We start from the raw sequence: 268690 nt of genomic DNA on the forward strand, positions 1-268690 counted from the left end.
GGCCCCAGGGTAGCGACGGTCCTGATGGAAACGTCAAGGTCCCTCATGCTTGAAGAAGCAAAGAACAGCGGCACGGTTTAGGCCTGGAGGGGAGAAAGGGGATAAGTAAAGGGTTCAAGGGCAGCCCCGTCGAGAACACCTTTGATCTCCTCTGGCTTTCAGAAAGCTCTTGAGGAAGAAGATGGGAAATTGCTTACCTGGCCCCTGAGGTGACTCATTCCTACAATGTAAGCTTCCTAATCTGGACACTCGGTTTTCCTCGACGTTTCCATCTGGCTGCACATCGAGGCCTTGGCCATATGGGGAGAGTAAGGTGCAATACCCTCTGCTAACAACTGTAATACCCAAAATAAAGTTTGTGCTGGAAAGGTATCCATGAGCAAAAATGAGGGCTGCGGAATGAGCAACAGTAGTCTGCAACATAACAGCCCATCCAGACTGATCTCTTAATTCAGGCATCCATACACAGCTCTGTCTTGCAGACTGTATGCTAATGTTGGTCCACAAGGTCTTTTATTTGAGCCTTTCTGTGCCTTTAAGGACATTGGGCCTCAAGGATTAGTATTTCCTGCAAACCAGTCACCACAGAATGGTTTTTGAAACAGCCAGATCCAACGTGGAACTGAGAAAACCAGCTTCTGCTTCTCCACATTCTTGCCAAAAGTGCTCTGGGGAAAACAGAGGTGCCTGCTTGTGCATATGATGGTATCATCTCCATGTAGCTGGGACGTCTGACAAAGAAATGACAATAAAGAGGAAGAAGTTTACTACTTCAGCATCAGAAGATCTGAATAGTTGTCAGGTCTGTCCCAATTACCATCTTTGATGGCCATATCTGCAGAAAGCTGGGTATCACCAGGACCTGAATACCATGACCCTGAAATGGACTTTTCCCGTGCAGTAAGAAAATGTAAGCCTCTTTGCTGATGCAGAGGAGATAGTGGCAATGCACTCACATTTACCTCATCTCCCTGCTCCATGAAAAAGGGCACAGTATTATTGCCCATAGCCATGCTGATGGTAATGCTGTAGCAGAAAGTCTAGTATCATCAAAATAGGTGGAATAATGCTGCAGTATACAAGGCCATGGGAAACACTGATATCTTCTGGTGTTACAAATACCAGCAGTTCTTCCAGTCCTTTGCACTTATCACACTAAACTGGTGAGAACAGTCCTGTTGTTATAAATATCATAACAGAAAAAGTGAGGAATTACCAGGTTAGGGCACAGAAGACTCATCTCCTTCCTCTTGCAGACTGTAGGCTTCACTGAGCTCCAGTTTACATTTTGCCTGTTTGTTACTGACGACGTGCTAGGCATCCCTCATTTTTTCCCCCCTTTCTTCTTCCTGTAGCAGTCTTTCTAAGCATCCAGGCACACAAACCCTTTTCAACTCAAATGCTTCAAAACAGGGGCATTAAGCTTCAAAACTTAATACAAATCTAGGATGTAATGTAGGTAAAAAAGTTGATACCTCTAGATTAGAAGGCAATTTTACAAGTGAAGAAAGTAGGGAGGCATAATGAAAAAAAGTGGTATTATAGATACTTTATGGAAAAAGCTGGAGATCTTCCAGACCCTGGACTCAAAGAGGTTAATTGTGGGAAGCTTCAGAGGCAGATTAAGCTCTGCAATCAAACAAAATTGACTGTATTAAAGCCTGGCTCAGATACTGTTTGACTTCTAAGAGTCATGTTTGGAAAATACATGGTAATTTATTTTGAGGATCAGGTGTAGAATCAAATGTAAGGAGCCCAAAGCTGGTTTCAAGGAAATCTGCTAAGTCTTGAGGTCTGCTGTCATAAGATATGTTGTTACTGGCCAACTATAAAGCAAAATAACTGGCTAAAAAAGAACAAGCTAGTTACTGAGAACTGGAACTGCTGAGAAACAGAGTCTGCATGAACTCAGAACAAGCTGCCACGGAAGTACCTTGAGGCAAAACATGTAGCTAAAGACCCTGAGTTATTCAGTAAGCCAAACAAAAAGCATGCTTGGTGTGTGAAAGTGGCAAGGATTTTTGGTTCCAGGTCACATGAGCTTAGTTTGTACCCTATGTTGCAACTTTTAGATAAAACGTGAATCAATTTCAAGGTATTATGGTACAGTCCAAGCAACTTCTTTTGCTTCCAACTTCCATGACTTACAGAAATACATTTTCTGTGCTCTCTCCAAGCTGTCAATCTCTCTCTTATACTGGGTGGCCCAAAACTTGGCACAGAATTCCAGATACAACCTCACAGATGCCAAATAGAGTAGCAATTCCTCTTGATCTGATGGCTGAATTGTCTTGCTAATGCAGTCCAGACTGTGAGATTTCTCTTAGCTTTCATCACTGCAAGAGCTCTTTGCTGACTATACTTGATTTGTCCATAGGACCCCCAAGCCCTTTTTGCACACCTGCTTCACCTTTGCTGAACTTTACAGGGTTCCCATCCAGCCTGATAAGGTCCTTCTCTGCCTTTCAGGTTGGACCATTATTCTGCTTTTATTTTTTCACTAAAGATCAGGCAGATCAGCCAGCTCTCCTGGGCTCCATTGCACTTCAGCTTGGCCTCCCAAGATACTTTGCTTACTAGATTGCTGGAAATGCCTAAGTCTGCTCCACTTTAGCCTGCTGTGTCTCTTCTTCACTTATGTAATGTGAAGGCCCACTCATGAAATATGTCCTGTTCGCCTTTATCATGGAGGAGTGTTTTAAGTCACTTAAAGAACCATAGTCAAAGATACTACAAAATTGTCTTAATAAAAAAATGGAGAAGTGTGATTAAACAAAGTTGAATGGCAAAGTTCACTCACTTACTACATGGGAATAATATAGAACTGAAAACCAACTTGGACTGGCATGATTTTACAGAGACTGGGAATGAAAGGGGCAAGGGAAGCTCCCCTCTTGAGTCATGAGGTTCAGAATGGAGCCCCCCTTGCTCTCTGAACTCTCAGAGAGGAGTCTAGGTGTACCTAGAGCTAGATTAGATCTTAGTCCAAGATTTGACCAACAGTTGATGAGTAAGAGAATTTGGGTGCAGGGGCAGGGATTCTGATGATAGTGATTTAACATGTGAGTCCTGTATAACTTCAGCATAGGAGCGATTTAGAATTCATTCACATTGTTATGGTAAGTTATAAGATTACATAGCAATGCTTAGTCAATAATCAATAATTGGCTATGATCAATACAGTGATTTAGGTAAGGATTCAACTAAGTTCTCAGAGCAAATCACACAGAGAGATTTGTGCAGATAGAGTTAATTTATTACTATTTCTGTTCCTGCAGATTATAGTAAGTTTTGCTATCTAGTGATCTGTAGAATTTTACAATCTCCAATTAAAGTAAATTACTTCTGTCTCCTCTCATTGGCTTCTACAAGTGGACAGTCTTTCCCTTCACTGTTTTACCAGCAGACAGCCTGAGTGGCCCAAGGGTTATCTTGGCTCATGGAAAGGTGCCAAGACACAGCCTTATGCAATCCCAGGAAGCTCTAAGGGGCCTCGCTTAGGATCAGTAATTACAGGGTCACAGGACAATTGACTTCAGCCAGTTCTTTTTCATTGTGCCAATTTTTCTTGTCAGGCAATCTTGGCACTCTTCAAAGTGTGCCATGATCCAGGCAGGATGAGTCAGGGTAAGTTTCCCAGGCAACAGGATCTTAATGTACAGTTAAGGAGTGCCTAGTTGTTCCAGCACACTGGACTTGTACCCAGGATGAGAAGGTACTGGATTGCTTCAACTAATTTCCTCATTAGTCTAGATCAGAAAGTGCCAAGATGTCCCAGCCCACCGTATTTTGTAATGAAACAAGAACATAATGGCTAGGGGAGGGGAGGTGGGGAAGGGTGGTGTGTGTACCACCATAGGTTTGCACCCAGCATCTATCTCACAAATAAAATATAGTTATCTGCATTGATTTATGTGAAACAAGTACTTGGTAGTCTTTGCCACAGCTGGTTCTCCCTCTTTTTATTCAGAGGAAGAAGAAAAACGTTCAGTGACTGAACTTTCTGCAAGTTACTGTTGTTACCTTTGTCCTGCACATTGTGGATGAAAGAGGATTAGAAAGATTGTGAAGTGAGTGGAAGTGGGAACTGAGTCAAAGAAACAAACAACCTTACTGTTTCATTCATCTGAAGAAATGGTTTCCTGGTGCAAGTGAGCACAAATTGAAGGTGGTCCCATCTGAACATCAGGAAACATTTTTCACTGTGATGGTGACCACACATGGGCACAAGTTGCCCAGAGAAACTGTAGAGGATGTGTGTCCAGAGGTATTCAGAAGTGATCCGAACATGGTCCTAGGTACACAGGAGATTTGAGAAGATCATCTCCAGAGGTCTTTATAAACTCAACCTTTCTGTGATGTTCCACTGAAGAGGCTTTTCTAAAAGCTTATGCAGAAAAGGATGAAGTCACCTGCAACCCATTCTCTGAGAAATGAGTGCCTGGAAGGAGAAACTGATTTTCAAAATGAGCAGGAGTATTGCCTGCAATAGTTAAATGCCAGTGGAGGACTGGGATAGCCAAGAGGACCAAAATATCTTAATATATTTTGAAGTGGATTTATTTGAAGTAAATTTCTGTGGGCCTGCTCATAATAAAGAAGGGAACTCTGATAACCATGACTGTGATGTGTGTTGGATACAGACTGTTGGTACACTCTGCATCTTGGGGTATGCAGGTCACCCTATAGTATCATAATGACCTTTTCTGGTGTTAATATTCTGATTTATGGAACTAGTATTGGTGAAGGTGATAGACTCTTCATCCCTGCTGAATAATCTTAGGTCTGCCTGAAAGAATTCAACAGTTTGCACTGTTGAAGAAGGCAAGCAGCCACCATAGAAGCTGGAAATGCATGTGTTTTTTTCCCTGCATGCTGCTGACAGATTATCTCTAAGCAAGATAATTCCTGCCTGCATATCAAGATGGGAGGGAATCTCTCTGGGAGGGGATTTGGGGAGGTGGAGTGGTTTTGATTGTGCAGTGGATAGATGAAGGCAGAAGATAATTTTTTAATAGAGAAGCATGTTGAGGAATGATGACTGCAGCAAGAAAGTGCAGCTTTCCTCCTGATCTGCTGGTTGAAAGTCAATGGCAGGGGAAGGTAAGGAGTGGTAGGAGGTTGACCACATAGATAAGATCATGGTTTTGCTTAGGGGTTTATGTGTCTTTAAGGGGCACTCATAAAGCATGTTGGTGGAGGTTGGTAAAGGAGATGTGGAGCAGAAAGGAATCTGCTGTGAATCTCACAATAGCCAGGCTGTTGCTAGTCTTACGGTGCTGGGGGTGCTTCTATTTTTACTTCTTTCCAAAGTACAGATGACCTAAAATTGTATGTCCGTTGGCATTTATCAGTTGCTACCCCAAATATTGAGATGGATGTCAAAAGAAGTTAGGGAGTGTCCTGGTAAGGCATAAATCCTGCCAGGCCAGTTTAAAGCTTACTCTCCTCCTGTTGCAAGTCGGTGAGTGGAGATAGCTGAGCAAACAGTAACGGTTTGTTTCAAGCAAAGCCTTGAGAGCTAAGGGTTTAGCACCACGTGTCAGGTGTCTTGTGCTGCCCATCCATGTGCCCAAGTGGTCACATGGGGCACAAAGCTTCAATTCATTGGCCAGAACAATGGTGCTGGTGCCTATTGGCCAGTTTCATTTTCAAAACGATGTATTTAAAGAGCAGCGATTTAGAAACCGGAGCCTCTCTGCATCTCTGCACTGACCCTCCACTGGGAGCAGTAGCACATTTGCGGCTCCTTAACTGGGAATCAAGGCAGCCACGTGTATGCAGCTTGCACCAGCTCAGCAGCAGCATCTCAGTTCTTCTCTCCTTCCTTCTGCCCTAGAATATTTTGTATTTTACCCCAGGATATTTATTGCAAGTTTTGGAAGCGTCTTTGTACAGGAGACTTACTCAAGGACACAAAGTGTCGTGAGTCCATATGCTGGAGTTAATGCTAAAACTCCATAAGCACAGTTAGAATTTTTCCTGGTTTTGTGTTCCTGTTTTCCCAGGATTGTTTAAGCTGTTTAATTTTGTGTTTATAAATACCCTTGCTGCAATTACTTCCTGTCAACTGAAAGTCCAAGGAGTCTCAGGGAATTTTCCCTTTTTTAAAAATATTACTAATGAAAACTATTATTCATACAGAAATTAATATTAATAATGCATATACAATTATTAATTTCCAATAGAATCATAGAATCTGAGAATCAGCCAGGTTGGAAGAGACCTCCAAGATCATCCAGTCCAACCTAGCACCCAGCCCTAGCCAGTCAACTAGACCATGGCACCAAGTGCCTCATCCAGTCTTTTCTTGAACACCTCCAGGGACAGTGACTCCACCACCTCCCTGGGCAGCCCATTCCAACACCAATCACTCTCTCTGGCAAGAACTTCCTCCTAACATCCAGCCTAGACCTCTCCCAGCACAACTTGAGACTGTGTCCCCTTGGTCTGTTGCTGGTTGCCTGAGAGAAGAGACCAACCCTCACTTGGCTACAACCTCCCTTCAGGTAGCTGTAGACAGCAATAAGGTCACTCCTGAGCCTCCTCTTCTCCAGGGTAAACAACAATACAAGGAAACATTTTCTCTACTCCCTCAACTGATTCTTTGCAATGCTTGAGAGCACTCGCTCCAGGCCACGTCAGCAGAAGCATTCTGTTATGATGCAAAACTTCACACAGCATAAGAGAAGTGGATAGAATTATCAAAAATAAGTTACACACCTGGACATTTATCACTTAATGGTTGCCCTAAGGAATCAGGGACAAGAGTTTTCTAGCTTCTAATATACCTGCAGTTGTGAAATTGAGCAATTTCCAGTGAGTTTGGCCTTCCTTGTGGAAATCGAGCACTGATCACAAAGCAAGGGTAGGAGTTTCACACTTAGTTCCCCCCAAAGTGTGTCAACAGGGCCCTGAGTTGTTTTTATGAACCCTCCATCTCTCCTGCTAAGACTGTGGCACACTTGCAAAATGTAAATCTCTGCACTCTCTGGGAGTGTAGAAATTAAGATGATTATGGATGACAATTTCAAGCAATTTATTTCCATGGAAAACAGAGCTGTCCTTTCCTAGCTGCATGTGATTTTGGGAGGTACAGGTGTTTACTTTAGAAACCCTGGCCTTCCCTGTGCAGTTGTACAGCTGCAGGCAACTAAGCTACCTAATTATAAAGCCTGGTCATGGATTTTGGAAGAGGTTTTGTTTACCACGCAGATGTAGAAAGAGTTGCAGTTTGGAGGAAAAGGAAGGCAGGAGATGGAATTTGAATAATGAAGGGATGGAAACTTTATCCTAGAGTGTCTTTATTGAGCATAGTGAATGCAGTCACAACAGGCTTTGCCCTGCTTAACCTGTGGTCAGATGTCTTAGGTTTATTTACAGTAACCATCTCACTTCTGCATAACTTCGACCTGCCCAGAATGAGACCTTTGTGAGACAAAGGACTTTTGAAACAGCCATAGAGGCAGATAAAAAGAACTTTCTTGGAGAAACTACAGAAATGCTGCAACTTGCTAACCAAAGGCAAGACATTTCTCTAAATCTGAGATTTGTGGAGATTATCCAAAATCTTGGGAATTAAAAACACTACTATGTGTAACCAGTAGTGAGATTCTCAGGGCTTTCTCCATGCCCTAAGTATTAGTTTATTTGACTGAATTAGTAGTTAGCTTTCATGTCAGTGCAGATAGGAAACAAGGAGCCTGTCTGGACAAATTTTGAACTGTATCTCCAGAGAGACCTGGCTTGGTCCTTGAAACTCCTGAACTACTTAAATTTTAAAAGATGTAGCTTGTTCTTAGGGCTCCTTTTCCTTATCTATGTCTCAAACACAAAGGATTGTGTACATCTGCCACTCATCTTTGAACTGATTAAGTGGGGATACCAGTCTACATACCAATGTCAGAAAAACACCATGTGGATTAGAATAACAGAATGGTAGGGGCTGGAAGAGACCTCAAAAAGTCATTTAGTCCAACCCCCCTGACAGAGCAGGATCACCTATACCAGATCACAGAGGAATGCATCCAGAGAGGGGACTTCACAATGTCCCTGGGCAGCCTGTTCTAGGGTCCTATTGTCTTCACAGTGAAAAAAAAAAAAACACTTCCTCATGTTTACAGGGAACTTCCTAGGCTTCAATTTCCCCCCTATTGCTCCTTGTCCTGTCATTGGGCATCACTGAGAAAAGCCTGACTCCCTCCTCTTGAGACTCACCCTCTACATATTTATAAATATGAATGAGCTCACCCCTTAGTCTCCTCATCTCCAAACTAGCTCTCTCAGTTTCTCCTTGTAAGGAAGATGTACCCTTAATATTATTTTTGTGGCTTTGTGCTGGACTTTCAAGCAGTTTCCTGTTCTTGAACTGAGTGGCCCAGAACTGGACATAATATACCAGATGCAGTCTCACCAGGGCAGAGGGGAAGAAAGGATAATCATTTTAAACGAGGATATAAATATTACTGCATTAAAAAAATTGACTATAGCAGGTAAAAAGTAGCAGGTACTCTGCTCTGAGCTACTCAGGGTACATTTGGAGTACTGTTTCCAGTTCTGAGCGCCTCAGATCAAGAGACACAGGGAACTACTGGATCAGAGTCCAACAGAGAGCTACAAAGATGATTAGGAGACTGAAGTGTCTCTCTTGCGAGGAGAGGCTGAAAAACCTGGGGCTGTTTAGCCTGGAAAGAAGACTGTGAGGGCATTTACCAATGCTAATACATATCTAAAGGATGGGTGTTAAGACAATGAGGCCAATTTCTTTTCACTGGGGCCTAGTGGTGATAGGACAAAGGGCAACAGGCACAATCTAGAACACAGGAAGTTCCATCCAAACAGAAGCAAAAATCTTTACTGTGAGGGTAACAGAACACTGGAACAGGCTCCCCAGAGAGGCTGCGGAGTCTCTTCTCTAGAAGCTTTCAGAACCTGTATTAGTAGGAAGGTGTAGAACAGATAATGCTCAGAGTCCTCTTCCAACCCCTACTATTCTGTGATTCCACATGATTCTGTTGGCATAGAGTGTGAAAGGAGGTACACTGGTTTAGGAAAGTAATTAGGCAACAGGAGTCTACCTTAGCCAGCAGAAATGGATAGAACAGAAAAACAAAGGCACACAGAGTAATGTGGAGCACTCCCTTTGTAAAAGAGCCTGCAGAAAAAGATATGAAGCTTTAAAGAGGTTAGAAAAGGAAAGAAACCAGAGGCAAACAGGATATATCTGAAGGAGAAAGATACTTTCAAAGAGTCAGAGCGATGGCCCAGGTGCTCCACAAACACACCACTGTGATGACTTTCTTTTACCCTCCTGTATTTGATCTTCATGCACTCTACAGAGGGTTTTAAATCTTTCACTTCTCTTTCTTCCTCAATCGAGAATAAAAGCTCCAGGGGTAACTTTCTGCATGGATACTTGTGTTTGAAAAAAAAGGATCAGTACAGCCATCAGTAATAATTCAACATTTACAAAGCTTTTTTTTTTTTTTGGCCTGTTAGTACTGAAAATCTAGACTGCATAATCAGTAAGTGAACAGCACAGAGGATGCCTATGTATCTCTGGGGCTATTTGGGTCTATCTTTTTAATAAGGACAGAAAACCCACATTGGAAAGACAGAAAAGTGGATAAGATTTGATTAGAATTCTTGATAGGGAGAGTATCTTCCACAGCGCATATTTCAAGACATCACAGAGTATAGCTGTAGGGAGTTTCTCTTTCTCTAACTTAAAATGTTAGCTCTTGAACCAGTTTTACTGAATTTGGATAGCAACCATGTGCAAACAGACTCCTCCTGCCCAATCACCAGTTAAGTTGGGAGACTATTTTACATGTTCTCTAAAGAACAGATAACTCTTGGATTTCATTTATCAAGCAGAAAATAAGGAAGTCGAAAATATACTGAAGAAAACCTCAAAGTGATTTCTGATGATGGCAAGTCCTAAAATTAGAACAGTTACTGAAGATAGTATGTTAATATAGACATGCCTAGAGGATATGAATGGTAGAGCATGAGGAATCTACACAGGGACACACAGTCTGTGATACATATGAGATTCCAGAGAATACTGAAGTGCTTCTAGAAGCAAGATTTCAGACTTGCTAAATGGATGCTTTTAGTTGAAGCTTACGATTGAAGCATATGAATGATAACAAAACACTTCTAGAGGTGGGGTTTTGGAATACTAGGTTGTAAATCTTTGTATCACAGACTACAATCACAATGGCAAGGATTTCCTGCATATTTTCTCTGTGTGTACACACAAACCAGCAACTTCAGCTCAAAACTTTGTGCCATCCTTTTGAAAGAATTCACTGATGCTGTTATGATTATTTTCATATTAAAATTTAAGGTTTTGTATTAATTTTATTGCTGTGGATTTGACGTCACTGTTTTGCAATTTATTTGAACTAAGCCCTTACTTTTTCCCCTCTGTATTTTTCTGGTATAATTTAATCTCATGCCATTGCTTGACTACTAGAAGCCCAGTTATATTTTAAATCTTCAAGCAGAGCACTATAGAATTGTTGTCTACCTATATTATATAGGCATTTTGAGCTATCTTTCAATAGAAGTTTCCCCAATTCAGAATAATTTCAGTAACTGGCATTAATATAATCCAAAGTAGTTTTTGTCTGACACAAATGAAAAGCTACTGCAAACTGTTCTGAAGCACCAGGACGTTGTCTTAGGGCCACGTTATCTGCTGTAAGAAGTAGCTCAGTGGATACAGTTTACAATAGTTGGTCTTTTTTTTATGACATAGTTTTGTTCTCTACAGTTTCTCTAAAACCAAGATGGATTCTCTGTCTAATCACAGAAGCTGCACTGCTGCTTGATTCATATGTGACAACAGAAGACTTGGCCAAAATAGTCAAGTATCCCAAGGTAGTACTGGACTTGGTCTTTAGTTATTCTCTTCTCTTTAGGGCTGGGGGTGAATAGGGGTTATCATGTATATTTTATCTCTCTGTGAATTAGTGATTTATGGGATGGGAATAAAGAGGAACTTTTGAGCTGGAGAGCCTGTTAAAGACCTTTGACACGGTCTTGTTCTCTCATAGTTAAAGGAATGCCTAAGACCATTCATCAGAGATTGTCCCAGGTTGAGGCTATAGGGTTAAAAAAAAAAATTTCTGGGGACTAGAAGATTGTTATTCAATCCCATAATTCTGCTATCTCTTTATAGACTCACAACAAGGTCAGTTCATTCTCCTTTCCTCCTCCTCCTGCCCTGAGTGTGTGGCGGGAGCCACTTTATTGGAAACATGTAAGCAGTAGGCCTCTTGGAAGTCAGAGGCATTGGGGGGGGGGAGAATTGGAGCACTGGGGAGTGTAGATTTAGTTATTGGGGGATGGGGGAACTTCAAGGGGGTTTGCCATGATAATTGCTTTGTAATGTCTATCGCTGTGTTCTATCTAAATATAATTCTGTATTTTCTCTCCAATTTGATTTGAGAGTTTAATCTCTGTCGGCTCTCTTTAAGAAACCCACGACAGAGATGAAGAGTCCATCACCTTCATCAAAACTAGTTCCATAAATCAGAACTTTAACACCACAAAAGGTCATTATGATGCTATAGGGTGATCTGCATACCCTAAGATGCAGAACGTGCCGACAGTCAGAGAGCTGTGGTCAATGGGACAGAGTCCAGCTGGAGGCCTGTAACTACTCAAGCTCCCCAGGGGTCAGTACTGGGACCAGTATTATTCAACATATTCATCAAGGACCTGGATGAGTCCATGGAGTGTGCTGCCAGCAAGTTTGCTGATGACACCAAGCTGAGTGGAGTGGCTGACACATTGGAGAGTTGTGCTGCCGTTCGGAGAGACATAAGACAGGCTGGAGAGCTGGGCAGGGAGAAATTTAATGAAGTTCAACAGAAGCAAGTGTAAAGTCATGCACCTGGGAAAGAACAATCCCATGTAGCAGTGAAGGGGAGAGGGACTTCGGAATCCTGATGGAGGGAAGGATGGTCATGAACCAGCAGTGTGCTCTAGTGACAAGGAAGGGCAATGCCGTTCTGGGGTGTATTAGGAGCATGATTAGTAGGTCGAGGGAGGTTCTCCTTCCCTCTACTCTGCCCTGATGAGGCCTCATCTGGAGTATTGTGTCTAGTTCTGGGCCCCCCAGCTCAAGGACAGGGGACTTGAGAGAGTCCAGAGCAGAGCCACAAAGATGATTAAGTTGAACATCTTCCTCCCCACGCAGAGCCACAAAGATGACTAAGTTGATCATCTTCCTCATGAGAGACTGAGGGAGCTGGGGCTTTTTAGCTTGGAGAAGACTAAGGGGTGAGCTGATTAATGTTTATAAATATGTAAAGAGTGAGTGCCAGGAGGATGGAGCCAGCCTTTTCTTGGTGATGCCCAGTGGCAGGACAAGGGGCAATGGGTGGAAGCTGAGGCATAGGAGGTTTCATGTGAACCTAATGAAGAATTTTTTCACTGTGAGGTGTCAGGACTGGAAGCAGCTGCCCAGAGAGGTTGTGTAGTCTCCCTCTCTGGAGATATTCAAGAAACGTCTGGATGCGTTCCTGTAGATCTGTTATAGGTGATCCTGCTCTGGCAGGGGGCTGGGCCAGATGATCTTTCGAGGTCCCTTCCAGCCTCTGACATTCTATGAACTCTTCTCACAAGAAGAGTTATGAGGCAACAGAAAACAGGCAAGAAACACAGACTACCAACGTATTCTGAACAGCTCTCTTGAGTGTAGACTTTGTTAAATGACATCTCATTCCAGTGACCATTTATGCTATGGTAAATCTACTATTACTGATTCCAGAATGTGCCAATCACAGATTATTAGTCTGGCATCTCATTCCAGTGACCATCTATGCTATGGTAAATCTACTATTACTGATTCCAGAATGTGTCAATCACAGATTATTAGTCTGATGCTATTACAGCATCTTTAAAAGGATGCATGCACAATATTCTCCACCCTTACATGTATCAAAAGGAAATGCCTTGGAAAGAACAAGAATAGGCATTCTTTCAATATATTTTCTCAGGTTCTGAAATTCAATAGGGTAGGAAGTTGAGTTTCTCAGTTTGTTTTAACAGCTATTAAGGATCTGCCTTCCCTGGAGTTCCAATTCCTTTTTGTATTTGTTTATGTATTTGGTTTTTAGCACAGCCTGCGGAAGCAAATTCCAAAATGAGTTACGTGCAATGTCAAAAAAATACCTTTTGATTGAAAACTGCTACTTAATTTTACTGTAGCAGTGAGTGGAAGTTTTCTGACTTGAAAAATCACCCATCAGTACAATCTGTCACTTGATCATTGCTACTGGAGGCATTTGAGAGGATTCATCTGACCATTTACGGATTCAAATTTTTCTACCTTGCACTCTGGTGGAAATGTGGATGATCAGTAGTAAACTGTAAGTGAAATCTCATTCTGCTAGATGTTGTTGAGTACCTGGAGATAAAAGGAAGCCTGATGAGCAGTCATGGCCTTTTTCTTATGGAAGTAACACCTGAAAGACACAAGGTTGACTGAGAGTGGGTATATAGCCAGATGAAACCACTAGTATTGTACAATACTTTTTTCCTCCAGAGCTGCATACTATTAACCTCGAAGGGAAAAGTCCTGCAGCTGTCTACCTTAAATACACTTAAGCAACTTTGCGATGTTGTTTGAAACCCAATTAAACCATAAACCAGAATTGCTACAGTTTAAAATTTTACTCCTACATTTTCATCTAACAGTAAATAGCATTTACCAGCAAGGGTAACTTGTAAGATGTTCTGTTTCCTTCAAGGATAACCCACCTTATATCTTGTCTACAAGCATATCATGTACCCAGAAAAGAACTGGGAGCTATTCAGAGCTAATACAAAGTTCTGATTTCTCAGTTGATCAATGGCAGGTTATAGGTTATTGGACTGGGGGTGGGGGGGAATTACCATTATCTACTCCTGTCATCCTAAGAACATTAGCAGGAATAATTTGGTTTATGACATGCGTCTCAACATCCTGCAGAGAACTTCCAAGGAGAAGCAGGAAGCAGCAGCACAGTAGCGACTGCTCAGCAGATGGCAGCACACACCCGCGAACACACCAGGACACAGGACCATTCTATTCCTCCCAACTGCTTATGAAGAATCCTGCCAGCTACATTATGCCATGCCTCTTAGTACTGCCAAGTCACCTTGCCTTGCAGAAATTCCCATCCTTAGCAAGCAAAGCAAAGATCTGACATTCTGCCCGTTTCATTTGCCTCCAGAAGTTTTTCACTGCAATAATTATTTGCATACAACACTCAGCTGCAACATTGCGCTGGCTGAGCCACTTGAGATGCAATTCCTATCTCACTATATAAACTATTATGCTGTATAATTCACAAGCATTAAGGGTCTAATGTTTAGAGTAAGCCACTAAAATGGCCTATTATATGGTTGCCTCTATTTATAGTTTGAAGAAATTTCTCTCTTTAATCATCCCCATATTTTCCTCAAATCTACCACTTTTTTTGTGGTGACCATTGATTATTTCTGTTCTTCAAAAGGATGACTATTATATGATCTTCAGATCACTGAGTCAGCAGTGAAAAGATCAATACAAACACAGTATATGAAACTTAATGTATTAATGGTATGTAATCACATACTATTAATAACTAAATTTCACTTTTATTAAGCATGATCACACAACAGAAGAGACAAATACATTTTATTTAACTTCTGCATTTTATTCTGAAACCACTGATCTAGATTTTAGAACTAAAGATTTCATGGGTAAATATCAAAAGGAAAGGATAAAACAAAAGTGCCATGAATCAGTAATTGGAAAATATTCTTATGCCATAAAGGAAAACTATTACATTTTACTGTATGAAAATTTAATAAAAAATTATATCAATATATGAAGTTTGGATCAGAACAATCTAGATCATCAGTTTCCTTTCTCTTCTAACTTTTGGTTAATAAGAACCTCAAACACCTTTGTTGTATGTCTTTTTCAAAAACCAGTGGCAGGACTAAACAGGAAAAATCCAACATGCAATTAAAGACAAAACTTCATGCTCCAAGGCTCACGACCTTTTAGGCAGGTAATGAATTAAACCTAGATTTGCTTTGTCTTTCACATACCTTGTGATAAACCTGCTCAGAAGTATTACTGAAATGAAAACTGCATTCTGCTTTACGTTGTTTTATAAATAAACTCCTGTGCTAGGAGCTAACCTTTTGAAAAAAAAAGATTAACATATTCCAACCTATGTTTTCACATCCTCACACTAATCTTAAGAAACAGTCCTGCAAAACAAGTTTCCAAGGGTAATATAGAAGACAGAACCAATTTTAGATGAGCTGTAATACTGTGGAAGACTTTGAGAAGTACTTAAACATTCAATGCAACAAGCTTATGTAGCTGATAAAGACCATTTCCTCTTTCATGCTGCTTTTCAGACTGGTCAATGAGATGCTGAGAATCCACCTAATCAAAAGAAGCAAGATAAAAGTCAAAACACATTCTTAATAATATTTTTTTCTGTATAATGTAGTTAAGGAAGAGTTTTGAGAGTTTCAAATTATACAGGAATTTTCAGTTCCATGTCACCTGTTTCAAGTACTATAAAAATGCTGTACCTCAGGGTTTGCTCAAGTCAGAATACTATTCCACAACCAATTCCAAAGCACTACAGATAGTACTTTGTGAGATGATGTAAGAAAGATGTCCTGCAATTCTTCAGATGCAGTGGGGAAAATCCTGATCCAAGGCCTGTTCATTAACTTGCTACAGAAGCTAAATACCAATATAACTGAATAGAAAATTATCTTCCAAGCATAACTGAATTTGAAACATGAAAATAGAACCATTTTAGCTTAAGGCAGTGTATCGTAACACATCCTAACCCCTCTGTGAATGCCTACTAGAAATATGTACCCTTGGAGCTTGTTCACAGTTGTCAGTCTTTTTAAGGAGACCTATACCCCTCAACCTGTGTGGCTTGGGAGTGGGAGAGAGAAGCAGCACAGTAGAGGTGCATGTAGAAATGTTACTCCGGCAACAAGTAATTCCTTGCTCCAATTAAGAAAATGCACATCTATATCAGGAAATGAGTGGCCTGCAAAAGTTCTTGCAGAAAGGCAAGATTTTCACCAAGTAGGAAGCTAAGCTTTTCAGCTTTATGAAACCTTCCTGGGTTTCAAGAAAATAGGCCTCCTATCTGATCCCACCACATTCATTCTACAGTAAGCAATATTTCAGTCTCTTTAAAAGGGAAAAGCTGCCTGAAGGCATGGCAACCCAAACCAAAACTGAAGTGCACTGCAGCCAGGTAAATTCTAAACAAGGCAAATGTATCAGTCTTGTAGGCCATGGCTGCTTAATAGAAACACACAGAGTTTTACACCTTCCAAACAAAAGAAAAGTTGCCTTTACAGTCTCTCTCACTTCAAAAACTATGAAGTGTTCTATTTGAAAAGGCTAAGTATTCATATACACACAAATGAAACAAAACATCCAAACTGAGAAGACTACAAAAATAAAGTATTAATAAACTGGTATATACACAATGGCTCTTTTGTCTTAAATCTGACTCTACAGTCATGTCACTATTTTAAAATTCAATACTCAAAAGCAACAAACAAATCCCTCCAAAGGAACTTCTCCTTTTGAGCACTTAACTAACTGTATTTGGGTTCTTGAAGGAAAAAATATGTTGTGGTTTTTTTTTTCCTCTATACTCTTACCTGATTCCACGCATAGGACTTCTCATACCATGTAGGAACAATTCGATCTCGAGCTTTTTGTTTGCAGATTAAACTGAAATTACATCAAAACAGTCTTCAGAGATACTATTTGATTAATTATAAAGACAAAAGAATTATTATATTAGGTACAACTCTGTATTTACAAGGTGGCTGTACTGAAGGGAAATCTTGAATTCCCCTGATAATCAGATTTGTTCACTTCTCTGTACTTTGCTCCTCTAGAGCAGGAAGCCAAAACACAATTTTTTTGAGATGTTAAGTGTATCAGAATATTTTCTTTTAAAGCAAATAATGCTTGAGGTCCTTTTCATTTACAAAGGAAACTCTCTAATTTCCTAAGTTTTACGCAGTTTGTTCATTAGAATGTATAATACAGTTATTTTTAGAGTATTTTGCTTTGCATGACAACTCAATTACTATGGATTGTCTGTCTGCTCCAGTTATTTCCTCAAGCTGTGCAAAGTACAACAGTAGTAGACTTTAATTAATTCTGTCTAGATGGGTTTTTCAAATACTGATTTTAGTCTTAAGTAGTGGTGACATGTTGTAAATACAATTAGCTTTTGAAAAATGGAAAAAAATTATGAAGGACTGTTCAGGATATACTTTTTGCATATTTACTCTTACTAATAAAAGGTCAATACTCTTCCAAGACATAAACCAAAGTACAATTAGGGGAAAAAAAAGGATTCAAAATTTAAAAAGAAATATTTTACACAAAGGAATAGAACACATTATGACAATAACCAGATTCTATTTCTTTACAAAGGCTGAAAAATAAAAGCAGAAAAAATTGCTATAGGATCATTAAAGCAGAATCAGTAAAAAAGCAAAGATATTTCAAGAGAGTGTCATGGAGAGAAAACACTACCCCAGAAAGGTATAAAATCTGAAAGAAAAAGCAGCAGAGAAGTCTGATGAGAATGACCAAGTCAGACAGTTGGCACTGACTGCACTGGGGAACACATCAAGACTGAGGACCTGTGCAGGCTGTTCCTTCCCCTCCTAGCTGGCTGAAGGTGTCTAAACCTTCACCTCAAAAAAGACAGCAAGTGTTCACATGTCTAAAGAAACTGCAGTGACATTTTTGTGCCTTGAATTTAGCATTTTAAGTGTCGATGTCCAAGCATAAGCTCCTGATATTGCCACACTCACCTTCAAATAGGTTTTGTGATTTGGCTTCTGTCTACTTTCCTTGACTTCTCCCTACACTTGTTACAGCATGAATCACAAGCAAACTCTGTTCATTTTTTGAAGTCTAAGCGTGGCACTACATAGCAGTGTCCAAGGGCAGTGCAAACACCAACTGGCCTGAGGCATTTGGACATACCCAGGAAATTAAATACTGCATCAGCAGCATGCTCCACAGCTGCTATTTTACCAAGAGTCTTCTGGACAGGAAATGTAAACATCTTTCTGTCAGTGTGCCTCCGTGGTTCTTAAGTTGAATGCATGAGCAGCATACATCTGAGGTACAGCCTTTGCAAAGCTGTACTACCACTTTTGGAAGTTCACAAAACCCACTGCAACAGCAACAGTTGGAAGCTGCAATGCCTTGAAGGGAAGAGCTGCTGACACCAGCAGTATGCACAGTGTGACACACAAAACATCCTTCATCATATGCAAAATGTCTGCTGGTAAGATAACATGTATTGGGTATCTCCACATCTGGCAGTTGTCTATGCTCTTTTAACTTAATCTTTAGCACCACAAAAGGTGAGGCTGACTTCCCTGACACTTCTTAAATTATGAAATACTCCACACTGAAATTTTCTTTTGAGCTTTGGGAATTAGAAGGGTGGGTATTTGCCATTGCAAGGCAATGTCATAGTTTGTTTTGTTTTTTTTTTCCCCCCCAGAGGGGAAGGTTAGAAAGGGAAGGGAGAAGCATCAACTGAGCAGGTACATTCAGAAACAAGTATCATGGTTTAACTCCTCTGGCAACTACACACCAACACAGCCACTCGCTGATAATCGATATGATAACTTAGCTTACCCTATCAGCTGAGCTTAAAGGCTTCTGATCTTTATCAACATGAGGAAGTGCCTCAGTTTAGAACACAGTTACTTTAGAACAGCTCTATTTCCCAAAAAATGCCACATCTCACAGATGAGCAAATACTGCAGAGCTTAACTCTTAATTCATGACTGAGTCATAGCTCTTTTTAAATCTGTTCTGTATAGAGCCAGGTAGGGATGGGAAACATCTACTGCTGATGCAGACAGCGCCAAAGCACATGCTGCATTTACATGCAGGGAAAGACTTTTCACAGCACACTCAGAAGTGGCAGACATTAGAAGGAGCTGTTACAGGAATGCTACGCTGAATGAGTTCCCCTGAATGCTTCCCACACACCACAAACTGAAAAAAGATTCTCAAGACCGGCTGCGCTGATCTACAATAGTCCTTTCAAAAACACTGCTTCAGACAAGAATCACAGAATGTCAGGGTCTGGAAGGGACCTGGAAAGACCATCAAGAAGCAGAGAGGCCTGTTGGAAAAAAAAGGCAGGTGGCCTTGCTTTTATTAATAATTTAACCTGTGACTTCTGGCAATTAAACTGGCCAACACCCATCCTAGTACACAAGTCTGTTGAGGGAGGAAATGTAGCACATACAATTCAAATTTAATGTACAGGGAGAAATAATAATACAGCTCCTTCTGCACTCCCATGTCATGACACTGTTTTTTAGCTTTGTCCTGCGTGCACGAAGCAAAGATACATCAGAACTGGTATCCCACAGAACAGGTTTTACAGTCTAGGTTTTATGATTCTTAAGTGGTCAGGCTTCCCTGAAGAACCAGTGTTTCCACAAGAAGTCTAAAGTTGTTGAGTATACAGCTTTATAAATAAACAAAGTAAATTAAACGCATCATTAAATGAGAACATATATTATTTCCCTAAAGCCTAATCTAAGCCATGCTTCAAGCAATCATTTATTTTTGTTTTTGCTGAGACTGTGAAACAGAAGATCTTAATTCTACCAAATTATTACCGCAGAAGATTCTGACGAACGTTCTCTTGCAGCTGTCTCATTATCTCTTGTCCAGAACTTGCAGCGCATTCACAGAGCAGCTTATTAATGGCTGTCCTTAGAATGTTTATCTGTAAAAACACCAGTGACAGAATAAAAGGCACTCTAAATCAGCACTTGTTTTGGATTATATTATACTGACATCAAGGTGGTTATGGCATCCACACCATCAAACTTCAAATGGAATACTGTTAATAGAAACAAAAAACATCCAAAGCTTTAGACATGCTTCTTCCTCCAGCTGGTCAAAAGATATTAATGTTCACCCACTTGTTATCACAGTCTTCAAGGTTACTCAGATACACCACAAAACACAGAGGCTCACACTTGCCTCAATTATTTCCAACATATAATTCCTTCTGTAAAAGCTTTGAAGAATTTTTCTATCTATCCATAATTTTCATATGCACAACTGCTTAGTGTTACCATTCTAGCTAAAGTGTCATGAACGCAGACATCACATACACCAAGTCAGTGCTTTCAGCAAACAATAGCTCATGGGTAAGATTACCAGCATGTCCACTGTGTCCTTAAAAAGCCTCTATAGATCACCTAATATACCTGATCTGTACAAACAACTAATGAGGGAATGTGTGGCCTTTCACTGTCTGAAGCACATGCCAAATCTGAAGCACAGATCAAATACAGCTTACTGTTCTGCACAACAGAGTCCACGAGTTGCAGACAGGCTGTAAATGAGGAATGTAGGGGGCTTCACTGTTTGTTTAGTTGATTTACTCTCAGAGAAGTAGCTTGATACAGACAGCTTAGAGATGTAAAATCCAACTGAAGACTGCAAAGCAGTAATACTAGGCTGACTAATAAAAACTAATAACGACTAAACTGATGCTTTTGTTTTGGATGGTGTACTATGTACTGTTATACAGTACTTTGTTTTTCCAAACTGTATGGAGTAACTTTTTTTGACTCTGATTAAGTATCCAAGGCTATAAACAGGTAATACACTAAAGGAAAAAACCCCAATTCAACAAATCCAACAACAGAACCACAGCTCAAAACAAGTTACCTTATTAACTCTTAATAATTAAGATGTTCTGACACACTGGATTCTACTCTACTTATTTCCTACTACAGTGAAAATTCTTATGCATGTTTTACCTCTGATATGTCTTCCACTCCAAAATGAACATCAAACGTCAGCTCCATGTCATTTTCCGGAAGCAGTGGAGCCCCACAAGTTTGACTACAACCCAAGCCACACAGAACACCAGTAAAATGCTTTCCACTTTTATCTACCCTATATAAGAAAAACAAACAGTCTTGCCTAGAAATGAAGAAATTGAACTCACATAAAGACAGACTCAAAGGAATTTGTCTAAACCATGCCAAGCAAGATACAGTGTTTTAAAGAAACTAAAAATATTCAGGGACATTCATACCTAACTAAACCTTTTTAAATACAGTGACAAAGCAAAATTGAAGTTTTGGTTATGAATACATACAATCATAAAACTTTAAAATAGAATCTCATATATATACACACACATATGTGCAAGACTAAAAACTAGCTTCACTATGTTGAAGTGACAGTCTACAGACAAAAGAATTTAAACCAGAATTCAGTTTTCACAAAATTTATTCAAGTTTCTCTCATCCTGTAGGTTTCAAACATGCAAGGCTCTATAGTTTGTCTTTCTAAACTTTCAGCATGATTTTCAGGAACTGTATTGCCTTATCATGAGTGCACAGCCTGCAACATCAAATCCTAAGTACAGGAAGCAAACTACCTTAGCTACTACTATACTAAAACTGAAAAAAGATACCAGAATCGCATGAACAACAAGAGAATATACTAAATGAAGAAAATAAAAACAAAATTCTGTCAAATTTTTGAGAATCCCAAATAAAAGGGAAAAAACACCATGTTTTAAATTGGATGGTACCTGAGTTCCATAGCAGGAGCAAACAGCATACTGAGGAGTGCAAGCAGGCCAGGAATAGGAGGCATTAAAGATGTTTCATCTAAAATCACAGCAGATCCTGTCACAAAAAAACAAACAAACAAACAACTGAAGAGTGTCCCTGGAAGTGTTCAAGAAAAGCATGGATGAGGCACCTGGTGCCATGGTCTAGTTGACTGGATAGGACTAGGTGCTAGGTTGGACTGGATGATCTTGGAGGTCTCTTCCAACCTGGTCGATTCTACGATTCTAAGATAGATTCTATGATTCTAACCATAGAAATACAGTGACATATTTAGCTCATAAAGCTATGCATTTTAAAACAAAAGCCTAGAGAAACTGAACATTAAGCATTACCAGTTGTATTTGCTGATATAGAAGCAGCAACCAACAACTGCTGAAAGGGATCCTCTAGAGCATCACAGACAACAACAGAGTTTATGCTTTCCTTTTGTATCAAAGCCATTCTGAGGAAGAAATAAATATTTTCAACATTAGAAAACCATACAAACATGTCAAGCAATGAAACCTCAATAAATAGCAGTTACTGGCTGAACATTACCTGAATACCACTTAGCACATGCCTATGGTAGTTAAATAATGTCTGTAAGCAACTTTACTAAAACTATTCTTGACATTTTACATAGCAGTAGCATGCATATTAATGCACTTCAGCTTTTTCAATGAAAAAACACTCTGATAAATAGGCAAAACTCATCATTTTACAAAAGCAACACTTGAGAACATGCCTGTGCTTCACAGTAAAAGTCTTTTCATACCTAAACTGGGACACTCTCGTCATAGCGTAGCATTTCACCTCATAAGGAGTGAAGGGGCCAAACACTGTCACCTTCAAAAAGAGAAAGTACAAATGATATTCTAATGAGCCAACACAAATGATATTCTAATGAGCCAACACCTGTATCTCTCCAAATTAAAACTCTCTATAAACGAAAATCAAAACACATTTCAGCATGTGTTGAGTAACAATGAATTGATAAGCAGCATTTTTATTTTGCATCTGAAGCTAACTTTGCTTGTTGAGGCACCAAAACAAAGATACTGTATTTTCACAGGTGCTGAAGTTTCCTAACTGGCAGTTCCCACATGCCGAAAGATGAGCCGCAGGGGGAGGCGACCAGCCTGGATGAGCAAAGAGCTCCTGAAGGAAGTGGGGGAGAAAAAGAGGGTGTATCGCCTCTGGAAGGAGGGGAAGGCTTCTCCTGATGTGTTTAAGGAGGTAGCCAGACTATGTAGGAGAAAAATTAGAGAGGCTAAGGCTCAGCTAGAACTTAGGCTGGCCACTTCCGTGAAATTTAACAAAAAACACTTTTATAAATTTATCAATGCTAAAAGGAAGGGCAAGAAGACCCTCCACTCCTTACTGGACCAGGAGGGGAACACTATAACTGATGATGAAGCAAAGGCAGAGGTCCTGAATGCCTTCTTTGCCTCAGTTTTCAACAGTAAGGAGAGAGGAGGAGGATGCAAATGGCCTCTTAAACTGGGGGATGGGGTCGGGGAGCAGTGTGTTCCCCTGGAAATTCATGAGGAATTAGTTCAGGACCTGCTGAGCCATCTGGACACCCACAAGTCCATGGGACCAGATGGGATCCATCCCAGGGTGCTGAGAGAGCTGGCAGCTGAGCTGGCCAAGCCACTCTCCATCATTTTCCAGCAGTCCTGGCTCACCGGAGAGGTTCCAGGAGACTGGAAAATGGCCAACGTGGTCCCCATCCACAAAAAGGGTCGGATGGAGGAACCTGGGAACTACAGACCCGTCAGCCTGACCTCAGTGCCAGGGAAACTGATGGAGCAGGTTCTCTTGGGGCCAATAACTGCGCACCTGAGGGATGGCAAAGATCTCAGGTCCAGCCAGCATGGGTTTAGGAAGGGCAGATCCTGCCTTTCTAACCTGATCTCCTTCTATGATCAGGTGACCCGCTTGGTGGATGTGGGGAGGCCTGTGGATGTGGTCTATCTGGACTTCAGCAAGGCCTTTGACACTGTCCCCCACAGCAAACTGCTGGCTAAGCTGTCAACCCGCGTCTTGGATGGTAACACTCTGTGCTGGGTTAGGAACTGGCTGGAGGGCCGGACCCAGAGAGTGGTGGTGAATGGTGCCACATCCAGCTGGCGGCCAGTCACTAGTGGTGTCCCTCAGGGATCAGTGCTGGGCCCCATCCTCTTTAACATCTTCATAGATGATCTGGATGAGGGCATCGAGTCAGTCATCAGCAAGTTTGCAGATGACACTAAGCTGGGGGCAGATGTGACTGAGCTGGAGGGCAGAAGGGCTCTGCAGCGGGACCTTGACCGCCTGCACAGATGGGCAGAGGCCAATGGGATGGGGTTCAATAGCTCAAAGTGCAGGGTGCTGCACTTTGGCCACAGCAACCCCATGCAGAGATACAGGCTGGGGTCGGAGTGGCTGGAGAGCAGCCAGACAGAGAGGGATCTGGGGGTACTGATTGATACCCGCCTGAACATGAGCCAGCAGTGTGCCCAGGTGGCCAAGAGAGCCAGTGGCATCCTGGCTTGTATCAGGAGTGGTGTGGTCAGCAGGAGCAGGGAGGTCATTCTGCCCCTGTACTCTGCACTGGTCAGACCACACCTCGAGTACTGCGTTCAGTTCTGGGCCCCCCAGTTTAGGAAGGACACTGAGATGCTTGAGCGTGTCCAGAGAAGGGCGACGAGGCTGGTGAGAGGCCTTGAGCACAAGCCCTACGAGGAGAGGCTTAGGGAGCTGGGGTTGTTTAGCCTGGAGAAGAGGAGGCTCAGGGGTGACCTTATTGCTGTCTACAACTACCTGAGGGGCGGTTGTGGCCAGGAGGAGGTTGCTCTCTTCTCTCAGGTGGCCAGCTCCAGAACAAGAGGACACAGCCTCAGGCTGCGCCAGGGGAAATTTCGGCTCGAGGTGAGGAGAAAGTTCTTCACTGAGAGAGTCATTAGGCACTGGAATGGGCTGCCTGGGGAGGTGGTGGAGTCGTCGTCCCTGGGGCAGTTCAAGGCAAGGTTGGATGTGGCACTTGGTGCCATGGTCTAGCCTTGGGCACTGTGGTAAAGGGTTGGACTTGATGATCTGTGAGGTCTCTTCCAACCTTGGTGATACTGTGATACTGTGATACTGTAACTTCAGCTGGCTTAAAAAACCCACAGGTTCAGACTTCATAGAGCATCTAGCAAATTCAGGTTATACTTGTTCACATGAGGAGGGTGTTTAACCTTGAAAATATCACACTTTATGGAACTGAGCAATTAAATGTGATTACTTCTGTGGGTAAACTGACCATGATTAGGTGCTCTAAAATCCTAAAATTTGTCAAGTTTGAAATGAGAGCTATCATGTAGATGAGGTTAAACTTGTAATTGGAATGCAGAATACGACACACATTTTTGTGTCCTGCTCCAGTTTAGCTATGACTAGGCATCTCAAAATGTCTAAGTATGAATAAATTCAGAGTTTGTAATGAGCAATGGGAGAAACATTCACTGTTTCATTATTACCACTTACTGGAGAGTCCACTGCACCACCTATCACTGCTTACCTATTCCTAGCTGAGGAAGAACAAGTAGTAGAAATGAAGGTTCGCATTCCATGGAAAAATTGGTAGGATTGTAACTACCCATTTTTGCTGCAGCTCATATAATGAAGACTAACGTGTGGAAGCTGCATTCGGTTTCTCAGCTTCATTTTTGCAGTGCTTCAGAATGCTGCTTTAGGATGTGTTAGATGAGCTGACTCAATTAGCTCTTAGGCTATATCTCAATGTTTTAAAAGCTGTAACAGATGTCTGCAGTGGTGGTCACGTGGCTTTCTACTAGTAGAAAACTAAATGCCCTAATGAAAGGCATCAAATATGATTTGGTTATTAAAAGGTACTGTCAGTCTTCATCTCCATGCTAACAACATGAGAAGCAGAACTACGTAGTAACATACCAAAACGACCAGAATTACCTTATGGGTTGGCACTTTGCACTGACTGTCAGAAAAACAGTTTAATGATCTTTCAATGAGATTCTTCGTGTTCTCTCTTGAAGGTACAGATGCTTTCTCTTCTTTTGCTACTTGGTTGAAAGAAAAACTCTCGAGCAGATCATGGCTTTGCTATATAGTAATGGAAGAGCATTAAAGCCATGGCACAACTGTTGTGTTTTATAAAGTTTTACAAATTTGAGGTCCTACTCAGAGAACACACATACTTGGAACACAAATCCTATATGAGGAGAGGCTGAGGGAGCTGGGGGTGTGCAGTCTGGAGAAAAGGAGGCTCAGGGGTGACCTCGTTGCTGTCTACAACTACCTGAAGGGAGGTCGTAGCCAGGTGGGGGGGTGGCCTCTTCTCCCAGGCAGCCAGCAATAGAACAAGGGGACACAGTCTCAAGTTGCACTGGGGGAGGTCTAGGCTGGATGTTAGGAGGAAGTTCTTGACAGAGAGAGTGATTTGCCATTGGAATGGGCTGCCCAGGGAGGTGGTGGAGGCACCATCCCTGGAGGTGTTGAAGAAAAGCCTGGATGAGGCACTCGGTGCCACGGTCTAGATGACTGGATAGGGCTGGGGGATAGGTTGGACAGGATGATCTTGGAGGTCTCTTCCAACCTGGTTGATTCTATGATTCTTGCATATGAATATAAACCCCAATGTTCTTATCTTTCAGATTATAAGGAGCACAAAAATGGAAGACAGTTAAAACTATCAAACAGTTACATTTTTTCAACATTTTAAAAGAACAGTTCCAATTGATGGAATCATCACCTGAAAAACATCTCTTTGGAAAGGTGTCTTAAAGCAGCAATGCTTTTGTCCAACAGCTCAATATTAATTATACCAGAACACAGAAATATATTGTCCCATTCAAGTATTAATCTGGCCTAATCCCATGACATCAGTCAAGACTACAGCTCAATTTCTCAGGACAGTCTGAACTGAAATATATTAGTAGAAGTAGAAGCAGTTTACTCAATACATACTTGTGATTCACACGATTCTTCTGCTAGTTCAGCGTAACATTCTTCGATAAGCATGTCTCGAATATTCACAAGCTCTTTGCCTTTTGAGTGATGGAAAACATCCACATGCAGGACACCATGAACAAATGAATGCACCTTGGCTAGAAGAGTATAGCCATTTACTAGTGAGGCAAATCTCTGGCTAGCACTGTAACTCCACCATTCCCCACACACAAGAGATTTTGCAGATGGACGCATCTTGCATATCTTAAACTCTAAAGCCTGGAGAAAAAAAATTGAAAACAATGCTTGCCTGAGTGAAGAATCAGAATGAAAATCTTTGTCAACAAATTGTTTGAATTAATAACTATGAATGACTTCATAATTATTACAGTGGCTTACATTAATTCCTAAGACAACTGTAACGCTAGTCGCCTAATTCCAATTCAGTTCCTGCTAACTCAGCTACACATCACAGCTAATATCACTTTAATGTAGACAGCTGCTGATGAATCAAGGGCAAACATAGTATAAGTAAAATTTAATTCAGTATTACTTCACAATCTGCATTAAAATCTTAGGAGCATAGAGATATCTTCTCTGGAAAAAAACTTTATAGTTATTTTCAACAGAAAATATGGCCAGACCACTGCAGCTATCCTGTCCCTGGCAAGCAAGTGTAATTAAGTTCTCAATTAACCCCTTCTCCACAATCACTATAATTATTTCTTTGAATGAATTTACAACAGCAACTCTTCTTTTTTTAGCCAGTCATTAAAAGAGATCATTAAAATATTAGGCCTGAGGTAGAAATACACTTCCCTTTAATAAAATCTGAAACAAAGAAAAAAACCTGACAGCAAACCAACCAATCCTCCACCACTACCCACAGACAAGAAGGGATGTCTCTTACCAAAACTCATTTATTAAAAAAAAAATTATAAAAGAAAACCAAATAAAACTGACACTGTCAAGACATAATAGTAAGAATACATAAATAAACCCATACTTCTGCCTGTGTACTCATTTTCATAATTAAATGCCTCAGAGTGAAGTTAGTATGACATGTCTGTTTTAATTAACTGCAAAAAAATCTGAATGAGGCCTGAAGTGCAGAATTTCACTCTAAGTCTAGTTATGTTATTTGTAAGCACAGATCAAGAGTATTTTTTTTCTGAAAAAAAAAAAGCTATAAAGACCCTCAGATTTGTGTTTGTTATGGGTTTTATTTGGACCCCAACAAACTGGAATTTATCCCCCAGAGTAAATTACCAAATAAACTCAGAACTTGGAAGCAAAATGAAGGTTATAGTAACAAATATGGACTAAATGTAAGAAGTATGAAAGGCAATAAACATATACAGGGTATATTTACATATAATTACAATTTAACAACAATACAAGGACCCCCTACAGTAATCCAGCTTTTCCCTCCCTAGGCAGTCCAGAGGAACTGCTGGCAACCTTCTGCCCTGCCCCTTCCCCTTGCCGGTACTTCAAGAGAAACAACATCTGAGTCAGTTGATCCAGCAGAAGGTCAGAAGGGAGATAAGAGAGCCACATAAGCAAGTGAAGGAAAAGGAGAACTGCAAGTCTGTGCTACCAAGTATAAACTATTCAGCAAACAAATGGGATTATATAGATTTATCAGTTATTATACTGTGTCCTATCCCTAGCTTTATTTACCTTTTACTCAAGAGTTTCTGGTAAATTCTTACTCTTGGCAATTAGCAACTAGGCCAAAGAGTTAGTTCTAAACCATCACAGTGTTACAGATCACTAGTTAATTATCAAGAGAGTTCTGTCTGAAAAGATCCAAGTAAAGCCAGTAGTTTGAAGAATAGCAAAGCAGCACAAAGTGAAACCAAAGACTTTTATCTCTGTGACATTTCTGGGCTTTATAAACCTCTGTCACTCACTCAGAGGTTTGTTAACCTGAAGCAGAGCTGACCTACTGCTTTGTTACTCCTGAGCTTCCCATGAAACAGGCAGTAGCAGAACTAGAACAAAGTTCTCCTTTTGATGAGTTCTACTTTGCAGAGAATTGATAGATCACAAAGAAACTGATAACCAAAAGCAACAAGCATCAACAAGCAGCTGTCAGACTGATTTCCTCTCCACTTCTGCTACTACTGTGATTACAGGTGGGAGAAAGATCCCAATATGTTGTCCTCACAAGTAATTCAAATATTCAGCTATAAAAGAGAGCAGACAACAAACAATGATGGGTTTTGTATGTGGTCAGAGGTAGCAAATTCAGGCTTTTTTCTTTTTACTTTCTTTTAGTTTCTCCTCTCTCTAGTAAGTGTCCCAGAAAGCACAAAGCACATGACTTCTTGGCAATTAAGTGCAATGCAATACATTTGCACTGAGAATTACTACTCTCTGCATACACACCTGTAGAAAACACATAACCACCTATTAATGAAGGTGATTAGTAGGTAGTCCCATTAGCAAAATACATGTTACTTCATTAGCATTCTGAAAAGCATCATGCTTTGAAGTACCATTCTGTTTGCCAGACAAGACATGAAAATACCTATTAAGCAGCGGTAAATAGCATCAGCTCCTACCTGAAAAGGAAGCTCTCGAAGATGGCTTGGAATCTCTTTTAAATTCTTTAAAGGCACTTTTGATCTATTGCCATAATCCACAAAAAAAACCTGAGGAAAGAAAAAAAAAAATTAAGAGCATCTGCAGAGATTCCACAACATTAGAAGTGCCACTTCTAGCAGCAAGCAAAGCAACGATTTAATAATTACAGTACAACACAACTTTAACAAGTGAAATGGCAGCAAACTCAGTCTGCAAAACATGCAAATCAAGTCATCTTGGGTCAACATTTATCATGTCTATTATTTGGTCCCTTGGCTTAAACATCCAATGGTAATGCAAATCATCTGCTAAATGTAAAAAAGGCAAATTTCTCTTAAAAATTCTAATTCTTTCCCTGCAATTAAATCCATACAACTTTACTTATGTGAATGATACTACCGCCTAACTGCTTTTAGATATGCAAATGTTAGCATGGGTCTGATGTCTGTTTATAAATATCAAAGAGAAAGTGAGGAGATTAGCACTATTATTCACAAATTTTCCATAACTTCAAACAGATGACAGCATTTGGTATTTTCTCTATAGTGGCAATACCCAACTACATTAAGAAATTAAGATATTCAATGGAGAGGGGGACATGCTGTGCAAAAGCCAACCTTACAACCACAAAATCTGTGGGTAACTGCTCAAAAGAACAGTATCAGCCTGAGAAACAAATACCAATTTTGAACAGCAGCATTAATTTTCCATTACTGATCCCTGCACAAAAAGCCAAAACATGCCCACAAACTTGCTGATAAACATAAACACTAGTATAAAAAGAACACATTGAATGGACATAAGAATGCAACATGAACAGAAAATTACATCCTTTGGATTTCTTAACCATTTCTTCTAAAAATATTCCATTATTATTTATCAGTTCTAATTAGACAACATTTTCAAGGAGAAGGAACTGAGAATAAGATGATAGAAGCTCATCCAGGCAAAAAAAAAAAAGCTATGAAAAGGCAAACATAACATGTACCACATGAAATATTTTTGAATGCAGAGGAGAAACATTGCTGGAAGGGCAGTACTAGCATCACTGCATAAGCAAAGGCACAACTGTCAGTATGAAAGCATACATAATTCTACTGCTTAAAACTGAGGTCAAAACAAAACAGGAGATGAAGACCAGGTAAACAAAATCATGTAGTATGAAAGACACCAGAGAACAACACGCCTCTATCAGCAAAATAAAGTGCAGGAGGGAAAAAAAAAACAAAACACTGAAGGGGAAGGAAAAGAGGAAGGAAAACGAGGAGGAAGTTGTTCAGCATGAGAGTGGCAAGAGCCTGGAATGGGTTGCCCAGGGAGGTGGTTGTGGTCCCGTCCCTGGAGGTGTTTAAGGCCAGGCTGATCTAGGGTAGGGTGTCCCTGGCCATGGCAGGGGGCTTCAAACTAGATGATCCTTGTGGTCCCTTCCAACCTTGACTGATTCTATGATTAAGAAAAGGGGAAAAAAAGTAAAACAGAGGAAGAACTACTGGCAGAACAACAAACTTAAGATAAACTGATCATGAATGACTAAAATCTGCCAATACAGTAATGGCAGGTTTAGTCATTCATGACCAATTCCTTTCTACTCAAATAGATCTTGATATATTTATGAAGAGGAAGTGATGGAGCCACTGCCAGCAATGCCACAATGACTCTTATCTCAGCATTCCTTACTATGTTTTCACTGTTACTGAAGGTTTTAGTCTTTGTTTTGCTTCAGTCTGCTTCAGCATACAACACTTTAATGTATCGACAACAGTTTCTCAATTTAGTACTAAAATATTCCTATGCTCTTGGAAAAAAACAATACATTGTTTCTAGCAACATCCTATTTTATTTCACTTCTAACTCTATGTATTTCTTTGTTGGAATATATAGAATTGCAAGCATAATGTAAAATTAAAAATAAAAAAGCACAGCTTCAAGATTGTTAACTCAATTACATCCTACCAATTCAATCTGACATAACATATTACTGTACCTCAGCAAAATCACCACAAACACACAGAATACGAACTCTGTAGTATCCTGTGTTTTCTCCATCAGTGAAGGGAGCCAGACAAACCAACTCTGGATGTGGAGACACTGGTAAATCCAGTAGGTTCTGGTAGTTAATTTCAGCAGTTAGAGCCTGGAGTACTTTCCTACTTTTTTCATTGATCCTGTAACCCCAGAAGTGTCCAACTTCCACTATCTTAAAGTATATAAAAAAAACAACACCAACAGATTTCATATTTTATTCTTCTGCATCACATATAAAACATATCAAAGCAAAATAAATGAAAGCACTCCTACTCCTGACACACACAGAGGAATGTTTTCACACTGCAATAATGCAGTGAAGCATTTCTCCCTAATAATTAGATGTGACTTTAAAATGTTTATTTGTTGCGCAACTGAAATATGCTTTCAATCTGAACACATCCTGATATAAGCATTACTAAAATAGAGAAAATTAAGGAAAAACCAAATTAACATTCAGAAAACAGTTGTTTAGAGAGATGGACAGATATAGTGCACTTTACTTAATGCAAGAGTAGCAGTTAGTGACATCAGCAAATCAGCACAGATACCATTTGGATTTGCCATCCTTTATTAAACTGATAAGAACACACTACAACTTAAATAACATTTAATAAAGTAAGTAGGTCTTTTCAAATGGCTTACTGACCTCATACAATACATTTCTGATGTTATAGTGAATGTTCATAATTAAAAGAATCTTTATTGACAATATATACAATCATTAAAGGTAATGTATTACACAGAAGCAGCAGAGAGAATTACCTGATTGGAATGTGTCTAAGCAAATCCATGAATATTTTTGATCCAAGAGACTGAATAAGAAGAAGTATTTTCTGCACTGGCTAAATGCATGACTATCAAGAGCTGTTTTAACACTTCAGCCTATAATTTCCACCAGCTCAGTGGTTTGGATTTTTTTATTAGCATTATTTCAGCAGCATATATATATATATATATTGCTTGCTACTACTTAATTTGTTCAGATGACAGTCAATACAAGGCATACAAATTCTCAGCTTGAGAATTCAGAAGTATTTATATATACACATATAATTTCCCCAACACAGTACTGTTTATACATGCAATATTTTTCCCAATGAGCATGCAGTACCATTACTTGATCTAATCTCTCACACCTATAGTTTCTGCAAAAACTGCCTGTCAGTAATAACCAGGGCAAATGGCCCAAATACCTACTGATTCTCCTTTTCTCTAATGTGTACAAAGATTCTACCTTTCCCATTAATCCTCTTTATATTTGTCTACTTGCAGCTAACATTTACTGCCAGCAAATCCCACAATTTTTGCCAAAAGCAACTGAATTTATGTGTCTGAAATTTGCCAAATGCTGTTTAACAAAGAACTACTAAAAATTATATAAAAATTCTTCATACATTTTACAGGTGCCCCTATGCTAAAAACAATTAGTCCCCTTTCTTTCCATTTAAGTCTGTCAGATATTCACGTCCACAGTTACCTAAGTATCAGTTATTAGATATGACTGACTTTGGATGTAGGACATTCTTACCTCTGTTATCTTGATGGACAGAAAGTGATCAGTGATCATCTTTGACTGTTGTAAAGTACTAAATGAGCTTTCCATAGGCTCCACTGTCTTCTTCTGATAGTCCACATTTACTCTAGAAAGTTTGCAGAATAAACATGCAAAATGCTTCACTTATGAGTTAAAACTCAAAGTTTTCCTTTTCATTTGCTTCTCAGTGTGTCCTTGGGGCACATTTACATATCTACTGACTTTGTTTACAAATAGATGGAATCAATGTGAATATAAAATGACCATGCAGAACAAAAATACTACACACTGTTTGAATCCCAGTATGACCAAATACGGGAAGATAAAGAAACAAGATGGAACTGTGACACTGACTTCCTAGAAATCCAGAGGATCCATAGTGAGGGGTTATGCAAAGGTATGCTTTCTAAGCTTTTTTTCCTCTTGTAATAAAGTGAGTACACCACAGCACAAAGTGTATCTTCTTTTCAGATACAAAATTCCTTTTACTTGACAAAAGTTAAGAATTCAAATTAATCTTTGAGTCTAGAAGACTTTCTTCTTAAGTCTCTGAAGAAGCAATCTTTGCAATAACTTTGTGGTGTTCTATGCACAGTGAAACTGCTAAAATGTTTTATTACAAATTAAGTACCACCAACTAAAAGTGACATGTGCACTTCAACCTCTTGACTCGGCTCCAGCCTTCCTATTTTAGATTTCTTCTTTTAAAACATTAAAATGACTGCAGACCAATCAGAAGTTAGGCAAATCACCATTCTGGCAATTTGCTTATATGACCCAAAGCAGAGAAACACAAAATAGCATGTAACAACTGAGAAAGCCACATGTCAGATTTTTCTAGGAAGAGCAGGTGCAGACAAGAGAAATGCACTACACCTTATTTTGTTATATGTCTCTCAAGTTTCTGTTGTATATTTATTTCTCCCTTTCTTTTGTATCTCAAAATACCACTCTTTTTTTTTTTGTTCTAGCAATTCTCACATTGTCTCTAGCACAAATAGAAATTCATTTGATCATTTATATTCCATATATCAAAAGCAAAAGGACTAGAACTGTAAAAAACTCCAGTGTACACATACAGGTCTCTTAAACCATCAACTAGCAAGAAATACTTAACACAATCATGTTATTTCAAGTTCTGAAGAACTATTTTGCTCACACAAAGTTTATACACTTGTTCTTTGAACTTAAGATGTCTTCCTTGGTTACACTTTCAAGGAAATTCCCACTGAAGCCAGCAAACCTCATTTCACTGCAAAGAAACCCATTTCCCATATACAATTACCTTTGATATTTCACATTTGTTGCATCTTGCATTTGCCTTCCAATATCCTCTGGAAAATGAACATCCAGCTCCAGAGGAATTTTCAGCTGTGACATCTTGACTGACAGGTACACTGCAGGAAGAACCTTAAAGCTCTCCATTGGGTCACGAGAAAACTCCACGAAAGCCCTGTTCCAAAAAAAACCCACCAAATAAAATTGCAAATACTTGATGAAGAATCAAAACCCAACAAAAATCCCCACAAAACCTATCGTTTCTTCTCTGTCTCTATTTCAGCAGTCCAGCAACCAGCAAAACTTGGGTTTCTTACAGTCTTTGTCTGCTGCTCTTATGCACCTTAAAACTTCGTCATGATAGTTGTAAGACAACTTTCTAATATTTTCACAAGCACATGCCAGATTTATTAAAGCATATTTAGTACAAGCAGCAAGGCTGCAAAAATGTACATAAGAAAATAATGAAAGACTGGAAAAAGTATAAGAAGGGCTGCATGAATTAACTTTGGGCAGTTATAGCCTCAAGTTGGCCAGGCAATTCGCTGAAATAGTCACATGCACTTTGTATGCAACCATTTACTGCATTCAGCTCATTTGTATAACTCAGGAATATGAGCAGATCAGCTATAGGTAAGGTTCACTGTTAAACAGAAGAGACAAACCAGAAGGCAATATTTAGTATTTAACTCAGCTAGTTTATCTACTATTATTCCAACCAATGCACACTCAACTTCAGAATCACTGCTACACAAAATTGATTACGAAGAGTTGAGAATAAATGAATCATTTTGTCAGTGCATCACTAACAAAGAAACTGATTACCACATTCGTAACTGAGAACACGAGAAAGGCTGGATACTTAAAAGTATTTTATACTTACTTTGATCCATCATAGGCAATAGATTTTACCTGCCCACATTGTCTGAACAGTGACTGCAACTGCTTGTGGTATAGATATCCATAAGGGGGTATATTCTTCAGCTGTTAAGAAAATCAGTTAAATTTAGATACATTATACACATTAGGTTCAGCTAAATAGCCTTCTCCTTCACCTAAGCTGCATTAGTGACACTGATACAGATTGAATTAAGATAGAGTGCAGCTATACAGCTTGCACAGCTGCAGAATGGTTATGGATGGGCACCTGCCTCTAATGATGACAGACAGAGCAACCTCCTGGTCTTCCAGTAGACAATGGGACAACCCAGGTCAGGATAAGAGAAGTCAGGACCCTTTATATCCTTGGCACACACCACTAGGAGCTATGTACACCACACAGCTATAAGAACAGTCTCCCATATTGAGAGCTTGAGGAACCTGCAACACTTGTGCCCAAGAAGATCACTTGCAGTTACTTTTTCCTTCTTCAAGACAGCAAGTTGATATGTGAAAAGATCAAGTTACATACACTGAAAGTAAACAGGTCCTTAAACATAGTAGTTTACTCTGAATCATTGTCACTGTGGCAAGACTAATCTTGTCTTTATTCCACAAGGTTGCATCCAGTGTGAAATTTTGCTTCAATACTCTTAAATAGTATGTTAAAAAACCACATACATAAATATGTTTGTGTGCATATATTGCCATACCAGTATCTCCTTCAGTACAGAGCTAGCCTCTGTCTTAGTTAATGAGTAAGGCACAAAAAAAATTCTGTCCTCTTCAGTTAGCTTTTATGTGTTCCTCTCCTACCTTCTTGTCTAATTATTTTTTCATGCCAATGAAAAGTCAGTTCTTTGAGGCCCACCGATTTGTAAGCCTATTTTATTTAAAGTGTAGGTCATGGTTATTTTACAGCATTAAGCCCAATTCAGAGATTCCAAACATTTTCCTCATTTATATTGTGTCCTGTTTTGCAAAATCAGCATTGCCATTTTGAAACTGCATTTACCCAGACTAAAAAAAAATCCAAAGAAAATGAAAAGAAAGGAGAGCACAATACTGGTGCAACCTAAAAGGAACGAGCATAAGTGCAATGCACTATCAAGTAGATGGCAAAATGTTGCAAGAATGTGTTTCATAAACGCTCATTAAAAAATATCCTTGGTAGTCCTGTGCTATTTTTCAAATCTTTCATTAGTTCTGTGAAAGTGTTTGGCCTGTGCAAGACTTGCAAACAACTGCATAGGAGCAGATCTCTGTAAGAATTCTTCTAAAATTGCCCACCCACACAGTGTTTGTTATGTTAAAAAAAGGGAGATGGGAGAGAAGACAACTTACCAAATGAGGATCAGAGAAGGTAAATATTTCTGTTCTTGCCCAAGACAGACCAAAACTTGACTATACTGCCCACACACTACTTATTTTTGCCACTTGATTTTTTTTATTAAGTTATTCACCTTCTTAACATACCATGACAGTGGTTTTTGGATCTCTGCCAGCAAGGTCTTTCACAGCAATTTCTTTGTCACATCTTCCAAAAGTAAAGTAGTTTGGATAGAAGGCACCAGCTATTACAACCTGAAATCAGATAGGAAGACTTGCTTTCCTTTCTCTTTCCAGGAATTACTGGAACTGCAAACTAAATGTAAATCATGGATATCCTTATAAACATTCTTTCAAGAAAAGAATTAAATTTCTGGAACGATTTTGTAACATTTTAACATTCTCCTATGTAGACTTCCTTCATAAAAACTGTAATTGTCAGTCTTTAACAATGATTAGTCTAGATACACAGTTTGATTAATCTCAGTATGACTTGTGGTTGTTTTGATGAACTCTCAGAAGTAAATAAGGACAGCCAGAGGACCAACTTAGTGTAAATTCTGAACCAGGAAAAGCAGCATTAATTGCCCTTCCAAGTGGTCAAAAAGAATTCTTTTTTCACCTGCAATCTCAAAATCTACTGAGAATTTTGAAACACAGGTATACTAGCTCATCAGTGCTTGCATATGAAAAATCTAGTTATAAATATTGCATATAATGGCTCTTCCCTAAGAGCCAATAAAACATTACCTGCAAAATGAAGCGCTGTTTGCATACAAATTCCTCATCCACATCTGATGGTTGAGCATTAATGTACATGTTGAATGCTCTGACACGCATTTTCAAATCATGAAATAACTCTGCTACCTGAAATTTGAGCTCTAAGTTACACATTAAACAGATCAAAACTGTCCATAAACTAAACCAGAATCTTTCAGTAGAAGTCTAAGTATGCAAACTTCCCTTTCAAGGTAACTTGTCTGCATTTCACCCAAAACACTGCTTAGCATCCTTACCTCAGAAAATTTCAGTACTTTGAATCAAGCAGTTTTTTCAACATTTCTTTATACTTTGTAGTTTCAAAGCATATTACACATGTGACACAACAAAATCAGAAAAACAACTGAAAGAACCTTTTCATGAAGGCAACATTTAAATCATATGGGGGCTGTATCTCAGAAAGCAAAACGCATGATTAACAACAACTTGAACCTCTGCAACTAACTGTAGCAGTGATCACACTTGCTGCACCTTCAGTTCAGCACACAACTCTGAAGGCTTGAGACCAAACTCAGGCCCTGCAGAACATACTCTGTTAAGCTTTCAAAACTGAACTTTTGAGAAGCTCTCATAAGCAGGCCCTGGTTCTCCACACACACAGAACCAATCTATTGTTCACTGAGCCACCTACATTTTTCTGTCTGCTACTGGCAGGTGTAACACAGTAAATTGCAGATATTTTTCTTCACAGGACAACTAACATAATTCAGAAGCCAAGTCTGCATGGCAGCCTCAGATCTACAAATCCACTTCCACATAAGGAATTATAAAATTAATATCTGAAAGTGTGGCAAATAAAAATTTGTAATCTTCTCTGTGTCCATTTTAGACTCTGAAACTACTATGTCATGCATAATCTCTTCTTACGTTATATGCAATTGGGCCACCCTTCAGCTATCCAGTTTGGCAGAATTTTGCCTCTCTCATCTTTTTTTCCCCCCTTGATAAGAGATACACAACCTAAACAACTATTGGCATTTCTTATTGAGAGGATGGCATGTTACAAATAGATTTCTGTTCACAGGCCCCACATTGCTCACTCCATAAGTACTACCCACTGGAATAATGGGCAACGTCACGCTCTGCAAATCACAGTTCTTCAAGAGTTATCCTGGATGTTAGGAGGAAGTTCTTCACAGAGAGAGTGATTTCCCAGGGAGGTGGTGGAGTCACTGTCCCTGGAGGTGTTCAAGAAAAGCCTGGATGAGGCACTTGGTGCTGTGGTCTAGTTGACTGGATAGGGCTGGGTGCTAGGTTGGACTGGATGATCTTGGAGGTATCTTCCAACCTGGTGGATTCTAGGATTCTATGAATCCTCCCTCAATATATCATATTAAGCTTGAAACCCTGTGTGTGGCAGAGTTTTCATTAACTGCTGCAGTAATGTTAGCAAAAAAGCCTCACAGGTTTTCAAGTCCAGTCCTCATTATATAACTGTATTTGCTTAAATTAATCCTAAGTATAGAACAGAAATTATGTAACAGACAGCAGCCACATTAGAGTGTATTTAAGAGACTTACAGAACTAGCAGCTATCAGAGGTCTCTTAAAGAAATGTTAAAAGCATGTTAACCATTCAAAAATGTAACACCACTTTATCTTTAAAAATAAGAACTCTGCTTACCTAAAAGCCTGCAGTCTGTTTTCAGCCTCTGCAGTAAGATAATACTGGATGTGCAACATTTACAGCCTTTACCCAAGAGCCATCTCTCCACGGTGTCAATCACAGCAATTAGCTACTTCAAATCCATGCCTCTCAGGCATGAGCACTTGGCCATTTTAATGCATAAACCGTTATCTAAAGTCCATTCTTCACAAGAATAGACACCTGGCTTGGTTAACATTACAATTATTTACCTAATTCATTTCCCTTCTTTGAAACCATATATAAATGGGCTCTCCGTAATGACTTGAGAGAAAAGAGAAGGGGAAACACTGCCCAAAAGCTTCTGACCGATCTGTCTGAAATTGTACTTGGGAATATAACAAATATCAAATAGCACCACCTCTCCTCCTCCAAACAAACAAACAAAACATAAAAATGCATAAAGAAAATATACATCTATATATAAGTACATAATAATACAGGAGGGGTACAAAAAAACCCTGTAAAAACCCTGCAGAAAAAAGGAAAATCAAATCTTTCTGCTCATAAAAAATGATTGTTTCATCCTACCTCTCTGATCCTTTTGATATGAATATAATTTGACTGACCCCACTCAAGCTCTTTCTGGAAAAGAAAATGAAAAATGCAAAGAAAAAGAAAATGTTAGAAATTTGTTTCTTCAAGTGCTAAAATGCTTTGTCCTATTTGTTCTTTTTGGACACAAATAACGATTACATATGATGATGGAAGAATTTGACCCCATTTCACACCTTTCTTTGCACTTGTATCAATCTAATGTTATGACACATAGGAAAATGTAAGCCATTAACATATTTGACTACTAAACTGGCATTTGGTTACCATTAGTGAATCTGTGAGTTGGCAGCCAGTCACTGGTGGTGTTCCCCAAGGATCAGTGCTGGGCCCAGTCCTGTTCAATATCTTTACTGATGATCTGGACGAGGGGATTGAGTCCAGCATCAGTAAGTTTGCAGATGACACCAAGCTAGGAGCAGGTGTTGATCTGTTGGAAGGTAGGAGAGCCCTGCAGAGGGACCTGGACAAAGCTGGTGAGGGGCCTGGAACACAAACCCTACGAGGAGAGGCTGAGGGAGCTGGGGTTGTTTAGCCTGGAGGAGGCTCAGGGGTGACCTCATTGCTGTCTACAACTACCTGAAGGGACACTGCAGCCAGGTGGGGGTTGGTCTCTTCTCCCAGGCAACCAGCAACAGAACAAGGGGACACAGTCTCCAGTTGTGCCAGGGAAAGTATAGGCTGGATGTTAGGAGGAAGGTCTTCACAGAGAGAGTGATTGGCATTGGAATGGGCTGCCCAGGGAGGTGGTGGAGTCACTGTCCCTGGAGGTCTTCAGGAAAAGCCTGGATGAGGCACTCAGTGCCATGGTCTAGTTGACTGGCTAGGGCTGGATGCTAGGTTGGACTGGATGATCTTGGAGGTCTCTTCCAACCTGGTTGATTCTATGATGATTCTATGATTCTAAATTTTTCATATCAACTCACAAGTTCACTTCCTGTGTGGTACTACTACAGAGTCTGCTTCAATATGGACACTTCTTCCAAAAAAAAAAAATCAGACTACTTGATTTGGATGCATAACCTCATCAGACAGATTCTGACCATCTTGGCTACTCATTATAGCTCAGTGTATGTTACACACTGGTGTCCTTAAGGCATATTAAGCTCTGAGTAAAGCAGACAAATAAAAAAGGGTTTATCTTATACAGACAAATGAGAGACTGCAAGCAGCTCTTGTGTGTATACTACTGGGGGGGGTTGAGACTGAGGCACGCAAAAGATGTTCCCTCTTTCAGGGTTTTGGGGAGGATAGGGAGATTTGTGTGTTTCTTTGAAAAATAAGAAGAGACACTTATGCACCTGAAAAATATTTCTTCCAGCTACAGCTCACTTTCCCTTTTCAAATTCTTGGGACACTACTGATTCATCTGTGAAAGGGATCCCATAATGAAGAGCCTTCGGACACCCCACCCTGGATTCAAAGACTCATGTTCTCTTAAAGCCCATGCTTCTATTCTCTTATGAAATATCTTAACTATTGCAGAGAAAGATTGCTAGCAAAAATTTCTTACTAAGAATATAAAGTACTCCAGCACTGGAGCCCAACCTTTAATAGAAAAAGTTTAACTAACCTTGGGATGTTTCAACTCTCCTTTTTGTCTACAGGACTGCCATGCCTAAGAAAGAAGTGGTGTGGTCTTTAGGCACAAATTGTAGTGCTTCAGTAATACTCAATACAAATAGTTTTGTGGCAAATATTTAACACTGCAAAGTTTTTTCCATACTTACAGTAAAGATAATTTTGCAAAAACAATTTATAAACCAGAGATGCCCTAGGGCTAAGAGATACTATAAATATTTAAGCACAAAGGAGCATAAGGAAATCTGAATTACAGTACCTTAGGTTGGAGGAGACTTCTTCAATTGCAGCAATGCTCCATACAGCAGGGCTGATTTAGATCATACTTTTGAAGATACTGCCTATAAACCTGAGTAACCTTGACAGATTTCATGGCTATACCTGCTCTATGCTGGAGACTGGATTACAGACCTCCCTGAGGTCCTTTCCTTCCTTTATTATTTAGTGATTGTAGTCTAATACAAAGTTTGTCTGGTTGGTTCCCATGCAGATGTAAATATTTCTCACTCTAACAAGTAACCTTACTCAATTTTGTTGAAAATGGGCAAGAACTCTGGGTTTTTCTTTGATCATATGCGAGTACACAAAGTGGCATGGCTCCAACATGTAATTCTAAGAATGCATTACTGGAGGGCTAGAAGTATAGCAGAGTTATAAACATTATACCACAACATGCTCAAGAACACGAATCGCTGTAGGTAGGAAGATAACTATTCTGCCCTCAAGTCAGCTTACAGGTTATGGCATGCATTTACAGACTGAAAAGGAGTTTAAATACTACTGGATAAATCATAATTCATATATTGCCTCACACTTGACATCAGCTCCTGCAACTAAACTGGAAACATCACAATTAGATTACTGAACTTCTAGATATAAAGATTATGGATCTTGGGTAATTCCAAAAGCCAAGTGAGGATTTTGTGTTTCAAGGCTTTAAAGGAGTAAGCTCTGACTCATTTTGGGAGAGCTGCAACAACTCCCTGATAACACAACAACATACAACAAGCTATCCACCTAGGTTTCTGAGAGAAGATAGACTGATTATTAAAGCACGTGCAAATATCCATAAATAAAAAGAACAACTTCGATGATTTGATGCTGTAATAAAGCAGGCTACCTTCAGGATCTTTTTTTAACCTCCTTGCTGTGGGACAAGTGAACTGAGTGATTCAGAAATAGTTCTGATGTGGATGTCGCCCAGAAAACAGGGCTGGCAGAGAAATTAACATACCCACAAAGTTAATGAAGATAATCCCACTGATAGGCATCAAATCTGTGACAGCTGCCTGCAAAATCCACTTTTAGTTTGACAGTAAAATCCACCTCATAATACAATTTTCTAGCTTACTTAGGACAATATTGGTATAGTTGAATAGCCAGACTGCAACTCCTTACCTTGATCAAGGCTATCTTATGTTCAGATTTTAAATAATGCTTTTGGTATTCATCAGTTCCACACCCAAGCCTTGTAAGATGTCATAAAAATTAACTCCCTTTATTCAACTTTTTTTCCTTTAAATTTTTTCCCTTTTTTTTTTTAAAATCAGGCTGATTAGCCTTTACATTATTGGATTCTCCTATTTTTACTACCAGAGCTTTTGACTTTTTCTAATTCATGGAAACTTTTTCATAAAGAGAAGGCTTAAAAAATACATGCTCATGATTCACAAAACTCCAAACTCTGTTGGAAGAAATCTAATCTGAATGAGGGAGTGTGAAAATAAGTTCTTGCCCTGTTCTTTTCTAGTATTTGGCCATTTAAAACATATCTTTCATGTAACTCATGCATATGGATACTACACAGGGAGCTCTGTTTGACTGTTTCTGTTTATTACCCAGACTACACACTAGTAGTTTACAGAAATATATTCAGCTAAATAGGACACAAATATAACAGGATAAAGAGAATTCAGAGAAGATGGTGCTTGAGCCTTAGGATCAGTGGGAATGTGTGGGACATGTGTCCACATGTGCATCAAAGTTCTGACACTAGAGTACAGAAAAAACAAGCCAGCTTTCCCAAAGTGAAAAAGGCCAACAGACACAAAATGGAATAAAGCTACAGCTGCAGCTGAAGATTTTGGAGTCTCCAGAAGATTGTGTGTCAGGTCATTAGTAATAAAACCCACTGTTTTGGAATACTAAGTTCCTCCAGCAAAAATCTTTGTGTACTGTATCAGATCTTCCTGGAATTCCAGAGGCTGACCTGGTCCATGGTACTTGGTTACTGACAGCCAAGCATATGCAAAAAATGCAGTTGGACAGAAAAAAATATTACTAAGTCAAAGCTATGAAGTCTGGAGAATGGACATTAAAGCTCACTCTCTACCAGAATTTACCAATCCAAACTGCTCTTGGTTAAAAGGGAGCTAAAAATATCACTGAGTCTCTGGAATTTTATTTTTGGTTGCTACAGAGACAATCAGAACTAGCAGTATTATAGAATAGGACACTGCCTTCAAAAAGTATCACTACACTAGAAGTGATGTGATCTCAAAGCACAAACACTGCACTGATCCCACAGAGGTGAGATGCTCTGTCTCAGCCTGTCAGATTTCACTGGAAGATGAGCCAGGAAGAAGACTTACCTTAAATGCATTCACAATTGCAACACAGTCACTCTTACAATTCCCAGCAAAATACAGTTTGTTCCTGAGAATACAAAGAAAATTGCTTCTTTTTTTTTTTTCAAACTGGTGACACAGCTCAGAATGCTACACTTTTAACACTGTCCAACACCTTCAATAAATAAAGTCAATACATTTATCATAATTATGTTTTCTTATTCACGTGTCATAGAATCCACCAGGTTGGAAGATACCTCCAAGATCATCCAGTCCAACCTAGCACCCAGCCCTATCCAGTCAGCTAGACCATGTCCTTGCTGAAGGATTGAAAAACACCAACCCAAAACAAAAAGCCACCACCCCCCCACACACCAAAGCCATCTTGCCATTACAAAAATAACCACAACACTTTAATATACGTGTTCACATTGGAAGGGCAAAAATGATGAATAAGGTCTTGTACTCCAAAAAAAGGATGAGTTTACTCAGTACTAGTTAGTTGACATAAAAATAGATTTCAGTGTGCCAGCTGCCCTGTAAATGACTGTGATGGTTTGGGCTCATGCTATTCCAAAAGCCCATTCATTTATGACCCTTAGGATCTTTGAAACAACCTTGTCTCAAAAAGTCAATTCCCAAAATGCAAGGCACATCAGGACCAGTTACAATAGTATGTGTCTTCCACTCTTTACCAGTTAAACTGATCTCAGCCTGTATCTTAGTTAACTCTTGAGATCCACCAGTGATTCCAAAGATAGAAATAGACTCTGTCCCTTTGCAATTAGATGGCAATAAAGTACACTGAGCACCTGTGTCAACTAAAGCCCTGTATTTCCAAACTCTTGAACTGCCAGGCCATCTAATGAATACATTCCAATAGATTCGGTTCTCTCCACGATCCCTTTCCTCCTCCTGGCTGGAGGCCCCTGTTGTTCTGGTGGTGCCTGGCCTAACACAATCTTCCTCATAGCATTTCTAAACTCATTGGAACCATCCTCTCTCTTGACAGCTAACCTCACAGCGCTCCTCTCACTTGAGTATTGATGTCTCAGCGTATCTGCAAGGTCTCGCAGACTAACTATCTCCTCCTCCTCTTCTCATTGCTGATCACTAGAGGTCCCCTCTTTTACATCCTCCTGTGAACCACACTTCGTCTTAGCTTTTGCCTTAGCAGGTGCCAGAAAGGCCTGAACAGCAACAGACTTGCTTCCAACTAGCACAATGACTCCTTTTGCATTGCTTGGCACTTTGACCAAAAATGAAGGCTCATGACATGGAAATCTGTGTTTAGTGGTGAGATTAGCCCTCTGCCCCCATATTTAGTCAGGTAGTTGTAAAACATCTAGGGTAATACCTGTATCCATTGATGTGCTGTTTGAAAGGCATAACAAAAACACTCCGCAAAGAGAGGGCTGCAGCTACAAGAGGGAAAAAAAAGAAAATGAAAACTTGCAAATCACTTGTCAGAAACTTTCCAAACTTTCCCTGCAAACATGTTCTTCTTTCACTTACCTATAATAAGGCATTCTTCTAAGCACCCGAAGACGTGCCCAAGGACTATCAGTTTCCCAAGATGGAGATCCACTGGCAAGTGTGCCAATACCCTTCCTAAGAAAGTCAGCTGACCATCATATGGATTTTCTTCACTTTGCACACAGGTAGTTAGTGCTCCCAGCTAGAGAAATTGAAATGGATCCACTTGTGAAAGCTAAGTAGATAACATCAGTTCGTGACAAAACAGACAAGAAGCAAGCAATAATCTCAAAGCAACATCCAATAACATCAAAACTCGAAGATGAAGTTCCTCAATTAATTTTACAAGCCTAGTAATTTGAAACCAAAGCTCCTAATACATACCCTTGTTATAAAAGCAAGCTACAGATGATAACACTACCATTTCCAACACATTATGGAAAAGTTTAACACAGTGAATGTTCTACCTCACACCAACTTCATAACTGAAAAGCAGAATCATCAACTTCCTTGCAGAGATCACAAAGGCATCATCGGGATGCTCCCTATTCGTCATTAGATGAAAAGTATGATTAATAAACAATTTCAACTACAGAGTTCAAGTTCTCTTTTTTTTTCAATTCTGTCTCATCACAGATGTTACTTCACAAACAGTATCATTATTCCCTGATGAAATCCTGTTTTAATGAAAAAAAAACTCTACAAATTATGCTGAAGAGGACAGTATCCAAACAACATTCAAACATGAAAAAAGATTAGCTAGACAGCTCCTGTTTGGTGTTCTAGTTAAAGCTACTGCTACCCTAGATGCAAAGAAAACTACTTTCAGTGTACATTTTTATTACCAATGTGGAAAGAGTATCTACCTCTTTCAGCTGAAGTATGGTACGCTCAATGTCATCTACCCCAGGTGGAGAAAGAGCTGTCAGTAGCAAGTCTTTTGGTCCTCCCATATCAAGCATTTTTATTTTCAACACTGTAGCTCCCAATGGACAACGCTGAAGTAAAAACAGTGTCATTATTTTCCCCACACAGGAAGCATGCTTAGTATGAAAAAAAATTAAAAATTAAGTCTACAGGTTTTCAGAGCCTGAAATAGATTTTGTTTAAGTAAGGATTGTGTGTGTGTTTTTTTTTTTTTTTAAATAGATTGCTTATTTCTAATCTGCATCCATTTTACTGTGATAATGCACCTCTTTTATGAAGGAAACTGTGTGGAATAGTCAATTGTCAATTATTTATCAGTGTGAATCTCTTTCAGTGTTACAGTTAGTAATAACTATTCAAATTAGACACTGTCTTCAGAGAAAATAAAGTAAAATGTTTTTTTACTGTCTTTGCTGCAACCACACATATCAAAGGAATTCTTTATGTTCCTCAAAAGTCTTACCAGTATCTCAGGTATGGACTTCTCTGGAATAAAGTTAGTCCAGAAGTTCTTGTATACAAGCCTGTAGCAATAACCTTGGGAAACACGTCCAGCACGACCTTCACATAAAATAACAGATCAGCAAGTTTCAGCCTGTTCAGAACCCACCCATCTACAAGCCTTCTGTGCAGCTAAGCGGCACACAACAGCTGATGCTTGCAGGCTGCCCAGTATTTTACACTTTGAGCAGGGGAAGAGTGAGAGGAGTTCCCCTGAGGAGGAAGGAGTGACAGATATATGTTATGAACTGACCACAGCCCTCACTTCCCATCCTCTTGCATTGCTCAGAGAGATGAGGCAGAGAAACTGGGAGTCAAGTTGAGCCCAAGAAGAAAGGGATTGTGGAGGGAAAAGTATTTCAAGATTTAATTTTATTTCTTGTTATCCTACTCTAATGTGATTTGTAGTTAGTTCAATTAATCTCCCCAAGACAGTCCGTTTAGCCTGTGATGGTAATTGCTGAGTGGCCTCCCTGTTCTTATCTTGATTTATAAGCTTTTCACCTTAAGTTCTCTCTTTCAGTCCAGTTGAGGTGGGGAGTTACAGAGCTGTTTGATGGGCACCTGGCATCCAGCCAAGGTCAACCCACTGCAAGCTGTAACTGTGAAGTTTTTGTAATATTAAATAATGAGATTATTTTTGTATCCAAAGAATTCGTCCTAATTCTTTTCAACAGAAATCAAAAGATGATGATACTTAAGAGTACTATCTTACTGGAAGAAATAGTATGACATTTTATTTAACTTTGTGCTGCAGCAGGCTGTCAATATTTCAACCAATACCAGAGTGACAAAGACACATGGAAGTTCCTTTTACTGTTGAAATTCACACTTATTTTATAAATACCTACCAGTACTCCTCTCCTCTTTTTAAAAATGGCCCCCTTTTTAAAAACCCCTCTGTTAAAGTATCCCTGTAGGTTTTATGGTTTATGCATTGTAGTATTTTTCAATAAAATACAAAATATTCCTCTGTAAAAATGCTTGAGCAAAACAAGACATTAAGGCATAGAAATTTAACTGCATTTTTATATTTTGACAATTTAAAGAATTACATTTTTGTATAATCATGCCAACAATAATCTGTTTGTGTTACTGTTAGTAAAACTGAAAGCAATGCAGAACTCTTCATGAATGTTAGCTTCTAGAGTTCCTTTCCATAAAAAATGATCACCTTACCTTTTCTTTGATTACAGTTTGTTTTGGATGCCCAGCAAAGTCTCAAGCTTCGGTAATTAGTTTCCTCATCACAAACCAAAGTTCTAGTTAAGCAGAAATCTATCACTACAACAAAGGTTAAAAGAAAAATTGAGTATTGTTGCAAAACAGTTTATCCTCATGGCAATGGAAAAAAAAACCTCATTCATTTTGTGCTATCAGAAAAAGAAAGTTTTCAATATTTGAAAACCAATACAGAGAACATTAGATTTCTAAACAATCAGATTCAGGACATTATGAATATTAAAAGAACTGCAAATAGATTTTAGCATAAGTATTATACACTGAGCAAATAACAAGCATTAAAAGTCAATAATTTTCTATTTAGATGTTCTATGTGAGAATTTGTCTGATCTGACAATTACTTCAAAATGCAGCCAGAATGTGAATAAAAAGCTCCAGGTACTTGTGACATGAGGTCTGATTCTGCTTGTTATGGCATTTAAAATTATCCTCCATGCCTAAAAGATTAAAAACAATACCCTACTTAGTAGCTCTACTGTTTACTTTTATATTCAGATTTTTTTTTTGTTGTGAAAGACTGTACTTGACAACTGCCACAATTAAACTCCAACAGATGAAATGTAGAGATTTAGGTTAGCACAAGTTAAACAAACATTACATATACAGTGTATACAAAATTAGAAGATTTAGATGACTTACCATACTTAACATCAGGAACTGTTACAGAGCTCTCAGCTATGTTCGTAGATAAAATAACCTGAATTTTGAAGCAAAAAAATGATATAAAAGAAAAAAAAGTTTCTACATAAAAAATATCCAACGTGTTATGAAGAAATATGAATGTAATTGCAGCATATTATTTCTGCTCTATATACTAAAAAAAAGAGCAATGCAGCAGAAGAAAACTTGCATTCTGCTCTCCTAAGGTCCAAAACGTATAATAAAGCAGCACAGCATATGAAAATATAGAGAAGAAATGGAATTACTTTTTATGCCTTTGTCATAACATCACCGTATTAGTAGTGATAAAGAAAAACAAGACACTTGGCAAAATGTGGAGTACAAAGCAGGTGAGATATCCCCATACTAGGGGGAGTATGCTATGCAGTTCCACCAGCACCATACTACTGTCATGCAGGGGCAAGAATAAACACATTCTGAAAGATAAAAAATTGTAATGCAGGAATTTATGGGTAACTTCTTGTTGTAATACTTCTTCTGAGGTCCGAACAGTAGTCAAAACAAGAGTCTGGTAAGAAAAGCAACCAGTCCACAGCTCAGAAAACCTGCTTTGTCCTCATACAACGGCTTGAGTTGACACAACTAATGTTAATTTACATACATTACTATTTGCTATTACTACTCAAGTGAAAGATTTCACAGACTTAGAAACAATTCAGCAATATTTACTTTTCTGTATCCAGGAACTGTAGACAAAAATACTTTACTTTGTTCCTCTAATGTCACACATGAGTGAAGTGGGTACACTTGCCACCTGAAAAAAAAATATATATCAAGTATTTACTGATGCAAGAATATAAAAGTTAATTACACCTTTGTGCTAAATTATATTATGCACTCAGAACTCAAAGATGAAGGATGCATCTTCAAGTTTAATTGAACAGAAACAAATGCATTTTAACTTACCTCTTGTTAAACATATTTGAGAGAGATGAGTGCATGTAGCTTATTTCATTCAAACCTAGGGAAGTAGTGAAGAGTTCTCTTTTTAGTGATCACTAGCAATCCTAAAACCAATTTTCACATCTACTGAAGTTCTTAATTGACTTTCATTATTACCTCCTTTCCAACACATATAATAAACCAGCAGAAGAGTTAAACAGTAAAGGTAATAATGAGTCACTGAAATACTGTGAGTCGATTTTTCAAGAATCATTTTGCATAATTTCACACTTGGCAATATTAAGTATAAAGGCCCTGTCTGTGTTGCACTATTAGGCCTTGCTTCAGTTTCATATGACTGACAATACTGACTAGATAACTGAATGTCTGGCTTAGGATAACTTTGGGTATTTCAGCCAAAACAAGCAGTTTCCAGAATCAGAGCCAAAGACAACAACAACAAAAATTTGAAACTTTGAAAAATTCTCTGTTTCTGCCTTATTCATGTCTTCCAGGAGAAACCTCATGGCTAACAGATTTTTTTGCTGTCTTCCTGGATACCACCATCTTTCAGAGAAGCCTCAGGTACTTCTTACTGAGAGGTTTTGAATGTCTCCAATGAAGGAGACTCCACAGCATCTCTGGGCAGCCTACCGCAGTGCTCTGTCACTCTTAAAGTGAAAAACGTTTTCCTTATGTTTACATGAAACAAAGTTGACTTGGAAAAGAAACTGCAGAGGAACATGGACTCAGAGAGAGAGAATGAAAAAGTGATTATAAGTAAGGGAGATAACAGAAGTCAGACTTGGGAGGAGAACAGGGCAGTTGAAGGTGTGGGGGGGGGTGGAAAATGGGGCGTGAGTGTAATCAGAGGGAAAACTAAAATTTTCAGAGATGTCCTTCATGTGCTACTACTACAAGGGAAAGCAATGCCATGAATATCTGAAGGACACAGCCAGGAAGCCTACATTTTAGAGCTCAAATGAAGCAAGAGTATTTAAGATTGCAAATAACTGGCCAAATAAAAACATAACGACTAGCAGAACAATGGAGCAATTGAAGTCCTAAGAAAAAAACATTTTCAGCACTACAGACAAAACCATGCCAACTGAGAAAAACAGTACTGCCTTTAAAACTAACATATCAAAAAAGTGCCTGGTCATGAACTAGAGCATGTAATGAAAGATACAGAAGAAATGAGAACACCATCATATGGTCTGTTTGGATGCGGAGCTACTTGATCCCTGCTAGGTACTGCTCAACTATCTTCCTCCTTGCCATACGTACATTTACATAACTAAGACTTCAAGGCTTGAGCCCAATTTGTGTTTTAAAACAATTAAAAGAAGCTCAATCCATGACTGGTAGAAGCAGATTCTGCATAACCAGTATTAATAGCAATTACTAATTAGTCTAACAATTACTGACTAATGCAGCTGGCAAAAACCACTTAACAGTATTCCTCAGCACAGCAGTACTATTCCTGGTTGCCAACGTCTACTCAGCTTGAAATGTCAATAGCAATGTTATTTGCAGTACACAAAACACTATGTAATTGTAAGCACTCAAAATCTAGGCATCACAAAACTAGCATCCTAAACATGGAGGTTATTTTTACCCATATCTGTCTCATCTGCCTTCTTGATGACTGAGGGCTGTCTTCCCCTTGTCTCCATTTCTGTCTCAAGACTCTTTGTGAAGAAAATGTCAAGAGGCTTTGGCTAACACTATGTTCAAGATCAGTTCTTGAACATCCAGTTGTATACCAGACCAAGGCCAAAATACAAAGAACTGCACCAAACCTGAGTATCAGCTGACTCAGAACAACAGGTTTTCATGAATTTACTAAATGTATTGAAATAAAAAAAATCAATTTTATCAGCTGTAGGGGATAGCAACACAGTTAAACAAAGCACCACAGAACAAATAAAGAACAAAGAAAAAAAAAACAAAACCAACTGACCAAAAACAACAACAAAAATCACACAAAAAAAAAACCCCACACACATTTCAATGCTAAAATACATTTGGGACCCAAAAGTGTGCAAGTGTAATTCTGGCTTGAAATCAAGACATGGGGGGGATGGAGAAAGTCTGAAAGCACACAAACATGAGAAGCCAGAGGCAACAGAGATTGTCTCCCTGATTCATTGATGACAAACTGGAACAGGTTTTGTAGTAACAAGATGAAGAAATTCCTTCTACCTGTTAATTTTATGAAGAGGGTAGTGCTAAATGTATTTTAGTTGGCAGAGAGCACCCTTCAAAGAAAGTTGCCCTGCAAGTGGAGTATATTTCTAAGCCCAAATAGACCCATCAGCCCTCGAATTCCATTAGAGGACAATTAGGAGGAAAGCAAGTTAAGATGTATACTCACCTGGTAGAAACACTAGCACACTTCCACGCTCTGATGTAACATCCAATTTTTTTTTCTCCCTTATAAGAAAGTGCACTTTCATTAGTTTCACCTCAGCCTACTTAATTCTGAACAGACAAAGAAAGGTATTTTACTCTGAAAGGACAAACAAAACTGCACCCTTTTTGTAATTTGTAAAATTGAAACTTCCTAAAGAAATTAAAAACATTATTTGCAATTAGACTTTCTGAAAAATGGGCTATATAAACATTGTTTTAATATCGTCTTCAAAATTATATCAAAACAGAAGCATTCTTATTTAGCAAGGAATTAAATCAAAATTATCTTACCAAAATTGTTAAAATTAAAATGCAGTATGCTACTGCAAACTTATTCAGTATTTTTTCAAGTATATATAATATTCTTATCATAGAATCAACCACGATGGAAGAGACCTCCAAGATCATCCTGTCCAACCTAGCACCCAGCCCTAGACAAGCAACTAGACCATGGCACTAAGTGCCTCATCCAGGCTTTTCTTGAACACCTCCAGGGACGGTGCCTCCACCACCTCCCTGGGCAGCCCATTCCAATGCCAATCACTCTCTCTGTGAAGAACTTCCTCTATCATCCAGTCTATACTTCCCCCGGCACAACTTGAGACTGTGTCCCCTTATTCTGTTGATAGTTCTCTGGGAGAAGAGACCAACCCCACCTGGCTACAACCTCCCTTCAGGTAGTTGTAGACAGCAATTACTAGACGCCTCAAAAAAACCTTGCATGTAAAACAGCCAGTCATAATCAAAAGCCACAGGTCATCACAAACTTAAAGGGAGACAACTTCAATTAATATTACCAGTCAAGAAGCTAAAATCATCCTAACATAGCACAGAACATAATACAGATTTTTTTTGTTGTTCTAATCATTCCTAATAAAAGCTTTTTTCCAGGCATTTGAAAATCTCTACTCTCAAACTCTAAATGAATGGAATTTTTTTTAATGGAAAGTACATTACAATGGATGGTAATAACAGCTCTTTCAGTATTTGAAAGCTGAAATGCTAATGACTTGGGTTACAAAAAGTAGAATAGTCAAATTACCTTTCACTCATAAGCTAAGCTAAAATTGCCTACTTGATCAAAAGAAAAAAAGCTCAGAAGTCACTAGATATTGTAAAAAAAAAAGTGCCAGAGTATTTATTTAGCTCAATGAACACTTGTACTTTGGTAGTTCATTTGATAACTGCTCAGATGAGATTAAGTTGTTCAATATCTTTATTCCTGTTCAATATCTTTATTCATGATCTGGACCAGGGAATTGAGTCCAGCATCAGTAAGTTTGCAGATAACAGCAAGCTAGGAGCAGGTGTTGATCTATTGGAGGGTAGGAAAGCCCTGCAGAGGACCTTGACAGGCTGGATAGGTGGGCAGAGGCCAACAGGATAAGATTTAACAAGGCCAAGTACACTTTGGCCACAACAACCCCAAGCAGCACTATAGGCTGGGAACTGAGTGGCTGGAAATCAGCCAGCAGGAAATGGACCTGGGGGTACTGGTGGACAGTAGGCTGAAGATGAGCCAGCAGTGTGCCCAGGTGGCCAAGAGAGCCAATGGCATCCTGGGCTGGCTCAGGAACAGTGTGGCCAGTAGGACAAGAGAGGTTATTCTTCCCCTGTACTCAGCACTGCTCAGGCCACACCTTGAGTATTGTGTCCAGTTCTGGGCCCCTCAATTCAAGAGGAATGTTGAGGTGCTGGAACATGTCCAGAGAAGGGCAACAAAGCTGGTGAGGGGCCTGGAACACAAACCCTATGAGGAGAGGCTGAGGGAGCTGGGGTTGTTTAGCCTGGAGAAAAGGAGACTCAGAGGTGACCTCATTGCTGTCTGCAACTACCTGAAGGGACACTGTAGCCAGGTGGGGGTGGCCTCTTCTCCCAGGCAACCACCAATATAAGAATGGGACAGAGTCAAGTTGTGCTGGGGGAAGTATAGGCTGGATGTTAGGAGGAAGTTCTTCACAGAGAGAGTGATTTCCTATTGGAATGGGCTGCCCAGGGAGGTGGTGGAGTCACTGTGCCTGGAGGTGTTCAAGAAAAGCCTGGCTGAGGCACTTAGTGCCATGGTCTAGTTGACTGGATAGGGCTAGGGGATAGTTTGGACTGGATGATCTTGGAGGTCTCTTCCAACCTGGTTAATTCTATGATTCTATGAAACTTCAAAGTTTATGTAATACTACAACAATACAAAACTATTTTTCATCATGCGTTTAGCAATTATTAGAATATATGGGAGGAAAAATAAGGTATATACTAAATATGCACTCAGTGTAAGACCAGAATTGTAGAAGCAACTTCGGTTTTGTATACTAAACTGAATAAAAACAGAAAATAACACAGTATTTACTGATCTTAAGAGACAATAAAGCATTAGCCAGTGAAAATTAATGCCTTGTTAGCATTCTTTTTCTCATGGATTAATGTGTATTTTAGACTATAATAAAAAAACACAGTAGCTCTAGTTTTATTCTTCATATACACCACATTCATCTCTGGTCTGCACCAAAGAATCTAGTTTCCATATGGCATGGCTGGCTTGAACGATGCATAGTAATTTAAGTTACTACTAAACTATGGTCACAGTTTACTGCTGTTCCTTAATGAGCATCATTTCCCCAAAGAACAACTTTGCAAGTCTTGAAATGTATCTTACCTATTGCTCTTCATCTCCAACTTATCAAACGACTCAATCAAAGACACTGCTACTTCATACATTGCCACTGATATCACTGGTTCCTCAATTTTTTGAGTAGGAGGCTGTGGGCAGGAGAAAGTATTCAGGCTAACACAGTATAACTTGCAAAAGACTGTAGACCATCTACACCTGTCCATTTGTCATTTGATTTTTTCATTAAAACTGATCCAGTACCAAAGCTGTGCAAAGTAACAACTACCTGGAGCACTCATTACCTTTTAAATATTTTCCCTCAAGCATCCTACCATTCCAATGCTCAAGAAATACTTCTGATATTTAATTACTTAAGATAAGCACTAGCACTTACTCCACTCTCTAACATTTGCAGGACATACTCCTTATCAAGAAGTGTTAAGCAAATGAAACTAATAATGACCCATGGGAACAGGATGGCAAGGAGAGGAATTTGTAGAAGCAGACACATTACACAGGTGCTATAATGCAGGTCTTTACCTGATGACCTCTCATTTAGATTGCTTTTGCCTTTAACCATGACGATTCTGTTGACACCTTTTCTCTAGCATTCTGTCACAAAACTGGGTTTTCATATTTAAATAACACATGCCATCAAGTCTTCAAAGACAGGAACTTAATCACATGAAAAGATACTTAGCAACTGTCTGCATTTCACAGAGATTTGCTCTGATTTTAATCAAGTGTAAAATTAGAATTACATATGTAATCAAATTCAGTTACCATATGAGAAAAAGAGGATTTTGCACACGTTTTCAGTAACTATTAAAGCAACTAAAAGAGATACACTGATAAAGTTGGAATGCATCATGTGTACTGATAAGAGTATCATTCATACAATGTATCCTTCAACTGTCTGAAGTGAGAGGAACTACAGTATGACAACGTGCAAGCCTATTCATCTGAGGATTACAAATTATGGATATAAGCAGATGGTATATTGGTTGAAAACAAAGAACCACCTGCACCAGCTACTCTGATCACAGAATAGTAGTTACCTTCCAATGTAATGCTGCTGAAAGGCAAACATGACCCCATGACAGGAAAGGTCAATCTAAAACTGAACGGTGTTAGTGACACTGCAAAGAGCTGCTCCTCACTCTGAAGTGACTTGGGCCTAAGTTTTCAGCCATCACACATGCTAGCTTCTGATGCAAAGCAACTGTTGAGGCCAATGGATACTTAGTTTGTGATGCTGAAGAAACTGATGTTTTTATCAGATTTTAAGGGGATCAGTAGAAACTGGTGACTACTTCAATGACCAGAAGAACAAAGAGACTTTGTTGTAGAAAGACTTACATAACAAAACAAAATGAAAGCCATAACAAGGTATTATGCTGCCTATAAACCCATTCAAGAATCACAGAATCAACCAGGTTGGAAGAGACCTCCAAGATCATCCAGTCCAACGCATCCCCCAGCCCTATCCAGTAAACAGTAATCTGAGGAGAGAGCTATTATAATCTAATAAAATAAAATAAAATCCCAAATACTAAACCATAAACTCCAATACAAACTCCATAAACACCAACAGTTTCAGCCCAAGGTGTTCTTGTGAGAAAAAGCAGAGAAATAGCCTTTCATTGGCTCCTTTCAGATCCAGCACTGGAGAGCACATTCAAATTCAAGATTCAGTGCCAAGGCAGCTTTCTTCTAGTCCAAAATCTTGACCAACATAGATGTACCTGAATTAGCTATCAAAATGCAGTTAGTCACTTTTCTACTCGTTTTCCTTTCTGAAGTAACAACATAACTGAATCACAAAAGTACTACTGCTAGCACCCATTTGGAAACACTGATTTGGATCAAGTCTTGCAACTTCAGTCCTTGTCTTTCCAACTCTGAAAAACCAACATGTAACTTTACATCATGTCAACTCTAGGATGACTTGGTGTCTGCAGATTTTGTTTCTGAAGATTGTGAGAAAATTCTAATTATCCTACTTTCTTCTGGTAGATGAGAGATTGTGTGATCAAATGAAACTATCTCTAAATCTTGATTATATTCCTTCCACTTTTATGATCCCCCTGAATCAAGCAGACAAACAGATCTCTCAAGTGTACAATTCTGTCAATCCCAGAGCTTCTGAATCACATTTTACATTCACTATAATAATGTTTTTCCAATTAAGGTTAACTAGTCCACAAGAAAGTACAGACAAGAAGCAGTAGTTTTTTCCCCCCCAATATATGCGATAATCTAAGGAATTTATCCTTTCTGTGCTGCTCAAACATAAAATGTTGTGTTTATGTTATCTCTAACTTAACTCTTAAATCTGTCTTTTGATTTTGTTATCAATTGTACTTTCCATCTTCTTTAACATAAGGCTGCCACATCACACCTAATAAGTAGTAACTGTGTGATAGACAGCAAATCCAAAAACCTCAGAGCTGACTGAAATAACACAACATAACTGGAACAGATTTTGATGGCAGTCCACTATCTTTCATATGGACTCTGACTTCAGTTCCAGGGATGTGAAGTACTTTTTACATTTGCAAGCCAAAAATGGGACTCTTCTTTTTGCCTTGGGTATGAAGTAGAAACACAGGATTTCACAGATTTAGTGCTAAAGACTACACCCCCTAACTACCTACATTTAAAAAATCTGCTCACAGAATTAACTATACAGTTGATTTTCAATTTGCATCTCCAATACTACATTATAGTAATAGCTAAGTATTTACACAGCTGTAGATATAGCCTTCTCACATTTTTAATCAAAACCTGTGTCTCACTGGGACTCAGTACAGACTCTTTTTTCTTTTAACTTCAGTATTTTTATGAGAATTTTACAGGCAAAAATAAAATACTAAGAACTAAAGTCTGAACCCTGTATCTCAGGCAGTTATCTAACTGATTTTGATTTTAGCATGATGGAAAATGTGTCTCTGCTTCCATGTGGCAGCATTAACTCATTAACTGACTTAACAGTCAGGCTTCCTTTCATTTTTCATTTCTATGTTACATAATCTTCTTAGACCTTCCATACTTGTAAGTATTTTTAAAATAAAACTACTCTTCAGAAAACATCTGTAACAAATAAGATGCAAGACCAAACATCTCTGCTTTCTAATTCAATGACTTTTTTTTTAAATACATATGGAAAAAAGAGAAGAAAGAAGTCAAGAGCACTTATGTGCTTCTATTGCTGCCTCAAGGTAAAAGTAACTGCTTAGACAACCAGAGTCTTCTACTGAATAACAGAATGACTATAGCTAGGACAATGCAACATAAAGAAATAGATGAAAACCAAACAAAGTAATAAAATGTGACCATTTGGGAATTATCTGCCTGCTCACTCTTATGAAATCACCCAGACTAGACTCAGCCAAGCTGGGAGTTAAGGAATGAAGCTTTATATTCACAGCTTAGCACAATATACAAGTAGATATTTACAATATACACAGAAAGATACAAGTTAAAATTGATACAGAAACACGGTACCCCTCTCAGAAACCAGAGTCCCCAGGAGGGGCTCCCAAGCACCCTTCCACCTTCTTTCCACTCCTCTACCTTATCCCAGACTTCACCTTATATGCAATGTGAGACTGGAAGATTGGCAAGGGGGGTTAGAAAGCAGAAGGATTAATTACACAGAAAGCATCCCAGGGAGAAAGCACAGGCTCTGATAAGAGACCCACACACACACACTGTCTTATCTACATGTTGTGTTCATGTTTTTAAACATCTCAGCAAGCCTATGAGTAAAGGCTCATCACCACTGTTTTCTTTTCACAGCCTATAATCTAGTTTTCCCCATTAAAAAATCAGCACATAAAAACAAAGCTAAATGCTCATATACAAGAGAAAAAAGGAAATACAAAAAAAGCATAAGAACTGAAAGCAGTTCCCTTTGTTCGTGACCTCTGAGGTAAAAGGTGTGGCAGCTGACATTCAGCTCAAAGCACATCTATGACAAATGCAGCTTGACTGCAGTAGACTTCTCACTGAATTTCTTAGTAACATTGTTGTTGTCATCTATCACCAAAATTCTTTTTTTTCAAAAATCATATGTTACATAATCTTCTTTCACCCTGAGCTGACATACCAGTGTATAAAAACTGACAGGTCAACTGTTGTATGCATTCAAAAAGTTGTCAGCCATTGAGGTTATTTTATTTTACCTTGCCTGTGTTGAGCCCTGACCAATGCTGTGCTGTGTACAGCATTAACAGTTGTTTTATTCCGAGTTTCCCACAGACTACCTGTTTCTTTTATTTCTCTCATTTAGCTTCTGCAGAATTCAGAGGTGAAAGCTAAATAACTAAAGTAACACTGTATATACATTCTAAGTGCATCCCAGATTTTCTTCATGGAATTAACATTATAACAGTGCTCTGAATTATTAAAACTGATCAATAATTAGTCCCACGCCTCACTTATTTTTAGAGTGGCTGGTTACTATTAAGGCCCAAATATAATTGTTCTCCTTTGCTTTAACCAGTTTACTTTTACTCCTTATTCACTTCTATAAATTTATCAACACTAAAAGGAAGGGCAAGAAGAGCCTCCACTCCTTACTGGACCAGGAGGGGAATACTATAACTGATGTAGAAAAGGCTGAGGTCCTGAATGCCTTCTTCACCTCAGTTTTCAACAGTAAGGAGGGAGGAGTTCAGGGCAAGTGGCCTCTTGAAATGGGGGATGGGGTCGGGGAGCGGTGTGTTCCCCTGGAAATTCATGAAGAATTAGTTCAGGACCTGCTGAGCCACCTGGACACCCACAAGTCCATGGGACCAGATGGGATCCATCCCAGGGTGCTGAGAGAGCTGGCAGCTGAGCTGGCCAAGCCACTCTCCATCATTTTCCAGCAGTCCTGGCTCACCGGAGAGGTCCCAGGAGACTGGAAACTGCCAACATGGTCCCCATCCACAAGAAGGGTCGGATGGAGGAACCTGGGAACTATAGACCTGTCAGCCTGACCTCAGTGCCAGGGAAACTGATGGAGCAGGTTATCTTGGGGGTGATAAGAGCGCACCTAAGGGATGGCAAAGGGCTCAGGTCCAGCCAGCATAGGTTTAGGAAGGGCAGATCCTGCCTTTCTAACCTGATCTCCTTCTGTGATCAGGTGACCCGCTGGGTGGATGTGGGGAGGCCTGTGGATGTGGTCTATCTGGACTTCAGCAAGGTCTTTGACACTGTCCCCCACAGCAAACTGCTGGCTAAGCTGTCAGCCCATGGCTTGGATGGCAACACTCTGTGCTGGGTTAGGAACTGGCTGGAGGGCCGGACCCAGAGAGTGGTGGTGAATGGTGCCACATCCAGCTGGCAGCTGTCACTAGTGGTGTCCCTCAGGGATCTGTGCTGGGCCCCATCCTCTTTAACATCTTCATAGATGATCTGGATGAGGGCATCGAGTCAGTCATCGGCAAATTTGCAGATGACACCAAGCTGGGGGCAGATGTGACTGAGTTGGAAGGCAGAAGGGCTCTGCAGCGGGACTTTGACCGCCTGGACAGGTGGGCAGAGTCCAATGGGATGAGGTTCAATAGCTCCAAGTGCAGGGTGCTGCACTTTGGCTACAACAACCCCATGGAGAGATACAGGCTAGGGTCAGAGTGGCTGGAGAGCAGCCAGACAGAGAGGGATCTGGGGGTACTGATTGATACCCGCCTGAACATGAGCCAGCAGTGTGCCCAGGTGGCCAAGAGAGCCAGTGGCATCCTGGCCTGCATCAGGAATGGTGTGGTCAGCAGGAGCAGGGAGGTCATTCTGCCCCTGTACTCTGCACTGGTTAGACCACACCTTGAGTATTGTGTTCAATTCTGGGCTCCCCAGTTTAAAAGGGACGTTGAGATGCTTGAGCATGTCCAGAGAAGGGCAACGAGGCTGGTGAGGGGCCTTGAGCACAAGCCCCATGAGGAGAGGCTGAGGGAGCTGGGATTGTTTAGCCTGGAGAAGAGGAGGCTCAGGGGTGACCTTATTGCTGTCTACAACTACCTGAGGGGTGGTTGTGGCCAGGAGGAGGTTGCTCTCTTCTCTCAGGTGGCCAGCGCCAGAACAAGAGGACACAGCCTCAGGCTGCACCAGGGGAGATTTAGGCTGGAGGTGAGGAGAAAGTTCTTCACTGAGAGAGTCATTGGACACTGGAATGGGCTGCCCGGGGAGGTGGAGTCGCCATCCCTGGGGCACTTCAAGGCAAGGTTGGACGTGGCACTTGGTGCTATGGTCTAGCCTTGAGCTCTGTGGTAAAGGGTTGGACTTGATGATCTGTGAGGTCTCTTCCAACCCTGATGATACTGTGATACTGTGTGATACTGACTATGCAGATACATGCCATACAATAGCATGTCAGGAGCTAAACAAACATACTGTGCAGGCTGTAAAATAAGGATTGATGAAGGAAATGAGTCTTCTGACATCACTGCCCTTCTTAGGCATTGAAGCAGCAATTCCCAAGTGCAACCATAATGGCTGTTAAATGGCTGAAAAAAGATTTGGTGAATATCTATTATTTTAACATGTTTTCATTACTCAAAATCAGACATTTGATGGAGTTACTTATGTGGCTACAACAGAGGCTCTTTCAGCCTCTCAAGTATAACAGCAACAAAAACTAACCCAGGATACCTTCCCTGACTTGATATTCAAAGAGATGTATAAATCCTCATGTTACTTTCTGCACAGATTTTTACATTGTTCATCTTAGATGTAAACTACAGAAGAAAATGTTGCATACTGCTCAAGACCCCCTCTTTACATTCCATTTCTGCTACACAAAGGAAAACTGAAGTTGCTGGTAAGGAGACTGTTTTATCATCTTTTTTTTTCTTTCCTAGAACAGTAAAATGAGTTATTTGAAAGCTCAGTAATAAGTTACAAGTGTCTATTTCTTTCTACTATAGCAACAGAAATATAGTTATATTTTCAATACCTTGAAATGAACAATGTGTTGCAAATCATCAAGATAATATTCTTCAATCATGTAAGGTTTGCCTTCCACCTTAAATACACAGGCTGGATTCAGACCATTAGGAATGGGAAGTGTGAAGTAATCAGCAAATTCTTTACAGTTGATGGAAGCTGACATCAATATGACCTGTTAAAAATTTGCAAAATAAATGCAAAACATTATTCTTAACAGAAAATGCCATAATATGCGGCAACCTCCACTTTCTCTTTATGCTAAAATGGTTTAGTTTTGATTACTACAGGTATGTATTCTAGGCACATGTATGACAAAGCTTAAGATTCTTTATGTAACATGTGGCAAAAGGTAAGCACTTGTATGAGTACAGCTCAGGCTAGGTGTGCAAAACAGACAACATGAAAACCTCCCTCTGGTAAAGGTTCAAGCTGAAAACACACTGTTCTCTTCCTTATGCTTATGCTCTCTACACAGTACTCAAAAGAAGTACATTAAGTTGTGACAGTTTGGGTGTTACTCACCCCCCCACTCTTATGAATCATCCAAACTAGACTCAGCAGGCTGGAAATTAAGGAATGAAGCTTTATATTCACAGCTTAGCGAAATACACAAGTATATATACACAAATATTTACAGTTATACACAAGTTAAAAGTAATACAGAAACACAGCACCATTCCTAGAAACCAGAGTCCCCAGGAGGGGCTCCCAACTACCCTTCCACGTTGTTTCCACCCCTCCACCTTATCCCAGACTTCGCCTTACATGCAAGGTGAGTTTGAAGGATTGGCCAGAGGGGTTAGAAAGCGGAAGGATTAGTTGCACAGACAGCAGGTTAGGGAGAAAAAGTAGAGGCACCCAGAGACATACACCAACTTTGTTGCCCAAGTTTATGTTCTCATTCTTATATGTCTCAGCAAGCCAATGAGTGAAGTAGACAACACCACTCTTTCCTTTTCACAGCCTATAATCTAGTTTCTCTCACTAAAATATTCCATTCAGCCTCTAACTAGCACATAAGTGTTTTCAACTATTCTACTGAAGAGTTAGATTAGACAGTGCCTCTGTGTCTAGCAAGATGAGATTACTCATATAAGAGCAGTAACTGTGTTTCTAAAAAGACTTTGAAACATTACTATAATGATTTGTGGATATGTTTAAAGCCTCACTAGATGTTACCAAAAATATGCACAGGAACAACTTAGATGTCCCTGAATAGCACTTTGCTAGAACCTGGAAATGTGACTATTTTTATCCTGTTCTTACTTTCCTACCTAAGTTGCTAATTGCACTGCTTAGTATGACCAAACAGAGCTATTCTTGCAATGACAGGTTGTCTGAGAACAACTCTGTATCAGGGAGATCAGCCACAGAACAGTCAATCATGTCTGCTCTGGAATCTGTTTCATCAGTCTAGATGAGAACTGTGCAAATTCTAAATTAATTTACCACACGATCTGAGCTCCCTTCCCTTACATTTTTTCAGAAGGGGATGAAAATGAACACTGGGCTTAGTGTACAGAGCCCAAAAAAGTTATCTGTTCCATTGATACAACTCAGCAATTGAGCTAAGAGCTGCCCCTCCTCACCATAAAAAAATATTCCAAGAGACACTTCTTCCTCTCTCAGATGTAAGTCTGTCTCAGATGTATACTATGTGAAACCATCATTGGAAGAAAAAACTGTTGAGAGTGATATAAAGTAGATAAAGTTTTCCGGTAACAATTTTGAGAGATTTAATCCGAATTATGTAGAGAAAAAAAGAAAACAAACCACCTTTCAGGAACCAATACAAGAATTATTTTCCTTTTTTAAAACAGAAATGACAGGACCTGTAACAATTCTTGAAACTGATGCCAACCAGACAGTCAGCATCACAGATAAAATCTTAGCAAAGTGATTATGATCTAATCATTTGGTATTCTCAGTAGGCAAAGACACGAAAGGCTGAATAGTTCCACACTACTATCTCTGTATTCAAATTCAAGTGGCCTTCTTAACAAGAAAAGAGATAAACAGTAAAAGATTTGAAGCACACAGACATGGCCTATGTCAATTGCAAGGGCACTTCCAGTGAGAACATGCTAGGAAGATCTAAAAACAATGTTGCCTGAGTTTGAATCCATGTGGTCCATTGTAGAGAAGATCAGAGATTACCGTCTAATAGCAACAAAATTGGTCATCATAGACTCAAGTTATGCCTGCTTTGAACACTTCACATTAACCAAACAACTAACTGCAGCAGTTAAATGACACATAGTCTCAGAATTTCTGCAGTCCCAAACAGCCACACAAAAATACACTGCCAGCCTAACTCTATCACTTGCATTTAATATTGTACAACTCACGAGTTCATTACTTTGAGACCACAAAGACTAAATGCGTCATGCTTAGCCAAGGATAAGCACTGCCCTCAATACCTGATACGTAATTCCAGTCAAATATCCATCTTGCATTTTTTAGCCTTAAGCAGACTTTAGAAACTAATGCATTTTAACATGAGCAGAAAAAAAAAGGTCTCTCAGAACACATTATAGCAGCCAAGAAAAGAATGCCCTGTAGTTTGCTTCCTTATTTAGAGTGACAAACTAAGGAATATTTCAGTAAAAGTAGGGCCACATTTATGGTAAGTTCTTTAAGACACGTCATTTGTAGATAAAAAACATGTAAAAAATATTCTTGCATGAAAAAGTACCCGAATATACTTGAAACTTACCTTTACTGACTGTGGATTTGTATGCAGCAGTTTACGAATCACCAAGAGCAAGAAATCCAATTCTTCAGTACGCTCATGCACCTAGAAGACATTATCCATAATTTCATTTTCATTAATTCATGCTCTTCTTTTTGACAGTCTTCTCCCTTGCTACTCAGTTTAATGTTTTGGGGTTATAACACAGAAGAAGAACACATTGTCACAGAAGAAAACACAGCTTTTAAGAGTATGCATCTTAAACATTTTAAAATGCCAATACAGCTGTTCAGATGACTATGGCATCCTTTGTGGAAATTATACAAAGACATGAAAATTGTAGAATGACTAGAAAACTGATGGTGAGCTCTTGCCAGTAGTCCTGCTACAGTTCCTGACAACAGCTAAAGTGATACTGATGTTGAGTAAGTCAGCTGTACTGGTAAAATCACAAATGATCCAGGCAGGGATTAAGATGGTGTATCTAAAAGCTAACCACACTGAAGATGTCTCCTATTCATAGCTGCTGGCTATGATCAAAATACATAACTGCTTTCCAAAGTACTACTTTCCCCCCAAGACTTTACATATCTCTGCATTTGACTTTTTTGACTGCTCCTTGCAGTTGAATTAACACTTCTTATAAACATTATCCATGATGATCATAATTTAAATAGATCACATGCAGCAGCTTCTTCTGGAGCTTAATCTTCAAAGGTCAACATTAATTACTTGTAACATAATAGCATCTTCTAACAAAGATACAGTCAATCGTGCCCCACTATGAAAACAATTTAGCTAAAGCAGTTTTCAGGCTGACAATAAGGTCTTGTCATGAGAAATCATGATCTTCAGACCTAAATTAGTTTAGGTATGTTTTTTAATGCCTGCAGTACCTTAAGAGGGCTGGGACCTGTAAGTAAGAATACAGTGAAGTAGATGTGCTTAAAATGGTTATTATTGAATCAAGTTCACAATCTATGAGGTAGATGTGGGAAACAAAAAGCAGCATATAGGGAACAGGAGTGATAAGAATTTTGCATGGGGAAGCACAGCAAAAAGTCTCGAAAGGCAGGACCTCCTGAAGTAGTGCACAACCTGATACTACCAATTCAAATTTTAGAGCACACAAGCAAATGATGTATTAAAAAAAACTCTGGAAAAATCTGTTCTCCTGTATAAGGGGCCACAAAACATCCCTGATTAATTACTGTACCTAATTAATAACTTTTAAAAGTAAAGGAAATCTAACACTTCTCTATATATGCATCTTCTGATGTTAAATGTTTGCATCTTATCTCTAATCTGCACTTTGTCTTAAAAATGTTATATGTTTGCAAGATTCTGCCAATATATTCAGTGGTCTCAGATCATTCCAATTAAGACAACTGGTACAACTCAGATTTTCTTTCAGTTCTTTCATCTGTTTGAATTAAGTCCTAATGCTGCTTCATACAAAAGTGTCACTATTTGCTCTATGTTCCAGGTTTCCAGTGTGCCATTTCAAGTGCAGTCATGATGACCTTTGTTATTACTGCAATAATCTAACATTGTAACAAATACTGTCTTCTTCTTCCTCACATATCCAAGAATTGATGTCACTCTCAGCTACAATACCACCATGAAATAAAAACTAAAACTGACATTAGAAGGAAAAAAAAAAGACCAAACAGGAAAATATAAGTCCTCTTCTATGTCACTACATCCTAAGATTCAAGTCCTTATTAAAGCACAATCTCACATCTGTTCGGCAGTGGAATACTGCTTACCACACAAGTAAGCATAGAAACATGTAAAAATATACAAATTACCAGAAAACCTACAAGTCTATTTTCTTCAGCTTTCTAATGAAGTTGCAGCAGTAATGAACTCACATGAGTGGAGTAGACTGTGTATCTAGACAGAAAACAGGTAATTTTTGAAGGCAATTTTATTTTTCAAGACATGCCTGAAGAGTGAAGTCTTTCCTCAGACCAGAAATAACCAAATGAGTAAAAGCTAGCTGCCGTCTCCTAGTAAGGCCTAGCCAAACATCATCTTGAAAGCCACATGGTGGACTTCAGAAAGACATGTTGAGGCACTCATACATAAACAAGGCAGTCCTAATAATCCTCCCCAAACCCTCAGTTCTAAATTTTCCTGCTCAAAAGATCACCAAAACAAGCCTATTTCAAGCAGTGTTAGCTCAGATGACTTAGACAAAGAACACATCTTAGAAGATACGTGGTTTTTCCAGCATGGTAAGAGAGTAAAGAGAAGAAAAGTTTTCTGATTATGAAATTGAAACTTATTTCCATCAACTTACTTCATCAATGAAAATGTGTGTGAATTCAGCTAGGCTTCTGGCAAAAACTATTTTCTGAAGAAGAACTCCAGTTGTCATGTACAGCAACCTTGTCTCCTTTGTGGAAATATTCTCCAAACCTACCTAATAGGGTGAGAAAAGTGTTTAATATCTGTTTCCATCTCTAAAATTACAGGGAGATGCACCTGAAAACCCCAAAGTAAAATACAGTTTAAACCTATCAACATTGTTCACTTAGACCTGTAAAAGCTTCTGTACAAACATGCTCTTAAAGACCAGATAAATAATTTCTTCAGTATACTAGATATGCTTGAAAGTAATTAAAAAAGAAGATACAGTATTTTAATATACTGTTAAATGCCATTTAAATTTTTCTTATACCTGGTATCCTACAAATCCACCCAGTGTCCATGATCGTTGCTTGCTAATCCACCTGGCAATGCTGCTGGCACCAATTTTCCGAGGCTGGGTAACAGCGATCTTGCAGTAGATAGAACGCTGAATACAGTCATCCAAAACATACTGTGGAATCTGTGTGCTCTTACCACAGCCAGTTGCTCCTTGTACAATCACAACTGAATTGCTTTCTATCAGAGACAATAGCTGAAACAATTTTTTAAGAAAACTCGTAAGTCTGCAGAACAACTGAAACCAGATTTCAAAGAGATCTGAAGTAACAATAGCTTCCAGACCACATAGCAAGCCTCTGTAAAAAACTGCTACATTTTCTATCACCTTGTAAGCATCTATAGATAACTGGACTCATAAAACACAACAACATCACAGAAAAGAAGACAAGCGTGCATTTGCTCACATATTCTACATAAATACCTGTAAACAGAAAGTGTAACAGTAATGTTTCTTTCTCTAAGAATTTTCATACAATGATTTTGTTTAGTGAACACAGGTTTTGGATCATGCTTAAAACAGCAACAGAATTTTCCTTCTAGAAAAAAAAAACCACAAACAAACCACCCACAAAAAACAACCAACAAAAACACCTAACCCCAAATCAAAACAAAAGCAGCACACACACACACACACAAAGAACAAAAGCAAAACATGATTTTCAGCTTTGTTCCCTGCCGAGATAAAGTAAAACAGAATTACCTCTTCCCTGTGCTTGGCTATAGGCATATCCACACATTTATGATTAGTTATTGGCATAGAGGTATCATCATTTGATTCACACTGTGACAATGATATATCTAGGCATAAAAATAAACAAGAGCGAGTTATTTTTCTGCTGGTCTTTCCCTTTCTATGTTCAAATCTGATCACAGTATTTGAAACCTAACATCTCAAATCTGAATCGCATACTTAGGAGTAATAACAGAATTAATAGTAATTGAAAAAAATTGTTTATGCAACTTCTGGTTTATGGACAGCAGCTTTGAAAAACATTGCTTCTGTGTATAAGCTGCTATCAGTGTCTGAATACAAATTCTCTTGGTTAAGTAATAGTATTTTTGCATTGTTTGCACGACAATTGTCAAATCAAGCACGTTTCTCTTAAAAGCCCATTGTAAAAAGTAACCTGTAATTTGATTAGAAGACCAGTTTTCTACTACTGGACAGTTAAATGTCTGGCAAGTATCATAACGACCTTCCAATGTCATACTAGACTCTGTAAGGAAGGAATCAGTCACTATTATCACTGAGTAATACAGGACACCTGCTACAGGAATTTCTCCTCACCAGTCTGCTGCCATTTTGACCATGCAAAGCAAGAGTGACTGAACAGGTGTAGAGGGAGATGTAAAAACGAGAAAGCAAGACAAGACTTTGGTAATGAATTTTGCCAGCTACAGTTAAAAAATCTAGCTGAAAAACAAGCCTATACTGAAATCAAAAGTGGAAATGGCATTTCAAATGGCTTTCACCAGGTACTGTGGTGCAATTTACTTATTTGCATACAGATAATAAAAACTGAAGACTTCATTTTTATGTCATTCTATTTTCCTAAGAAAGATATACAGTAGTGGGAACAAGATCTGGTACTTTGTTTACAAAGGCACTATTTATTGTAAAATAAAGGCTATAGTCTACATATCTGACTGCACAGTTACAGCTTCCTTTGTTTGGAAAGGTTACTAACAATCTCACACAGCAGTCAAACAAAAGCAGGCAAAACAGCTTCTTTTGTCTCTGCACTGTATCTGAAATGTGCTCCAACTTCTCAAAATGCTTTCAATTGTCAAAGAAATCAAAAGGATGTATTCCTGCATTAAAGAAACCTCCAAGAGCTAGACAGTTCATTAAGACAGTTTCATAAAGTACTAAACCCTGGATTTCTCCTACAGCCAGTCTTAAATAAGATTCTTTACCCAAATTTTGTGTAACACAACAGTTACAGGTGATCGTTGTGCAGTAATTTACTTAGTGCTGCTAATCACATAGAACCCAGAAACTGATAATAGCATCCGTTAAAAATATTTACTGTGTCCTTTAAAACACTTTTGCACAAGTTTCTAAATATATTCCACAGGAATATTCATATGGAGCATTCTGTCATAGCAGCACTGTTTCCAAGGCTGACTGGCTTCCCTCTGGCACAAACATGTCACTATTGAGACATCAGTAGGTCTGCATAATTTGACCAGTGCTGGAAGAAAAGATACCAGTGCCAGCATATTCCTGACAAAGCAACGTAGCCCTTCCACTCCTACCAGGTTTCCCATTTAACAACCAGAATTTTAAAGAATGTGTTACAAGGATACAACAGAAGACAGCAGCAATTCTGTAATAGTGCTTGTAAAAAGAAGGCAGAGTCAAAGCACTTTGAAGTGGTAGGATTCACATTATAACCTTCTCTAACTCAGTAGAACCCCAGCGTATTAGTAAAAACAACATTCAAAGTTATGAATTTCATTGTTAAAAACACAAAGGAACACATAAGAAACAGCCATTGGTATTCATGTATTTGCTACACAATCACAACAATGTAATCAGTTTTGTACATCTCATTTTTTTTATTACTGAAATATAACCTTCTGTCTAATCTTTTTTTTTTTGTATGACAGTTCTATGATGGCAATATCTTATCTTCTTTTCCTAAACATGCAAATCTGGGAGAAAAATTATAGCAACGTTAAATGGTCATCCAATGTTTGGCCACCATCAGTACATGGAGTTTGAGAACTGGCAGTCACAACTATTTAATAGATGCTGCAAGTACTAAGAACTGTATGCTTTAGGGCTTTTTTTCTCTTACTGAGTTTCCCTGGGAAGTTAGTACCATGATAACTGTGAGATGTCAACCAAGAGCAGACAGTATAGGTCTTGGGCCTCAGAGTAAAATGGCACCTTCAAATGAACATAGACAAAACTCCAGCAGCCATGGTAAAGGCCACTAACAAATCCAAGATACTGACTTGTTCTGAAATCTGGTATGATCAGCAGTGAACACAAAACTGGAACTGGGGTTTGGGTAGAAGCCCTTAAACTTTGTCTTTTTTTTCTTTTTTAATTAAAGATGTACTGAACAATGAAGACTTGCTACAGAATACACATCCTAGGAAAGTTTCAGGGTTAACTAATTTAAAAAAACATTCAACTGTGTACTCCATACCACACAGTGTAATAATCTTCAACACTAATCTGGTCTTAGTTTTGGTGTTGGATTTTTTTTTTTTTTGGTTTAATGTCTATTTACAGAATAAATCCTAATGTGAATTGGTCTCTAGAAAATGAGATTACTTCAAATACAGAGGTCTCTGCAGAATCAAGGAGCTACAGGACTACAGTCATCAACAACTGCTGATGCTTTTTCAACTGCTTATACTTTCAGGAAAACATTAAGACTGTGACAACAAATCCAACAGATGCACACATTTGTAAGCAAGCTTATCTTAGGTTCTGACATACAAGGCCAGGCTGAATGAGGCCTTGAGCAGCTGAGCCTAGTTGAGAAGTATCCAAGCCTATAGCAGGGAGGTTGGAGTAGATGATCTCTAAAGTCCCTTCCAACCTAATCCATTCTATGATTCTGTGATAAAGAGAATGCAAGACCTGAAATGTCCAACCTGAAAATAGTGAACCGAGGAAGCATTCAACTGACTACAAATGCTGTTTTATAACAAGTGAAGTATTTCTATATATAAGAAGCATTAATGCCAATCCAAAATAGATTATAATAATGCCTCTATTCACAGCACAAAAACAAAGTGGAAATTCAGATACGGGAATGATGAATTTGCCTGCTCACTTCCTTTTCTATCATTGAAGTTCTGTGGAGATATGTTGACTGCCCTGACTAACAAGTCTATTGCCTAAAGAATAAGCAGTTTTCCAGTATCTCAGTTACTGTAGCCTACATTGCAGATATATTCCTTCTGGTACCTGTTTAATGATTTGAATGTGAAGAGATCCTTTAACACAAGAACAGACTTTTGTGTTCACCAGTTCTGGGAGAAAAGACTGTAAACTGGATCTTGGTATATAGAAACACAAATTCATAGAACAGTTTGGGTTGGAAGAAACCTTAAAAATCATCTAATTCCAGTATCCCTGCTGTGGGCAGGAACAGCTTCCGCTAGACCAGGCTGCATGAAGACCTGTCCAGCCTGGCCTTAAGCAGTCCCCAGAAGGGGGCATCCATAACTTCCCTAAATGTATCACTAAGCAAATTAAAATGAGACTCCAAAGTATTTGTTAGGTGAGTCAGATGGGATGTTTACTATGCCACTGGTAATTCTGCTGCACTACAAACACACAAAGTGATTACATTAGCTAACAGGCTCACAGGAAAGGAAAACCACTGGAAACAAGTTCCTACACTGACTCACAAAGCACAAGGACTTCAGAGTAAGTCATGGTACTCCAGTCATAATGCAAAGTACATGAAGTTGCTTCAGACTGTACTCTGAAGAGCCTAATACAAACACTGGACAAAGTGATTTTCTTTCAAGACTGCAGAAAACACACTAACAGTTTTGTGTCCTGTGTTGACTGCTGAAGGAGGCCTGAAGGTGACATGAAAATTCCCAAGAAAATGCGACAAGTAATTAGTCTTTGCTCAGTAGGCTTCTGTTCTCCACTGCAATCCTCAGCTTGCAAATATGTTGATATAAAAGGTTTTGAGATGAAGATCTGTGCTGTGATTAATTTTCTCTGCATGAACATTTTGAATCCAAAACATTTAAGGAACTTACTACCTTAAATTTTCTATATGTCAGAAACCTAACCAGAAGCAATGTCCAAATTGCTTCTCTTCTGTAAGCAATTACCTCACCTAAGATCTAGGAGTTAGCCATAAGTGATCCTTTTAATTGTGTGCAAACAAAGTTAGAAGTTTCATAAAAATAATTATACAAGCATCCTTAAAAAAATAAAATATGCTAACTTAAGGATTTTAGGAATTTACTAAAAACTTTTAGTGCAAGCAGTTAGAACAGCCAGATTTTGGGCATGGGGGAGGAAAGCTGTGTTCTCCATAGGATGCTTCAAGTAGGCAAGTGTCCCATAGACACAGCTCTGGAAGGTTTTCCTCTGCACATGCTGTGACCTCACTAAATCAAAAAGTTTGAAACAGCCAGCACCAATTGTGAAACTGGCCTGATGGGCCAGGAAACAATTGCTAATGCTCTACAGACAGTTGTGACAAAGAATTTTCTCGACTAGATCAAGTGTAGTAATTTTCTCCTGCTTTTTACTTAATCACTTTGACTTTCTACTCACAGCAGTTATCACTTCTACCATGTTACACAGAAGTCTTAATGCAGTTCCCTGATGATCTGTTTCCTCAGAAAAGCAGATTTGACAGTTCTGTGTGTCCTGTCAGTATAAAAGCTTATAGTGGTTCAAAGGAACTCGAAAGCACCAAATAGAAACTCAACAGAACTTCATAAACATGGAGGCACAAGCAAACATCACAACAGTTTCAGTAACTCTTACAAGATTTAAAATAGGCTGAGCATTCATACAGAACATATCAGCTACAGTTGCAAGAGCAATTATGAAAGAAAGAAAGAAGCAACAGAAGGGGTTTCAATTCTGAAACCTTCAGGGCAAATCAGCTTCTCATTTCCATGTTGTGCAGCTTATCACTTGACAGCTAGAGTGGTAGGACCCAGTCTAGATAAATCCTTGATCACTTATGACAACGTGCATGTTCTTAAATAGAACATGCCCTTCCAGACTGATATAGCTGAGAGTCAGAAATGGCTCTTAGAGCTTCTCACATATGCATGAATAACATATTACCATTTGAGAATAGCAGTCTCATTAACAACATATACATTTATTATCTATAAAATAAACATTATGAATCTCAAGTTCACTCACTCAGCTTCTTTTTGTATTATCCCAACATAATATTTCTGCATCTGCAAGTGAAACTTGATACCAGTAAGAATCAGGATTCTCTGAAGTTTTCGTGTTATTCTACACAAAAATGTTGTAGGTATCTTGCAGTCCTGTCACTATCCAATCTGATCAGAGATCCTCACTGGATCACATACAGCTGGGAGCAGAGCAATTGCCAGAGAAGACAAGTATCAAAACTGCATGAACAACTCCTGAAGCACAGGCCATGACATAGAGCAGGAAGGTGTCAGAGAGGGTGGAAATAACAGAAAAAAGCATCTAATAGATTAACATGAGAGTACGTATGGAATACCAAGCTCCTGCACTACAACATTCAAAGCTTCTTCTAACACCTTTACTCTCCCCATTTTCACCATTCAATACCTTCTCTCTTACAAATTTTAGATAATGCCAAGTGAACAAGAGACAGTATATTGCTGTTAGAACAGATGGTCAGATATGCTGTATGTGCTGGACAGGTCAACTGCACCTACTGCCTCTTACAGCTGACGACAGGCCAAACAAACAGCTTCATCATTTACGCAAGTTCCAGAGGTCACAATTTGCAGAAGCATTGAAGAAAGGTAATTTCTAGAAAAATCTCTCAATTTGACAAATTTTGGTTTATAAAGAAAGGAATACAAAAGGTATTACAGAGAACAACACGCAGAACAGACAAAATACCAATGTGTCCCTTTCTTGGGAGATGAGCTACAACAATAGATTTGGAAATTAAGAGGCATAGCAAGAGTTTGAAGCTGAGCTGTCCTGACAAGTGCATCAGCCTTATACTGCTTTTACCAGAGCTCCTAGGAAAGAAGTGCAATCAAATTTCTCTCTAAAAGCATTTCAAAACAGTCAAATATACACAGAAATAGGATAGAAAATAGGAAAAGCAGAATAGAGAAAGGCATGAATACAATGAGTGGTGTTGTTTACTTGCAGATCTATTTCCATCACATATCTACATTTATCAAAACAATAAACAAGACATATGCACATGTATCTATGCAACAGCATTATACATCGTGGTTTACAGAAAACAAGGCACTGACTTCTGCTTTATAAAAAGCAAACAAAAGCACGTACAGCACTAACCAAACAAGAACTACAGGGGAGGGGTTCATGGTTTTGTTTAGGGAACGACATGGAAAGAGAGACCACAGGGAGGAAAACGTTAGGTTTATGTGAGTTTATAACAAGAATAACAACAAAAAAAGTGTGCATATATATACACACACACATGTGCACACATTTATTTTTTTTAACCTGGTTCATTGACATGCTGATCATTTCCAAAAGCAGAAAGCTCTTGTGTCTTCTCAGTCTGTCTGCACTCTTCAGCATATTCAGTTCCAACCCTCTCTCTGACAGGTAGCCTGGAGAGGAAAGAAATGACAAATCTGTAAATGCTTCCTGATCTAAGTCATGGTTATCTAAGAGAATAAGAGCATTATACAGCAAGTTCACAGTTCCCATGTCAAGCAGGAATTACTTGAACGAACTAACCTTATGCCCCAGGTTAGGGCAGATCCCTCCCCCAGTAGAGTAAACTCACTACAACACAGATTTTTGGAAAGCCAGGAAAAATGAAATTGTGTTTCTTATAGTTTAAACTAAGTATGACAGTATAAGGAGAATAAACTACTACAGAAATATAATAACCTTAGGGAAAATGGGGAAGGAGTCAAGTGGCAGTGAAGCAGCAAAAGCAGCAGCAGCAGCCAAGACAGCAGTGGGGGAAGATAGCAGAGGGCACGGCAGAAGCAGCAGCAAGAGGAAGATACAAGCTGTGCTTCCAGACACGAAGCTCTTGATGCTCCAATGAAATGATATTAACTTATCCATTGTTGCCATTATATGTCCTATCCCTAGAATGTTCACCTCTTCACTCAAGAGTTTCCACTTCTGAGTTTCTCTGTTCCAAATTTATTCTAATGTCTGAGCTAGAAACCTAGCTCAAGCAGCCACGCTTTAGAAATGAATTTTGTCTCTGCAGATAGATCCTAGACTGAGCAAAGTGATATATTAAGTCTTCTTGTTTAGATCAATAACTGGGCTCCCAAAAATATCATCCCTTAGGTCTGTAATACTTAAGATTTGTTCTCCTTATGAAAGTCTACAATTTCCTTCAAACAAACATAATTTTCATGACAAATTCTTGATACAGTTTAACTATGAAAATACATGTAATTCTTGCATCATTCTGTGGAGACAGAACAAGTAGATAAGAGTAAACACAATCATCCCATGGCTTTACAGAAAGAACTTTTGTCTTTGAGTCATGAGATGATGGTAAGCAGGAAAAAAACCCCAACCGGACAAAAAAATAAACCAACACAACCATCGGATCAGTGAATTTTATAGACACTTATTACATACACAATGTAAAATCTATCCATGACACAAAAATAATTAGATGGGATTAAAAAAAAGTCTACATAAATGTGTGAAGAAAACCAGATTTTCAGTAGAGAAAATGTAGCATACATACAATAATTGCATGGTGATTAAACCATAAATGAACTTACATTTAGAAGAGTTTTGTACACAAACCAAAGCAACCTTTCTCCTTTTCTAACATAATGCAGCTGTGTTTATTTCTTGACCCAGATAATAAGCAAAAGTAACTCCAAAAGCAATTAATCTGAAAACAAGAGATTTTTAACACAGTACTGCCACACAGCTCTCATCACAGGGCAACTGACAGTATCCTGACGCCACAGAGCACCCACCCTCTTTGACAAGACAATCTCTGTGCTAGCTTGGCTCCACTACAAAATATTCATCCAGTCATTACCTCCTCATACAAGAAACAATTTTTAATCACCAAGATGTGGCTTCTTACTGTATTTTAACAATATTTTAGTTACAAAGCTAGAGGTGATTTTTATCCCAGTGTAGGGTGCAACATAATGTACCCATCTCTGCACAATCACCATGTGAGGAAGAGCTGTCTACTGTCAGGAAGCAGAGTGCAACACTTTAGCAATTAACTTCTGAAACGGCTGGGAATGGGTACACTCCATCATAGGCCTGAATCCAAGGTACAATTCAGAAAACCTCATACAAATCATGTCAGAGTGTTTGTGGAGCAGATTATTCCACACAAGCAAAACCAAAAAATACAATTAAGGTATCCAAGCCAAACATTCAGTATTAAAAATAACATGATGAAATTTGGCCACACAATCTCGATTTGGTAACATTGCATGCAAGAGATTTTAGTGGTATAACCAATCATTCCTCATTTCCATAAGATCAGTCTTATCCCATGCACTGGACACACATCCTGACAAGAGAACTTAGTTATGCAATAAGTACAACTTCTCCATCTCCAAGAAAAAAAGCCACCTGATTATGCTTTCACACAGGAGCAGTTATTAAATCGAGTATCAGAGTCTTAAGTAGTAACAAACCAACCACTTCAAGAAAAAACTTCCACTGAGAGTAGGAACTAAAAGTAAGAAACATAGAACTATGTTCCTCCTTTGCTACAAAGACATTGCAGAAATGTCAATATTTAAGCTGCAGCTGAAGTCACCCGGAAACAGTTTTACATAATACAAGAATGTAACAAATTAAATGGTCCTGAGAAATGGAGTATTAAGCATTTCAAAACAGGTTCACAAAAGTATGCACATGCTTTCAACCTGTGCCTGCAGAGCTGCAGGTAAACAAGTACAGCAGTATCTCAGTGACTTGTGAGAATACAAGTGGGTTTTTTTCATTTGAATATCCTGATATTTTCTTTCAGAATATATGTTTTCTGTCTTCAGACAGCATGCAGTAAATAAACCTCAGGCTACCCAATGAATAAAGAAAATACTTAATAGCCAGTCATTAAGAATGAACATTGCTCACTCGATGCACTGAATCCAGCTTCAGTTTTGGGGAAAATCGTATACAATTGGAAAATTGCATATGGTCATACAAAATGAACAAATAAACTTCAAACAAAATTTCTCAGTCTTTTAAATTATGAGGCTTGCTGCCTTAATAAAATCAAAAGCTTAGAGAATGTTATTTTTCAGTCAAACTGGAAAAATAAAATCATTCTAAAGCCTTGTGGCACTCTCCCAAGTCATCAAACCAATACAATCAAGTAATCTTTAGCAACCCATCATCCCAAATACACCTGTACAAACAGAAAGGGATGAGACATTTTTCTAATTTGCTGATAGCAGCAGAATGACAGGCTTCAGAAAACTCATATCTACTGCAAGACAGAAAAGGATAATAGACATAACTGGACTTTTGTGAAGTATTTATGAAGCATGTGTCTAATATTCCAGTTATCTCTTCCTTACTTCTTTCTGACAGAGTGAAAATTTGTATTTCAGGATGCTTACCCTGCGATAGCTTAGGCTTTCCAGATTCCAGCCTTGGCACTTGCCTACTTTTAGGCTCCTCTGGGTCTTTGGATTCCCCTAAATACTGCAGAACATTGGCAAATACATTTTCAGCTGCATATATGAAGCATCCATAATTCCATCCATTTATGAGACCAGTTCTGGACTAACGGTTACTGAAAAGTTGAAGTCATCAATTTAAGGAAATACAGGAGACTTAAGATGCTCTGCTTTTAATACTTTCTATCTCATTTCAAAAAGACTAAGAGCATATTTCATTCTCAAAAGCAACCTGCAAACGTATGTTACTCTAAATGGACAAAGCCATACAAAATTATTATGCACTGAGAATATGGCCAATCAATCAAATCATTGAAGAAGTAAGTCTTAGTATGCACTACCATCTGTAAAATGTAACTTGTCAGCTACCCCTGAAAGTGTACACTTCTCAAGACCTACCTATTTTGGAAATACTCTCAGTAGTTGCAGACATGGAGACTTGGAACCTGACAAGTGACCAGTAAGAGGCTTTCTCTACAAATAAAATGTAGAAGACAGCATGCTTCTGTTCAGAAAATTATCACTATCTTAGGAGCTTATGGGACATTTTCCTTATTCTTTACCACGTGGTTTATCTGCTTTAACATTTTTCTTAAGCATGACGGATCTAGGGATATAAGATTACTTGAAATTGTTTTGAACATTCAACTGGGACAAAATATTTTTAAGCATTTCTTATCTAAGTTTCAAGGAAAATTCAGTGTCCTAAACAATATTAAATACAGCTGCCACTTCAGAGAAATTACTGAAAAGGAAACTGTTGACACATCCAGCTGTAAATGCTTTCAAATGCAGCAAGGATGCCTTTCTTTAAATAAATGCAGCTACAGAAAGGTCTTCCTTTTCTTCAAGCTATAGAATGACCTGTAGTAAGCCAACAAGGCCATTGTAACAGAGTACACTCAGAAAGTGTTTGCATTTGAAATACTTACCAAGGCATCTTTGCATACACTGAAGTCACAAAAAATAGAATTAATTACCCATTTTAACCACAATGGTGAGACATAATTTGTTTGGCCCTTTTCAGTATCATACACTACAATGCCAATGAATGCACTGAACACAGTTCATGTCTGCTTACTAACTGAACATATGCACACAATCTTATTCCCTGAAATAAATGAAACAGCAAATCTGAACGTATAAAGAAAATATTCAAGTATGTAACAAAATTCCAAGCACTAAGACATGTTCTTACATTTTCAGATACACTTCTATTCATTATCTAATTCTGAGGTAGAAGCTTCTATTCAAGGACATATAAACTTAGGAATATTTCCATCTTCGAGATAAATCAATGAAAAAGCATTCCTTGTCTGTTTTTATAAGTACTTACAGAAGTACTTTTTGCTTATTATGTTCTGCTGCATCTGACACAAAATCCCTGTTCACATGAGACAGGGAGTTGAACATAAAACTAGAGACACTCATTTCACAGTTCACAAGAGAAGGACTGCCCTAAGTTATGGCTTCTATCACACATGCAAGCTGTTCACCTACTTAAAGAGATATGGGATGGGAAATCACTTGGAAAAGCATTTAGCTTTCCAGCATACAGAGCAGTATTTTGCTGTACAATTTTAGTATGATATATACAGTAGACTGTTTCAAAGCCTCTTTCTGAAACTGAAATAATGTGACACTTTACATAACCGAACATTTGCCATGACAGTAAATAATCCTCCACTGGGTTTATTGAAGGGCATACTAAAAATTTCTTTTAACTGGCAGTTGGCATTCCATACATTTCAAAGACTGGTCTTACCTGCAAAAATACTGACTTTAAAGAAATAATGTACTGTTGTTCAAAAAACCTAACATTAGTCACAAATGTATACATTATTAATAGAATTCAAAGTGAAATCGTTAAATAAATACAGATTTTTAAGTTTAGAGATTATTATACAACTCTAAAAATTGATAAAGTGCTTGCTTTTTTCCACTCAAGAGAACTGTTCTAAACTGTCATTAGGTAAAATATAGTGCTGAAGTCTTCATATACAGGTGTCTTAAAGGATTGTTACTCAGCTCTTCCTCACAGAAGTGAGAGCTCCTGTTTTAAAACCTTAGCTATTTGGGAAGCGGAAGAGAAAATGCTGAAATTATTTCACAAAATCCTTAAAATCCCAAATGCAAGTATTTGGACTTGGATATGCTATGTAAACTGAACATCTCAGAAATATCACAGAATCACTTAAACATCCAGGTTGGAAAAAACCCTCAGGATCACCAAGTCCAACCTATAACCTTACTCTGTAAGATTCACCTTAAACCATATCCCTAAGCACCACATCCAAATGACCCTTGAACACATCCAGGGTCCGTGACTCAACCACCTCCCTGGACAGCTCATTCCAGTCAGTGCCTGACCACTCTCCCCATGAAAAACTTTTTCCTAATATCTAATCTAAACCTACTCAGCCTCAGTTTCAGACCATTTCGCATTGTTCTGTCTCAAATTACCTGTGAGAAGTGTCGTGGAGTTCGTCTGGGTTTTGGGGGAATGAAATATGAGGCTGAATTTTAAGAGGGTTTAAATAATTTAATAATATATATACAAGGAATCCCCCCTCCCCAAACTCATTTACAACTACCCCACACGAGTTCTTTGTATGCGGTTCCGAGATTGTATTACAGAAGGTCTATGTACAGCAAATTGGGAATTTAGCAAAAGTTTGAAAGGATCTAGGAAGAGAGTCTGTGGCATGAAAGTGCCACTGGTAAGCTATTGAGAGTTTATGCTGGCTTAGATCGCGTTTGCTCAGTTACTCACTGGCTGGAGTCAGTTTCAATGGGCCCAAATATCGTGGGTTTGAATAGTTCAGCTCAGGGGTTATTGGGGCACGCTGTCTGGAGCTCCCACGGGCATGCTCAAGCTGGGAACGGCGGCTGAAGCAGCAGCTGGCCGGGAGCGCCTTGGTCAGCTCCCTGGGCTGGAGTCATGCAGTGGCAGTGGTCCCCAAAGGCAGCTGGAAGTGGCTAGGAGCAGCAGGTGGGTGGTAGAGGGTGGCAAGGAGCAAGAGGCAAGATGCGAGAGAGAGGTAGGTGTAGCAGGGACACTGAATTGTCCCTTTTTATGAGATTTGACCCCGCGATTGATGGTCCTTGGGCCACAATTCTGTCCAATGAGGGCTTGGCAACAGGCCAAAACATACCCAATAAGGTGAAGTCCAGGGGTCCGGTACCCCCAAATATGGAGAGGGCTCAGGTGGATTCCCCACCCTAGGCGCATGAGCTTATGTAACGTGTTTACTTCAACCTTCGAGGAGGCAACCCAGACTGGAAGGCACCAGTTCTATTGTGTCCCTTTGTCCCCCTTAACTTGTTTACCCCAAGTTTAGGTAGGGCAACACCCTTGGGAGGGGGACAACATGTCCGGGCATGAATAGGTTTGTAAATATAGTCATTGGAGGCCTGTGCAACCCTCCACCACATATCAGACCATCACTAGACTCTCCACTGTGTCCCTTCAGGTAGTTGTAAAGAGCAATGAGGTCTCCCCTCAGCCTCCTCTTTTTCAAACTGAACAGCCCCAGCTCCCTTGGTCACTCTTCATACGATTTATTCTCTAGGGCCTTCACCAGCTTCACTGCCCTCCTCTGGACCCACTCCAGCACCTCCACATCTCTCTTGTTTTGTGGTGCCCAAAACTGGACGCAGTACTCAAGGTGTGGCCTCACCAGAGCAGAGTACAAGGGGACAATCACCTCCCTACTCCTGCTGGCCACAGCATTTTTAATACAAGCCAGGATGCCACTGGCCTTCTTGGCCGCCTGAGCACACTACTGGCTCATATTCAGCTGTCTATTACAACCTCTAGATTCCTTTCTGCCAGGCAGCTCTCCAGCCACACTGCCCCAAGCCTATAGTGCTGCTTGGTGTTGTCATGACTCAAGTGCAGGACCTGGCATTTGGTCTTGTTGAAAACTGTTATGAAGGGGAAATTAACTAATGCAATATGATTTTTTTTTCCAAAAACAGTTATTTTGTAAATTAGTATGGATATCCATTAACTTCAACCAAAAGCACAGTTCCTCTATCAAGCACAGTTTCCAATCCTTCAGTAACATCACAAAGCATCTACACTCCATAAAACTTCAAAAATCAAACTTCAAAATCCATTCCTTCCATCTAATCAGGAAGACAACAGACTTGGCTGAATTAAAAAACATTCTTCTGTAAAATAACAACAAGACAACTAACGAGCCCCCACAAAAATATCCCACATAAATAAATGCATTTGATTATTAGTTTGGTAAAATCCAGTTTTAATAAATCTTTGAATAAAATACAGTGCAAGTAGGACACTGTACCAAATTTAAAAGATGTCCATGAATATTCACAGAAATATTCAGGTTGAAAAAGACCCTTGGGATCAAGTCCAACCAAAAACCCTACTCTACAAAGTTCACCCTTAAATCATATTCCAAAGCACCACATCTGAATGGTCTTTAAACACATTCAGGGGAAGTTACTCAACCACCTCCCTCTACAGCCCATTCCAACATGCGACCACTCTTTCTATGAAAGAAGTTTTCCTAGTGTCCAGTCTAAGCCTACCCTGTTGCAGCTTCAGGATGTTCTCTCTTGTTCTATCACTAATTACCTGTAAGAAGAGATGAGCACCAACCTCTTCACAATATCCTTTCAAACACCTATGTAAAAGGAGATACTCACTGCAGTTCAACAACAATTAAGTTATAGACATATAATGCAAGACGCATTAGGAATTTATGACATTCCTTGCCTCAGAAAATTAGGAAAACAAGCAAAAAGGAGGTTGAAAGGAACCTTAAAAGTTAAAGAATCTTCACATTATAGTCTATATTACACCCACATGCAACTAGGGTTAATCTACAGGAAAAAAAACCAATTAGCTAAGAACTGCCTTCTATAGTGGCAAAGTAAATGATGGCTTATTAAAAACGAAAAAAAAATACTCATCATTACACAACTAATGTTACAGTCTCCCTCAAGTCTTATGCCATGGTTTAGTCACCAATAACAGCAAAGAAAATTTCAAAAAAAGAGAAGGTGAAACTATGAGTATATGGGATTTTTACAGTAAAAAAATAAAAGTGCTAGAACAGTAAATTTTCTAAAATTTCCAGAAGTGAGTAAAGAGATGTCAAAGACAAGAGAGATTCAGAAACTTAAGACCACAAATCATGTTTAAAACCACAGCACCTCCAAGTTATCTAAAGTTACAGACTGAATGAAAACAAAAGATTCATAGATAAATGGCAAGAAGGTAAAACATTTTTCCCCAAGGAGGAGTTAACAAACACAAAAGAGAGAGGTGGAGGGGAAAAAAAGGGCAAAGACTTCACACCATTTGTAATTTTATTATGGTAATTTTAGAAACTGCCTAAAACTTCAAGAGAGCAATCAAAATATAGCCTTCCCCCTTCCCAGGTTACATAATAACAATAGTTCTAGTTACTAATAAAGACACACTCAGTAATACCATCAGGGAACAAAACCACTATCAGAAAGGGATCAGAAACCACACAGAACTGCAGAACCATGAGCCTCTTCACATGGAACTGTAACTCTCCATAAAGCTTCTAAGATTAACCACTGACTAGCAACTGCATAATATACTGCTCTGATTTTAAGTTCCAGTTCCCAATGCCAGCCTCACATTAACAGACATCTCTTCCTAAACACACAGATCTGAAATACATAAAAAAAAATAGTAGCAATAGAAATTTTTAGCTTTAGTGTTTTCTCATCAATGGAAGAAAACACCATTCTTGGTATTCTTCCTCACAAAATTTGATGACACAAAGATTAGGTGCAATAAAACCAAACTGTTGTAGACTTAATTAATCTGCACACCTTCCAGTAAGCATCACTAATTTGCAAAGACACTACAATGAGGTTATGCTGTACAGCAGTTACTTTCAGATTTGATACAGTGGAAAAAAAACTGTTGACATGTTAACTGTGCTGTAAAGGAGGTGGCAAGGAACATTCTAATTTCATCTGAAAATCTGTCAGGACAGTTCTGTCATCATAAACCCATCTCCCTTCCTTTTTCATAGTACCACATACAATGCAAAGTGAAAACCTTCCAGTTGAAGAGGATTAATGCTGACATCTGAATTTTTACAATGTATAAGTAATATCAGCTTTAATAACTGCAATACACGTCATCTTTATGTTGTATGGCACCTAGAACAAATTTACAGAATCTTTGTTCTTGCAACAGTTCAACACACCAGTGGAGGCAAAAAAAAAAAAAGTAGGAATGAAAAATACTTACAGGAGAAAAGACAGTCATTAGAACAAGCACAAGCAGAAGAGAAAGCATTTCATATACCATCCCTACCGTTTAGATTAATAGGAAGAGATCGGATAACTGGAATGGAAAATGGCTGCTTCAACAACCTTTAGTGTGCAGTGCCATCTCTCTAAATGAATCTTAAAAATGGATATGCTCAAAACACTCATCAAGGAAAGACGGAGCAAGCAACTGACAGTTGAGAGAGAAGCAAAGTCTATGGTAAGACTTACAATTTTGAGCTATATAGATCTGTTAGACCTCAATTTGCATCCTCTTATCATTCTATTCCTTTAATTAATGTGCCTCACATGGTATATGGTAGGTGTTACAGACTGGCTTCTTCAAACATATTTAAAATATCAATTAAAAATTATAATAGTAATGAAAAGGTACAGTACCATAAGACTTGACAGAATTCATCCAGAAAAGGTATTTAATATAGCAACAGAATCCTGAGCAACTGTCAAATAGCTCTTTTCTGTCAAGACTCACTTAACAATGGTTTTAGATGATCTTTACTAGAGAAAGACTATTTTTAACTGTTTAAAAATGACAATAGAACAGCCTGATCCCCCTCTAATGGGAAAAAAGTCTTCCAGCATCTCAATGGCCTCAAAGTTTGATAAAAGCAACATAGTTATTTTTAGCACTCTACAGTCATAAAAAAACCCCACAGCACTAAAGTGTGACCTACAGCTATGCACAGCCAAGCATCACATCATACGACAGCCTTAACTTTAGCTGGAAGCACGTCTGTAGTTGCTTCAGACTATCATTATTCATCTCACTATCACCAATACCTTTGGATGGATTTAGCAACAAGCATTTGAAATTGTTACCATCTTTTTTTAAATTGCTGCCATCGGCAGAACTCAGTTCAAAGGTAGGAGATCTTAATGGACTTTGCAGAAAGTATCCAAGAGACCATCTTAGGTTAAATGGATTACTATTTCTCTCTGGTACAGAGGATGAAAAAGAACTTTAAAAGCAGAAAAGCTTAAACTGTCATATTCAGTACAGAAAGTCATTTTTCTAAGCACAGTTTGAGTAAATGAAAAAAAAAAGAAAAGAAAAAAATCCTTGTTTTCTTCCAGCAGTAGTAACAGCCTGGGACCAGGATATGCTACAGTAAGAGACCTTCAAGCAAATTCACCTGAAACAACACCGTGCACAGACAACTGCAAAGGTAATTTATGTTGTTTTATTCCAATTACTCTGCTTGTGTCTGCATGATTTGTAAGCTTTAAAAGCCTGTTCCATGAGATTTCTGTTTTCAGGTTGTGTAAAAAAGTAATATATTTAAACTGACACAGAAGTTGTAAAAATAGATCACACAGTTCCAGCACTTAATTTCATTTAACCACTTTTTAAAATGCACAGGTAGCTTCAGATTTTGGAGGTATGGGGGCTTTTGTTCTATTGGGGATTTTTTTTCCATACTTTTGTTTGGTAGGGGGTGGGGGGTTTTGTGGGATTGCGGGGTTCTTTGGTCTGGGGAAAGGCATGGATGTTGCAGGGTTGTGGGAGTTTTACTTTTTTTATTATAGCCATATACACTAGAATGATAAAATTACAGATGTATAAAAGATAACAGATATGCACTTTGAAATGTTATAAACTTTACACAGTTATGTTAACTCAGGAAGCAGATGGAAAATACTGTCATTTCATTATAGTTTTGCACTTATGACTACTGATAGTGCAAAATAGTTTAGGTACATTAGTAGTTTCCTTTAGCCATTCAGTTGCTAAGAAGGAAGTGTGAGTGTACAGATAGAAATGACAGAAATGAGATTTGTTGCTTGGTTTCTTCTCTCACAGTTAAAAAAAATGCCACTTTTTGGCTGGATGAAATGGTCAAAAAATGATTCCTACAAATCCGCAAGATACCCTGGATCAGAAGTAGTTACAAAAACCCTACTGAGGGAATTGAAATGGCACCTGAAAGAGCGTGAAAGGTTAATACAAGAGATTGAAAATGAACAAAAAGTCCAGAAGACTGGCATGGATTATAACTGGCTGAAGAACCAAAACCCTCAAGCAACCATTCCAGCAACAGAGCAACGGCAGCTGGAAGTTCTGTGTTCACAAATCCAGCCTTGCCAAACAGGAACTGTTCTCAGCAGGTAACGTCTATATTTCTCTTTGAGTACACTGTGATAAGTAGGATGTTTGTTTTACCCGATCCAAGTTTGTATTTGGCTCTGCTCTTGCTAGCAAAGTAACAAGGTTCAGAAACTTGAACACATTTTCGCAGGTCTTTCAGAAATTACATCTTTACTTCATTAAAGTAAGTTTTAATCAGAATTTTCCTGGTCTAATCCTAAACGAGGGAAGTCTCACATATTTAAACATGCGACCTATCTATACTTTCATTTTTTTATCTGTTATTCATCCCAAATATTCATTAATTAGTAATGTAATAACCAAAATCAAATTGTAAGACTAATGCACTACACTGTTACGCAGAAACCCTGCTACATGTCCAAAATATCAGTATGGGGGAAAAAGGACAAAAAAACCCACCAAAAAAAATCCTGTTTTTTAAAAACAACCAACCATACCCACATTTTATGAAGAAGAATTCTCCTACATCTAAAAGTATATTAAATACATTTTCTAGGGACACATAGAAATGACAGAATAAGCCTACGTGCCTTTTAAAGCCTAGAATATACCTAAGGGCAAAGTCAGTTTAAATCAAGTAACACAGATGGGCCAAAAAAAAAAAAAAAAAAAAAACAGAAAAGCAGCATGCCTAATAACAGCAGCTTTCAACCCTCATAATAGCTGGACTACATCCAGTGCATTGTTAGAGCTCTTTTCCTCTCAATCTTTTGGGGAAATGTGGCAACAAGGAATAAATGACACCAGAATATAGTAATTTCCTCCTCCTTCCCCTTCTCTCAAAAAGACCAGAGAGCAAACAGAAGAATTTTCAACACTGCTGATTAGTTTTTGATTTTTGCTTCCAGATTTCGTGAAGTTTTGGCAGAAAATGATGTTTTACCTTGGGAAATAGTCTACATATTCAAGCAAGTTTTACAAGATTTTCTCGCTACCATTGAGAGACGAAACCAACAAGATCAACTGGTAGATGCATGGAATACAAATTGCTCTGAACACTTCAGCCTGCGTGGAGACAGTGCTAACAAATCGGACAAAGATGAAATCCCCACAGTTTCAAGCTATGTCGACAAAACCACACAAAGCATGTTCCCCACCTTCTCTCACAGAATCTGGAACCTACCCTATTACTACCCTTCAAGTTAAGTTGGTTTGTCTTTCTTTCTAAAAACTATGTAACTGCATTCCTTTCTTGTGATTGCCATCCATAAAAAATATGAATATGTGACATGCTTTCATTTTTTCCAAGTAATTAAAATCCTTGATTATAGCTAGTATGCAGTAAACAAACTTAAAATATGAACTCTCCTTTTATCTTTATAGATCCTTAAAGATATTGTATTTGAAGGTATCTTTCTGCCAAAAATCTAGAAATTTCTGAAAAACAACTCTGCACCATTTTATTTTTAGTCATATATATGTCAATGTATTTAAATAAGATGGTTTTTCCTAGCATCAATCCATAAGGATCCATAAGGTGTTAGGCAAAAACTTCTGTATTTGTCACATAGCTTTTAGGCTCTTTAGGAACTTTATACTGTATAAGATAAATGGTTTAATAGAATATTAGAACAAATAAACTGGTAAATACTTTTTTTGGACCTGAATAGTTATTTATCAACTTCAAAATTAAGTTATAAAATGAAAACAAGGTCAGAAGATATAACATGCTGGTTCTGTATTTCTTTCTGAATTGTACTCTGCACATGCTGAAGTATTGTGAAGGGTGACAACTGTATGAAAACTTTGGTTATTTAATGGTATTTAACAAAACAGTTCTCTATTTTTCAAGAAAATAATGGACTATTTTATTTCCAATAGTTGTATTTCTCTATTTGACTTTTTGGAAACTATCCTGAACCCCAAACTGTGCATTAAACTTAAAACCTTTTAATTACATCAGACAGTAGTTTTCTAGAAAAGCAGAGAAGTCAACAGCTTGTTTACAAAGCAAGAGGTGGTAATTTAAAAAACAAACAAACAAACATGTTTTTCAGTTGCCATCATCTATCACTGAGTTCACAAAAAGTTTTACAGGACCAATTGGATACATAGCAGCTACGGTCAGAGAAGACAATTAGAGCAGAAAATCAATGAAAACAGATGCCAGAACGCGGTTTGCTACATTTCCAATTGGACTCCCATCACTATGCAACATTTTTTTCTCTGTCTTATGTAATATCTTCCACCTCCAAGTTTCCATTTAATGCATCTGCTACATCATAAAAACCAGACAAGATTCACATGGCCCAGTTCACAAAATCTACTATTTTGCAAGCAAGGAGGACAAGTGCTTTCTCTGATTTTCTTCAATCAGTGAAAAGAAGGTTCAGATTTCTTGAATTTGATAATATACAGCTGAAAGATATTTCTCTGTGCTCCAAAGTTGTAAACCTTACCCACTAAAGAATTTATTAATAATGTAACACAAATGGCACAAGGTTTTCATAGAAGAAAAAAGCTATTTCAAAAAAGTTTTGAAAACTTGTAATCTATAGAACACCATGCAGAGGAGTGGAACAGAGACGGTAAAACAGTCAGCACTCTTGCATACACCTAACTGACAAAACAGTAGTGGACTAGAGTGAATCAGGTTTAGCACGATAAAAAAAAGGCAGTTCACTATCAAGAGTAACCAGATCCTCCAATTTCCATAAAAGAAATACACAAAACTTTGCAACTATATGCAAATTCCTTTCTGCACTCAGAGCTGACACAAACTTTGTCCTCCTTTTGTGCGGTTGTGAATAAATAAAAGTGCTAATCTCAACTTACTCTGGCCTGCTGATGCAGAAAGAAGAGCATCAGATTTTTTTCATGTAGTTCTGAAACAGTCTGAAACATCCAAACCAAAATATAGATATAGTTAAAACTCCCTAGAAGAGTTAAATTTCAAGTGTCTTTTTCCATAGGAAACAAAATGACAAACACTGAGCATATGTATTGAAAGGCATTAGCAAAATTAGTGTTACATTGAAAATTAACACCCACAATGCTGGTTTCAGAAAATCATTATTTGACCAAAAGATCATCACAGTATCACAGTATCATCAAGGTTGGAAGAGACCTCACAGATCATCAGGTCCAACCCTTTACCACAGAATCATGATTCCTTAAATGACAATTCACATAAATTAATTTCTTAAAACACTGTCCTCACAGCCCTCTCTCGCAAAGTAAGCGAGAAAAATACTGAAAAATTATGGTTTGAACTGTAGTTTACAGAAAATGGTAGGCCAGTACACATACAAAGTCCATCTACTTTAACAATCATCAAAAATAAGCAGGAAAATAACAACTCTACAAGATGACCACATATACAACCTACCCACTTTTCTTAAATTTCACTTCAACAAAGGGACTGCAGTCTTTCAAGTCCAGATACCTGCAAAAAATGCTAAAAGTAGTGACTGAACAACAGTGACAGAACACATCTAGGCATCAAAGTCAATGTTAGATCTAATGCAGTGTTAACAAAGCACACAAAAAGTCTGAGCAAGTTTTACATGCAAATTTATTGCTGAAACTGACAATAGGTTACTGCACCTTGGTCTAGTGCTCACACTTAGAGGAAAGGAGAGTTCGATTAACTGAGGACTGCAGGGGGGGTGAGTGGGGGAAGGCAGAAATTATCCAAAGGCTGAGAAAATGCCCTCCACCAAGACTTCATTTTCGTAGAATCATAGAATGCTCTGGGTTGGAAGGGACCTCTAGAGGTCATCTAGTACAACCCTCCTGCAGTAAGCAGGGCCATCCCCAACTAAATCTGGTTGCTCAGAGTCCCATCTTTTAAAATCACAGAAATTAGAGGTAATTTTATAGCATGCAAGCACTTACATCTGATCATGATATAATGTACTCTCTCTTGTTAAAAAGCATAAAAGAAGTAAACATGTAAGACCATGACAAACGGAAAAAGGTAAAAAATCAAAAGGTTTACATGCTACAAGAGAATCTGTATCTAAGTTTCTCCCCTCAAATGAGCCGTTCTCTGGATTTAGCTTTCATATAGATTTCAATTCTATCGGATCCCAATAACATGGCTGCAGGCCAGTCACCATTTCCCTCCTGAACAAACAGCACACAGTATTTTTGGACAAATATCTGACTCTAAAAAAAGGGCTAACTTGTTGAAAGATACACCTATGAAATGCAAGAAATACAAGAGAATAACCAGCTTTTCCATGCTTAAGCCTTTAAATATTTTAATGGGCACCACAATTGCTTTGATATTAAGGAAGGATTTAAGGGTCTAAGTTCCTCTTCATTCAGTTAAATGCAATAGGAGGAATTAAAAAGTTAATCAACAAGCTACTTAAGGATGAAAATTTCAACCACAACTACGGAGAACTATTATCTTCCCCTCACTAGTTCAATTACTAATGCTGTTATTCTAGAAGCATTTCGGATAAGAAGATAATCTTAAAAGCCTTGGGAAATGAGGTAAAGGTATCATTGGTAAAGAAAGGGAACACAATTCTGCAGGTCTTTTTAAGGGAGACATGAAGCTTTTCATTCCCATTATGCAGTTCCAGTCATGTATTTTGTTAAACATCAGTTATTACACAAAACTTGTGTATAATAACACAATTGTAATTACCTTTACCAATTTAGTGTTAATCCTACACATCCTTACATAAAAGTTTAGACAAAAGAAGTAGAGAGTCCCAATCAATAATTGTTTACCTGCCTTGAAACAAATATAAAGACACATTTGAAGAAACTGCAATCATTTGGTTTTAATATTCCCAAAGTTTTGTAGGAAATATTAAAATTGATTATTATGTTGAGGCTGCTTCTAACAATAGGAAATCACTTTGGTTTCAGCTCCTCAAACTTTAAGACAGTCAATAAAATGTAAAAATCTCAAGTAAAAAAAAAAAATCTCAAGATTCTTCAAGCTTTGCAAAAAGTCTGCAAATGTAAGCACGTTCCCAGAACTGTGGAAAAAAAACGTATATGGGAAACCAAATACAGCTAAGCAAATATACCTTAGAATCATAGAATGGTCTGGGTTGGAAGGGATCTCCAAATGCCACTTAGCCCAAGCCCCTCTGCAGTAAGCAGGGGTATCCAGAAGTAGACCAGACTGCCCAGAATACAGTCAAGCCTCACCTTCAGTATGTCCAGGGATGGGGCCCCAATTACCTTCCCATGCAACCTGCTCCAGTGTTCCACTACCCTCATGGTAAAAAAACTGTTCCTAATATCCAATCTAAATCTACTCTTCTCTAGTTTGAAGCCATTGCCCCTTGTCCTATCACTACAGGCCTTTGTAAACAGTCTCCCTCTATCCTTCTTGTAAGGCCCTCTTCAGGTACCAGAAGCCTGCTGTTAGGTCTCCCCAAAGACCCCAGCCCGCTCAGCCTGTCTTCATAGCACAGGTGCTCCTACCCCCTGATCATTCTAATAGCACCCCTCTGGACCAAATTCATCAGGTCCACATCCTTCCTGTATTGAGGGCTCCAGACCTGGCCAGGTGAAGTCTCACCAGAGCAAAGCGACAGAATCACCATGAATTGATCTGTTGGCCATGCATCTTTTGATGCAGACCAGAATGTGATTGGGCTTCTGGGCTGCAAACGCACACTGTTTGCTCATGTCCATCATCTTGTCCACCAGTACTCCCAAGTCCTTTCTCCTCAGGGCTGCTTTCTATCACCTCATCTCTTAGTCTGTATTGATAGGGAGGATTCTTTCAGCCCAAGTGCAGAACCCTGCTCTTGCTCTTCTTGAGGCTCATGAGGTTCATCTGGGCTCACCTATCCTGTTTATAAAGGTCCTTTTCATTTTGCAGCAGCACACAATAGCACAATTGCATTCGTTGATGTTGAAAATATTTTATACATGTCTAGGGACAAGAAATTCTGTTCACACTTGCATATGTGGCTATTTAAGAGATAAATCCCTTCTCTATCTTTCATGGATGGCAAAAAAAACAAAAGAAAAAACACACCACCATACTCAGTAAAATAACTCGGTTAAGACAATTTCAAACCCCCAAAAGAGGTTACTGCTAAGGCTTTTGAGTGGAAGGAGGCATCACTCTTACCAAAGATAAAGACCTGCCTCTGCCTAGGCATACAAGGCTTGATGAATCTTCATAGTTTGTTTAATTATTTATGTTTCGGTGGCTTAATGCTGTGTTGAAATTCAAGAATCTTTTGCCAAACCCTTCCCAAGTGCTATTGAAACGTTACTGGCACTGAAATAGACTGAAGAGTACCAGGCATCTCATACATACCAGGTTTAGGAATTACACTTGCAATAAACAACCTTTAAAAACTCTAGAAAACTCTGTTCAACCACTTCTGGAAAATTTTACTTACTTGTATAAAACCCAGGAGCTCTCAGACAGAAATCTAGAGCTTGGTAATGACAGCACTCTTACACTAAAGGATGAGAGTATACAGGTATTTTGATGTGCCACTTTTGTTCTTTCCTTAAAGCAAGGACAGAACAGGTAGCCTTAACAGTCTTTAAAAATATCTACTCTTCCAATGTTAGGAAAAGGATTTTTTTTTCCTCAGAGGCCCATGTACGCCCTTTAAGAAGGCTCCTGAAACACAGTGGCCCATAATGCTATACATCATAGAGGAGAAGAACAAAACATCCAACCCTCATGGTACTCAGTTTAGATTATAATTCCAGCTCATTGTGAAAAATAATATACAGAAGTGTATACAAACTACTTTTATATACTGGTCACAGATACACAAACCAAATTTGACCTAGATAAAAAAATTACTATGCATTGCCACAATGCATTCCACCTTAGGTAGCATCAAGTGGAAAACATGCAGAGGTTTTGTTTGTTTTCAACGAACAGGCACTAGCAAAAACCAAATGTACCAGGCTGCTGTTCAAATACTGATAGGTTCTCCTAGTCTGTAAACTCTGTCATCTGAGAATGAAGAATATCAAAGGGCTGATATGCCAATATACCTCGAACTATCTTCATCCAGGTAATCTAAATGTCTCAGGTCACAAGAGTAATGACTTTAGTTAGACTACACCATTCAGGAAAACAGACTGTTAACTGCAAACACCTTAAATCTGAAAATAACTGAAAACATCTACTCTAAGTTATACCAGTATCTCAACTACTGGAAAACTGCTGGCCAGAAAGTAACATTAAAAGAAGAAAAGCACAGAGAACTAAGACAGTCTTCCACAAATTTGCAGCATGATTAAATTAAACTTATGAACAGAAGTATACTGTAGTTATCTGCTTACAAACCCAGGAATAAAAGAAATGCTTTCAGTTACAAGGTACATATGAAACTACTGGTCAAATAATTTATGTACTGTAAAATAATTATTCAAGGATCAGTTACTTAAAAACATGATAAAAGCCAGTAACACTGTTAAGTATGAGAGGAAAAAGATCAGTCCAAGTTATCAGTGTTGCTTATCAATAGTTAAACACACAAAATCCTACTCTGTGAGAATATTATTCCCTAACAAGCAATAGTTCAATCCTGAATCTCATTTATCAGTTGCCATTGACAAAAAGTCCCAAGATGCACATCTGAATCTGATTAAGACCTGTCTTTCCTAACACTGCTTCTGTTTTTCAACAGCATTTGCTACAGTCAAACACTGGCCTTAATACACTTACAGAAAATAAATGCTGCACATAGCGGTCATAGCTATGATCAAGACAACAAAGGCAAGTAGCAAATCTTAAAATACTTTAGTAGTATTAATCCCAGAAGTCCACATCTATTTATACCTGGACTACAGCCACAAACATCAGCCAGGGTGTTAGACTAGAATTCACTCCCAGCCCACGCAGAGCCGGGAGCCAGCGGGGCCAGTTCAAACCCTGGGTCAATGCCTTACACCTGAGGCCACGGGGACACACAGGAGAGAAATGAAGCTGTTACTAAATAAGTGCACATGTTCAGAGTCAAATTGCTCTTTTTGATGATATAATGGAACAGGAAGAAAAGGGAATTCTAACTGGGACATCCTCGACAGTTGAAACGTCCCAGACAACTGTATAAAGTGCTACTAAACACACTCAGTTTTTAGCTCAGAAATCACCATCACAGGCTAAACTAGCATTATTATAATGTCAAAAATTACACCTCTTAGCTGGAAGACCTCTGCACAAAATAAATGCCTCAACCTAGGAGGACGCACAGTAAATATAAGACAAACTTTAACAAAAACCAAGCAAAAACCTAATGAGTGCATAATTACGTGATGACATCAGGTGTAGCTAATACACTTTACTGTATAACCTTCGTGCATTTCATAGACTGAGCTAAATTTGTAGGAATAGTTTCTAGCACCCAAACATTGTGCAACTCTGTAAGAAAGTAATGCCTGCTCGTTAATACTAAACCCAGTGTTAAAGAATTTTATTCCAGATTTTAATGACAAGGTCACCTGAACCCTCAGAAATGCCCCTTTACCCCGGGCATGAGGCACATCTTTCAGCCACCAAGAACAGAAGGTCAGCGCCCTACACTCACCCTACAGCTGCTAACGGCTCCTGCACAGCAAGCGAGCCAGAGGGGTGGCGACTGATACTGAGCCGGTCACGGGCCTGCATCCCCTCTCCCAACAGCTCGACAGCAGTCAGGGTTTTGCCAGTGTCGCGCCAGTCATTGCGCCGCTCCTCAGGGCCGCTTCCGCAGCATGGCGACAGCACACGCAGCGCCCAGACGCGCCTCACACCGCAGCACGCCTGCGCCGCCTGTTTTCCCGCCTCGGACCAGTCCCGCCCCCGCCACGTGATGCTGGGGCCCGGCGCCTGACGCGCTGCAGCCGCAGATGCCCGGTGGAAAGTCATCTGGGTGAGGAGGTGCCTTGGGGGCCGGTTCGGCGGCGTGTACCCGCCCGTCTCTCTGGCTCCTTTCTGAGCTCTTCCCAGGATAAGGTTCTCGGATACGAAAAGCACAGGGCAGTCAGTTTCCCGCTTGTACCCACAGAACAATGGCCGAGACACCTTGTCCTTCCCGTCTCCTGGGGCATGTGTCCCACAGGCACGTAGACGTCTCAGTCCGCCTTATTCTGACCTAGAAGGTACCTCCCAGTCCGCCAGGATAAGCTATTCTCTAAGCGATAGACTTGTGATAGGGTTTTCCCGGCATTGTCCTTGCACTGGACGGCTGCTGTGCCCCCTTCTCAGGAAGTAGGAGTGAGGATCAAACCGGGCGAAAGGAGGCGAGAAGGACTCTGGGGCTGCGTGTGGGTTTTTGCAGCGACGTCAACTCTCTGAGGGCCGAGCAAGGGCCCTTGTTGGACTGCAGGGCACAGGGACGTGACGGAAACTGTACGCTGAGTGAGGCTGCTTCCCCCCCGCGCACCCCCGGGCACGAAGAGCAGAAGCAAGGCCACACGAAAATACGGCCGCGCGAACCTAAGCCGGGCCGGTGGCAGCCTCGTTGCAGAGGCCGCTCCCGTCCTCCGCAGCCGTAGAGGGCGCTGTCGGGCGGAGGCGACTCTCTTGGTCTTTGCTCACTGGCGCTTCCTTTCCCAGCATCCCTCGCGGCCGTAGCGGAGTCCGTTCCTGCTGGGTGACCTTCGCTGGCAGCCTCCCGGCAGTAACGGTGGGTTTCGATCCAAGCGAGTCCTGCTGCTGGTTGGCGGCTATCGCACAGGAGTGTCTCGGGGGTCAGTTGTGGTTTATCCTGGGAAAGGCGGGCGGGATGGCCAGCGGCTCTGAGCCTTCGCCGTTGTTGACCCGCCACCCCCCCTCTACGCAGGGGTCTCTGTGGGTCAGGCCCTGGGCAGGTAGCAGGCAACTTGGGCTGTGGAGGGAGCATGGCAGGGGGACAGTGAGAGAGCAAATTAAGCGTTGTTGCAAATTGATTTCAGAAAAAAACACGAACGACGACTTGCTAGTGAAGCCTTAGGCCTCTGTCGGATTTTAACGGGATGTTAATTGGAAACAGCATTGCTCATTCTTTGTGTTTTGTAGTGGTAGGGAAATAAGCCCTTTCTATTCAGTCGCTTAGTTAACTGTCCTCATATTCTGTTATAACAGAATGACTGCTGTTATCACACTATTCATCTGAAGCAAGAAATACTGGAAACTTTGGGAGAGGTGCAGTGATAGCACAACACTGTCAGGAATCAGGCTACAATAATGATTGAAATATTTGGCCGTAAACATAAATGTGGGTTTGATTACAAATACATATTAATTGTTATGAAGATACTTTCATCAGGAGGGGCTGAGGGAGCTGGAGTTGTTTAGCTTGGAGAAGAGGAGGCTCAGGGGTGACCTTATTGCTGTCTACAACTACCTGAAGGGAGGTTGTAGCTAGATGGGGTCGGTCTCTTGCCCCAGACAATCAGCAACAGAACAAACGGACACAGTCTCAAGTTGTGCCGGGGGACGTCTAGGCTGGATGTTAGGAGGAAGTTCTTCCCAGAGAGAGTGATTGCCATTGGCTGCCCAGGGACGTGGTGGCATCGCCTTCCCTGGAGGTGTTCAGAAAAAGCCTGGATGATGCACTTAGTGCCATGGTCTAGTTGATTGAACAGGGCTGGGTGCTAGGTTGGACTGGATGATCTTGGAGGTCTTTTCCAACCTGGTTGATTCTATGATTATTTGAAAAGAACCTAGATATTTGTAGTTGTTTTAACACTGGCTAACATTGTGTCCTTTTCTGTTTGATGTATGCCAGAGGATTCTTTACATTAGTAATGGCAAATAAGCAAGCATTACCTCATAGGGGTTTAATATTTTTTTCCTGTGCCTCTCAGGTTTAACATGTACCATCTACGTCTGTATGTAGCCATTTTACTTGGTTATAGTAACTGTAAATAGTAACTTTACTGGGGTGAAATGCTGTATGTAAGACAGTAAAATGTAGTATTTTAGTGCTGTGTACTGTAAATGTGTAATGTATGGAAGGCAGAATAAGGTTAATCTTAAAACATCGTATGGGTTTCTGTCTGAACAAAGCTGCATAGAAAGGGAGAAAAATGTGGATAGGTTTCTTCTTACTCTTGGAGCATATTTTGAAGCAAAATGTTCCCGATAACTCATGGATTCAGTAGCTTAACATTATTTATTTTACTGGTTTGAGTAGAGATTACCACATTGGGAGAGATACCTTAGCAGTGGGAAAGGTTAATTAACTAGGTAGTGCAAGGAAGGAGCTTCTATGCCCTGTCTGGGACAAGGCTTCCCTCCTGAGAGTATCTGGAGTATTAAAAAAAGCAGCTGTCTGGTAGGGATAGATCAGCCCAGCTATTGGTGCTCCATAAATGCTCTATTGAATCATCTTCAAACCCTTTCATCAACTGTATTTTATCTTTTTTTTAATGCCTTGGCCTATAAATTGTAACCTTAACTCTGAACTTTCATAGCTTTGAAATGTGTTTGGGGATTATGATTATTTTAAAAATCTGTAAACTGCTGCTGTTATGTATCAGGAGTGTGCATAGGCATAAATAAGTGTGTATAAAAATTTAGCAGGCGAGAATGCAGTTGTAAAACTCATTGTTGCAAAACTTACAATTTTCAGATGGTGCAGTCAATGCTTCCCCAGTCATTGAAGGCCATGAAATTCTACTTTACCACCGTGTATCAAGAAATATGGGTTGGTGTAGCATTAACTGCTTATGCCTATTACAAGATTTCTTATGGCGGTAAGTTACATGGTATAGTTTTCATTAGCTGTTACTTTATAGATAAGGTTTAGAGATGAGAATGTCCTTAACAATTCAAAATCAGTCATTAAAAATAGCTAGAAAGTAAGAAATTAACACCCTTACTTAAGGACCCGGTTTTGCCGTAATTTCAATGTTCTAACATGCTTAGTGCAGAAGATTACACTAACAAACTACTGAAAGGTCAATGTAATTATAGAAGATAAGTAATTGAGAATTAACATAACATAGGATTTGGTTTTTAAAACACCATCTTACTTGTAAAATGTAGCCAGAGGCTACATCTGTAAACATACTTGGATGAGAATTTTTTTTAAGAATCCTTATGTTTTTGACTTTTCACTCAAGATATGCTAAAAACCCAGTTTTTGAAAAGTTTTCCCATGTGAACTCGTGAAAGTGAAAGCACTAAGTTTATTTTGGGCTGATGCACTTCACATTTTGAGGTGTATCACTGAATATTAAAATGTATACTCCTTGGCGATACCAGATCGCTTTCTCAGGGGAAGACACAAAACATCTCAAGTAAAAAAAAATCAAGTGGGCTGGGCTAGATTCCTCAAAGCAGAACGATACAATAGGCTATGGTTACTTAAACAATTTGGGCTACGCTGAAAATATTCCAAGTCAAACACTTTACTAGCTGTCATTAACAATGAAAGTTACAGACATTAGACAAACTTGACAGAGAAAGGGACTCTTCAATGGGAGCAGCTGAGTAATATTACATCACTATTTATCTAGCTTTGTCCAAATGACTTGTAGCAAGTCTAAAACTGTTAAACTACACTTAAAAGCTTAATTATATGTAAATATTTGAACAGGAAAAAATGACAAGTTTAACTTAGCTTCTTTGATTTCAAGAAGAATTAATAATTGGAAGATTATTTAAAGTTTGTGTTCATGTCATGCTAATTTTTTTATGATATATATAATAGATGTGGTGGTATAAAGTTTTGAGGGCCAAAATCTTGATAAGGGGCAACAGTATGCTAAATACTATTTTAAAGTGCAAATAGTTTTTAATAGCTGTAACCCTTGTCACAGTTTGTGGAGCAGTTTTCGAAGTAATACACATCTCTATAGAGGAATATGTTGTAGGAAAACTTAGGTTGGAACGACCTCAGGAACACACTTTATGCAAACCACTGATTAAAGTCATTAGATCAAAGTTAGATCAGGTTTTAGATTATGGCTTTGTTTGTAATTCAAGTTAATATTTCCAAGGGTGGAGATTGTACAACCTCTTATGACTATCCCCCTTACAAATACTTTTTTCTATCTATTTTTGTCTGATCACTGTGGATCAGTATTTTAGAAAAATTACAATGGGAATGTAAAGTAAGTTATTATACTTAGAAGGAAGATTTTTAAAGCAAACTCTATTCTTATCACTATATCCAGCTATTATGTAAAATAGAACCATTTTGTATATGTTTCTTTTGAATTCCAGTAGGACTGAAATCACTAAAGTTTCTAAATGCATGGAGTCTTGGTTAAATTAAAAAAATGGAAAAAAGATCAGTATTATGTTTATTAATATGGAAATTTGTTGTGTATTTGTTAAAATTTATTCAACCTAAATTAGCAAATCAAGTATCACAGTATCATCAGGGTTGTAAGAGACCTCACAGATCATCAGGTCCAACCCGTTACCACAGAGCTCAAGGCTAGACCATGGCACCAAGTGCCACGTCCAATCTTGCCTTGAACAGCTCCAGGGACGTTGACTCGTCTTCAACAAAATAAGAAGAAATGTTTTTTAACTGTCCTTCTTCTTTTTTCTTTTTTTTTTCCAGGCAAGAAAGCAGTGGCAGACAGTAAGTATTGCCTTATTGTCTTTTTTTAAGTGCAATGAAAATTAGCTCAGCACATTCTACATAAGTTTAGGCATTAAGTTAGGAATTTAAAAAATGTTTAAAGACTACTTCCAGATAGGTAGTTTTGGTGGTATAAATGGTTTTACAAGGTAGCAACTTCTGTGAGTCTGAACAGATGGTACCTCTCTCTTAAACTCTACTTGCATAGGTTTTAGCAGTACAATGGAAGCTGTGTGCCTTGATTGGAGGGAGGATTTTTTTTTAATACCAGTAACAACCATTTAATGGAATTGCATGGACCATCACCATCTCAAGGGTAGCTGCATATTTTATCTGTCAAGAAACAAATAATGTTAAACTTGTATTCTGAATTTTAATTTTTAGAGCTTCTATAAAGTAATGTTTAGGTATTTATGGACAGCTCTTTTTTGACATGATATTGGAATTCTAATTTTTCATAAGTTGCTATATCTCTGTTCAACTTTTTGCACCGTTGTAGATGGCCCATTTGCTCCAGTTTAACTTCTGTACACAAATATTAGTGACATTTTAAAATGTGTAATTAGTGAAAAATACTGCCCAATAGTCTTAAGGATAATGGCATAAGAAGAATGGAGGTTTGCCTGTAGTGATTTAGAAGTTGTGAGAGAGTTGTGAAAGTATTGGCCAAGTGTATGTATGTAGACTGCGAGGTTTGTAGACAGGACAGCGGAGTCTGCTAGTTCTTGTGCTCAGATGTAGGTACAGTTGTCTCTCCTAGGTTCTGAAACTGCCTGAATCGATTTGCTGTACTCTTTGAACAGTCTAAATCATCTTTTTGTTTCAGAGTCCTCTGGTGCTGGCCATCATTAAAGACATCTTTTCTTCTTGGAGTATGAATTTGGTGGTTTGTCATTTTTACTGTACATGAAGCAAGTCAAAACCACAGGGAAGATAAATCTAAAACTGTATCTGATCCATCTGGTGTAAGAATAAATCCCTTGAGCAACAAGGCCATTAAACATGTTGAAAAAGTACACTGGAGTATACTGTAATGTAATTTTGAGAATAATCATTTTTCTGTTTCTGCAGTTCTGAATTCCATGTTAAACCTTCTCAACACTACTTTGAAAAAGCTCAGATTTCTATAACTTATCTTTATACTTAGCCAAAATAGCATCAAGCCTTTTATTTATTTTTTTTCTAATGATACCTTTTTTTGGCTAAATCTTTTTAAATACCTCATCTACTTTCAAAATATCATTTAATAGTATGCAAAGTGTGAGGCCTTAATTCTCATCTTTTTGTGAAGTTGTGCAATAATTAAGTCACAAGAAGTTCTTTTGAAAAAACTTGCTTTCTTAAAGAGTTCTTCATTCTGCAGGGTTTACAAACAGAAACTGTATTACTAAAACAGCATAAAAAATGTTTGGAGACGTTTTTGAAAAGCCCCTTTTTTTTGTCCTTCATATTCAGTGGAGCTAAGGAATTACTCTGAAACGTTCTACCTTTGGTTATAAATTTTGCAAAGTAATAACATGGCCATATTGTGTGAGAAAACTGATGATATGTAGGCCCTCATCTGCCATTTGAGCTTATGAAAATCTCTGAATCTAAAGGGAATAATGAAATTGCGCATTGTGGCAGCAGTTTATGAGCATAAACAAACATTTAATTGACTTCAAAGAAGTAAGCTTCCTGAAAATGTAGATGTATTACCAGGGTGGGTCATTAGTGTTTATTGCAGATAGCTGCTATTAAAATAACTCCGTCACTGGTATTCTATTTCAGGAATAGAACACTAGGAACCTCTACTATCTTATAAAATTCAGTTTTCAGAACTGTACATTCCGAGTTCTGCACCACGGATGCATAGTGTATAAACGCAGAATTTTGGTTCACATCATGTTTGTTTAAGCCTAATCTGCTTTTGAGAAGATAAAGCAGCTTAAGTAATTTTAATTACTTAATGCTTACGTACATGTTTTTAACTACTTCATTGAAACATCCAAAATCTTTCAGCTTGATTAAAATTTTCTTTCCAGTTTCTCAAACTGCAGTATCTGGCCATAAGTTAAATATTTTTGTATTTGAATACTCAGAGGCTTGATAACCTTACCTACTGATAATAAACATTAGAAATGCTGCGTTCCCTCTAATTCCTTCAAAACTTATGCTTCTGCTTAGGCTGAATAGCCATAGCTATTATGAGTAAAGTAACATTACCAGTCATATTTCTCTGAGAGCTTCTTTTATAAAGCAGGTATAGCATTATTCAGTTTAGAAAGAATAGGTGACATCTGTCTTGCACACCTTCTTGACATTTCCACCTTCCAGAGTTTTTCTTGTTGCATCTACCTTTGATAATTTGAGATGATTATTCATCCCTACAGTAATTTCTATATGTATTTTTCAGTATTTTCTCACTGCAGAAAGAACTATTTGTTTGGGTTTTTTTTTACATAAAAGCATCCACAAGAAGAGAAAAAGAAAATAAAAACCAAAGAAAATGGAGCTTCAAATGAACAGATACTAGGCCAGTGGTGATTACAGGGTGGGTCCAAGTTTTGGTATAGTTAATAAGTGGTTCAGATTGAAAATCCATGCCAGGCAAGGAGCAATATGTGTATTTGTAATGCAAATTTATGATCACTTAAGATGCTACACACACTTTAAATGACCTGCTTTAGCAGTTTTCCAATTACAGAGCTAAAGAAAACAAGTTAGGCAGAAAAGCATTAATTGTGCAGGAATTGCTGCACTTCATCTAGAACATAGCAAACTGAGACTGAGCTATACCCATATGCTGTCCAATATTCTGCATGTTAATTGAAAAGGAGGAGGATCTTCTGCTAACCTGCCCTTACAGCAGAGTTAACTGCACTTCTAGGTAAATTTTAGTTACTTCAATTCTTATGGCTTCTTGACGTCTTACTGCCTTGAGTTTCTAGTAGGGACTTTCTTAAGTACATCTGGGAAATAATGTCCAAGTTACGAAAGCTACTAAAATAATATTACCTGCAACTGGTTATTCCATTAGTGTATCTCTGTCATAAATTTATGTAAAGGTTGTGGAAAAGTGCCATTTCTTATAGTGAAGTGTCAGAGAAGTAATCAGTTGGGTTTTGGGTAGTTTTTTTCCCAGCATCTAGACTGTAGCCCTAGGTAGACAGGACTATCCTTGAAAGGAATAGTTTAGATAGGCCTTTTTTTCTAATTTAGCTAAGGTGATTTCTAAATCTAACTTTAAAACGTTTTTCCTGTTCCAGGTAAGTGCCTATATAGACAAGCCTCAGGTCCTGAACAAACCCATTTTCTATGCAAATTACTATTTAAGACCCAGACTTCAATCCAAGGAGGTAATACTCACCATGATTCACAATTAAATACTGGTGGGGGAAATGGTTACTACTCGTTGACAGATCATGCCATTTCCCTTTAGCTGCTGCCTCTTCATATTGTTGATGTTTCTAAAACAAAAGGATTATACTTAAATTTTGTGTAGTAAAATAATTCAGCAACTGCATTTTTCATTAGTTGCATGTGATCAGGCATCAGCAATGATAAAAACTGCATTTACTATCTTTGTAGTGTGAATGAAACAAGCCCCTAGAGAGCTTGAAGAGCCTCATCCAGTTACTACAGCACCATTTTGACCATTTTTGTTGTTGGTTTTTTTATCTATTTATTACTTTATTTTAGTTTGATTTTTTTTTTAATCAATGCAGAACGTGAAAACTCAGCAGTAGGGAGCTGTATTAATGACAGTGGTAATGCATAATAAAGATGTGGTTTCTACAGTACAAGTACTTCTATATTTACCTTTTTATGCTGGGACTTACTTATGACCAGGATTTCTCATTATTGAGCTCCATGATTTCTAGATCATTGTCAAATATCCTACAACTAGAAATCTCAGTATCCCCTGCATGCTAATAAAATTATGGATTGCTGTAGGGGAGCAGCAAAATACAGTCAGAGACAAGGAAACATTAGTCACAGGGCCCAACCCACTTAAGCTGTTTAATGGCTGATGTGGATAAAAAAAGCCAAATGTATATTCATGATAATTGGGAGGATGAGTAAAGTTGCAGGAAATGATCTAAAGTAACTAAAACAGCTGAACCATTATCTGAATCAGGATAGCAAATCACCGTTTGTAGTACAAATGCAACCTGATACAGAGCTGGTATCTATATGTATTGTACTTTCAGTCCCCAAGGAAAGGAAAACTATCAGGTGCTTGTTAGACACAGGTGATTATGTTTGACATCACCACCAGATGGCTGAAACGAAACTGAGGAAATCAACACGTGAAATCTCTATTGTTCCGTTCACGGAAATCTGTAAAGCTACTAGGAAGGAAAGAGTAGTAGAGGGAGATTACCTTAGGCATTAAGTATGTTAGAAATTTGGTAAATGGAGAAACAAGAAGTGACAACATACTGCTTAAGTGGCAAACACTTCATACTGTAATTCCATGGCATTTAGCAACTAACAACAGTAGCTAACATTCTCTTGTAAAGCCATGTGACTGATTTGGTAATATACGAATAACTTGTAAGCAAGAAATTCCTGTAGTCTGCTCACTGCTGCAGGCAAACTAACTGAAAGTTGATACTCTCCCCTAACTTCTCAACAACTGACCACCACAAGAATGGATTACTTGAAAGTTTTAATTAAGTTCTGCTAAGGGTCTTTGGTTTAACAGTGTAAGTACTCTGGCAGCTGCACAAGCTTGTGGTGTTTCAACGCTTATAAGTGCCTTGCTTCTTACAGATGTGCCAATACTATTATTTGTGAATCCAGTCAGGCAATTTTTCATCATTGTAGGAGGTCTTCCCCTCTAAAAGGACAAAAAAGGGGGGATGTGTTGGCTGGGGGGTTGTTTGTTTGTTCTGTTGTTTTTGTTTGCTTGGTTTGTTATTATTTAATGTTTTCTGTTCTCATTTGGTTTCAACTGATTCTGTACAACAAAGCCACTTTCTAACTAGCATTACAGCACAAAAGCATTTTATTTGGTGAATGGGGACAGAAAAATCAACATTTCTAGCTTCACCTTTAGTCACTCAGGTTTTATAAGTCATTGTGTCCCTTAATTTAATGCAAGTTTCCTCCTCATACCCAGCTATGCACGTGATCAAAGTATTGTCTCTGCTAAGACCTGTCATCACTGTCAACACTCAGAGGAATAAAAGGAATGCAGGACTCCACCCTGTATACAAATCAGGAATGTCAGCTCATGCTGCAGCAAAAAGGCAGAGTCTCGCTCCTTCTGTGACAGCACCTCACTTTCTCGAGTAGCATTAATTAATTGAGACAAATGAACAAACAAGTAGGGAATAGGAAGAATAATTACACCAAATATCCTAGTACTCAACACTTGCAGGAAGAATACTTTTAGTAATAAAGGATAAATTTGGTAGTGGTTCTTCAAATTAAATGACCTTATTGGTTGTCATCAAATGAAAATGCACTTTTAGACCTTCAAAAACCTGAAGTAACCTCAAAATTGAAATTACCTTTAGCTATTTTATATCCATATCATCATAGTAACTTCTACTCTGCTGCAACAGACAATAGAGATTTCTTCAAAGCTAGTGAAGTGTGTTTGCTAGGAAATGATAATAGGGATTATGTGGGTGGTAGAACCAACAGCAGTATGCTCAATGAATCCCATCTGTGATGATTACTTCTGCCTACACAGAATTTTCCTGCAGTATCAGTTGTAGTCTTCGTTTCTTGTTTTAACCTGTTGTGCTTAGCATACTTCAAATAATATTAAAAAGTGTTGCAATTAAGGGGGAATTTTTAGGTATGAAGTAGAAACTGTTGTGAGGTATTCTGTATGGAATCCTATATAAACAAGCAGAATAGCAACAACTAAACCAAACAGAACCAGAGTACTCTGAGAGGAAAAAGGAGGGATTAATCAAGTGAATTAGGGCGTGAACAAGCATTTGATACAGGATCAAGAAGACAAGGAACAATCCCCCTTTTTTGGAAGGGTCTAACCAAAAGGATTTCCACCTTTACAATCAACTCATTTATCTTTTGCAGATATATAGCAGTCTCAAAGCTAGACTTTTTTTACAGCACTACTGACTGCACTGATTTTTCAGGTACCTTTTAATTTAGTGTACTTGAACAAAAAAATAGCCTTATTTAAATTCTCTTGTACCTGACATTACAGTTCTCTCCTTAAATATGCTTTATTTTGTATTTGATATGCTCTTACAGCTTGAAAATTATTCCCTAAGAATTTGAGGAAGAATTTTGAGAAGTGTCTCTCAAGACACTTCTTTAAAACAATTTGCAAAAACTTGAATTATGCCTTTCTTTCAGCAAGCTAAGAATTGGGAGTCAAGCCAATTTTAACAAAGGACCTGACTCTTGTTTCAGTAAGCACAGAGACATAAATACTTTGATTCAGTTAATTTTTTTTTTTTTTGAGTAATGCAACTAGAAAAGGAATCTGGCAAAAAATACTTTAACTTTGCTTTCAAATTGTGTATTCTTGTTAGGGCCTATCACATCTTTTCAAATCAAGGTTAATAATTTAAACATGTATTCAAGCCTGTGTAGGCAACAGAGGCAAAAAAAACCCCATAATGTAGGACTTCCACATAGCTATTGGAAGTTATTTTACCTTGTGCTGTAGTTTGTCCATTTACAGAATTGAGATGCTGGTTTTGATCGTGAGACATAAGCAATAGACAAATCTTTGAAGTAGCATCTAACCATTTCTAAGCAAGGAGGTTATTACTGCTTGTACTCCCCCATAATCATAGAATCAGCCAGGTTGGGAAAGACCTACAAGATCATCCAGTCCAACCAATCACCCAGCCCTGTCCAATCAACTAGACCATGGCACTAAGTGCCTCATCCAGTCTTTTTCTGAACACTTCCAGGGATGGTGACTCCACCACCTCCCTGGGCAACCTATTCCAATGGTAAATCACTCTCTCTGGGAAGAACTTCCTCCTAACACCCAGCCTATACCTGCCTTGGCACAACTTGAGACTGTGTTCCCTTGTTCTATTGCTGGTTGCCTGGGAGAAGAGACTGACCTCCACCTGGTTACAGCCTCCCTTCAGGTAGTTATAGACAGCAATAAGGTCACCCTTGAGATATGGCAAAATCAACTTGTCTCATTAACTTTCCCAGGACTAGAACACCATTAATTTACCTGGGATAGCAATATTTATACAAATGGTTAGAAAGGATGAATCTTAAGTTATCAGTGAGGCATGAATCAAGTATTTTTGTTTGTAACGTGGAAAAAACATTGTAAATGTCTTGGATTACATCTGCTGCTCAGATTACCTGAGTGCAGCTGCTCTTCTATAAAAATGCACTATTAAAAAAAAGTGATTGCGAGATAAAAACTTCAGATTCACAACAAATTACATACACCTGTATAGAAGACAGACATGCTTTGACATTTTTTTGGTCATCAAAAAGCCCTAAAATCACTTAGGGCATTAGGGTTTTTTATATATCTATCGTACAGAAATATTTTCCATAGAGCTGTATCTCAAATCATAACTATGTCCTATTTTATGGGTTTAATGGTGCTTTATTTAAACTCATTATATTCCAGAGGAAATTTACCTTCTGGTTCTGCTCTGTAAAATGTGTGATAAGTACACACACAGAAATAGGTAAAGAATGTTATTTCCAGTACTGTAGTTGTTTAAATACTAATCAACTTTATTTAGTTAAATACTAAATAAATGTTTATATTTTTTTAAACACATTTAATTTGGATTACAAGTATTTACACCAGAAACATCTTCCCTCCAAGCCTCCTTTGCACATCACCTTCTCTCAGTAATTGCCAAAATCCATCTTTTAGTATATCCCAGATTCAAGAAAAAAATCCTTATCTCCCTTCCAAGTTGTAATCCTTGAAGTTCACCTATCACCAGGCAGAACAGCAGGAAGCATGATTTTTCATATTTGATCTACTTACATCATATAGGCCAATCAAGAAAAATACATATTCTAGAGGAAGATAGAATTTTCAAATTAGGATTTCCTGGGTTTTAATATGGAAATAATATAAAATTAGCATGAAAATAAACCTGCATCTGACCCAACAGTAAACATAAGAAAGTGGATTGTATTCAATTATAGTAAATAATTGCCCATCTTAAAAAGGGGTTGTTAACAAAAAATTTGAAGATTAGTCACCCACCATTTTTGTAGCATGGGCTAAAACCAAAGTATGTGTTACAGATTTCTACGTTAGTCCTTTCGCTGAGAGAGGAAATACTTGAAATCACTTCATACAAAACTTGTTTAAAATGTTTGTGTGCTTTACTTGCTTAAACATGGCTGAAATACTCAAGAAGAGACTGGGCTTATCTTAAAGCATGACTCATCCCTCTTCCCCTCAAACTTTAGCTAAAGTGGTAGATACAAAGCAAATTATCATATGAAAAAAAAAAAGAGCAAGGAACTGACTTGCTAATTTATGTCTCACTAATTAATATTTAAGCTATAGTCACAGATACTTCTGCTCATCATGGGTGTATTGAAAATGTAAGAAAAAAAATAGTTTGTAAAGAAAGAAGAGCCCAGATGGTTATAACCCTAGAGGTACAAGCAGAGAGAAGCTTTCACAGGACATCTAAGGTTTTGTGTTCTCTACTTCTTTGAATAGAGTTAATGATTTCATAATTGTAAATTACAGGGCAGCAGAACAAGATTTTCTGACTGTAAAACTTATGCCATATAAGCTGTCTTAGAGAGATAGATCTTCTGTAGCTAGAAAATAAGATATTAACAATATGTATTATGGGTGTATAGCAACACATTTGAGTTGAGGCCACAGCATCCTCCACTAAGTACACTCTTGTGTTGGATTTTGTTATTGTTTAAAGAAATGACATCTCTAATCCACCAAGTGCAGAGCCAAAACAGATCAGTCAAATCCCCAGCAGTGCACACAGCTCTGCTATATACAACTCAGATAGCTTCGCTCCTGCTTTAATTATTATACTCCTTTTCAGAATGATGCTATGGAAACTTTAGAACATTAGTCATCTAGTCCAGCATACATTACTTTAGAATATTACAAGGTAGTGATGAAAAAAGTATCTTTCTTCACGTGTCTCAAATACTGTATACAAAACAGACCTCAAAGCATTTCCTTTAGATTACTATTTATGGTTTATCTCTGAACAGGTTGAGTGGGATTTAAAATACGTTGGCTGTATATGAATTGAAACATGGCAGTACATGACTATTGTTCTGTATGAATTCCTTACTGCAGCCTTAGGAAGTCACCTTGATTCTTAAATGAGAGGTCACATAAGGCCACAGTACCTAATTAAAATACCTTTAAATATACACAGTTCCTTCACACAGTATTTCACTAAAGATTTTAGACTACCTGCTGTGAAACTCTCCTTGAAATACTTACTGGTTTTATCATCTTAGGTTTGTGTCATCTCTTTCCTAGCACTGCATCTGCATGCTCCCTGGCAAATTAGAAGTACTTCCATGACCTGACTTCTAAAATCATTTACCTACTCAAGGCCAGTTCCTCCTGCAGTTTTATAATAATCCACTCATCCATTTAGGAAGGATATATTTTTTATGTAATACACATACATCTCCCCCCCATCACTTTGTAGAGATTTTATTCTGCCATTTGTGAGGAGACCCATCCTAACTGCAGCCACCCAAAACTCTGATATCTAATCTAAGCTAGTCATCCAGGCTCCATCTTAAATCAATAGAGAGATAGGCACCTTCAAAGACTTAGAGATTTAGATAGTGGGTTGACTATCTCAGCATGGAATGGATTGCCTGCCTGTAGAACTGCCTCTCTCCTTTCCCTCCCCATCCCAGTTTATCTACAGAAGGAGCATAAATGACTGATAGAGAATATGTGTGTAACTTCTAGATTACTGAAGTGGGATAAGATAGATCCAACCCTAAATGTTTGACCCCTGAGACTGTTTCTGGCTATAAATAAGAATACTGGTTATTTTAAATAATACCACATGAAAAGAAAGAGTGGTAAATTAATTCAACATTTATTTTCCTGTGACACCTCCAAAGCCTGAAAACATTTTCCTATGCTCAGAAAAGCATCTTAGTAAGTTACTGCAAAACCAAAGAGTTTTGCAGTAACTGAGTCTCAGAGTGCAGGAAAGATTATTTTCTTCCTTTTGCCTATGCATTAAAAAAAGAAGTAGGAGAGATTCAGACCTGGTAGTTTAAAAAGCTTCTAAATACATTTGAAAATCTCACTAGAAGACACTTAAAATTTTAACCCAAGTAGAAATTGGAACTGCATCAGGAGTGTTCCTGAAAATTTCATTAGTCTCCCACCTGTGTCTCTGGAAATCAGTGCTTGTCTTAAGAATAACATTGTGCACAACCAAATAATAGGCCTGCCTATATTAACTGCTGATAATATCCCTTTGACTGCTAGACTGGTTCCTGAAAGGTTCTTCAGTAGCAGAGATGTTACCACATTTGCAAATACTGGTTGTTTTTTTTTTTCCTTTGTTCCCTAACTTCTAGCAAAGGAAGAGATAAGTGGTTGGTTGTTTTTGTTGGGTTTGTTTGGTTTGTTTGTTTGTTTTCACGGGAAGCAACGAGAGTAAGAACAGACTTACATATAAAGTACATACTCTGCCTTTTGAAGACAGTATCCAGTCTGCCTGGTTGCTGCATGGGCTCAATGTGTCAGGCCAAAAGCAAGGCAAGGCCTACAAATTGTTATACTAGAAGCCATGATTTCAACAGAGGCATTGCGTGGAGTGCCTTCCTTCCTAGCAGCAACTGTCTACACCATTTTCTCCCACTTTTCTTTGTCAGCATTCCTGCTGTTGCAATGGAAAAGTAATGGTGGGGTAATATTTACAGTAATTTAGGTTTCATTACTAATCACTGAAAACAGGGAGAAGTCAGCTGTAAAGTATACCTGCAAAGAAATCTTAGACCATCACTTAAGAATCACTGGCAAAAAGATTACCTGGTTAATAAGACTGTAATTTTTATAGTAGGTGTGTGACAAAAGGTGCACAATTCCTTTGTTAAAAATGAGAATTTCAGCTTAAATAGTAAGAGGACAAGGAAATTTCAGTTCACTGTCATTCTTTCGTTCAGTAAAGCTGTGTATTTTTTTTCCCTTATGATACATAACTAGTGGCTTTAAAACATCATAGCCTTAACCTGTTTCCAAAGCTGTGTGCAACATAAAATGACAGTTTACAACTTACTGAGTGTGCTAATAGAAGTGCAACGGAGTAGCACTCTGAATAGTACTTGCATAGTGATTTTGAACCAACAAAAGTATTATCTTGTGATGCTGAGAGATTATTTCCACAAGACCAATTTATTAAGAGCAACAGAAGCTTTGACCCATTTCAAAGCTGATAACCAGAGCCTACAAATACACTGACAAGAGTACAGAATGAAATCTCAGGCATGCATGTTATTTCAAGATAACTTATACAATTATGTCATGGAATCTTATATTAATAGGCTATGTTTAACATACAAGACTCTATTTGAGATTAATGTTGTTATTGCACACCTTCAAAGGCTTACATGCATAAAAAAACCACCCCAAGTTTCTCTCAAAAACTTGAGAAGTTCTTTTTTTTTCTCCACTCCTTGCTGTCAGAGTTTTCTACAAATAAAGTAACAAAAGACTAGAAATGGCCATTTTCAGAAACAGCTGAAGAACTAGATAGGTCCATGTCGTCTGCAGATTAAGATCTAAGAGTCGACAACATGAAATCTGCCTACGGTACTAACATATGGTGATGTTCTGCCTTAAGAGTTCAGCTTGACTTCTTCCAAGCTGTTTTTTATCTTGCTTTTGTGGCTCTACAGAATGGGACACCAGCACATGAAGAAACTAAACCTTACTTTCAAACACGAGACTAAATCCCGTAGTTGACATCAGGGTACTGGGAACCTTCACTTCAGCTGTTAAGTGGAGCTTTATACATCAAACACATTTCATAACTCACGGGTGAAAGGACGATAAAACGACGGTGACGCTAAAGGTGACGTTATACTGGCCACAGAGAACAAGCTAAGTGCCGAGTAGTGCTTCAGCAGACCGAGACAACCTCTTAGAAAGCGACTTCGCCAGCACGTCCGCTCGCCTCAGCTCCCAGGCTGACCCCACGGGAGCACAACCACCCCCGTGTTCTCACCCAGCTTCCCCCGTAAGGTCCCGCACATTTAGCTTGTGACGCTTGGTTCACCCGCGTCCCAAAGCTCAACTCCAGCGGCTGTTCGCCCGTACAGCAGTGACCCGGGCAGGGCCGAGCCGCCCAGAATTCCCCGCATTCCGGGGACGGAAAACGCCCAGGGCCGCTACCCCTTCCTCCGCCTCCGGGGCCCGCGGGCAAGCCGTTCCGGGCAGCCCGCCCAGAGGAGGCAACACGCGCTAGGGGCCCGGCCCGGGGACAGGGCGGCACAACACCGGGAGCACGAGGAGACCACGCCCAGAGCGGAGCCGCGGGAAGAACCGGAGGGACAGGGCCTACACGAAACACGGCGCTGAGTGGGACCGAGGAATCTCACGGCAGGTCCGGCGCGGAACCCACCCCCCGCCACGGCGGCCAAAAGCATCCACGGGCCCAAGGCCCGCACGGCGCCCACGATCACGTGCATCAGTAAACCGCGCACGCCCCCCGCCCCCCTCCCCACGCTGACCGTGCGCGCACCGCCCGCCGCCACGCCCCTGGCTCTTCCCGCTCGGCCAATGGGGCCGTGGCGACGGTTAACCCCTGGCTGGGCGGCGCGGGCGGAGCGGAGCAGGAAGCGCCGAGGGAAGCAGGCAGGGAAGGCAAGCAGGGAGGCCGCCGCCGCGCAGAGGCGGAGAAGGAGAGTGGGGGTGGGAGCCCGAGCTCGGCCGCCGCCTTCGCCTCTTCCTTCCGCCCGCCCGCTGTGGGGAGTGAGGCGCGCGGGAGGCACCTGTCACAGCCGCCAGAGCGAGCGCGGCGTCCGCCACGGTGAGAGGCGGCGGCGGCAGCGGCGGAGGCCCGGCACGGCGATACCCTTGGTGGGGCTGGCTGACGAATAACAGCGGAGATGATGCCGGTGAGTAGGAAGAGGTTGAGTTCGCGTCGTCCCCTTCTTAGCCTGGCGCCGCTCTGCCGGGCAGTGGGACGCCTTGCCTTTTCCTGTGGGGCCGCTGGCGGCGGATGGAGTGTGCGACGCCGCCGTCATCCTAGCCCGTGCCCCAGCCAGCCGGGGCAGAAGGCGGCAGTACTGCGGACGTACCGCTGGGTTTCCCGGCGGAGCTAGGGTCGCCGGCCGCCGCCGTCCCTGCCTTTCGGGGGAGAGACACGATCTATTCGGGTTTCTCTCCTCAGCGAGGGACAGCAGCCCCTTTTCGCCAGACGAGCGCTCTCGGCTTTGCACTGGCCGTGACAGGTCGAGGGCCACATCCCCCTGGGCTCTTCCTTCGCGTCTGCCTGACAAGGCTCCTTCCCCGCCCCCCGGCGCCCTCTTGTGCCCGCGGCAGTTTCGGCGGGGGGCAAAGGGGAGCGCGGGTTTTGCCGTGCGCCGGTGGGAAGACCCCGGCCGCCCGCCGAGGCCCGATGCGAAGTGTGGGTGCGTTTTCTGTGTTTGTATGAGTGGGTGTGTGAGTATGTTTGTTTGTGGGGTTTTTTTGTTTGATGGTTTGTTTTGTTTTGTTTTTCTCCTTCCAAACATCGATTCATCGCTGCTCGGGTACGATGAAGGGTTAAAGTAGTCCCGGGGCAGGCAGCTCTGGCCTTTCGGCCGGTTGTCAAGCGAGTGCAGACAGCAGCCTCGCCACCTCTGCGGGCTAGGCGATCTCCTTCCTTGGTTTCAGTCACCTCTTCTATGAAACCGTCTCTTTATCGAGGATAAAACCTTTCATTTTCTTGCAAACAACCTTTATTGTCTAGTGTGACAGAATCTCCGTTTCCTTCCCTTCTCTTTCCCTCCGCCTTTGGCTGTGGGCTGATGCAGTGATCAGAGGAGAGTTGTTCTTGATGACTATTTGCTTTATGACAGGATCCTCTGAGACTGAGTAATAAACAATTACATTCTTTTTGTTGTTTTCTTTCAAACTCTTTTTGATCTCTCATGCAGGGTTATGAGATACTCCATATAAGGGAATATATACCATGGTTTCTCTAACTCCAGTAGAAATGAGCATTTTATTTACAGTTTCTCTGCAGTGTTTGCATGTGAAGCACTGCAGCAGAGTGCTTCTCAGTGAGAATATTAAAGATGTCTTTTACAGAATTTCAGTGCTCTAACTTTGCTTCATGACTGAAAGGAAATAAGTACCTCAAATTAGATATAAAATTTTCGATTGAAGAGTGCAGATAGTATTTTAAAACCAGATATTATGACAGACTAATATGACATGTTTCTTAACTTCCAGCTGCTAGCTACCAAAATATTCGGTTGATACTGTGTAAGCATTTCAATGCACTGGATGTACTAGAAACAAGCAACAAAGTTAATTGAATTAGAGGCTTGTGCCTTAAGCATATGGATACTAGCTTGTGAAAGCAAACCCAAGGTTGCTGTCAACTTTTTGAGTTTCCATTACAACTTGGGTTATGCTTTACATTCATTGAATTCTTAGGAAAAACCTAGGATGCTAATCACAGGCTAAGTCAGAACAACTGTATTTGCTTCCCATAAGTGGGTTTTCAGGCTAATGCGGTGACTTCTGTAATGCAGTGATTAACTTTTAAAAATATATTTATTTACTTCAGTGTCTTGTGTTACCTTCATGATTGTTTCAGTGTAGCAGTTGTTTGTGCTTATTGAGAGGTATTAGAAAATTCAAACTTTTTATTATGTTTTTGAAACATACTTCAAAGCATTTTTTATACTGATGGCTGAATTTTTATGGAAACAGATTACCTTTCTGCAGTGGTAGCAGTGTTGAAGATTAGAATATACTGGGTCCAAATCCTGTAATAAATATTTTACTTTTCTGGGGAGCATTTAGATGCTGTAATGGACAGAGTATCAGGTAGTCAGGAATACATATATTTAAATGGGTACTGTGAATGGTGCTGTAGTCTTCCAGTTTCTCATTGCAGCTATGGGTTTTTTTTGGGTTGTTTGGATTTTTTTTTTTTTTGACTGCAAGGATAGAAAAACCCTTTATTTACTAGAATATTCAAGATAAAACATCAAAACAATGGGAACATATGCCTGTAGAACTGGATCAGTTGTTTGGGATTTTTACTTGAGATTTTGCCTTCTAAACAGGGAAAAGCTTATGATCCAAATTGTTATGTGAGGGAATTCCTTGAAATATTTTTTTCCTCCTTGACCCTGTGGGGTTTTGTGTTGTTGTTTGGTTTTTTTTCATAATTAACAGAAGTATATGATATCAAGAAGGACTTCCATACTACTAGACTCAAAAGTGCTGTAACAAGTGGATGTCACTACAGTTTTGTATCAGCAAATTAAAAGTTATCAGACTTTTCTATTTTCTTATGAACTGTATTTATCAGATTTTAAGTAATTGACACATTTTTTATTTTCTTTTTTTGTTTTCTGTACAATCATTTTAAAGAATAAAGTCACATCTGAAGCATAGAAAATGGCAATATCTGTTCTGCTCTTCTGTGTTTTGGTGATAGTGATTGTTTTTTCTTTTTCCCTTTTGTTTTAAAACATGTGGAACAGGGTTATTTTTGAAAGGTTTTTATCAGTTACTGTTTATTCTGTGATCAAGATACCTCCCTTTCTGTTCTTTAGCATCCTTTCCATACAAGTTCATGTCACTTACTCTACTTGGCTTTTGAAAAAAATTCTCTTCTTGATCCTGAACACAGTTGGGCCTCAAGACGTAATAATGATAGGGGCTGCATTTTCATCATCCATTGTTTTTTTTTTCTTTGCTGGCAAGGCATGACCATTATAAACTCTTTTCATTGTCTGCAGGATATAAGGGCTGTGTATGATGAGCTTATGATGGATGCTACACTGAATATCACTTCTATTAGGGAACTTAATAAAAGTTACTTTAAGTATGCCTTGAATATGTTTTTTTTTTCCCAATTAAAATAAGGTTAGTATTTATTACATTCTTAGAGTAAAATGTGTGAGTATGGGATATCCTTTTCAAACAGGAAATATTGTGAGTTGAAACAGCCACGGCCGTATTTTGCAAAAATAAATATTGTGGATATAGCTCCTCTTTCAGCTATGTATTCTGTAACCATTTTGCCCCAGCAAGGTTTTGTGGTTGAGGAGGATGTAACACTTCCTACTTCTTACCTGAATTTTGAGCATTATCGTCTTACAGCATGTATGAGCTGTAGAGGCATAGAACTTTGAAGAGTCTGTACACCATCCATAAAACAGTGGTGGATGCTGTGTAAGAAATTGTGATGGACTCAATCTTTTGGGTGGAATAGTTAATATTGCATATTCCCCTGACACCTAGTGCTCAAGATTTTTTCTAGGTTTGTCTTTAACTTAACTGGGAGAAGTTATAATCAGTGAAGTAGCAGCTGGCATTCATGTTTTTGGACACATCTAGGAGGAACACTGTTGGACTTCATGCAAGAGTTAGAGTCAAAAAGTTGTTGGGTGCATCTGTTTATGTGTGTAGGATTAGGTAGTTTTGTTTGGTACTTTAACAGAAGTGCGAGTGGAAGTTTGGAGAGTGCTCAGTGATTTATTTTGTCTAGTTAGTTTTGTGTGGCACTGCAGCTCTTTCCCAAAGATGACCATGACTGATGCATATTTTGTCTTGAGACAATATACAAGTGGATTTAAAGTATTACAGTGTGCGTTAATATCTTAATTGCTAAGTATGTTCCTGACCTATAAAAACAGATGACATGGCTGATAAAATACAAACCAGAGATGTGCATCTGCAGTAGTTATTCTTGAATTAAGCTATCTTTCAGGTTAATTAAGAAAAGGGGGGGTTGTTGTTTGATGGTGTCCATTTTTTTCCAAATTGAGTACACATTTGTTACATATTCAGGCGGAAACCTTTCCCCAGAAGTCCAGAGTGGGTATTGCTTATTCCTAATGTAAAATGAAAATATTTTCAAGCCAGTGTACACTGTTCTCTTCCCTTAGGAAGGCACTACTAATAGAATTCTGTGTTGTAAAGTCTAAGGGAGCTTGTGTCACTTTAATACACTAAATATGAGGAATTTTCAGTGATGTTGAGGTATATTATATTGCAGTTAATTCAGACCTGTATAGTTAATAGCAATACTGTTATCGTCTTGGTTTGCTAAATAAATCTGAACTGACTGTAGAGAATAATTTGCAAGTTTATCAGCCATTATTAATGAAGTTATTTATTGCAACCAAGCTTAAAGGCCATTTCATGTATTTTTGGATCATGTCACTGATTTTGTTAGGATAACAGAATATGGCATATTCTGTAATAAAAATTAATTCATCAGCTTCACAGGCTGCTCTAGTCTGATAATAGAATAGTTAGATCTAATAGATATTTGTGAATTATAATGAAACATATGAGGAAATTTTGAGGTAAAGGATACTCTCAAGATTCTCTTCATATGTTAACATAGATGAGATTATTGCCTACTGCAGTCTTTATAGAGAATAGATATTTATTTGATGACAAAATTCCATTCTACCAGATTGAGTTATGTTAATCTAACGAGACCAAGTTTGATGTGAAATATATTACAAAAACCTAATGTAGCTTATTCTTTTACTGATATTAAGATTGCATACAGCTGTGGAACAGCCTCCATAATGCTAAGAGTTGCCTGTACTTAAGTTATGCTTAGCATGTTTAGTAATAAAGTCAAAGCTCATGTTTATTATCTTTCTAAATGTTCAGGAGTGGTTCAGATCTATTTTTTTCCCCTTATGAGATGGAGGCATCTTAAAAAATAATTGTTGAGGTTTGAAGAAGCAAACAAATTACTGCCTAATTTGAGGGGTGGGGGAAGGGTATCTTACTCCCTTTTCATCATGACTCACTTTTGGAATTTACAAGTCTTATGTGTTTGCCTAAATTAAAAGCTTAGTATGACTGCACATTAACTAACTGGTACAGGATAGCTCACAATACTTTAATTGAATATGTTGCCTGAACATAGGAGATTTTTTTCTTGGGCTTGTGTCATACCTCAGCAAATTGAGATTTTTTTTTTTCTTAAATTGGAAAATTATTATGTGATTTCAAATATCTTCATAATCATTCTTCACTTCTGAACAGCTTTTCCATCTTCTTGAATCCTGTGTCTTGCTGATTTTTTTAGTTATAAGTTTTTTTACAAAATGTTTTTTTTAACACTTGAATTTGTTACATTTTTTTCCTGGTAGTTTGGAAATCTGTCATTAGCATCAAATAATGTATTAAGCAATAGATTCATGGAATGTACTCAATATTTTGAGCTTCTGAAAGCAATTTTTTATGATCAACCAGAATAGAATTATTGTGCAATAATAGACACCATCTTTCAGAAGTAGATTTGTGTGTCAAAAGCAACAATGCTAACAGGAGGACAAAGATAATTCTGTAACTCAAAGGACAAGCAAGAATATGAACTGCTTAGTGGAGAATAGCTTTGAACATTAATTTTCAGCCACTTCACTAAGATTTTAGGTCCCTCCATTCTTTTTCTTAGATCTTGCTTAGAAGTACATGTAACCTTGCTGGCTTTGGAGAATGCAGGTTTATCACTGTGATGCAGTAGGATGTTGAAGAAATTGAATTCCTTTCAGGGCTGAGGTTTCACAATAGGGATGAGATGGGTTAACCATTTCCTGTGGCTAGGGGAAGAGGCTGTTTCCTCTTCCTCACTGCTCATTCCCACCATTTGCTTTGAATGGGCTGCACTTTTGAATGTCTGAGTAAATTGATCCAGGTCACTAAAATTAAAAAAAACAACAACAAAATATGCAAAGAATGCTGAGGAGATGTATGTGTACACACACATACATATAAGTATATATGTGTATTGTATTGGACTAGTGCATTAAATGAGCTTACATTGTGACTGATGTATTGTCTGTGTTGGTACAGAAGGAAGCAAACTGCTTGATTGATACTGATAACAGATAAAGGGATAGAGAAGTGGAATTTCTCTCCCCCCCCCCCCCCCCCCTTTTTTTTTTTGCTTGGTTTTGGGTTGTTTTGGTTTTGTTTTTGGTGGTGTGGGGTTTTGTTTGTTTGTTTGTTTGTTTTTTAATTCAGTTTAGTTTGTTGTGAAGCTGGAATGCAGGTAATGTATTTTGAATTTTGTTCTCTGTTTAGCAGGTGTGTAGGACAGTGAAATGCAACTAAAGGCCTCTGCAGTGCAGTAACATTGTTACTTTAGAGCTGAGTTATAATGTCAGCATTTTTTACATAGAATCACAGAATGGTTTAGATTGGAAGTGGCCTCAAGATCATCTAGCTCCAACCACCCACCATAGACAGAAACACCTCCTGCTAAAACAGGTTGCTCAAGGCCTCATCCAGCCTAGCCTTGAACACCTCCAGGGAGGGAGCATTCACAACCTCCCTGGGCAACCTGTTCCAGTGTTTTACCACCCTCACTGTAACAAACTTCTTCCTAACATCTAGTTTAAATTTCCCGTCTTCCAGTTTAAGCCCATTGCTCCTCATCCTGTCATTACAAGACTTTGTAAATAGTCCCTCCCCACCCTTCCTGTAGGCCCCCTGCAGATGCTGGAAGGCCACTACAAGGTCTCCTTGAAGCCTTCTCTTCTCTGGGCTGAAAAGCCCCAACTCTTGTAGCCTGTCCTTGTAGGAGAGGTTCTCCAGCCCTCTGATCATCTTCATAGCCCTCCTCTGGACTCACTCCAACAGTTCGATGTCCTTCTTATATTGGGGGCTCCAGAACTGTACAGAGTACACTGGGTAGGGTATGACTAGAGCAGAGTAAAGGGGGAGAATCACCTCCCTTGCCCTGCTGGCTACACTTCTCTTGATGCAGGCCAGAACATGGTTGGCTGGCTGGGCTGCACATGCACACTGCTGACTCACGTTGAGCTTTCATCAACCATCTTTATTTGGTATCTAGCAACACTTCACATTTTTCCTGAAAAAGAAGAAAGTAAGGGGCATTAGGATTTCTGGTAAAATGTGTGGTCTTTGGGGAACTCCTGTGAAACTAAGTTGGGATGGCAAAAAAGGAAAACCAATAAACCTTAGGTGGCAGTTGCTAATCATTTTTACTTCCACTTGCAGTATTGCATTCCCTCTGATTTCTGCCCATTATGTCTTCATCATCTAAGATTCATAGTGTAATTTAGCCTAGTTCCTCAGTAGTGGAAGTACGATTAAGATTTTTTTGTTTCCAGTTTGTTGCTTTGCATAGCAACAGAATCCTATTTATGTTTGAGGAGACTAGTATAGAACTGTTAAGGAATTCCAATTTCAGGAGGAAGCAATCTAATCTAAACTTGCATATGTTGCAGATACTGTATTTAACCTTTCACAAAAGGTTTTCAGCTTTCATGTGACTAAACTATTGTTTACAATTTGACAATGGAAGGAACTGAGGTTTCAGTTTTGTGTAGGTGATATGGCTGTAACTGCAAGGTCTGTTGTGGTCCTGCCTCCGTGCTGCCCCCTCTCGTGTGTTGACGTTGGTATTTATCTGAATGTGCTCTGAGCTGTTTCAGTATGCGAACTCAGCAGGAAGTTGCTTGCCTTTTTTTTCCCCGAGATACTTTTCTGCCAACTGAGCACACCGAAACCAACTCGGTGTACTGGGACCAGCACAAGAAAGGGCAGAAATTCACAGATTGCAGGAAAGATTTAATCTTTTTTTTTTTCAGTTTAGACTTGGTATTTTTCAACCTTAACTCTATGGTAGTGAATGAACGTGGTGTGATATATGAAAAGTATTGCCTGCATGTTAAAAGGGAAAGAAATAGAGCATAATTTGCCATTGCCATTAAATACAGGCTTACCTGCATGTAAATACATTTTTTAATTTATCAAAGAAGCTAGGTTAAGTCTTTGTTTAGAATAACAGATACAGTTTAAGTTGAGGAGACATATTTTGAATTCATATTTGCATGAGAAAATCCTTTTCTAATCCTATTGCCTAATGCAATTTGTTAAATTTATGATTCAAGACAGTGCCGCATCTGTTAGCATTCTTCTGTTTTGAAGGTGATACTTTCAGAATAGTTACAGTGTTTTAACATAGTTCAGACTCTTTTTCTAATACCTTTTCCCCCCATGCTTATTACTTGGAAAAAAAATACAACCTTCAGAAAGTATATCTGGATATCTTATGAAATTGTTAACTAGGGTGTTGGTTGAAACCTGACTTGAATCTACTCTGTCTAGCCAAACTTGAGGGTGCTCAAATTACTTGAATTCAAAATATTGTCATACAATGTCTTTAATAAATGTTACTAATCTCTCAGTCACTTCCTTTGAAAGGATATAGAATAAGGAGAGGGTATTTGTTCATTGTTATGCTTCAGTTGATGTCTGTAATAAAACAGTTGACAGGCTGTTTGCATTTTGAGAGAGAGAGAGAAATGTGATGGCTGAAGTATCTGTTGTATGATGATGTGGGCAGCATAGGAAACTAGTATCTCTAATAAGTGTAAACAGTTCAGCTAGTGATTACTTGCCTGAAACTCTTAAGTTACCCACTGAGAGCTTAGCTGAGTTACTATTTGGGCATCTGAGAAGGTACTAGACCAAGAACCATTTCTTACAAATCCCATAAAATAGTTTTTGTGATACATGGGTATGATAGATACTTAGCTTAGTCAAATGCATACTTAGAAGCAGTCAAACAGGGTTCTTAGTGTTAAAGCTGCTATTCAGATACGTTGACAGAGAAGTGGTTCTATTTTTCCTGCTGAGCATTTAAAACCAACAGGTTCTTAGAAATGAAATTTTGAATAACTCTGTAGGCTAATGAATGGGTTAATTACTATTCAGGCTCCAAACAGTTGGACTGCCTGTGCACTTCGGGAGATGACTGAATTCTTGAAACAGTGTCTTATAAAAATAAACTATGAAACTCATCTCTGTATGCAGCTTCATCTCTGCGTGCAGCTCTGAATGTCTCAGCATGCCTGATGGTTAATTTTCTTGTGTACCACTTTACAGTCCCAAGTTATCTGAATTTTAGAAGTTTTTACCTGTAAGTCTGACTCATGTACTTCTGATAGTGGAAAAAAAAGATCTGTAATGGTTGACCTCCTTTACACTTGTAAATTGTGTCAGGATCAAAGCAATTATTTTAAAATGATGTCACATGGATTGGTGTCTGTTCTAGCCCATATCACTTGGAAACCTTTTCAGTGCCGTTTTCTGAATAGCTTCTTCAGCACAGTGTACTTACCATTTTATTGTCGCTTATCCCCACTTCAATGAGAGCTTGTTGGATATGGAGATAAGCTACACAAATGCAAGATTTACATGGAAACAACTCAGATTCAAGTCTGTTGTTTGCAGTGCTCTTCCCCCCTCCCACTAAATTCCTGACTGCAACACAGCACTTTATTTTTACAACTTTTTTTTTTTTAATCAGATGGTGATGAGCAGTAGTATTTGGTTTTGTAACAGTTATAGGAGGTAAAGTGGTGAAGAAGCTTTAAATCAGTTTAAACTCTGAATTCTAAACTGCTTTGTTTACGCCAGTGTGATTTTAGAGTCCAACTCAAATACTTAATGTTTGAATAATTTACTGTACTTTTGTTCATCTTTAGATAAACATAAAGAACTTAGGAGTTTGATTCACATTACCAACCTTTATACTACTTTGATATCCATTTTATAAGGGACATAAAGGACACAATAAACTGAAGAATTTACTAGACAGTGTTTCCAATATGGTATTTTTGTGTTTCTGGATGTTTTGTAACATTCAGCCTAACACATCTTGGTTATTTGAGTCTTAAGCATACTACTGGATTATTCATATGTATTGATGTTCCCCTCTCTCAGTCATGGGAAGCTACCAAATAGTGCTCAGTTCTCTCTAGAGTCCTGAATAACTGAGAAACTTTGGAAAGTAACTTCTCTGGACTGTACATGTGCTTGCTTGTATCTTCTCAGAAACAGAAATAAGCTTTTGGTCAGCTTTTTCTCAGTATCTCACAAATTGTATACAAATTTTTCAAACAATGATGTCTCAATAGCCTCTTTTCATCCAGTGCTCAGGAGTGAGAATATTCTGATTGTATCTCAATTTCTTTATAAGCCTTCTGACTTACGTTTCCCCCTTGAAGAGGTCGTTCAGTTATTCACCTTGTTAAGTACTGCAGTTTACTTGTGAAAAAAGATGTCTTCAAATACTCAAAACAACACAGAGAAGTGAATGCTGTCTTGTAGCTGTGTGAGCGTCTGTAGTCATGCTTGAATAAATAACCTGATATACAAGGAATTAGAAATGCTACCATTTCTAACATAATTTTTAGAGCAGTTGATAAAATACCTTCCATACACCCCATTCCCATACCCAGGAAATAAATAAACCTAAATACTTGTTTCTTTAAGTATTAATTTTCAATGACTTGTGAGAAATCTGATGGGGTTTTTTTTCTGGGTTTTAATTTTATTATTTGTTTACTTTTCCTAGTATGATCCATGGATTTTCTGATTGATCCTGCTGGAGAAATGGAAAGAAAATATAGCGAGAGCAAACAAGGCATTTTTTATTAGTCTTTATCATGTATGTAAATTCTAGTAGATCAGATTTCATCTGGAAGTAATCTTGTCTGTTGAATTAATTTTCCATAGACGTGCAAGGGGTTAACTTAGAGGGCCTTTCTATTTGTAGTTAATATTTGTATCTTGAACTGGAGGGAAGAAGTGAAAATAGTGAGAGAGTAAGATAGGATAGCAAAGTGAGAAAAAGTTAATAAAACAAATATGCCTTAATTTAGAGTTAGCGATATTCCGTATGCAGGGTTGTATTTTATTGCTTTCCAGCTTCTGCTTTTCCTTATCCATTACTACTTTGTGTATTCTTAGTTGCTCAAAATGACCACTTTTAAACTGTAGCTTTAAGTAATTTTTCATTTTGTATAGATACTTGATGTGAAGTAGTGTACATTATAGAGAATTATACTTTCAGGTTTACTTTATATTCTTTTTCCTACATCATTCCATGTGGTTTTCAGGGGTCATGCATGTCTTCATGTTTAAATGCTTTAGTAGGATCATAGACTGCGTTTACCTTCCTAGTGAATGGTTTACATAAGCTGCAAATATATAGGTTTGCTAAGCACAGGCTTTGTCACAAGAGGCAAGTCCCCATAAAACTCACGTGTTTTTTCCCTTTCACATAGGTTTATAACTTACGTTTATGAAATAAGTCATGTACCTAGTCTCCTTCATTTTGACATTCAAAACATCTTTTCATTGTGGGGAGAAAAATCCCCTTCTTTAATTGTAGGAGTTTGAGGCTAGTAATATATCAAACAACCAGAGGCTGTGGTATACTCATCTCTCTACATATAGGTTTGTATTTACCTACCTAGCAGTAGCAGTTATAAATCAGTCAGCCAAATAGCTTCACTGGATCAGACAACGTGGAAACAATACACAGACACTCTACATGAGGGAAAATAAGCGCCTACACTGGATTTAACAAACAAAACAGTTTTTTCCCCCCAGTTATTTCAGGAGAGTGAATGGCAGGATAAAAGGGAAGTTCAGTGACATGTTTATTTTTGTGCATTTTCTTCTTCTGAAAGAATCTAATTACCCAGTGGTGATGGCAGACTTTAGAGTTAGACCGTCCTGTATACTATCTACATGTGTACGTCACACCTCTCTGTTGCAAATAAGGCTGTGCTAAGTTGGGAGGGTTTGTTTAGAAGAATTCAGCTATTAGCTGTAATTGGAAGAATGGCACAATGTGTGTTAATACAGCCCAGCTTTTTCTCTCAAATATTTATTCATGTGATACAGTTTGTTTTTCTGGCAGATAAAGATACAATCTGGTTTTGGAGAAGAACCAGATTAGATTTTTCCATCATTCTAAAAGCTGAACAATCCTTCTGTTTTAAGAAATATCCTTCAGTTCATCATTTATTTAAGATGCTCTCAGCTGCTAGCAAGTCAATTTTTTTTAAATTGCAGCATTTTATAAATCTGAAATTATTCTGCCAATTCTGTTCTCAATAAGCCTCTCACCATGATACAGGCTTTCTGAAGAGGAAGGAATGCTGCCTGGGATCAGAGTGTTTTGTTACAGAATGCATTAGAGGGGACGGGACTATTTCTGAATGTTGAAGCAGGCTAACTATGGTATCTTAGTAGATTTTTTGTCTTTGTTGCTGCTTGTAGGGAAGGGTAATGTAACAATTCTCTCAAATGAAGCTGAGAACACCTTACTTTTCCCTTCCTGCAGTTAATATGTGAGGTGCCACACAAAAAATGTAGTTCATGACTACATCTTTTAGCTATGAGTTATTCAGGTTCTGTTGATCCTTAATAGCATGGATGGGATTTTTTTGGTGGTGGTGGGGTTTTTGGGGAGGGTTGTTTTGGGGCTGTGTTGTTTGCTTGTTGTTTGTGGTTTTGTATGGTTGGGATTTTTTTTTTGGCTGTTTGTTTTATTTGGATAACTTGCTCACACTATCTCCATTTTCTCTATTATGGAAATGGATCAGGCTGGAGAATATGCTTTGCTCTATTAATTGTAGAGTGAGAGCTAAATGCAATGTTGGTGCCACCTCTGTCTGTTCTCCCCTCTGGATCCTGTATAGTGTTGACAGGAATGATGATAAACATTCGCTGTCCCTTGACATGAAGAGGGAATCCGAAACATAGTTTACTGGTTTATATTCTCTGCTTCTTCTCCAGGAAGTAGACAGACTTCACCAAGAATGGAGTAGTACTTGAACTATAGTATTTTTAGGCATAAATACATTGTGGGTTTGTTGTTGTTTGGTTTGTTTTTAAGCTTGTTGGTCTTTCTAAAACATTTCTCTGTTTTAAGAAAATGTGTCCTGAGTATGTCTCTCGGTAGTTGTTACAATTACTTGCTCTTGGAACTTCTGCTCATTTCATTGCTCCCTTCAGCAGGAAAATCTCTTCTGCCTCTTTTGAGACAGTCAAAGCCCTGTATATAAATTTAAAATGAATACTGAAGTGTTTGTCATTATTATAACAGCAAACAAGACTACTATTGCACAAGAAGAGAATAGCAGAACTCCCCCACTGCAACCTTGCCTAATTAGGTGAAACTTGATCTAGCCTATCTTGTTCCTGTCACAACTGTGGCCTGTCTTGTTTCTTTAGAACATCTTATCACTGCTCGTCATTACTGCTTGAATTCATATACCAGCAGATCAAAAATACTCCATTTAAGTAGTTTTTCACTGTAGTTGTTGCACAGAAACTTCACTTAGTTTTTAGGTATACACAATATTTTTGTATTCACTGCTATTTACGACTGTCCACATGAAGAATATTTTAAGGATGGTTCTTCAGAATATTATAAAAACATCAAAAGAGAAATCTTGGCTACCAGAAAAGACTGGACTTAACTCTAAAAGCTGGACAAAGGACAGAATTATCAAAAAGAAGGTGGGATTGCATTGCTTTTTGGTTTTGTGGGTTTTTTTCCTCTCCAAAATTAAGCATTTTGGTATTTCTTTGTAATGCAAGTACAGCCTTATAGTGGGTTCGAGTGGGTGTATGTGGGATTTTCACTTGACGATCAGAGATTGATGCTTTATATTTGTTTCTTCTGTACATGAAATGTCTGAAATTTTTTTGTTTTACTTTGCATTAAGTTGTTTGACTTTTTAAATTGTTCATGGCTTTCTTTAATTCAGGAAAATTTGAGAACAGCTTTTAGTTTTTTAATCTGCCATTTATAAAAAATACACTGGAAAGAGTTACTTTTTGTTCTGTATAATTTCCTCTTTGATGGAAGGAAAATTTTGCAGACTGCCTGTTGGATCCCAAAGGATTCATTCACTTTTCACTTCTTATATTTTTGTCAAGCCAGATAACATTGCATGTAAGATTGAATGGTTGGTATTCCCTGAAAGCAATGCACCAGACAATCGGTATTTTGTTAATACTTTCTGCCCAGTGGGAGAAAGCTGTGGCAGCTCCTTCTTCTTTCACTCTATTGAAAGTAAGAGTAGAGCTGATTCCAGCTGAAACATTATGTATGGGTGTGTGTCTGTAGATTTCACAAAAGTTGTTCTTTGTTTATAAAAAGAAAAAATAGTTCTCAATGCTGCAAATCACCTTTATTAATGGACAAAAAGCACAATATCTTTAGCAAAAATGCTATATTAGCTGCTTGGGTTTGTTTCAGGTTTCACTTTTTTTGTTGATTAAATTGTGGTATTTTTGAAAAGCTGCATATGGAAAGACACAAATGCCTTTGCATCATGTACTTCTTTGAGGAGATTATTTTCAATGCAGTAGTTGGGTCAGTCTTTTCTGGAATTCAGTGAATTTTGGATGACTTTGTGAGGCAGTGAACAAGGTCAAACTGAAGACTATAGCAACGTTAGTACCTCCCTTTGCCTTGACAACATATTTTTAATAGTTTGAGAACACTCAGTTCTATGATAGAAATTCTGTGGGGCTCTTTTGTTGAAGATTAAGTTGTCTTTCAGGAGAATTAACCCAAAACCTCAACACTTAGCCCTGCTCTCAGCTTTGCCTTCTGTTGTGAGTATAAGCTTTCTTTCAAAGCAAGTGATGGTATTACTAATCCTTGAATAGAACTTCTCCACATAATCTTGCCCATCCAAAAAAAAAAAAAATACTCCATTTTTTGTCTTAGTTATCTATCATCTCATTCCTGACTCTTTGGGGAAGTGTTCTGTTTTGTAGGGTTTGGAGTTTTGGAGGTTTTGTGTTTATGGTGTATAGTTTTTTTTTCATTTGGGTTTGTGTGGGGTGGTGATGGTGGGTATTTTTAGACTTTTCCTTTTGATGAATATGACTTTTAAAAAAATATATTATTCTTGACTGGAAAGCTGAGATTCTTCAATTGTAAAATGATCCCTGAAGCTCAGTCATCTTGGAATAATTTAGTTTTCATTTAATTTATTGCCAGTTCACTCAAGTTAACTGCAGATTTTACAGCATTACAGTTATCTTATTTTTCAGTAATGTATTTTCTGTAATTATTTGGAAAGTAAAATATTTAATGGTATTTAAAAAATACTATTCATGTCTCATTAGCTGATGAAATGTGCTACTAATATTTTAGAACTGTTGTTGCAAGCTTGTCATGCATTTGATGTATGATATGCTGGTTACATTGGCAGATATGAATGGCTTAGATCTTTGAACATTAGCACTGGGTTGGGTTTGTGGTCTGGTATGATGAGATATGGTTGTAGTGTCACAGTGATTCCTCATTCCTTTTCCCTGGAGACTCTGGAGTCACACCTGACCCTGCACTGTGGATTTCCATTTAATTCTCTGAACCATTTGTTTTGGAGGACCCTGGCTTGGAGACATGAAGAACAGTAGAAATGTGGACATCATGTTTATATTTTATTGAAACAGAGCTCTCAGAGTTTATGGGCAGATGGACTTCAGCAAAGATGACTGTGTCAATCTATGTATTATTTTGATCTGAAGTTTTCCTATCCCCTGTATTTGTGACTTTTTCTGCTGTTTACTAGTGTTGCATGCATTGGCAAATGCAGCACCTGCTGCAGTTTTCTAGAAAGAGTTTGGTAAGATTCTATTGTTTAAGGACAATGTTTTTTTGGCCTTATTCATATCTTGCACCTCACAGCCTGTAGAACACTCATTGCAGTTTGTGGGTTGCTTGTGTTGTTTACACAAGTGAACTTGTAGCTGCTATTGTTTTTATCAGGTATTGTTTTCCTAGAGCTTTGGAAGTCTTTCAGTTAACTACTACAATACCTTTCATTTAATAATCTGTGGATTTATCTTGTTTAGTTGAATATATTTCAATATGTGATGAGAGTAGCTTCTTCCTTCCTCTATCAAAAATGTTGACTTACTTCTCTGCCCTATGAAAAGCCTGCCACAGAAACAATATGAGCTTCAAATTCCAAATCTGCAATTGGTGCTATAGTGTTTTACCTTTTAGTAACAAAGAGCAAGAAAATGTCACAAGAATCCTTTCAGGAAATAAATGTCAAGTAGGTGTAGGTTTTTGAAATAATCTGAATCCTGTTGAACACCTGCTGTTACATAGAAAAACTCGTTTACTGAAGATGGCAAAAGCTGCAATCCTGAAAGTTCTGAGGTGAAATGTCCATGGTTTTTGGAAGATTTTTAAGACATTGTATACATGTAGACCATATGAAAACGTAGGGAAATCGTGTTCAAGGGTTTCTTTTAATGCTGTGCTTCTACATTTCCAGTAAGATAATTGATTTTATATCCCATCACTAATGTTGTTGTTACAACTACTGTCTCCTAGTTACATTTGCTATAGCCGGGTTGCCTTGTGGATCTCAAGATGGATCAGTTAGAGTATTTTTCTTTCTGTGACTGCAGAATGGCAAGTTAATACCACTAGTGTATGAGCTTATGCAAAAAATGCATTTGTGAGATAACTATAGTTAAAATACATTTAAGCAACATTATTTATTTTAAAGTTTGATCAAAATTGCAAGTGCTATCCAAGAATAATGCTTGTTTGTATTTGTGAGCAACCTCATACACACTTATCAATAGTGAAATTAATTGTTCTAATATTTGTTAGTAGCCCATAGCTGAATGCTCTCCATTTTCAGTGTCTGAGACTTGCTTCCAATTTTGTGAATTCTTTTGCAAGCCATATGGAGGAAGCTGGCTTCAAATTTGAAAGTGTAGTAGAAAATGTGCTGTTGATTTCACAAGTCTACGTTTTGGCAGAAACCTTTACTCATTTTTGTATTCTTTGTGAACTGAAGTCTGTTGCTTGCACTACCTTTGTGAATTTTACTAATACAGTCAAAAAGCATCACTAGGCTTTAAATTTTGTCTTAAAGTTCACAGAGCTTCGATGTGAGGACACTCATACAGAAACTGAACACAGTTATTTCTCACCCCATGTATATTGATAGGACAAAAGGCAATGGGTAGAAGCTTGAAGAGGGTAGATTAAGACTAGATATTAGGAAGAAATTCTTTACAGTGAAGGTCATGTGACACTGGAACAGGTTGCTTAGGGAGGTCATGGGTGCCCCCTCCCTGGAGGTGGTTCAAGGCTAGGTTGTATGAGGCCCTAAGCAACATGGTATGGTGGGAGGATTGGAATTAGATGATCTTTCAGGTCCTTTCCAACCCAAACTGTTCTGCAAAATCTGTGAAAATGGGAAAGAGGAAAAGATTTAAGGGGAAATAAGTCCTGATGAGATCCACAGTCACTGAGAATAAATTTGCTGTATGTTGTGATGCTCTTATTTTAAATAAGACTTATAAATATATTGCAATAAAATTTTCAACAGATCTATTCATAAAAATAATAGCTTTATTCTGAAAATAAATAATTACCAGAACAAAGTATACTGGTGAATTACTTGTTTATTAGATGGACTTTAAATGTTTCTTTTTAATACATGAAGTTGAAATCATTTAATCTTACTGTTTTTCTGGGGTTTACACATAATAATCAGAGTTTTATTTGGCATTTGTTTGTTCTGAAATCTCAACAGTAGAAATAAGTATGACTTGAGTCAAGAATGTATCTTTAGATAGCTTTAATGAAAACAGTTTTGTGATTATAATTTCATAGTCTGGTTCCTTTTAAAATGTAGTTGCTTAAAGCTTCACCTTATTAAATCTAAAATCTTTAAAAGGGACAGTGTGCATACTGCAAATAAAATTCTGCTTTAGTGCTTGACATGTGAAGTGAGAATTTCTACAGCTGTAGCTGATGCAAGATTTATGTAATGGCATGAATTCCAGGCAGGCAAACTTGCATGAGATAATTGATAACTTTTTTTTTTCTCACCATTCTACATGCAGAGCTGTATGTCTCATCACCAAAGGGGTGATGTTTCACCTCTTTACATTTCCCTTGCATCTCATTGTGTAATTTTTGTAGTAACTGAAAACCTCAGTCTTACTTAAAGTTCCTATTTGTTCGATGGGGCTTTGACATTTGAGTAAGTTATGGGTTTGGACATTTTGTCTGAAATTCTATTTTAGTAGCATCTTAAATATAGCAAGCCCCTGGCACTCCTCAGTCACCAAAATTAAGGATGAAAGGTAATAAAACTTACTGGGAGATGTTGAGGTCTATACTGTTCAAGAGAGATTTACTTTGCAGATTGTTCTGTTCTTGGAGTTGTAGGCACCACTAAGTGCTCTGAAATAGCAAAGCACAAGATCATAAAAAGGTATTACAGAACTCTTTTTGGTAGAGGAGAACACATGGTGAGAAGATAATGCCTTCCAGTTTCCATGAAGCAGAATGAAGTTGGCATTTCTAAAAGAAATACATTTTTTACTTTTAAATTCATTGTGTGTCAGCCTTTTAATGATAATTATTTGATATATTTGAAATGTCTCATCACTGTTCTTCTGGAAGAGACTTTTTTTTGAGTTTTGTTGTTATGAAATATAGGTTGGCTTATAGAAAAGCAAGGGTGAAATATAGTAAGACTAAATAGCAGTGTGTGAATTCAGCCATGTTAGATATCCAATCTATTGTTAACTCATAATCACATGCTTGATAATTCTTAAATTGGCTGAAGCTATTAACACTAAAAGATCTATTATCTGCTGTGCCTTTAATATTAGGTAGGCATTCCTATCTCTGGATTTGGGCAGTGAGAGCAGTGGATAGCACAAAGGGAAATACTAATTAATTCTGGTTTTATTTTTTTCTTTATTTTCCCCCTAACCTTTTGTTCACTGCTTGACCGATCTTAATTCTAATCCTTCACAGATAGGATTTTTCTAAATTACTTTGTTGTTGCGGACATAGAGTGGGTTATTTGCAGGAAAAGTGATGAATGTCTTGTCCATTTTCACCAGGGACCCTAGTTTGGTTGGAAATGTGGGGCTTAGTTAAAAATCAGTTATATGTAAAGCTGAAGGCCAGATGAATAATTTACCATCTTCATCCTCTGGACTGACTGTTGCTCTGTTTCTAATGATGTATGTGTGTGTGTATATATATATACACACACATATTACTGTAAGAAAATAATCTTGGAGTTGTTTTAAATTCTAATGTATCAAAATGTCTTGAAATATTATTTGTCTGATTGCCTTCTGATAGATTAAATAATTCAGTGTTCTCGGAGTAGGCTATCAGGAGATACATACTTCCATGGACCGTGTTATGGTATTTACAACATTCATTGTGTCAGCTGAGTTATTAAATTAACATGAGCATAAGGCAATGGAGGTGTGGGTGTGCAATTTTGTTTTTTCACAAGCAGCAGTGTTTCTGGTCTTGGTAGCTTAAGATAATAGTTTGGTAAGATTTTTTTTTGTTTGTTTTCATGTGTATTGTTAATGAGGACCTAACTAATTGCATTGCTCTTTTTAATTTGGGATGTTGGCTGAAGATCAAAAAAGTATTGTTTTTTGTTTGGTTTGGTTTTGAGTGTTTTTTTCAGTAAGATTGAAGAAAAATTATAAGGAAAATACTTCAGTAGTTGAGTTTTGGCATTCTAGGCTATTTCCTAAGTAAAAAACAACATGCCATGTTGGCTGTCATCTTCTGTTTTTATGGTGGTGGTCTAGTTAGGCAGAGAAGGGTTTGCGTAAAGTACTGATTCTGAGACTATCCTAGAATGAGGTCATCTGAAATCTGAGAAATGAGTGAGATGACAAGAGCAGTTCTGATGAAGGCAGGTTGTGATGCTTAGTATAGCTTAGGCAGAATTTGTGAGGAGGTTAAGAATCATAGAATCATAGAATCAACCAGGTTGGAAGAGACCTCCAAGATCATCCAGTCCAACCTAGCACCCAGCCCTAACCAATCAACTAGACCATGGCACTAAGTGCCTCAGCCAGGCTTTCCTTGAAGACCCCCAGGGACAGTGCCTCCACCACCTCCCTGGGCAGCCCATTCCAATGGGAAATCACTCTCTCTGTGAAGAACTTCTTCCTAATATCCAACCTATACCTACCCTGGCACAACTTGAGACTGTGTCCCCTTGTTCTATTGCTGGTTGCCTGGGAGAAGAGGCCACCCCCCACCTGGCTACAATGCCCCTTCAGGTAGTTGTAGACAGTAATAAGATCACCCCTGAGCCAGAGGAGTAAGAAATGAGAATTTGTGAAGGTTGGAATAAAGCCACTGGTTTGGTAGCAGAAGCAGTAGAGAGTGACAGGTAACGTCCATGTGTGGGTTAAGAAGGAGGGAAGTGTAAGATGTGGAGCTTGGTATTCATTGTGGAAAAAATACATGATTTAGAAGCCCTGAGGTGATTTACTCATGAATGTTAGGTTGAACTTGTTGTATGACGTTGCATCCAAGTATTAAAAGTTTGGAATGATCAAACTGCTTATCAAAAGAAATGATACAGTGGTTATGATTCTCATTTTGCAAAATGGGTTTTATACAGTTGTTCCTATTTAGGAATCCAATTTTAATGGGAAATTGAAGGATTTATCAGTTCTCCTGTGTCCTAATCTTTCCTAAGAATGTTTTTCATAAAACTTATTTACTTCAGTAGATGTACTGAGTGTTTAATGTGCATCTCTTACTTGAGTTCCGAAGCACCAGATTTCCAGGCTCTATCGATGCTTCTTTCTATTTTATCACTATGAAATACCTTTTATTCCCCCACCAGAAATAGGGGCAGCTATGATACTGACTTGGGAAAGTGAATTAATACTGCAATATATTAATAATCATCAGTATTTTAAAACTTGTTCTCTATGTTTCAGAACATTCCACAGCACATTGTTTCAGGTCCTCTGGTATTACTCAGGCAATCTGTTAAAACTAAATCTTTATTTAACCTAATTTGCCTGACGAGTAGTATGACAATAGTTGGCTACACTACCTTGTCCTCCTCATTAGTGGCATCCATTTCTTTGAGCTGTTTAGGAGATGATATTGTGACTGATACCTGATAGAGACTGATAGAGAAGACAGTACTGGTATACTTTGAGTGGAGAGAAGAAAGTGATATGGTTCAGGTACCTCAGATTTTGACTTGGTCTTGCAAAGGGGACTGAGTTTGTATAGTGGTTGAAATTTAAATTTATGGAGAATTGACACACACACCTATATATATATATGGGATAAGACACTTCCAAAGCTTTTCTTTCCTTTTCAGTCTGTCTACAGAAGTGAACAGATAGTCTTGAATACAAGAAACAAGTTTTCTGGATCAATGTTATTTTAACCACAATAAAAAAATAGCAACTTGGGAACCTTGCAGAACTAACTGCATGGTGTTAAGCCATTCCATTTATCCTTCATAACAAGATAACAAGCCTTTCAGATGAATGATAGAAAGCCTATGTCTATCACATCATGACTTCAGTAAGGCCAGGATCTTTTGATATTCTTACAAGGTTTGGGAAACTTGAGTTTTATTTAAAAACTGCTATCAGTTGTTATGGAAAAACTATTTAGACATTAATGACTGTCACACTGGTGGTGTTTAACTTACTCAGTTTACTTATTTGTTAGGTATCCCTTAAATTTAACTGCAGAGGGAGAACAAAAAAAAGGAAGGGGAAAAAGTGTTTTCTGACATCCTTGTGGCTAGAACTAGTGGATTTAAATACCGTCAAAGTTTTGTCTAGACTAAGAATTTCTTGCAGAAAGAATCCTGAATTTCTGAGGTGGATGGTTAGGAGAAGTGGTGAAATTTCCATCATGAAAGGCTTTTCAGAACAGGTTAAACAAGCATCTCTGCAGAGTAGTGTATGTAGTTCATCCTGCCTAAGGCCAAGAGACTTTATTAGATGACCTCTTAAGGTTTCTGTTGTTTTATGCTCGTATATGACTCTTCCTTCTTAAGTTTAAGGTCAAATTCCAGTACTAGATTCAACATTAGATATTCCATAAAAGATTCCACAGCCACTGAACATTGAGGCTGTCTGAATCTTCTACAAGGGAATAATAGCATTGTGAGCTGTTTACAGTAGGTAGTTATAAGCACGTTCACTATTATCTGTGGCTGCATCCTATGGCTTCCTCCTACCTTGTTCTGTAGCTTTTTCTACAGCTTCCTTTAATACTGTTGCTGGAGAAACTTAGGAGTGAATTCTAGTGTATTTACAGCCCTGGATAACTGCTTCTTCTGTTCTTAAGGATGCAGTGTACATGCTTGGCAGGTTGAGGGAGAGTAGAAACATGGACTAAAATAAGCCTGGAGAATTGATGAGGGGACCCAGCATTTGAAACCTGGGCTTTCTTGGAATTTGTCCTGTGCCTGCTTCTAAAGCAGATGTCAGACTGCTTTTGCTCAGTGTCTAGCTGTTAGTAATACACATCTCCAGTTCGGTATATTTATATGCACCATAGATAAAAGTATTACAAATGGTTGCAAGAATTGCTTATGTAGTTGAAGCACAACTCTTGTTTAAGTGGAGAGTGCTCATTTAATGAAGAGCTTTTAAGTAATTAGGTTTAATCTTCGTGGTTCAATATGTGATGACACATTTTATTTACTGTGAATATCTGAAAAAACTTTCTTAGCAGACAAAATGACTAATTTTGTCCCATTCTTTAGGGACATATATTATTATGGTATCTTTGTCCTTTAAAGATCACATTCTCTCTGTTCCATCCCCATGAGTTTACAGAACACTATTGTGGCTACAGATCAGAAATTAGACTGCAGAGAGAATTGTTAAAAATATCAGTTTAATTTTAAGCAGGAGCTTAGGGTCAAGTATCTTTCAGAGGATTTTGTGTAACATAGGAATACTTGTGTTTGAATGCATCCTTTATTGTTCCACCAGCAGTCTCAGTTGTGAAAAAAATAATCACTTTAGCATCATCTTACTAGGAGTTTGGTCCTTGGTAAAATGTTTTTTTTAATATATTTCTTTCCTACAAGCCCCTCAAATGTTAACTGTCTGCTTAGATCTTTTGTAGTAATTTACATGAGGATCTACAAAACAAAGTCCTCGAGGATATTGTATGAAGTAGAATTCCTTAATAGGGGCAGTGTAGCAAATGAACTTGTTATTAATGATCACGTAATGTGTATGCAGTAAGGGAGCGAGGCTGGGTTAAGTTAATTTGCACATTTTTTGGAGTGTTTAACTTTGCAGCAATTCACACCTGCTAGCATGAAGAGGGATGGGAATGTCTCTGGGTATGTATATTTGTACACACATTTATATAGGGTGGAGCAAGGAATTTGAACAGAAGTTTACACTGACCCAGATTAGCAGTAACTCTTAGTGCTGTGCCTTTTCCTTTACAGATTTCATCCCACTTTTTCACCTTTCTATTTCCTTCAATGTCAAGTCATCTTGAATATTGTTAAGGGGGGAGAAGAGGAAGGAAAGCTACTTTCAAATTTGCAGCTGCTTTCCAGCTGGAATAGCTGGGAGCAGTTACTAGAGAAAAAATAATCTTTTAGTGTTATAATTTTGAATGAAGAGAGAACACTTAGTGCCACTGTGGGAAGGCTGCATATACAGTGTGATCATCGTGTGATCATGGTGGGAGTAGTATAGAAAGAACCAACTTTTCAGGGGGTTATAGTTGTAGCAAGTATGCTAAGCAAAGGCAATCCCTTGAAAAATATGACCTTTTTATTTTTTAAACTCTGAGATTTACCATTTAACCAAGGGTTTACAATTCAACCAAATATAACTAGCTCTATGTTCAGGCAATTTGCCAAAATGACATCCATCCACAGGGTTGCCTACCTGCGAAGCTTCAGGTTACTTTGCCAAAGTATATATTTATTTCTAACATTTAAATGCTGTAATTTCAGGTATGTAATGTACACAAAATCCATTCCTTCCCTCCCAGCATTAATTTCAGACAGAACTAAACCTTTTCAACTGAAGTGTTTACTTTTTTTTTCTAAAAGTCAGGTCAATGCACTGTCAAAAAATGCAACACAAAGGACTAAATCTTTGGCAAAATTCCAAAGAACTGAAATCTACTTTAAAGGATCATGGCAACAAGCAATGAGCATACATTTGCATTTACAGGTGGATTAGAAACCTTACACATAATTTTGTTCTTCCCATTTAAAAAAATATTCTGCTTGTTTGTTTTTTTTCAGATGATATTAACTGTGTTTCTGAGCAACAATGAACAGATTCTGACAGAAGTTCCAATTACACCAGAAACAACCTGTCGTGATGTAGTAGAGTTCTGCAAAGAGCCTGGAGAAGGAAGCTGCCATCTGGCTGAAGTATGGCGTGGAAATGGTAAGTAAAATCTCCAGCAGAAATACATGTACAAATGATAGAAATGGTAAGACTGACTTTTCAGTGTTATGATTCCAAATTGTACTTTGATTGGTTTTTTTTACTAGCAAACTGTCATGCAAAGCATGACAATCCAGTACCTGTAGAGATAAATGCAATTCTTGACTTTTTTTTTGCTTCTCTGTTTTCTTCCTCAGTGTAGAGTATGTGGTAAAATGTTCCTGTAATATATGTTAGTGGCTTCGATTTCACTTTTTCAAATTACATAAATCATGTATTCAGTATCTTCATTTTAAATGATAGGGGGGAAAAAGAAAGAAAGAAAAAAAGAAAAATAAAATATATTTTCACTTTTAGAAACCATTTATTTGGACTAGGCAGGCAGTCTGCTTTGATACAGGATATTTAATTGAAAGCAGGGAATCTCAATGGGTACAGACCACAACCTGAATTCTTTCCAATTTTATTTCATTACTCTTTGGCATGTGAACACAACCTGAAATATAAGAATAAAGATTTTTTTTTTCCTTCCATATGATGAATAGCAGATGTTCTGCAGACAGAACATGTTCTTCATGAACATTTCCTCTCAAAGATGTAACAACCTCCCCTGGGGCAAATAGTAGTGCCCATATCCTAGTTGTGTTGCAATTTTACAGAATAATGGAGTGGGCAGTTCTTTCAGGAAGTGTCAAAACAGCCCTACTACAAATTCTGTTTGTAGATGGGTTCTTGGGGTTGCGTGTAGTAAAAGTTATAATGTATCAATGTATGGAGGTGAGTAGAATTGGTAGATGGGTGAAGATAACAGGCAAATTCTTATCCCTCAGTTATTAAGATTACCCTTATTTAAACTCCACATGTAACCTGTTTTGTTTAATGACTGATGAGATCATAACGATGTTGAATTCTAAATTTTTCATAGAGAGGTGTTGTGGTTTGACCCCTGCTGGCAGCTAAGCACCACACAGCTACTTGCTCCCCCGGCTTTTTGTCAGACAAATTTGTCCAAATGCTTTGTAGCTTTTAAGTATTAGCAATCTAGTGTGTTTTCCTCCTGGGGAAACTATTCCTTCTCTTTTCTAAACTTTGCTAAGACTGTAAAGGGAAAATATGTCACAAAAGGTAATTCCTTAACTGAGTGGGAGCTCAGAGTTTAGGCAGTAGTGAGGGGGAAGACGTTATGCGTGTCTGCAGTTCTAGGAGTACAAATTCAGTTTGTGCTTAGTTAGAAGCTGTCTTTAAGAATAAAACTTGGAGGGTAAAAACTTCCTCAAATTGGAAGTTTAGATGACAGCAAGTCTATGATGCCAAGTGCATCACAGAAATGTCTAAAATAGGTCTTCAGCTTGCGTCTAACAGCATTCAAATATCCCTAAGGCTTTCCAGTCACTTGTTTGTGGAAGTGTAACATATATGATGTTATTTGTTCTGCTTTCACAATACTCTGATGGTGAACCTCTTAAAAAATGCAGAGAATGTTGTCAGTTAGCTTCAAAGAGTGACTGGGAAATGGGAAAGAGATCCACATTTTTCTGGGATACTTAGACATTGCAACCCTGGCAAATACAAGCACATGTTTTCTATACTAATTTATAAGATTGAGAAAATATTTTATCTAATGCTAAAAGTTGAAGTGGGAAATAAAACTTACCCAGGAAGTTGTGATGGAGAGACTAAGACTAAATTTTGGATACCTACCCTGTGAGTCATGTGTCTTTAATCCCATTATTGTCAATGGAGATCTAGCTATTAACACGAGTAAAATACAGAGATCACTGATTTCAACTAGTTATTATGTATTTGATTTTGAGCATTGGAGCTCACCCAGTTTTCTGAACTAGACATTTACATGCAGATAGCTAAGTTTAGGAGCAAAAGTCTACCCAAAGCTTCTATCTGTTGAATAGGTCTGTCAAACTTTAAAAAAAAAAGTGCTTGTGGCTCCCAAGGTTGGTTTGGGGTTTTTTTGTTTGTTTCTTTTTAAAACTTTCATGAAGATACTTTCACATATCTAGCTTCCCTTGTTAAATACTCAAGGTGATAACCATGTAGACCTGTTCCATTGAAAGTGTGGAACTACAGAGAATGAAAACAAAAAATTAAATACTTCTGTGTGTTTCTGGATTTCTCAAGCAGGCTTGTATTGTCAGCAGAAAAGATCTACACACTGGTTTTAAATGTCTGTGGCAGGAATTTCAGGACAAGCATTTTGTTTGTTGTCCTTAAATGTAAGATACTGTTAAATGCAAGATCTGTGTGGTAGTGGCCTCAACTTCTTTCCTCAAAGCCTCCTAGGCAGGAATTTTCTCAGTGAAACAACATGACTTTTTTAAACAATTTACAATATCCTGTGTCTTCCCCCAAGACCTTCTAGTCTCTGGGGGACTTGTCTCTATTGTTATTACCAATTAACTCTTAAATTTCCTTTAACTTAGAATAAACAGGAATAAATATGGTTGGTTTTTTTTGTTTGTCAGTTACTCTCAAGAGCTACATTGAACTCTTTCCCCTGAAATTCTCAAAAATAGTTTTGCCCAGAGCAGAGATGTGGAGTAGCAAGGAGTCATCTAAATAGTTAAATGCTACAATTAAAACAACTGCCAAATTAAATTATGGTGGAGTGGAAAGTGTGAAGCATTCACAATGAAACTGTGGCTTGTAGTGCCAATGGAGAAGTTTTTTTTCTCTTCTGTTGCACTATCTCTGAGCCTTGAGCCCTTATCTTAGGAGACATTCATAAACATTTAATAGAATTTCATAGAATCAACCAGGTTGGAAGAGACCTCCAAGATCATCCAGTCCAACCTAGCACCCAGCCCTATCCAGTCAACTAGACCATGGCACTAAGTGCCTCATCCAGTCTTTTCTTGAAGACCCCCAGGGACGGTGCCTCCACCACCTCCCTGGGCAGCCCATTCCAATGGGAAATCACTCTCTCTGGGAAGAACTTCTTCCTAATATCCAGCCTATACCTACCCTGGCACAACTTGAGACTGTGTCCCCTTGTTCTATTGCTGGTTGCCTGGGAGAAGAGGCCACCCCCCACCTGGCTACAATGCCCCTTCAGGTAGTTGTAGACAGTAATAAGATCACCCCTGAGCCTCCTCTTCTCCAGGCTAAACAGGCCCAGCTCCCTCAGCCTCTCCTCATAGGATTTGTGCTCCAGGCCCCTCACCAGCTTTGTTGCCCTTCTCTGGACATGTTCCAGCACCTCAACATTCTTTCAAAGGACATTTGGGAAAGTAAAGCTAAAAACTAATACAGAAAATCATGGTTTGAATAAACACCCTAGGTTTTATCACAGATCTTAAGTGGTCTGTTTTCTTTGTAGTCTCTTCATATTGCAAAGATGACAAATCAGAGCTCTCTCTGTCCTCTTAGGAAGATACCTAACTCCCGTGTTCTACAGGTAGCCACAGCCTCTTAGGTAGGACAAATGAAGGTCTACTCAAATTCAGAGCAAGGAGGCTTGTAAATGGTAGTTGTATCATCAGAGACAAAACCCCTGAAAGTTTCTGTCCATTTCCTGGACTATATCAGTTTAAGAAAATATTGCCTCTTCTAATATCTTCCTTTTCTGATTATGTATGTATAAATAAATAAGAAATACTGTAATGGTTGGGTATGAGTGTGAGCTGGTTATTTTGAAAATTCATATAATTTATTGGTTTTGTTATTCAGAAACTGGCTACTAACTGGTATTTTTAATAATAATTGGTTCTTTGCACGGTTATGAAAACACTATATAGAGGGAGATAAAAAGGTAATCTAGAACACTTAAGAAACATAACTAGCAGCAATATAACAAACATTAAAATTGGAAAGAGGTTTTTAGTTTGAATTGTACCTTTTGCCCACCAGGGAACGTGAGAGGCTCCTTTCTGTTGCTAAGACAGAAGGTATTCAGATTCACTTAAGAATTTGCAGAATTTTGCCAAAGATTTGCTAAGAGGCTTTTGAGTGTTTACTCTCAAAGTAGTCTCTCCGGATTTCTGGGGCTGCATTATAGTATCAGACGGTACCCAAAGCACATGGAGGGGTTGCTGTTGGTGGTTTCAAAGCCATTAGAGGCTTTGGAGTTTTCCTAGACTCTTTTCTCAGGAAGCTGGGAGCCTAGCACAGGCTCTGACCTGGTTCCTCTTGACTCCTGATTCAGCAGAAAACTTGCAGAGGGGCAGGCAGGATGCGATGAGGCAGTAGCACAAAGAGCATGTTAAGGCAAAAGCAGGAATGGTAGCAGCCAGTTGTGTTACCTGCTTGTCCCTTTTATCCATATAGCCCAACTCTGATGGGCCTTTTGACAAAGGTTGGCCAATCAGAATGGCACTTTGCCAAGCTTGAATATATTAGGTGAAACCAGGGCTTTTGTTTTCTTTTCCTTCAGTTGCTTCCCCCAGCACAGAAGAACAGAGAGCAGGGGAGGATGTCTAGGCAAGCCAGGACATGTTCAGGCCTTTTTTGCCTATTTAGGCCTACCATGACAAATACTTGATTTTATTTTTACAGGATGACAGAGGGCATTTGTCTTCCAGAAAAATGTTACTAAAATCCATGGAAATTTGGTTCAAAAAATTATGTAGGCTTTCTGGAGTTCAGAGGAGGATCATAATAGCTTAGCTATTGGAAAACCATATTTGTTTGTTTTTTTTATGTTAGCTTTTCTTTTGCTTTTGTGTGGCAAAGAAAGGGTTGAGGAACATCCCAAGAGTTGTAAAATATTTTAGGTGTTGTTTATATTAGAGAAACTGATTCTTCTCAGAGCTGCATGGCATAAACATTTGGTTTATTTACAGTTGATTTTTATATTCCATTCTCTGTTCCTGCTTCTTATCCATTTCTTGAGGTGCACAGTAGTTGAAAAAGTCAATGATGTTTACACCTGGTATATGAGTACATGTCGCACCATCTTGTGCTTTGTCAAGTTGAAGCTTCCTCTTTTTGCACAGATTTTTCATGCTATAAGAGGAGGAAAAAAAAAACCAACACATAAAATAGTCTTTCATTCCCCAGCTATTGCAAAAGCTATTGTTAAGGAGACCAAAAAACAGGTGTGATGCCAGGAACTTGCAATATATTTCAAAAGAGAATGGATTTTAATCTTTAAATCCACCCAGTACTCCATTAGCTTAATTTCCATCTGGAATGCTCTTCAGCAGTTGGTATTAATTGGTCTTCCTGAATTTAGTCTTAATATAGAGGCAAATGACTGTGAAAGAAATAATTGTTTACTACAAGTGTAGTATTGCAAACCTGAGGGGGATAGGACTCATTTCTAATCTTGATGGAAGCTCACTCATTGTGGAGATAATCCATTGCTTTATATTCTGATTTAATGTATAGCAGGCATAAATGTGTTTATTACGAACAGCAGGATACTTGTAGTCAGAATAAAAAAAGATTATGAAATCTGAAACTTGTGTTGTTTTAAATAGAGGATACATGGTTCCAAGAGAGAGTTTTTTGCAATTCTCTTCTAAAACATTGATCTGGTATCCATGGTTTAGTCTTTAAGGGTGTTTCAATCATTTCAGAACACTTGAAACTAGCCCATTCTCAAAACTTTTCTTTAAGTAAAGGTGTCAAGCTTAATTCTCAAAAGTCTTTCAGAATTTTTATTCAAGTTAAAATCTAAGACTGTTTTTGCAATTAATGATGGATATGTACATGTATCATGGTTTTACAATTGGTTATTAATTGTAAAAAACTCTAGATAATTGTGAATATGTTATTAAGGTGTAAACGTAAGGTAACAGCAAACATAAGATCTTTCTTCCTACATTTTTTCTGGATTTGAAGGATTTAAAGTGAAGGAAGGAATGGGGACTTTTATGCTCATAATGAAATTGTGGATTTCCATTCTGCCTTGCTCTTCCTTTTCTGAATCTGATTCATGTACTTAAGTTGCACAGAATGATTAGTGCACTGTAATTCTTCTGTTTTCAGTTTCAGTCATGATGATGTTGCTGTTACTATTTTAACCTGTTTTCTGTCTAAATTAGGGCAAAGTATCCCAAAATGGGGTTTTGGAAGACTTGCTATAGTAGTAGGAAATCTTTCCTGTTTCTCTCCATGGTCATGTCTGAAAAAATGAGCTTTGAAGAACCAAAGCACATTATGTAAATGAAACCTTTGGGGTTGTTTTTTGTTTTTTTTTTTTTGTGTTTGTTGGTGGTTTCTTTTTTGTTTGTTTGCTTGTTTTTATTATTATTATTACTTTTTTTTACTGACTCTCAACTTTTAATGGGAGACCAGCCTAACCAGGAGCAATGCTGCAGCCACTCCTCACCACTCCAGGATTAGCCCAACCCTGTTCAGACATCCGGTTTCTTGGTACTTTGTTATCAAGCTTCAATTCTTGCTAAGTTTACTTAGCAATTTTTAATTTTTTTTTTGTGTGGGGGGAAATTCCTGAATTCTTACTTCTTTGTCCTGAAGTCTCTGAACTAAACCATTTAAGTATTTTTACACTTTATGATCTTTAGAAAAATCATACTGCAATTTTGGTGGATATATTTCAAGGCACTTGAAACATTACTTTAGGAGCTGAAAAACCTGAAAATCACGTTTTTAAAATTCCTGTTGTAATAAACCCCTGACCTTGTGTGCATAGAAACTACTGACAGTGTTTTTTGGGGTCAACTTGAGTGACAAACAGGAAAAAGAAAAGCAAAAAGTCCTTTTCTTTTTTTTTTTTCTTTTTTTTTTTTTTTTTTTGTAATCCAGGTGTGAATTTATTTTTTTTCTGTTGTTGTTGTGTATTTGTTTTGGGAGTTGTGTGTTTGTTTGTTTTGTGGGGTTGGTTTTGGTGTTTGTTTGGTTTTTTTTGTTGGTTTGGGGTTTTGGATTGGTTTTTTTGGGCTTGTGGTTTAAATGACCCTTCTGCATTCAAAGTATGTAGATATAACTGTGGCTAAACTGAGTTAATCACTGTACCTATTTGACATGACAGATTTTGACAAGCCACTTTATAGTGTTAAATGCATTATGAATCAAGTAATGAAAAGGTACTTTTTCTTAAATGCTACAATTAAGTATTCCAAGAGTATCAAGATATGTATACATCTATATAATTTAGGTAAAATTCTTTGTAGAAACTGTATCTATGATGCAGTTTTCCCATGCTTTCGTCATGGCACTTGTTATATCTTGGAATTATCCTGTTTTCTCATGTCAGGTTAAGTATAAAATGGATAACACATTGTTAGTAGTGCTTTGTTTGCTAGGAGATACTATGGTTGGGGTTTTGAGGGCAGACTACATTTTGCTGTTAAAATATGAGGAACACAAACTCCATCCAAACCTGATTTTGTGTAGTAATAATGGTTTGACATGGTGCTGCACATAGGAAAGCTAACTAAATATTTTCTAGTATAATACATTCTGATTAGGAAATATCTTCCAATACCATGCTTAGTATTAGATCTTAAAAGGGAAATTTTCTTACCTTAATAAAAGCATTTAAAAATAAATGCAAGTCTAATAATGGAATCAGTGAAAACTTTGCTTCTGAAATGTATTTTATTTTTATAATACTAAATATATATTGTGCAGCCTCTTAGTAATAATATATTTGACCAACTTGGAAGAAATAACTACACTATGAGAATGATTTGTGTTCCTTTAGGGAATAAAAAATACCCACTGAGGTATACAACTTGGTCATTATTTGTTGAAAGATTAGACAGTAATTCCACACATGCTGGAAGTTAATGTCTGGTATAGTGTATTGGAGTGAGTGCACCTGCTCATGTTCTTAGGAGATGAAATGTCAATATAATGGTAATGCTTTTAGTATGACTGGAAACCTAGGGGTTTAAATGGAATGAATGATGTTAATAATAGAGCAGACTGTCCGTCTTGGTGGTGATTGGGAGCAAAGGTGCGAAAAAGAGTGTTGTGAAAAAGGTTGTGATGAAGAATTCCTAAATTAGAGTTTGTAAACACTGATTTTTTTTTTTATAGTTTTGCAAACTGGCTATGTACTGCTGTTAGGCTCTGAGATACGTTACAGTAATGGGCTAGCTTTTAATACAGTGCAAATGTTGTCTGTTGGTGCCTGTTTCTTTGACTTAGCATAAGATAAAACACATTGGATGCGTTTAACTGCTACTAATGAGGATTATGATTCTTAACTATTGAGTTCTAAAAAAAATTTAATTGATTTAAAATAGTTGTGAAAATGTTTTTGGTCTTGTACTTTTAGAGCGTCCCATACCCTTCGATCACATGATGTACGACCACCTACAGAAGTGGGGACCCCGCAGGGAAGAGGTCAAATTTTTCCTTCGGCATGAGGAGTCACCAGCTGAAAGTAATGAACAGAGTAAGTGCACTTATATTTAACGGTGGTGATAATTTGCACCTCTAAAAATTGCTGGTCTGCTTGTTTCTACAAGAAAAGCGTTTGTGTAAAACAGTGCTATATTAAGAGGGGCTTTCTTAAAAGACTGGAATAAGAAAAAAAGAAGGATTTCAATTTTATGATCTAACTTAGGTAAACTGTGCTTATTTGTGAGAATACTTGAGGTTCAGTTATCCTCTGGGCAATACAAATCTAATGAATGCTGAGAAATTTAAGATATACTTGAAGCTACAGAGTTTCATCTGCAAGGAAAATATTGCTTTTAACCATTTATGCAAGGGTTTTGAACTGATCATTGACCCATGGATTAGTTTGTAGGTTAAAGTTGTTTATAAAGCATTAGAATCCTCTACTACATGCATTTATAATGTATTCAATGGAAGCTACTGCTTCTTGTGGACACAGAAATAGGAAACTTAAGTACTCACACTTAATACGTTTCTTCTCATGTCATCATTGCCTAAATGCAGGTCAGAAAACTGAAGCTGCAAGTCTGTAGTTTTAACAAAGAAAGTTTGTTAAATAAAGGCTTTATTTCTGCTGACTCTGTTGCTTATAAAGAATAACCTAATGAGCTGAAACTAGAAGGATAAAAATTCACAGCTGAAAGATTTATATAAAAATTATGGGAAAGAGGAGACTGGAGAGTGAAATTCTGTTTAAAACTGAACTTTACACTAAGGGCGGTGCTTTACTTTTAGGTGGACGTCAAGCCCCAAATCAAAGAAATGGCATAAATATACCTGTGGAGAAACGTACAGAGAATGGGGTATGTAATAACTATTGCCTAAGAGGTTTGGATCAGTTGCACTCAAATCTTTTTAAATTTTTGTTTGTCAAGACCTATTATGGTGGGAACTGGTGGAAAATGTATAGGTCTTGATCTGTTTCGTTTGGTTGGTTTTGGTTAATAGGTTTTGGGGTTTGTTTTAAGGTAAACAAGAGAATATGACTATGTCATTAACTAGTCTGAATTTTCTGTCTAGAAATTCACTTATGAATAGGAGAAGCCACAAGAGTTTTACTAATTTCTGTAATTTCTAACCTGGCTTAACTCCATATTACTCATCCTGTGTAAATTAAAAGAACAGCATTATTGTTTCCTACTAGTATTGTCAGTCCAGGCATATTTCTTCTTGTTTGATTTCTCTCTGGTGTTGATTTGTGACATAACCTCATATGATAAAACATGAGAATGGATTGAGAAGCCTTCAGATGCTGGTACAAAAGGTTGTATACCACTTCGGGCCTCAAGATGAGACTGGGTAGGTTTAGATTGGGCATTAGGAGAAAGTTTTTCATGGAGAGCATGGTCAGGCATTGGAATGAGCTGCCCAGGGAGGTGGTTGAGTCACCAGTCCTGGATGTGTTTAAGGATCGTTTGAATGTGGCGCTTAGGGATATGGTTTAAGGTGAATCTTGTAGGGTAGGGTTATAGGTTGGACTTGATGGTGCTGAGGGTCTTTTCCAAGCTGAATGTTTCTGTGTTTCTGTGATCCTGTTGTTGTGTTAGCAGGTAGTACATGAAGCACAACCTGGATGTTTCTGTGATTCTGTAAAACCACCTCTTTATACTATTTTTATGTAGTTGGTTAACTTCTACACTTTTTTATTTAAATATTACTAGGTTTCTAATTCAAAATACATCTTGCATTACATAGCCAACTTGTTTGGTGGCTTTTGGTGAATCCTGTCATGAACATTCTCTCTTTTACAAGAAAACATGGCATTTCTCTTTCAAAACCACAGTGGCATAAAAATCTTCTACTCCCGAGCTGAAACTTAGTTTACTTTCTTCTCTCTCATCCTCAATCCTTATGAAGACTAAGGAGCATGTGATGCTTTCTTTTGCTCTGAGCCATTCTACTGCATTTACTGAGACATAGCTGTGGCTGACTATTTTTAAATATTTGTAAATGTCAGTAAAAAGATTTGGGCTCACTGGTTCATAGTTATATTGCATTCATGAAGCACTGACAGTTTCCAGATATGCATGGGGCTCCTTCTCATTGTAAAACAATACTTCAAGAAGTGTAGACTCTCATAGAATCATGTAATAACTTTGGTTGGAAAAGTTCAACCATTAAAACAAATCAGATTTTTCAAGCTGAGATCTCTTAAATAACTAAAATGCCTTTTTTAAAATGTGCAGATGAAACAATTCTGTGCTTTTTATATCGTTTGATAATTGACATCTCAAGTTCAGTTAGTTTTCAGCTCTTGGTATCTTGTTTTGTGTATGACATGTGGGCCTAGTGGAGGGAATTTTTTCTCCCTATTCAAAACAGTTAATCATGTATTGCTTTCTGCGTTCCTTTTCTGTAGAGAACACTAGCTGATACCCTCTGTGGCATGGATCCGTTTATCCTGCTTCTATTGTCATATTGACAATGTAGTGAGATCATAGCGCTATAATGTGCTAGGAGCACGTAACTCTTTCATGACCTCCACTGATCTATTCCTCCATGTAAGTTGTAGCACGTACACTTCATCTGAGACATACTATCTTAGGAAGTTAGGACTGGCATGTACACTGTGGCTTACAGCCTCACTTCTTGGCAGCACTAAAGTTTGTGATAGCATGGCTTCATTTAGTTCAGTTTGCTGTCAGTTTTTTGTGGGTAGATCTCAGACATGGTAACTTTGTGCTGCTCAGTATAATTCTTTTAAAACCTCAAATCATTGGCCACAGAATTAAATTTTTTAGGGGACTGATCACTTTAAAATAGATTTTTATCAGCTTTAGGAAATTACTAAAACACACAAAAGACTAAAGCTTGATAGGTTTACAGCAATGTAAATTGTGGTAGAGTTTATGCAGATTACTTTTCAAACATGTATAAAACAAAGATTTTCTTTTTTTTTTTTTAAGTAGTGCCAAGTTTTAAATCACAGGGGGAGGGGGAAAAAGAGGTGGCTTTGGGATCAAGCATTTAATCAGCTTACACTTACGTAATGCATTAGGCTTATTCATTGTTACTGGCATGCTGAATGTTAGACTGGCCCTAAAATAATGCAGACCAATGGAACACTGAAGACAGCTCAAAGCTTACCAAATCTTCTGCATTCAGGTATATTTTTATTATTTGTACTGCTTTAATGATTAAATAGTTGATTTTTACTTAATATCTGGATAGGACTGGAAGTAACGGGCATATAAAACTTTAAGATGAATGTTTGCTTTAATTTTTGAAACTATAGTCTTGGAAAAAATGAGCAATCTGGAATTTAATTTAGATAATTTATTAATTGGCATTTTGTATGCAGTAGGGCTTTTTTTGTTCTTTGATGCGTACGTGCTTGATTAGCAATTATTTTAATAATGATTAGCTTTAAATCACATTACAGAAATGCTTACATTTCATTAGATTATCTTCCAAATAAAGATTTAATATTAAAAATGGTATAAGCTAGGTCTCCACAAACCAGGAAACATACATTGTTCTAAAAAGAATACTTTTCTGTAAATGCTCATCTGATAGTTTCATCTTCTGCATAACAAAGTCTAAAGGAAGAGCTATGTGAGAGTTTGTAAACTGACAAATTTGCTTGCTCCTGAGGTGACTTTTTGGGGTTTGCTTTTTTTAACAACTTCTCTTAACGGAAGTGGAATTATATTGTAATAGGGGCCTGATCTCTTTCCACCACTACACAAAGGTATAGATAAATGGAGATGAGACTTACTTAATTAAACATTTCCCTCTGCCAGGGTGATTGCACCATGTCTCAAAAGGGATTCTCTTCTCTGAGAATGGCTGCCTCTTCCTCCTCTTCCTTTTTATTGCATGGGTTATCTGAGACAGTTGGCTTCGAACGTAAGTTGTAACAAGTGAAATTCTAATTAAGTGTTAGGGAAAATGTTTTCTCAGTGAGAGTAACCAACACTGGAACAGGCTGGAGTCTGTGGAATTTCTGTCTAGCTGAATAAACTCCTAAGCAGTCTGAACTATTCTGAGCAGGGCTTATTTAACCAGGTGACTTCCAGAGCCCCTTTGTACCTAAATTATTTATTTTTTGATTCTGTGATCAGTAGCCATGAAACAATGGCCATACAGTGCTGGGTCTTATTTGCTTCCAGATGTCCTAGCTTCATTCCGATGTCCGAGCTTCATTCTGTAGAAGCACCCGTGGTCTGAAAACAGAGACAGAGCAAATATAGGTGTAACCACTGGGGGTCAGTGGTAGACAGAAGAGGGACTGGGGACCCACCCGTCGTGTTGCAACTAACAGTCATCTGGTTCAGACAAGTACTTGACGTCCCACAAAGATAAATGGCTGAACGATGGCAATTACCTAGATGAAAAGGTAATAAGATAACCGAGGAATTTCTTGAGGATGAGAAAGCAGGTGCAGCTGAGGAGGGAAAAAGAATGGGGTACAGGAACATGGTGGAATTAAAGTGGACTGAATTGAGTAGAAGTATGTGAAGACAATGCTCATTTGCTGTAGTTGCTTAATTTAAGTTATTTTTCTACTCAGTAGTTTATTTGAATAAAATGTCAGTTTGCAGTCCCATGTATGATTCTGTCTTTAACTTATTGGTGCTGTTTCTAATATTAAAATTTCTCCCCAATTTAGAGAGCCTAATAAGGGTTTTTTTGATAGCTATTGAATGAAACTTCTGCCAAGAAATATGAGGTAGAAACTGACTTTATCTCTCAATGTGAAGTTTATGTTAGCTTTAGTGAAAAAGATACTCACATACAGAAAGAAAATGTCACCATCATCCCAAACTGGAGAAGCACACTCTTTTAAATTTTCTTAGTATTTAAGCTGCAACTAATAAAGTTTTGTGCTGATTATATAATGGAACTGAGCTTCATTGTTTCAAATTATTAAAATAGCTTAAATGAGGCTTTTAGCAAAGAAATTATAAGAGGAAGTCCAGCTGTTTTAGCATCAGGAGAGTCTTAGACTTTTCATGCTGGGGGAATTGCTCAGGGAAATTTCATTAACAGGTAGGTGTAAGCTTCTACATATATGTACACACAAAGGAGTTCTTTATAGTGCTGACCTAGGAGACCGCATGGTTGCTGACAGAGTAGACAGACATCTGATGGCAGTCAGTCTGTTTATCCCATTTCATCATGACAGCAGTAAAGCTACACTGCATTTGAGTTCTGATGGTATGGCTTGTTGAACTGTTGGCTTAGAGTTTAGAGAGACTTGCAAAAAATATATTTAAAAATCATCTGATAAAGAAGTTTCAGAAATGGCTGAAGAAGAGTGTGGTTGCAAGTATGCTTGCACGGGCAAAATGCCCTTCAGGCAAAGAATTGACAAAATCTAACTGTGAAGAAAAAGGCAAACAGGCCTTCAACAGACATAGTAACCTCAAGAGATGAGAAATATATGCATTTGCTTGAAATTTCTCATTTGAAATGTTGAACGTTAAAGAGCTTAGTCTGGAACAGAAGTTGTCCTTCAAACCTGAGCTGCAAATTCAATTTAGTATAAGCTTGTAAGTGTTAAGTACTTTCTATTTGCAACATTTAACAATGCACTGTCATTCAAGTAAGACATGTTTTAATCAAATAGGTTTAAAATGAACACATAACTATGTCAAGTGTTGGAAATCTGAATACTTTCAGGAGTCTGACAGTGAAGTCTAAGCAAATGATTTCATTAAAAGATGGTAAGAAGTAATTTAGGCACAAGAAATTCTAAAAGTTTTAGAGAAAAGGTGGCAGGTTTTGTTTCTGGAGACAGTTTCTTGTAGGCATCCTGCAACATTTTGACCATGTACACCTGGTAATTGCATCAGATCCAAGTTTTCCTAATTTTTTGCTGCAACTTTCCCAGTTGCTTTTGTTAAGGAAACAAAAATGGTTATATCTGTCACTTACTGTCAAGGGGGTTCCTTATCTAAGACATACCTTCTTAAAATTGTTTTTTACCTATCAGAGAGGGGAACCTTGCTGCCCCTATAGCAGCCTTCCTCACCATCAGATTTCTAGTTCAAGCCCTGGGACAGTTTAATAGAGTTTTGAGTTCTCCTCAGGCTGATACATTTCTTCGATAAGTCTGTCTTAAGCACTTTCCAGACAGCTGGCAGCACCTTCCTTAAAAAAAAATAGAAAAACTAATCCAACTGAAGCACTTAAGGGAAAAAATCAAATTAGGCAGTCTACAGCTAACCTTAATGCATACAAATAGCTTTTGGATTCTCACTGGACTAGAAATCCCAGTCTCTTCACACCTCAGTCAATGATAGTTATGTAGGGTAACATCTATACAAGACTAATAACTAACTATGTAATCTCATGGAATAGGGAATTCAAATGGTTTTAACCTTGTACCTCACTCTGAGGCCTCTTTGCAGAATCATGTAATTCCATACTTTGCAATGTCATGAACAGTATTTTGACATGTGCTTTTGAATCTCAAATATACTTCAATCCATAGTGGACAAAGTTACATAGATACATTTTATGAGAATAAGTTGCTAAGTTTCATCATCCTTACTCTGTGATTGTTTTCCTGTCATGATTTTAATTATGAAAGCATTACTTTATGACTAAATTATGACTTAATATGTGATTTTAATATCTGATTGTTTGACTAATTGGAAACAGGAGACACTCTTGGAACCCACTTGAAACACTAGAAAAGGAGTCTTTTCCTCCATATCATCTTCATGTATTTACATAGTTTTCAGTCTCAGTCACTCTGGATATAATATATCTATCTAGATGGATATGGATATGACAGAAACTAGAGTATACAGACACTTAGGCACACTCACTTGTAGTGTACAGGCTTTGTAGCTTTTTTGCTGTCATGAGCAAGTTACAAAGAACAACAGTGGTCTGTAACGGCCAACAGGTGGCTCCTGCTCTGCAGAGGAGAAAACACCTACACTCCACCATTTACTCAGTCTACACCTTTAGAACAATAGGAATACCTCTACAGGTCTGACTTTGCTTTTCCTCAGGCATGGCTCTCGAGTTTCATAGCAGTATTTAGTTGGAGATGTCCAGGATGCAAAGTCTTACCCATTTGTTTGTTTAACCTCTAACTATGATATTAATTTTCATGTGTTTGTATTGTGAATATGGAGCAATACAATCCACTGTTTTCCCTAGATTTCTACCTGAGTGAAACATTTGGAGAATTGACACTGCACATAGAGTTCCTGTGTTGCTTGGCCCTTATGTAGAGGTAGAGTAGTTTAGAATAAATTGCTTCAGCTGACACATGATGTTACACACATTAGCTCATAAAGTAAATGTTTCTTAAAATTTAATTTGTTATTTTTCTTGAAGTGCTGCTGTGCTTTCACAGTCCTTGCACTGGCACTGTAAACTTTAATGTCTTTTATCACAGTTGTTTGCTTTTGCATTAGTATTGTTTTTAGTTAAGCCAAGTATTTTAATATTAAGTTATTGTAAGGAAGATGGGACTTGACTTTGCTTTTATTTTTGTAGTTCCATACAGGAGACAGTGTAGAATTCAGTGTGTCAGTGCAGATGTCTAAGAGCTTAATTGTGAAAGACAGAGTTTAGACTGTCCCTCTGAGCCCTTTTCAGTTCTGAGCAGGAGACTCTTCTAGTACTTAAAAGTTTTAACTGTGCTCCTTTTCAGGCTCCCTTTAGAATTCCTTCTTTCATGTAGCTGTGTCATCCGTAGATTAGTGTTTCATCTTTTCCACAGTCTCTCTGGTTTTTCTTGGGCAGTACTGCTGTGGCCTCTTTTCTCTGACACGCCTTCTCCATCTTCATTGACTTGTTCATTTAGTTTCCAGTCCATCTAGCCTTTGGACACTTAGCATACCTATATTCTACCTGCCTGTTTTTCCCAGGCAAATGAACCTTTCCATTTCTCTGTTGTCTCTGCAGCTGCTTCCAGATCCAATTGTTGTTAGGTTTGTTCCCCCTCCAGTCTTCCTCAGATCAAAGTGGAGAAAATGAAAGTCCCTCTGGCTAATTGAGGAGCAAGGGAGTTGAACTTGTTTTTCTTCTTGTATTCCTTCTGGATGATCTTACTCTACAGCTCATACCTTTTCTTGCTTGCTAAAAACAAGCCTGTTCCACATGTCGCTGGAATATTCATTATATTGTATTTAGACAATGTGTTCTTTAGTGTCCTTATGGAGACCCATTTGACTGGATCTCTTGTGCAAGTCCAATGAGTTGTGCTTGAAATACTTTCTTGAAACAACGAAGAGAGGGTGAACTTGCATGTCATTTATGAGTTTGACAAGGTAAATTACAGCTTTTTACATTTTGGCTTTGTGTGCTTTTTAACTTCCACAATATGATAATTTATAGATGCATAAGAAATGGCCTGTGGGGTTTAGCATTTTCGTTTAATGTTTAAAAATCCTTAGGTATGTTTTTTTGGTGTGTTGCAGCCTTTGACTTGCTGCTTTCTGGTTTATACTATTACACACATTCTTTAGCTTTATTTCTGGCTCATTTGTTCATCTTGTTACATGCAGTGTTTTAGAAAAAGATGAAGTATGTAGGAAAAAGCATATAGCAGACACTGAAAAGGTCATTTGTATGAGATTGTGGTGTCTATTCTGATTGTCATTTGCCTTTTAGTTTCTGTTAATGGAGAAACATGAATTTCAGGTGGTACTATTTTTGCTGTTTAAAGTGACAAATGCAAAAAATAATTATTCTTCTGATCTTTGTGGTATTCTGTTTTCACACTGAGTTGGTAATACTACAGAAATTACAATTGGTCTACAGATAATTCATGTGTTTTTAAAGTAAACTATCTGTGTTCTTACCTTTTAACTTGATATCTGTGAAAGAACTGTGTATTGCTCAACATTTTCCATTGAATGTGAAAAGTGCAATGAATCAAGCTGATTGTAGTTGACAGCTGGCTTGATCTTGCCGTGATTAGGTCTTTTACTTCTGGCAAAATCCACTAGCCTTTTCCGTTAGCTGATTGCTGATGAATGCAGAGAGACAGCTTTTCATATTGATAAAGAATCTGGGGAAACCTTTATTTCATATGGAATAAGTTTGTAAAATATCCTACCTTCTATTGATTGCACTGCACCAAAAAGCCACACAGGAGCTCCTGAGAGGTGAACAGTTAGTGATTTGGCTTGTTCACAGCAAACATTTAAACAATTAACATAGAGAGAAAGTAACAGAAACATGGAGTTGAAGCATGTTGAAGTAATGCCAGTGTTTACAGCAAATAAGCACTGCTGCAAAATAAAGATGTGTGCTCACTTACAATTACATGAGGAAAGACCAAGCAGGTAATTCATTCTCAGCATTTGTTAGTTTTACTAAAGTGAATTTGTTAGTTTTACTAAAGTGAATATAAACATGCTCAAGATTGTTGTGGCTGTTTGAAAGTGTCTGCAAATACAAGGTAGAAAGTATTTTTAATGAGTTCCATATACTACTTTCCTATATTTCAGAAGTGATTTTGTAAGTGGCTTATTCCACTCAGTGTGTCCTTAAATCCTGTTCTAATTTTGACAGTCTATTATAACATCATTTGATTTTTCTAAAGTTTTGCCTTTTCTTTGCTGTCCTCTGCATGAAACACAGGACAGCCTTGCTTGTGAGATTTCTAAGAAAGCAGTGTGGGAAACCAGGAAATCTATAGTCTATGGCTTAACACTGAATAAACTTGAAATGTTTTATTTTCTAGAGTGGCTTATTATCATCAGCATGTTGGAGGAATTGCTAACAAAGTAGTGTAGTTTATGAGAGATCTTTGGATTTTATCAAATAGATATAATGGGAGATTTTTCAGGAAATTGTAATACAATTGAAGTGTGTTTATTCTAAGAATTTTTAATGTCTTTATTTGCACAAACAAAACAAGAATTTGATTATAAATGTCCAAATAAGCAGATTCCATTTTTACTGTTAAGTTCATGATTATTTCATTACCAGGAGATAACACATGCTAGGTGTATTTTCCTTTAATTCCCAATATTCTGGGTGCCTTTTCTGGGTTTAATTAGCTTGTTCATTTCCATTAAGCTAAAAAGGGAACATACTATTGTCATTGGATTCTTTAAAATGGATTTCTGCTATCGGCATATTTCTGACCCAATTAAAAAATGCAAGGCAGAGCTGTGGAATAAAGCCATTAAACTGGAAATAATGTCATCCATGTCGAGATCAGCAAAGACTCTATTTTAGTTTAAATAAAACCAGTTGTTTTCTTTTGTGTTTTTTATAGTGTTGTATGTGTTTTCACATCATATTTTCAAGTTGTCTTTGTCATGCTTGGCACTAGGATGAGGTTTTAATGAAAATGCAGTAAAAATCTACTAGAATTCTTAAATTTGGTGACATAGAGTTGAAATGTTTCAGAAACATAAGGAGGTCAGATACAGTAATGTTTGTCAGGTGTTCTGTCTCATAGTCCTCAGCACAAGGAGGCCACATACATTTAATATAAAACCTGTTTAATACATATAATAAGTATAATAAACCCTTTTATCTTCTGTCTATTTTCCCCATTACTGCTGTTCTGCTGAGGACAGGTAGCCAAGGTGTGTGCTGGCTGTTCTCACTAGGAGCCTTTAAAGTTGTGTCACCAACTGGGCTAGTTAAAGCATCTCCCAAACTATGTTACTTTGAATGGGGCTTTGAACGAGTTAGATGTTGTTTCATGTGCTTCTGCTGCTCATGTCCAAGTTAGCATGGGAGAATTGGGGAATCTTTTGCTAGACTAAACAGCAAAGCAATACACTTAATTTACTTCATGATATCACAGTTTGGTAGTTGTACAGCCCGAGATGTAGCTCTTCCTTTGCTGCAAATGTGCCACTGAGGAAAGTGCAGGGATGGCTCACTAAGGTGGAGCTCTGTGAGGAGGTTGAGACTTGCCAAAGCCCTGATCCTGGTCTGGAGTTCACTAGCTGGGAAGCAGTCTGACATACCCTCATTCATTTTGATGGTTGTCAATGTGCTTCATTCTGGGAAGATACTCATGTATGCAATACCTTTTACTCCTTTGGTCCGCATGCTTGTGTACCTAGTCCCAGGCATGTCAGTTCTATTTTTGTCATGTAGTTATATAGATTCCAGGATTTTTAACAGTTCTGGAACTACAGCTTCCTGTTCTGGAGGCAAGTTTTGTGTTCCCTCATTTGCTCAAGGAAGAATTCAGCATCTTCAAATTGCTGTGATTGTGGAAAACTGAGGCTTTATGTAAAGTAAAACCAGGGTATTTACTTCACATGGTGTGTGGGCATTTTAAGCCTTCTAAGGAGCAACTTGCAGTAGCTGTCTGGGCTTTGCTGTCCTCCCTTGTTAGGCTAGTGGAGGGAATTCTTTAAATTGTGAATCCAAAGGAAATATTTCTTGGATTTCTCTGTGACAGTTTCTGTTGCTACTTCAGTACTTGGCTTGTCCTCAATCTGTGTTTTTTGGGAAGACTGGAGTTCTTTTTTAAGGTGGGGGTGTGTGTATGTTCCTCTACCCCAGCACCTCTATCTTTTGATATGGTAGTGTTTTCCCAACTTTGATAAAGAATGGATTATTTTCACATTTATTGTGGTTGAAGATATGGTTACCTTTACCATTGCAAATGTTTTTATCTAGAAGAGGGGTGTGGAGAACTTCAGAGGAGGATTGTTTTTCTTTGGATTTTTTTGGTTGGATGGTTTGGTTTGGGTTTTTTTTGCTGGTTTTATTTTTAGCTAAAAAGACCATTTTGCCAAAATGTTCCTTATGCATGCCACAATTTTAAAGCAATAGCCTATGTAGAGAACAGTGTGGCTGGGTTGCAGTTGGGATATATGCTACATTATATTCTGTAGCTGCTTTGTACTGGATTGTCAGTAAATTAATGAGTGGTAAAAAGTAGTGGCATACAAGCAGAAAAACTTTCTGGGTGGCCCTTTGGATGGCCAAAGTCAGAACCAGCCATTCTGGGCTCCAGGACAGATGCTAAGTCAGATTATCTCACTTCCCTGAAGCCAGTTGATTACTTTTTATCTAGGTTATATTGGACCTGAGCAATTGGTGGCTTAACCTTGGAATCACCTCTGACTGTGACAGTAGAATGGTGGACTGAAGTACTGAAAATAGTAAATGAGGATGAAAGGGTAGAGGTGGTGTATGTGAATGGTAGAAAAAAATACTAGAAAACATGTGACAAAGAGTTCATTGCCTGTGATTCATTATACAAGAACACATACAGGAGAAGGTGGAGCTTGGCCAGTTTCAGGAAGCTTGATGTACTTGAACCCTATACTTTCTAGTGCAGGGCGTTGGGAAGGGAACTGAAGAGTAGTGTGGGAGATGGGTGTGAACACCTATCTTAAAAAGAAGGGAGAAATAGATAGGGTAAGTTGATGATGGTGACTTGCAAACCTAGAAAAAGATCTGAAGAGATAGCATGTAGGAAATGACTGGTAAATTCTTGTACTGCTCTGGTGTTCATGTCCAATTAATTGGTTACCTTATGCTTTACACTGACTATTTGAGTGGCTAGGTGTTGCTGAATCACAGAATGATAGGGATTTGAAGGGACCTCTGGACTGAAGAATATCTAGTCTAACTCCCTGCCAGAGCAAGTTCATCTAGAGCACATTGTGCAGGACTGCATCCAGATGGGATTTGAATGATTCTAGAGATGGAGATCCCACCACCTCTCTGGGCAGCCTAGAACTCCATCAACCTCAAAGTAAAGAAGTTCCTCTTTATATTTAGGTAGAACTTCCTTTGTTCAAGTTTATGTCCTGTCACTGGGCAACACTGAAAAAAGAAAGACTGGTCTCATGCTCCTGACATTCACCCTTTAAGTATTTATAGACATTGATAAAATCCTCGCTCTATCTTCTCTTCTCCAAGCTAAAAAGCCCTAAGTCCCTCAGCCTTTTTTTCCTAAGACAGATGTACTGAACCTAACCCTGAGATTGCCAGTAAAGCTTTAATAATCGTTGTTTCCTTTAAAGCTATTATTTGTGAAATCATAACAATCTCAGGCATGGGTTTGGTACATGCTTCATTATTATTTTCAAAGTTACTCTCTGTTCTTAGTACTGCTAACTTAGAAAATTATCCTAAAGAAGTATTTTCGTGGCTTAGCCATGGAGGAAAAGAAATGCATAAAATAGGGCCACATCCTAATTACAATCTTAAAAGAAATATTTCAAAAGATCAGTCTCATGGTTGTATTTTTTTATTATTTTAATATTGACATGTTCAGTTTTCTCTTAGAAGATAGTTTTCTGATGGGAGGAAAAGCTAAAACCACTGGAATATGCCCTTACTGCTTGCACGTCTTGACTAGAATACACTTTGCTTGTCAAAGAAATATTTTGAGTTCAGGTGCAATTTTTCCTGTACTGTTGTGGGTTGCCAATGAGTAAGCCATTTCATAACAGCTCAGAAGCATGTGGACTGAGGAGTTTATGATGATAAACAGAGAACAGCATTGTGTCAGGGTAGAAAGAGAGGAAGGAGGAACAAGAAAAGGAATTTTCAGTGTGACAAGACTAATGTATAGAATTAAATATTAAAGGAGGTTCCTTTTCTTAATTAAATGCCTAAGTTATGACTTGTTTTGAGGCAGCTTGTAAACTGGTTCCTGAACTATTTAATTACTACTGAACCATTCGTCTCACCTGTCTCAAAAATATTAATCATCAAATGGTAAAATATTAGCTTGTAGTAGGGGAGTAATGTCAGAAGCTGAAACTCCAGTTCATTATGAACTCCATCTCTCATCATGACCTTTTAAAGTTCATGCTAAATGCAATAACTACAATTTTCAAGATTCTTGTCAATATTAATAAATTAGAGAATATAGATGTTAAGTATTCTTGTCTGTATGAGATGTAGGTAATACTTCCGTAGTTGCCTAATAGTGTGGTGTTTGCTCTATAGCATTTCATTTAGGAGATCATCTCTATGTGTAAGTGCTCCTGTGAATCAATGAAAAGAAATTTACAGTTCAGCAGAACTGTCTGCTTTGATGTATCACCATGCAGCAAATGAATCTGTGGAATCTGGAGGAGGAGATACTTGTAGTGGCTTTTTAGTACCTCCTTCAGTTCTGTAGGACGTAGGTTCCTCTTGCTACAGGAGAAAGGAGGAGGTCTGGACCTTAAATGTGATAGGCTCGTTTTTGTTATGAGAGGTGAGTGACTTCATGGGTGAAATTGTTAATAACTAGTATGAACAGCACAAACTTAAGAGTCTGAGAAACCAACAACCTCATTAAAGAACTGAGTAAGTGCAGCGCTCTCTTTGCCTGGCATAACTTGAGGTTCTGAAGAAGGACCGAGACTGACTTTTCTCAGTGTTGGCATTTGAATACAATTATGATAAGCCAACTTAACTAATTTGAAATGCTCTGAACAAATTGATTCAACTAGATCTCGGCAAGAGAAAGATTCAGTGTTTTTCATGCTGTTTGAAAAATAATGCTGTACTGTTTTGGAGACCTGAAATCACCAGCAGTCCCGTCTGAAAATAATTGACTTGATGTCGAAGAGGAATTCTGCTTGGTCTGTTCACTGCGTTTGCCATGTGGAAGAAGAAGAACAAACAGCAAGTGAAGTTACAGGTTTAAAAGTTTGTTTCCTCAGCTGCTTCCTCTTTTCTTTCCTGAGTAGAGTATTGTTATTTTAGGTGAAAAGGAAACTTACTGGTATTCACAGAGGTAAACAAGAAAAGATTTCTCATAGTGTCTTTATATTTAGATGGTTAACTATCACTGTTTCCTATGTTTTTGTGCTTTGCCATGTGTAAAAGTTTTTTAGACATTGCACTTCCTAAACTGAACATTTTACAGTGGTTAATAGCTTCTAAAAAGAGAAGCCAATATTTTCATTAATCTTATTAATCTTCTGTATTTTACACAATACAAAGTAATGTAGTACTTTTTTCAGGCATTGTGATATATACTTTCAGATATGCTTATTAATGCAGTAAAAGTTCTGTCATTTTGGATCAGACTGTTTTTTTATTTCTGGTGTCTTTACAAACCAGTTACTTATTGTCATTTGCATTCCAGGTTACATTTTTCATTTAGAAAATCTGTAATCTTCAGTTATTTAAATGTTGGCTTTTTTTTACACTGAAATATGCACAACTCCAATACAGATATCACTTTTTGTATCTGGACATTTTTAACAAGATTTCTTAGCAGAATAAAATACCTCTGTATTTCTTGGACAAGGCTATACTGAAAATTAATACTGGATATAGAATGAGCTATCAGTGTTACTAACATAAACTGATGACCAAAGCAGGAAGGAGGGAAGCATTGAGAGCATAGTTGTGTATTTTTGAAAGAGTATTGAGAAAATAGTACAAATTCACACACACTCCTCTCTTACTTTTAAAATCGGCAATCCAGAGAGATGGCTTCAAGCTTATTTAAAGAATTATCTGCAGAAGTTTAGGTTTTTCTGCCAGAAGGCCTTGCCAAAGGAAGTCAGCAGAGCCTGCACATGTTCTGGGAGCAGAATCTATTTTTTTGTTTTGTTTGCTTGTCTCAAGTGAGCAAATTTTGGGTTTTGGATGGCACTTGGAAAAGCCTCATTACTTTCTTACCCAAATAGTGCCTTTTGGTCTGTAATTAATAATAAAATGTCTCTCTTTGACTTAGAAGCTTACTAGTGGCCACAAGTGTGTGTAAGTTATTTGTTGCTAAAGAATATTCTCAAGGACTTCTGTCATAAGTCATGCTAACAAAAAAAGGTACACACTGCTAAATTCAACTGGGTTGGGTTTTTTTTCGTGTGTTTTTGTTTTTGTTTTTAAATTATTGTGTTTACTAACAAAGTGTTGAAATAGGAAAATTAGTGCTTTGGGTGGATTTTATCTTTTGTTCTAGCCCCCCTATGTAAATAAATAATTTGGGTTTTGTTTTGGTTTTCTTTGTTGTATTTTTATTACTTCTCTGCTATAAATAGTTTTCATTATTGTCAGCTATTAGAATGAGTTTCAGTTGTAGTATCCAGTAAGAAATATAATTTTGCTCCATCATTTATTCAGTAGGGAGTGTTTAAAGAGGGACATTTACTTTCTCTAAAAGTTTTAGTCTGACATGCCTATATCATGTGTCTAAAGTGCAGCCATTTTAAAAGTTAGTGTCTGAATCTGGCTCACTTCAGTGACTGAACTTGAGGTGCACATGTTACCTGAATGCAGAAACATGAAATATTATTGGAGTTCAGGTAGGAAGAAAATTTTTTTAAAATTAAAAATGAAGCAATGAGTTATTTTAAGTCAAATATTATTTTCCTTTCCTGAACAAAACTTAGAACAGTTTTGTATTATGCATTAATTGGAGAACTGACGCTTAAGTAGGAATTTGATGTAGGAATATGAAACAAGCCATTCAAAGCGAACATATCAGACAAAATCACTACACAACTGCACTGGACAGCAGTAGGGTGGGCCCAGAAAAGCAGAGCAGCTAAATCAGCTTTCTTCTGGGTTCAGGTTTGATCAGATCCACAGTCTGATGCTTGATTGATTGAGTTGTGTGTGTGTGGGGGGGTGTCCTTCTTTTTTCACATCTGTAAGAGGTTTAGACTTCATCCCATTTTGTAAACATTAACTTGAAACAAAGTTTTATCCAGCAATATATCCAAAACATTTTATTTTCTTTTTCAGCAATATTGACTACTTTGTTGCTAGGAAGTGATGTAATTTTAATTTGGTTTACCCATAGTGCAGTCAGGTAGTTTGGTGAAAATGCTATATTGAATTATTACAGTGCAGTAGTCTGGATTGTACATAGATTCAATAAATTGACTGAATTACTCGTGAATACCTTGAAACAGATGTTGGGCAATTCTGAAATTCCTAGCTTTCCAGCATAGATTTCCAAAGGCTGAATTTTCTTTCTGTGCAAACTCTAAAATCGTGGTTATGTTGTGCAATTCTAAGGTTGTGGGTTTTAGTCTTCTGAGTAGCTAAGCAGGTATTTGGCAAGTGTCAGCTTCTGGAATTTGTCTTGTTACACTGCACTCTTTTTTTGTGATTGCATAGGAAAAAAGTGATTGAAATAAAGTAAATTAATGTATAGATTTAAATTATATTTGTAGATAGAATAATGAATATACTGAAAAGATGCATTCATTAAATAAACCCACATAATATTTGGTCTTGCACATTGTCACAGCATCATACAAATTTTAACTAATTTTTGGTAATTACCTCTCTAGTTTTGTACATTTTTTCTTAGTTTTCATATCTAGAAAAGAATGATAAAGCCCAGCTTAATATCTTGCCTCTTCATTCAAACAACAGTAATAGCTACTTACTTATGCCAAGAGGACCAATTTTACCTTTCTTCAGTTTGTACAGTCTGTTTTTCACAGGTTTTTGCTTTAAAAGTTCCAGTCAGCCAGGGAATTTCACTATCTTTGGATGTGAGCTTAGTGATGGTTTTATATAAGGGTTCTTATATAGTCTTGTCTCATGCTAGGTAAATAGTGCTAACCACTAGTTAAAGCTGCTTAGGTGGGAACACTAACAACCCTACTGTTTAAAATCCTTGCTGCATGTGTGTTACTGTATGTACCATACCAGTATTATGTGCCAGTTCTATAGAGTATCTTCATAGACCAATGCTAAATGTAGTAGAAGGCCTTTTTTCTCCTGTCTGTTTTGTTTCTTAGTGTTTCCCGCTTTCATCTGCTCTTCTACTTTTTGATTTTTCCATCCCAAGTACCTGCATGGTCTGTCTCTATGTTTCTGCGCTGAGGCTTCTTCCTCTTCCATGTGTGTCCATCATTATTCTTCATCCGAAGATTGTGGAGGAGTCTTTAGCCTTCCTCTGAGAATTGGAGATTTACTTTCTATTGTCAGAACACTTAATATACACAAACACATTAATGTAACATTTTGTGTTCTGCAGGTTGGCAATCCACGTGTTGAGCTCACTCTTTCTGAACTTCAAGATATGGCTGCCCGACAACAGCAGCAGATTGAAAATCAACAGCAAATGTTGGTGGCCAAGGTAATACTTATATATGGATCATAATAAACACAAAATCTCTTCAACGTACACAAGCATGGATACAGAAAAATACACTAGTTCGTGCTACTTAAGCTCAAGAAAAAGTTTGAGAAATACAATCCTTTACCAAGTTAATCTTAACCTGGGCAATATACATTTCAGTGTAAATGACACTATAAACAGCCTATGCCAAACCAAGTCATGTATCTTTACAAAAATATTGCTAATTTGTCTCTTTTGTGAGGCCTACTTCTTCATAGTCTGTGATAGACCAGGCTTGATTCTAGGCTTTAGTAGCTCATTCACTCCAGTGTAATAGTGGTGTGAGATGAGAATATGTTCACTATGTATATATATTCAGCTATTATGCTTCTGAAGACTCTGAGATGTAAGAATCCTAAATATATTGTCAGAGTAGGGGGTGGTATAATGTTTCTGACATTGTTGTAGATGTTAACCTATCAGTTTTATAGTTCTTTCTTGATATAGGAAGAGAAACATTTTCTTTGTGTGTCCAGCAGAAGGGCTGTTATTTAGAACTGGAACGTTATTGTACAGTAGGTCATCTTGTTTAAAATGGTCTGTTGGATGTATTTTGTCTTCTTTGGGAAGGTGGTTAACAGTGTTGGAAATTCATTTTTCAGCAGCAGAAAAAGTTTTAATAATGTCAGAAAACAAATGCCAGAGGATGTTTTGCATGTGTGTTTTGAGTGTTCAGGCTGCAGTTGTATTTGCACATGTATGAAAATTTATTCCATCTAAAAAATCTTGAACCTTTGCTTGAACACAGATTTGTGAAGTTAATGTTTAGAATTTTTCTAGGAGGACTGATACATATTTTAACTAGAAACAACCTTTTCTGATTTTTTTGAATAAAAAAACCCACTGATCATAATGGGGATTTTTCCTAGGTTACCTTGTTATTTAACTAAATGGTACCCCTTGTCTAAAACCTCATTTTGTCAGGAACAACGTTTGCGTTACTTGAAGCAGCAAGAACGTCGTCAGCAGCAGTCTGTTTCTGAAAGTGAAAAGCTTCAAAAACTTAAAGAACGTGTTGAAACTCAGGAGACAAAGCTGAAAAAAATCCGTGCCATGAGAGGACAAGTGGACTACAGCAAGATCATGAATGGCAATCTGTGTATGTGGAATTATTAAGTAATTATTGAATTTACTATTCACTGCATTACTGACAACTAATGCTACATGGTTGTCGGTGTAGCACTTAAGCAGGGTTTGATATATAATGTGGGGTTTTTTTTAATCTGACAGTGTGTTGTGTTTTTATTAAATTTGTATGGGATATAACTTTTTGTTTGTTTTATTTATTCAGGCATAAAGTCAGAATTATTCTCTGTCAGGCTCTGTTAGAAAATTCCTTGCACATCAGTATTTTATATGTGCATTCATATAGATTTCAAATGATCACGTTCACATTTATCCATACCTGTAGAATTAAAATATTAACAGCTTCTGTTTTACTTTTTACTTCGTAGTTTTCATTATTTTGATCTTGTTAATTTTAGCAACTGAAATTGAGCATATAAGTGCCATGTTCCAAGAAAAGCAGCAGGAGCTGCAGGCTGCAGTGTTAAAAGTGGATCAACTTACTCAGCAACTGGAAGATTTAAGGAAAGGGAAACTGAATGGGTTTCAGTCTTATAATGGACAAATGACAGGACCAGCAGCAGTAGAATTAAAAAAGTTGTATCAAGAGCTACAGGTAAGTAACAGATGCTATTTGGATGATAGCTACAGATGTTGTGTTACTGCTCTTAGAGGTGGACATTTGGTTCTGTGATGTCTCATAAAATTAATGTATAGGATGCTGTTAATGTGTGAGGTTGTAGTTGCTGGTTATCTTTAAAACAGAATTTCATTAGCTTTACAACTATTTTTGTTGTTTCTCTCACACATAATGACACAATGTGTGCAGGAGTTCTGAAGAGCATTCTGTAGCTCTTAATACTGAAATGCTGCATGTCAACATAATCCAACATTTGGTTTAATTACTCTTAAAATATAGATTTTTTTTAAATGCCAATGTTTTTCTGTTTTGCAAAGAAGTGGATGCAGCCAGCTCACTTAGACATCATCTTAACTTGGACACATGACTGAACAATGAATAAGAGTACATTTAAAATACATTGTGAAAGCATAGCTATAATGTCTAATCTGCCCTGTATTCACTGAACTATATGTTGCAGTGTAGCTGAAATATATTCATAACTTTATTCCCTGTATTGATAGCATATATCTTTCTCCAAGACAACTGTTACATCTGAAGTGTAGTTCTCACATGAGTAATTAAATATCCAATTTACAGTGAAAATTTGTCCATTTTTTTATGCTTAAAAGTTATGGAATACTTAATTGCATGCCAGTGTGTCAGAATTTAAGGATTTTTTTTTTAACTTAACCATGTATTTCTTGTAATCAAGGCAACAACTATAATATATATTCAGTATGTCAATGCTAATTTAAATTTCAAAAGTAGTTTCTTCCATTTTTTCACAGGACCATGTACAAATTAATCCACCACATGTTTTCATGAATTTGGAATAAATGCTCTTTTTACCCTTTGCCCATTTGGATAAGGCATATCTGCCTTTAAAGAATTTCTGAGTGTAAAGATACTCAATAGACTAAAATTTCTCTCTCATGCTTCACGCTGATCCCATACATTTTTATTAAGTTATGAGTTTGCTTCAGGCTTTTTTTGCATGTAACATTACCCTGAAAATTGGAACACTGAGACAGTACCATCATAGTTAGTGAAGTTTGAAAAAATGCCATTGGGAAAGCAAGAGAAATAATTAGAAAGTCTGTCAGAGTTGATTTAAAGTATAAAGCTAATCCATCTCCTAATCTGCTGGACCTGCTGCGAAGGTTTCATTTTAATCCCCGCATAGAGAGGAAAACATGTGCTCAGTCTCTGCACTGTCAATTCAGTTAACCTCCCATCCAAACATCAGGAAGTTTCATGTGGGACTGGTAAACAAGCTGATAGCATAATTTCTGTTACAAGGTATATCACTGAGTTTTCATGACAGTCACACTGCCTTGGTCAAACACAACTTTTAACAAGCTTTTTCTATGACTGAATTTTTCACAGTGGCATTCAGCTCTGATATTTCTTTACACCTAATTCCTTAACCCATTTACTGTAAATAGGATGCAGTCTGCAGGTATTTAATAGGTATAATAGGTATCCACTAGTTTATTAGGACATTCTTTTGCCGTTTTCTTTTAAGAGTTGTTCATGGTTGCAAATGTTAATTTGACAGGCTGTGTGGAAGCATAAGATTAGAGACGTCAGAACAAATTGCTGATTCGAGTTCCTTAGGGCTTTTTAAAACTTGACAACAGACAGAATGAAGTAACTGACCAAACAGTTTGTTGTGCTTTGGGTTTTTTTTTTAAGATTCGTAACCGGCTTAACCAGGAGCAGAACTCCAAGCTTCAGCAACAGAAAGAGCTCTTAAACAAACGCAATATGGAGGTGGCTATGATGGACAAGCGAATCAATGAGCTGCGTGAACGACTGTACAAGAAAAAAGTTGAGGCACGTCAAAAAGAGAACATTCCTGTAAGATAAACTGTTAAAAGGGCCACAATTTAGTTTGTCAAGAGCCTATAACAACTACATAGAATCGCACTTTTTCCCAGCTGAGTAATACAATTACATCCAAAGATCCTACTTTAAAAGTAGCAGGTGGCATAAAACTATTTTAAGGTTTTCCATAGACAACAAAAAAAAGTTAGACGAAATGTGTATCCTTTTCTTTTAACTTGTGGCACAGACCATATGATACTAAAAATTGTAGTAGTTGCTATTTCTAGGAAGGAAGATGTGACTGTGGGCTGTGTTTCAAAGCATGAAAGCATAAGTTTGTCACTTATGAAATACTGATATTCCAGTGTGGAAAATTGACAGAGATATAAATGGTCTGATAAAGTTAGTCTTAATAGTTGTCTGGACAGCAGACAATTTGTCTTAAGGACTAGAGAGACCAATTCTGGATTTCCATATATATTCTTAGCCGGATGTATTGATTAAAAAAAACCATACATAGGTGATCATTTAAGGACTCATTTTAGACCATTTGCCTCAGAAAGGCACAATGCTAGAAATCTTACACAGATAAAGGTTTCTACAAGAAACATACATGCTGTGGCTGAGAAATTTAATTTAAGAGGTGTTGATTCATATGTTCTACTGTTTTGTAGAAGGATGAAGTATTAGTTAAGGTGTCTTAACTATCTAGAGCCATACAGTGCATGGCTCTAGATAGTTAAAACTAGATCTCCTGTTCGTGCACAAATGCCTAGATTAAAAGGAAGTTCACATTTCAATTTGTCTGACTTTTTTAGTTGAATCGCATTAATGGAACTTCGTCACCCCAGTCATCCTTGAGTGCCTCAGGAAGAGTGGCAGCAGTAGGACCTTACATCCAAGTTCCAAGTGCTGGCACTTATGCTGTGCCAGTAGATCCAGTTAAACCACAATCTCTCACCATTGCTTCTAGCTCAACACATGGAAGATCAAAATCTGGTAAGCACTTAAGTGTGGTGTTTACTAATACACATGGTTTGGAAAAGAGTAATCTTGGGAAACCCACTGTTGGTGTAATTTCTGTAGTGAAAGACACAAATTTGAGATGTCTTGATAATGTTCTGTGAATTGGACATTAGTCATTCAGTATGAGATGGTTTTGCCTCTTTCCATGATTTTTTTTCTTAAGAGACTGAGTGCTTCTTTGAAATTTTATGGCTAGTACACCACTAAAAGGAATACATGTTCCTTCACAGGTTCTCTATTCTGCCATTAATACCTTTTCAATTAGGTTGTGTGTTTGAATATAACAATGCCATCAAGTTTGACAAACTATGTTAAAAAACAACTATGTCCAATGTATTGCTTTTTGTCAAGTAAAACAAAGCTAACAAATAAGTGAAAAAGAATGTTACTTCTCAGAAGGAGACTAAACAGAAAAATAGAATAAATTTATGTGAAGTTTTTTGCTGCAACTGAAACATGAGAATTTGTGGTGCTCAAAGCATTTCCAAAATGGAAAACCTTAGCATTGATGCTGTTTACTTGTTTCTCCCTTTATTAATGGAGGAGCTGCCCCTCCAGAGCATTCCCCAGAATTTGATGTCCAAACTTGGCTCTCGTAATAGTTCTGCCTAGGTTATAAAATAGAATTCTTATTATTGTTGTTGTTGCTGTTGTTGTTACTGTTATTAATAACAAGAGTTTACACTGGAAACTGAAGGAAGCAGCTCATTACATTTGTGCTTTAAGTTCTTATTGTGGCAAAGCTCACCTCTCTGCTCACATTTTATCAAAATCAGAATTCTTAAGAAATAGGTTAGCTAAAAAAAGGTATGATACAAATAAAAATGCACAATCCTATGCATCTAACCACAGGATTTGGTTTACATGGTCTCTTAGAAGAGATCTGAATCAGAGGTAAGCAATGACCACTAGACCAAAGCTTTTGCACTACTTATGTGTGTTTCAGTAGTTAAAACTGAATACTCCAGCAAAGATTGCAGCTTGCTTCCAAACAGGAAGAGAGGAGGAAGACAACCTCACCCTCTCTATAGGAAAGAATGACAAATGTCCCTTCAAAAAGCAGGACAGGATGCAAAACTATACAAACTTAGAAACCCCAGTGTTTTCTATTGATACTAGGATTTACCAATGCCTTTAGTTTAACTGAAAATTTGTACAGACTTCATCACTGTGGCTTTATGGAAAAATCTTAAGAAGGAGGAATGACTTAATTGTGGGTTGAAGTGACAGATTTACAACAGTTTGGTGTTCCACATACGGGAAAGGACAACTGATAATCTTTTAAGTTCTCAATCCAAAAAAAATTTGTTTTGGAAATACCAACCTCATAACCACTTCTAGATCTACTTCAGGTTACAAGATCTCTGAATGAGAACTTTCTGGTATCAGAAAAGTAATTGTTCTACCTTAGGGGAGTGACTTTGTGCTTACTACTCCTCATGTACTTGAATAAAGACCTGTAAGATAGATTTATGTAAAGAGAAGCATATATGCTCTCAGGAAGAAAACAACATGAGAATTTTTTTTCAAGTGTCATGCTTTTATTTCTCATTATCTGAGTGTTCCTGTTCCGATTTCTTCATTGTCATTGTTATAATTTTTCCACCACTTTTTTTCTTTCTTTTTCTGTGTAACTGGATCTGCCTTGATGTGTCCGGTAGAAACAGACTGTGGGTGTGTGAAAAAATCTCCAGACACCTGGAAGGTTTCTGATTTAGACATAATAGTGGATCCTATTCTGTCACCTCCCACTTCTCTTCAGTCTGCTGTTCACAATGTCATCCGCCTGGCACCTATCTTTGACACCCAGCACTGTGAGTCCGTAGAAGATCTCTGGCTAGCTAAGAACTCAGTTTTTAATATGGTCATCTGAGCTCTTGCATACAGATGCATATTAAACAGCATCTTTAGAACTTGTGTTGTGGTTTAGCATGCGGAAGATGCTGTTGAAATGTAACATGGTTGAGAAGTTGCTTTTCACCTTTAAAAGAAGCAGATTTCCAGCAAATTCATCCCTGGAGTACTTGGAGTAGGGTACTAGGGATGAGTTTCCTTCATTGAAAAGACTTGAAATTTTCTAACTGCTATTAGGAAATTTTATGGTAATCACCAAAGCATATTTTAGTGTATCTCAGATTAGATAGATTTATTACACACAGGTTTAGCCTGAGTTACTTTGTGGGAAATGGCCCCAGAGTTGGGATAAAAACCTCATTCTATCCAAGTCAATGGCAAGGATCTTGCTGACTTCTACTAACATATCATACTTGCTGTGCACTTCATTTGCTATAGTAGGTATCCTGGACCCAGACCTACAAGAAGATTTTGGTTAAGTCAGAGAAAACACAAAACCTTTTGTGTCTGCATGTCACTGTCTTGTTCATGTAAATGTAAAGTGGACTGGTGGGGGTTGAAATACACTGGGTCTTAGACAGTCTCACAGGTGGTAGAGAAAAGGAGGAGAAAAATGAAGCCATTTGGCTGAAATGGCAGTGGAGTGGCTGAGAACAGGAGCTAGTGAGGGCTTGTCAGAAGGGTGTTGCCATCAGATGGGCAAAAGTGTCTGGGACCTGTTCAGTCTAACCAAAGATAGCAGAAGGCAGACACTGGCTGCCTTCTCTTGGCACATAATGCGCAGGCTCTGGCACCATACGCTGCAGTTGCAGATTGCAATAACTCCTTAGTTAAGTGCTTGAGATTCAACTTGGGTTGTGGGAGTACGTGAGAAGTGCGCTCATAAAACATACATGGTAGTTGGCAAGTCTGCCAGGTTGTAATAGGAAGGGCAGGAAGGTGAGAACAGTTTATCTAAGTAGAATGAAACCAAGAGCTTAGAGGAGAGAGAGTCTGAATTTACTTCCAGTTTGTTATCTCAGAATCTGGGGATGAACGTGCTAATGTTTGGTATTCCAAGGATTACAAAATATGTTTGCATAAATGTCTTTCCAATAGATGGGAGTGGGCTTGTGTCTGCAGGTAAGAAAATTAAATTCTTGGGGATTTTTGCTGGGTTTCCTGTAAGTGCTTTCTTAGTAGCTAAGCTTACAGCAACAGTGCTTTCATGTTTAGCACGAATCAATTGTAACACCTTTGATGATCCTCAGAACAAAAGTTTTACTGAACCTTACTGGAGATATGGAACATCCTGTGTATTCTACACATTGAACATTATTTCAATGAATACTTTGAAAAATTTCTACTATTTAGGGCCAAAGTGTTCAGACAGTCATCTCTTTTACCCTTGATAACCAGAGGATTAAAGACAAACCCAAACAAAAAACCCATCATGTGCAGTTCAGGCTGCTGCCAGTACTAAACCCAAGCCTCATTACTTCCAGCAGTTTGCAAGTGTGAAAAGTGATTTCTGGACTCTGTACTATATGTACTGTATTCTCAGTGCAAAAACATGCATGGGTTAAAGCTGTTTAAATGACCAACCACAAAAAAAACCAAAATCTTGCTCCAAAGTAATTAATTATCTCTCAGAATTCAAACACGTTTGAATTTGAATGGTTAGTACTAAGGAATGGTCTGCACATACAACGAAAGGGTAATTACTGTGGTAGCTTAACTGAAGAGATAGCACTTTTTTCTCACTTTAAAACTGATATTAACAAGCCTATAAATAAATTTGTGAGCTAACAGAGTGAATTTGCACTCATATAGTGAAAACAGCAGGTGGTAATTATCAAGAAGTATCCAGGTGGTTATTTCCATGGAGGGAAGGAAAAAGGATACTTAACATTAAGAGGACAAAGCTTTTGGATATAGAGTGGTCATGATCGAGTGACTAATTAGAATGCTCTAATGCTGCTGCTTCTTAGACTGTCTGGTATACTAGATAGAAGATTGCAAAGAATTGTAGAAGTAGCCTTGCAGATTCTGTCTTCTATGGGCTTAAAACTAAAATAAAATGAGAAGCTTGGCCATTAAATACCTGATTTTCATTTAATGTTCTCTTTGAGTTCCAGGAATCTCTGTAAATCTACACACATGCAACTCCATCTCCATTTCCTATAGAAAAGTTAGGTGCTACGTGTCATCTTTACTGATGCTGAGTGCTCCACTAAGATAATTACAGGCAATAGGGAAGGAGAAATGATCTCTGGTGGTCTTACAGTGAGAGATTTAATCTTTAAAGGCAAATCGAAGCCTTAGGATCTGTCTAAGCGGGGATCTATTTAGTCTAAAACGGATCTAATTATCAGGCTATTTAAACTCTCTTTCTTATGTGGAGAACAGAAACTCAATAGTCTTGCAGTTAATAAAGTAATATATCAACACATCTAGGACTTCATTATGTTGCTGCCTTGGTTTATGTGCAGCTAGACATAATTTTTTGCATACGATTAAGATAAAAGCCCATGACTTGTATCTACACATTGAGAGCTAAAGTTGTCAGATGACTTTATAAATTTCTTCAAAATTAAATCTCTGGGGCAATTCTAGTCAGGTGAGTATGTTGCAGAAAAACAAAAGGTAAGTTAACCACCGCTTCCAGCAAAGGATTGTATGCTTTTGTTCCACCTCATTGTTGAAATGAGTTTATACATCCTGTTATGAGTGAACGAATGGTAACCATAGTTTAGATTTGGAGCAAGTCCATTCAGAGCTTACATAGACTTAGTAGACAGTGTCTCTTCCAAGTACCAAAAAAAAAAAAAAAAAAAAAGTATTTCTGTAAGGACTTTTGTTCTGAACTTGTTTGCCTTCTAATAGTAGAATATTCAATGCTCAAATCAAAATTGTAACCACCTTTTTTATTCTGTAAAAATTTTCAGTATGATTTGAATGTCAGCGGGTAGTGACTGGCATTATTCTATGCAGTACTTGGGTTTTCAATATCAATTTCTGAATCTAATGCTGAGAGTGATTTATCTATTTCTGGAATCAAATTAATCATGTTGGAATCTAAGCTGTTCCATTTCATATGTTGATTTGCTTGTTTACAGTGGTGGTGTGACATTTATCTTAAACACAGTATTTTTGTCTGTTTCAAAGCTAATGATGGAAATTGGCCAATACTTAAACAGAGTTCAGCCTCTGCAGTGAAACCCCCTCAGATCTCCAACACAGACTGGAAAGAATCAAGCATGGATACTGCTCTAAAACAAGGAACTATATCCAGCCAGCCTTTGCCAACTTCAGTGCTAGGAAGTACTGATAAGCTGGTGGGTTTCATCTGTGATGTATTTATAGTTGTTTTGCTGAACTTATGAACTTCTGGCTTCTAGATCAGAGCTCACTTCAGTTATATACCCACTCAGTTTCTCTGCTGCTATTTATGTTCCTCCTGTTACTTAGTGGGTTTATCGCATTACATTTTTTTCAATTTCAGTAATTTATATTGCTTTGCATTCTTCTACCTATCTGTTCCCTTCTTTTCTCTCCCTTTGCATCTCTTAATCATCTCCCTCACCTTCTTATTTTTATAATTCAAATCTTCATTATTTTTTTCTGTTGGTGTGGATTAGAACTTTTTTGATGCACTCTTTTTTCCCCACAAAAATCTCACCAAAAAAAGTAATTAAATCCATCCTTTAATCCACTGGTGGTGTCTCTCTGCATTGTCCTAGTACTTTATGATTTCTTTAAGACTGTAATATTTAAAGACTAAGGACCTTGTCTGTAAATAGTGTTGGTAAACTCTGTTATCACATTATATATTATCAAATACATTATTAACTAGATACTGAGATCCGGAACCTGGAACCAGTTATTCAGGCTTTGAAAGTATGCAAATAGCTTTGGATTCATATTAATGTGTTCTATCTAAAGATGCCTTTAAGCAGTGGTCTCGTGTACTAAGTTCAGGCAGAATCATACCTAATGACCAAGGAGCACAAATAGGCTCCTTTGCTGTCATGAGATTATTAGTATGTTTTGTTGAATGAGGAATATTCTCCTCACAAATATTTTACTTCATTAAATGGTGTACACTTCATTATTCTTACACAGGGTCTTGATCTGGGGAAGGTGCCACCAACTGTTCCTGGTGTAAGCAAGCAGTTGCCTCAAAACTATGGGACCTATCCAAGCCCAGTTCCCTTAGGAACAGGCTCTACAAATTCTCTAGAAAGGAGAAAGGATGGCAGCCTGCCCAGACCTGGCAGCAGTATAACGAATCGGCAGAGACCCGTTCCACTTCCGCCGCCAAGTAGTGTTCATCAGCCCAGCTCTTCACAGCAGATTCAGCAGAGAATTTCTGTACCTCCCAGCCCTACGTATCAACCATCTGGTCCCCCCTTATTTCCTGGAGGAGACGGCAGGCCAGAACTCCCTTTAACTGTGGCAATCAGACCTTTTCTAGCTGATAAGGGATCACGACCTCAGTCTCCCAGAAAAGGGCCACAGACAGTGAACTCCAGTTCCATCTACTCAATGTATCTTCAGCAAGCAACACCACCAAAGAACTACCAACAGGCTGTGTATAATACCTTAAATAAGTCAGTAAAAGCAGGTAGAATATTTTTATCTTTTTTCCTTTTGAAATAGGTTGTTGAGATCTACTTGGAGAGCTTAGTTTACTTACCATATCAGTTTGAAAACCTTGTCTAATTCTGTGAGAAAAGCAAAGATAAGTTTATGTATGCAGCAGTGGCAGAAAAATGATACATTTTTCTGTATCATAATGGTAAATTATACATAATGATGATTTCTTGGGGGTGGTAAATAAGCATACATTTGTTACCTTTTGTTTAAATTGATGCAATTAGAACAATACAGTCTAAATACTCTACCAATACTTTCAGAAACAAGTTGAAAAAAAGAGTGTCTAGAGAGTTTTTCTTCTCTTGCTCTTTCCTCATGAAAGAGGAAAAACATTCTTTGTTACTTGTAGCTGATTGTGGTAAGCAGCAGCATCACCAACAGGTAAGTATTTATTCTGTTTTGACAGGCTCCAATGTAATTTTTTTTCTTACTGTGTTACTATCATACAACTAGCAACAGAGACATATGTAGTATATTTGCAAATATTTTGTGTATTTTGAGAACAGTTCTTTACTGTTTTCATCTTTCTGTTCCTCAGTTTACGGAAAACCTGTATTACAATCTGGTTCAGCTTCTCCCTCACCCTTGCCATTCCTTCATGGTTCTTTGCCTGCCCAGACTCCCTCACAGCCACAATCCCAGCCTCAGACTGAGGTCTCTGAAAAAGATCAAGAGCTGGAAAATGCTCCACCACCCAGTGAAAACAGCAACGTGGAAAACATCCCTCGTCCTCTCAGTCCTACTAAACTCACACCTATTGTGCATTCACCCCTACGATATCAAAGTGATGCTGACCTTGAAGCTCTGAGAAGAAAACTGGCCAATGCTCCTAGGCCGTTAAAGAAGCGTAGTTCTATCACTGAACCAGAAGGCCCAAGTGGACCCAATATACAAAAATTATTGTATCAGCGCTTCAATACTCTTGCTGGAGGAATAGAAAGTGCTCCTTTTTATCAGCCAAGCAATCCACAGGACTTCATAGGCATCTTAGCAGATGTTGATAATGGTAACACTAGTACCAATGGCAATATCGAAGAACCTATTTCCGTGCAACCTACAGTTCCTCTTCCTGATGAGCCACCCCCTTCGTCAGATGCTAATGATAATGAGTTACCTTCTCCTGCTACTGAGGAACTAATAAGCACTGAAACAACGAATCAAACATCTGAGACAACTGAAGATAACAACAACAATCCTGCTATAGTTCCTTCAACTGAACAGTCACCCAGTCCCACACCTGAAGTCAGTACTCCAGTAGAAGATGAAGCTCCTTTGCCACCTGCTGTCCCTCCTCCACTTCCTCCAGTAAGTAACAAACCAAAACGACATTTGTGTGAACTGTAGGATTAGCTGTATGTTAAGCATGACTGGAAGGTGGTAAGCTTCTGTTAAATGTTATGTTTGCACTCCAAGCTTCATGATTCTAAAGGAAAACCAGAGGGGCTTCAAGGAGAACTAATGGATTATTCTCTACTACTATAGCTGTTTAACAGTGAAAATATCCTGACAGGTGTTTAACAATACAGGCAAAATACCCTTACAGGCAATGGGAAGCTGTGTATGTACTTCAGGTGGAAGAACTTTCTTAGGGATAAACTAATCTGAATATTAGTATACTCTGAGATTCCATTTAAAATTTAATTCCTCAGGCCTAAAGAGGCATCTGTTTATATGGAACTAAGGGTGAGCTTTTTTTATTTGAAAGCAACCTGAAGTAACTGTCCTGGACAAGTGCACTCCTGTTCACCTCTCAGCAGAGAGATGCAAGACCAGGGCTAACACCAGCAGCAACACAGCTGACTTGTTTCAGCAGAAATGTTTTCCTAATGGGCTTGTCACAATTTGAATTGCTTTCGAACTCCCTCCTCCAGCTGCAGCATAATCTTTTAAATACTTGTTATTACTGAAACCTACATATGGAGAATTGAAAACAGGGAGGAAAGTGAACTTTATTCTTTGTTGTCAATATGACTCACTTTTAACACTGGTTTCAAAGAGTTATCTCCACTCTGATTCATGTGGGGACCTCTTACAATTTGATTGTAGCACGCACACGACCTTGAGTGTTATTTTCCTTCAGCACAAGTGGGCCAGCATACTTCTGGAAGAATGGAATATGCTAGTTACAGATGCTACTCATACTGCAAGAGGTTTATTTTTCCAAACTGAAATAGCCAAACTAAATAGCAGCGTAAATGAAAATGGATCTTACAGTGCTGGAGACCAAAAGCATTCTATAAAAGCTTTGTTTTTTTCTGGAAAGTGACAAGGACACATGTGAATGCTCAGAATACTCTCAAAACACATTTAAGTGTTTCACATCTTGAGAACACTTCTTCTGATTAACACCAGCTAAATTATCACATAAATAGCTTCATGTTCTATACCTTCTTTTCCCACAGCACAACTCATGACTTGTCAGTACTGACCTACAGCAGATGTTTTTGCTAATTCATGGCAAAGATTCCTCTTAGTAGAGAGTGACACTCAGGCTTAATTCTGTCATGCTTTTTAGTTCAAGCAGAAGTTTTGAGTGTCTCAGACAATCCACCAGAAACAATTCAGCTCATATTAGATACAGTGAAGACAGTGAAGCTCGAAAACCATTCACTTACGTACTTCATTCCTTGTACTCACTATCTTTAATTAGAGGCTTCTAAATTTTATTGGCATGCTTTTTAGTTTTTAAACTAAGACATAGCATGATATGATGTATTTTATTTAGAGACTTTATAATAGAAACATTTTGCATAGTTCTAACTACCATTTAAGGAAAATGGGATTCCTAATATAGTTAAAAAGTTGATGAATTGTGTTATTCTTATGCAGCCTGAAATTGTGTCTTCCAATCTTCATCTCTCCTCAGACAAAACGCACCAACTTGAAGAAACCAAACTCAGAAAGAACAGGCCATGGTTTGAGAGTGAAGTTCAATCCACTGGCCCTCCTCCTTGATGCTTCCTTGGAGGGAGAATTTGATCTTGTACAAAGAATCATATATGAGGTGAGCTTCTAAACAACAGCAAGCTCTTTAAATATTTAGTGGGCTAAAATATGCTGAACTCATTTATGTTTTCAATAGGTCGATGATCCCAGTAAACCAAATGATGAAGGAATTACGCCTTTGCATAATGCAGTGTGTGCAGGTCATCACCACATTGTGAAGTTCCTGCTTGATTTTGGTGTAAATGTAAATGCAGCAGATAGTGATGGGTGGTAAGTGTCAAGATTTTAAACTCAGTCTGTTTTAAACACTGTTTTGATGCATATTCAAAATTCAGTTAAGACCTGTTTTGGGAGCAGTTTCTTTCCCCTTTAGCCCCAGAAAATGAGCACTTTCCAGTCTCTAGATGGTGACAGACTCAAATGCAAGGTTACACTGTGCTTAACTCATGTGCAAGAATGCTTAAATTGTAAAGTGTACAACATTTTGGTTTTACTTGGTGGTTTAGCTGCATTTCTTATTCATGTCCTGAAATAATTAAACTCTAAGTATCAAATGACAAAAGTTAATTAAAGTTTCATCTTCTTACAACCCATCAGATTTTTGTGTTCTTGAAGGATCTAGCTTTATGGGTAGTCACAGCACTTCTGAAGTAGCTGAAGGGGATGTGAAACCCTACTTTGCCTTACATTTCAAATTTCCTAATAATCATAGAATCATCCAGGTTGGAAGAGACCTCCAAGATCATCCAGTCCAACCTAGCACCCAGCCCTAGCCAGTCAACTAGACCATGGCACTAAGTGCCTCATCCAGGCTTTTCTTGGACACTTCCAATGTGTGGAACATGACAACTCCACCACCTCCTTGGGCAGCCCATTCCGATGTCAATACCCTTTTATACCTAGAAGCTTTGTAAGCTACAAACACTGACATTTTTGCTAACATGTATTTCATAGCATTCATCTTTACCAAAGTCAAGTAAATCCTGGAATCTGCTCCAGTTGCTTTACAGATTCGATACAATGCATATATATATATATATACACACTATAATAATCATAAAGAACAGTTTCCTTTTGAAACAGACAGGCTGAACTCTATACTGCCAGACAGAATAGTTGAAATACATAGTTTTTTTTCATCTGTACATTTTTGCTCTATTTCAGGACACCCTTGCATTGTGCTGCTTCTTGCAACAGTGTTCATCTGTGTAAACTACTGGTGGAATCTGGGGCAGCTATTTTTGCTTCAACTATAAGTGATATAGAAACTGCTGCAGACAAGTGTGAAGAGATGGAAGAAGGTTATATCCAGTGTTCCCAGTTCTTGTATGGTAAGCTGTGACACTGCTTTACAAACTTGTCTAGTTTTTGTAAAATTCATCCCTTTTTGTTTTTCTGATCAGCATGGAACATCTGCTTAGGCCTTAAGCTTGACAATGCTGTGCATCACCTACATGGTCTTTCAAAATGCTAAAAATAGGAGTCTTTTCATTACTATGCTGCTCATGGTCCTTCTGTCCTCTGAGTTACTTCACAGGCTTCTAATATTACAGATTTTTAAAGTTTTAATTGCCTTTATCTCAAGGAAATGCTTCCATGGGGAGGTTTTGACAGTAACAGTGAGTTGTTAAGTATCCTGACAGATACTCCCAACTTCCAGATGCCCACATTTCTAGCAGATCACATGCAGAAACATAGTTAACACTGACTGCATTTCATTAATGAGATACATTTTGTGAGAAAAGTACCTCGATGGACACATCTGTGCTTTACATCAGAAGATATAAGCATCATTAAGGTTCTGTATACCTGACATCGTGACCTGCAAAAGCATCAAGTGCTACAATATAAGTGGGACAAATACACAGCAGTTCTATAAAGCTGCTTTGCTCAAACATTCCTAAAAGCACTTTCATCCTCACTTGAATAAAAGATTATAAAGCCTGTATTATGTATGTAATAAAAGCCTAAAGCTCTGTCTCAGTTTAAAATACCCTGTAAAATTCAGTTTTATCATGCAGTTAAATTTCTGAAAGCACTTCATCGTGGAAGTGCTGAAAACTGTTCATGACATTTTATTAATATAAGATCAGTGTTTGGGACCAGTGTCCATACCATAAAGCCTGAGAAGGAAAAATACAATAGATTACCATCTGTTGTGTTCTCTCTGTTGTTAAACAGGAGTGCAGGAGAAGCTGGGCGTGATGAATAAAGGTGTGGTGTATGCTCTGTGGGATTATGAAGCCCAGAATAATGATGAGTTGTCATTCCATGAGGGTGATGCTATTACTATTCTAACACGCAAGGATGACAATGAAACAGAGTGGTGGTGGGCCCGCCTCAATGACAAAGAAGGCTATGTGCCTAAAAATCTTCTTGGGGTAAGTTCTCTTTACCTTCTCTTTTTCACTCTTTCCCAAAGAAGCAAGAAGGTAGATATTTGGTAAGAATCCCCTTGTGCATCATCTGGACACAGTGCTATAAATTAGAGCAAAGCAGATTATCCTTATTCTCTCTGCAGTCTGTGTCATGTAAAAAGAGGCCATGCTCAGGAGATGAGTGCTGGTTTTTATTTGGCAAGTTAATATATTTAGTTTAACTTTGGGGTTTTTGTATTAAATTAATAGTTTAGTCTTTAATATTTTCTTTTTTTTTTTTTAAACTCCATTGGCTAAAATACAGGGCACCTATGTAAATGTAGTGACTCTATTAGGCAGCTCAAAACTTTGGCCCAGGAAGTTCTTCAAAACATGTTTTTGAATACCTGTCACAAGCTAAGTAACGTGGAGATATGTACAAATGTAAACCAGGAAGGGCCTCGAAAATGACAAATGTAGGAATGTTGGGCTACTAAGTAGAGAGATGAAGATGACAAATTGCATAAGAAAACATTACAGAGCAGGAAATAAGCTCTCTAGAGCTCGACAGGGAAATCTTGTGCTCACATAAAAGCATCCTTTGGTCTAGTCCAAGATCTTGGGCTGACTGAACCAAGTCCTTTTCAGAGTAGTAGTTTTGCTGCTGTTTGAAGGAATAAGTCAGCCCTTGGCCTCCTGTTACCTATAGTTTAGTTTTTTAAGAAGTTACTCAAAACCATGCTGTGACTTGCACAAAACTCAACCTTCAAAACACTTCATCATCACCCCTTTCTTGTTTGAATTGATTTATAATTAACTTGGTTTATCAGCCTTGCAAAACTTAATATATTTTTCTGTTTTTACAGTTATATCCACGAATAAAACCTAGACAGCGAACCCTTGCTTGAAGTCAGTTGTACAACAGTGCAATACCATGCTGGTAACTGGAAACATACACTGGAGCCATCAGTTTTGATCATTTCACACAGAGAAATAAAACTATGCTGTTTAGTTTTAATGGTGCTTTCTCTTGTTAAACGGACAGCATCCACAGTTTTTAAGATCTGCAGTTTGTAAATGAGGATCATTTTTATGTGACCCAGCACTGATAAGGAGAGCAGTATCTCCACTACTGACAGTGTTGCCTCAGCTATTGTCTAAAGCAGTGTTTTAAGTTGAAGTTCCACGCTAGGAGCTTTCTTGTGTTCAATGTTCACAGGTGTCATTTGCAGAGTGCAGATATGCTGTCCAGTTTGCTCCAACCCCTCAGTAACTGTCCCCTGTCAGGCTTTTGGAGGTTTGATTTGATAACAGTGAATACTGAGTTCTCATTCCTGGTCAACTCTTTGGGTTCTAGGACACAAGATCTTCACTTAAGTAGTCACCATGGCTTGATGAAGGCCAGGATTGGATTTTAAGTGGTAACATACTGTACACTTAAATCCTAGTCTAGACAACTCCAACAAAAGCTTTACATAGTCTACCATCTAGCAATTACTTGTGTTTAGCATCAAGCTAGAGAAACAACAAAACAACATTATTTGTACACTTCTCAATCCCTCCCCCCCCCCCACAGTATTTTACTTGGTGTTTCATTTTCTCATACAGCACCAGTGTTACCTCTACTCACTTAAAGGTTCCCCCACTACCCACCTGAGCTTGTCCTTCCTGGACAAAACAGTTAGTACTGAACTTGCAGCAGCTTAAGGGATTTGTATGTCTGCATGGATGAAAGTGCAATAGTTGAAAAGGGTAAGAGTCTGGTAAGGATTTTACTGTGTAATCTGAAGTCTGCCTGAGACACTCGAGAAGAAAATATGAAGGACTAAAGTAGAAAGTTGTGTAGATGCTAGGTCAAGGAGAAGAAAGAAATAAGGTTCAGAGAAGGATTTAAGAAAGGCTCTAGCTTATTTGAGGACAGTTTCTGTGGTTCTTGGCAGCCTCCATCTGTTGCCAAGGCAAGTTATGCAATAACCTATTCCACTACCTTGTAGTTTCAAGCAAAAAAAAAAAAAAAAGGCACTTCACTGCAGTTTTAATTGTACATGATTTTATATACCAGAAGTCTATTTTGAATTTCCCATTTTAAGTTCTAGCCATATTTCTTGTCATTTTCTCCCATCTAACAGTATGCAATTTGATTACTCCTTCATGTACAAGTTCTGTGTATAATTTATATAAGCATTTCTGCAGTGCTGTAACTTGCTTTTACCACAGGTTGGCATTAACTGTATATATTGTGGTGAAAAGTGAAAGGATATTATTGTTGAAGAATTTGCTACATGAATGTGATGAATTCAAGAGCCTATGATACACTAATTCAGAGAACATGTAAATGTGCACAATAAAGTACTGCTAAGGCATGGCTGCATTCTCCCGTATTTTTATACAGGTGGCCACAGTGGGTTTGCCTTTTTGTCACAGTCTACCTGAAAAGACTAATTCTACATTGCTGTGTTCTCTCTGGTAACTGAAGCTTCCTCCTTGCTTCACCAGCTGCACAGAAAATTACACACCATGCAATTTTTGGAACTTTCTCACACCAATCTTCCAACTGTGACAAATTAGTACTTGTCCTGAAAAGCTCCCATGCTGACAACTGAGCCTCCTGTGCTTTTTCATTCAATTCTACCAGCCTAGGAGGAGAGAGGGCAGAAAGACAATTGGCTCAGCATTTGTAGCCAGATATTCATCCCCAGAGTTGAACCAACTATTACACTTAAAACTAAAATCAGGGTGCTGTTTAAAAGAGTCAGAAGATTGAGGTCAGAGAGATCACAGTAGCCACGATGAAAGAGGTTATATATTGTGAAATCAAGTGTTACCTTTTTTAAATAAGTGCATTAATTTATTCATATTTGTACATTAAATTGCATACAGTTTCAGATAGCATTACAGTTAGATTAACAAAAACTAATTACCAAAAAGGAAATAAAAAACTAAACATTTTGGAAGCTTATTTATTACAGAAGTTAAGTTTCAAGGTCATGTAAATCCAGTTTGGTGGTATTTGGTGAAATACTTAGATGTTTAAAATGAAATGTTTAAAAAAACCCAAGTGATTTCTACAAAATCATATCTAAGGCAGATTTTATTGTACATTGATTTTAAACATTTGGATACAAGGAAAAACCTGAGATCTATACCCAAAAGCTATTCTCTGCAGAAGAGACATAGACATTTGTTTGCTTTTTGTAGCAAACAGTATTGTTACTATAAAAGTTGTGCTGTACATTAGCTGTAGTGCAGGTCACTTTCATATTAAGTGCCAGTGAAGGCTTACCAAAAATATACAAAGTCTTAAAAGGTGAGGCTGTTTAAAGCATTAATTGTATACATATTGCACACTATAGTGAATACTCATGGTTCAGAAAAACACTCACATTGCATTTGCCAGTTCTTACAGAATGAACCATGCTGGAATGAGGAAGGGTCAAGAACAGCAAATGTTAACAGCTCTCAAATTCACAAGTGAGATGCAGGTCTGTGGACGCTGGTATCTTCCCTCAAGTGGCCAACAGTTTGCTGTTCTTATTGGTCCCGGGACTCGTAAAGAAGTTTTGTTGCCTATCACAAAAGCAGAGTGTCACTGTGTTAACTGAAGTGTCACTTGTGGACACCTTGCCTCCTTCCTATCTCTCCTAAAATTTCTTCCTCTACTGTCTTTTCACTATGGCATTTAATAACCAGCATTAGTTCTGAGACTCTTTAGGGTCACCTTAAATGCAGAACCTGAGGTCATGGAAGATTTCACATCAACTACTTGTTTCTTCTTGTTTGGAAATGACCATTTGTAATCATAACTGCCTTGAAAAAAAGCTAGAAATAGTATTTCTGAGATTTTGGTAATCTAGCTCAACACATGTCATTATTGTATTGTATTACCACAGTTTTACTCTGTTCTATACTCTTCCTACCGTTCTGCTTCCTCCTTGCAGTTCCAGCATGATATTCCACTTGTTACAGTTTGAAACATAAACCAGCCTCCTGCAAATGGAACAGGTGTGCGTTCTCTGGTTGTGAGTCCTTTTACCTGCTGTTAACAAGGACCTCTGGAGTCTCAGTGCACTGACACGTTATTCAAAACCGAGCTAAACTCTGGTCAGTGGGGGCATGGTGTTCAGCTTATCCACAAAATGCCAGCTGCAGGAGTTGAATGGCTTGTGAAAGATGAATTAGAAGAGGCATAAGGAAGTGCTAAATGCCAATACAAAGGTGGCATGCACTGTGCTGAACAATGAGCTAAATGCTGGAGCTAGCCTCCTGTAACTCACAAAACTTCAGTTTTATTGGCCTTACAGTGCCTAGCAATAAAAGAACAGTATTCTATAGAGTCCTACCTCATCTCTCTTCCTGCTCAACAACTTCTTTGAACCTTCATAAAGTAGTGAAAATAATAGTTTAGATGCAAAAAGAGTGTTTCATAATACACCTTTTCCAGTAACAAAAACCTAAGAGACTTCAAACTAATTCCTACTTCTTTCCATGACCAGTAGGAACTTGGGAAACCCTTTGTAGTGTATCTTCTTCAGGTGTCTGAGCATAAAGCTAAACTGACATTCTTAACCCCCCAAGGCTTCTGTTTTCTTTGCAATTTTTTCCCTACACACCTTAACAAGAACGACTCCTAAGGCTACAGACTCTTCAGTTCTATTAAACACCCATGTAAAGATTTTCCTCATCCATCTCTAAATTATGCCTCCTTTGCTTACCTTATGCATAGCTGCCAGCCAGCTTGCTGACAGCTTCTTGTTACAGCTGAAGTCTTCACCAGCTGTAAATTTCATCTGCATGAGCTCCTCTGATCCTGGTACTTTATACTGCAGAACCATACCTATGGCACGAGTGTTACCTCCTGAAAAAAGAAACAAAATATTTATCAACAACAGGTTTTACCAAACAAGTAACAACTTCTTGATAATAAGCATGTTTGAGGAAAACCATCTCATCACTTAATTCAAAGCACTAGCAACTGCTGGTGCACTAACGGCTGCTGCATCAGAGGTCACGACCACAGCAAGCAATGGAAACATGCAGACTCCTGTCTGGCAGTCACTGAGGCAGAGCTTGTACAAGCTACCTGGCAAAGCCACTAACTCTGTACATTAAAACCCTCAGGTTCCAGTATTACCAACCCCCAGGCTTCAGTATTACCATTATTTCTTCCCTTAGAGAGATATTTGTATCTCTTTTCTCCTAGCTGCATTGATACTAAAATAAACCAGCACAAAGATACAGAAATGAAACAGAAGCTTGGCTTTCAATACCACATTTAACTGGCACGATTTCCTGAAGCAGCAGGGTGCAGGCTAACCCCCGAACAGCACCACCACACAAAGAAGCACACTTTTTTGGCAAAGTTCTTTTTAAAAGCATCTGCACAAGGAGTTCCTGGAGGCCATTACTGCAATAACAGTCTGAGCAACTTCAGCAAAACTCCACAAGCAGTGTTTGTGTAGGATAAGCTAAAATCAAGGTTCATGACTTGCTCCCCTGTGTATCTCTGGTCAGACTAACAGATTAAAGAACTACTTAAACCAGTGGAAATCAATCACCTACAGCCTCGACCTGTTTGCCCAGGCCTAGCATTCCAGGACATTACTGAGTCAGATAGAACATGCCTTACACAACAAAAAAAGTTGTATTTCTTTTCAAGATATGTAAAAGCAAGCCATCAAGCAGGTCTTATTCATTCAGTACAAAGCCTTACTGAAGAGGACAAGAAATATATTGTTCATTTCTGGTGTACACAATTCAGCACACCTCTATTACTTCAGCAGTGTGTACCACTAAGGATAGTATTTCTCATCTTCTCTCTTCCAGCATGGGAAATGGCACATGTGGTCTAAAGAAGGCTTTGAGTGTTTTAGTTCTCCAAAAGTATGAAACATTCATTCTTGGTTTATTAAATAGATGGGAATAAACTGAAACTTGTCAATTTCAACATAATTTGTCTTAATCTGAACAGCTATAGATCAAGCAGAACAACAGCAAAGCACAGAAAGAAAGATAGGAAGGGGGCATGACAACATGCTAAGGTGAGTCATGCTCAAACTGGTGATACCTTCAGTAATATGTTGGCTCTCCAGAAGGCTGGTGTAAGTGTGAATATCTTTTTCTACCATCAGGATGGAAGGCAGGCAGGCAAAAAGATAAGCAGTCAGAAAAGTAGTGATCAAGGAACTACAAGAGCATTAAGTAACTTAGCAACACTTCTGGTTGATTTGAATACCCAGGTAAGTTTATTAGAATTAACGTGCTGTGCTGCCTGAATGTTGCACAGACAGGCTGTCTGAATAGAAAATTTCAGCAGTGACAGAGGTATTGCTAGACAACAATAATTTCCTGACCTTGTTTGTTCTCATTTCAGTGAAATCATATTCAAGTTCATCCTGAAATACTCTAAAATCTAGTGAGTAAGTAGCTGCCCTGATTCAGATGTTACCAGTTTCATTTGGCCACCCCCTTCATCTTGAATGAAATTAAGAAAGTGTAGTTCAAGAATTTGGTTTTTTCCCCTCCTAGTTTCTCTTTCACTATCCTCAAAATTGTTGGTACCCACAGAAGAGAAATCAGAGCTGAATTCTGGAATGCAAGCCACTAAAGACCTTCCTATGAGCTTTTCATCAACATACGTTTAAGTTTAGCCAAAAGAAAAGATCAGAACAGACAAGGACCACCTTTACTCAGATTTATTGAGAAGCTCTCCCATATTACAGCTGGAAGGAAGTTTTGCAATTCTTACACCTTTTCCAAAATCCCAGCAGGCACATGGGAAAGGGTTCATAGAATCATAGCATCAACCAGCTTGGAAGAGATCTCCAGGATCATCCAGTCCAACCTAGCATCCAGCCCTAGCCAACCAACTAGACCAAGGCACCAAGTGCCTCAACCAGTCTTTTCTTGAAGACCTCCAGGGATGGTGCCTCCACCACCTCCCTGGGCAGCCCATTCCAATGCCAATCACTCTCTCAGCCAAGAACTTCCTCCTAGCATCCAGCCTTGACCTCCCCCAGCACAACCTGAGACTGTGTCCCCTTGCTCTGTTGCTGGTTGCCTGGGAGAAGAGACCAACCCCCACCTGGCTACAGCCTCCCTTCAGGTAGTTGTAGACAGCAGTGAGGTCACCTCTGAGCCTCCTTTTCTCCAGGCTAAACACCCCCAGCTCCCTCAGCCTCTCCTCATAGGATTTGTGTTCCAGGCCTCTCACCAGCTTTGTCACCCTTCTCTGGACACGTTCCAGTACATCAACATCTCTCTTGAGTTGAGGAGCCCAGAACTGGACACAGGACTCCAGGTGTGGCCTGACCAGTGTTGAGTACAGGGGCAGAATAACCTCCCTTGTCCTACTGGCCATACTGTTCCTGATCCAGGGCAGGATGCCATTGGCTCTCTTGGCCTACTGGGCACACTGCTGGCTCATGTTCAGCTACTATCTACCAGTATCCAGGTCTCTTTCTGCCTGTATGCTCTCCAGCCACTCTGTCCCCAGCTGTAGCACTGCTTGGGATTGTTGTGGCCAAAGTGCAGAACTCTGCACTTGGCCTTGTTAAATCTCATCCCACTGGTCTCTGCCCACCCATCCATCCTGTCTAGGTCCCTCTGCAGGGCTCTCCTACCTTCCAACAGATCAACACCTGCTCCTAGCTTGGTGTTGTCTGCAAACTTCCTGATGATGGACTCAATCCCCTGGTCCACATAATGAATAACGATACTGAACAGGACTGGACCCAGCACTGATCCTTGGGAACACCACTAACCCCACACACTGCACTCTGTTCTGAGAGCAGATGTGACTATGTAGTCACACCTAAGTTACAAGTAACACAGAAATGCACTGTCTAGCTCAAACAATAATTACAACTTCATATAATTTTTTTCTTAACAGTTCATTTCTATTAAAATTAAAAAAAAAAAATTACCTCCAGGAGTAAATCCCTCAGTAAGTATCTGAACAGTTGAAATCTGTATAATTTCAATTTCATAGTGGCTGTCTCCATCCAAAACCAGGTATCTATATAACAGAAGAAAAACTTCAATTTCTTTTTTCCTGTAATAGCAAGTTGAAATCAAAGCAAAAAAAATTAAACATACAATCTCAGCAATATAGTCCTTGGAGTAAAAGCAGAGATAAATCAAGTAGGAAAAATCACTTTTCACTGAACTTCTCCACTTAAAACAAAAAAAAACCAACAACAAAACACCACCAACAAAACAACCAACCAACACCCAAAGAAACTCCAATAAAACAACAAACCCAAGAAACCACAAACCCTATAGTTCAGTTTTCCAGGAGACCCTTTTAATATATTGAAAACAGTTTTCAGAAGTTCTGAAGAGAAGCAACACAGAATATAAATTGTTCTAGCCAACTACATTGTATGGATGACCAAAGTAATGCTTTGGCTGCAATGTTAAACAATATGCTGCAGTGTTAAGAGTCATTCTGAAACAAGCTTTTCTCAGTGGCTAGATTTTTCCCTGCTTCCTCTTCCTATCATTTCCCTGTTAGCAGGGAAATCCACACTATCCCAGTGGTGCTGAAAGGCATTAGCAGTGAGTGCAGTTCCGCTTCTCCGATGCATTCTGAGCCACACTGACAGTAAATTCAAACTTACTCCACCAACATTGTATCTGTCCTTGCAGTGTGATTACTCTCTCCAATATCCTCACAGCATGTTGCTCTTGCATTTTGCTTAGGTCATCAGACAATATAGTTCTAGGTGCAACAGTAACATAGTTTACAAGGGCTATTTCTATCTACCCTTCTCACCTTTGATTGTTGGAAAGTCGACAGACCATGAGCTCAGATTTATCAGATGATCCCAGAGTCACAAAGAATGTAGCACCTGGAAGGAAATGGTTTAGTATTCCAATGCAGCACTGAGGAAGGAACATTCAAGTATCAAAAAGTTTTGCTAAGTTCTACTTAATTACATCTAATGCACTGAACTAGGTGAATTAAGAGACTAACTGAAATGTTAAACTGATTAACATCAGAAAAAACACTTGACTATGAAAAGCTGATCTTTGATTATCATGTTCTGGATCACAGGACCTTTCATAATTGCCATGTAATTTCTTCCACATATGTATTTCTACAACATGGTATCCGAGCTCAATCTTTTAAAAATAAGAACAGATTTGGAGATGGCAATAACAGGCAATTAAAGACACAATCCTGTCCCTATTATACAAACTAGTGTTTGTAATGTCAGAAGAATCTAATGGAAGAATGTGACCTTCAGCACTATGCTTAAGAAACACTAAGGATACCTCTTTCTTGTTACTGAAGGCTAGCTCTGTCTTACTTTGAGGTCAATGAACTTTGGTTTTCATGTTATGTTTCTTCCTGTGCAAAACAACTCCTTTGACATTGGGAAAGTCATCTCAGCTAGTGAAGTGATTCATAACTTAAAGCAGACTACACGCCTAACCACTTTATTTCCTCCCTGCCTCACACTCCCTCTGTTACCTAATCCAAATACTGCTGGTCTGGGAAATGAAAAAAATAATAGTGTACATCCCTGCCAAAGAGTCTGCAATCCATCTGCATGATCTGAACCACACAACCTACTTTGCAACTTCACACCGTCCCACTGACCCCTCAGCATAGATCCCCCAGTCTGCTGCTAGAGTGAGACATAGACAACAGCAACAACACATCATGGACATCACAACCACCATCTCTCTGACCAAGATCTGCAGCTCTACAGTAAATCACAAACAACTTCAGACTAATTGCACTGCAGGAGAAGCTTTACAAAAAGCCTTCAGTTTAAAACACATTATTTAAAAAGTCATTTACACCCTCATCTGCGGAGTGGAGAATGATTTGTGCATTAAAGGGATGTGCACAGTCCTTTTTTAACCTAGAATCTCCCAGAACATTCAGACTAAATGGTTTGGCTTACGAATTCTACACACAGCCATCATGCTGAGAGTTGAGAACACATCAAAAGGCACTGAACAATCACAGAACATTGTAAAACTTAAAGACTCTGCTTTTTTAATGCAAGTGGAACCAAACTGCTGTACTACATGTAGCTCTAATGCTATGCAAAAATGAGAACTCATGACAATCTGCCATAAACCATAGCTGCAGGCCACAGTCAAGATCAAAGCTCACAGATGAACCTTGAAGCAAGCATTATCTCTTGTTGGAAAATATTAAAATACTTCCTATTGTAAAGTATTTTTCATCCTTATTTAATGTAACAGGAATATAGTTAAAAGCTGCATTATTTGAAGAAAAACACACCTGTTCTCAGAAATATTACAAATTATTTTGTTTGCAAAGAAGGATTTAAAGACAAGGAAGCTTAAAGTTCCCTCTAAATAAACTGGTTACAGAGATTATTAACTGGCAAAAAGAAACGAAACAATGAACCAGTATTTAAAGGAAACAAGTGCAGCTCTTTTGACAAGCAGCATTACTCCTGCTGTTTCCTACATTTGTGTAAGCCAGTCCTTGAATAAACACACATGAGCTCAAACCACACACACACATCCAGTCCTTACCATTCATGAGCACTTTAAGCTGCTTGTCGTAGAACTCTGTTTCCTTCTGGGAGATGAGGGCGCACTCAGCACACTGGCGCACAGGGTCCACAAAGCACATGCGAGGCAGAGGCACTTTTTTACTGCAGCACTTGTCACAGAAACACTTCCCACATCTTCGGCAGTGATGCTAAGCATGAAAAAACATTTTATTTATTTACAAAGGAAGCTATTGTGGAATAATTTTATAAAGTTACTACATTAACTCTCCTCCTTCCCAAGAAACAGTCAGGTGTGAAACACAAGCTGAGCGATAGGCAAAGGAAATGTAGCTGCTCAAATGATAGAAATCTCTGAACACTAAAGACTGAGTACAGCATCAACAACAGCACTACAAGCCTTTGGTGGCACTCTGTGAGCATGCTTCTAAAGAAGAGCAAACAATACACTGAAAGGGCTTTTCCAGTAAAACTTTCATCTTACTGTAAATAAAGACCACAAGAAAAGAGTAGTTTCTAGGCCACTTCCCATTTCCAGGGAAAGATCTTAGGAAAATTCAACTGGAGATCCTATTCATCTACCTTAAAACTTAAGAAGAAGTTTTTCCCATGGAAAAAAGATAAAAGTCTTCATTTTATCAGCTAGTATAGTACAGATCTAGTGAACTTGCAAAATCAGAACTGGCACTGCAATGTGTTTCATAGCTACTGAATCTGCAACAAGTGGCTTGTGCTCCATATCACTATCAGGGTGTGACAGCCCCAGCAGGTCTTCCTGATGCAAGTTCTTGTGTCAGAACAAGTATTCCCAGGTAAGCAAGAACTGATCTGTAGCTCAAAGCAAGTTTGAACAGCTTGATATAAGGAAGTGATACGCTGCAGTTTTGGTCAGTGTTAGGCTTTTCCTTCCACGTATTACACAAAATTGTCTGGAGCACCTATTTCCCAAGAATACCGCCACTTAATTCCCAAAGCTAACAAGTAAAACACAGCATCCTAGTGAATTAGTGCTTCTCAAGCAAAACACTCAAGCCAATCAACCACTATGCTCTTAACCCATTCAGCTAAAATGTAAAACAAGAACTAGGAGAAAGCATACTCCATGACTGAAGGTACTGCATTACCTGTTGAGCAATGGGAAGACCTTCAAAGAGAATCGACAAGAAAAGGACTTTTACTCAAAAGAGAAAGAATCAGGAACAGTGTGGCCAGTAGGACAAGGGAGGTTATTCTTCCCCTGTACTCAGCACCGGTCAGGCCACACCTTGAGTACTGTGTCCAATCTGGGCTCCTCAATTCCAGAGAGATGTTGAGATACTGGAACGTGTCCAGAGAAGGGCAACAAGGCTGGTGAAGGGCCTGGAACACAAACCCTGTGAGGAGAGGCTGAGGGAGCTGGGGTTGTTTAGCCTGGAGAAGAGGAGGCTCAGAGGTGACCTCACTGCTGTCTACAACTACCTGAAGGGAGGCTGTAGCCAGGTGGAGGTTGGTCTCTTCTCCCAGGTAACCAGCAATAGAACAAGGGGACACAGTCTCAAGTTGTGCCGGGGGGGAAGTATAGGCTGGATGTTAGGAGGAAGTTCTTGCCAGAGAGAGTGATTGGCATTGGAATGGACTGCCCAGGGAGGTGGTAGAGTGGCTGTCCCTCAAGGTGTTCAAGAAAAGACTGGACGAGACACTTAGTGCCATGGTCTAGTTGACTGGATAGGCCTGGGGGATAGTTTGGACTGGATGATCTTAGAGGTCTCTTCCAACCTGGTTGATTCTATGATTCTAAGTTACATCAGAGTCACGTGCTAGTCTACTGAAATTTTCTCCATTTTAGATCAAATAAGTCCATACCAGTATTTTGCAACAGTTAATGTTTTATACCTCATTGATTTCTCTTACCTTTCTTGTTATGAAGTCAAATTTTGTATCACACTGCATACATCTTGGGCACTAGAAAACAGGACAAATTAAGATTAACCTACAATATTTCTGAACTTTTAATCCTACTATTATATACAAAGACTGAGCTTTATGTTGCAGTTTATACTCTAAATGGGAACACATCCAACAAATTTCCATCATTCCCCTTTTAGCCATGGATAGCATTAATTTAATATTGATGTAGTAAAACAACATCATTCCCATATGTAAGATTTTTTAAAAGCTGTCAAACTCATTTCCCTAAGGAAAATTGCATCCTGCCAGAAGTCAAAACCACATTTCAGAAGTACTTAACATGCTTAATTATGTTTGGCTATCCCAAGAGTCATATATCCCAGAGTCAACTGTTTATATATAAATTACCATCCTCACCATGCTACACTCTGACACTCTGCTGACTCTCTAAAACCATGTTTATATATTTCAGTGCTCTCAATACTCACACACTCTTGAAACATGCTACATAATAGTGGCTTTGAAGACAACTAAAACAATTTTTTCTCCAGCTACAAAATGTCATGTCCTCAAACAGCTCTTGCCTAAAACAAGCTTACACCCACACTTCTCAAAAAAAAAAAAAAAAAAAAAAAGGAAAGAAAAACAACACCATTAAGAAATTGAAGAAGTTCCTCTCCTGCAACTATGTAGAGCTTAAGGGATAAGAGTTTTGATTTTCTAAACCACCAGCAATGATCATTAGGTAATTACAATTTTGTGCATAGAAAGTCCTACACCAGGAGGCTGGACTTGCACCCAGATGTTACATGTTTTAATCCACCATATCAAAAGCCACTCTCTAAGGCTACAATTCTTGCTATTTATTTACAAAAATATGCCCAACATCCAAAGCAGGGGAATATGGTTAGAGCCTGTAGTCAGTTTTCTAGCTCTAGAAACCAAAACTCCATGCCAGACTGTTTCAGACAACAGCACCTTAAAACCGTGCCCTATGCTAAGCAGGTGCTATTTGCTAAGCACAGAGTAATCACTGCTTGCCCTTAATTAACACACTTCAATACTTAACCCTATCTATTCCTTCAGTTTTCAACAGCTTTTGTCATTTATCTCAGGGACTTTTCCTTCAGCAGATATTCAGTCGTTGTTGTAAATTGAACAACTATAGCCAAGAAAGTATTACAGCAGCTAAAGTAAAAATTCTCCAGAGACTTCTCACATTCCTCTGAAGCAGAAGATTGATAATAATTTTCAACAGTTCATATGAAGCATCCTGATCTCTAAAACAGAAGGTTTACAAATGGAACATAAATAGCTACTTGCAGTATTTGCTACAATCAGCTCTGTGTTTCTAGATACCACACAACACACCTAGAGGTGTTCCTGTGTTGTTTCCAGTAACACACTGAATTAAGGCATCCAGCCCTCTTCTCACAATGGCTGTAGAAAATCTCATTCTAACATACACTGATGAACAACCTTTAGCATAAGACAACTTCAGTATTGCCCAGGTTTCCTCTCTATCAAGCAGTACTCTACAGATAAGGTCACATCTTAATCTACACTGACCTGGATTTAATGTTTCAATTTTTGTTGTGTGCAGCTTAATAGTTTGTCTAGGAGCTGGACCTGGCAAGAATTCTGCTACAGTACAAATTTACCAGGAGTCAACTAATATTCTTAATGGAAAAGTGTGGGGGGGTGTTAGAAATTAGAAAGCACAAGCCACAAAAACTAGGGGGGGCAGAGGGAATCTGCTCTTCTAAATACTGTTCTAAACAGATGTCATACACAACATTAAACATATAAACTGCTTTTCTGGAAGAAACAAAGTTGTCCATCTTTTTATTTAATACAAAACTCTGTAGAAAATATTTCTCAATTCCAGACTCATCACAGTAACACTGCCTGATCTATAAAGCAGCCATAAATAAACCACAAGTCAAATGGTACCAGGCATTTGAGAAGGGCATTTTCCTTCCAAAATGCTCTTAAAAAGTAGGCTGGACACACCTCTGTTTTATGGAACCAGAATTAAGTGAACTCGTTTGTGTAACATCAACTTCTACTTTGCCTGGGAAGAGATTACTATTGAACAGCATCTTGAAAGGTGAATTCTTCCTGTTCATCCACATGCTGACGCAGTTAGAGAGCAGAAGAGTACCAAATTAAGCTTTACTGCTTGAAGGGCTTTCAATCACATTTACAGAGAAGGAGGCACAACAGTTTTAGTGTTATTTTTCATGTTTTCAAGATGAAGTTGTTTTTTTTTTTAATAATAGTGCAAATCTGGTGTTTTGGTCATGTGGAAACAAAAATATATAAGAGGTTAAATAAAAATGCAAAGTATATTCACAAATATATTCATTTCATACACAATCAACACAGCACTCTGCTATCAGATTACTTCACACAGCAAGAGAGAAATGGAAGAACATCCAAGCAGATGTTGAACCTTGTTATAAATTTAAAAATACTGAGAGCTTGTTCATTCCAAGGAGAGTGGAACTTCTCGCACCTTTGCTGGTGGTGTGGCAACAGATTTGCATAGCACTCTGGATTCAGCCAGAGAGGAGAATACTGTAGATGAACAGGAAGCTATAGTTACACTTCACATGCTTTATTTGCATATACAATTACAAAATTATTCAGGAAGTGATGCAAGGTAATAGCGACTTGTGCTTGTTAACACAGTGAACTTCTGCAAACGCGAAAGTTCACAGACTTCTCAAATCGCACCTCCTAACCGCGGGACCAAAACAGCTGATGCCAGAGTGGAAACCACCACAATGCAAAGGCACAGCAAGCTGGGCTTACGATGCTTTCTAGTATGGCAGCTGCGCAGGGCCAGTTCATTACCTGAGCTGCATAATGCACCAGCAGTCTGAGCCCAACAGCCCTGTCACATGTAGTGCCAACTCTGAAAGCCTGAACGGTCAGAGGACCCATCTACCTGAAGCTCCGTTCCCTCTCACAAGGATGCAGGAGCCCCAGGAAATCACTGTCACCACAACTGTAAGGCCCCTTGTACTTCCCAGCTTTTAGGCACACGAGAGTTCCTCAGCCACATAAAGATCTGGCACATTGCTGGATGTCACACGGTTTGGCCACTTCTGCTCTGAAACGTACAAATTTTACTCAATTTCTAATCCATGATGCTTAACAAAGAAATTCAGGGTTACACAAGGCATCTGAAGTGATCAACATTTTAAGCTCCATTTCAAGTTCAAAAATGCATTCAAAAGCTTTGCCTGTAATACACTTCTTCTCAGTATCAAATACTACCCAGTCTGATGCAAAGACAACATTCACTTACAATCAACACCATCAGCCCTATGCAACAACAGACTACAGGGGAAAGTTGGAATTTTAAGGAGAATGCCTGCTGTACAACTGTAATATAAAAGTAAAGCTTTAGAACACACAATGGATTAATATTTAAGAATTAAGTCTGTATATTTTAGATACACCTAACTAGTATAAATAAATCCCACCACAATTCTCAATACAATCTGTAGCTGCATTACAACAGCACTATGAACTGGAATGAGCCAGAAGTACCTTGGGTTTAATAGAGCCAGTCTCCTATAATTAAGGACTAATGAAATCTAAGCTTCAGAAGGTCTGGGGGGTAAACTGATTGCCATTTAACTGTCACACAAACTATATCCAGTGATGGTGATGTCATGAATCAGGTTTCCAGGTGGCCCAGGTCCATGCACGCAGGGCACAGCAAGTCACCAGTGCAGCAAAAGCAGACCCAAGCAGCACAAAGGGAGACCAGTTGCACAGTAAACAGATTTGGCTACAAGCTTACATACCCCATCTGCAACACACAGTGCACCACACTATCATGACAGCTGGGTGGGAGTTCCATGAGGCAAGCCAACAGTATTTTCAGTGACTCTCAACTCTGGTCACAGAAAAATTAGCTTTATATACATGTCACAAAATACAGACAACCAGCTGCTACTGATGATGATGATTATTATTTTAAATAAACTAAAATCTCCCAACTATAAAAGCAAGTAACTTGAGAAAACCCTCATAAGGTATTTTAGCAGATTGCTTGTTTAAAGTAAGTCACTATTTTCCAATAAAAGGTTGTTATTTTGGACAAAAACAGTAACTGACCATGTACCTTGACAGTAGAAGTCAGTCTGTGCTGCAGAAGCATTGCAGGCAGACTGATTCTCCAATAGTTACTACTTTTTGCCTCAAGAGATATGAGGTAGGGGGAAATTTTTCTTCCTCGTTCCTAACCGAGGAGAGGACATAGCGTTCCCATACGAAACAGACCAACCACGGCAGTATCTGGCAAAGAATGGCTTTGTTTAATGACTCCCTGCTTAAATTCATACTGGCTCACCTGAAATAAATCTTCATTCCTGTCACATTTAAATGCACTGGCATGCACCCACACCACAGAGGGCTGCCAATAAATAAACAACTGATTCTACAATGTATTGGCATCTATTTGCAGAGACTGTAAATAAAGCATATCACATGAAATTGAATACAATATCATTTACTTGGAAAGCATTCGAAAGTAAAGTTGAACGAAGCAGCCTAAGCTATTCAATATTCGTTTAACTCTGTAAAGACCCACACTGGGAGGCAAAGGGCTGTTCTAACTCGCCTTTCCTGTCTCAGTACTTGCTACTGTCCCTCTTTCTAATCAACACGGCCTTCAGAATTACCTTCACAGGCATTTAAAGGGACTGCTTCGCTGTTAACGCAACACAGGTCGCTACACCTTTAACTCATTAAGTTCGTTTCTGCTTTGGGTGACAGGGCCACACGTCCCTGCAGAGCACGTGGCATTCCCACCCTTTTCAGTCCCTTGACCTCAGCGAACTAAAACACTATACTTTACAGCTGAAAAATCGCAACCCAGCCAACCCCTCCTCTGTCTTGAGGCGAGGGGAGCAGAGCCAAGCCCAAGCGGCGGACGCTCTGCAACACCGAGCGGGCTGGGCAAGGGAGCGAGCCTCCGAAGCGCCGACTAACGCCAACCCTGCGACAGCTGGCACCACCCGAGCCTTTCTGAAAGGAGCCCCCAGCCGCTCCCACCACCGCCATACCTCGGGCGGAGGGAGAGAGGCGCCGGGAAGCTCAGCCCCACAAGAAAGAGGAACAAGAGATCGCAAACTCCCGGTTCCTGGCCCCTTGGGTCGGCCGCGGCCACCTGAGGCGTGTCCAGGCCAGCGAGGGGGACAGTAGCCTCCGAGGCAGCGCGGACCAAGCGGGCACCGGGAAGCCGCCGGTGCGCGCCAGCTGGGGCAGAAAAGCTCCCGAGAGAAGGAGAGCGCGGCGCCCCGCCCCTACCGATACCTCCTTGTCAGGCACCCAGGGCGGTTCGTCCAAGCCGAAGGGGCTGCGGGCAGAGCGGTGCTCGGGCACCATGCGCAGCCCGCTGGGCGAGCGCACCAGCTTCTTGGCGTCGTGGGCCTCCCAGCCCGACATCTTCCCCCTCAAACTCGGCCACCGCTACTCGTTCCCGCAAGACTGCCACTGCCGCCACCCAATAACCGCCTAGACCCTGCGGGACGGGCACGGCGCAAGGCCAATGGGAAGCAGCGAGCCGCCAGGCCCCGCTCACCCGCTGTACGCGACCAATGGAATACCGGCTCCGGCCTCCCCAGCCAGTGCCGTGTCTCCCAGGGGCTGAAGCTGGCCTGTTGGTCCTGCCCTAGCCCTGCGGGCGCCCGGGGGCGCAGGCGCAACGGAAAGTGCCGGCCCCGCAACCCGGAAAGGAAGAGCGGGCACGGACACCAGTTCCGCGTCCGCGGAAGCTGATAGCCAATCAAGGGCCAGCGCCGCGTAGTGGGTGGGCTTACGGGCGGGCTCGGCTGGCCTCGGCCTCAGCCTCAGCCTCGGGTAGCGCTTCTGGAAAGGCTCCACGGCTGGTGGGGCAGTGTCTGCCCGCCTGGTCCCGCACAGTGGCTTGTGCTGCCGCCGGCACTGTCGAACGCTGCTCTCCTCCGCCGCTTCTCGCCCAGCCCCGTGGAGCAGATTGCTACCGGAGAGACAAGTGTCCTCTTTGAGGACTTTTGATTGGCTTGCGACTGGCGATGCCGTAGGTAAGCCGCTCGCCCATTGGCTACGGCCTGTAGTGGTGGCTCTGGCGGGGTGTTCGTAACGGGGGTGAGGGTGGTGAGGCGCTTCTGCGCCAGGTCCTCGGCCTGCGGGGTGCCCCTCTGCCGGTTCTTTGCGCTGCCAGCCACCTTCTGGGCCGCGCCGAAAGCCGCCGTGAGGGTGCCGGCGGGGGGTTGCGAGGCTGATGTTGTGGCAGGGCCCATTCAGCTGCGCTGCTCCCCTTTCAGCAACCCTGCACCGCGCTCCCCGTTCCCTGTGCCAGAACACGCAGCGGCTGACCTAGACCGCTTGTCTCGGTGCCTTGTCTGTGGGCACTCCGGGCTTTACAGTAACTACGGGGGGGGACACGGTCTCAAGTTGTGCCAGGGTAGGTATAGGCTGGATGTTAGGAAGAAGTTCTTCACAGAGAGAGTGATTTCCCATTGGAATGGGCTGCCCAGGGAGGTGGTGGAGTCACCGTCCATGGGGGTCTTCAAGAAAAGCCTGGCTGAGGCACTTAGTGCCATGGTCTAGTCGACTGGATAGGGCTGGGGGATAAGTTGGACTGGATGATCTTGGAGGTCTCTTCCAACCTGGTTGATTCTGATTCTTCGTCCTGGTGATTTCTCTCCCTTCCCCAGTACCTCAGATAGTGAATGCGATGGGACGGCTTCGTGACAATGGAGTTCGCAAAATGCTTTGGAGTCCGTAGGGCCAAAGGTCATCATAAGATTTATCGCAGTAAGTTTCGACATCTTCTGTCTCTTGTCAGAATGTTGCTGTAAATAGATGCTGCTTCAAAATAACTGCAGCTTCTGCATCTGCACTGTTACCACGATCCTCCCTCACGTTAAAAAAGAATTTGTCCTTCAAATCCTATGTTTTTATGTAACCCTTATGTGTCTCCTACCAATCCTTTGTAAAGATGATCTGAAAAAACAGTAGCAAATCTGTGATGGTTTGGGGGTTACCCCGCCCCCCCACACTTTTGAATTTGCCCCAGCTAACTCAGACGGACCCTGGGAATATAGATGAAGCAATTTATTTACAGCTAGCAGAATTTACAAGCAGCTATTTACAATATATACAGTTATATACAATTATATACAGAAATATACAAAGGATAAACAATACAAAAGCACAACTCCCCTCCCAGAAACCTGAGTCCCCAGAAGGGGCTTTCAAACCACCCCAACACCTCCCCCGGCCCTCTCAACCTTACCCCAGTTCTCAGAAAGAAAAGAGGTGCAGCCAAGAGGTTAGGGAGCAAGGTTAGTAGGAGCAGGGTTAATGAGATGTGTCTTGGTCTAAGGCAAAAGCAAGAGTGAGAGACAAAATGGACAAAGTTTACTACTTCTTCCCAGAGCTCTCAGCGAGACTGTGAGAGAAGTTGACATCAATTGTTTTTCATTTCACTGCCTGTTATCAAGTTCTTTTACCAAAACATCCCAGCTTGCTTCAAACTAGCACAAAATCCCTTTTACTCTCCTAGGCAGCTGTATTGCTAAACTACTGCAGTTTAGATCAAAGCATTAGAAAGAGTATATAATGTTATTATAGGAAATAAACTGAATTTAATCTTTGAATACTACATCTGCCGTTAGTTGTCTTTGTTCTAATTGAAATTTCCAGAGAGACAAATAAGTTTGATAGAACCAGTAACAATTTTATAGAGTGCCTTTCCCTCTGCCCCCTTCTTTCTCAAAAGAAAGGAATTAGATGTCGAGAGGAAAAGATAAGCACACCTAAAATGAATCTCACTCAATTTGGAAGTTGAAAAGTTTAACAATAAATTAAAAGGGGATCTGAGGTAGGGAAGTTACAAAGGTATAGGGAAGGGAAAACAAATACGAAATGTGTAAATACAACCCGATTTTGATGGTGATGGCCACGTGGTAAAACAAAGAGAAACAGGAACAGGATGGTGATGCTGGTAAGCAGGGATGCAGGGAGTGCAGGGAGAGAATGGAACAGGAAGTCCCCCTGCTTTTATGGGTCTTTAGACAGAAAGGGGGAGTGGGCTAACCATCACCTGGCAGTGTTCAGACCCACCCCTGGGGAGGGGTCAAGACCACTTAGGGTCATAGAATCACAGAATCAACCAGGTTGGAAAAGACCTTCAGGATCATCCAGTCCAACCTATCACCCAGCCCTAGCCAGTCAACTAGACCATGGCACCAAGTGCCTCCTCCAGTCTTTTCTTGAACACCTCCAGGGACAGTGCCTCCATCACCTCCCTGGGCAGCCCGTTCCAATGCCAATCACTCTCTCTGCCAAGAACTTCCTCCTAACATCCAGCCTGTACTTTCCCCGGCACAACTTGAGACTGTGTCCCCTTGTTCTATTGTTGGTTGTCTGGGAGAAGAGGCCACCCCCCACCTGGCTACATCCTCCCTTCAGGTAGTTGTAGACAGCAATGAGGTCACCCCTGAGCCTCCTCTTCTCCAGGCTAAACAGGCCCAGCTCCCTCAGCCTCTCCTCATAGGGTTTATGTTCCAGGCCTTTCACCAGCTTTATTGCCCTTCTTTGGACATGTTCCAGCACCTCAACATCTCTCTTGAATGGAGGAGCCCAGAACTGGACACAGCACTCAAGGTGTGGCCTGACCAGTGCCGAGTACAGGGGAAGAATAACCTCCCTTGTCAGGTTCAAGGTTACTCCCCCTGGAGTCTTAACCCTGTACATTAGTTAATCAGAAGATATATGACTATGTGATGTATGACTAGTCCTGGATTGTTCCAAATAGCACATACTTCAGATTGTTTCTGTTTGCAAGTGCCTTGCTCATGTAAAGAGCAGCAGGATGGAAAGGACTGTCCAAAATATTTGTGAACTTCAGTCCAGAGTACAGATGCTATGCAGAATTACAAGCAATTAAAATCACAAGTAATTCTTAACTGCAGAACTCTTTAACCTATTAAATGTATGTGTAAACAGCTGTCTGAGAAGGCTTCAGCCAACATGCTGAATCAGTGTTACAACTGATAAATAAACTGCTAAGGATGAAAAAGGCTTGCCCTGCAAAACTTTTCATGTTGATTTATGCTTATTGTTTTGTTACATGTGTATCTGATAAAAGCCCCTGTAATAACAGATAATTCACCCCAGTGCTGTATCAGGAAATGGACTGGGACCAGTTTGACTTGAACCCTAAAGTGATTGCTGCCCTTAAGAAAGGTAATTTGCCAGTGTCTCCCTAGTAGATCTGTTGCTGTTGTGTCTTCCTTTACACAGTTGTGTGTTTGTGGGTGAAGGGATATATATGTACACTAACATTTTATAACGCAGTTAAGTAGAACCATAGAATCAGCCAGGTTGGAAGAGACCTCCAAGATCATCCAGCCCAACCTAGCACCCAGCCCTGTCCACTCAACTAGACCATGGCACTAAGTGCCTCATCCAGTATTTCACAAACATTTTTTTTATTGGAAGTGATGGCTTTTCCCTGTCTCCAATCATAGCTTCCCAAACAATTTTATAGCATGTGTCACTACATTGAAAGTAAGTGTTGCCTGTCTAGCTTACCAGAAAGCAGTGTAGATAAGAATTAATTGACTATCAGAAAAGTGGGGAAACCTTTGTGTGCAAGACAAAAGTGTTTATAAAAATTCTTCTAATTTCAGCTGACATAAAATCAGTAAAAGAGATTTTCAATCTCTCTGGAGCAGACTTGCAAAGACTGATGAAACTATCTAGTGCAGATATACAGTGCTTGCTGAAAACAGTCTCTTACACGCTGAGGAGAAACAGTATGCTTACAGGTAATACAGTCAATTTGAAAATAATGCTGTATTTATATCTTAAAATACTGTCACTGGGAGAAAAGAAGTTTCAACTCCTCATTGACACAGTACTGTGGTTGTGAAAGTGAAAAGGTGAGTGGTTTTGATGTGCTGTAGCAAATTATTTAACTTTCTTAAGGACTGCATCTCTGAGACGTTGAAGGTAGATGGAGGTGGATTGGTGTCATTCTTCAGGATCAAGCCTGTCTGGAACAGGACAAAATGATTCTCCAAACTGGAAAGCTTGATGAGAGGGGAAGAAAGCTTCACTCTCCCTTTTGGACTAAGACTAAATTTAAAACTTGCTTGATATACTATAAGCTGATTTGATAAAAATACCTTATTCCAAACCAAGCAGGACCTAATAGCTCCAGTAAAAATGCTTCCTGGCAGCTCTGTACTTGGAATTTATTTCCTGGTGATTTGCATATATCTTCAGGCCTTGGCCAGATGCTTGGTAGGCAGTTTCGTAGTCTGGTGTAGCTTTCCAGCTCCATAATTGCTGTGCTTGAACTTTGCTGGCAATGCTTTCCCAGAGCGTAGCTTTCATTAGAGGCAGAGAAAGGTAACAGAGTTTGAGAAGAGGACTCACTGTAATCTATCAGTTTCTGAACAGGCACTCAGTAGGTCCTGTGAGAATCTGGAGGTGGGAAATACCAAGCTGAATTAGAAAAAATTCTTACCAATAAAGAAAGCACCTTTTGTAGATCTGAACCTGCTGTGCAGCCTCTAATTTGTATCATTGTATGTCAGAAAGATACTGAATGAAACTCTTTTCTTTTTAATTGTTTGGAAACAAAATCCCAAACCCTGCAGCACTTCAGCTCTTCCAAGATAAAGATCATCTCACCTCTCAACACCAGAAGCTAAGCCTAGGATGTTCAGTACTGGATTCTTTGTTAAAAGGTGGCATTCCTTTAGTTGGAATCACAGAACTTGCTGGGGAAAGTTCTGCTGGGAAGACTCAGATTAGTTTACAACTGTGCCTCTGTGTGCAGTATCCTTATAAATATGGTGGATTGGAGTCTGGTAAGTACTGAACTGTAAGTAGTGATTAATTTGTCATTTGGGGGAATATATACTGCCTTTAAGAACATTGTGAGTGCATTAATGTAGCTCCATGTACTTGGCACATTCCTTGCCCTTCTGCAGGAGCTTTAGTACTGAAGTGTCTTGTAGAGGAAAGCATGCTCTGCACAGGCCCTGCTTCACAACACCATTTCATACAAAATTACTAGTGGGTGTTGTTTACCTGCCTACCACACTGGGTTTAACTAGACGGATGAAAGCTCGACAGTATCAAAAAAGTATTGCTGCCCAGCTGGCCAAGAGAGCCAATGGCATCCTGGCCTGTATCAGAAACAGTGTGGCCAGTAGGATGAGGGAGGTTATTCTTCCCCTGTACTCAACACTGGTCAGGCCACACCTTGAGTCCTGTGTCCAGTTCTGGGCTCCTCCATTCAGGAGAGATGTTGAGGTGCTGGAACATGTCCAGAGAAGGGCGACAAAAGTGGTGAGAGGCCTGGAACACAAACCCTATGAGGAGAGGCTGAGGGAGCTGGGGTTGTTTAGCCTGGAGAAGAGGAGGCTCAGGGGTGACCTCATTGCTGTGTACAACTGCCTGAAGGGAGGTTGTAGCTAGGTGGGGGTTGCTAGGCAAGCAGCAACAGAACAAGGGGACACAGTCTCAAGTTGTGTTGGGGGAGGTCTAGGCTGGATGTTAGGAGGAAGTTCTTGGCAGAGAGAATGATTGGCATTGGAATGGGCTGCCCAGGGAGGTGGTGGAGTCACTGTCCCTGGAGGTGTTGAAGTAAAGCCTGGATGAGGCACTTAGTGCCATGGTCTAGCTGACTGGCTGGGGCCTGGTGCTAGGTTGGACTGGATGATCTTGGAGGTCTCTTCCAACCTGGTTGATTCGATGATTTCATTGACTCATCAAGTAACAACCACAGCAAAATGGCTTGTCAGATATTTGTCCACAGGAATCTCTGGCATATGGTTTATATTCCCTAGTTGGAGGTTTCACATAATTAGTTAGCTAACAATAATTGGAGCAAAATACAGACTAAACCTGTTGGAAATGTAATTGAAGAATGCTGGTGTTGTTTTATACCTGCAGTTTTGCTGGGATTGCCAAATTGTGTGGGTTTGCTCTTTGATTAGAGTGTGTTTCTTTTTAGTCATCTATCACATTAATCTGACTCTTGATTTAAGTACTATAGACTATAGATTAGAAAGAGGAGGAAACTTTTGTCACTTCTGAGAGCTCAGTGTCCTGGTAGTCTGCCTTAGGTGTGTTTTGTCTGTGATCTTGCCAAGGCTTCCATGCAGCCAGTGGTTTGTTGTGAGGAAACTTAATTATTTCTCATACTATATGCACCCATCTGGAAAAATCATGGAATGTCCAAATGAATATCTTATTTAAAGGACAGTTATTAGCCTGTGGTTTGCATAACTTTGCTTTAAGTTACATCATTAAATGGAGAAGCATGTATACTTTGTTGAATTCCTTCATGTGTTCCTGCTGACTGCTGCAAATAGCTTGAATTCAAATACATTTTTATTTACATCCCAGCATTTCACCCCCCTGTATGTTGGAAGAAAGGAACAAAGCAGAACAAAGTAGAGAAGTTGGTGCCCAGCATCGTAATGGCACTCTTGGCTCCTGAACAGGCAACAGTCTTCCCTGTAGAGCTACAAAATGGCAATGTTTTTCATTACTTATGTTTGAAGATGGTTCTTGTTTCTTCTGCACCTAGCACTTCATGCCATTATGATTGCTTCATTGCCTCTGTGTTCCACATCTACCCACTTCTGTTTCACAGAGGGTAAGGTAGAATGGCCACCATACCAATGTTCCTGTGAGAGAACCAGGACATTGCAGAAGGGCTTCGAAACAGAACTTTGGACAATCTCAAAGGCATAGAAGGTAGAAATACCCTGCTGCAGGAGAGATAAGGGAGTGATGAAATCTTAATTCTTGCTGTTTTTAGCTCTCAGTCTTGCTGTATGTTAGACTGCATACAGTCACAGCAGCAGATACTAACATAACACTGCGAAAACAAAACTTGATTTCTCTGCAGTCTATAAATAAAGGTTGTGTTGAGTCTGCTATGAGAACAACAAGGATTAAAAAGTGATGTTAAATATGAGGAGTTTTATTCTTTAGGAAACTGGAGGGAGAACAGCAATGTTCAGCAAATCTTACTGAAGTCTGGTACTATCAGCAGAAGGCTGATCTCAGTGCTAAAATTTTGCCTATGATTTAAAATTCTGGTGGATTGGTGGAGTTTTTTTGTAGTGCCAGAAACTTCTTTTAGGTGATGATGCTGAAATACATTTCTTTAGACAGCATAGACCTAATGTGTATTTCTTTCATGTGACTTAAACTCTTGTTTACTATTCTCAGTGCAAGGAGTTTGGCAGCAAACAGAAAGTGGGACATCCCTTGCCTCAAGGTTATCTTTCTGCCATCCTGAGAATGTCAGTTGTGGTCCGTTGCATGTTGGCTGAATGTATTTTATGTGCCCATATTCATAAGGAATACATGAATATAATGTGACAAATTGATATCTGTATTAGAATTCTGAATGAGGAGAAATGCTTGGTACTGATTCTTGGTAACAAGCTGGTTTGGTACATGACAACTTAACTTTTTAAGTCCTTCTGTGAAGGTGGAGGAGGTTAATGGGGTTTGGGTTTTTTTATTTATTTTTCTTTATTTGTTTTTGGGTTGGCTTTTGGTCACTAACCAGCATTGCACTTTTAATAGCCTCAGTAAGGGTAGAGCACTGATTTCTGTTTAGTTTTTGGGTAGCTGTGAGGAAAGATGCTGATATGACCACTGAGCATGACTGACTTCTTATGTGTGTCTTCTGGTGGTGACGATGCTGACTGGTACCTTGTGTTTGGTGTTGGCAGAGCCAATGGGCATCCTGGCCTGTATGAGGAACAGTGTGGCCAGTAGGACAGGAGAGGTTATTCTGCCCCTGTACTCAGCACTGGTCAGGCCACACCTTGAGTCCCGTGTCCAGTTCTGGGCCCCTCAATTCAAGAGAGATGTTGAGGTGCTGGAACGTGTCCAGAGAAGGGCAACGAAGCTGTTGAGAGGCCTGGAACACAGCCCTGTGAGGAGAGGCTGAGGGAGCTGAGGTTGTTTAGCCTGGAGAAGAGGAGGCTCAGGGGAGACCTCATTGCTGTCTACAACTACCTGAAGGGAGGCTGTTGCCAGGTGGGGGTTGGTCTCTTCTGCCAGGCAACCAGCAACACCATAAGGGGACACAGTCTCAAGTTGTGCCTGGGGAGGTCTAGGCTGGATGTTAGGAGGAAGTTGTTGCTAGAGAGAGTGATTGGCATTGGAATGGGCTGCCCAAGGAGGTGGTGGAGTGGCTGTCCCTGGAGGTGTCCAAGAAAAGCCTGGCTGAGGCACTTAGTGCCATGATCTAGTTGACTGGCAAGGGCTGGGTGCTAGGTTGGACTGGATGATCTTGGAGGACTCTTCTAACCTGGTTAATTCTGTGATTCTGAATAGTCTGATGCCATAGAGAAGTCTCCTCTCTTTACTTGGGTTATGACAATTTCATTATCTTTAAAGAACTAAGTGCTTAGGCACTGGTCTTTAATACTGAGTTTAGGTATTTGTCTGTCTCTTCAGTACCTCCTGTGGAAAGCTAAATGATGAAGAAGTATTTTTCCATGTGTTAATAATTGAGGAAGGCCCTTAACTCTTACCTGTCAGAGGCAATTTTATTAGTGGGCATGTGTCAATTTTTTTTTACATGATAGTTTTTCTGATGATTTAAAAATAAATCTGTGTATTTGAACCAATTTTTTTTTAATATGTTAATGTTTCACATATGAAGTGAACTGATTTATGTAGAATTTATGGTGGGGTTAGGGAGAGTTAAGCAAAGATGCAAGCTTAGTCCTAGAGAAAATTAGGGTTAGGCTCATCTTTGTCTTTATAGAATATTCTCAGAATCAGTACCCTGTATTTCACAGGTGTCTGTCAGCAAAGTATTTTTATTGATCAATAATTCTGTTTCATTTGATCTAGTCCAGAGGTCTTTCAGTTTCTCCAATTGGATATAGTTCTGTGTATTTTTCAATGTAATACATAGAGGGTTTGGAAGTTGCATCTGGAAATAGACTTCCTGCTCCCTGGAGAGCCATTGTAGGGATGGGTTATTGTGGTGGGAATGTTCAGGGTGTCTTGTATTGCCAAACTCTGTTAGTAGCTTCAATCATTTTAGTGAATGGACTAATCCTTCGATGTAACCCTGTAAGCATTCCCTGATAATTCTGACTAATTGCAGTGACAGTAGCATTTTTTTAATGAAGAAAATACTGCATATATTTCTGTTTTATTTCCCCAGTGGCTTTCTCTGTGGTTCATTTTCTGTGCAATAGAGAAACTCGAAACCACTGTAAAAATAGAGACTTCCCTCACAGTAGTGTGAGGGAAAGGTAATGCTTTTCATCTAATCAACCATTTTCAGAAAGAGTTAATTAGAGTGAGGTTGGATGAGTAATCCTCTTTAAACTGGCTTGCTAACTGTGGCAATATGTACCCCTCCATATGTAAATCAAAACCAAGAAACTTGAAAGTAGTGAGTGAAATGAATCAGAATACTTTCTGTACTGGTTTTGTCTGAGTTGGTTAATTTTCTTCACAGAATAGCAGCTGCATTTTCCATTTCTGACCAAAACAGGAGAATTCTGCAGAATTGTTCTGTTTATGGTGTTCATGATCACCCAGGTTAGGTCTTGAAGCTGTGCAAAATGTGTCACCTAGTGGAGAGTGCAAAAATACAGCTGTCAGCAGGCACCAATAAAACAGTCCTGGAAACTACAGGAAAGTCATGGGAATGCTTTTTTTGTTCATCACTGATTCAGTAACGTGAATTTCCAGGTACATACATCCAGCTTTTGAGTGCAGAGAGTATGCCTTTGGTTTTGTGCCTTTAACAAGCCCGACTGTAATAACAGAGGTGGTTTCCTTGATGGTAGGAGCTGTCTACATTTGTACAGAAGATGCATTCCCAAGTAAACGTTTGCAACAACTCATAGATCAGCAATGTAAACTGCGTGCAGATGTTCCAGCTGAAATCATACAGAAGATCAGATTTGGAAACAGTATTTTTGTCGAGCATGCAGCAGACCTGGTAAGTAGTAGCACAAACTAAGAGTAAGTAATTCTTGCACTGTAATCCAGTAACCACAGGGTGCTTTGGCTTTTATTTATGTAGGAGACCTTTCAAAAGGCTAAAAGTGAACTAAGATCTGTAATACTTCTTCACCTCTGCCATTTGCATTTAGAGAACTGCTGATTACAGTCGTTTATTATGAAAGATAAATACAATTGGGTTAAACAGTGTACTAGATTTTTGCAAGTAATGTGTATTAAAATATAGTAGACCTATTAAAGACTGGATGAGGCACTCAGTGCCATGGTCTAGTTGACTGGATAGGGCTGGGTGATAGGTTGGACTGGATGATCTTGGAGGTCTCTTCCAACCTGGTTGATTCTATGATTCTACGATTCTATGATTCTATTGCTACTAGTTTTGCTGCAGCTTCAAGGGAGAAATCTTCATTGAGTTTGGAGACAGAATATAAATACATGTGCAAAAGGTGGTGTGCTCTTGAGTAACTTGAACTGTAACATCAGAGCTGTTAAACTACAGATTAAGCAGATTAAGGTACAAAAAATGAGGCCTGGAATAAGTCCTGGCACAACATAACCACAGCATTGCAGCAGCCTTGCGCTTCTGCATGTCAGACATCGTGGTAGAACTGGAGGGGAAAGGTGCAGACTTCAATGCTGTATTCTTACCTTGTGAACCTATGGTTTTGTGTTTACTTTTCTTAAGCCATGAGTATGCCCTTTATTGCTGGAACATCAGATGTTCTGTTTCCTCTAAGGCTCAAAAGTAGCACTTGTTAAATCATTTTACATTAGCATTCTTACTGCTTATTGTCTGCATGGTCCAGGCAGCAGCTAAGATATCTTTTCCATGTCCCTTTCATTGGAAATCTTAATTAAAGTTCTAATTGAAATTTCTGAAAGCTACAGAGTATGTTATTGATAAAAGAGAGATTCACCCTGTAGCAGCATGTACACCTCCCTGAAATAAAAAGACATCACCTCGCTATTAGAATCATAGAATCAACCAGGTTGGAAGAGACTCCAAGATCATCCAGTCCAACCTAGCACCCAGCCCTAGCCAGTCAACTAGACCATGGCACTAAGTGCCTCAGCCAGGCTTTTCTTGAAGACCCCCAGGGACGGTGCCTCCACCACCTCCCTGGGCAGCCCATTCCAATGCCAATCACTCTCTCTGTGAAGAACTTCTTCCTAACATCCAGCCTATACCTCCCCAGGCACAACTTGAGACTGTGTCCCCTTGTTCTATTGCTGGTTACCTGGGAGAAGAGGCCACCCCCCACCTGGCTACAATGCCCCTTCAGGTAGTTGTAGACAGTAATAAGATCACCCCTGAGCCTCCTCTTCTCCAGGCTAAACAGGCCCAGCTCCTTCAGCCTCTCCTCATAGGATTTGTGCTCCAGGGCCCTCACCAGCTTTGTTGCCCTTCTCTGGACATGTTCCAGCACCTCAACATCTTTCTTAAATTGAGGAGCCCAGAACTGGACACAGCACTCAAGGTGTGGCCTGACCAGTGCTGAGTACAGGGGAAGAATAACCTCCCATGTCCTACTGGCCACACTGTTCCTGATGCAGGCCAGGATGCCATTGGCTCTCCTGGCCACCTGGGCACACTGCTGGCTCATCTTCAGCTTACTATCTATCAGTACCCCCAGGTCCCTTTCCTCCTGGCTGCTCTCCAGCCACTCTGTCCCCAGCCTATAGCGCTGCTTGGGGTTGTTGTGGCCAAAGTGCAGAACCCTGCACTTGGCCTTGTTAAATCTCATCCCATTGGCCTCTGCCCACCCATCTAGCCTGTCCAGGTCCCTCTGCAGGGTTCTCCTACCTTCCAACAGATGAACACCTGCTCCTAGCAGAACTCCAAATCAGATTATTACAATCAGATTATTACAATTCACATCTTGCTCTGTTTAGATTCAGTTGGTGTATCCCTATACATAGGCTGCATTGCTGCATAGAGATAGGCTGGGTCCCTGGGGCTGTTCAAGGCAAGATTGGATGTGGCACTTGGTGCCATGGTCTAGCCTTGAGCTCTGTGGTAAAGGGTTGGACTTGATGATCTATGAGGTCTCTTCCAACCTTGGTGATACTGTGATACTGTAACTGAAGTAGAAACTCAAAGCACAATTACATCCTCTGTTTTCTTTCACAACCAAAAATTATTTTACTTAACTTCATGCTGAAGAATGCAGTTGTTTGTCTATTCACTGGGAAAAAAATAAGTCTTGTGCCAACAGAAGGACCACATGAAAACACTGAAGTGTTTGAAGTGCAGAAGTTTCCTGTAGGTATATGAGCAAGTGAAGCAAAAAAATTTCAGTTTTCCAGACCAGAGAGCAGATATTTTTCAGATTAATTTTTCCCCAGTTCAAAATATACCTATGATAATATAATGTTATTTATTTTCTGAAAAGCAGGCCATTTAATAGAATAGATCTTACTGTAATTCAGGTCTGAAAATTAGTATTCAGTTTTAAAAGCTGTGCAATGTAAGCTCTTGGCTGTTAATCTCTGTGTAGATATAAAGAGCAGCACAAGTCATACAAGCTGTGACCCACATTAGTGCTCTTTTTTGCCAACGTTGAACATTCTGATGGCCAGAAGCTGAATATATCACTGTGAGCTGCTTCTCCTTTCTACTAGGCTGCTGTAGACCACGCTGTCAAAGATAAGATACTGGGCTACAAGGATTTTTTCAGCTGACTAATAGGAATGTTCTTGTGTGATAGACATTGTGCCCTACAAAGTATTTGTTAGTCTTCCTGCAGGTGAAATGTTTGATTACTTCAAAACAATTCCATTAGGGAAGCTTTAAATAAGGAAGGTAAAAGTTGCAGCTAGTTGTTTGCAAGACTTTTGGATTTGAAGTATGTATTTCACTGTTAATGTGTCATTAGTGGAACAACAATTTAATGCTAGTCTTAAGTCCTCAGCGCTTCACTGAGATCCAGTCCTGCAAAACAGAAGTGGTTTAGGATTGTAGTACTGAGATTTCAAAATGTCAGCCAATAACTGATTTAAGTCAGAGCTGCAGATATCTGTATGCTGCAGTTTGGCCTCTTTTTTCAAGTAAAACTACAAGACATTTGCTGAAAAGTGGTTACCAGTCAGACTTACAGGTCCACAAACTCATTCTATGATTAGAAACTCTGCCAGCTTGCATTTCAGTAATTATACCTGTAAGTCACTGTCTTCATTTTTACAAGCAGGGTTGCTTGAGTTGTTTTAATGCCAAACATCTGTCTTCTGTGGCAGGATGCCTTTCATAACTGCATCACCAAAAGGATCTCCCCGCTGCTCACAAGAGGCATGGTGCGGTTGGTAGTCATAGACTCGATTGCTGCTTTGTTTCGATGCGAGTTTGGAGTTTCAGATTCCGTTACGAAGGCTCGGTATCTGCAGACGTTTGGAGCACAGCTTCACAGTTTAAGCACTAAATTCAGGACTCCAATAATGTGCATTAATCAGGTATGGCATCTAAATTGCTTCTCATTTTTTAAGAAGGAGCCCCTGGTGCTCTGCTCCGAAGGAGGTTTCCCACCTTAAGCACCCTTTATGCAGGCTCAATGGACCTTAACGACCCTTGAACGGCCTCTGAAAGAGAGCGAGGGGACAAGCAGCTGGACCGGATAGGGCTGGGGGATAGGTTGGGCTGGATGATCTTCGAGGTCTCTTCCAACCTGGTTGAATCTGTGATTCTAAGAGGAGACCACTGACCATTTAATAAATGACTAGAGCAGGACAGGGAAAAATCTGCACTTGCAGATTTCTTGGTGTTGTATTTAACGTGGTCAACTAAGTGAGTATTAACAACTGATGGAAGCTGAAGCTTTCTTAAACTGATGTACTTTAGTGAATTCTAACTTCTCAGAGTTTCAGAACATCATCTAAGCTTTTGTAGCCTGTTAATGCTCTCAAAGGTTGTCCATGAAAGCTAACAAAAATAGGTATGTATAGCAACTGCACAAAGCATTGAACTAAAATAGGAATTCTTTCTTAACAGTAGTTTCAAATGTCATTGCCAGCAGGGTTGCTCTGGGTGCTCTGTATGAACAGTTATGTTCCACACAGACAGGACACAGTGAAACTCCAGGGACTTTGCCACGTTTCTGTGCAGCTCAGCATTCCTGTGTAACTGCTGAGATTACTAAAGCATCTGAATGCACAGAAGCTGACTCAAGCTGAACAACAACAAAAAAAAAGGCTACAGTGATCCTAGTCTAAAAGAATATTCTATTGAGAGAAGTAGACAAGACACTGCTTCTGCTCTATGGAAGCAGCATTCCACTGCTTAGTCTAATTGCAAATTAGGAGCATGTGAATGCTGGAGATGAAGCATTTGACCTTGCACCTCGGCCTGGAAAAGCACTAAATGTGCAGACAGGGCATTTTTGGGAACTTTCCTTTCTGAAGGCTCTTCCATCAAGTGAGTAAGTACTCAGCCCTGAGGATTCCTGCTTGCAGCAGAACAAAAGGGGAAGGGAGAAAGGCTGAGCTTGAGAAGTCTCAGAGAAGATTGTTTTATATTGGGAAGAAGGGGTTCTAGAAAAATCAAGTTAACTGTTTGATTTGTTTCTGTTCCGTAGTAGTTCTGGAACTAGAGAATGGGCAGTGTGTAAAACCTGCCACTATAACTGCAAGCAGGTGTGTTGGAATTCATACACAGCAGTAATCTGAACAACTTTCAGGCATGCAGAGATTTTATTTTCAGTAAGATTCCCATTAAAATTCAGTAGGATTTAGATTTCAGCCTCAAGTTACTTCTGATTTTTTAACCAACTTTTTCTTGCATAATCATAAAATCATTAAGGTTGGACAAGACCTCTAAGATGATTGTCAGCCTACTATGACCATCACGTCCTTTTCCGTACCTTTTATCTACGGATATAGCATTGGAACAGTTCAGGCAGGGAGGGTTTGCTTTGTTGTTGTATTTATTTAAGGGAGGGTTTGCTTTGTTGTTGTATTTGTTTAGAGAGATGTAGCATCTAGTAGTAGTCAAATTCATATAAGCTGTGCCCAGCTGAATAGCTATAGTGCTGTAAACTAAGATAATACTGCACAACTCCCTCTTAGTTTCCCTCTTCAAAGAGTAAGGGTTTCTAACTTGGCTTAATAGGCAATCTGATAACTTGGATTTTCCTGGCTTACTTCCCCTCCCTGCCCTTTTGCTTGCTAAGAACAAATGCATAACTACAGGTCAACTTCAAATGCCCTTTCTCACTTGCTTTAGGTGACAGATGCAGTGAGCGAGTCAGAAGCTGCTCGGTGTGGTTGCAGGTAAGCCATGTGCACAGAAAGGTCACACACACACACACAGAGCACTTAACCACTCTAATTTTTATGGCTCCTGTATAAGCTACCAGAGCATGTTAAGAGCACCAGCGCATTTGCCCAGCAATGCTGTATTTGCTGGGGATCAGCAATAACTCATGTGCTGTAAAGTGGAAGAAACTGTTGTACACACTTATGTGGTAATCCCTAATCAGCAAGCTAAGAGGAAAAATTCCCTGGAGTTAATGGCTGGTGTACTTGCTTACACAAAAGAGTATTTTTGCATCTCTTCTTGTCCCTGTTAAAACTGAGTCTATTTTCTGTCTGCTTGAAAAAACATAGCAACCAAACCTCATTGCTTTTGTTAGTTGCTTAAGAACAAAAGAGGAGTATCTTTTAACACCAAGGTATTAACAGGATTCAAACATGCATATATGTTTGAATCCTCACTGTAATCTTGATTCCCCAGATCAGCTAGGTGCATGTAACAGTGTTTTTGCAAGCGGTTATGGCCTCTGCATTCAGGATCTGACATAGAACAAGACTAAGGTTCAGGTTGTCTACCTCTGGTTATCTTGGAATTCTTTTAGTGGAGAGATTGCATTTGTATGAGAAAAATTGTTTTAAGCATTGGGTTGGAAGTGGCACATCTGCAGTGTCCTGTCTACACAACATTTCTAGCTATACCTTTGACTGGAATCCAGGGACAGCAGCTACATATTCCACATACTCCAGAGTTCAACCATTTCTCTTCCTATATTGCTATCACAAGAGGGAACCTGACAAGGCAGAGGTGGGAAGAATGACTGAATTACTCTCTGTGGGAACACTTCTCTTCCAGTTGTTACTTTGCTGTAGAGAGAACCTAGTGCATGGGTTTGTAAGTACACCCTGGGATCTTTGTCTTCAAAGACCTGTAAATACAGCAACCAAAAGTAAATACATAAATGGTAGATAATTTCTTCCAGTGCAGCAGTTTTGTTACAACAGGAGGTATTTGATATAGGTATTAATTTCATACATGCAGCAACCTGTTCATACTTTTTTCATAGTGTAGTGGATAACAGAGTGGTTCCAGCACTTGGAATAACCTGGGCAAATCAACTGCTCATGAGACTGATGGTCAGCCGAGTGTTGCAGCCTGAACAATCATCTGAAACTGCTTCTCACCACACTGGAAGTGTGAGGACTTTAAGAATAGTTTTTGCTCCCCATCTCCCTCCATCCTTTTGCTACTACACAGTAGAATTGGAAGGTGTAAAAGGAGTAAGATAAATCCGTTGCATATGAAAGCATCTTTGTCCAAAAGAAATGTACCAAAACTACTTTGCTTCAGTAAAAGCAAATTCTTCTGAGAGCACAGAAACAGACACTGAAATATGTAAGTGGTGATATGACTGCATTAAGCCTTATCTACATTGTGAAAGATCTTTTTATACCTGTATGTGTGGTCATCAGCTTTCCCTCACAAGGGAAGTCTGAAGGAGAATAAAGTTGGGGGCAGGTGGAGGCTGCACAACAAAGTGTGATGTGGCAATCCCCACATTAAGCGAGACTTGATTTCTGTTTCAGAGCATGCTACTCAGAAACATAATTTATTGCACTTGGGTACTTCTCTGTTTCCAGACCCAAAGGGACTCGAGGTGAACTAGTTAATATTGCCTGCTGGTGTTTCTAGCCCTTATGCTGCTGTTACCTATAGGCATTCTTCTATGTGTAGGGCCTCAGAAGTAGCACAAAGCTGCTATCTTATTTTAAACCCACTTGTTAGTAATATCAGGTCACCATCCCTGGAAGTGTTTAAAAAAAGACTGGATGAGGCACTTAGTGCCATGGTCTAGTTGATGAGATAGGGCTGGGTGCTAGGTTGGACTGGATGATCTTGGAGGTCTTTTCCAACCTGGCTGATTCTGTAACCAAAAAAACCAGAACAATGCCTAACATCTTACTGTAAGAAATAAAACTGTACTAGTTTTGTACTAGATGGACATCTAAGTTCATAGAACTTCTACAGGACTTTTTGGAAGTGGTTCTTTTCCACACTTTCTGTGTTCCATTTCCTTCCATGCACAGTACTAAAAAAACCCTGCACCTCCCCCCATCTCCTTGTCTGCTTGCCCATGGCTGACGCTCTGTAACCAGGTGGTTTCAGAGCAATTACTCTGTTAATACGCTTTGTAACACTGCACAGCTCTGTATCCTGTTGGAGTTGGATAGCATTCTTCATCAGCTTCTGGAGCACTCTGTTGTAGCTCCTGGCCTTACCCTAGGCTCTTTGCTAAGCTATGCTTCTGAAGGGGATCTTTAGCTGCTTTCATCCATCCATGAATCTTCCTCTTCTCAGGGTTGTTGTTAGAGCTATGCATTTTTTCCCCTTTGCACTATTTGTCACATCTTTTTCTGTTGTGCTCAGATCATTGCTATGCTACCTGCTTTTTCTAGTCGTTGCTGCAGTCAGTGAGACAGCTGGATGAAGTTACACTTCTAGAGACCTGATTTGGCCTTTGCTATGTGGTACATGCTCTTACCAGTGTTTCATGCTCAGCTATATCACACACTTGTTAAGCTTCACGTTTTCCTCCTTCTTGCTTTCACAAGCTACCCAAAGAAGAAGTCTGCCAGGGTGTTAGGTTTCTCTGTGTAGTTTCACACTGCTCAGGTCTGCCTTTTGGCAAATGAGAGCTTCCTGTGCTCCACAGGGTAAACAATAAAATCTCTTCCATCAAGAGTCCTCTTCCACCAGTTCAGATGACTGCCTCAGTAAGAGGAAAGTCCAGATACATTCCAGTTATGCTGTATTAGTGACAGATCTACCTCTCCTACCTTGCCCCACTAATACTCTAAGGAGACAGCAGCCACCTTTTTTTGGGGGAAATCATGCAGCTGGGTAATAGAAAGGAAAAGTTTTGCCTACTTTTACACAGGGTAAGCTGGAGCTCTCTAGCAGAAGACCTCTAAGAATCCATGAATAGGAATTGTGTGACTGTCTCAAGGAAATTGAGGAGGGTAGCACAGAGTCACACCTTGAAGCTAAAGGAAGATCTAAGCAAGCAAAAGGCTTTCAGTGCCTTCTGAGATCTCTTCAGTCATTGGCAGGTGCCTTGTGCAAATAGCATAACATATTGTCTTTAAATCTCTTTTCTAAATGTCTTCATTCTCTCTATTTGGAGATGAGCTTGGCCTCAGGTGTTTTGTAATAAAAACTGAGCCATGAATCTTCAGAGATTTTTGTGTACTCAGTCTAAGGGAAAAGTAAGTGCAGTATGGCTCAGAGGCATGGCTAACTCAGTCTTCCAATCCTTGCATCCCTTGCCTTCTTCCTAATAATTGCAATGAAGATAAACTACTGCAGCACAGGTACCATGCCAGTTATTATCTTCCATCTCTAGCTCATGTAATCTATCTGGGACAGGAACTCCAGGTAGTATATTGTTCATCATATCCTATGGGTTTGATTTTTAACAAAAGCAAAGCCACATCTGAGTGTAGCAGTCAAACCTCACCTGAACATTCACCTACAAAAGGCTCATCAAAGCTCCAAGGGTAGGAGCCTGCCTCACTGAACCATGTTCAGAAGAGTCTGAAACACATCTTAAGCTTGGTTTTGTAGTATTTTGATAGTCTTTCTGCAACCTGACTGCATGCAGAGATGAGATGTGTTAAAGAGTCACAGGTGGGTCTGTAACCAAAGTCACAGTTCACTTGATGCAAAGCACTTTAACAAAGTCAAATAACAGCTTACCTGAACAAGTCTTCCTGTCACTGTCCATGCTGGTTCTTAATTAACTCTCCATCTGGAGGCTTAAATCTGAGGAACTGAATGTTCAGCTGCAGTTTCTGCCCCTTTCTTTAGTTACCCACATACAGCCAGAAAACAAGACTTGGTCTGGCATTAGTGGAGGTGCAAACCCTCATGAAGACTAAACAAAGCATCTGCCCTCTTTAAAGCCTTGTGTCAAAGTGTTAAAGTATGCTTAAGTTTTAATAAATGCAATTTAAGAAGCTTCCCTTTACACAGCTTTATTCACTTTTGGATTTCACAATTAATACTTGCTTCTATACAGGAAAAGAAATTCCTTCTTTTTTTACAGCTATTTACATTCTAGACTGCATTAACTCCATAATCTCCATCCTGTAAGATTACAGTTAAACACTTTTCTACACAGTGAAACATTAAATGACACTTGAGAATGCTTTGAAGTTTCAAATTAATCTATGCCTCTGGGGTGCATTTAAAGAGTCTTTTTCAAGCAGGGAGATCATACTAGGTTCTGGAAACAGTGCTTTGGAAATCTAGAACCAAGGTAATTTGTTCTTGGTAAAGATATAGGTCACTTGTGTCAATTCTTTAGAACACCAAACCATCTCTTTACAAGTTTCTTGAGGAACAGACAGTGAATTACTGCTGTTTGTTACAAATAACATTTGTGGATGTTTGCTTTCAGCAAAGTTTTAGAGGACAAGACAAGCAGGTATGATGCTTCTGCAACACAATTTAAAACTTACAGACTCAGTAACTTTCCATGCTTGAATTGAGACTTGAGTGTAAGTATAGGAAGCCTCAGGATTGATCTGATTTTAGAAAGTACTTCACTGTGCTTGTTCCCTCTCACTTTTATGTGCCATTGCAGCCTCTAGAGCAGCTTTGAGCTCTCTGAAGTAGATGGAGTGTCACATGAACTTACAAATAGAGTTTTCCAAATACTTCTCACTTAAAAGCAAAAACCAGTTTGTAACTTCACTATGAGAATAAACTACTTCTCAACAGCTCAGGGTTTTTCAACCTCTATCATCAGATGGTGGCACTGTGGATTGCTTTTGCTTTGGGCTTTAAATGCCAAAAAACTCTGACCTTGACAGCTCAGTGTCCTGAGACTGCTGTGATTGCTTTATAGGTGATGATTTTTTTTTAATGTTCCAAGATTTTCCTCAAATCTAAACTACTAAAAAAAAAAGGTTAAAGAAATCCCAAAGTCAGTCAGGTTGCTCTAACGAAATGTTCAACTTCACAGCATCACATTTTTCTTTTAACGTTTATTCTCTCAGTACAGGCTCACATAACCAGCAAAGCAATTCTCTTAGCAGCTTTCAGACAAAATACATGACCTGCATTAAAAAAACCCCTAAAGTAACTTGAACTCCTCAGGTATTGTAAACACACTTTCAACAAAGCACTGCATGCCCCTTTTACTACATATTTACAACAGAACCAGGCTTTTTCCAGATGTAATGGATTCAAATGGTACAATTTCAGCACAAATACTTCTCAAAACCATTTAATTTGCTACGATTCAGGAGAGTGGGAGGGGAGGGTGGAGGTGGTGTTCTAAGCAAAGGTACAAACTCTAGATAATGTGTCCAATTGTTTTTCTGCTGGTTGAGTGCTGTGTTCTATCCCTGCAGTGCTGCAAGCACAAACATCACAGCAATAGTTCAGGTATTCCTTTAAGAGAGGAACAGTCACACTTTACAATAATATTTTCCAAAGTCTAAACTCAAGACCAAATATTGCCAATATTCCTGAAGACTGGCACACAACCAGACAAAAAGAAGGGCAACAGGCACCTTTGCATCAGTTAACAGTCCCACATATGACCCTTGCTGACTACACACCCCAGAAGAACCAACCACTGTTTGCAAGAGGTTCTAAAGGAACTGGCCTAGCCTGGAGTCCTTGTTCCGTTTGCACTGACATTCACCATTACCATTCTGGGCAAGGACAAACGTGCTGGGTTAAAGACAAAACAGCACTACTAAAGTTGCAGTTTTCCCAAGAAGGTGCCTGCCATTTTTCTGTTTCATCAGCACTGCTGATTTAATTTGGTACTAAAGACACCCAAGAACTGCAAGACTGGATCTTCTGGTTTTACACTTTATGCAGACTGTGGCAACAGGAACATAGGAAATTTGAGAAAAAACTTCCATGAAACCCAACTGAGAAGCCCAACTGAAATGTAAATGCATACAAACATTGTCCTGAAGGCAATTCCTTCAAGATCCAAACACAAGGAATGTTAACTTGACTCTGGCTCTCTATTTTACAAGTTCTCAAACTGCAAAGAGCTCATTGGTTCATAAGGCCCTGGCTATCATCCTTAGACAGCTATAGATTAGAAAAGTCTTGACATTTTGTTTCCTCTCTAAAGAAAAACAAACCAAAAAACCCAAACCTTTTACAGGTAAAAACTGTTTAATAAGCAGTAGCTCAACAACTTAATCTTCCAACATACTTTAAAGTCCTGTAAAAAGGTTTAAGACATTTAAAAGCACAGTGCTAGTAATGCCACCAACAAAAGACCCTGAACAAGAAAACTCCCTCAACATTACCATACCCTGGCCTCATGTTTTGAAAACATCCTGTACACTGCGACCTGGCATGGTTAAATAGTTTATTGCTATTTACACAAGTTGGTCTCATTTGGGGGGGGGGGGGGGGGGGGGAAGTTCAGGGAGTTTTTAGAGAGGCTGCAAAAATAATTTTCCTTCAAAGCTGACAGGTGAATGCAGCAAACACACTCTTCGTTTTCTAAGTGATTCCTTATTACCAGAGTGAGTTCTGTGTCCCAGCAGTTCTGTGGGGTTTGGGAAGCCAGACTTTCTCAATGGTCTCCAAATGAAACACTGACTGCAGAACTCTGTTCCAAGGCCTGCAGAGCCACTCCTATGGCAGTAGTATCATACTGGTGTGAGATGGGCTGATAGTGAGAGGTGTTTGCAGTGAGTTTCTTGCCATGCAGTCAGTGGGAGAGGACAGCCACTGGCAGGAGCTGTTCAGGGAATCTAAGGCTGCAGCAGGGCTCTTCTGTCAGTTGGATCCATGGCAACCTGATGCAGAGATCCCTGGGCAAAGCCAGCGCAGTCAGGCTTTGTGCAAAGAACTGAATTAACCAATGGGTGCATATAACATGTTTTTCTATAGGGGCAAAAGTAGTATATATATTATGTATTTTTTAATATAAAAAGCTCTTAATAAAAAGATTAAAACCCAAGAGTCTACATTACATGAGTATATATTGTTAAGGTAACTGAGCAACAATTTGTTCTTGCTCGAGTTCATTAATGAATTGCACTACTCTGTGCTAAAACCTCTACATGTTAGCAGCATCATGTCTCCCCGTTCCTACACTGTCTCTATAGCAGGCACACCACACACAGCTTTCCTTAAAGAGATGCTAATAAGGTACCTCCTGGTAAACATGTTAAGTGCATTACAGACACAACTGCTTGCATCAGGTATTGTAACTCAAAACCAGATGCAAAGCCAGTCACGTATTCCTACAAAGGACTAATTCTAATGACTCTTCACAGCCTGTTCATATATTAGAACTTGCTTATGTCGCTATGTTTTACCTCCTTCAGTTGATGCTAACCTTGAATGAATAGTCCAGCTTTTCCCAAAGTTCAATTCCATTCGGTGTTTTCCAGCTCACAACTATAACCACAAATACATTTGTACACACATAGGTGTGTTTTTGTTTTACTTTCTTATCCAACCTCACAAAAGTAACAATTTTTACCAAAAGAAAAAAAAAATTAACTAAATGACAAGCTTTACAGAAAAGCAGGAGGAAGGTACTAGTGTCTATAAAATACTTAAAACATAGATAGTTCCAGCAGCAGTCCTGTATACAGACAGCATACATACTTATTAACATGAGTGGATTTAACATGGACATGTGGCCAAGCGAGTTCCTTGCCACTTACAGCCATCTAGAGCTTCCACTGGGGCCCTTCAGATTTGAGTGGTCCTTTGCACAGCAGCTTCTCCACAGTGTAACAGCCTAGCATGCAGTTTCCTGCTTCTGCTGCATCAGCTATCACGGAGAAAGGCAAGATTTGGGATCAGCATAAAGAAATGATGGAGCACTTTCAGCAAACAGAGTGGGACTGTGAATTCCAGTGAACAAGCAAGAAAATCCTGAGGCTTGATGTTTCCCCAAGAGCAACAGCAGCTGCTCCAGGACAGTTGCAGTCCAAAGCTTCAGTACTCTTCAACTGTAGGTAAAGGTCAACATATGTGCCATTTGTCCTGATCAACACGAACCATCTTGACTCCAACTACTGTGCCCTAAGACTTACATCAGTAAGTATCAAAGTTACAGTCACAGGTATTGCTATTCATGTTATCCATAGGTGATGGAACCCCAGCCATCTCTAAGATTTAATAGTCTAGTGGTTAAGCAAGCCATGGCTAAGTGCTGTTTTGCCAGCTCAGGTTTCTAATGTTACAAGTAGTGGTGCAGAGGAAAGCATCACCACCACAGTATGCTCAATCTGAATATATACAGCAATGCATATACATTTATCCTTCTTTCATTCTAGCACTGTATATATCTCCTGCTACAGATTTAGTTTTGCCTACATCTTAAAACATCTTTACATTTTGGTATGCTTTAAATATGTTTGTATTTTTACCTTTTTTCCTTTTTTGGCTGCTGTAATATTCAGAGCCATGAAAGAAATCAACTTAAGTAGCATGAATGGGAGCAGTGCAATGCGCAAGATATAGTTTTCCTTCAGCAGAGAACACCCACGAATGCTGTGTTTAAAAACACCCCTACGTAGAAAAGTAAAAACAGCAGTCCATTGGAAAATAAAACATCTATAAAGGAGGTGTTCCTATACATAGTGATGAGGAACCAAAGCTTTGAAGGTCTCAGTGCTTCTTTATTCACAAAGGAATATTAGCTAGCTTCTGTCCAAGAATCTCAATGCGCCAAATCAGTATGACTGACACTCAGAGCTCTCGAATCTGTCAGACAATTATTTCGTTCCTGTGTGAAGGGGAAAAAACCCAAACAAATAAATTAAGCAGATGTCCAGGCAATTCAAACAAACACACATACACACAATTACTGTCTTTAACAAACAGGAACATATAAATACAAGGAACTATGGAGAACAGACCCTTGTTCAAGTTGGGCAGAGGGACTCTCACCAATCTTCTTTGTATAAACATATTTTCCCCAGACTTTTAATTAGCAATATTGAAAAGGTCTCCTGTTAATGTATATATACATCCTTTACAGTCCTGACCCAAGGCTTACCAGAGAGGCAAGAGCCCATCTATGGGAATTGCCATGAGTGTCTATAGTGGCTGAACCACAAACTGAGAACTGATTTAATACTGCTGTGTACACAATAAATTACTCTTCTGGAAGTTAAACTGACTATCCATGAAGGAGGTAGTTTAGGGACATGCTGCCATTGTTGCTGCAAAGAATTATATTTTACCCTGATTTTCTTGGGTTTTGGCTGAACTTCACTCTAAGCAAAGTTTTGCACATGCTTCACATCACAGAGAACTGCAGTATGCTGACTAGAGATAATACAGTTACGACACCTTTCTGCCACTCAACAGTGAAATGAGAGCCATACGGTTTGGGCTTTCTTGCTACACAATGAAGATCCTTAAGTACAATTTCATTAGTACAGAAGCATTTTATCCTCCTAAAATTAGTTGTAGTTACTGTGTTAGTAAATGCACACAGTGTTTAGAATGCAGAACACTGCTAGCTTATTGGACAATCTAAGAAACAGCGACTTATTAGGAAACACCAGGAAATGGTGAGTAGTGATTGCGCGCACCATGTACAGAGAAGCAAAATAAGGAGGCTTTGTATTAGCAGAAGTGTAACATAGATCAGACAAACTTTTAGAGACTTCTCCTGTTCAACCTCTGAAACAAGTGAAGTCACATCTAAGGGGATCTGAACACACAGAGCAGTTAAGAAGATTTGGCCCTTTGCAATAAATGGGGCAATCACTTAGTGCTTATAAAAGTTCTTGTATTTTTAAGTGGCATTTACAAGAACACAAGATTCTAAAGGATTCATATCCACTGTAACAGGAGCTCAAAGCCAGATATTGCTTAATGTCATAAAGGTCAATGCTCTTTATTGGTCAGACTTAATCACCTGCTTAAAGTTAAGCATAGTTTACCAGTGTTACGGAACGATGCCTTAAGCACGTGCTGTTAACATCTTACTAACGTAGGATCTTGTCGATCGCTGGGAGTTTGTTCTTCTATTATTCATCATACTTTCTGTTTTTAATCTCAACCCTACTAATGATAGCTAGTTTTGTAAGAGTATTGTAGGGTTTCTTACTTGAAAATGATCTTCAGTAGCCTTGCCACCCATGTTAAGAACATTCAGAGAACTGGCACGCTTCATGCTGCAACCAGGACAGTGAACATGCAAGGATAAACCGATCAGAACAGCTGAAAACTAACAGCTCTAAAACCACAAGTATCACAACGAGCAATGCACAGCTAAGGGAGTTTTAACAATGCCCCCACCTGATGGTCTGAGAGATACCCTTTAAGGTAACTACATAAAGTTAGGTTTATTTTCATTCTAAATTACATATAAAACCAAAGGAATTGCAAGCTCCTTAGAGCTTAAACATTTCAGGCAACTCAGCTCAAAAAAAATCTTTATTTTAAAAGCATATCAAGTTAATACACTTATCATAATTTTTTAATCAGCCAATTAATTCTCACTTTTCATTTTATGCAGCTTTGTATAAAAGCACTGAAATATTCAGACAGTTTAGGGAGGGAAAAAAATGTGAAACATGAATAAATTTGTCATGTAGGCAGGGTCTTGGAAAAGCTACAACAAACACTGGGTTAGTACTTTCTGCCTTGTTTAGGTAAATCTCTGGGACCTATTTTAAAAATAGTTGCTGCTATGAACCCTTTCAGCTCTGAGCATTGGTAACAACAATCCTGGAATACTGTATTGAAAGCAACAGGTAAGAGGGAGTGGACATTCATTATCTGTACGGGAGCTAATGACAATCACAATATCACTGCATTAACAGTAGTATCTCCTGCTGTTTGAGACAAGGACTAATACTTTATCTACATTTCTCAAACATATACTAAATTTAACAAGAATATTTTAAAGTGTGTAATGGAATTCAAGATGAACCTTAAGACTCTTAGAAGCATGCTGACTACAACTGGAATGCCTGATGTCCTTTATCCTACTTAGAATGTTCTGTTTGCTTTGGTTTTTCATTAGCTCTTTAACTATGTCAGAACTACTAAACGAGGACTACCTAAAACTTTATAGACAACTGGCCAGTGCCTTCCAATAACATGGAAAGGTTTATCCATACAGATCACATTAGCTGTGAACCAGTTTTTCTTTCTACTGAAGCAAGACTGTCAAAACAAAGCATGAGTTTTAAATGCTTTCATAAAGCAAAGGCTCAGCAGAGTAATGAACCAAAACACTAACGAACACAGGCAACAGCTGCCACGTAACAGAAGCTCGCCTAGCACTACAGCTCAGCATTTCAAAAGCTAGAATGCACACAGTTTAAAATACTTGACATGAGTGTTAGCAACAACAAAGCAAGGATTCATGCATGGTATACACCTCATTTATCCAAGGAAACATGTACAACAGAGGTTATATGTGGAAGTCAGTTAATCTGTAAAACACAATGAGTTACCTACAACTCTTCAAAAGAGCAGAGAAGTTTATGGAGAACATTACAGGGAAATAGAAAATCTACAGGTAAAAGTTTACACAAGTACTTTAGCTTCTTGCTGAAATGCCAATAAATTTAACCCCCCCAAAACTTTTCATCACCCATGAGATACTGCTTTGGTTGGCTGGTTTGGGGTTTTAGTTTTTGGGTGTGGTTTAGCTTGGGTTTTTTTCTTAATAAACATAATTAAGAACCTTTAGTTTGGCAAATGTACTTTTAATTCCTTCCACTTTACGAAGGATTGCACAAGTAGCGTGTGGAAGTTGTTTCTTGTGCATAAGTAACAGCAATAATAAAAGTGGTTTTTTTTTTCCTTCTTGATGTACAAATCTTACTTTTTAAAAGTGAAAAATAATCCCAAAAAATCAAACCTAACATTAATGAAGGCAGCTTTAAGTATTATTGAATTCTGAAATATGATAGAAGAAAAACACCTGATGCCATGCTTCAAGTAGCGTGTTTCAAAGAACAGTTCTTACAGGATTTGCTCTTTGCCAAAGTGGCTTTTGCACAACTTTAAAGAATCAACTTCTCTGATGAGTTTTCCACTTTATTCCTTTTAACCTTCTTTATCAAGCAAGAACATGGAAACTAAGTATTTCTTTCATGCTGTGATATTGATGTACTTCTGTTTGAGTCTTCCTGATTCACAACCACACCCACACTATCAATAACTATTTAGAGAAGCACAGAGTTAAGTAACAGGTGTATATCTGAAAAAAAGTCTTCATAGAGACACAGGCAGGGAGTACAGAGGTGTACTCTAAAGAGGAAGGGAGATAAATCTTCTACCTAGAGTGGCTGACTTCGTAACAAAAAAGATGTGTGTGATCAGGTGTTTAAGGCAAGGCTGGATGAGGCTCTGGACAGCCAGATCTAGGATAGAGTGTCCCTGCCCATAGCAGGGAGGTTGGAACTAGATGACCCTTGTGGTCCCTTCCAACCCAGACTGATTCTATGATTGATACATTTGTTATGTCAGTATTACAATATTCAGCCACTAGACCCAGTAAAACCAAAAGGTCTGAATATTCCTGTTACTAAAAACTAAAAAGCAAAACCAGTTACTAAAGTTTCCTCAGAGAAAGAAATCAAAGTTACTTCTTGGAACACCAATATATACAGCCATGCTTCTTGATCTACAAAACTGATGTTTAACACTAGGAATCTTTACATTTGTTGTTAAAATCTTCATTTATATTGGCGGGTTTTAAAAGGTCTGTATTTCACAAGAACAGAAAATGCAGTTTTTACTTGTCTTTTACACACAACATGCATATCTACATAGAAGCCTGTCGATGCAATATGCTTATGACAAGTTTTAAGAATTAAACTACTCTTTGAGAACTATGGTGACATCTGAAAAACAAAAATATCTTATCAAAAAGGGAAAGCAAGAAAACCACTGTTTTATCTTCAAAATTGATACAGGTTCATATCTTTAGATGAGGAATTCTGGTGATACAGGCCCTGCACTGTAATTAATGTTAATGTGGGTGGGTCATTTCTACATTAATGGAGTAACACTACTAAAGTGCAGACAAAAAGGCAGAGGAGTTCTTACAGCACACTGCAAAACCAAATGTCTTCAGTTATACATAAGCATCATTTTCTACAGCTGTAATCACACAGTTAATTCACCTGCAAAAAAACGTTAGCTCCACTTACTATAGATGATAAGCTTTTAAGATACTGAAAACCTTTCCATGTCTCACAAAAATGAGGAAAAAATCCAAAATTAGCTACGAATGGATGTGTCTATCCATGCAAGAATATGCCTGAACTACAGTGGATGAACTCTGGACAGAGCTGAACAGGAACAGAAAATCAACATGTAAAAATGCTGATACTGAAGGCAAAGGAATCCCTTTTATTTCATTTGCATTTGCCTGTTTTCCCTAAATTATTTGACATTCCTGTCTTTTCTGCTTCTATATCACATGCTTGTCAGTTTACTCCTGGTCTGTCATCTCAGAGGCAGTTCTTAATAATGCAACAAGACCCACAAAAGTATTTTTTGACCTTGAATTTAATTCAGTGCCTTTAACATCAAGTCTCTGGCAGTCAACAGTGAAAACTAATTAATGAATCAGTTTGAATCTGTCTCCAGATCCCTGTCCCAGGCACTACCATTATCATCTACTACATTAATCATAGATACAACTGCTCCATCAGAAGATACTCCAAGGTCTCCAGTTTAATTGTTTCAAAGTGTAAGTTGAAATTAACACTTCCTCTCAACCATAGGAGTTCAAATTTTACACAGTAAGGGGAAAAAGTCCTGCCAAACTGACAGCAATTATGATGGAGATGAGGGTAACACCCACCAATGCTATTATCAATAACAGTAGTGCTTTTTTAATGTTTCAACTTCTCTACAGCAGGTAATATATTAATAATATTTTCATGGATTTATTAGAAGCATTATGTAGAGCCAAATCCATAATCATAGGGTAAATAGGAAAGAGTGAGAAGTCAGATTAGTTTTGGATTCTTCACACTGATTTCACTGAGGCCAAACTGTTAGTGAGATGCACAACTAGGTTGAAGCTTTCAACATTTTCCTCCACTCTCTGAAACTTGGATTTTCCAAAATAGAAACTGAAAAGGGCTCTCTATACCCACAGCAATGTATGAAGTTATACCAGGAATATATCAAGAATATTACTTGTGAGTTTACTGTATTTAAGCTTTTACTGTAAAAATCAGAAACATTTCTTAGCACTGCTGTGTGAAAAGGAGAATTTTTGCAAGTAAAAAACATTTACTGATAATTCTACAAGGTTTTTCTGTTCTTCGAATGGCTGAAGCAGTAGAAAGAGGGGGGAAAAAACACTGTTAAAATTGAGTTAACTCTTAAAAGCAAATACAATTCCTATTTTAAGACAGAAATCTCTGCAATGTGCAGTTAGCTAAGCAAAGAATACACTGTCCTCAGTACTGCCCTAGGCTACAGTGGGGGCACAGAAGGAGGGCACACCAGCACAGCTAAGAATAGATAATTACCCTGGGTTCTTTGGTTCACTGTCTCGTGAACTTCCTCCCTTCAGCTTTCTAACCAGCTTCTCACTGCTGCGTCTAATGGAAGCACGAAGTTTGCTAAAGGAACCACTGCGTTTTAAAGATCCAGTGCCATCCTGAAAAAAATTGAACACATGTGAAAGTGCAGGAGTTTGTTGCCCTCCCCCAAACCTGCCTCAAACGCATTTCACCGCTGACTTTTTTTTTTTTGGGGGGGGGGTTTAGATTGCTAATAATTACTTGGTACAATTAGCTAAACACAGGACATCAGGTAGCTGTAACTTTACCAAAACAAAAGGATTCCTTCCAAACTGTAACAATGGTTTCCCAAAGGTGAAGACATGCCCAAGCCATAACTCAAATTTAGTGAAACCCCACCGCAGCAGTCAAACCATTCACCACCGCCTTGCTACCATTTCCTGAGCGCAGTGTGGTTAACGGTACAAGCCTCAAGCAAAAGCATTCCAACAGTCTAAGGAAAAAAAATGGGTTTATTTTTTTCTACTCTACATGACTTGCAAACATGTTTGTTTAATCCTAAAATCCTTAAACAAAAACATTTCTGCTAAGAAGTGTGAACGGCTCAATTCCGATGCTTCATTTTAACTTTCACCAAAGAAAACTTAAAACACAAGGGAATTATTTTTTTTTTTCATACATTTCATTCATGTTTTCCACTGCTGTTGGGATCCAAAAAAACTTCCAGCTGACCACAATTCTTTATTTTACTCTTAAAATAACAACCCTGAACCTAGAGGCTTAGTAAGATTAGAAGTGATCACTTCCTATTTCACAGAAACCTTAGGTGATTGTTAGAGGAGAATTGTAAAAGAAGAAAGTAAAGTACTACTAAGCAGACAAAGACACCTGAGTTGGAGTGAGTTTATTAGAAGTTAGAAAGACAAGTACACAAATCACTGAACACCAAGATTAGTAGAGAAAAGCATAATTGCCAAAATCTCACACAAAGACTAAACAGCAATGCTACTTTAGAATAATCTTAAGTGAAGACATCCAGAGTTCCATATTGATGTTAACCATATAATAGGTCTCTAAATACATTTTAAAGCACTTGGAGAACATGCCTTTTACTGGTTTGGTTTTTTTCTCCTGTAAAGATCACCATCATGCCATTTCAATAATACCTTGTGTGATATTTTTAACTACCTTTTTTCCATAGTGAACAGCTACTTATTAAAGTTCATTGTAACTTGTTTGGTATTTGTTTTGTTTTGACTAATGTATTACACAGCAAATGGTTGTAATAACATTTTTTTGTATGACTAGATACATATCTGGCAAAGCTACACATGTACAGAAATAGAAAACCAAAAGAGACACCAGCACTGAAGGAATGGCCAGTTTACAGGGAAGTGTAGCTCTAACAAGACTCTTAAGGGGATTGCTAAAACACAGCAGTCAGTACTGAAGAGAAAAGTTAAAGCTTGAAGATGGTGCACGCCCGTCATGCAGGAGACAGTATAAGAATCACAAAAGGCATCTAGGCCTGTCAGAAACGGAGAGAGAAAAACTGAATGAAACTGTTGGGGAAAAATCAACAGTTTTCAATTTTGAACAGTTATATTTACAGTATTTCTAGGTCAAACAAATGTTTCTGGTGTTTTCTGGTGAAAGTTCTTCACTGAGAGTGTCATTGGACACTGGAATGGGCTGCCCGGGGAGGTGCTGGAGTTGCCATCCCTGGGGCAGTTCAAGGCAAGGTTGGACGTGGCACTTGGTGCCATGGTCTAGCCTTGAGCTCTGTGGTAAAGGGTTGGACTTGATGATCTGTGAGGTCTCTTCCAACCCTGATGATACTGTGATACTGTGATTTGAACTGTGTTTAAGGAAAATGTGCAGGCCCTTGCAATTACCAAATGGTTAATCTTTAGACAGTTTTGCCTGTGTGACTAAGGCAGGACACACAACTTACAGAGGAGCATGAATGATGCTGCATATTAAGGTAGCATTTGTATGAAGTACAGAACATCTTTAAAGAGGGGCAGCTTTAGTATTACATTTTTGTAAACAGAGAAAGGATTTGATTGGTTTCAGTTGACATTAACACAAAAGTAAAGGAAACAACCAAAAAAAAAATCAGAAGCAAGGAACAAATCATGGTGCATTCATTTCAGCTTTAACTTCTGTCAGGAACTTTCCTTGAAACAAAACTACGAGAAGAAAAATGTTTTCCCTTAACCTCCAGACAAAATTCTGCTTCATTCATTTAAAGAATTAAAATCCAGCTAACCTCATGAATATTTTGTGTATGTCTTACACACACACATACAGAATCCAAGTGGAAACTTCTGTATCTTTTCTAATGAAGCAAGGCAGCTAAAAGAATCCACCTTTAAATGCAAGTCGTGGTTCAATTTACATGCTTTTCACTCTCAGTGTTAAGTACAGAAACCATTACTGATAATATTAAGATAACAGTCTTGAGAGCCTTTAGCTCTCAAGCAACTGGAATGAACAATTAAAGTGATTCCTGCAAATGGCAAAATGCCTTGCTACCAAGTGATTACAAGATCAAAATGTAACTGCTAATGTTTCAAGCTAAATTGTGCATATTGTTCTCTCTTTTAAAAATAACACTTCATCTTTGCAGGATTGAATAAATTGAAATCTAAACTCTGATTAGAAGTAGTAGATGAGTGCAAAGGCTCATTATTCCTACGGTCTTAAATCGTGATGCTGTAGCAGTGATAAGGACCCAGTGAACAAAGACAAGACAAATTTGGTAGATATAGAGCATAACTTTAGATGCTTGAGCGTGTCCAGAGAAGGGCGACGAGGCTGGTGAGAGGCCTTGAGCACAGCCCTACGAGGAGAGGCTGAGGGAGCTGGGATTGGTTAGCCTGGAGAAGAGGAGGCTCAGGGGTGACCTTATTGCTGTCTACAACTACCTGAGGGGTGGTTGTGGCCAGGAGGAGGTTGCTGTCTTCTCTCAGGTGGCCAGCACCAGAATGAGAGGACACAGCCTCAGGCTGCACCAGGGGAAATTTAGGCTGGAGGTGAGGAGAAAGTTCTTCACTGAGAGAGTCACTGGACACTGGAATGGGCTGCCCAGGGAGGTGGTGGAGTCGCCATCCCTGGGGCAGTTCAAGGCAAGGTTGGACGTGGCACTTGGTGCCATGGTCTAGCCTTGAGCACTGTGGTAAAGGGTTGGACTTGATGATCTGTGAGGTCTCTTCCAACCTTGGTGATACTGTGATACTGTGAACTTTCATTATGCTAACCAGCACATTAGGAATAAGCAGACAAACTTTTGGATACTTCCAATCTGAAACAAAAACACTGAACTTCCCAATTAACTCAGAATGAGAGTCACTTTATTACTATAAAAAAATCAGACATAGCCATGTCTGTGGCAAAGTTTCAGTGCTGATTTTTATGTCACTCAGAATGAGTCACTTTATTACTTTTATTACAGCTCCCCATCATATCATTGCCTGTCTTTATAGTTGTCTGCTACGATGCTGCTCTGGCTGCCTCACACTTCACATTAAGGAAAAGTGACTCTTACCAGCTATCTGTGGTAGTGATTTCACTGCTTTCATATCACACTTCAAAGTAGTCTGACAGGCCCACAATCTTTTTGCAGCACACAGCTTAGAAAAATAAAAGGTATTTCCTCATACTAAAAACATTATCTTAAATTATTACACCATAATTTTTATCTGCCCTGAAACTGGCTTCGAGATCAATTGAAGCAAATGCAATTAGAGATATCCACTGTAATTTTCAATATACCAACAAATTAAGGAATAAAAATCTTGATATTTTTACCCTGAATTTTTAAGACTAAATATTTGTTTGCAATCAATTATCTATGGTTCATTTTAAGGGATGCATTTATACAGAACCTATAAACATGCACCTGAGCCTCAGCCACGTTCATTTTAATAGTTAATGACAAATTTGCTTACAGTAGGTATTTCAGTTCTTTTGTAGAATCACAGAATCATTAAGGTGGGAAAAGAGCTTTAAGATCACCAAATCCAACATTCTACCCAACACCTCCATGACCACTAGGCCGTGTCTGGAAGTGCTCTATCTTCCTGTTCTTCCAATACTTCCAAGGGTGGTAATTCCACTAATTCCAAGAATAAAATGTTTACTAGTGATTGAATTCCACATGGAATTCAATCAGTAGGCCTCCAAGTTAGGTGTTTGGGTTTTTTTTTATATTTGTTGTTTTACAAACACTACCTATTCTCTGACAGGTAAGAAACAGAGTCAGCTTGACTGCTTCATAATAATTTAAAGGCAAAAGGCAAGCCTCTCTTCAGACTCAGCCTCTAGAAGTAACTGATTTAAAAAAAACAAAAAATACCAAACTGTTTTATGAATCAGAATATTTTGTCTGGAGGGAACACACAAGGGTGAAAAAACAATTACATGATATGAAGTAGAGGAAAGAACAGCACTGAGATAGGAACACCAGGGGCAGGGTAGAGGGAGAGAGAGTTGCCCACTTTATGTAAGACACATAATACAAAAAATAGAAATAAGGAAAAGAAGAATAAAACAATCTCACTTCAGCATGCTAAAAATGAGAGAAGTCTGTTTGCCCTGAGAGGTCAAAATTTAAGTTTTCAAATCAACAGATTTTATCACTAAGTTTGATTCAAGTGTCGACCTAGAAATACTGTCTATTGCTTTTCCACAAAAGGCCCTTTAAATCCAAACCCTGCATGCTTGTTTCATTAATGTCAGTAATAGAAAAAAGTTTCATCCACTTAGAACACAGTCATGCAAAGTCAAGCAAAAATTAAAGGAGGAGTACAGTACACAGTTCTAACACTGAATGGGCAAAATGAGAATTATAAAAAAGGAGTTATCCAACCTTACTTTGGCTTTATTAATGATGCAGTGTTATTCACAAGAGATGCTGATTGACTGCCTTGGCACTGAAAACACCAATGCCAAGAAAACAATAAGAGACAAAAGCAAAGATGGAAAGAACATTCTCCTTTGAGACAAAAGCAGTATGAATTTTAGCAAGGTTTCTTTGGAATGCTAAACTTTGTCTCATATGGCTAAAAAAATGGGAATTGCTATTGCAAGAGAAATGAAACTTCAGAACACTCAATATTGCAAAGTAGGCTACTTCCCCTCCCATAAAGCAAAAGCAGGCAACACCACTTTCATGATCTAACAAAGCTGCAGCTGGGAGTTAGTTAACAGTGCAATATACATCCCATTGCCAGCAATGGGATAAAGCATGGGAAAGCTGGTGACAGAAGCAAGCAACTACATAAGCCACATTAATAATTGAAAGCTTGCACTGTGTTTTAAATTAAACAAAAATAAGGGTTAGAAAAATGCATATGTAATCACTATATATATGTTTTTATTTTATGGCAATTAGTGTAGCAAATATATATGGGGAACAAATAGGAACAATTTCCCAGCAAATTTTAAGAGTAGGAAGCAATATTAGTAATTCACTTAAGAAACATAAAAGTTACTATCATTGTTATGTGAGGGCACTGCCCCTTAAAATAGATTGTACAGCAGCATGAAAAGTTACATTGGGTAAGGAGGTAAGGAGGAGATTGTAGTTATTTTAGTGTTAGACTGATCACTTTCATTTACTCTAAAACTGCTAACACAAAATACACCTCCACAGCAAACATTCTTTGTATTTTCAATGGAACATTTAAAATATGGACATACATGGCACCAAAAGGACAAAGGCAAACATTAGTTAACTGCCAGAATAGTTCTACCAGTAAAAAGAAAACACTGACAAGCAACCGCAAACCAGACCATCACCAGGACACTCAATCAGCATTAAACAACTTCAGAGTTAAATACAACTGCTTGGTATTTTTCAAGAAATTTCAGCACTTGGGACAACCACAGCAAGGAAGTTCTAAAATGTTTAACTATTACCATTTTTTAGGTTACAAGGAACAAAATGCTAATCATTTCTTAATGGATTGCAAAATACAAAGTAGATCATCCACGAAAATACTGAACACACGGTAGGCTGGTGCATGGACAACCATTTTTGTTATGGTGGCAATTTATCTAGGCTATTTTTTCAACTGTGTACTGTACTTACCCCATTCCACTCTACGCTCATACTCACTTCCTCGCCTCCATCGGGACCGCTCTCGTACTTTACCACATCGACATTGAGGCTTTCTCGGCTCCGTCTTTTTTCTATGCTCTCAGGGTCATTCAGCACTTCAGCAACTCTCTGTTTATGAACATTGTCAAGACCCTGAGAATTAGATAAAGTGGGGAAAGGTTTCATTTTGTTACAAGCTGTATTAATCTACAGCTCACACACAATAATAGTATTGAGTCAAATCGAGTCATAACTCCATCCTGCTTTCACAGGGCAGTTGAGTTGCCCTTTATACACTGTGGGAAACAACACAGCATAAAGTGGATAGTTTGGTCGTTTGGGAACTCAGTGACTTGCCATTCTTTTCCTTGTTCCCTACATTTGCTAAAACCTCATGGTGTTTGTTTCACCTAGCTGAAGTCATCTAACCACCAGCTTAATATTCAAACAATTTATAGATCATAGACAGTCAATGTAATCATAGTTCTTCACCTATCAAGTGGTGCAGTATTCATCCACATTTGGAAAGAACACTGCAGGTGTCTGAATATCTAATACCTAAGATAGTGGTTGCATTATTTAAAAACACTGACATATGACAGTAATGTCATTTATCCCTCAGAAAGAAATCAAATAGAAATAAGCTCTTAGTAGAACAGGCTACATATGTGGTCAATAAAATACATCTACTTTCTGTTAAAAAATGACCATCCATTACCAAATAATCCTTTAAATATCTTAGAAATGCTGAAATATCCTCTATGAAAACCCTACATTAAAAACAAAGGCAAAATCTTAAACACAGAAGCTAGCAAACAATAAGGCTCAAATCATGCTTATTTTTAGTTTTGCCATCTTTACGATAAACCTCTCCACACCATAAATGGTATTTGTGGCAAGAAGTGATCCCAGCTGAATGCCTTACATGTAAGAAAACACCCTGCACATTTCACCACACAGCATTATCAGCAAATGCAGCTGGAGATCTGTGTGACAAATCCATAAAGTCTACCATAATAGAGGAAGTGAGAATTATACCACAGTTCTGCTTAAAAGCACACTACATAAATAAGTAGAAAAGATTGTTTAATAGCACATAAAAATCAGGCTCTGGGTTCCCGAACAGCTACCTTTCACTAACTGAAGAGGAGAATAGACCTCCCTAATGTAACTCTACACACAAGGAAGCATAAAACAATGACTTTGTATGTTCACTTCCACGTGGATGCAAAGAGCAGAAAACTGTCTAGAACTCTTCCAAGAGTAGAGAAGCATAGGCTCAAAATGGCTTTTGCAACAATCCTTTTAGCAGCACAGAACACAAAAAAAGCACATAACTATTCAAATTCTCTACTAAGGAGGCAATGTATCACACATGGACCTCCAGGCTCTGTTCCAAAGCTATCATTTCTTATTTATCTCACACGTTAAAAATAAAGAAAGAAAGGAGGGTCAAGTAACTGCACCTTCCCAGTTTGTTTCATTCTATCACGAAAGATAAAGGACAAAGAACCTCACCAGTATTCAGAGCCTCACACACAGATCCCAGGAGCTAAAGCAAACAAAACAAGCGTGAAGGAGAAGAGAGCTGTGAAGGATTGATGCATTTCCACACTTGTGAACAAAAGTACCTCTTTGCCTTTAGCTCAAAATGGGAAATGCATTCACCCTGTCTGTCCTCCTTTAACGGTTGGAAACTGAAAGGTAGTGTTAAATGCTGCTAGCATGACAGTCTCATTTCCTGCACGTCCCAATCTAGTGCTGTGTGTGTAGTGTGATACATTATGGTATAATGGTATAGGGAGTATGTGATGCACCAATGAAAATCTGAAGCATGCTTAACAAAGCAAATAGCAGCAGCAAACCTCCATCAGGCTCTATAGGAAAAAAAAAAACATTTTGTAGTGGCACAGGTAAGTCAGAAGTAGACTGATTGAACAGGCACTCTAACAGAGGAATTCTCTAATAGCAAGACCCTCCCATCAATAATTCCCAAATAATCAATTCCAAGCTTCCTAGTAAAAATAACAACTTGCAAAGCTGGTGCTCTGGCTTGGGTTTTTATATATACATTTAAAAAAAAAAAGAACAAACATAACTTCATGCTAAGTTTCCTTCCAGTCTTCTTATTACTACTACATTAAGCAACTAAAAATGGTTGTCTCTGTTCACAGGAAAAAAATGACCGTATGCAGGGGCAACAATGAAATTAAAAACTAAAGAAAATATGTTCAGATGCAGTGTGTATTCATTTCTTATTTTCAAGTCACATTTGAATGAGGACACACTGAAAATGAACCTTCAGTAAAAGTATGTGAAAGTCATCCTTAGTAAAATAAAGTATCTGTATCAACTATTTCCCCATGACTCTTCAGTTTTCCTTGCTGAAGATTTTTTCTCCCAGTTTCATAGCTTCCTCTTACCAGTTTCCTTCCTCTTATGTAGCAAACATTCACAAGTTTTCCATCATTTTTTGTAGAATTAAGAACTTATGCCACCTTCTCTCAAACAAAACTGCTGCTAATATCACTAGAAGAGGGTGAGGTTTTTGCCAGGAACATTTCTGCTATCTCCCTTTTCCAGAAGTCTACATACATCAAACACTGCAGTACCATTCATTAAACAGTATAACCAGGACATTGTCAATAATGATATGGTCCATCATCTAAGTCAGTTTACCTGTAAGCAGAATTTGAGTTTAGAATTTTACATAAATATATAGAAAAAACCCAGACAAAACCACAAAACAAACCATTTCAGAGAAAAATGTAACTATCTCATTTACCATTGCATAAAAATTAAATGAAGATTTAACTTTCCAAGTTTTTTTTTTAATTCACTTGTACTTTGCTTTGCTTTTCCATTTTAACCTTGACAAGCCACATTTGCTGGCCTAGTCTTATATATTGTTAAAAAAGACATCATACCAAATAATCAAAAAGGCAAAGGAAAAACACAAAACAATAAAATCCCAACAAAAACAACCTTTCTCCCACATTCTAAGTCAGAGAAAGGGTTACTTGAACAGCAGATTTGAGAGCACAGAGAGAGCTGTGAGAGACAGCACAGAACCTCTCCACATCACAAGATTAACAGTCCCCATTCAATCTGTAATATACATCCCATGGGTTTGTTAAAGAAACAGCAAGTGATACACTTATAATGGTCTAAAGGTTTGTGCCAGTCAATCAGTTCTAAGCAGAAAAAGAACATTTGTAACTTTGACAGCTCCTTACTAAAAATAGAACAGCATTAACAGCAAAGGAGATTCAGCAGAAAATCTCCATTTCCCTCCCCTAGCTAGTCTCTCTCCCAGGACATGTAGCCAATTGAGGCCTGCTGGCCAACGCAGTATTTTCCTCTCTTCTATTTTCCGCCTAATTTCACTTCCAATTTGAATCACATCTCTCGTACATGGTGCCAGTGCCCCAGTAATTAGCCAGTTTGCAAGCGTTAAGATGTTATCAGTTTATTAGCAATTCAGGCTGAAATTAGAGGATGACAGCAAGCACTAGACACTGAATAGCTAGAAAAGTCTACATTCTCTATGTGCATAAGATAGAGAAGCAGCAAATCTGCACAGCAACAATGCAGAAATATCATCAACACAAAATTTCACACTTGCCTGTTTACGAGATCTCATTGCTGCCTCTTCTAATGTTTCAGCAGCTTCAAACTTGCCCTGTCGTCTGTAAAGTGCCCCAAGGTTCTTTAAGGTAGTTGTTACTGTTGGACTATTTAAAAGACACATAAAAATAGTTTTTATATACATCATAAACACATACACCAAACTCAGCTCACAAACTAATAAAAACTTAAATCACTGCAGTATTTATTAAATAATCACAGAAAATACTGCAAGTCTTTCTTGAAATATACTATCATAGAATCAACCAGGTTGGAAGAGACCTCCAAGATCATCCAGTCCAACCTAGCACCCTGCCCTATCCAATCAACTAGACCATGGCACTAAGTGCCTCATCCAGTCTTTTCTTGAAGACCCCCAGGGACGGTGCCTCCACCACCTCCCTGGGCAGCCCATTCCAATGGCAAATCACTCTCTCTGTGAAGAACTTCTTCCTAATATCCAGCCTATACCTACCCTGGCACAACTTGAGACTGTGTCCCCTTGTTCTATTGCTGTACTTCATGTACATTGAAGAGGGTTAACAGGTTTTTCCAACTCCATAGGTCTCACTATGAGCGGTCAACAGCCCTGAAACTGGAAGTTAGTAACCAGCCTCTAGATTCACTCAAGAGAAAACTGGAGTGCTGCGTCCTTGAGATTCTCAGATGCACCTCAAGGTGAAAATTTAGCTCAATCTGACCATTTCCAACTGAGTAATTTTGAAGCCTCCAGAAACAAAATCACATATTCCATTACCAAATCTCACACTCCAACAGGACATTTTTATTTCATCGACACAATGAGAATTACCTCAGTCACTGTATTGTTGTGTGACATTTTGCTCCAGTAACAGCAGAGAAAAGATCTCCTCATGCATTAGAATGAACTACTACATGAAAAACAAACTAACAAAATGTACGGAGGAAAAAAGAGCAGATTTCACCAGTACAAAAATTCTATTGCTTGTAAATATAAAGAATTCAAACACTGAGGAAGCAAAATATCTCTCACTGAGCATTAGTACGTGCAGGTTGGTTACCACCTGCACATTAAAAAAGGCAGTTAAGGAACAAAATTCATGCAAAGTGAAAGTATTTTGCCAAGTATAATCCAAGTTCAAGTCCTTGTTTCTCTTCCATTTGAAAGTAAATACTTTCACTCACAAAAAATATATACTACTCATGCTTTAGAAAACTAATGCTGAATTGTGGCAGTTTAACTTTGTTTCCTTGTGCCAGCCAGAAAACTTGAGGCTCAGTTACTTACCCTCCTCTTTGCCTCTAGCCCTCTCTAGAGACCTTGCTGGAGCAGGGAGCACATGTATGCTAACTAATGGTATAAAAGAACAAAAGTGACCTATTCTATGTGAGGGATTGCCAAGAACACAACTGCTGATTTTTTATGTTACTTACTAGATCTAACCAGTCTAGATTAAAAGCAGCCTCAGGACTTGAAAACTGCTATTGTGTTCCTGAAACCCAATCTTGGAGCCTGAATTTTTAACACTACCATTTTTTAAGTCCTGAACAAGCAGCTTGTTTGGTTTCACTTTTAAAACTGCTTTAATCTGACACCTCTGGACACTGGGTATTGCCATGTTGTTTATCCTGTAAAGAAATTACCTACCCACCTGTCAACTTTGCAGGCTTTGTACCAGCCACCATATTCCCCAAAAGATGTGCCATCTTTTTGCTTTCCCTAATTAAAAGAAAAGTAGTGTTGAAAAACAATAACTGATTTGCAACTTAAATAGGTAAAAGATACAAAAAATATTTATGACAATGCCCTTACTTTGCATTCTTCCCTCTCTTCTGCATGCATCCAAATAGGCTTATTTTCATCTGATGAAAGAGAAGAAAGCATTTTATAGAAGTAGAGAAACTAGAAGCTATTCTGAAATAAAAGCTGTGAACCAGGAAATTCTACTATTACCATCACAAAAATGCTTACTGCCCATAGTATAAGCAGCAGTTCAAAAAAACAACTCATGCACCTCTTCTTTTATAGTTTTACAATTCTGTCTTCAATCTTACTAGAACTTAGAAAAGGTTACTTCTGAGAAGCTTTGAAGTCAAGTATGTGCTGCCACCGATTTGCCACGTGCCTACTCCTGTGCTAGAAAATATGCATTTATTTCTTTTATCATAATAACTGTTCTGACATCTACTAAATGGTGCATATGCTGCTGTCATGGAATGCAATGCAAATTCCTCACTCTGAGTTATAACTAATAGAATGCATTTAACTTTTAACATACAGTGAAATTCACAATATAAAGCTGCTTTCCCCATTCTTCAACAGAGGACTCATAAACAATGTATTTATGACATCATTAAAAATCCTTCACTGACATTTTCTCTGACTATAAAGTGGCATACATTTTTCTGCTGCCATAAAACTACTGACATTTGGGTTAGTTGGGCTTATGATAAATGATGACTGAAATGCAATCAATAAAATATAAACCTATCCTGTCTACTTCATGTAAGAGTAACTCTCCTTTTCAATCAAATGCTACTACTGTATCGAAACACTTTCTTATGATGAATGTAGTTCAATGCATTTATAATCCCATTTTTTAAGTCTGCCTCAAGCAAGCAACAACTTTAATTAGAACATCATTAACTTCAGATTAATGAAGATTTTGTTTCATAATAATCACACATTAAGCTCTAGAGACTCAGTTTCTTACCATCTACAGAGCCAAATTCCCGTTCATGAGCACGAGTAAGAATCTCTTTGTATAAAGTTTCTGCTTGCTTAAATTTGCCCTGTTTTAGATAGCAGGAGGCCTAAAAAAAAAAACAAAATACCCCCCAAAAGGTATGAGTACAGAGTTTAATTTAACTTGATAAATAAAACACATGCTGAATAAAGATGCATTTCATCAGACAATCTTAGATTTTCTTTATAAAAGGCTTACCAGGTTGTTCTTTGTTTTCGCAACATTTGGATCATCTGGTCCCAGCTTAGTTTGGTAAATTTCCAGTGCCCTCTGATAATAGTATTCAACTTCCTCATATTTACCCTGGTTCTGGCATAGTAAAGCCAAGTTATTGAGCTGTTTGGCAACATCAGGGTGATCCTTCCCCAGGACCTTGAAAAGAAACACATTAAAACATTCTCCGATTGAATCGGGGTTCAGAAATGCATCATTTAGCAATAGCATGTGTTAGTCTGCACTCCTTGTCAACTGCACATGAGGATGAGAGAAGCAAAACCTGCATTTGAAATATATGAACATCAGTCAGCTCTCCTGCAAACTGAAAGTGCTGCAGAACAATTAATAATGTAAGCAGTATTACAACATTATATACAGCATATATATATACAGCATAAAATCTGAATATGCAGGCATTCAGCCTCACAGACTACAATAAACATCCACATAGTCACAGAATAATCAACCTCAAAATATGATGTTTCATTTGTAATTCCAGTGCTCTTGTCAAATCAACATTATTTAACTATCAAAAGGGAAGGAAAAAGGTAAAAAAAAGTTCTTTACAAATACAGAATTTAGGATATACCCTGAGTGCTCCAACAGCTCTGTAGCCTACTGGAATTCACTACTGTGTTGAATTTCAGACAGTGCTAACTACTAGGGCATTGTGAAGTCTGTGCTTTATCTGGCAGATCTACCCAACCAAAACTTAAGGAAGAATTGTTTAACTTTGCAGTCTCCCTCAAAAAAGAAAACAACCACCAAGCATTCAGAAAGTGCTGTATTCTTTTACCCATACCTTTTCTCTGATTTCCAGAGCTCGCTTACACAATGGTTCAGCTTCTTTGTACTTTCCTCGCTTACCATAAAGTACTGCAAGATTGTTTAGAGTTGCTGCCACCTGCCAACAGTACAGAAATAGTAACTACACTGGAATTTGCTAATGCAAACATATGACAAATTAACACATATGCAACACATTGATTGAACATTTTTCATGCACAGGGTTGACCATCAGAAATTTTCAGGTGAAGAAATGATTAGTGACACATCCATATACGAGCAAGGAAAGGGAAAAAATTAAATAGTGAAATATTTTTGCTTCCTTTGTGGAATTTTCTTTTAGTGCATACATTCCTTCCATTTGTTCTTCTCTTAGAAAGTTTCCTCTCACATCTATATTCAGAGCTGCTCTGCTTCACACAGGCTACATGAAGCAAGAGATCACATTAATTTTACAGTTCCATGGCAAAAGCTTGATTTACATTATCATTTAAAAGCAGCAGATCAGAAGTATCCCTTCAACCTGAATTTAACAACATGATTTAACAATCTTCACCAAGTATTTCCCATAGAAAATCCATGCAATCCAAAAATCAAGTATGTGCAACTCATTTGTGGTGCTCAAAAGGTACTTCAAATATCTAAGAGGCCTCCTACCTGTACTGTTTAGAGATAAGCCAGGTCTTAAAAACCTTCCTGTTGAGTTTAATATTAGAATGAGCTGAAACAAAAAATCCATGAAAAACAGAACTACAATATGATACTGCACGTATACAAACCGCTGGATGATCTTTGCCCAAGGTCTTTTCACGGATAGCCAAGGCATCATTCAGGAGGTTTGCTGCATCTTTGTATTTGTTCTGGTCTCTAAATTGTAAAGAATCATAATTAACAATGGGAATTCAGCAAGGAAAGTAGTAAAAATTAAGGTGACTTTTGTACTGCCCTAAGGATGCTAGTACACAAGAAGACTAATTCAGAATACGTTCAGAAGTCAGGAAAAGCTGAAGACTGTAGCAGTAGTTTGCTGGTTGAGGTCCAGAATGTACTACTTCTACACTGCTGTCCAATTTACACCTCCAGATTATCTGGAAGTGGATACTCAAGACATGCACCGTCAAAAAAAAAAATCCCAACAACCCCCCCCACAAAAAAAAACCAACCAGAAAGTATCAAACCCAGCTTCACTTCCAGAGAAAAGGCACAGGCAAAAATGCAGCAACTTGTTTGACTTTATATTTAAATATAGAGAGACTTAAATATAGCAGGAACCTCTTGAGGGCTTTAACAGAAAACAGGGAAAGGAAAATAAAACAGACAAAAAAGTGTTACTCTGAACAAGTTGTAGCCAAATATTATCTTTTTAACTGATATTTATATCAGTATACAAACCTGTACACCAAAGCAAGTATGTTCAACATAGTGGCAACATCAGGATGATCATGACCCGAAGTCTTCTCCAGATCTTCAAGAGCTTGTTTACAGAGAGGTACAGCAACCTCATATCTACCTTGGGAAGCATACTGAATTACAAGATTATGAAGGGTCCTTAATCTTGCTGGAATTTCGTAGCCACCTTGTTGGGCAGCAGCAGCTGCACTGCTATGCTGCTGTTGAACTGAAATAAATCAACAAAACTTCAAGTTAAGATAAGACTAACTAAAACATCTAACCTTATTGCCCAAGGACACAAAATGAGACTCGATTAATTTTATTTCTCCAGTACAAAACATACTTCTCAGCAGTCATGCCATCCTGAGCAGTGAAAATATGGCTATTTTATTCTTCTTACTCTGTTCAGTGTTGTATTCTTGTCTATTAGCTCAAAAGGTCAAATGTAATAAACCAATGAAGAAAGCTGGAAACTATTTCAGCTCAGGAAATCATTAACAATTCTCAGGTTGTATCACAATTTTGCACTAATACTTGACTTCTCCTTACAGAAAGGAACATGAACATACACAAGTCAAAGACTTGCAAAAAAGTGCAATCTATTTGTCCTTTTTCCTTTATTCTCATTCTCTAAACATACTTATTTTTTGTTCCACTTAGTTTGGTATACCAAGGAGTACTTAAGGTTGGCACATAAAGGATTAAAACAGTTGCAAGAGAAATGGCACTGAGACACCAAAGCCAGCGTCAGGCTTTTGCTTTTACTTAACTCTCAGGCTTAGCCACTTATTTTTCAGTAGGTCTTAACCTTTGTTTGTTTCAGTTCCCACCCTTCCACTCCACTCCAAAACCTACAAGCTGTTCTATCTTCACCTGGGAGATTTCTGGAAAGCCTGAGAAAAGATCCTCTCACTCATTTTCATAAAGTTCTAGATATTACACAGGGTAAGGGCTCCAGCTGTGACCCCAGCTTTCTATTAAGCAAAAAGCCCACTCTAAGAGCAAGTGAGAGCCTTATACCATATCAGTGGAACCATACAATTTCAAGCCTACGCCCACAACCACTGCCTATCAAAGCACTAAAGTATTTCAGTGCTTTTCCTGGAGGTCAAGGAAATCACTGACATGAGAACTCTGACACACGGTAAACTGGAAAATAAGGTAGATGGACTACACCAGTATACAGACAGGGAAGCAAGAACGAGCTCAGGAGGGAGTTCATGGTCAACACTAACCTGTTCTGAACTCTTTAAGTCTTCCTTCTATTGATGGCTATGGATAGCATTACTATGCTATCAAAAATACAGTGTACTTATGAGGTAGACTGAAAACTGGCTTGACAACAGAGTTCAGAGGGTTGTGACTGGTGGCACAGAGTCAATTTGGAGGCCTGTGGCCTGCAGTGTTCCCCAGGTATCAGTACTGAGGCCAGTTTTGCTCAATATCTTTATTAATGACCTGAATGAGCGGATCAAGTGTACCCTCAGCAAGTCTGCTGATGATACAACACTGGAGGGGTGGGTGGCCAATACCTTGTTAGGCTGTGCTGCCATCTAATGAGATCTGGACAGGCTGGAGAGCTGGGTGAAGGCAAACCTCATTAAGTTCAATAAGGACAAGTTCAGTATCCTACATCTGGGGAGGAATAACAGCAGACACCAGTAAAGGTTAGGAGTTGCCCTGCTAAAAAGGAGCTCTGTGGAGAAAGACCTTGGAGTTCTAGTGGACAGCAATTTCTGCAGGGGACAGCAACATGCCCTTGTGGCCAAGAGTAACTTGAAGTACACTTACTTCCTTGTCCTTGATCATCTTCATCATTGGGAAATAAATCATCCAATGGCTCTTTGGCAGAATCCGTATCTTTATCCTCCTATAAAGCAACCCCAAACCCAAACAAATTGTTACACTTAAATCTCAGACATAGACAGTCCAAATTAGCACTGGCAAAGGAAAACCTCACATCCAGAACTTGGGAGCTGGCAAGAATAACATTCCTTATAGAGGTTTTATGAAGGTCTTATGTTCAAGTTTATTTACACATTTTGTCCCAAAACAATACAGGACACCTTCAGAAGAGCTAGGAATAGAAATCAGGTCTCCCAGATTTCAGTCTTAATTTAAGCACAGAAAACCACATTTACTATTCTTACAGAGACATTATGCCTAATGAAAGTACCCAAAGAAGAGTGAGCACTACTGAATACAGAACTGCTTGCTGTACATTTTTAGTCACAAATGCACTTTGAGATGCAAAAGGGAGAGGAATAATAGACCCAAATTTCTGACTACTCAATTTCTGCACAAATAATAGAATTTGCAGCTGTGATTGCAATTTGCAATTGTCCCGAGCAGAACAAGGGGACACAGTCTCAAGTTGTGCCAGGGTAGGTATAGGCTGGATGTTAGGAGGAAGTTCTTCCCAGAGAGAGTGATTTGCCATTGGAATGGGCTGCCCAGGGAGGTGGTGGAGGCACCGGCCCTGGAGGTGTTCAAGAAAAGACTGGATGAGGCACTTAGTGCCATGGTCTAGGTTGATTGGATAGGGCTGGGTGCTAGGTTGGACTGGATGATCTTGGAGGTCTCTTCCAACCTGGTTGATTCTATGATTCTATGATCTGGGAGGTTCAAAATTAAAGTAAAATAAATAAATACAAAGAACCCCAAGAAGGAAGTTCATCTCCAACAGTCTCCACCTGGAATCATATTATTTATGCACAATCCATCAGTGTATAATGATGTTAAATATCCAATGATACTTCCAATTTCCACAATCATCCCTCAATCCAGTTTTTTAAATGTGGCATCTACACAATACAAACAGTTCAAGTTCTCAGAAATGTTTCTCTCAGCAAGGAGAAAACCCAGGAGCTGAACAAATTCCTATTTTTCTGGCTTCCAATCCAGCATCTTTTCCCACAGATGAGAGAAAGGCAACTGATGCTGGCATTCAAATTCAATGGCAGAAAAATGGATGTGCTCTGCAAAAACAGCAGATTGATGGAACTAGACCTCAGATGGGGAGTTCATCATTTTAGGTGTGCTGCTTCCAGCCTCATACTGAGTACAAAAACCACTATTTTCAAAGGCTAAAAACAGGGACTGTCCATATGGTTAGTAAAACTACAAAGATGCTTTGCTTGCTTTGACTCTGTCTGCCAATTAAACTTCAAATAATGGCACTATTTAGGCCATCTACCGATTACAGTTCAACAGTTAGCACATCGAAATTCCAACATTCCCTCCTCTTGCTCCTTTTCTAAACAAGCTTCACTAAAAGCATTCAGCTACAAATACCAGGTCATGAAACAGCACTGAGAAGTTCCACGTGCAACTCACCAAAACAACTCTCGCTACTCAAATATGCTGAAAAGGATTTAGTCAAGCAGTCAGTCAAGCATGACTAAAATGCACACATTTCCACCATTATATTTCTGAAATAACTGATGATGAAAAACTGCTCTTTCCAAGACATGCCTGAGAAAGTCTGAATGAACAAAATGAGATCTTTCTCTACTGTGCCATTTAACTTAAGGAAACAAATTTAAAAGACAAGAAGGGCAGACAATTCAGAAAATTTTAAGTGATAAGTTACTTCTGCAAATTAGAATTTTCACAGAAATGCAGAATGTTAAAGGCCGGCAGAGGCCTTGAAAGATCATCAAGTCCAAGCCCCCTGCCAGAGCAAGATCACCCCTACCAGATTACACTGGAACACCCTATCTGCCCCTTTTTCACTCCACCCACCTCATTTTGCCCCTTTTTCCCCTAAAATCGCAGAGCACCTGGGCTCTGCTGGAGTCTCCTCCCACTCCAGGTGTGGTCACTTTGCCCTCCCTGCCCACTCCCCTTTTTAATCCCCCCAGGAAAGACAGAAGCCCTTAGCTATGCCCAACTGGGCAGAGGGATCTTCCTTCCATCATCACTGGTGAGTGCTCATGGTGCACACTGGGTGAATGGGAAGGGGACAAAGGCTGGGCGGCCTCATGGCCCCCCGGTTAGGCAGGAGAGAGTTGATTGTCACTAACATCACCCATGGGTGCTGGCTGGGTCTTTTTACTTAGGCTGAGCTCTCCTCTGTTTAGCTGCTTCTTTCTGCTCACTTGTAAAACTGTAAAAAGGGCAGGACTAAATCCAGGCCTGATCATCTGGTTGTCCTCAATCACAGAACTTTAGAGGTTGGAAGGGACCTCCAGAGATCATAGGGTCCAATCCCCCCTGCCAAGGCAGGATCACTCAGGGTAGTCCAGACAAGAATGCATCCAGGTAGGTTTTTAAAGTCTCCAGAGAAGCAGACCTCACAACCTCTCTGGACAGCCTGTTCTAGTGCTCTCACCCTCACTGTAAAGAAGTTTCTCCTTATGTTGAGGTGAAACCTTGGACATTCAAGTTTATATTCAAAACTCCTTTTCTTATTGTGGCTCACCACTGAACCACAGAATCCACCAGGTTGGAAGAGACCTTCAAGATCATCCAACCTATCACCCAGCCATAGCAAATCAACTAGACCATGGCACTAAGTGTCTCATCCAGTCTTTTCTTGATGGTGACTCCACCATCTCCCTGGGCAGCCCATTCCAATGGCAAATCACTCTCTCTGTCAAGAATTTCCTTCTAATATCCATTCTATACCTCCTCTGGCACAACTTGAGACTGTTCCCCCTTGTTCCTGGACACACTGTTGGCTCATGTCCAGCCTACCAGCTACCCGTAACCACAGGTCCCTTTTTGCCTGGCTACTCTCCAGCCACTGTCCCCAGCTTGCAGTGCTGAAACTGTTATCCATTCTCTCTCTGAATTAAAGTGTATGTAATATAACTGACTAGCTAAACACAACTGAAAATGTGCAAATGATCACAACACCTAGCAGAAGGTCTTGAAAGGAGATTCAATAAATTCTCAACAGAGAAAAAAACCTACACACTGGTTTTACTAAATAAATATTAAATATTTTTCTTGCAGTCAAAAACAACATCAAGTTCCCTATGGCCTCAGAATCTCTAAAGGTTTACACTCCCTACTTATTTTAGCTATTCAATTTACAGAGGGAAATGTTTGGTTTAGGTGTTGGGGGTTTTGGTTGGTTTTTTTTCAAGCTAATTGATACTAAGTTAAGTATTTATGGATTGGTTTTTTTTTTATTATCTCCAGGCAGTAAAACCTTTACTCTCTTATAAGAATGAACTGGTATCTCAGAATCCTTCTGCAAGTAACATGACACTAGTACAAAGTAAGTGTTGCCACAACAAGCTTATGTAAGAGACAACTAAAAATCTTCTCTCTATCATTTCTTGGTAACTGGTCAGATACATGTAAACTTAAAGTGAGTTTTACTATACAGCTACTTACTGATGGTGAAATATCATCATCATATTTTTTTAATTGATTCATGAATTCTAGGTGCTTCTTTTCTTCCTCCAGTTGTGCCACAGACTGCTCACTCTTCTGTAGTTTCTGTTGGGTATTGGCTAGCTCATCCCGTAGCCACTGATTTTCCTGGCATAGTCTGCGAACCTGAGCACGCAATTTCTGCTTCTCTGATTCTACTGCATTTAAGTGATTTGACAAGGCCATCATCACCTGAAAAGTAGAAAGTGTCACATGATATATTTCCTCTGGCATGAAGTCCTGCATTTAACAACAAAAAAAAAAAGCCTTCTAGTATTTAAAATTTGTCAGCTGTAAAATCTGGTGAAGAGGTAGATTTCTCTTCTTTACATGCCTGGTTCTTTCTTTTCCACCAAACTTTTTTTTACCATTTTTTCAGCCAGACTTAAGCCTAGAGGAACTATTTACTAATGACTGCTTTTCACAATGCTATCACAAGTCAAATTGTTTCAGAATTCCCTGAAGATTTCATGTAATCTATATAAAAAATTTAAACTAGGATTTAGATTACTGTTACTAGGATTTAGGTAACTGTCTGTTCCACTAACATGAAATGGAGCAGTAATACTTTCAACTTAAGAGACCACAAAAATAACCTAAGAACTAACACAGAGTTCTAATTGAGCAGCTTTCAGACAGAAATGTTACATGTGCTTACAGTTCACAAAGATGAACACCTCAGCATAAAAATACTACTTCAAAAGGATAATTATCCTATTGAGATATAAATACATAGTTGAATACATAATTTATACAAGCACTTTACATATACTTAAAAGTGAGTGTGAAGACATTCAATGAGTTTGAACAGTCACATTAAGAACAAAAAACATGTACAGGCTGTAAAAGCAGTCTACTTGGATTAAGGATATTTCTGCATTGCAAAGTAAAACAAAAAAGGAGCTTGCTAAGCGACAGCCAGAAACTGTGTACAGAAGACACTCTCCCTGAACTGTTTGTATTATCTCCCACTGATGCACATGGACCAGCTAATAAGAATTCAGAGAAGTACATCGTACAAGAACGAGCCACTGGTGATAATAAAATACTTCTTTTAGATTAACTTGACTCCCCCAAGTTATCAGTATTTAATTTCCTCATTTTCATGCTTCTTTAAAAAGCACTTCAAGGTAACTGTTTTTAAAACTAAATACTTCATGTGAAACAGATGGTGTCCTTAGCTGAAATTTCAGGCCTCAAAAAGAAGACATCAAGCTTTCAGAAATTACTTTTCTTTTCAATAAAGGTAAGAAAAACTCCAAGTCCAAATCTCCAGACTTCAGCACCTACCTGTTTATATTTTCAAAACTGTTAATCATGTCAATTACTTGGCCTATTGAAACAGTAGCATTTGTAATATGAGAAAGTACATTTAGGATGTTGGTGGTAATAGGGTCAAAATACTCAACATTGTACAAGCTACAATAGCAAATTAAAATCCTTTGCAATCTCACTCTGCAGAATTCAGTGAAAGAAAACTTTGATTATTTCTTCAGCAAAGTCAGTTTCATTCTCATGGAACTACATCATACCTATACCCATGTCACAAAAACATCTATAAAATATTTCCACATTTTAAATTCTGCAAATCAAAAGAAAAAACCCAGACACCTACACTGATGCAACTGTAAGTGTGCAGAAAGAGTAGGTTTATCAGGTCTGAGAGTAGTAGTCTGAAGTGGAATTGGTTTCCTAACAAAGGCAGCAAATGCAGACTTGGCTCATCGTCATCACAGCTCACAAAACAACAGGCGGGGCAAACTAGGCAGAATACCTGCAACTAGGGCTCCTGAGCCTGATGGAGCCAAGAGTCAGACCTAGTTTTTTGGAATCTGAGTATCACATTGAAGTTTAGGAGAGAGAAGTTACTCATTCAACTCTCAGATCTTCTACAAACAGCTGTTAAAGGTAACTAATGTGGTTTTATTCCATATAGCTTTTATTTCCTTGCAGTACAAAGGATCAAAGCTTGTACAACATGCTATAGCCTGAGAGTCTGCACAATTATGTCTACAGGCTCTACATTCCCATGTCTGGTAACCCATATTTGTTCATTCTCTCAAGCCTCAATTCACCATGATCCAATGCACACAGCTTCCAGATCACCAAACAGTAATAGCTCGATCCAGATGAGAAGGCCAAGCACAGTTATGGAACAATATAAAGCCTATTAATACAGAGCTGACTCACTGGCATTTTCAACTCAACTGCAAATACTTTGCCATTTTATACTGATGACTGTGTCACAACACATTGTTTCAGGTTTCTGATCTAATACAAAATACCCTAAAGTTGGACTGTAAATGGTCCTGCTATCCTGACTGAATGTGCATCTTTTCTCTCATCTTCTGCAGATCACACCTTCATTGACTAAGATAGATCACAGAAATTTGCTCAGAGTCCTTTCTTCATCATTTCAAGTTGTTCAGATACTGTACAGAACTCTTAAGCTTATGTTTAGGTTCATTTTAGGTTTAGCAAGATTATATGCACAACTTTGAAGTTATAGCAGAGCTCAAAGATTGGAACAAATAATCTGCATGGGTGTGAGACTTTCCTATGCAATAATTTAGATTTATAATGCTAATGCTCAGGTTTTGAGCTACTCAAACATTACCTGCCTAGAGCCATGGAAAAGCCTGAACAGAAAATACCAACTGTATCACTGAAGAGAAACTCAGTTATGAGCTTTAGTGCTTTAATACTGAACACATAATTAGTTCTGTAATACAGCATGACACACAGTATCTACCTCTATTAATTACATCAGTCTTTTTCCTTAACACACAGTAGCAATGTAAATGTCTCAGCCCATTACATCTGTTCAGTCCTCCAAGTCTGAAGCGTTTCATTTCTACTGCAGTTTTACCTGTGCTTCACTAAGGCCAAGCTCCAGCATTTCCAGTGACTTTCGAATCATGTTTGACTTTTCTTCAACCAGATTAGTTTCATCATCTTTCTTCAAACACTTCAGTGTTTCAAGTAAGCTCTGTAAAATTGAATTGTGTTCATTCTTCAGTGCCTCTAGTCCATTAATCACTTGCTTAGTTTTGGCAATAATTTCATCTTGAGTAAGCTTCTCCAACTTCTCTTCTTTTAAATACACCATTGTGGACATGTTTTCATACATTCTGAAATGGAAAAGTTACACTTAGTTAATCTAGACAGAAGAATAAAATAAGCAATTATCTATAAAGCTTTTCTTTAAGCAGTAATTAAAAAACACTATTCAGAACAGAAGTGTATTTTTGCACAACTTTTACAGTATTTAAAGTCCTACATTTGAACAGTTTTCCAGTTTCTGTTTCTCAATTTACTATTAATACTACTTCAAAAGGCAAACAACAACAGGAATAAAATATAGACATGTCAGGAATTTCTAATGAGTGTTGTAGAACAGGGCTGCATATCCAAGATTCTGTTTTGTGCAAAACCAAAATATCTGGTGTACAGAAGACATCCTATAATAAATACAGCTATTTGCAGATGCCATTGTAAAGATAGTTATCTTTACAAATATCCATAAAACAGAGCTTGAAGTACTTGAAGAAGAACCGTCCGACCCTGTAAAAGGGCTGCTCAGTCAATGATAGGAAAAAAATCATCCTTTTGCAGTAAGAAGGAAACATCATCTTCATCCTTTTCCCAAGGCTACAAAAGCTCTCATCACTACATGTTCTGAAAATAATGACTACCCCCTAAGACGACTTTACATTGATTACTGGAACTCTGCATAGACATATGTAACTCTATATAATAGACATAATTACATACAGGTCTGTTTTGGTGAAGCTTCAACAGCTGTCTCATGCTGGAAAAAACATTTGTGTAACACAATCTTCTGAGAAATAATTCACTGTGCTCTTTTGTCAATATCTCATGCGCTAATTTAAGGCTAGCAAGCTTCTGGATGTTTGTAAGCATCTTGACCAAATGCAAATGAATATCCAAAACCATTTTAGAAACTCAGGTAGCTTTATCGCCACACATGCTGCTACTGAAGTGACAAACTAGTATGACAGTGTAATAAACCAAAAGAAGACAAAGAAATAACTTGATCCTCTTTAAATGTTACCAGAGGAAAAAACGCTCTATAATTAAAATAACGAACTGAGAAATTGGTCCTTTATACTTAAGCCCTTTGTGTGAACCAGAAAATCTAATTCAGATTAAAGCAGAAAACATTTTTCAAAAGCAGAGAATTAATCACATCTTTGTAGAGACACTTGAGAAGCTTTCCTAAACTAACATACAAAATGTATTACCTAAAGTGTGTTAAAACCTAAAAGTATGTACAGAAACAAGTCTAAAAAAGAAAGCCCACTTAAAGCCCACATTAAGCATGTCATAAGGAACATGCACACATGCAACACTTCATGACAACTGCCAAAGGATGTGCCTATCTGGTCTAGTATTACATTAAAAAGGTTGCTCTTCCTGCTTCTACACACTCAAATTACACTCTCTATAATGACCTCCTGCAATGTGATATCTAAAAAGCATACCCATCTGTCACAAATGAGGTGTGCGCTACACTGGTTTATTCTGCAGTCATCTATTGTTTGAAAGCAGAGATAATGCAAGGAAGCTGTGAATTTAGCTTTACCACAGCTTCATTCAAGAACTATTTTTTCCACAGATATATGTAATACAGAGCATACACACCAGGATAAAACACCTAACCTAGCATGGCATAAGAAATCGACTCACCAAAACCAGATGAGCATAATGATAGTTACACCTTTCCCATTTATAACCTGAGAGTTATTTCCCAGAATAATTAAATGACAGTTTTTAAAGTACATACTCTTTAAAACTGCATACAAAAAAAAAAAAGAGAACTGCCATTTTAATGTGAGACAGATTTGTAAAAGCAGGCTTCCAACATGGACAGTCATGTAAGAAATTGTTATGGATTGTGGTAACTTCAGCACGCAGCTCAACTCTAATTACCGCCGGCACGCTTTCATGCCTTCAATTAACAATTTCCATCCTGAATGCAAAGTACTGAACTTTTGATCATAAGGAAATACGAACACTAGAGGACATCCCTTAACACAAAATGAAAGCTCCTATTCATTACATTTTTGGGGAAATACAATTTTTTTGAAAAAAATAGTTTTTCTGCCACATTCCAAAATAAGCACATGATCATCTCACTGCCTTATGCGAACAGGAATAGCAATTCCTTCTACACGCCTCAGTATTTTGTACATTATATATTATACTTCACATATTCTACACTCAAGACAGAAGGCAAGCATGTGCATGTGTGTATGTAATGCATATAAAGGTGCTGGGGGGTTTAGGTCTATTTAAATTACAATAGAAATTAAATTAAATCTAGGTGATGAATACAGATAAATCAACAGCCAGTCACTGATACAAAAAGAATACACAAAGCCTCTGCATATTACAAACTACAGTGGCCCTTGCAATGGTGATACCTTCAAGCAGAAAGAATAATGTAGTCTGGGAGGTACCTATCCAACATAAGAAACCCAGCACAAAGACACATCTGTGTGCACTGTTATATCTAAGGTGTGAAACAGACACCAACATGTTACTATTAGAAGAAGAGGTTGTCAGCTCATAGACAGAATTAGGCATGAATACAATGATGTTCCAACCCAGGAAGGCAAAACCAATACAGAAGCTTTTGAACCAAGAAAAGCAGGTTTAAGCTCAATGAGGCAAAAAATATACTTAAAGCCTATCACCCAGCAGACCTGCTTTAGAAACACATGCTTCTCATTTCAAGCCACCTCATTCCAAATCAAATAGAGCTATAATCTTCCACTGCCTCAGAGCTACAAATACAGGCAACGGTACTGGAGGCAGTGTCACATCAAAAGCTACATCACAACACAGACTGATTTGAAGGTTCACATAGCCTGGGAGAGAGATTCTGAAGTCCCTGCTAGTGAAAATTGTTAGAAACCAATCTTTCCTGATGACAGGAAGGGAATAAATGTTTCTGCACAGGTTTTGTACTGTGTCTGCTTAAATGATATCTGTATAAAACACTACAGAAAAGCTGGACAATGTTTTTCAGAGTTAATTATAGATTATGCTTGGGTATATAACTTAGAAAATGGAAGGAAAATAAATGTAGTTTATCATGCTATCAGATCTGATTATTTGTAGGAGTAAGATTGACAAATATCTGGTATCTTTTAAGAGTAACACTAAGGTGTGGAGCCATGCTTTTCTAAAAGTACACTTTACAAAAGAGCATCAAACAAGACCATATTTGAATACATAATCACAGAACTAGTTTTGCGTACCTTAAGGCAGCAAGACTCATATAGAAAGCAAAAAGGTTAAGTCTGTATGCAGGAAATAGACATAGATGTATACAAAGAGACAAAACCTACCATGCCTTTCTGTCATCGCTTTTCAAAAATGCTTGGGTTTTTTCCCCTCCACAAAATAAAGGGCACAGTCAAAGGCTTCTTAAAATCTCTCATTTTTATCCTGTATACACTGTACTGCAAATTTTACCTAGTGCAGGAATTGTAGGTTCAAATATGGATTTTTAATTCCATGTACAATCTAAAACAAAACAAGGCTTTAGCTGGAAAACAGAATTTTGGATGAGAGGAAAAAAATGGAATGCAGTCAGAATCACAGACTAAGCATCTGGCTTAATCAATTTAGGTATCATATCAAATATGTGCTTGTGCAGATCTTGAGTATTACAGTCCTGATTTACTTACCTATGCTAAAATAGAAAAGCCATTTAACACTTTCTAACACTTTAAAACTTAAAAACAAACAAACCAAAACCCAACCAAACTAAAAACAACCCAAAAACCCCAAATCAAGCCATTTTCTTCAAATGCACAAAACAAATGAATTCAGACAGATCAATATTAAAAGCATTACAATGATTCCTACTAAAGAGGTTTATGCAGATATTAATAGTGTCAAATAAATGGATATTGAATAGCAAGAACGTGAACTGAAGCAAGCATAAAGATAAGAGTCTAGTGTCTTTCAGGCATGTAACTGGTGGGATAATCTCATCATATAAAACAACTTAAATGGGTTAAAGATATAGCCATTTAAGTACTTTGTTACTCATACAATTTTCAAACCAATTGCACTAGTAATGCTGACATCACAGCTTGTTCCTAAATTCTACAGGCATCAGAGCTAGCTACTTTAGCTCTTCAGTTCATATTTAATGATCTCTTAAACAAAAATAGCTTTTCTTACTCAGCTGCTTTTAAAAAAGTCATTTTCCAGCAGATCACCTCAAAGAATTCTTGAGTCAAAATGCGTAACCATATAAATCCTTTATATATAAAAGTGTATGAAAATTTACCAAGGAGAAAGACTTTCCTAAGAAGCTCAAGAGATTATTTTGCCCCTGACTGAAGATCAGCATGGGTCCTAAAGAAAACCTTCTAACTATTTATTTTCTTGCCATGCATCCCTAAGTATTTCCTTTCTTGGTATCGATATTTTCATTATTCAGTAGCCAGGTTTTAAGTACTATAACCTTGAAGATATTTTTTTAATCACCTAGTGTATCCTCATTATTGGTTTAAAATACAATTTAAAAAACCCACTGAAGTCTGTAAATTACTGTGACAAGTCAAATTTTCCCTAAAACTTTTCCTCTGACTACATGGATTGCAGGCAGGACAGCTGAAAATTCAATAATAATGGGTCTATACACCAGCATAAAAATCATCTTCATTACACTACAAGCTATTACAAGACTGGCTAAGCCATACTTACAGGCCCTGTCATCTATCAGCACTGCTAATTCCACAAAGATACAGTATATACTAATTTGAGCTTTTTGTGTCTCCAATATGTACTCATCAGTTCACTGTTTCATAACAATAATCAGTCTATTCAGGGCTTTTAACCCTAATTTCACACTTAGTTCCTTCTTAATTAAATGGCAAGGCTCAGTGTCCTATATCCTGCATGTGCCTGTTTCATTTTGTACTAACTGCAAATTACGAGTCATTAATTCCCTGCCCGGACCTAGAACACATCTCATTACATCACAGAATGCATCACCTTGAAACACTATGAGCTGCTTTAACTGCTAATCTTCATAATGTGGAAAACTGCCTTCTCAGGCAATCCTTAAAAGATCACAGCCCTTCCAAGCACAAAAGAAAATCATCAACAAAGGCAAGAAATGAAAACCAGTCTGCCAAGGGACACAAATACTATGTCAAAGACTACATTAACTGCACCCCTTCCAAACAAGGCTGCTCAGTGACACACACCAGTCAGAAACGGCAAGAATGAATCACCCAGGGATAGCTTTCATGCACTTTGAAAGGTATCCGTAAAAGAACTCTGGTAAGAAAAGTTTGAATATTTTGATGTCACAGTTTAAAGTCAGGAATCTCCAACTTGGAAAGAACAATGGTTACTATTTTATTTTTTCATCACAGATGTTAATTTCTCTTTCTCTGTGAAGGTATTTCTTCTATCACAAGTCCTACTCGCACATGTAAGACAGTCTATAACCTTTCTCCTCTTCTTTGACTTACCCTCCTTTTAACTACTTAGGAATTTTATTCCAATATATTCTCTCTGACCCCACAAAACAAACTGGTTAGCTTTTTCTTCTTGACCTATTCAGGACTGTAGCTGAACTGCCAATGCTATTTATCACTGTTTCCATCACACTCTACGCGAATCCATGTATAAGCCTCAATCTTGACCTGCACCTAGAAACTGTGTCCTGTTGGAGGTCAGGCTTGCAGTACACTAGCTGACCCAGTTCTATAAACAGAATCCTGCTGCACTCCAGTACTGCCTCAGGTTTCCAAATACGTGATCTCAGGAAGCGTTTTTGCAACTGAACACACATACACAAACTACCTTAAAAATAACTCAGAACAATAGTGGAGGATGTAAATCACTGACTTGAAGCAGGTAAGAAGATGTAATCAGACAGGACTAGCAACCAGCATTAAGGTACAGAGAAATCTCTTAGAGCACAAAAAATGTTTGGAAAAAAAATTAACTCCTTGGAGTCACTTTTTCTATCAGCTTGTAAGCATCTGAATTTAAACACAAAACCTTACTGTGTTTCTTTTGCGAGCCTTCAACACAGAGATAAACCTTGATGCAGAAGTCTGTCAAGAGGTAGCACTTAGTTTAAAATAAAGACATACAAGGTAAATATTACAAAAAGGGCATTTGCAGTCTTTTAATGACACACATGCTAATGAAAGTTCATAATCACACTGGGAATTTGACCCACAACCCTATCACACAACATGGTTAGTAAGCAAACTGGACAAACATCAGTACTTTGCAAAGGTAAGTTCAGAAATTTCTGAAGAAATGCACAATAAGCATAGTTTGACTAAAATGTGTAGAACAAAAAATCTTGACTACTAGAAGAGATTTCCACTGGACTAGCACGGCTGTTGCTCTTCTAGTAAGACTGCCAGGTGCAGCCTACTGTCTCCATAGGGTGTGAGTGGGAAGAGATTGCACGGCTACAAGTTCTATCCCTACACCACAACAGCATCCACCTCTAAAAAGCACTGCGTCAAACTTTAGGAAATCCCAATTCCTATCATCAATTCCATCCACTGTATTAAACTGTGTTTAAGAGGATTATGTACTTGCTTAGCCAAAGAACACAGTCATTGTATATTTACCTTGATAAATCTTGGCATCTTTTAACATCACAGTAAAAAACAACAGCAACAAAAAAATAGCTAATCATACCTTTCAGACAACATTTTTGGATTTTTTGGAAGATTAAAAAAATCATTTAGGAGAAAAGCAGACCAAAAAAATGTATTTGCTAATAAAACTGATTATAACAAAAATTGCTACTATAAAACCTGCACCAAAGCGCGATGCTGGCAATTCTCTTTGAGAAACTACAAGCTATGAAGATCTGCACTGCTGTGGAGTTCTTTTATTTAGATGTCTATTGTACACTACATCAACACTAATGAAGCATACACAATTTCTCAGCAATCACAGCTGCATTCTTTTAAGTGAGAGCCTTAACAATACTTGGAAATAAGTACTTTTGTACATTTCAAGCTTTCAGAGTAATTTCAGCCTTCCTTCTTTTGTACCAAGTACTTTCATTAAAATTTTGAGTGAAACAGTTAATTCAGTAAAAAAAATAATTCAATAAAATTATTCAGTGGAATAAACATATGTCCTATATCTACAGATGATTCTTGCTTTTAAAGAAAAGGTTATTAGTCTGTCAATCCCCTGGTAGTACTACACTGAATAAACACTAGCTAGTGTTTCAAATAACATGACACAGTCAAAGCTGCATCCTTTTAACTGCAGGCAATCCACATGACCTGACAATTTAACTACTTTCAACATATTTTAGATTCAACTATATTTGGAATTCCACAATCCTGCAGACCATGATCAAATCCCATCTTGCTCTTCCTGCTTACAAACTGCAGCATTACTATGCCTACCTGTATTATTTGAGTAAAAGGAATCAAGGGAAAGTATCCTCTTTGGCATATCTCATCCACTATATCCTACCTCCCTGAAGTACTAAAAATAGACTGTGATTAAAACACAGAACAGTGACATGTCCTAAAATCACAGTGGATTATCCTTCCTCTGAAAAGTGGCATCTGCTTGGACCCTACAGTCAGTCCACACAGATCATAAGCATGTAAGAAAAAAATGTATTCTCTGTAGACACACCCAAGCCCTACCTGTATCTCAGGTTTCAAATTAAGCTAGATGGAAATAAGATCTTTGTATGTATTTGTTAACACATCAAAGAATACCCTTTGCTAAAGCCAGAGCAAGTGCACAAGAAATATGACAGGCCTGTGTCTATGGCTGTTTAATAGACCCTGCCAAGAGTCCAGAGGAACTACACTAAAAGCTGTACTTTCAAGATAGTACTTGCTTATTAATTCCTTCTTAATAAACGTTCATATTATCTGTTACATCTTGGTGGTACATGCCCTCTTTATTCTAAATCTGAAACAACGTGCTTATTAAATATCCTCAGATCTATGGCAAAACCAAACCTCTATTCTTTTCAGAATAATAGAAGTGAATACAAACCTGCTTGGCTTTAATGTCAGTTTGTTAATTTCAGTTTTGCCCATGCAATTTCTGAGACAGACTGCAAATCCATCCTCCTATCCCTTGGAGCAAGGGAGTTGTCTCTTTTTTTATACTACTACTGTGTCAACAGTAAACAGTGTCTGTTCATCTTCTTCAAAGCTAACACTAATAATCACATTCAAACAGCCATCAATGGACCTTAAAAAAGCAAAGCATTTTGCCTGTTGCTTAAAACACTGACACAATCTATCAGTCTGGGTCATGCAGGATTTGCATTCTGCTTTTGACCACAAAGTGGATCTCACTAGATCATTTTAACAAAATTATCATGACTGTAGATAGTTACACAAATAGTTAAATGAAGCCAGAACAAAGTCACTTAAATTCATGAGAAAGCAGAACTCGAATAATCTAAAATATCACTACCTTTACCCTTACTTGTTAAAAAATACTTGTCATAAGAATCAACTATATATTAGGAAACATCAGGGCTACTTACTAAAAAAATTTGTACTGTAGTTCAGTATTTTGCTGTTATGAAGCTTCATAAATCACCCAACCAGACTGAAAAGAAATTCAGATTTTTAATTTTTTTTAATACTGTCAAGACACTTTGAGTCACAAATCCACCATGAGTATTGAATTTCAGTTTTCACTCTCAATATTCCAAGAATCTGCATTTATTTCTGTGTGGAAATGCTACTTTTGCTCTTCATGGACTTACTACTTCTGCAACTGTGTTTTCAGCTAATCTTTAGTCTTGGTAAGACATTTTTAATAGACTGATCCTTGCTAGTGAAGAGTGTCTCTATTCCAGTCCTGAAGAGCAGACAGTAACATCAAAGTGTTTTCAAAGCTGCTTGCTTTGCAATTTTTAGACGTCAATAATGTAGACAAAAGTATTTTTTGAGCTTGACTCCAGATCTTTCATTTTGCATTATTATTTTTGGACAAGAACTGCTTTATTGACTAAGTAAGCATCTATTTATGTTATCTGTTTATCTTAACTCTAAATAGTACTTAGGTAAAAGCACAGGAACATTCCCATCAAATCAGACTTCTATAATACATTACAAACCCCCATCAGCCTCCACTTAATAATGTCAGATGTATAATCTTAACTAAATTTACTTTTTATGACATACCTATAACCACTGAAAAAAACACATGCAGGAAGGGCACAGAAGGCCATATCTTGGCTCGTATTGCTGGATGTGTGGGAAGCTTTGCTGACAATTGACTGGGAGTACAGATTATGTTGCTCCGACACAATTGAGGGCATTGAAGAAAATGGTTACCTGAACCTACAAGGAGAGGCTGAGGTAGCTGGGGGTGTGCAGCCTGGAGAAGAGGAGGCTCAGGGGTGACCTCACTGCCGTCTACAACTACCTGAAGGGTGGCTGTAGCCAGGTGGGGATTGGTCTCTTTTCCCAGGCAATCAGCAACAGAACAAGAGGACAGTCTCAGTTGTGTCAGGGGAGGTCTAGGCTGGATGTTAGGAGGAAGTTCTTGCCAGAGAGAGTGATTGGCATTGGAATGAGCTGCCCAGGGAGGTGGTGGAGTGGCCGTCCCTGGAGATGTTCAAGAAAAGCCTGGCTGAGGCACTTAGTGCCATGGTCTAGTTGATTGAACAGGGCTGGGTGATAGGTTGGACTGGATGATCTTGGAGGTCTCTTCCTGGTTGATTCCATAGTACTGAGGACATCAGAACAGTCACTTCCTAAAACAACTGTGCCACTTAAAGAAATACTGCTCTGGGTGCATCCAGGCTTGGGGGGGGGGGGCAAAAAGAAAACACAAATCAAGCCAGCATATTTCCATGCCATTTGTTTATGCAACAACTGAGTAAGGATCAAGATATTATGCTGATACAAACTACAAAACAGCATTATAATCCAAACCCCACTGGCAGCTACTTTCAAAAATATGCTATGGATCTTTGCTCTCTACCTGCATTTTGCACAAACTCCAGTACCTCAAGTGGGATGTCACAACAACAGAGCAGAACCACTTCCTTCTTCTCTAGCAGTACTGTAACAAAATATTACCTTTCATCTCTGTATGACTGGTTAAGCCCTCAGGAATGCCCAGCAAGTACCAGCATTCTGTGTTCCAGAATGCTCCCAAACCAGAACCCTATGGAGGAGCAGTTATCCTCTGTTAAGTGGGCTTTAGAACAGGTGTAATGATCAGGTTCACACACCCAAACTTCACAATATGGACCACTCACCATAATTAATATATTAATGAGTAAATCCTCAGAAAGATCTCTCTGATAAGACCTCTAGGTCACCATCTAGGGGGATTTAATAAATGTTTATAAACATTTGAGGGTTAGTCAGGAGTGGGGAGCCAGGGTCTGCTCAGCTGCTCCCTGGGATAGGACAACGAGCAATGGGTATAAGTTGCAGCACAAGAGATTCCACCTCAGCACAAGGGGGAACTTCTTTACTGTAAGGGTCACAGCACACTGGAATGGGCTTCTCAGAGGGGTTGTGGAGTCTCCTTCTCTTGAGACTTTCAAGGCCTGTCTGGATGTGTTCCTCTGTGATCTGTACTAGATTGTGTGGTCCTGCTCTGGCAAGGGGGTTGGACTCGATCATCTTCTTGGGTCCCTTCCAACCACTAATATCCTGTAATCTGCCAAGCATCATAACAATTTCTGTACTCTGTGACCTCCATATTTCAATATAGCAATATTCATTGTACTGAATGCATTCAAGGAAATAGCAAATATAAATAATAGTGCATTCTTGTATCTTCCACACATTATTGCCTTCTACGTACACAGAATTTAGAGACAGAAATGGCCATCTCATCACTTGGTCTGGCTTCCTGCAAACACAAGGTCATGAGCAGTCAGTCACTAAGGCTAAGGCTAGGCAATGAGCAATGCTCCTCATCCAGCCACACATCTCATTTACATTTTCCATTGATGTTCTGTCCATTTTTTTTTAAATTAAGAAATAAATGACAAGCATCTGCATCTTTGACTTGATTATATTTCCATCAGAGGTGAGGCAAAAGTCAGTACAGAAACACAGACAAAACACACTTCTTTCACCATGCTGCCATGCAGTCAACTGTATTAACAGAATGAGGACATGGAACAAATGACAGAAGCGTGGAACTACATGAACCAGCACCAAGACTGAATAAAAGTTTAACTATATCCTTAGACATTGATTATACAGCATTATTCTGTCAGCAGAAACATTTTAAGAGGTTATTGTCATACTCCCATCTCAAGCCTGCAACCTCTCCTGTAGCCTCACAATTACCATCCCACTAGATGCATTAATGACACTACACATAGCCACTCTCTATAACGGGAGGGGAAAAAGAAGAATCCCATTTTTTAACCAACTCTTCTCCCTCTGAACACACACTAAATGATTGGAGGGGGCAGGAGGGGTGCCAGGGAGGAACATTCAGTTTAAGCATATGAACACATGAAATGTTCAACGTGCGTAAAATTAATTCATGGCAAATAGAAGAGATATGAGAGAGTAGCAGCTGCCTCTGAAATGGAAGCTGCTCAAGCTGGAAAAGATAGAGCTACGACTTTCCTGCGCTACTCTGCCTGACACCGATAAAGGAACATCCATAAAAGACACACTGCAGAAATGCACTTAGTACAATCCCTTCAAAAGTTTAAAACCACCATCCCTACGCCATGGAATGGCACATGCACACAAATCACAGAACATTAGTACTCTTCATTTTTTTTTCTTAGCATTTAGCTACTTGTGCTGCCTCCAGACACACAGTGCTGCAATATGCTGCCAAAAGAGACAGCAGCACAGAATTTAAGAAAGCTTACAGTATTTGGATGCAATGTAAATTTGCAAGAATTAATAAACACAGTTACCTGCTAATTCAAATAACATATTGTCCTTTAAAGACTGATTTTTGGATGCACCTTTTTTAGTAGTACCAAGAAATTGAGTTTTACATCAGATGTTTAGTGACTTTCTTTACGTTAATTTGTGCAACCTTAAATTTTTAATGGTTTGCTGGGGTGCACCATATATAAGTAAGGTATAATTAGCTGCAATCCCAACCCTACTGATATGCAAGGAAGCCAGTACTACTGACTAGACTGGTTACATCCTTTGTTCTACTCACTTTAAAACTGAATAAAGTCAGCTATAGTTATGACAATCCCAGAAACACAATCTTAATGCAATGAATGAGGTTTATGCCAGATGTTAACAAAAGAACCAGGACAGGAAACTGCTAACTTTTAAGTCTACACACAAAAGATATCTTACTGCTTTTACTTGCAAGACCTGATATTGGGAAGCCATGAAAAAAAAAAAGTGCATTTTAAGTAGACAAGAGAGCATATTCAGATTAAAAGATGATCCCATGCTTCCTAAATTTGAGCAAGAAATATGAGCAAAAATAATTGACAAAACAAATTAAATTTAATTCCACATATACAGCTTCCAGAGTTAAAGATTGTTTCTGATTGCACTAAAAATTCAGAGTCCATGACAGATAAGCTGGATTCAAAGAAACAGTGATTAAATCAACAGGCAGAAACTACTATTTGAATCTTAGCTGAATGAATCTGTAGAAACTGTCAACTATCAGAGATTCATTTATAGGTTGTAAGAAATTCACATATCTTGTGTTAACTGTGCTTTAGTCATCATCTTCTGAGAACAACTCCTTTGGTCACACAGTCCTCATGCTTGCCTATTTGCTATGCCCTGTTATTATTAAATATATTAATTGTAAAAGCACAAAAACTGCCCCAAGTATAGTGTCATCTGATGCCTGCAAAGCACCTCACAAAAAACCCTGTGGAAGTAATTCTTCCAGCACTGAAAGCATCTGTAATTCTGGCTCTGACCCTCCAACGAAGTGTCCCATTTAAATCCCATAAAATGAAGGCAACAAAAGCATTTTAGCAAATCTAAGACAGCATAAGTGCACCTTTTTATGGTCAGCCATTTATCGATTAAGTAATTGTTCAAACAAAACACACTTACTTCTACAGTTTACTTTCAGGAAGAAAAGTATTTCACTACAAAAATTACTAGCTTGTAAAACCTCAAAATACTTGAAGCCAATCATGACTCAGGACATCATTATTATAATCAGTTCTATTTTGCAGTTAAAATTGTTTAGTTTGGTTTTTTGGTTTTTTTTTTTTAGAATCTTGTCTTTCACTGGTACTTGGTTACCATGAGGTATCTATTTGATATCATGTGTCATGCTTTTAAGGAAAAATGAGAGTTAATATTGAAAATAAATGCTTTTCTAAACTTTGATCAAGGTAAATATGATGTTAGTATAAAACAATTTTAGAATACCTTGGAAATGCAATGTGCTACACAAGTTGGATTAGGAAAAAAGTCTGTGACTAGTGACTTTATTCCATGGATTGTGGAATTGGTCCATTTTTATGATAGTTGCCATACTGAACACCACCCTGGAGGCAGACAGACCACAAGAGGTTTAAGCAGACCTAGTGTGCTTGTCCCCATCACTACTATGCTATTCAGTATTAAATACTGATGTTGCTTATTAATGAAATTACCCATATTTCCTAATTTTCCACTCCTTCTATAAAAACAGTATTTTAACAAGTGTTTTTATTCACCAAGTTTTAAAATAATCATGAGATATGCATCTGAAGAGACGCTATTAATCCTAGAATAAACCAAACTGCACATCTGCCAGAGAAGTCAAGCAGAGATAGAGTAATCGCACGGACCCACATCTCAAGAGAAACAGAAGATGCATTAAATGGACTCAGAATTGAATATGTAGATACAGTATTTCCCCAACCTCCCAGTTAAGCAAGGAATGTGTAGATGTGCATAAACAGATATGCACATATAGAGAGCTGTATGTACTGTGTAAGAGTAAGACACAAGTGAGGGATTTCTGACATTATCGTGGCAAGGTCTTCATAAACAGAGGAAACAGCAATTGCTCTTTTAAGCCTTAAGTATCTGTACAGTATTATTTTGATTCTTACACTTCAAAAACATCCAGAAGACTTTATTCTGGAGTCTTCCAAATTTAATTAACAATTTTGTATGCAGTTCCACTTCTGTCAAAGACAGCTTTTTAAAACGTTTCCATTAATAAGGCACTGTTAGCATACTACAGTAATCTGACAAATAGTAAATGAGGCTATTTCACAAATGTTTGAAGGGTAATTTCATTCTCTTTTTAAATCATGATAGAATGTTTTCTTTCATGATAAAGTGAAGGGAATTTAAGTTTGAATTGCTGCTGGAATTTCTCATTACTGGAACTGTCTGGTTCCATCATCATCCTTCAGAAACAGAAAGGTTGCCAAACTTCAACTGCAACACTATGCAGAAGTGACACTGCATTGTTGTGCCAGTTTCACAAACTGACATTTTAAATTCCCTGCATTTACCCACATGGTTCTGCATGATATAAAATGCCTATCTAAAAAGAACTGCTAGAGCTATCTATTTCTGTTGTAATTTCATAAAAAGGCCCTCTACAACCATATGCTCACCCAAGTGACTTACAAAATAAAAGGTCTCTGCTCAGGATCACCAGAAAGATCAGCTTTCTCTCTGCTGCCAGAAAATGCTGAATGTGTTACTTTCAATTGTATCTATAAGCCTAGGGTCATAATATCCTCTATCATGTTTTGCTAAAGCTTTGTAATTCATAATCAAAATAAAGCTATTTTCCAAAGAGCTTGGAATCAATGGCACTGAGTTTAGTTTTGTTTCAGGTTGTTTTTTTTTTTTAATTAAAACACTAAGTTCTCAAAATCTCGAAGGTTCCTTTTTAGCTTATAATGCTCACATCCTTTTGGTCTAAGTTTCCTGTTTAAGTAAAGTTCATATAAAAAAGTGGAAGTGAAAGAGACAATCACTTCCCAGAGTAATTGTTATTAAACCTTCTGTCAACTGCAACTGCACTAAAACTGCATTCTAATAGTCTTTCACTTTATGTACTACTATTCTGTATAGCTTGAAGTATTTTGTATCATGAATGACATCTGCTCACCATGGCGCTGTACAAAGCAATTTATAAAAACAAACTTTTGCTTTTTTTCCCCTATCTGTTTTTATTCTCTCAGCTGGTATTCTTATTCCACGGGCAGTACTCACATACTGCTGCTACATTTAACTCACATACACTAATGGAAATCATTAACAGGAAAAATATGTAAGAGCACCATCACTGATTTAGTGGCCTTCAAAAAAGCCAGGCAATACCATGACACTACGTGATGCTGTTCTCATTATTAATATATGCTTAGAATATAGAATTCAATAGGGTCAAGAAGTTCCTTCTTGTGATTATAGACAACTGCTATAGAGAACTACAAATCCGGCATCTTATCACCTAAAAATATTAGAAACACGAGGCCAGAATTAATATAAGATTTTAAAGTGTCTAAGTAATCTCTCCCCTTAAGATACAGCTACCTTAAGTCTGGTATGTGCTCATGTCATTTTGCTAGAATAACCTGTTCATAATCAAGACTTGTTTTAGAAGTGTAGAAATCTGGCAAGACCCAAGTCTACAAATCGCCTCCGACTACAGCATGGTAGGTGACCTACAATGTATAAATCCGGTCACTATTTACAAAACCCAAGGAAGCTGTCCTCGCCTCCTCTTTCACCATTTCTCCGTTAGCAACAGAGCAACTTCCCCCCCACCCCAAGCGAGGTACGTGAATAAAAAACAAAGCGCCGCTAGCCCCAGGGACAGGAGCCGAGCACGACGGAGGGGCGAGGCCGGCAGCCTCCCTCACCCCCGGCTGAGCGGGGTCCCTCCCAGGGCGGCGCCCGGCCCCAGCCGCAGCACCGACGGGAGCCAGGAGAGGAAACAGGGACAAAGCCGAGCCGATCCTCATCACTGCTGGGGGTTTTTCTCCTTCCTGCAGCCGAGCGACAACTGCAGCTGACAGAGCTTTACGCAAAACATCGAAAACCAACCTCGCCGCCCCACATCCCCAAAAAGCTCCACCCCGCCCCTCGGCGCAGGGAAGGGGCTGGCTGTCAGTGGCGCTGCGGAGGGACCAGACGGACCGCGCAGCCTTTTGTTGTTTGCGTAATTGCAGATAAAAAGGCAAAAAAGTCAAACAGCACCCCCCTCGTCGCCTGCCCCTCCATCCCGCCATCCCCTAGCACGGCCGCCCCGGGTCGCGGACAGCTCATATCGCTCACCGCTCGGTGCAGCAGGCTCGGGCGATGTGCGCAGCGCTCGCAGAGGCGGCGGGGGGCCGCGCAGCCCGCGGAGGTGGGGGTGGTGAAGAGGAGGTGACCAGAGGATGTCAGCGATGGGCGGGCGGAAGGGAGGCAGGAAAAGGGGTTTGGGGGGACGGGGGAATAAAAGAGGACCGGGGAGAGGGAAGGAAGGGAACAGATCAGCACCACGGCACCCTCACCCTGAGGCGCTGACAGAGCCGGCCCAGCCCAGCGACCGCGGTGGTCGGCGCACGCCCGGGCCCCAGAGAAGCGGGCGCTGACAGCTGCAAGGAGCCGCCGCCGCCGCCCCTGCGCCCGCCCCGCGCTGCCCTTGCCTCCTCCCACCCGCCACCCCGCCCAACATGGCGGTCCCCGGCTGCTCCCACAAGCCTCTGCGCGCCCTTCTTTCCCTCCGCCGTTCCCCCCCCCGCTCCTCCCATGACGTCATTTCTGCCCGCGGAGCGGAAGCGGCTGTGCGCGGGGCGGGAGCGGCTGTGCGCGGGGCGGGAGCGGCTGCGCGCGGAGCGGGAGCCCCGCGGCCGCGGCGCCTCCCTTCGCTGCCCCGCGGGAGGGACGCGAGGGGTGCTGACGAAGAGCAGCCGGGGCTGAGCTGCAAGGCCTCACACCGACATCGCCGAGGCTGTCGGGCGGGAAAGGCAGGGGCCGCGCTAATCCTTGCTGAGGCTTCGTCTGCTTGGAAGCGTGTGTCAGTGGAGGGCAAAACCCGACATGTCCTCAAGGCACTCTTCCCCCGGTGACAGTGTGGTGTTTTCACTCCAGAGTGGCCTAACATTTCTGATTGTCCTGGAGAGAAGTGTACGGGTTTGCTTTCCCAAGTAGGGCAGGTTGACAGTAGGACTTGTAAAGCTGGTGCTGTTGAAGAGCCCTGGGACAGATGTATGACACCATGCAGCAAGCTCACGGTGCGAGTCCCACAAGCAAAGCAGTGGCTGATACTCCAATTCTGTACTTCATCCCTCGTAGGGGTAACTGTGTGCTGTTAATGTTTCAGCACCTTTGTTCTACGTTGAACTTGAGTGAAAGATGTCTGCTCTTCTGCAAGTTCACACACAAAAAGAGTTCTATGAGAACTCGGTGGCACTTAACACAAGAACTCTTTATAGCTTTCAATTTCTCACTCTCAACAGGGAAGGAAACAGTCACAGTATTTTCTTCCTGTTGCTCCACATTCCACTAGGTAGAGGTTAAAGCCCAGAAACAGAAGGGCTGTTAGAAGATAGAAGGAAGTGAGGTCTGAGATGGAAAAAATAGCTCAATATAGCAAAGCAAAAAAAATGCAAATTGGAAGTCATCAGGGAACAGTAACAGCCTAACTTCATGAAAGAATTATTGTCTGGGCAGAATATTCCAATGCATTATCAATTAGAGAATAGAATACAGTAGAGTTGCTCAGTTGAAAGGCATGTACATCACCTAGTCTAACTGCCTGCAGTATATACAGGGTTTGAATTGTAAGGTAATGGAGAGATTCATATCCAGCCTCAACTAAGTACCTAAAATACACAAGGGGAGCAGATCTTACATCTCTTTGCCCTCATGTACAACATTAAGCAAGTCTCCAAAATGGCAAATATGAGGACAAGAGTCAGGTGAGAAAGCAAACCTCCTAAGAAGAAACAGGAAGATGGAGGAATCAAAGCTGTTGTCTAAGGGGCAGAGAATCAGCAAGATCCAGAGAAACCTTCAAGAAACATAACAAAATTCAAGAAACATAGATTGTCTGCAGACTGCAAACAGAGATTGGAAAAGCTGAGGTATCTGAAGCATACTTTCTGAATACCACTCACTAATTTGTATCTTACACAGGTCAAGCTGTCCAACAAAAAAACATCTGTGATACTCATATTTCATAACAGCAGCTTCCTTTGTTCTTCATCTCTATTTAAAATGTATTAATGGTTTACCATCATACTGTAATTCTGACAGGCAGTACAGGCTAATGATGTATAATAATGTGATGTATGTGTTTGTACAGTAATATGAAAGGGGAGGAGGGAAAGATTGAAGGACATCTCTTTATACAAACTACAAGAGTCATGCCAGTTGGTCCACAGGTTCAGAGAATTTTCATGAATATGCAGGAGCTTTAATTAAAAATAGAACATGCCCTAATTACATAATTATGCAAGAGAAGTGATTCAAAGGCACCACTCCTGTCTTTTGAATAAACGATATTCATTGCTTTCTTCCTATCATGCATTTGCTTTTAAAGATTTCCTGCAATTAACAGCTTACCCGAGGGATTGAAGCATCTCTGAACAAAGCAGCTACTCCAGCTATGACCCTGATTCATAGTACACTGGCTAATCAAGTGTTTGCAGGTTGGCAATTTCCCACATAAGCAGCACACACTATAAGCTCCCTCCTGCAGGAAGGTTGATTAGCTCAATGGAACTAGAGTGCAGTATTACTCCTCTCTGTTCATGGCACACAGCAGAAGAAAG

The 268690-nt window shown here is 38.8% G+C and overlaps 7 protein-coding genes across 25 annotated transcripts; 4 read left to right on the forward strand and 3 right to left on the reverse strand.

The window, feature by feature from the left end:
- Positions 1-14675: 14675 nt before the first annotated feature.
- Positions 14676-93795, reverse strand: TDRD9 (tudor domain containing 9). The gene is made up of 36 exons (XM_064165663.1): positions 93675-93795; positions 73633-73742; positions 67168-67265; positions 66439-66660; positions 66058-66180; positions 63777-63857; positions 61068-61232; positions 54176-54279; positions 51488-51546; positions 49135-49189; positions 48898-48982; positions 48187-48244; positions 47485-47589; positions 46268-46365; positions 45744-45875; positions 44917-45079; positions 44759-44822; positions 43426-43489; positions 40827-40871; positions 39230-39283; positions 37025-37141; positions 36422-36529; positions 34950-35050; positions 34074-34241; positions 32783-32894; positions 31211-31423; positions 29205-29294; positions 26653-26913; positions 25639-25788; positions 22460-22530; positions 22038-22147; positions 21663-21759; positions 20878-21016; positions 19720-19829; positions 16702-16774; positions 14676-15442 (listed from the first exon to the last, which is right to left on the reverse strand). Exons 1-36 carry the CDS (start codon positions 93752-93754, stop codon positions 15347-15349), a joined length of 3981 nt encoding a protein of 1326 aa, XP_064021733.1. The 5' UTR covers positions 93755-93795; the 3' UTR covers positions 14676-15346.
- Positions 83135-87349, forward strand: RD3L (RD3 like). 4 transcript variants are annotated; one of them, XM_064165466.1, is made up of 4 exons: positions 83135-83283; positions 84159-84250; positions 84886-85190; positions 86040-87349. In XM_064165466.1, exons 3-4 carry the CDS (start codon positions 84895-84897, stop codon positions 86335-86337), a joined length of 594 nt encoding a protein of 197 aa, XP_064021536.1. In that variant the 5' UTR covers positions 83135-83283; positions 84159-84250; positions 84886-84894; the 3' UTR covers positions 86338-87349. The 4 variants fall into 4 exon arrangements, with proteins under 4 accessions (XP_064021536.1, XP_064021614.1, XP_064021358.1 ...); XM_064165544.1 differs by having other exon boundaries at positions 84162-84250; XM_064165288.1 differs by lacking the exon at positions 83135-83283 and adding an exon at positions 83850-83947.
- An 851-nt stretch (positions 93796-94646) lies between the features above and the next one.
- Positions 94647-99664, forward strand: ATP5MJ (ATP synthase membrane subunit j). 2 transcript variants are annotated; one of them, XM_064164060.1, is made up of 4 exons: positions 94647-94754; positions 96684-96807; positions 98628-98648; positions 99475-99664. In XM_064164060.1, the coding sequence occupies exons 2-4, from the start codon at positions 96684-96686 to the stop codon at positions 99498-99500; spliced, it is 171 nt and encodes a 56-aa protein (XP_064020130.1). In that variant the 5' UTR covers positions 94647-94754; the 3' UTR covers positions 99501-99664. The 2 variants fall into 2 exon arrangements, with proteins under 2 accessions (XP_064020130.1, XP_064020167.1); XM_064164097.1 differs by having other exon boundaries at positions 94732-94818.
- An 11735-nt stretch (positions 99665-111399) lies between these two features.
- On the forward strand, positions 111400-180894 carry PPP1R13B (protein phosphatase 1 regulatory subunit 13B). 5 transcript variants are annotated; one of them, XM_064164219.1, is made up of 18 exons: positions 111400-111710; positions 135723-135870; positions 144077-144196; positions 144937-145004; positions 162053-162154; positions 163121-163295; positions 163681-163877; positions 165579-165743; positions 166529-166709; positions 168398-168550; positions 171738-171907; positions 172695-173196; positions 173767-174533; positions 176095-176232; positions 176311-176444; positions 177339-177505; positions 178356-178555; positions 179398-180894. In XM_064164219.1, exons 1-18 carry the CDS (start codon positions 111702-111704, stop codon positions 179437-179439), a joined length of 3438 nt encoding a protein of 1145 aa, XP_064020289.1. In that variant the 5' UTR covers positions 111400-111701; the 3' UTR covers positions 179440-180894. The 5 variants fall into 5 exon arrangements, with proteins under 5 accessions (XP_064020289.1, XP_064020451.1, XP_064020529.1 ...); XM_064164381.1 differs by having other exon boundaries at positions 165579-165719; XM_064164302.1 differs by lacking the exon at positions 111400-111710 and adding an exon at positions 126200-126246.
- Positions 180895-181604: 710 nt separating this feature from the next.
- ZFYVE21 (zinc finger FYVE-type containing 21) lies at positions 181605-196643 on the reverse strand. Of its 7 annotated transcripts, none has more exons than XM_064165162.1 (8): positions 196520-196643; positions 190921-190971; positions 189053-189221; positions 187305-187380; positions 186454-186581; positions 184596-184649; positions 183244-183386; positions 181605-182098 (listed from the first exon to the last, which is right to left on the reverse strand). In XM_064165162.1, exons 2-8 carry the CDS (start codon positions 190957-190959, stop codon positions 182063-182065), a joined length of 645 nt encoding a protein of 214 aa, XP_064021232.1. In that variant the 5' UTR covers positions 190960-190971; positions 196520-196643; the 3' UTR covers positions 181605-182062. The 7 variants fall into 7 exon arrangements, with proteins under 7 accessions (XP_064021232.1, XP_064020739.1, XP_064020817.1 ...); XM_064164669.1 differs by lacking the exon at positions 196520-196643 and adding an exon at positions 196246-196500; XM_064164747.1 differs by lacking the exon at positions 196520-196643 and adding an exon at positions 196252-196498.
- Positions 196644-200093: 3450 nt separating this feature from the next.
- Positions 200094-216230, forward strand: XRCC3 (X-ray repair cross complementing 3). Its single transcript, XM_064166208.1, has 7 exons — positions 200094-200172; positions 200619-200756; positions 201594-201806; positions 206787-206941; positions 210199-210411; positions 212177-212223; positions 213270-216230. The coding sequence occupies exons 1-7, from the start codon at positions 200118-200120 to the stop codon at positions 213490-213492; spliced, it is 1044 nt and encodes a 347-aa protein (XP_064022278.1). The 5' UTR covers positions 200094-200117; the 3' UTR covers positions 213493-216230.
- A 3432-nt stretch (positions 216231-219662) lies between these two features.
- On the reverse strand, positions 219663-266550 carry KLC1 (kinesin light chain 1). Of its 5 annotated transcripts, none has more exons than XM_064165852.1 (16): positions 266426-266550; positions 249830-250091; positions 246922-247152; positions 243367-243445; positions 241576-241801; positions 240963-241050; positions 240200-240301; positions 239380-239553; positions 239149-239248; positions 238248-238297; positions 238087-238154; positions 236454-236562; positions 232820-232981; positions 226729-226859; positions 222327-222393; positions 219663-220991 (listed from the first exon to the last, which is right to left on the reverse strand). In XM_064165852.1, the coding sequence occupies exons 2-16, from the start codon at positions 250088-250090 to the stop codon at positions 220926-220928; spliced, it is 1914 nt and encodes a 637-aa protein (XP_064021922.1). In that variant the 5' UTR covers position 250091; positions 266426-266550; the 3' UTR covers positions 219663-220925. The 5 variants fall into 5 exon arrangements, with proteins under 5 accessions (XP_064021922.1, XP_064021851.1, XP_064021992.1 ...); XM_064165781.1 differs by having other exon boundaries at positions 266205-266550; XM_064165922.1 differs by lacking the exon at positions 222327-222393 and having other exon boundaries at positions 266205-266549.
- Positions 266551-268690: the final 2140 nt, after the last annotated feature.

The sequence above is a fragment of the Pogoniulus pusillus genome, chromosome 1 (assembly GCF_015220805.1).
Source record: "Pogoniulus pusillus isolate bPogPus1 chromosome 1, bPogPus1.pri, whole genome shotgun sequence".
In the NCBI taxonomy this organism is placed as follows: domain Eukaryota; kingdom Metazoa; phylum Chordata; class Aves; order Piciformes; family Lybiidae; genus Pogoniulus; species Pogoniulus pusillus.

Excerpts from the sequence above, each read along its gene's own strand:
- PPP1R13B (XM_064164219.1), top strand. Across the intron at positions 174,534-176,094 it reads TCCCTCCTCCACTTCCTCCA|ACAAAACGCACCAACTTGAA; the intron begins GTAAGTAACAAA and ends ATCTCTCCTCAG. Across the intron at positions 176,445-177,338 it reads GCAGCAGATAGTGATGGGTG|GACACCCTTGCATTGTGCTG; the intron begins GTAAGTGTCAAG and ends GCTCTATTTCAG.
- XRCC3 (XM_064166208.1), top strand. The coding sequence starts at position 200,118 with ATGGACTGGGACCAGTTTGACTTGAACCCTAAAGTGATTGCTGCCCTT. Across the intron at positions 206,942-210,198 it reads TCGAGCATGCAGCAGACCTG|GATGCCTTTCATAACTGCAT; the intron begins GTAAGTAGTAGC and ends CTTCTGTGGCAG. Across the intron at positions 212,224-213,269 it reads GCTGCTCGGTGTGGTTGCAG|TGTAGTGGATAACAGAGTGG; the intron begins GTAAGCCATGTG and ends CTTTTTTCATAG.
- ATP5MJ (XM_064164060.1), top strand. The coding sequence starts at position 96,684 with ATGGTGCAGTCAATGCTTCCCCAGTCATTGAAGGCCATGAAATTCTAC. Across the intron at positions 96,808-98,627 it reads TTACAAGATTTCTTATGGCG|GCAAGAAAGCAGTGGCAGAC; the intron begins GTAAGTTACATG and ends TTTTTTTTCCAG. Across the intron at positions 98,649-99,474 it reads CAAGAAAGCAGTGGCAGACA|AGTCCTCTGGTGCTGGCCAT; the intron begins GTAAGTATTGCC and ends TTTTTGTTTCAG.
- KLC1 (XM_064165852.1), bottom strand. The coding sequence starts at position 250,090 with ATGTATGAAAACATGTCCACAATGGTGTATTTAAAAGAAGAGAAGTTG. Across the intron at positions 226,860-232,819 it reads TGAGCGTAGAGTGGAATGGG|GATGGCACTGGATCTTTAAA; the intron begins GTAAGTACAGTA and ends AATTTTTTTCAG. Across the intron at positions 222,394-226,728 it reads AGTGAACCAAAGAACCCAGG|CATGAAGCGTGCCAGTTCTC; the intron begins GTAATTATCTAT and ends TCCTGGTTGCAG.
- RD3L (XM_064165466.1), top strand. The coding sequence starts at position 84,895 with ATGCCACTTTTTGGCTGGATGAAATGGTCAAAAAATGATTCCTACAAA. Across the intron at positions 85,191-86,039 it reads ACAGGAACTGTTCTCAGCAG|ATTTCGTGAAGTTTTGGCAG; the intron begins GTAACGTCTATA and ends TTTTGCTTCCAG.
- TDRD9 (XM_064165663.1), bottom strand. The coding sequence starts at position 93,754 with ATGCAGGCCCGTGACCGGCTCAGTATCAGTCGCCACCCCTCTGGCTCG. Across the intron at positions 45,876-46,267 it reads AGTCCATACCTGAGATACTG|CGTTGTCCATTGGGAGCTAC; the intron begins GTAAGACTTTTG and ends TTTTTACTTCAG. Across the intron at positions 39,284-40,826 it reads GAGAGTTGAAACATCCCAAG|AAAGAGCTTGAGTGGGGTCA; the intron begins GTTAGTTAAACT and ends TTTCTTTTCCAG.
- ZFYVE21 (XM_064164669.1), bottom strand. The coding sequence starts at position 196,383 with ATGTCGGGCTGGGAGGCCCACGACGCCAAGAAGCTGGTGCGCTCGCCC. Across the intron at positions 189,222-190,920 it reads TTGACTTCATAACAAGAAAG|CATCACTGCCGAAGATGTGG; the intron begins GTAAGAGAAATC and ends TTTCATGCTTAG. Across the intron at positions 186,582-187,304 it reads CGACTTTCCAACAATCAAAG|GAAAAAAGAAATTGAAGTTT; the intron begins GTGAGAAGGGTA and ends TTGCTATTACAG.